Source organism: Canis lupus, chromosome 18, assembly GCF_048164855.1.
Source record: "Canis lupus baileyi chromosome 18, mCanLup2.hap1, whole genome shotgun sequence".
Classification (NCBI taxonomy): domain Eukaryota; kingdom Metazoa; phylum Chordata; class Mammalia; order Carnivora; family Canidae; genus Canis; species Canis lupus.
The window spans coordinates 13869340-14098861 of record NC_132855.1 but is presented as its reverse complement, the minus strand read 5'-3'; the positions used below and the strand labels follow the sequence as shown (position 1 = coordinate 14098861).

Below are 229522 nucleotides of genomic sequence, written 5' to 3'. Positions count from 1 at the left end.
GGACGGTGGGGCCTCCACCGAACGGAGCCCGGGGGGCGGGCGCGGAGCCCGGGGGGCGCGGCACCCTGCGGGGACCACGCGACACTCAGTGGGAGAGCGCGAGGTCTGCAGCGCCGCAGCTCCGGAGACTGGGATTCTCGTGCCTTCGCAAACTGAGCTGCCCCCAGGACTTCCCACGGCCTTAGGGGGGGTCGTCCTGTTGGCCTTGTTCTGCTTGAATAACTCAAATTCTCCGAATTCGCAGGGTAATCCGCTTCAGTCGGAGCCGTGTAAACTCAGGCTGACACACACACTCAAGCTATACATGTAAATATTTGCGCTCCTTTCCAGCCAGTCGTTCTGGCGATTAGGAGCCTCTTGGTGGGTCTGAGAACTTTAAAGAAAAAGAAAACTGCTTCCGTTTCCCACCAGCCCCTTTCTCCCTTCCCTGCACCCCCTGCCGCCCCAGCCTCCTGAAATAAATGTACGAGGGCAAAGCTAAAAGCCAAAAGTTGAGAACTTTTAGGAAAGTGGAATGGTGACGTCTGGGAGAGTCGCGATTTAAGCCACTCCTGCCAATCAATAGTTTCTAACAAGGTGCTGCATGCAGGTGACAAAAAAAAAAAAATGCATTCTGCTATCAGCCTCCAGGTACAAAGTGTGTATGTGCGAATATTTGGGGAAATTCGTAAAATCATAGGCTCTATTGCTGGAAGGGGTTTAACATTGTCCTTAGTCTATCTCCTTTTGCTTTTGAGAGGGAAACCCCAGGCACGGCTTGCAGGGGCACATCTTCTCTCCAGTCGGCTCAGGCAGCTAGAGGGAGACCCCAGCGTCAGAGCCGCACTCCAGGCCACCAGCTGGTCACACCTTGACCCTACCGCAGCTGCACCTGGGCTGTTCAGCCCCAGATGAGAGTAGAGCTACTCCCCACCCCCCCTCCCGCTGAAAGCAGAGGGCTCTCGGATTAAACCTCCATGTGAATACAGGCAAAACCACCGGATGTGCCTAAGGATCAGTTTCCATTCTTGAGCCTTTAGTCTTTTGCTGTTTGGGGACAACACAGACCCTACGTGTTTTGTTGAGACCACTTTGCCCCCCAGCACACACCTCATCCCCAACCCAGCACATACCCATCTCAATGCAGCAGTGACATTTCTCTCTTCAATGTAAGGCGCATGCTGGTTCCTCTCCTATCTCAGAAAGGAAGATTTCTGACAAGGGGCTTTTTTGTTTGCTTTTAACTTTTTATCGGAGACAGGGTGATGTCATGGTTAGTCTAGAGTTTAATACATGCTTCCAATGGGTGGTGAAGATCTTTTTTTACTGGTGTTAGTTTTCAACAGTTTATGGAATTATTCCTCAATTTGTAAAACTGGCCATTACATTTCTGCACAGAAGAAATATCGTTTCTTTTTGTAATTATCCTAATGGTTTAGAATGGAATTTGAATGATTTCATGACAGGGATATTTTTGGGTAAAAGGGCCCAGCGAGGGGAAAGCTGACTTGCCCCCAATCAGCTTCCACTTCCTTTTCCAATTGCCACGGTGGTAGCCCAGTTCTGGGTCTCTTGTGGGCAGGAACTCCGACTATTCATCCTCTTAAAGGTAAAACAGAAAGCACAGAAAGCTAAATGAGTGCGCCGAGGCAGGCGGCAAACCAGAAGAATTGAAAAAGCCACTTGAAACAAATTCGGGCGGGAGAGGTGAGCTCCCTAACAAGCTATGGGGCTCCCTAACAAGCTATGCATCTTGTGGGTGTTGAAACCGTGGCAGTAAAATGTATACTACAACATAATTATCGGGGGGCACCCCGTCCCTCCTCTTAGATTTATTGCCTTTGCAAATCAATACGGTGCTATAAAAACGGGGAACCGGTGCTTGGCAGAGAGGTGCTGTCAAAGGGTGATTCAAAGCCCTCCGGAAGCGGAGAGCGCTGAAGTTCTGAGGTCCCTTCAAACCTCAGGGTTAGCGCGGGTTAACAGGTAAAGCCACTGTCACAGAGGTTGGGACAAAGCAATCCCATTAACACTTCCCTCCAGGCCTTGCTGAGGCTGAGGACAGGCGGGCGGGGGGCTGCTTTGCGATGCGGGAACGTGCGACGGGATTTGGGGAAGGCTTCGAATCTGGACTTGAGACCGCTTTAGCCCTGAGACTGTGTGTAGGTTTTCTAAACCTCTCAAAGCCTCAGTTTCACCATCTCCATTAAAATGGGACCCACATGGGATCCCTGGGTGGCGCAGCGGTTTGGCGCCTGCCTTTGGCCCGGGGCGTGATCCTGGAGACCCAGAATCGAGTCCCACATCAGGCTCCCTGCATGGAGCCTGCTTCTCCCCCTGCCTCTCTCTCTCTCTCTCTATCATAAATAAATAAAATTTTTTTAAATAAAATGGGACCAATAATTTATTCCTACCTGGAAGATGGCTCTGTGGATTCATGGGGTGCCATGTGGAAAGCCCCTAAACCGTAACTAACACACACCAGTGTATGTCAAACATAAGTACAGAATTTTATTTAAATTTTGAACTGCAACTTCGCGGTGGTAGAGCTGCATCTATCTCTCGCCTACGCTTGTGGGGTTAGACAGTTCTGGAATGTGCGCAGAGGAGTGGAGTCACATGGTGATTATGAGCCATTCCTTACATCCCTTTAAACTTTGGAGCCTAAGAAGTCAATAGTTTGGTTATACGTCTGAGTTTGGTTGTACGGAGTTTGGAAGACAAGAAGAGGTCTCCCTATACAGTCCCCACTTTGAAATTCCCGTTTGTAGTCTCCAGACCTCAAAAGTCAGTGGTCTCACAGAAGAGCCCAGGAGTCATTGGTTTCCCGCTTTTGGCCCAAGCTCCCGGCGTAACGAATGCTAACGCAGAACCCTCCGCCGACAGCCGCTGCGTCCCGTCCCCCGCTGGTCTAGTCGCCCGCCGCCAACCCCGGGGGCGGGCGCTGCGCCAGGGCTTCGGGACCCAGTGCCAGACCCAGAGCGCCGCCGGGCACCCGAGGGTGACAGCAGGAGAGAAGGTGAGGAGAGAGACCTGTTTCTGGGCAAGCGGGCAGCGACTCGCCAGCTTGGCCCGAGATCGCGTGCCCATCCTCCTTTCCAATTTTTCTGGTAAATGCTTTAAAAGCGACAGTAACGGTGCCTTTGGATTTCTTTTTTCTTTCCTTTTTTTCTTTCTTTCTTTCTTTCTTTTTTTTTTTTTTTTTTTTTTTTTGCCTTTGGATTTCTAAAGTCGGTTTGCATAACAGCAAAGTCCAGAAGCAGGGCGGGGAGCGCAGCCTCTCGGGGGGGCCGCCGCCACGTCCCGGGAAGGGGGAGCAGCGCGCGTCCCCGCGCGGGTTAGGGAGCGCGCGGCGAGGCCTCGGACTTGGACCGCTGGGTTGCAGGGCTGCGAGCCCGAGCCTTTCCTGGGAGAAGCGCGGGCCTTGGCTCAGACGCGAGTCCCGGCGGGTTTACGTCTTCTGGAACCCAAAGGATCTCCTTGAAGCGCCCCCTCCGGCCCTGGCCCCAGGGATGGGCCTGGGGCGTCCAGGCCTTCGGGGGGGGCCCCCCCGGGAGGCCCCTGGGCCCCGCGCTCCAGGCGCCCTCACCCAGTTCTGGGCAGAGATCAGCTCCCCCAGGGGTGCGGCCCGAGGTCCCGGGTGCTGTGCGTGTGCGCGCTTTGGTTCGGGACTTCACACTTGCATCCGCGCGTGGGACCCAGAAAAGAGATGCCTCGTGGGCTACGGCCGGACGTGCCCATCGCGGGTGGCGTCCTAGGGTGGCGAAAGGAAAGGACCTTTGCGGCGGGGCCCGTGGTACTGGACGTCACCCGGCCGCACCCAGGCTAGCAGAGGCCTGCAGCTGTGGGTGCCCGCCGCTCTTGCCCACCCCGGGCCTCCCCCAACTTCGGTTTTCACCAAGCGGCTCCCCCTACCCCAGGCTCGGGCCAGAGGTCGGGCGTGGGGCCTCAAGGACTCCACACAGGGTGCTCCCTCAGGGCCTCGACCCTCCGGACCCTCCCAGGGACCGCTCGCTTCCCGGTGGTCCCCCATGAGCTCGCAGTTGCAGGGCCCGGGCCTCGGCACCCCCTCCCCCCCCAGGTCTCCCTCCGACCAGAGGAGAACCCGTGCACTAGAGCTGGGCGCAAAACTCGCAGCGTGATCCTAAGACCAACACAGATTTCTCCTGGCGGCGGGGGTGAGGAATCCAGACTCTCCCCCCACCACCACCTTCCTTTCTCCTCCTCCACGAGTGCTCGCGCCTTCCTGCGCGCCAATGCTCCTCCTGGGCAGGTCGCACCCAACCTGTCGTTATATAAAGCTAAGAAATTTTGTACATGAATTTGTGTGTGGATTCTGATGTCTTAAATTATTGCATTAAAATCATTTCTCGATTACTGAGGGGTTTTTTTTGGTCGACCCTTACATTTGGGGTTTTCACCCTACTCCCAGCCCTGTCAAGAAGGTTAAGAATTTGAGCCAAATTACACTGATTTCAGCGATAGACCGGGGATTCCAAGGCAAATCTCTAGCTTGGAAAGCATTGCTCCCGCCACTACCACTACGGTGCACTCAGGACTGATTAAGCGGGAACTCCTAGGAGGAGGAGGAAAGCGAACAGAGGACAGTCCCTCGCTTGGGGGTGAAGGTCCTGGTGACTGAGTGTCCTCGTCGGCCCGTGAAGACTCATGAACCCTGTGGGGACAGCCAGACAGGTGGCCCCAATGAGCTTCCTGGGCTTCCGTTTCTTAGGTGTTTGAAGACAAACTCAAAACTAAATGAGACAACTTCCGCAGAAGAGCAACCACAGCTTGCCAGAGCACTTCCTCTCACAAAGCAGCGTCAGTTTTGAAGATGTCACCTAATTACACTTAAAGCAATTGCCACATTTCAGATGATCCAACCTTCCAGCAACCAAGTGCTCCCAGACCCCTCTGGTGATTGCTAGAGCACGCCCTGTCTTCCCTCTTCAGGAACCAGAGCTGTCTGTTTGGTGACAATCTATCAGTGTCTTTGTCGGGAGGTTTGGGAGACCGAGGTGGGGGAAGACACAGGCAGGAAGTAGTCCTCCAAGGTCTCTGCCACCAGCTCCCACTGCAAGTCACCCCAAAAGCCATCCACGGTAACTCATCCTATTCTTTGTAAAGGGCAAAATATACCCAGTAGCATCTCGGTTCCTTTTCCATGCGAGCATGCCCCAGAAGCCTTGAAGTCTATGCTATGCCAGGGAGCAAAGATGTATGCATCTAACACAAGATAAGGAATGCAGAATATTTGTTCAGTCATCCAATATTGCCTAGTACTTACTCTGGGCTGGATAATGTGCTGGGTTCTAGGAAGTGACCAGTAATCAGAACCCTAATATTACTGCCTCATGCAACTCACAGTCTGGTGGGAGACATCAATAATAAACATATAAAAACCATAAGAAATAGAAATTGTGACAAAGACTTGAGGAAACAAGTCACTAATCCAATCTACTTGTGGGCATTCATTTATCCTGGACCAGACACTGGCTTGTTGGGGTGAGGTTAGCATTGGACAATTCGAATACCGTCCTCGTCCCTCCAGGTTTCAAAGCCCAGCTAGAGATGTATTTTTAAAAAGCACCAACATGAAGAATATATATTACATTCTCCTCAACCCTGAGCTCTTAGAATGAAGAGGCATAATGGCTTAATGTTAATAAAATAAAGCAGAATAAACAACTTTAATAAAAAATCCTGGCAGAAGAAAAGTGTTGAGGTCTGGCAACAGAAACGCTGGTTTGGAGCAAGCTGTGCTGACTCCTTTTCCACTCTTGTGAAACGTGGTTACTGATGGTAACATCTACATTGAGAGTTTGATGTAAAGATTAAATGGTGTAATATTGGTTTGGTGTGAGGACAAAGGACTTCATAGGCATTCCTACTGGTCAACTCTGGATCTTGGGAAAAACCTCCACGCCGATTTAGGGATGATACAGATTAAATGTGATCAAGAAATGTGTTCAAAAGCCCCAATTTCCACCCTCCACTCAAATAATGTAAGAAACAGCTTTGTCTCTGAGGTCTGTAGAGGCTCTGGGTCCCAGTTCCGTTGTGGGAGAAAAGCCCATGTGCCAACCAGGAGGAAAGCATCTTGGCAGATGCTCAGACACGCAGCCTCACTACTGTGAACGCCCTTTCTAGAAAGGCTGGAGGCCCACAGTCGGCCTCTCTGCTGCATTTTCTTCCATTAACTCACCTAGTTTTAAGGCGTTTTGCATACATTTCAAGTCCTGGAAGCCAGTTTTCCAATGCATTACAAAGAGCTTCTGTTGTGCGCTTAGTATGTGCCAGGAGTGGCACTAGGCTTCCCAAGAAACGTGGACTGTGGATACTATCAATCGGTAGCATTATCGTGTGCATTTTGAAGTTGCAGAAAATGAGTCTCGGAAGACTAGCTCACTTGTTCAAGGGCACACGGATAATTTCATGGTGGAGCAGGAGGCGACCCCGGGCTGTGTGACCCGATTTCTCCTCAATCTTCACCTTTACCCCGTATCGACTTCTACCACTAACTTGGTTGGTTTCCTGTTCTGGAGGCCGAGGCAGTTCGGAGGAAAGGGCTCAATTTTCTTGGGCTGTTTGTAAATAGCAGCCCCAGGGCCCGGAAACACGTGCATGTCTTTGTTCTCCGCCCGACGCGCCCGGGATCGTGGGTCTTGGTCCCCGATCCCCGTGGGGGTCCCCGCCCCCAAGGCGCGCAAAGCGGAAAGCGGGCCACATAAAAGGGCTTTCGGGGTCTCGCGTGGACCGCGGGACCAGGCGGCCTCGGTAATTTTCTTTTTCTGGGGGTAATTACCGAGTAATCTGTAGGTTGGGCGGCAGCGGTGGCGGTGGGCGGGGTCGCGGGGGTCGCGAGGGAGGCGGGGCGGGCGGGGAGGCCGCGCTCTGCTGGGCCCGAGCCTGAGCAGGCTCTGCTAACCCGCACCCCAACCCCAACCCCAACCCCCAGCTTTTGGAGGCAGACTGCCAAGGTTTGGAGGTTCGAGGCCGGGTTTGTCATTCGCCTGCGGTGCGTGGGCTCTGGGCTGCGTGGATTGCGCTGAGCCTCAGTGTCCGCCGCAGGGGAGGGAGGGGTTCGCACGTGCCGGGCGCTGGCCGAGCGCCCCGGGGGCCGCGCCCCGGGTTAGGGGGCGAGACGGGGGGAGCGGGGACTCTCCGCGCCCCAGCAGCGCCGACGCGCACCCAGCCAAGGGGCTTGCGGGGCGCACACCCGCTCCCCCGAGGCTGCGCTCTGCGGGTTTCTCCCTCCAGCCCAGCCCAGCCCCTCCCCTCCCCTCCCAGACCTCGGAGGGGCCAGGCCAGACCCGAGCGGAGGGGACGGCGGCGCTGCACGGCCGGGTCCCCTCGGCCCCACCACTTGGGGACCTAGCGGCGGATCCCAGCCCCTCCAGGCCCTTCCCCCCAGGGCCAGGCTGTGGGGTCCCTGCGAACAGCTGACCCGGACCCGCCGACCCGCTTCTCCGCCGGGGCCCTGCTCCCACGCACGCGGTTCCCAGCCCGGGCGCGAGGCCGCAGACGGCGCCCCGGGGCTCCGCCGCCGCCCGGGGCCGGGACCCAGACGTCCGAGTGAGAGCCCCGCCACCGCCGGTCCCGCTCGGTCGGCGCGGCGAGGGGCGCTGGCGGCGGCGGCGGGGGCTCCCCCTGTAATCAGGGTCATTATCAGACTCGGCTTGCAGGATGGCGCCGGCGGAGCTTTACCCCCATTAGCGCAGGGCGGGGTGGGGGCTGGGCCCCCAGATCGCAGCCTGTCGGGCCGCAGCTGCAGGGCATCTGGGGCGCTGGGAGTCAGGAGTCAGGCCGCGGCCGGGGTCTGGCTCAGGCCGTCTCAACCCAGCTCCCAGCTCCCAGCGCCCAACTTCACCCTTCCTGGCTCTGGGACGTGGGGGCAAAAGCACCGCACTTCCCCGAACCTCGGTCTCTCATCTGTAAAATGGGTCCGGAAAGATCCTTGTCTCCAGGTCGTGGTGAAGATTCACTGTGTCAAGAGTAACTAGGATGATACACCTCTTTAAGTGTTATGTGGACGACCTGGCCCGCGGGAACGGTGTGACTACTGTTGTTACACTAGATATGTGCCTGCCTTTCTTTCTTTCTTTTTTTTTTTTTTTAAGCCCCTTTTCTCTTTTTTCATTAAAAAGGAGGGGAAGAAAGAGACCAAGGTTGAATAAAGTGTCAAAGAAGTCCAAGATTGCTTACAGACTTGCTGGGTTTTTAAAAAAGATTTTATTTATTTATTCATGAGAGAGAGAGAGAGAGACAGGCAGAGGGAGAAGCAGGCTCCATGCAGGGAGCCCAATGTGGGACTCGATCCCAGGACCCTGGGATCACACCTGGGCAGAGGGCAGGCACCAAACCACTTAAGCCACCCAGGTGTCCCTGACTTGCTGGTTTTATTCACGACTGACCGGGTTCCAGCTTTCACCTGTATCACTGGATAACGGATATGACTTTGGGCATTCTATTTCATCTCTCTGTGCCTCGCTTGCCTTAGCTGTGAAATGGAAGAAGTACTAACACTTGCACTATTGCACTGTTGTGCACACAAATGAGTTCAGGCCTGTAGAATGCTGAGCGGGGAGTAGGCTCCTCCGGCACAGGTTGTTACTTGTCTTTTGTTTTGTTTTGGTTTTTGGTTTTTAAGATTTTATTTATTTATTCATGAGAGATGCAGAGACAGGGAGAGACATAGGCAGAGGGAGAGGCAGGCTCCACGCAGGGAGCTCTGTAGGGGACTGGGACTCTCCTTAGGATCAAGCCCTGAGCAGGAGGCAGAGACGCTCAAATGCTGAGCCACACAGGCATCCCAGGGTGTTACTTGTTATTAGCAAAATATTTTTATAAACCAGTTTTCCTTCCTTCCTTCCTTCCTTCCTTCCTTCCTTCCTTCCTTCCTTCCTTCCTTCCTTCCTTCCTTCCTTCCTTCTTCCCTCCCTCCCTCCCTCCCTCTCTCTCTCTCTCCCTATAACAGGTAAAACTGTCTTCTGATCCTAAGGGATATTTCTGGGGAGGGGAAGAGGTGGCAGGCTCAGGTTCAGAGCTGAATATCAGGCTGGAAATGCCAGGGAAAGGGACTGTGAATCACTGCACAGTGTCTTCTAGCCTCCAGAGTTTCCTCTTTGCAGTCCCATCACAATGCCCTATTGACACTGTCCATTTAAGATAAAAGGCAGACAGCAAAATCAGTCACTACTATTTTCAGATGGCTGCTAAAAAATTAGCACTTGCAGCAAACCCAGTGTCGTCAGGTCGTTTCTAATCAGTAAAGTGTAATTAGCAATGCAAGACTAATTATTAAAGTGACCAGCCAAGTAGTGAATGTTTGTAAATGGTTCTTAAGTGGGATGTGCTTGGGCACAGAGCCCAATGCTTAAGGACTTGTACTCAGCTTCAGCCAGTGCTGGCCCCAGCTCTCTTGCTTCCCCCAAAGCCTAGTCCTGCTTTTGGATTGACTTTCTTCCTCTGGTGTGTAAACAAATGACTCATAATATGATTAACTCATTTCAAGTGCTTGTATGTGCCTGGCAATGTCCTAGCTACCTTACCTGTACTATCTCATTTGATCTTCCCCATTTTGCAGATAAGGAAACTAAGGCAAAATGAGGTTCTGAAACTATATCAATCACACTGCTGAGAGGTGGTGATAAGTTGGAATTCTCGTCTAACTTTTCCTAAAGGTATGTCTCCATCTCCCAGCTCTTTTGGTCTCTACTCTTCTCCAGTTCCAAAAGCCCTTCAAAGAAGATGACAACTCAGTGAGTCTAGAGGAAAACGAACAAACCAACCAACCTCAGGATGTTCTCTGCTTCTAAGGAAGCACCCAGGAGTACAGGCCACAATATCTGATAGGGGGTTGAGAGCCTTTACTAGTCAGAATGACTTCTTATCAGTCTCTTATCCTTTGAGCCATGATTATTCTTTTATTAAATGATTGCATGCTTCTTACAGTGTGTATGACTGTAGTGAGACCTAGTGTACCAAAGCCTGTGGTAGATGCTTTTAGGTACATAGTTTTGTGGTAAAATAAATTTCATAAATTTTATTTTATAATAAATACTGCCTACTTCGCAGGGCTTTTGTGATGATCCAATGAGCCAAATCATTTGGAAATATTAAAAAATAAGAGCTTATTAGAACTATTATTTATTTTAAGCATTTTGAAAAAAATACATTTCTTTGGACAGTGATCTTCTTCAATCTGTGGTTCAAAGTCTACCTGAATCTGAAGCACTTAAGAATTTTGGGGACGCCTGGATGGCTCAGTGGTTGAGCGTCTGCCTTTGGCTCGGGTCCTGATCCTGGCTGGGGTCCTGGGATCAAGTCCTGCATGGGGCTCCCAGCAGGAAGCCTGCTTCTCTCTGCCTATGTCTCTACTTCTCTCTCTGTGCCTCTCATAAATAAATAAAATAAAATAAAAGAATTTTGTGTATTTCTTGGCTTCATCCAGAGTGACTAGACTCAGAACCCCTGGTGCCTATCAGCGTGAGGTGGGGTGAGGTAGAAGGGTGGAGTTGAATATGTTTCTAAATCAAGCACCCCAACAAGATTTTGAACAACTAGTGCTCTTTATGTCTTAATGGCATTCCAGTCTTCCTATTGGCCACATCTAGCTTTATTTAGATTTGACCAGAGTGAAAGAGAAACAAGGACTTCTCATCTCTTCTTAGAATAATCAAAAAGGCTTACATTGAAACCTATAGCTTTTATGATTTCCCACCACACTGTTAATCAGAAAGGGTGGCTTCTGGTTCTGATACGTCTGTTGTTTTTTTCAGAGGTGAACACTGGAAAAACATGACTGATTCTGTGCAACTTGGAAAAGGAAAAGTCATCAGCAAGTCCCATCCTTCCCACACACAAATACATTACAGAGAGGGCCAAGCTGGAGGTGAGGTCTTTAGTTTGGATTGCTGAATGACAGGGACCAGGTCATTTCAGAATGTTTGAAAAGACAAGCAGAGTCACTAAAATCCCCCTCTTTCCCTATTTGTGGATGAGGAAATTGAAAATTGAAACTTGAGTCATGGGGCAGCCCTGGTGGCTCAGCGGTTTAGTGCCCTCTTCAGCCTAGGGCGTGATCCTGGAGACCCAGGATCGAGTCCAGTGTCAGGCTCCCTGCATGTAGCCTGCTTCTCCCTCTGCCTCTCTCTCTGTGTGTCTCTCATGAATAAATAAATAAAATATTTAAAAAGAAAGAAAGAAACTTGAGTCACAAAGTGACATGCCCAAAATCACACTGCTGGCCATATATCTTTGAACCCAGGTTGGCTGACTTTGAATTAATGATGACCCCTTTGACAGGAGCTCTCTTTTGGAGAAGAAAGGCCTTCTCATTATCTATTATTGGTTTCCTGATTGATGTAACTACACTTTCTGAGTTGTGGCCCATGCATATCTGGCTTTTGGGGGATGATGGTGAAGACCACACAACTTCTCTAAGAATTGAAACTGAATTCTACAGCATGGCTTCATTTGGCCATGAGCAGGGAAGAGTTTTGCCCTTGGCACCAAGGATTTCACTTCAGAAGAGTTCTTTGTTATCTGGGTTACACAACAGTCATCTTTGGATTTTAAGGTTGACTGACCTGCAGGATCCATGTGCTCTTTTGATTTTTAGGGGGGCAGGGACAGATTTACATATGACCAGATAGAATAAAAGTATTTGAAACAAAATTTTAAGAAAAGGGGGTTGAAACAATGTGTGCATCAATTAAGATTTTATGTTTCAAACAGTGGGAAAACCTTATTCATCTAGTTTAAACAATAAAAGAAATTTGTTACCCCACCCATTTAAATAGCTTAGATATAGCTTCTGGTGAAGTGCCATCCAAGGCTCAAAGGAAGTCTCCATTTCTCATCTCTAGGCTTCATACTGTTAGTTCTATTTTCAGGCAGGCTTTCTTTCTCCTGGGGTCACAAGATGGCTATCATGGCTACATTCTGACTTGTTTGCACCCATTAGGGTCTCTCTCCTTCGGTAGCATCTATAGAGAAATGAGTCCAGGAAGTATCTTTACATTCATTGGAACTGGTTTAGGATCATGTGTCTTGACCATGATCAAAGGAATGGCTTAACCAAATCAGGGATCCATCCACCCATGGAGTTTGGGGATAGTAGAAAGAAGTCCTCTAGAAACATGGCTGCTCAAAGACCAGCAAAGGGGTGACTTCATTAAGGAGAAATGGGATTACCATTGGCATCCTGGAGCTTCAGAAACTTTGCTTGAGAAGATTTTTGTTCTTTTCAGGAAACCTGGCTTATGTTTCCCACATGAAGCTTTGTAGAATACAGGTGGCTTCAGATGTTGCCTGTTTTTGCACATCCCCAGAACTAAGAATGGCTTTCACATTTTCAAATGGTTAGGGAAAAAAATCAAAGGAAAAATAAGATTTTGTGACATGTGAAAATTTTATGAATTCAAATTTCAGTGTCCACAAATAAAGTTTTATTTCTGGCTTTGGCAAACTTTCTTCTGTAAAGGGCCTGATAGTAAACAGTTAGGCTTGCAGGCCATGTGGTCTCTGTCACAATTATTCAACTCTGTCATTGTAACATAATAGCAGCATAGGCAATATGTAAAAGTATGAATGTAGCTGTGTTCTGATTAAAATTTTATTTATAGACACTGAAATTTGAATTTCATATAATTTTTACATGTCAAAAAATATTACTCTTCCTTTGATTTTTTTTTCCCAACCACTTAAAATGTAAAGACTGTTCTTGGCTAGCAGGCTGTGTAAAAACAGGTAACTGGCTAGATTCCGCCCAATTTGCAGACCCCGTCTTTTATTGGCTGTTTTTGCAGTGCAGCAGCAGAGCTGAGTAGCTGTGACAGAGACCACATGGCCTACAAAGCCTAAAATATTTACTAGTTGGTCCTTCACAGAAAAAAATTTGCTTACCCTTACTCTGGAGTGGTACTTCTCAAGCTTTAATTTGCATGCAAAGCACCTGGGGATCTTAGGAAAATGCAAATTATGATTCTGTAAGTCTGGGTTAGTCCAGAGAGTCTGCATTTCAACAAGTTCAGGAGTGGACCACATTCAGAGGATTTTTCATTCATTATTCTACCAATACCCTGTATCAGAAACCTGAGAGGTTTCTGACCTCTCTCACCTACCCCTGCTTGTTGAATGAGAAGCTTCTTTGCAGGGGGTGGGAATCTGCATATTAGATAAACAGATACATAATCTGTGATTCTTTTTGAGAACCATTGATGTAGATGCTTTAAAGAGATTCAATAACAAATTCATTGAGGGCTGGGTATTAGTTGAATAATTGGCCTCAGAGCTCAGGTGGGATTTTGGTGGTTTTTTGTTCAACAAAGGATTAATATTATATTTTTTAAATGTCATTAATTATTTAGTTATTTTGGCATAAGGATTGTATCTTTGTTGGTTAATTTCCAGGGAGTGAACACTGCTTAGCACATCTTGATTTCACATGAAGGCAGTGATTTAGGCATATTGATCGTTGGCAAACCCCTTCCATTTTTCCCATTTCAGTTATGCATTTATGACCTGTCAGATCTATTAATGTTTAGACAGGTATAAAGAGCAAGGATTGGGTTTTTCTCTATTCTTCATGTAGTAGTAAGGCAAAATTTCTATAAAACCCCATTAAGTCCTTTCTTCATTGACCTCTTTAATCTTCCCCCTATTCTTTCCTTGCCTGGTTTCCATCCATCATGAATTTTTAGTTTTTTTTTTTTTTAGATTTTATTTATTTATTCATGAGAGACATACACAGAGAGAGAGGCAGAGACACAGGCAGAGGGCGAAGCAGGCTCCACACAGGGAGCCTGATGCAGGACTCAATCTCAGGTCCCCAGGATCACACCCTGGGCTGAAGGCGGACGTTTAACCGCTGAGCCACCCAGGCATCCTGAATTTTTAGTTTTATTTCCAACTTCACTAACTTCTGAAGAATTAAACTTCCCACACCATGCAGCTATTATATTAGAATGAAGAAAGAAAAGAGGAATGGAGGACTTTACTAGACGTGGGATTTGGGGTTTACAGAATGTGGATCAAACTCTGGTCCTAGACAGCTAAGAGCAGCCAGCCTGAGGACTCTGAGGGATGGAGATGGAGCAGCTGTGGAAATAGAACACTCTGGCCCCAAATTGAGTAGGGGATCTGCGTTGTGATATGTGATGTGTCAAATACACTGTTCAAACAGCGTTTATGACATTGTGGGTCACATGAATGGAAAAGCACTACTTGTTTTCTTCTGTTTTATACTTACTAATGATTCAAAGCCAGTTTTATAATTCAATCTGTGCATGTGGTCATACAAGCCAGGCCTGTCAGTACTGTCTGCTTCTTATGGGGAAAGGATAGGACAGTGGGAAAGGAGGAGATAGGTGAAAGTGAACATTGCATTTGGAGGCTTCAGAGAAGCCTAGGGCATCTTGAGGAACTACTAATCTATTACTGATTGAAGTTTTGGTTGCTTCACTTTGGATCCTGATGGGTGTTTTGATTTTTATTTAAATTAGGAGAATTTCTTAAGAGAAAATCAAGTAGATAAAAAAAGTTCATGATTTTTGAAAGGGCTATGTTGAATGTTCTTAAATAGTTAAACTCTTACTTAACTAAGCCATGATGATAGAGAAAGCAATATTTGCTTATCAGAAAATAATAATAATAACAATAACTTCGAATCCCATATAACTTGTCAGAGTTGCGGCCTGAGGGGACAGAGAGCCTTCCATTCTTGACCTGATGCTCACTGTAATGCAGGATGATTAGTCTTCTAGCTTAAAAGTCTACAGAGTAAAAGAAACCTGAAAATGAAAATCCCCTCAGACCTCTTAGAATAAATTATGTGGATTTGCTAAGTACACAGACTAGCTCTCTTAAAAGGGAGATAACCACTTTTAACTATTGCTTTGGAAAGAGAATCCATGAGGGCGATTAGGAGTCTTATTTTACATTAGTGATTTTACACCAGTAAAAACAACCACCTTGGGTCCTTCACAAGGTGTTGTTTTAAAACAAAACCCAAATGAATTTGGAATCTGTTTACATTTCAAAGATAAAGCAGCAATGTAGTAAAGAGCCTGCCAGACTAAAAGTCAGAAAACTGAATTTTCCTGACTCCTTCTGAGTAAACCTCAGCAAGCTCACGAGGCTCAGACTTTTTCATCTATGAAAGGTAGAGAAAAATGTCTACCCTACATTCCTCACAGTATGTTTCTTTCTTTTAGTTTCTTGTGGTAAAGTTCATGGCACTTTTGTGAGGCACAAATGAAATAAAGGATATAAAGTTCTCCTTTGAAAATTCTAAATCCTAACAAAAGATATTTCAGATGGTTGAGATAGGTGTAGTGACACTATAACAACATTGTCATGACCATTTTAACATTAAATCATGTTCCATGTTCCTCTTTTCCCCTGCTAGCCTCAGCTTTCTTGAAGTAAAAATTAAATATAAAATACCCAAAAGAGAAGGAAGCTGATCTTTCTTAATGACTGATCGTAGGTCCTGTGGTAGCCAACCTCCAAGTTGGCTCTCAATGAACCCATATCCTGGAATCACATCCTTGTATAGTTCCCTCCTATATTGTACTAGGGTTGGCCTGTGTGACCAACAGTATTTGTCACTTCTAAGATCAGGTAATAAGATAATGAAGCTTTCCCACAAATAACCAAAATTGGAAGCAGATTCTCCAATCCAAGCCAGACTTCTAGATGTTTTTATTTTTATTTTCCAAACAGTTTGATTGCAACTTGGTGAAAGATCCTGAGTTAGAACCATTCAGGCAAGCTGTTCTCAAATTCTCTTCCTATGGGCACAGTGTGAAATAATAAATGTTCATTATTTTAAGACGCTATGTTTTGGGGTAATTTGTTAGGCAGCGATAGATAACCTATACAAGATACAAGTTTTAATAGGGAGAGAAAGAGGCAGAGCTGCTGATGAGGAATTACTTAAATTCAGAGAACTTGACCAAGAAAGCCTATTGGACACACATTTCCTTACTTGTCACTTTAATAAGGATTTGAGAGGCAAAATGTCCATATACAGCAATTTAATCCAGTGATGAATGTTTTGGTCTTGATGTTGCCTTTGACAAATCGTAGCACACAGTTGAAGCAACTATGCGGCATGAGGAGAAAAGGAGCCTTTGAGAAGCAACATGGTTGAGTTGGGCTCTCCTCAGGACAACAGCCCCTGCTGGATAGCTCAGTAGAGAGAATTGAAGCTGGGGATCCAGTCACAGAGAGGGAGCTAAAAAGCCAAAGGAAATGGGGAGACAACTCAGACGAGCAATATTGAGAAGCTGCTATTGCCCCTATGACTGGAGAAACCAGGGTCCTGTACCAGGGACTAGAACAACAAGGAAAGCAACATGGCTGGAGAAGCAGCAGCTATTTCCAGAGTTGTTACCCTCAGTGGAGAGTAACTGGGAGGGATGCTGTGGTTCCGTCCCCTCCACTGGCCTTCATTGTCTGTTAGTCCCCCAAGGCTAACCTAACCAGAATCCATTTAGAAACAGAATCTTGGAAATATAGTTTGCTGGGGTCATCGCCTTGTGAATCACAGCAGGGGAAATGTGGGGAATGGACCTGAGAGCAAGTAAACAGCTGGCACAGTCTACCTTTTTGAGTACTCAATATCTGTTCTCACTTTCCTACTTATATTTATTTCCCATTTTATCTGGCCAGATACTTTTGAGTTCTGGCTATATTGTAAGATCAGTAAGTTCTATGAAAGTGATTCGATTACTGGATTTTTCTCACCATGAAATGAGTTCCTTGGTTAGACATGTAATGATGAATTAAGCATTTCATAATTCCACAGGTGGTGTTGTTGACAGAAACATTGTAAGCAGAGAAGGTGAATCAATCCATGGAGTATCCCTATCACACTGGATGAAGGTAAGTGCCATGAACCGCCTCTTCCTATACCACTGTGGCCATTCTGTACATGGGCCCATGGCAGTTTTGCATATAGGCCCACTGAACGAGCAAGCAAGCACCAGGGTAGCTATAGAAAGAGGTCAGTCACAGAACAGGCCACCTTGTCCACCTGAATATTCAGTCTTCTCTGTAGTGGAGACCCTTTACAGAGCATTCACATGGGACTCAAATATCTTCACTCTGGCCATTCTAGGTAATGCAGCCACCTATTCCCTGTACTTTCTTAGAGTCAGCTTCATTTTTTCCAAGCCTTTGATCACCTGGCAACCTTAAACACTGCCTATAAATAAGAGTAGATCCATATGTTAGGACTTCTCTCCTTTCAGGCAAAATGGACAACCAGATGTTGCACTTAAAGATTTTTTTCACTTTCTTTCTAAGGCCTTCCTTCTCCATTTTGTATAAGGCCTCCCCAGATTAGAATTTTATGAGCTAAAATTTCCAGTTGGAACCAACTTATCATGTAGATTTATATGTAAAATAAGCCCAAGTATTTCCTTCCTTCAAGAACAGGTCATAGGGAACGCCTCATATGACTGTAGGAATAGATTGAAGGAGAGGTGGTGATGCATGGAAGATAGTCCCGGATAGTCTAAATCAACTACATATTCAAGCATTTTCCTTGAGCTTTCAAGATCTGCACAGGTGCAAATTTATGTATGTAATTCCTACTTGATGATGGAGTATTTTTGTGAACACCCTAATTTATGGCTTCATGGCTCAAATAACACTCAAGTTTCATATGGGTGATTCTGTAGCATAGCCACTTGGTGAGTTTAGGGCCCAGTAGTAAGCCAGAGGCTGTTCTCAAAAGGGGAAAAAAAATTATCAGCAGAATAAGATATGGTATGTTCCAAAATTTAGGAGTCTGTGTAGAATCTTTCAATTGTGCCTTGCCATGGGGCCCATACAGCATCCCAATTTGCAATAGACACTTCAAACACTTTTATATCTGTAAGGTCAGAATATCTGAAAGTTGCAGAGTTGCTTGTATCACAGCCTGGAGAAATTAAAAGGTCTCTAAAAACTAGCAGTCTTCCAGGTAATTCCATAAAAGACTTGAAGTAGCAAATTCCAATGAGGAGCCTATTGCTTTCAAAATATAAAGAGGCCCACTAAGCATTCTATCACCAAGCAACATGAAACAACTTATATTTCATTTTCTTTTTTTTAATTTAAATTCTAGTTAGTTGACATACAGTGCAATATTGGTTTCAGGAGCAGGATTCAGTGATTTATCACTAACATACAACACCCAGTGCTCATCATAACAAATACTCTCCTTAATCCCCATCACCCATCTAGCCCATCCCCCACCCAGCACCCTCCATTAACCTTCAATTTGTTCTCTGTGAATAAGAGTCTCTTATGATTTGAGTCCCTCTCTTTTATTTTCCTCCTTCCCATATGTTCACCTGTTTTGTTTCCTAAATTCTACATATGAATGAAATCATATGGCATTTGTCTTTGACTGATTTATGTTGCTTAGCATAATACTCTCTAGCTCCATCCATGTTGTTGCAAATGTCAAGATTTCATTTTTTTGATGGCTGAGTAATATTCTGTTGTATATATATACTACATCTTCTTTATCTATTCATCAGTTGATAGACATTTGGGCTCTGTCTATAGTTTGGCTATTGTTGATAATGCTGCTATAAACATTGGGGTGCATGTACCCCCTTTGAATCTCTATTTTTGTATCTTCTGTGCAACTGCTGAATCATAGTGCAATTGCACTACTAGGTATTTACCCAAAGGATAAAAAAATTGAACACTTTGTCTTTCATTTTCACCAAACGTTTCTACTTGTCTTTCACCAAGCAGCAGGCTTATGAATTTTTGTGGGATTTACCTTCTACCTGCTAAAATACATGTGTCTTACCAAGACATCTAAGATACCTGCTCTTACCACTCACCAAGTTCAGTCAACATGATGCTATCAATGGGTGGGCCACCATGGAATGTTCTCTGGAATGTCCAAATGATCAGGAACATGGACAATACTTGGCAAAGAGCAAGAGAGGTACCATAACCCTGAGGCAAGACAGTGAAGGTATGCTGCTCTTCCTACCAGCTGCTGCTTCTGATTGCATTTGCTAATTGATAAAGAAGAAAAAGCATTTGTCAAATCATTAGTTGCATAATAAGTGCTAGGCACTCTGTTACATTTATATATATACACACATCTGAAGTATCAATTGCAATTAGTATCCACTTCATTAACTTAACAATAATTCCTATCATTCTGTAAATAGAATAATTCTCTATCTGGCCAAACAAAGGTAGGTTAAAATGGAGAAGGGTAGGAATCACCACCTCTGCATCTTTCAAGTTTTATATGCTAGCATTAACTTTTGCAATGCCTCCAGGTATGTGATATTATTTTTGGTTTACTATTTTGGTAAAACAGTAGTTTTACTATTGTAAATAGTAAATACTGATGTACTGTCACTTCATTAAGTGGTCATAGGTCCCTTTGGGGAAAGTGTAGAGAAAGGTTTACAGTACATGCTATGGCAATGGGACCTGTTTTTCTCTCAAAGCAAAGGCTCTGGGTCTGTCAAGTGGCTTAGGTTTATGAAGCGGGTGAATGGCCTTTCCTTATCTCTTGTTGTAGGAACACGAGTTAGGATTATGCTCCTAAAGCTACAATTTTTCTTATACGATAAATCAAGTAATATTTTGCTAGGCAGTCTATTTCATTTCTAGAAGCACCATGATCAGTTAATCACCATCATAGATCTTTATGTGCCTAAACACTCTGATTGCCACTCAACCAACCCTGCTACCCATTATGGCAGTTGCACCCCTCATGCTGCCATTTGACTACTCTTTCTTTTCCACTGAAACAGCACACCTTTTAGTTGCAGTATCTTCAGCTATCTATGGCTACCATAGAGCTTTTTAAGGATGCTCGTTTTTCCCTCCCCAGTGCATTTTAAATTCTATAATGGACTATGTCCTGACACTTCCCAGGATACACAGGAGTAATTGCCTACAATAAATTTACTGCAATATTTACATCTCCCTAAGCTTTTTGATTCCTTCTTCCATGTTGTACCAGAGAAGTTCTGGCATCATGATCTCATTAGATATAGATCATCAACCTATACGTTCATCGATCTAAACAATCAATATTAGACAATATTAGATCTATTTGCAGCCCAGTGGGCCAGCATATTAAATTCAGAAAGTTGGGTAAATATCCTTCTTGATAAATTAGCCTATATGAAATTGGTCTAATAATTATTCATTCCCCATATGCTCTCCAGGTTCTTACCAATATAAATTATCTATCAATAACTTAAAAATGTTTTGGTATATAAGCCATATCTTTCCAGAATAAACTTTACAATTCTCCTCCTTAGATATGCTGGGATCTGACTTTATCTCTAGATCTGGAGGCAATGAGGCAACTGGGGAGTGGTCTTGCAAGGAAAAGGTATCTCCTTGCAAAACAACCCCAAACAGAGAAATTATGATCTTAACCTTAATAGAAGAGATTTGCTGATGCTATATATTCATCTTTCAGTAACTTAGCACAGGTTCAAATCTGATAATTAACTATGTTTTCCCTGTGGCTATAAGAAATTTTATCTTTTAAGGCTGCTATCGAATCTCTCTGATTCTCTGAACATGCCTTGAGTTGAGAGTTAAATCACCGTGCTTATACTTTTGTTTCTGTTATTTCTCCAGGGCTATTAGAAATATATAGCCCATTTCACAGTCTTTGCTATACTTACTAATACCATAAAGGCTAGATGTAGTGGCCATTTGATCTCTTAAAGACTTGCCTTCAACCAGCAACCACATATAATAACTAAAGTAATCTGAATGTCACCACATGCCACATGTGATCAATACTCCATTTCCTAGTGGCTATGGTATCTTTCTGAACAATGCAAAAACTTCATAACTATCTCACTCCATTTATCCTTTCCCAACCTTTTATGCCATTGTTACCATATTTTACTTTACATATTTCATAGACTCCATAATACATAACTATTGTTATCATTTTAAACAACTAACCCACCCATTTGTATTTTTCAGTGCTTTTCATTCGTCCCTGAAGTTCTACACTTTCATCTGAGGTTACTTTCCTCTAGTTGAATAACTTGCTTTGGCATTTTTTGTAGCTCAGGTACGCTAACAATAAATTTTCCTCGCTTTTATTTGTGTCCAAAATGTCTTTACTTCATCTTTATTTAATTTTCTGAACTTTAGTTTTCAAACAGTTTTTACACTTACAGAAATATTGCATGGATAGTATGGAGTTTCCAAATACACCATAGTTTCCCATATCATTGACATCTTATGTTAGTACGGTACATTTGTTATAAATAATTAACGCACATTGATATATAACCACCATTATTATTAGTATGTTATTATAAACTGAAATTTTATCCAGATTCCTGTAGTTTTACCTCACACCCCTTTTCTTTTCAGGACCCCATCCAGAATCTTCCATTCCACATAGTCACAGTTAACCTCTCCCTGGCTCTGACAGTTTCATTGGTTTTTTTGAATGTGATTTTCACTAGTTTTTTCATTTATAACTTTCAAGATGTTATTTCCTTATCTTCTGGCATCTATAGTTTTTTTATGAAAAGTTAGGCAGAAGTCTCTTCTTGTGGTAATAAGTAGTCTATATAGCAGTTCCTTAGGTGGAAAAGGGGATGGCAGGGGAGGTATGTTGACTGGGAAAGGACATAAGAAATGCTTCTGAAGTACTAGAAATGTTCTGTGTGTTGACTTAGATAACAATTACATGGGAGTATAATCATGTAGAGTTAATGGAGCTATACATATATGATTTATGCACTCTATGTATATTTCCAAAAAAGAATTACAAATATCATTCAAAAACAAATCTTGCTAATATAATGAGTCTACTGACTTAGTTCCAGACCTCTCTCTATAACCAATAGTATGAATAAATTGAGAAAGATATCACTTAAAGGAATTATTGGGCAGCCCAGGTAGCTCAGAGGTTTAGCGCCGCCTTCAGCCCAGGATGTGATCCTGGTGACCCGGGATCAAGTCTCGCATCAGGCTCCCTGTATGGAGCCTGCTTCTCCCTCTGCCTGTGTCTCTGCCTCTCTCTGTCTCTCTCTCTCCCTCTCTCTCTCTCTCTGTGTGTGTCTGTAATGAATAAGCAAATAAAATCTTTAAAAATTTTTTAAAAATAAAGGAATTATTATTTTTATATGACCTAAGACAGACTCATATGTTTTGTTGAATATCATAGTCATGAAAAATAAATAATATACAGGGTCATGGTAAATAAGTACTTTAAATCAACTCTTGTGATCAAGAAAGGTATTTTGAGTTTTTTTGGGGGGAGGTTGTTTTGGTTTTTTGCTTTTTAAGAAGATTTTATTTACTCATGAGAGATACAGAGAGGCAGAGACACAGGCAGAGGGAGAAGCAGGCTCCCTGTGGGGATCCCAAAGCAGCACTCGATCTCAGGACCCTGGATCATGCCCTGAGCCAAAGGCAGACACTCAACTGCTGAGCCACCCAGGCATCCCAAGAAAGGTATTTTGTAAAACAAGCTTGTTTTATACGCCAACAGATCTTGAATGATAATGTAATTGGCTGTATGAAACAACCTTATCAATCAACAGGGCAAAAATTACTCCAGCCAGGCCATTCTCACATTCAATATGCCTTCACACTGTAATGAAAAAATACAATCATTAGCAATGATAAATAACACATTCAAAAGAATATGATGTCAGATACAATGGAGTTTGAACCTGGTTCCATTTCTTGCTAGTCAACTAAGTTACTTAACCTCTCTGAACTTCAATTATCTTATCTATACAAGGAGGATAATAAAACACATCTCATAGAGTTGTGGTGATGAGCAAAATTATATAAATACATAAAGTACTTGACACCCAATAGATGCTCAATATATGGTAACTATTAATGATGACAAGAATTACTATAATACCATTTATAAGATAATTTTGGATTATGCTATTTATTACATGTATAATATTTTTACATGTATAATATTTCCCACTATCTAAAGAGATAGGTTATTATCCATTTTGGTTTCATAGATACTACCAACAGTATCTAGACTGAAGCAGGCTAGCTGTGCAGAATGAATTTCTGACATTATGATTTTTCCTTTCCCTTTATTGAACATTCCCTAGGAAAATGCTCTCTTAGAACAGTCAGTGCAATACCACGAATGCTGCTAATTAGTGCTAAGAAAGTTCTCTTGCAAATGTTTGTCTCACAATGAGATGGATCCATCCCATCCCCTTCTGTCAAATGAATAGCAGTGACTTATTAATGAAAGGAAAATGATAGCAGCCTTAGTGTATGGAAATTGTTACTCTTTAAGACATGCCCGCCAGATAATTCAGAACTGGGCAGTGTCAATTTTTGAAGAATTATATGAATATGAATATGAATTATATGAATCTGGAATTATATGAATTATATAAAACCAAATCTCAAGTACCAGCATGTTTTCTGGGTAAATAATTGATAAATTGCAAATGTACTGGGCACCTGAGGTTGCAAAGAAGGGGTAGGACTTGGCTTCTGCCCTTGGGGGATGTATGATTGAACACCTAGCAGTATCCCATTAGAATGTGACCAAATTATAGGAGTTCAGAGGAGGAGGCTGAGAGGTCCTAAATGAGGATCCAGTTGGAAATGATGGATGAACAGGATTTATATGGGGGGAAAGGAAATTCCAGAGAAGAATCACAGAAGCACTACAAGGCTAAAGGACAAATTGTTGAGGACAAATTGAGGAGGGAGGGTCTTTCATATAGAGATTTATTCTGTAGGAAAGGATAGTTGGGAAGCTTGCAGGCTTTATGACAATCCAGTGGTGGTGAAAGGAGGGAGAGACAAAGGAGACATAGTGGATGGACACACAGTAGCCATTGATGGTCTAGACACAAGGCCCTGGAGCCACACAAGGGATAGATGAGAGGGAAGTTTCTAAAGAAGGGCCAACAGATCTTGATAACCATTGGCTACAAACATGTCTTTGTGGAGCGTGGGTGAAGTTTGAAGGAAGAGGGAGGGTGGAAAGATAGAAGTCCCAGAAAATTCTCAATGTTTATATTTCCTTAGATAGAAAAATGACTTTACTATGTATAGAGACATGAAAGTCAGGGAAGAGACGATGAGTTTGATTCCAGGGTTTGTGAGTTTGTGAATATCAGAATATCTGTGTGCAAATGACCCACAGCCAGAGCTGGAATAGAGCAAAGCCACATAAATAGGACTAGTGATAAGAGTTGTTAGTATTTTGGAGTAACTTCTAGGAATTAGTGGCAGGTAAAGGGCTCCCTTCTCCCCTTCCCACGGCTTTCTATACACAAGTGAAACTTGCGTTATGAACTTTTGACTTATGAACATTTATATTGAACAGATATGCAACCTGTTCCTGCAAGCTTGGAGAAGCCTGGCTCTGTCTGTCCTTAGGCCCTCCGACAAGCACCCTGCCTGATAGAGTCTCCATGTGATAGACGCAAGGATATTCTGGCTCCAGGAGCAAACAATCTTTTTGTCATTTCAGGCAACAGAGTCACCTGTTAAGTGCGTGTGGGGTGGAGGAATAGGCATAGGGTGAGCCCAATGGTAAACGGAGGGTCAGCCAGAGAGTTTACTGTACCTCTTTCTGTATGGGCAGAGTTCATAAAATCCCTCTAGCCAACTACATATCATATATGCCACCCTCTGCACTGATTTAAAATGATTTTTAACAGTCCTCATACAAAATAACACTCCTTCTAATGTAGGTTTAAATCATGTTAAAAGTGCTTGTCACACAGGCACACAGAGGGATGTGGATTCCCCATTGGGGCTCTTCACTTGCTAGCTAACCAGTGCCTAGGGTATAGACTAAGCTTAACTCACATGCACATCATACACAGAAGTATTTTAAAGAAAATGACTGCACAGGAGGCAGTCCCAAAGAAGTAAAAGCTGAAACCACAGAGCAGCGCCCTCTGAGGGAGGGGGCTATGAGAGGAAGGACACATTCACAAGACCAGAGCATTTCAAGAGAGTAAAGAGGGTCTGATAACAGCAAATGCATCAAAGAAAAGGGTCGTTGGATTTGGTGATGAGCTTGGTGATTGGTGACCTTTGGGAGAATTGTCTGTGCAAGTAGCTGGGGCTGAGGCCAGATCACAGGGGTGAGTGTGAGGCTGGGTGTCCAGCAAATGAGAGCAGCAGGTATGAACTGCCTCTTTAGAAGTTCCCTCCCTAAGGTGGATCATTCTTCTGGGACAGCTGAGGCATCATGCTTAGAATGTAGAAAGCCATGCTGATGCCCGAGAGCTCCATTTTATTATTATCCAAGGGGTCGCAGCACCAGGCTACTTTCTCATGAGATCCTTTCAGACAGAAGTAACTCACCTTCTTTGGGGAGGTCTATGCAGCTTACCTTTTACCAAATATTGGGCAGTGCTATGGAAAGGCTTCAGGCTAAATGATTTCTGTTCTGCAACGATAAAGTCTCATCTATGTGTAGTGGTTTCCCCTCTCTTCCTTCCTTGGGCAAAGGTACAGAGAGCTTCCAGGTGTCTGGGCTGAAGCGCTGGCTCAATAGAGGCTCTGTCTTCCAGGACACAGAGGTGAGTCAGGCATGAAAGGGAATAGTCACAGCAAGGTCATCAGCACCAGAAACATGGGGCAAGTGTTGGAATGTTGCCTAGGAAGGCTTCTTAAAGAAGATCTTGAAGGGCAGCTAGGAGTTTACGACCCAGCTAAATAACAGAGGCCACTAGAATTGATAAAACAAGAGGTTTTTGCTTTTGTTTTTTTTTCCCCAGATGGGAAAGAGCTGGGCACGTGAAGGGAGGCCAGAAGCAGCAGAGCTTATGTTCCACTTCTCATTCTCCACACTATTAGACATGCCATATGCATCTCTGTCCAATGGTTTAAAGAGAAAATAAAAGTGTGATTATATGCAAATGGCTACAGTAGAGAGAATAGTTTTATACATATGGGGACAAACTCCAAACGGAAAGTAGTGGACTCAAATCACATTAACAGTCATGTGGTCACAATGTGTTTGGGCCAGGAGCGGCATGCAGAGAAGAGATGTGACTTGCCCCAAAAGCTAACACTTGCATAAAATGCAGACACACGGCAGAAAGCCAGGCCAACCCACTGTGCGAATCCAGGCAGCAACAAGATATCACACCCTGGCAGGGCTCGTCTTCCTCGAGGTCTGGGTCTGGCCAGACTCTCAAAAGAGGAAAGTCATTTCTGCAATGCCTGGATCAAGGTGCAATGTGGATGTCTTCTCTAATCTTTTCTGATGACAGGCCTGGTGACCTTCAGCGGCACACAAACTTTTTAGGGGCAAAAGAAGTATAAAGTACAGAAGTCTAAACAATCCAGTTCCCAGGATTAGCAGACCATGTCCAGCCTTCACCTTGAATTCTTCATCTTGCTCAGTTTCCCATTAACACGAGACAAGGTATTAAAAAGGTCGGGGTTTTGAACCAGAGACTGTGGGCTTGGTTTTCTTTATAGGTCTATCTTCAAGACATAATTAAAAGCCTCACGTCACAAATTAATTTGCAGCTCACGAGGCCAAAAAGAAATGTAAAAGTAATTTTGAAAAGAACATTTTGTGGCCCGGAGAGGGGGGCACTCATGGTTTTCATGTGAAGCTACCTGTACCCAACCCGCTTTCAATAGCCTGTCAGGAAGCAAAGGCTCCCTTATAAGATCTGACAAGCGTATGTTCTAGAGGAAGCGGAGGGGAAGCTCTCCGTTCATATGACTAATTAGACGGACTTCATGCTGGGTTGCTCTTTTTTGATGCAGGTCCTGGTCCTAATTGTCAGTTTGCTCCTCAGGAAAGTAAGGTTGAGTTCAAATGCTTATGTGCCCTGTTTTCTTTTAGCATTCCTGACCTGAAACTGATGCGGGGTGACAGGGAACAGACGGGAAAGAGACTCCTTGTTGCACTCAGAGTAAACCTTTTCAAATTCCCCACTAGGAAGACTAGACCACTAGAAGCAGCTTCCAGAAGCTGCATTTATCAATTAACATGGCTCACTCCAGCGGGGAGTTCTTCCCAGGACAGTGCCAGCCTCTGTGATGGGCAGCCAAGCCCAAGTGAAGAGACCAGCGGTACTTATCCGCCAGGTTTGCTTGGATAGTTCTCCAAAGCCAAGGCAGTTATTGGCACAAACATGGCAATGTGTTTGGGGATAATGCTGGTAAATGGGGTGTGAGAGATTGAGTGCAAGAACGGCTGCAATTCTTTACCCCTCCGTATGGCCATGCCCTTTAGAAAGTTCCTTCTATCAAGAGGTGGGGTCTGCTGCTCCACCCTCCAATCTGGGCCAGCCTTTTGACTTGTGTTGACTGATTGAATGCAGTGGAAATAAGTTGATGTTAGTTCCAACCCCAGAACTTAAGAGACATGAGCACTTACACTCTTCTCTTGAGAGAATGCCATTTGCACAAGTGCAAGGATGGGAGCTCACGTGAAACAAGGCTAAAGCATCCCAGTGGAGGTGATCCTAGATCATTCCATGCCCAGCTGACTCACCGCCTGACTGTGATGCATGAGCAAGCCAAGCCGAGGTCGACCCAGCATGACTCGGTCCAGAAATACCACTCAACCAACCTGTGAACTTACGAGCAAATACAAATGCTTATTGTTTTAAGTGATTAAACTTTGGGGTGTGTGTTAGGCTGCATCCTCTGAGAAGCAGATGCCAAGATGCAAGTAGATGTACAGGAGATATATTGGAGGAAATGCTGTTGAAGGATAAAGAGGAGAGAGATGGAGAAGGTAGGGAGATCCTTCAGATTGAGACACGGGTCTGGCCTGTGTATAAGAAAGAGGGAAGGGGGGGCGTAAGTAGGTGGAGTCCCAGGCTACAGCACAGGGCTACGGAAGTTCTGACCAGCCTCATGGGGAGCCCTTGAGTCCACTATGAAAGGAGTGAGTCTGCATTAGTGCCACTACTGTGCTTGTCATCGGAAGTGTGGCCTCACTGACTTGGGGGTGGATCCAGAAGGGCAGCAGCTGGGGCTATTACTCAGTTATACTCCCTGAGTAGGAGGTCTGAGCAGCTTGGATCAGTTTGTTATGCAGTGTTACTGGGACAATAGCTTACTCATACAGGGGGCAAATAGGTTTCCATGCCTCTGGAGAATTGTGTTGTGGCCTGAGCTCTACCTATCTTTATCCTAAAAATGTCTCTGACTAAAACTAGAACAGAAACTTTTCCTTGAATAACATCAAAGTTTTAAAATGTTCTTGGCCAACTGTAGCACCTAGACCTAGAATGTTCTGACAAAAATGCAAGAGACCCAATATTCCACCCCCAGAGAGTATTTTTTTGTTCATTACTTTGCCCAAGAAGGTGTCACATGGTGTCTTCTGTACCATGCCAGGAGGAAACAGAGTCCTTGGCTAAAAGGTTTTAATTACCTAGATTTGAAATTGGCTTTAACCCTTGAGACAAAATTTATGGAATATTGTTGTCAATGGCACATTCTTTATGTGTCTATGTGGCCCAGATTGGCACACCTGATTATTATTGTTTTTACTGAGAAATTTAATTACTAAGCATTTGCAATCACTGTTATTAATTAGTTTTTTATAGAGATCTGGGAAGAAGATACAACCTCAGATTCAATTAACATTTATGGGGCTCCTTCCATATGCACTTTGCCAGGGACATACTTTATTGAATTCTCACCAAAACCATGGGAGGTGCTTATTATCACCATTTGTCTCAGCAGTTGTACTGCTGGTAAGTGGTAGAGCACAGGCTTGGAGTCAGGTCCTCTGACTCCATAATTCATGAACTCAACAACAAACATTCACCAAGCATCTAGAGTATTCTAGGAGCTGTAACATTTAACAATAATACAAACATACTTCCTGTCAAATTGTCCACAGATGAGTAGGGAAGACACATACCATATTTGTCTATACTCAGTGAGATGCAGCTGTGACTGGGAAGCACAGGGCACTACAGACATGAGAAATGGCACCTGTCATGGCTGAACTGTGTCCTCCCCAAGGTCATATGTTGAAGTCCTAACTCAGGACTCAGATGTGACTGCATTTGGAGATGGGGCCTTAAAGAGGTAACTAAGGTAAAATACGGTCATAGAATTGGGTCCTAATCCAATATGACTGGTGTCTTCTAAGAAGAGGAGATTGGCCATGGACATGTGCACACATGTCAAGTGGCTTAGGTTTTTGACCTGGATGAAACTAGAGAGAAGGGGAAAGGCCTCTGAAGAGACCAAACCTGCTGACGCCTTGATCTCACTTTCTAGCCTCAGAGTTGTGAGAAGACAAATCTCTGTTATTTAAGCCACTCAACCTGTGGTATTTTGTTATAGTAGCCCTAGAAAACTAATATAGCACCTAACTGTACTGGGCAGGGTGCGGAGAGAGAGTAGTTACAGGAGCATCTCAAACAGAGAGTAGGAGTTAGGAGAGTGAGAGTGAGGGGAGGAAACACGGCTGGTAGTCCCTGACTGGCTATGGAGTCCCTGAATAACCTTCCACAAGTCACTTCCTTTTCTGGACATCAGATTTCTTATCTGTGAAATGAGAGGATAAGCTTAGAAGACTGTTTCTCAAAATGTGTTTCATGGAATCCTGAACCCCTGAGACACTTCTCAGGAAAAGGGCAGGGAGAGTCTCCATGGCCAGGTACTTTGGGAACATTCTATGCTGTATGCTTTGCTGTATATTCATAACACAGAGCTGCACATGGCAGTTCTGAAGAGTCCTGCAGGGGAAAAAAATCCCATTTTATATAGAATTTGCTCACTTTATTTAGCCCAAACTCCATTTCCACATCACACTCATTAATGCCAGTACTCCAAAGGATCACCTTGGGTAACTCAGGCCCGTGGACTTCATCTCTTTATTTTCCAACTTCAATACTTAGTGACTTAAAAAAAAAGTTAAAATCCCAAGTATAAAATCTTCGGAGATGAGGGGTTAGACCTATGACTTAAATGAATCAGTGATCCAAAGAGGCAGTTCTAACACCGGGGATAAATGAAAAGGAGATGGCATTAACTGTGTTGATGTTCTCCTACTTGATATTTTTCTCTTCATTTCTAATATTTAAACTTAGTTCTTTTTTTTCTTGTCCTGTCTAGCAAAAAGTCACTGTACAATGTTGAATAATTGCAGTGATAGTAGGACTCCTTGGCTTGCTTTTGACTTTAATGCAAACACTGTAGTGTTTTACTATTAATTTGATGTTGGCTATTAATCTATGTAAGCTGTCCTTTACTCTGTTAAGAAAATGTCTTATTTTCACTTACAGTTTTTAAAGATTTTTTTTTTATAGATAGTGCTATTGACTCTGAAGATCCTTTTTGACTTCTATGAGGATAATCACATGATCTTTTCGTCTTTGAATTACTAATAAATGCTGTTCAATGATAATATTACCCTTACATTCTTAGGATAATGGTAACTTGGTCATGATATAATATGATGCTTTGATTGATTTGAGAATTTCAGCTGAATATAATTACTGACTTTCAGCTGACTAATTAGATGCATATATTAACAAAAACACTTAAAACAATATAGATTTGTACTATTGGAAATTTCACCAAATTATACCAGGGTGCTTTAGTTCCCTTACATAACTGAATTGCCCAACTCTGATTCAAGGTGATATCAGGCAACTGTTAATCTATTAGAATATTCAGCCATGCATGCATAGAATCTGATAAAACATAGGCGATCTGCATTGAGGATCTGATGAAGAAAATTCTGTCATGTAAATCTCACTTTATAAATATTAATTGTACAAAAAACAAAGATTATAGAAAAAGTTGTTTAAGGTCAAATTATAAAATAATAAAAATAGTATTTTTTAAAAACATAATTTTAGCAATTATTTTTGCAAATTCTCCTTAAATAAACCCACTTAATGAAATACTGATATATATTTTTTTTTTTCTGATACTCAGTTATAGTTCTAGCTGTGGAAACACCACATCTGATCTCTGTTAACAAATACACTTACCTGTTTTTGTCATAAGATCTGAGTTGAAAAATGTGGTATTTTATCTATACCTTTCTTCAAATTGAATATTTAAGAATATTAAAACAACAAAGAATATTAGAATATTTAGAATATTTAGAATTCTAAATATTTAGAATATTTAAACAACAAAGCTGGACTAATTGTCATGATAAAGTAGAAAACATCATCAGGACTAATATTCTCTATCTCATCTGGATAATGTAAAGCAAAACAAAGAATAAAAGACATCAAAGCAAATGACATCTGGCTGGTTTATTTGGTAGTTAACCAATTTGTTTCAAATTTTTAAAAAGATTTTTAATTTATTTATTCATGAGAGACACAGAGGGGGAGGCAGAGACATAGGCAGAGGGAGAAACACAGAGAGCCTGATGTGGGACTCAATCCCAGGACCCCAGGATCATGACCTAAGCCAAAGGCAGACGTTCAACCACTGACCCACCAGGTGCCCCAGTTTGTTTCAAATATATTATTGATTTAAATGCTTATTCAATTCTCGACAGCAATAATCAGATTCACGTCAATGACAGATTATTAATTTATGCTCATGTCAGCAATCTTTCCCAACCATGGAGATCTTCAGAAAAATACACACATATTAAATCCACTAACATCATTAACTTCTTAATCTCTCTTACAACCATAGCAATAACCATGGAGCTAGGCCTGTATAAAAGAACTGCTACTGAAGCCATATGGTTGTTCCAGTCCCAGGGATTCTTGGACAACTTTTTCCTAAATGAGGAGCACGACATAATGGATTATAGAATGTTAGGGCTAGAAGGCCTCCTAATTTGCTGTTGATAGCTTGGTCAGCTTTATCGCATGCATTCCCTTACTTTTTTGGACATTACTGAAAGTGCTAAAGACAAATGTCATATCAAGAAGTGGAAGGAAAGTCTCAGATAATAGCAGAGTGGTAAAACACCTTCTCTTATGTGTAGACCATGTCTGTGAACACAAGCTAGGGATATTCGCCTATTTGAGAATCACAGAATGCCAAAACTGGGGGTGAACTTAGAGATTCTATTGTTTTACTACCTCATTTTATGTATCATTATAAAGTGAGTACCAGAGTATTCGAATGATGTGACTCCTCATTAGGACAGACTGCTTAGATGCTCATCTGTCTCATTACTTCAACTGCATTTACTAAACTTGTGGTTAGATTAGAGTTATGTTAGTACCCTTGAGACGTGGGCCCAAGTGAGGTGTGCTATTTTGAGCCAGGTACAATCCTTTTCTCTCTTTCACTAGATGAAGGCAAAGGATCTCATGCGGGACTTAGGAAATCCTAGAAAATAGAAGCACAAGATGAAAAGAAGTGGCATCCCTAAAATACTACATTAAAGGCTGACACCTGAGTGGAGTATGACATGGGCTAAATTATAGCATTAGACTACTAATATCTTGTTGTTTGTTACAGAAGCTAATGAAATTATCCTGACTGATACATTTCTGGTATAATTTGGTGGTGACAAAGCTGAAAACAGGATTTCTAATACCCTGTCTGTGCTCTCAGTTACATATCCTCCTGTAGGCAGAAATTATCTCCAGGCTACAAGGAATGTTTTTCTTATTGAATAAGAGAAGAGAAGCTTAACTTTTGTAAAGCTGAGCTGACAGATGTGGATGTGATCACACTTAAGAGTTCTCAATTTGTCTCCCAGTAGAGTATATTTTTGTTCTTTTAGATGCAGCTGATGGATGGCTGAGCCATTGTCCAAAGTACAATGAGCTGTGTTTTTGATTGCTTAGAAGATATGGAAGAACTTAGCAACCTCTGGAAACTTCTCAGGAGTCAAGGGATATGACTCAATCTGTTTGGGGAAAATGGTCTCATCTGTTTTTAGGGATTCCTTTTATTCTTATCATTAGCTTAGAAAATGACTAAAAGGAGCATAGGTGGGGAATTTTCCACTTGATTCTCTGGTTTGTTGATTGAAAGTTGAAGTCGTAATAAGCTGTGGATGGCCTGTCTCCGTAAATTCACAAATGAGCCCCAGAATCATCTTACTTTCACATTTATTGGGAGGTGGGGAGAATGTGGTAGCTACTTCCAGCCACTGTAGTAGACTCATGGGTATACTCCACTGTGCCAGAAAGGGTGAATTCTGTTTCCTATTTCCTATTTGTGAATACTCAAAGTTTTTTCCTTTTTTTTTTTTTTTAAGATTTATTTATTTGCTTAGAGAGAGAGAGAGCATGAGCACAGGTAGGGGCAGAGGGGGAGGGAGAATCTGAAGCAGACTTCCTGTGGACCATGGAAACTGATGCTGGACTCCATCCCAGAACCCTGAGATCATGGCCTGAGCTGAAATCAAGAGTCACACGCTTAACCGATTGAACCACTTAGCCACCCCTGGGATATTCAACTTTTTAGTGATTTAGGGCTTTTTGGTCCCTGTTATTTTTCTGATGGACTTAAAATTTTTTCAGACTGATGAAGGTACTTTACTTTTAGTCTTTTCATATCACTTATTTTTAACTTAGAAAAATAGAAATTTTTGGAAAGAATAACATTCTTTATGAACACTTTTAATTTGACTTGGCCAGTTGACATGTTGTCTAGTTCTCAAATTGGCTTCCTTTGGAGACTACAGTTTAATTTTCAGGGGAGGATAAGGAACCAATTTGACCTAAACAAATATCTATTTGAAGAAGTTAGAAAAAGAAGAGCAAAATAAACTAAAAAAAAAAAAAAAGGTAGAAGAAATACAGTTGAGAACAGAAATTGATAAAATAGAAAACACAGATTCAATAGAGCGTATCAACAAAACCAAAAGTTTGGTTTTTTGGAAAAGACTATTAAAATTGATCAAGAAATCGGAGACTTCTGGCTGGCTTAGTTGGTAGAGATGTAACTCTTGATCTCGGGTTTGTGACTTCAAGCCCCGTGTTGGGTGTAGAGATTATTTAAATAAATAAACCTTTTTTTTTTTTTTTTAAGAAATCAATTAGCAGAACTGATCAAGAAAAACAAGAGCGGCCTCTCTTATTTTCCAATATAGGCATTTTAAGGCTATAATTTTCCTCCCTAAAAACATTTTTGGTTGCACCCTACAGCCTTTTTAAATGTAGATTTTTTTATCATTATATTCAAACTTGATGTCTCATTCCAGTACGATTTATTCTTTGACACACAGTTATTGAGGAGTGTATTTTCTAATTTCCAAAAATATGGCTATTTTCTCATTTTTAGGTTTATTTCATTGTCGTCAGAGATCATTCTCCACATTTCAATCACTTGAAATTTGATATGACTTTCTTTATGACTTAGAATCACAAACATGTTGCCTCCCCTTTTCTTTTTAGATTTCAAGTTGTGCATTTGGCCATGTTCTATATATATGTCAGTCAGTTAGATTACATAATCATGTTGTTACTGTCTTTTCTTCCAGGTTCCTGACCTTTGTCACTAAGGATACAGAAGAGTCTTGTAGATTTGTCTGTTTCTCCTTTTAGCTCTGTCAAAATTTCTCTTTAGATTTTTAGGTGTATATATATTGGTGAACCAAATCTTTATCATTATATAGCGTATTTTTAGTCTGTAATAACTTTTTTGACCTGAAGTGTACCTAGGTTAATATTAATATGGCCACCCCAGCTTTCATGTGGTTGTTGCTTTCATAGACTATATAAAAATATTACTTATGTTATACATGTAATTATTTTTTACTTTCTACCTTTTTTTGTTCCTTATATCTTAGGTGTTCATCTTACAAGCCATATATAGTTGTTTTTGTTGTTTTTTCTTAAACCCAGTCTGAGTTTTTTTTCTTCTTAAACCTATTTCATCCATTCATTATAATAAAATTAATAGGGCTAAATTTGTAAAAAAAAAAAAAAAAAAAAAAAAAATTAAGACCCAATTTAGCAGCTTGGCTTTGAGGTTGTAGACAGTACGACTTGTTTGTAACCACTGTATGAGAAACTCCTTTCTGTGTCTCTGGATAGTACCCAAACAAGCCATAAGAAACGGTCTTCTGAGGCATTCCTTTTTGTTTCTCAGAGTCCTGTTATCTGAGGGAGCACAAGGGGTGGGAGGCAGAGGCAACATGCCTGGCCAGCCAGCTCAGCGCCATCTACCCTGGCTCCTTACACACAACAAATGCCAGGGCTGATTGCCCTGACATCCAGGATGCCCTGAGGGGTGTTCCGTTCCTTCTCTGATCCCTGGTAACTGGGAGCAAAGTGGCCATGTGCAGATTCTCAACCTTCTGTGCAGAGGAGGAGCTGTGATGTGGGAGAGGGGTATTTCTACTTTTGGTATTTATCTAAGGAGATTTTCCTTCTGAAGGATGACAACATTTTCCCCTCCTCTATCCCAGATTGGAAAATCTGATGGCACGATTCCAGTGCTACCAAACTGTGAGTCTCTAGATAAGTTTTTACTGTATAGACCTTACTTTCCTCGTTTGAAAATTTAAAGGATTAGAAGTTCTGTAAGACCTCTCTCAGCTCTTACATCCACTGAATCTATAATTTCTAAGGAAAAAAAAATATGAATGGTTTCCCTGGATTCTAAAAAAGAGATGAAATGTACCCCCAAATCACAGGAGAAAGCTAAGTCTTGAATGATTTTCTCCAAAGAAACTAAACATAGGCATTTGGGAGGGGGGTGGGGAGACAGGGATGCGAAGGAGATTAAACAGAAAGAGAGTAAAAAGTTTCCTGATTTTAAGTGAATTTGCTGAGAAATAATTTATAATGTCATTTCTTGCCTGTTTGTTTCATTTTTAACTTCCCCTCCTCTCTCTCATCTTAGCTCTTCTCCAAGGGCCAGGCTTTTATCACTGGGATCATTTGATAAAAGTCCTACTTTGTTGTGTGACATTGCAAAAAGGATCTGTATACCCAGGAACATTCTCACCATTTCCAAAGTATCCAATTTTTGTCTCACTTGCTCTGTAAAAATGTTTCCCCCTGGGGTGTTCTTACTCACTTGAGTGCTTTAAGTCTACATTAATACACTTATTTCAACTAGACCTTTAATCAATATTTCATGGGTTGTATTGAGAAGACCCACTTAATCTCTTTAGTTTCTGCAGGTGTAGGAGTGAGAGAAAGCACTGGTCCAAGAAGACGGGTGTCATTTACACACAAATGAAGATGTTCCTATCGATCATAGGCATGTTGGGATAATACTTGTGATGAATAATTTATAGGAAGGGGACAAGGCATTTTATGTTTTACAAAATGGGACTTTGGGTCCTTAAATATCTATCAAAGTCCCATTCCTGAAGGAGTCAAGGATAAGCATGGGATTGACTTCCCCACAAGGAAGAAAACTAATATAAAAAAATGACTTGAATAGGCAGACCAGTTGGCACCACAAATGATTCTCATATTTGCAGATTGGGATAGTCTGAAGAGCTCTCAGAGTGTTATCCTCCATAGGCAAATAGGAATTGAGTAGGAAGTTTGGAGTGTCCTATAGCAAGGTAGTTTCTTTTTGGTGATGTTTATAGTTCAGTGGTAAGTCACCTGGGACTTGGAGTCAGTGGAACTTTGCTCAAATTCTTGTTCCAACACTTATTATCTGTATGAATGTGGGCACTTTATTTAATTTAAATGTCATTTCCTGAGATGTCAAATGTTTGAGTAATAGCTCACGTATGTTAAGTACTTACTCTGTGCAAGATACTTACCTAAATTCTTAACATATATTATCTTTTATAACCCTCAAAATATTCTTAATAGGGAGATACTATTGGTTACTGTAGCTACGTAGTAAATCTATAAAGTAGAATTTCTCCTACTTTATTTTTTCTTTTTCAAGATTGTTTTAGTTCCTTTGTATTTTCACATAAATTTTAGAATAAGCTTGTCTATACCTACAAAAATCTTGCTGGGATTTTTGGTAGAAATTGCATTAAATCTATGAATCAATCTGGGGAGAAATGACCTCTTTACTGTATTGTCTTCCAATCCATGAAAATGGTATATCTACTTATTTAGATCTTTGACTTCTTTCATCAACTTTTTGTAATTTTCAGCACACATTTTTAAAAAGATTTACGTGTAAGTATGTTATTTTTGGAGTGATTGTATATGGTATTGTGCTTTTAATTTCAGTTTTTATTCATTCACCTGCTATAGAAATATGATTGATTTTTGTTTTTTGATCTTGTATTCTCCAATTTTGCTAAATCAATTAGTTCTAGTGTTTTTTTGTTTTTGTTTTTTTTTTTTTTTAGAGAATCCTTGGGATTTTCTACATAAATAGTCATGTTATAAGGAGAGAAAATTTTATTTCTTCCTTTCCAAACTGTATGCCTTTGATTTACTTTTCTTGCCTTATGAAACTGGCTAAGCATTCCAGTATTATGTTGAAAAGGAATAATTAAAGCTGATATTCTGCTTTGTTTAATATATTTGTGAGAAAACACTCAAGTTTTCATCATTATACTGTTAGTTGTAAGATTTTTGTAGACTATCAAGTTGAGGAAATTCTCTTCTGTTTCTAGTTTGCTGAGAGACTTTTATAATAATGAATGCTGAATTTTGTCCAATGCCTTTTTTTGGCCTCTATCAATATAATTGTATGTTTTTTCTTATTTAATCTGTTAATGTAATGAATCACACTGAATAGTTTCCAAAGTTGATTTTTTCCCAGACTTGCTATTCCTGGGAAGAACCCCACTTGGTCATGGTGTATATCTTGTTTGTAGATTTGATTGTAGATTTGATTTGTTAATGTTTTCTTGAAAATTTTTGCATCATATTCAGGGGAGATATTGGTAATAATATCTTCGTGTGATTCTGGTATTGAAATAACATTTTTAAAATATTAAATTGTTAAGTATATTGAAAAGCTATTAACTTTTCCACTTTGTTCTTATATCCAGCCACCTACTTACATTTTTGTTTTAATTCTAATAACTTTTTTACTGATTTTTTTTTTTTTTTGTATATTATAGTTAGAGAATTGTAACGTCTGCTTAAAAAAACACTTTGGTCTCTCCCCTGTCTCAAATCAATACACTTTTTAATTGTTCTTATACCTGTGCATTATCTAGTTTCAAACCCTGCAACAATTTTAGTAATTTATATTTTTATAAATTCACATATGGTATTCACTAATAAATTTAACCACCTTCCTATTAATTTCTAAATTTTGCATATTTTCTCCTTGCTGATTAGATATATCAGAATTTTAACTTTTTAAAGTTAATTTTTTAAAAATCAGATATAATTGACATGTAACATTGTATTAGTTTTAGGTATATAATAATTTGATATGTGTATATATTGCAAAATGATTACCACAAGTTTAGTTGACATCCATCATCATACATAATCATAACTTTTTTCTTGTGACAAGAACTTTTAAAATTTACTCTCTTAACAACTTTGTAACATAGAATACTGTATTATTACTACAGTCACCATGCTGTACATTGGATCCCCAGGCCTTATTTATTTTATAACTGAAAATTCGTACTTTTTGATCACCTTTACTCATTTCATATATTCCTACACCCCATGCTTCTGGTAACACGAATTTGTTCTCAGTATCTTTAGTTTGGGGTTTTTTGTTTTTTTTTTTGGATTCCATATGTAAGTGAAATCAGTTTTTGTCTTTCTCTGAGAACTTTAACTTTCAAATTGACCTTTAAAAAAATAACAGCCTTTGATTTTATAATAAACTACTCATGGATAGTTTGTTTTATATTTTATTAATTTATGTTCTTATTTTTAATTGATCTCTTCCTTATTTAGTTTTTTTTAAGCTTCATTCATTGAATGCTTAGTTTATTTATTTTTCAGGCTGTTAATTTTTCTCTGAGTACTCTTGGTCACATTTTAAAGATATCAAACTGTAGTGTTTTCATTATCACTTATCGCTAGTTAATTTTTTTAATTTAAATTCAATTAACCAACATATAGTACCTCATTAGCACGTAGAGTTCAATAATTCGTCAGTTGTATATAACACCCAGTTCTCATCACATCACATGTCTTCCCTATGCCTATCACCCAGTTACCCCATCTCCCCACCCACCTCCACTCCATAACCCTCAATTTGTTTCCTATATTTAAGAGTCATGGTTTTTTTCTCTCTCTCTGACTCTCCATTCCCCTTTCCCTCCCCTATGATTGTTTCCCCTCTGCATTGTTTCATATGTTCCACATATAAATGAAACCATATGATAATTATCTTTCTCTAATTTATTTCACTCAGCATAATATCTTCCAATTCCATCCACTTTCACGTAAATGGCAAGCATTCATCCTTTCTGATGGTGGAGTAATATTCAATTATATATATGTGTGTGTGTATATATATATATATATATATACACACTACATCTTCTTTATCCATTCATCTGCTGATAGCATCTCAGCTCATTCCACATTTTGGCTATTGTGGACATTGCTGCTATAAACATTGGGGTGCAGTTGCCCCTTTGGGTCATTATATTTGTATCTTTGGGATAAATACCTAATGGCACAATTGCTGAGTTGTAGGATCTCTATTTTTAACTTCTTGAGGAACCTTCATACTGTTTTTCAGAGTGGCTGTATAAATTTGCACTCCCATCAACAGTGTAAGAGGGTGCCCTTTTCTCTGCATCCTCACCAATATTTACTGTTTGTTGACTTGTTAATTTTAGCCATTTGGACTGGTATGAGGTGGTATCTCATTGTGGTTTTGACTTGTATTTCCCTGATTCCAAATGATGTGAAGCATTTTTTCATGTGTCTGCTGGCCATTTATATGTCTTCTTTGGAGAAATGTCTGTTCCTGACTTCTGCCATTTCTTGACTGGATTATTTGTTCTTTGGGTGTTGAGTTTAGTAAGTTCTTTATAGATCTTGGATACTAACCCTTTATCTATATGTCATTTGCAAATATCTTCTCCCATTCTGTTGGTTGTCTTTTAGTTTTGTTGACTTTACCATCCAGGAGCTTTTTATCTTGAAGTCGCAACAGTTCATTTTTGCCTTTGTTTCCCTTGCCTTTGGAGATGTGTCAAGCAAGTTGCTGTGGCCAAAGTCAAAGAGGTTGCTGCCTGTGTTCCCCTCTAGGATTTTGATGGGTTCCTGTCTCATATTTAGGTCTTTCATCCATTTTGAGTTTATCTTTGTGTGTGGTGTAAGAAAATAATCCAGTTTCATTCTTCTACATGTGGCTGTCCAATTTTCACAAAACCATTTGTTGAAGAGACTGTCATTTTTCCATTGGATATTCTTTCCTGCTTTGTCAAAGACTAGTTGACCATAGAGTTGAGGGTCCATTTTTGTGTTCTCTATTCTGTTCCATTGACCTGTGTGTATGTTTTTGTGCCAATACAATACAGTCTTGATGATCACAGCTTTGTAGTCCAGCTTTGTGATGCTACCAACTTTTCAACATTGATTGATTGATTGATTTTCTTTTTCAACATTCCTCTGGCTATTTGGGGTTCTGATTCCATACAAATTTTAGAATTATTTGTTCCAGCTCTGTGAAGAATGTTGAGAAATTAAGGAATCAATCCCATTTACAAGTGTACCAAAACCACAAGATACATAGGAATAAACCTAACCAAAGAGGTAAAAGAACTATACTCTAAAAACTACAGAACACTTATGAAAGAAATTGAGGAAGACACAAAGAAATGGGAAAACATTCCATGCTCATGGTTTGGAAGAATAAATATTGTTAAAATGTCTATGCTACCCAGAGCAACCTATACATTCAACACAATCACTTATTGCTAGTTTATAATTTCAGTTTTGTTTTCTTCTTCCTTTTTCTTTCCTGGCAAACACCGATCTTTTTTTCTGTGTTCATGCTTTAACCTTTTCCAGAATGTTATGTAGTTGGAATCATACAGTATGTAGCCATTTCAGATTGACTTCTTTTACCTAGTAGTATACATTTAGGCTTCTTCAATGTCTGTTTATGATTTAGTAGCTCATTTCTTTTTAGCACTGAATAGTGTTCTATTGTCTGGATGTACCACAGCTTATTTACCCATTAACCTACTGAAAGACATATTGGTTGCTTCTGAGTTTTGGCAGTTATGAGTAAAGCTGCTATAAATATTCATATGTGGGTTTTTGTGTGAACACAGTCTTTATCTCATTTTGCTAAATGCCAGGGAGCATGACTGCCGCATCGTACAGTAGGAGTATATTTAGTTTTGTAAGACACTGCAGAACAGTTTTCCAAAGTGCCTGTACTATTTTGCATTCCCATCAGCAGTGAATGAGAGTTCCTGATGTTCAACATCCTTGTCAGCATTTGGTTATGTCAGTGTTTTGAATTTTGGCCATTAACATAGTTGTGTGGTGGTATCTTATTATTGTTTTAATATGCATTTCCCTAATGATATATGATATAGAATGTCTTTTCGAATGCTTGTTATCTATAGATCTTTTTTGGTGAGCATTATCTTATTATTCCAGTGACTGTTCCTAAATTTTTAATAAACATCTTTGGAAATGTATTTATTACTTTCTTAAATTATAAAAGCAACACAAAATTACTATAAAAATTCCATTAGCATGGAAGTGTAAACATTAAAAGTGAAAGTCCATTCATATCTCTGGAAAAGTTATTAATAAATATTACACTTTCAGATGTATTGATGAATAAATAAATACATGGTTTTCTACAAAAATATGATTATTTTACTTTCCCTGTAACCACAAATTTCTTTTAGTTGAAATTATATCTAATTGTAGTTCAAGATTGCTCAATTTTATTTCATATTTTGCCTCAGTATTACATAATAATTGCATCAAGATCATGACGATAGTAAAATCCTTTAGCCATGCACTTCATTATTTTTTAAAGATTTTACTTATTTATTTATAAGAGACACAAGAGGCAGAGACATAGGCCAGGGAGCAGAGGCCTCCTTGAAGGGAGCCTGATGCAGGACTCCATCCCAGGACCCCAGGATCACAACCTGAGCCAAATGCAGATGCTCAACCACTGAGCCACCCAGATACCCCTAGCCTTGTATTTTAAACTATTTTTACTTATCGCCAAGGTTTTATTTCAAGCCTTCCTCTTTATTCATTTTTCTTTAATCTTTATCAAGAATTTCCTTGCATAATTTTTTTGAAAATTGATGATACATTTGTTTTGTTTTACCTTACACATTAGTGATACTGTCATTGTCTTCTCACATTCTGTGTTGTAAAATAAAGTTGGAAATTGCTCAAATGCTAGTTTCTTTGTAAATAATTTCTTCCTTTCATTTTAGAATGAGTTAACAGATTTTCTGGGATTTCTAAATAAACATCTTTATTCATTATTTTTGGCCAGTGGTCTATCCCAAATCTTTGTTCATCTCAACAAAATTATCTTCTATTATTTCATTTATTGCTTCTCACTTCTCCAGTCTGTTTTTCTTTTTTTGTACTAAGTGGGTGTTGGATCTTCTAAATATATGCCCTAAGTCTTTTGTGTCATATTTTTCATTTCTTTGTTTATTGTTCTGTTATATGGGACATTTCTTTGCTTTATATTCCAGGTCTCTAATTTGGCTTTTAAAGGGGGCCAAATTTTAATTGCTTCCAATTTTAACATTTCTTTTGAGCAATTGCTCCTTATTTTTTTACTTCTACTTTGCAAATAACACCTAGTTCTAGTTCTTGTTTCATGAATCCTCTTAAAAGTTTTAGAGGATGCTAATTCATATTTTAAAACTTCTCTTCCGTTTTTCCTACCTTTTGTTTTCTTCAAAATTGATCATTCTGCCTCGTTATCTTTGCTCTTTGTCACTCTTGGTTTTCTCAAACGTTTGGTGATCTTTTAACACTTATTTGTTTTTATAAATGAAATACTGATGAGGAGTGTTTGAAGTTGGTATAGATTTCCTTTTTTATGTGTATCCATGTCCATAACAGGTTTCTCCCCAACTAGAAGGGCCTGCTGGCATGCATGTTTCTCTATAGAATGGAGGATGGAGGCAGTGTGGGGTCCTAAAACCTTGCCAAGGTGAGGAAGACTTTACCCTGCTACTAGAATACTTTAGTGTTTTCATTTCTGGAAGAGCTGCCTTTCTTCCCTACCCACTTTTTTCTGCATGGCCATTATGTAGGACTAGAATTTCTTTAAGTTCTGTTCAACTTTTCTCTATTTTCAGGTCAAAAATGTTAGGGCATCTTGTCCTCTCAGCCCCCAAAGGAAGATTTGCAACCAGGGTAAGTGTTCTCAAGGCTTTGTCCTGGAAGCAAACACTATGACCAGCCTCCCTGTTCATATGTAGGGGTGAATGGAGACTACAGACCCCGGGGCTCAGCAGGCAATCCCTTACTTAATTGTCCTGAGAACTGCCCCATGGCCAGGGTGTCCTGTAGTTTTGTATTTATAATCTTTCAGTTTGAAAATTGAAGAGCTATTTTGGGGGAAGAACAGCTCTGCAGCAGGCTTTTTCCTTCTGTTTTTGTTATAGTTTATTCTGGTTTCTCTATCACTCTGATCTTACTAGTTTTTAAACTTTTAGAAATCTTCCTAAACTATATGGTCTACTGGTGGTGTCCTTTCCTGTTTTCCACATTGTTATAAATTCATTTTCATATTATATACTTTTTGTCATCTAAAATAGATTTTGACAGAGAGTGGAGATAAACAGGTATGCTTAGCTTGCCATATTAAAATAAAAGTCTTCACCTATTTTTCATTCACAGTTAAGGTTTCTATAGGCTAATCAAATGGAAGCTGCCACCACTATGTAGATTCTAGTTTAAATTATCTTTTAGTTTCTAAATGAAATCTCTAATCCACTCTCTAGGGGATTTCAGGAGAAAGAACTAGAATAAAGCCCTTTTAAAAATATTTTCATTTGCTTCGACATGGATGGAACTGGAGGGTATTATGCTGAGTGAAATAAGTCAATCAGAGAAGGACAAACATTATATGGTCTCATTCATTTGGGGAATCTAAAAAATAGTGAAAGGGAATAAAGGGGAAAGGAGAAAAAATGAATGGGAAATATCAGAAAGGGAGACAGAACAGGAGAGACTCCTAACTCTGGGAAATGAACAAGGGATGGTAGAAAGGGAGGTGGGTGGGGGGTGAGGGTGAGTGGGTGACGGGCACTGAGGGGGACACTTGATGGGATGAGCACTGGGTGTTATTCTATATGTTAGCAAATTGAACACCAATAAAAAATAAAAAATAAAAAAATAAAAAAATATTTTCATGGACTAATTAAAATAGCAGTGGACAATAAAATCTAAAACTGCACAGATCATTCAGGAAAATTTTACACAATGTGACTTTTCCCTAGCATTAAAATATGACAAATCTTTTCAAACAATTTTATTTATTTATTTGACAGAGAGCGAGAGCACATGCAGGAGGGAGGGCAGAGGGAGAAGAAGAGCAGACTCTGGGTGAGCGGGGTGTCCCATGTGGGCTCGATCCCAGGAACGTGAGTTGAAAGCAGATGTTTAATGGACCGAGCCACCCAGGCACCCATGACAAATTTTAACACAGAGAGAAGTTGAAAGAATTGAATAGTGAACACCCATATACTCACTTAGTTTTGACAATTATATTTAACTCTGTTTGCTTTATTTTGTATCTATCCATTCCTTTATTCATCAATAAATTTTTCTTTTCTTCTTGATGTATCTCCAAAGAAGGTACAGTCAGCAGTGTACCTTAGAAGGTACTTTTAAAATGACAATACATTTTCTCTGACTTGCCTTCCTCTTCTTTTCTTTCTTTTTGTCACCATATTCACATGACACAAAGAAGTGAGCTCTCCCCCCCAAAAATAATTAAATTAAATTTTAAAAAAAGAAGTGAGCTTCCCTCTGGACATCAGGTGTTGGTCAGTTTTGTTGGGTAATTGAATAGGTGTTTAGACATGCAAACCAGACTGATTGCTTTAAGGACCATCAGGAAGCTCACTTCTTCAGTAAAGTTTTCTTGACTGGATGGGTTGACAATCCTTTCTCCTGTGATCTTAGAGTACTTTGGGCAGATAAATCTCTGCTAAGCTATTTAACAGATTGGTACTGTGATTCATTCTTTATAGGAATGTGTCCCCTTTTGACTGTAGTGTCCTCTAGATGTATGTGTCTGTGTTTGTGTGTCTGTGGGAGACAGTAGGTTAGAGACTGTGTCTTATTTATTTCTATGCCCAAAAGCTAAAATTGTTCCTAGAACATATTAAATCAATAAAGCAGTAGATGAACAAATGAATCAATGTTGCCTGCTTTGACTAAACAAATCAGTTCAAATTTTTTTTTATGATCATTGCTTTTTTATTATTTAGTAGGTTAAATTACAATGGTAGTTTGCTTAAGAGTGTTTGGTATGGCTTTGGTGTAGTTCTTAAAGAAGGTAAAGAAGATAAGAAGATGGTCCAAGTAAGGCTCCTTATACAATCCCAAATTTAATATCTCAAAGTCAAGGATGGGTGTCATAGAGCAAAAATAGAATCTGTCAAGTTGTCTCAGATTCATGGACAAATCTATGCCATCTATATTCTGCTTTGCTCGTGTCATCAGAAATTTTTCGCATTCTTTTATTAGGAATAACAGACACCATACCATTGTGAAGAAATTACTTCTGATTTTCACTTCTTTTCATTTTTTAGAAAATTTCCCAAGATTAATTTTAGTAACCGATCTAATAATACCAATCTTAACAGCTGGAGTAAAACTTCGCATCCTGGCACGGCTTTTCTGTATACCATATCTTCCTTTGAGCATAGATGATTCAGGAACCATCCACAGTGAAGAAATGCAGGGCAGGTGTTAAATGGAAACCAACATTTATTGATGGACCATGACATGCTTGGCACTATATAGGCAATTTATAATGGTTTTGTTTTTTTGAAACGGCCTTTAATTGAGGGAAAATTAGATTAGCTGGCTGAAATTACTCAGTTGAACTATCTACAGGGCTACTGGTTATTGGATCCTTGCTGATTTGAGGCTAAGAAACCTCTCCTCCCCTTTCATATTTATCTTCATGATTTAACGTCATACTCAAGAGCAGTGTCAGGGAGCTTAGCCACCAAACAAGGCCTACAGAGGGCCCTTGCATAAGGGACAGAGAGAATGCTGGGCTCACATCAATATTTATTGTTTAAAGATGAAAGGATTTCAGAGAACTCCCTGGTGGACAAGACCTGGAGAAGTCTCATGGGCCCAGTTTTTGCTTTTGTTCAAGTCACAGATTTCCTGATCTTTAAGACAAAGGACACAGACACATTCCTCCTCACTTTCCTCAAGTAGGATGTAGCCCTCTTGCTTCTTGTTGGTAGCCTAGGAATTCATTTGGTCAAATGTAATAAATGTGGCCTAGAAGGAGGTTGAAGCATGATTTACTGTGGGACAACTTCACAGTCTGGAAGCCTTCCCGAGCCCAGTACACCTACATGCTTCTGGAACTGCCCCAGTCTTGTAGCTTGAAGGCACTTCCCAGGCAACATTGGGTGGCTGGGTTCCCTAGGATGCTACTTTAGGGCAGTCTGTGCTTATGGGAGAAGATAAGAAGTGAGCTTAGAGGGGCCTTTTATCAGCTGCTATGTTCACAGAGGCCGAATGATCTTCAAGGAGTTGCTTAGAGATTTAAAGCACTGATGTGACAAGGATGCTTTGATTCCAATGTTCCAGCCATCTCCCTGCAGCCAGTGTTTATATAAACTTGAAAAAACCTGCCACTACTGTTCATCGCCCTCGTTTTTCAACTTTAATGATAATTACATTCCATGGACTAGAAGAGATTTAGCGTCCTTCAAGTCTGGGTTAGATTCTTCCTCACATGTGGCAGTGTAGTGTTGTAGTCCAGCTTCTGGGGCGCATGGGCAGAGCAGGCTACAGGAGACAAGGGAGGCTGCTCTCCAATAGAGTTTTGAAATCAGTCCCTGGAAAGCTTTGTTTATTGATTATTATGGTATGTGCAAAGTTCGGACTTAAAAGACTTGAAGTATCTCTTTGCTTCAATGTGTGAATCGAAATTCAAGAACCAGAAGGTTTGGCTTTGTCATTGCACTCTGTGAAGATTGTAATCTCTTTCTTAAGCCCTCAGCCCCCTTAGTTCTCTCACTACCTTTTCTGTTCAAACTCAGATCCTATCTTCTCTTCTTTATGACCCCCTTTATTTTTTGTAGCAAAGGTGGGGCTCTAAGAGGCAGAGAGACCTGTTCCATCAGTTCAGAACTCTAAATCAAGACAATAGTAGGAAATATTAAGAATTGAGAATGTTCACCCCAAATCAAGGGCATATGTTTGCCTTTTGGCTATCTTTAGATACCTCTTCCCTGTATTCCACTTCTAAGAGACCTCAGATATCCCTCCCATCATCATTTTTCTTCCTTAATCTATCTTTATCCCTATAACTACGATCCTGTAAAAGCAAAGGGAAAACAAATGACTTTGTATAAGGGATAGAGTTACATGTGCAGATACAAGTTTTCTTTACTCGCTTTCCCTAATCAAGGCCTAAAGGATGGAGTTGGTGGGTGGCAGTAGACCATTTCTTGGGTCTTAACCATCCCTGTCACTTCGAGGGTAGTTCCTGATCTCTGTTTGGCATTCTTGGTGCCACTGAGTTCTAGCCCCGGCATAGTGCCATAGTGAGCCATGCTTGCAGGCTGATAGTTGGAATGGTGCCGAGGACTATGAACACAACCACCCAGATGAAAGGAATTCAGATCCTGTTCCTGGAATCCAGAGCAAGGATCCTGATGGAGTCTTTTCTTCCTCTCAAAGGCCCAGCCACTGGCAGACTTCTTTTCCATCTGTCCAGGAAAGTCAGCTTTCAACAAATACAGCTTTCAGAGCTTTTATCCTGCTCTTGCATCCAAGAGTTGGCCCAGAGCACAGCTCTTGGCTTTTCTCAAAACCAACTCTGCTTGATATGAACTCCATAGGGGTTAGTATATGGATACTGGCATTTTTCAACTTGCCTATGTTAAGTAGAAATCCAGGGTCAGAAGCAGGTTTTTTGAGGCTTGAAATCTGGTACAATTTTTAAGGGCTCTCTTTAGGAAAAAAATTATATAATATAAAAATAAAATTAGGTATTCAACTTCCCCTTGGGCATATTCCCAAAATGACATTTCCAAACCACCAACCTGGTGGGAGGTGTAATAAAGTAGAAGATGGAGTGGAGAAAGACAACAATCTTGAAAATTGGGTTAAGATGTCTTACTTTAACAACTTAAAAACAATCAAGCAACATATGACCATATAAGCACATTACTGGTAATTGTCCAAGGCCTGGGAGGGAGCCTGTGTAAATGAGGAGCTCTGCAGGACATGCTTCATTAGTTTCACTGTAAATCTACCTCTGTAGGAATGTTTTCCTCTTAAAAACATGAAAACACAACTTTTCCATTCCAAATTATTTTGTTTCCAAGAATGTTTTTCAAATGATCTTTGTACAACTTGACAGTGAATCAAGAGCCCAAAAGCATTCATGTTTTATCCTACTAATTCTACTTTTGGCAATCTGGTCTAAGGAAAAGTACCTAGATTATGGAGGAGCTTTATGCACAAAGACATCTGCTGCAGCATTACTTATGACAGCAAAACATTGGACAAGCTTTAATAACTAGCAATATGGCAATGACTAAGGACTAAGGTAAGATATTATATCATTTATATCAATGAGTTTTTCCCCCAAATCCTTATATTAACCTGGGAAAATGCTAATCTACTGTTATTAGAAAATAGCAGGAACATGAAAGTTATATAAACTGTAACATAAATAGCAATTGATAACATCACCTTTGAGTTTCTAGCCCCTTGTAAGTGTTCTTGCATTATACATATCTTCTTTGGTGAGGGAAAAAAGTTCCAAATCCTTTGGACCTTGGAATTTCCAAAGTTGAGGACTAACACTGACCATACTAGAAGAAAATCTCATTTTAATATAGCTTCTGATCTTATATTATTTTTAAAGATAATTCTCAATATTGATGGGAATATGATGAAATCAGCACTTTTATTTGTTGTTGATAGAAGAAAAATAAATGATACAATTTTTTGGGGGGGGTCATTTTGGGAATACTAATCAAAGACCTTAAACGCATTCGTATGCTTTGACACAGTGATCTCAGTTCTGAGCGTTCTACTCCAAGGAAATTACCAGAAATACAAAAGTGTTATGTCCAAAGGTGCCACTTGCAATGAAATATAGAGAAGCATTATTAACAACTTAAAGATCCAATAATAGAGAAATTATTTTTATAAATCACTGTTTTCATAATGGCATATTGGGTATTGAAGTGGTGGAGTTAGGTGACAAAACAAAAGGGTAAAACAAAGATAAGGACAGGGGCACCTGGGTGGCTCAGTCGGTTAAGCATCTGCCTTTGACTCAAGTCATGATCTCAGGATCTTGGGCTCGAGCCCCACACTGGGCTCCCTGCTCAGTGGGAAGCCTGCTTCTCCCTCTGCCTCCACCCCCTCCGTGCTTGTGCTCTCTCCCATAAATAAATAAATAAATAAATAAATAAATAAATAAATAAATAAATAATCTGTTTAAAAAAAACAAAGATAAGGACATACAATGAAGCTATGAGTGAGGTTAATATAGAGGTGCATAGTGAAGAATTATTTTGTTAACAAACTATAGTATATACCAGTCACTGCTCTTTGTAATAACCCTCTAAGGTTTGATCTATAATCATTCCCATTTATTGTTGATGGAATAGCACAGAGAGGTTAGGTAGCTGACCCCAAATCACACAGCCAATAAGTGGTGGAGACTCACTTCTCATTTAGCAGCCCAATTCTAGAAGTCTCTGCTTTTATCCTCTGTGCCTTGGGACCTCCAATTTATACCTAAGCTTTCTGGTAACCAAAATGAAAACGGAAACCAGATTAGTTAATTCAATGTTAGTAACAGGACAATAAAACAATTTAGTATAAACTATTCCTGATACTAAAACCAGAAAAGAACTTCTTCTGAAATAGAATGCAGCGTTGCTTAATGAACATCATCCTTGAAGGAGAGACCACATTACTCTTGATGCCATTTTGGATACTCTTCCCTCATTATAGGCTAATCACATTGCACAACAAAGGGATCCTTCAGCAAGAGTGGTTCCATAAGGGTAGGTGGGGAAAAGGGAGCTATATAGTAATGCTCAAATGCTCTCTTTTGTGAGATAGCTTAATTCAAGGATAACTTAAAGAATATCCAGAAGAATAAATATAGAGCATATTCTTCATGCAGTAGTCACTAATACTGTTTCTCTCAGCCAGCTTTTTGATAGAGCTTAAGACATTGCTTTAGTATAGTAATCCTGTTTATTTCCACAATTCTCTGTAGGTATGCAAAATAAGTATGTTAGCTAACTAAAGAAGGGAAATAAAGGGACACAGCAGTTCAGATGTTCCCAGCCTTAGCCAAAATTTTGTACCCAAAAGTATTAGTGAAATCAGGTAGCATCTTGTGTCTATTACCTTCTATATCCCACGAGGGTTCTATAAGTCTGCAAGTAAGCTGCTAAAGCAGGCCAGTAGCTGTGTGGCACACAGAGCAATTTTCTTCTCTCTCAGTCTCTGGGCATGAGGATGTATTTGCTTATGAATGAAAGATACAGCTTAAAAAATTCAATAAGATTTTTATGATAGATATTTATTCTATCTCCATACCTCTTCCCTGTATGTAATCCTGGCAAGAAAAGGGAAAAAAACACCAAGTGTGATTACACCTAATTCCTGCTATATGTAACATCAAAACTGGTTCATCCCTCTTCTCCCCCATCCCAAGGAGAGGAATGAACCAAGTTAGAGCAATGGTGTGCTTCTAAGTGAGAGTACAAAATGCCAGTTTCCAAGAGAGTCATAGCAAAATCAAATATTCGGGAGAGAGCAGGACTCTTGAAGAAAAAAGCAGATCTAATGGGCTAGCTCCAAATATGGTACATGGCCCAGGGAGCAGTGAATAAGTAGTCATTTCTATCTCAGTAGCCCTGAGCTTTGTTCTGGGGGCTGTCAGCAAAAATGCCCTCTGTTCTGTTTATTAAGGTGTCCAATATTTATTTTGGGTGTAGGCTTATTTTTGTCTTGTTTTGGTGTGGTTCTCACTCCCTGCCAAACCTCATTATTGTAGTGTCCCATCTGTGAGGTATGAGTTACTGTCATTAACTGGGACCTAGTTTCTGTTAACTAGTCATGGACCTTTTATTGGAGCCACTGAATAAATATATACATAAGGAATCATGGTTAACTGGAGAGAACTAATCTGTCCTATCAGTGTAGAATGCTTTACCAACTACCACCGTACAGACTTTTGTATCAAGTGTAACAGGGAGCAGATTTCATTTCCCTAGGAACAGGACCTCATTCCATGACTTAGGTCTTTTGGGGCATTTTACCACAAGCACAGCCCTTTCTATCTCTCTACATACAAGTACACATCAATACACTTGCTGGACACTCAGGTCTTTCCTCCACTAGGGCCTTTCATCATGACCCTTCGGCCCCACCTCATCCCCATTTTTCCTGAAAAGAATCCTGACTACATTGCCAAGCTGTCTCTTGTGACCCAAACCACTTTTGGAGCTTTACTTCCAAATAATTTACCTGAGAAACAAACACAGTGTTTAGCTACCAGTGGATAATGATGGTTTAAAAACATGCTTCTCAAATTTTATTATATACAAAGATCAGTTAGGTTTTTTTTTAAAGGGTAAATTTCTAGGCTTTTGTCCACAGAGATTCTGATTCTGTAAATCAATTCCTCATTGTGTTCATTGCTGATTTAAATCAAAATAACACAGTTTAAAAATTGAATAATATGGAAGTGTTCTCACTGCAATAATACTAGTCTAGATTTAGAATGACCCTATCGCTGAGAATGACTTGAAAAAACTGGGCAAAATGTAAAAAAAAAAAAAAAAAAAAAAGTTTGAAGGCTTCAGTGGAGGATTACAGAGCTAGATACTGGAGGAAAGACACTCAGAGAGGTGACCAGTCCCTAGAAGTATTTTGGAAATTCAGAGGTAGCTAAAAGTTGTCAAACTTAGTAGAACTTTTGACAGAGTCATAGGGCTAGGAGGACAAAATTCGAGTTTAGCACCTACCAAAAAGCCTTTAACATGTGAGCTAAAAGGGGTATACATAGGAGCATAACATTCCTCTCCTTGGGATGGGTATACATAGGAGCATAACAGTTGTTTGAACAGAGTTCAAACAACTTCAATCCTTGCTTAGATGAAATGATTGCATTGGGGTGGGTGCTAGAAATGGATAGATTTCCCTAGCACAGCCAAGTACCAGAGGCAAACAAAACATCCTTTCTGGAGGAAAATAGGATCATTTTAGACTAAATTGCCTTTATGTTTTCATATACAATGTCCATTATGCAATAGAAAAAAAACAGACATATCTGAACAATACAAATAAAAACTAAGAGAAATTATAATAGAAATAAAGTCACATGATATCCAGATTAAATTATCAGATACAGAATTTATATGTAAGACTCATAAGCTAATATATTTAAGGAAGTAAAAGACAAGATTAAAAATTTTAAAGACAACCTAAATAGTCCTGAGGGGTCTGGTAACTATTAAAGAAATTGAATCCATGATTTAAAATATTCCAAAAATAAAATTGAAGAATTTTATGATACATTTAACATAAGAACAATCAACCCAGACATTTTCAGTGAAGAGAAAAAGAGTCAACACTTTCCAAGTTACTTTATGAGGCTAGCATTACCTCAATACCAAAATCAGACAAAACAGCACAAAAAGAAAAACTATAGATCAATCTCACTCTAGAAAATAGATGCAAAATTTAAAAATAGATGCTAACTAAGTATTAGCAAACTGAACCCAGCAATAAATAAAGGATAATACATTCCAGTAAAATTGGATTTGTTCCAGGAATGCCAAAATTAATTTTATCATTCCAAAATCAATTAATGGAATAAAAGAGAAAAGCCATATGATTATTTCAACAAGCATAGGGAAAAAAGTATTTTACAAGTTCACTATCATTTCATAATAAACAACAAAATACATGTAAATCCTCTTAGCAACCTAAGAATGGAGGGACTCTTCCTTAATGTGATAAATGATATCTAAACATTGCAGCAAAATCATACTTAATGGGAAGATGTTGAAATTTTCTCCTTTGAGACTGGAAAGGAGACCAAAATGCTACTATTCTCACCTCTATTCAACATTGGCCTAAAGGTTCAAGCCAGTGTAATAGCAAGAAAAGAAAATAAAAGGTAAAATTATTTAAAACTGCCATTACTGAGGAAGAGATAAGATGGTGGAGGAGTAGGGGGACCCTAAGCTTGCTTTGTTCTTCAAACACAGCTAGACAAATATCAAGTCATTTTAAACACCCAAGAAATTGATCTGAGGACTGAGATAACAAAACTGCATATTGACAGGTAGAAAAACGACCACCTTATGGGAAGTAGAAGCTGTGGAGAGTTGATCTGGGGAAAGGAAGAACTGCAGGTGCTAAGAAGGGGAGGGAGCCCTGATTATGGAAAGAGGAATGAGAAAGAGAAGAGAAAGAAAGAAAGAGAGAGAGCAAAAGCACTCACAGTGGATTGCTCAATAAAAACTCTCCCCTAAAACCATTGACTGGGAAAAAGGAGAAGGATTGACTACCACAAGTTTTTATAAGCACCAGAGCACAGTTTGCAGTTTTGGAGATCCAAGCCATTGCCAGTATCAACCGTGGCAGGCTTGGTGGTGCTCCAGTGGAGAAGAAGGGCAAAGACCTGGAAGTAGGCAGCAGTCTGAGAATCCTCTGGGTCTTACAGGTAGAAACAGTTGCCCTGGTTGGAGAGCATAAGGGAATGGCAGCATGACCTCTGTGGGGACAAAAGAACTGGTGGCACCAACGTGCTGCCCTATTCACTGGCATAGAAACAGAGACACTGGCTATGGGCAGCAAACCTCCATGTAGGCTTTCAGCTGCTGCACCTTACCATAAACTCTGAACCACTGCATGGTCATGCAACCAAATTCTAGGACAAATCAGCACTGCCCAGAGCACAGCAAGAAATTCTCCATGGGGACCAGTATAGGTGTCCACGCTGTGGGAATTTCTAAAATTTAGGGTTTGAAACCCAGCCCCATGCCTAAGATGATACACAGGAGTGCTGTGCCACCTAGCAGGTGGACAGCTCAGATGCAGGCAGAGTAAAAGCAGGGATTTGGCAGAGCTGAGGACACAAAACAGGTGATTGTTTGCTTTTCTGTGAGGGCTTCCTGAAGAGTGGCACCGCTATTTTCTCCCACGTCAGCACTGACTGCCTTCAGTGAGCAACACATCACCACCCAGTGGAGGCTGCTTACACCAAGTCTCACTCCCCTGCACCCTGCAGGGCAAGTCCTCCAAAGAAGCAGCACAACAGGTCTCACTCCCAGAAGACCAGCACAAACCCCTGGCCCACCAAGCCTACTGATTATAGAGTGCTATAAAGCTTTAGCTTTAGGGGAAATAGAATCTAGGGTTTTTGTGGGGTTTTTTGTTTTCATTTGTTTGTTTCTGGACCTAGCTTCTTTAAAAACGCAGACCAAAACACACACGTAGGACCTAGCTTCCTTTTTGGGGAGTGGGGAGAGGGAACTTATTAATGTAGTCATTACACTCAGGAACAGGAATACAACAGGTTTTCCTAACAATCACACACACACACACACACACACACACACACACACAAACAGTGGCCCAGGCAAAATAAAAAGATGGAGGAATTCACCCCAAAAGAAAGAATAGAGAATAGGAAGAAGTCATGGGCCAGGGATTTAATCAATCCAGATACAAGTAAGATATCTGAACCAGAATATAAAACAATAATTATAAGGATACTAACTGGGCTTGAGAATAGCATAGAAGGCACTAGAGAATCCCTTACTGTAGATATACTGCAGAGGATGGATGAAGCAGAGGAATGAATCAGTGATATAGAAGATAAAATTATGGAAAATAATGAAGCTGAAAAAATAGGGAAAGGCATTGGATCACAAATGTAGGCTTAGAGACCTCAGTGACTCCTTAAAGAATAATAACATTCATAACATAGGCATCCTGGAACAAGAAGCAGAAGAAAAAAGAAGCAGAAGGTTTAGTTAAGGAGATTACAGCTGAAAATTTCCCTAATCTGGGAAGTGAACAAACACCGAAATCCAAGAAACACAGAAAACTCCCATTAAGTTCAACAAAAGCTGGCCATCACCAAGACATATTATAGTTAAATTCACAAAACACACAGACAAGGAAAGAATCCTGAAAGCAGTAAAGGAAAAAACATCCTTAACTTACAGGGGAAGACAGATCAAGTTTGCAATAGAAGTATCCACAGAAATTTGGCAGGCAAGAAGAAAGTGGCATGATATAATCAACATGCTGAATGAGAAAAATATGCAGCCAAGAATACTTTATCCAGTAAAGCTGTCGTTCAGAATAGAAGGAGAGATAAAGAGTTTCCCAGACAAACAAAAAACTAAAGGAGTTCATGATCACTAAGCCTGTCCCGCAAGAAATATTAAAGGGGATATTTGAGTGGGAAAAAAAAAAAGACCAAAAGCAACCAAGAGTAGAAAGGAGGAGTGAACATCACCAGAAACACCAACTTCACAGGTAACACAATGGCATTAAATTCATATCTATCAATAATCATTCTGATTGTAAATGACTAAAATCTCCTATGGAAAGGCATGGGGTATCAGAATGGATGAAAAAACAAGACCCATTCAAATGCTAGTCACAAGAGACTCATTTTAGACCAAAAGACATCTGCAGATTGAAAGTGAGGGGATGGAGAACCATCTATTGTGCTAATGGACACCAAAAGAAAGCCAGAGTAGCCATACTTCTATCAGACAAACTATGTTTTAAACCAAAGACTGTGACAAGAGATGAAGAAGGGCAATATATCATAATTAAGGGATCTATCTTTCAAAAGGATCTAACATTGTAAATATTTATGTCCCCAACTTGGGAGCACCCAAATATACAAATCAGTTAATAATAAACATAAAGAAACTCATTGATAATAACACAATAATAGTAGAGGACTTCAACACCCCACTTACAGCAACAGACAGATAATCTAAGCAGAAAATCAACAAGGAAGCAGTGGCTTTGAATGACACACTGACCAGGTGCACTTAACACATATATTCAGAACATTTCATCATCCTAAAGCAGCAGAATACACATTCTTTTCAAGCGTACATGGAACATTCTCTGGAATAGATCACATACTGGGTCACAAATCAGCCCTCAATAAGTATAAAGACTGAGATCCAACCATGCATATTTTTAGACCACAATACTCTGAAACTTGAAGTCAACCACAAGAAAAAATTTGGAAAGACCACAAATACATGGAAGTTAAAAAACATCCTATTAAAGAATGAATGGGTTAATCAGGAAATTAAAGAAGAAATTAAAAAAAATACATGGAAGCAAATGAAAATGAAAAGACAACAGTCCAACACCCTTAGGATGCAGCAAAAATCAGTCTTAAGGGGGAAGTATATTGCATTACAGGCTTACCTCAAGAAGCAAGAAAAACCTCAATACACAACCTAACCTTATGCCTTAAGGACCTAGAAAAGGAACAAGTAAAGCCTAAAGCCAGTAGAAGAAAGGAAATAATGAAGATTAGAGGAGAAATAATATAGAAACAAACAAGCAAACAAAAACAGTAGATCAACAAAACTAAGTGCTGGTTCTGTGAAAAAATTAACAAAATTGATAAGCCCCTAGCTAGACTTACCACAAAGAAAAGAGAAAGTACCCAAATAAATAAAATCATGAATGAAAGAGGAGAGATCACAAACAATACCACAGAAATACAAACAATTGTAAGAGAATATTATGAAAAATTATATGCCAGTAAATTGGGCAATCTGGAAGAAATGGACAAATTCCTAGAAACATACGAACTACTACAACTGAAACAGGAAGAAATAGAAAATGTGAACAGACCCATAACCAGCAAAGAAATTGAATCAGTAATCAAAAATCTCCCAACAGGGATGCTTGGGTGGCTCAGCAGTTGGGTGACTGCCTTCAGCTTAAGTAGTGGTCCTGGGTTCCAGGATCGAGTCCCGCATTGGGTTCCTGCAAGGAGCCTGCTTCTCCCTCTGCCTATGTCTCTGCCTCTCTCTGTGTGTGTGTGTCTCTCATGAATAAATAAATAAATCTTTTTTAAAAAAAGATTTCCCAACAAAAGTCCAGGGCCCAATGGCTTCCCAGGGGAACTCTACCAAACATTTAAAGAAGAGTTAATAGCTATTCTTGTCAAACTTTTCTAAAAAATAAATGGAAGGAAAAACTTCCAAACTCATTCCATGAGGCCAGCATTGCCTTGATTCCAAAACCAGACAAATATCCTACTGAAAAGGAGGATTACAGAATATCTCTGAAGAACATAGATGTAAAAATTCTCAACCAGATACCTATCAAATTGATTCCAACAGTACATTAAAAGAATTTTTCCCCACAATCAAGTGAGATTTATTCCTGGGCTGCAGGGGTGGGTCAATGTTCACAAATCAATCAATGTGATATACCACATTAACATAAAAAAGGATAAGAGCCATATGATTCTCAATAGATGCAGAAAAAGCATTTGACAAAATATAGAATCCATTCCTCACAAAAAACCCTCAACAAAGTAGGGATAGAACATACCTCAACATCATAAAAGCCATATACCAAAGATCCACACCTTTTCCCCCTCAAAGTTCCTCTATGTTCAGGAACAAAACAGGGATGTCCACTCTCACCATTACTATTTAACATAGTCCTCGAAGTCTTAGCCTCAGCAATCAGACAACAAAAAGAAATAAAAGGCATCAAATCAGCAAGGAAGAAGTCAAACTTTCACTATTTGCAGATGACGTGATACTCTATGTAGGAAACCCAAAAGACTCTCCCAAAAATTTGCCAGAACTAATACATGGATTCAGCAAAGTCGCAAGATACAAATTCAACATACAGAAATCTGTTGCATTTCTATACACCAATAATGAAGCAGCAGAAAAAGAAGTCAAGGAATTGGGCCCATTTGCAATTGTACCAAAAACAACAAAATACCAAGGAATAAACCTAACCGAAGAAGTAAAAGATTTGTACTCTGAAAAAAAAAAAAAAGATTGTACTCTGAAAACTATAGGACACTTATGAAAGAAATTGAAGAGGAAACAAAGGAATGAGAGAAAATTCCATGCCATGGATTGGAAAAACAAATATTGTTAAAATGTCTATACTACCCAAAGCAATCTACACATATAATGCAATCCCTATTAAAATACCACCAGCATTTTTCACAGAGCTAGAACAAGCAATCCTAAAATATGTATGGAACCACAAAAGATCTTGAATAGTCAAAGCAATCCTGCTCATATTTTTCATCCCTTTTTATTCTCTGACAGGTTTTCTAGACTTCTGCCTCATTGATCCTATTGAATTTGTATTTCGCCAATCATATTCCCAATTTCCCAAACTACTTTCTAACATGGGGATTTAGTCTATCATCTTGAAGCCAAGTCCCTTAATGTTAGAAGAATCTCTTAAACTCCATGGAAGATATTTGATTTAAGGCCCGTTTTGAAAATTTGTATAAAGAATTATATAAAGTAGAATTTGTATAGACACAGAAGATTGTAGCAGACCATGTAGAGAACACATTTGAGTGGCAGAGTGGAGATGGGTATGACTATGTTAGGTTTAAGGAATAATGAGAAAAAAAAAAAAAGAATAATGAGTTACTCAGCCTAACAATCCCAGAGTTTTAGGGGGAGAGTCACAGAATATAAGATGTGAAGAACAATCTGGATTGAGAGCTTTCGGTTCTATATGGAAAAGTTTGGCTCTTTTGAAAGAGTAAAAAAAGCAATGAAATCAATATTTTAGAAAGATTCATTTGGCAGGACATGAAATATGCTCTGGAAGGGAGATATATGGAAGGCAAAGGGCCAGTTAAGAAATAGCAATATCACCCATTTTTGAAATGAAGGATGATGGCAGCAGGAATGTAAAAGTAGGAAGAGATGTAGGCGAATTAGGAATAAGAACTTATAATACTTAGTGACTGATTGAATATAGAGGATCAGATAAGTTTTGGATCATTTGATGTAGAAGATCAATAAGTTTTCAGGACTAGATAATTATAGAGAATTATTGGCATTGATATAATTGGAAAATTCATATGCACCCATCACGCTTCTACTTCTTCACTCTGCTGAGAGTATGTTACTCACAGTAGAATCCTTGTTTCCCAGCCTAGGTTTTTTACAGATATTGGTAGCAGTGGTGGTAGCATAGTGATAACGATAGAGATAGTGATGGTGGTGGTGGTAGTGGTGGAGGTAGTGGCAGGGATAATAATGATGGTGGTGGTAGTGATGGTGGTGATGGTAATATTGAAGGTGGTGGTAGTAGTGGTACTAATGGTGATAGTAATGATAATTGTGGTGGGGTTGGGGTAAAATAGTGGAGGTGCTTGTGGTGGTGGTAATACCGGTGGTAGTGACAGAGGTGGTGTTAGTGGCAGTTGTCATGGTGGTAATGGAATAGTGGTGGTAGTAATTATGGAGGGGGCTGGTGGTGGTGGTAGCAGTTGTGTGATGAGGGTGGTGAAGCTACAGATAGTTTTAGCTATGGAGGAAATAGTAGTGGGGGGTTGTAGTGGTGGTTCTGATGGTAACTGTGGCAAATGATTGTGGTGGGGACTATGGTGGCAAGGGTGGTACTGATAATGGTGAGGATGAGAATGGAGGTGTTGGTGATGGTAGCAGCGGCTATGGTGATGATCATGGTGGATGATTGTACTGTTGGAGGGAGTCATGGTGGTGAGATTAGCAGCAATGGTGTGATGGCAATACTGGGGGTTGTGGTAGGGTGTGCTAGTGGGAGGCACATCTTACCTATGCAACTACGACTTTAAGTCTTGAGCTTACTCTTCTTTACACATATCATGAATTTAGGAGAACAGAAGAAGGTTTGGCTGTCCACAGAGCTATGCAACCCTGCCCTACTCTGTGGCACAGTTGATTATGCTCAAAGTGGATGTCAGCCTTAGGAGCACAATCCTTGGGCTAAGAAGACCTGCAACCTCTAGAATTTAACAGACTTGGCAATTGTAGCTGTGAGATGTGGATACTTGAACTGAAAAGACTTGTGGAGCCAGAGCCTGAGGCATCACCATGGCGATGAAATGCTGCACACGGTTAGGGTTAAGAAAGAGTTCACAGGTTATGAATAAGCAGAAAAGAGCAATCTGCCGAGAAAGGCAGGAAATGAGAGACAGAGCAGCGGCCTCCTTCCTAGCTGATAAGGCCCAGGCCTCGGGGATTCCCAAAGAGACCATCCGAGTCCATCTTGATCTTAGGTGACCATGAAATTGCTGGTTCCACAAACTTTCCTTTCATTGGAATTACTTTGTGTGGGCTTCTGTTTCTTACAACCAAATAACAGAGACTAAGAGATTCATGAAGTGTATTGCTTATTTTCCGTGTTTACACAAGTTTACAGACTTCTTCAAGGTCACTGGGCGCTGGATGCCACTACCAGATGCTTTCGTGTTGGGGCCACTCAGCCCTCTCCCAGAAGCTTACCAGGGACAGATCGTGAACGTAAGAATTACATTTAATATCGGGTCCATTTCACAAGGGGTCCAGGCCTTAGTTAATATAACCTAGTCCTTAATAGTGCCCCTTAATCTTTTCAAATTAGAGTTTCTTCACCCTGTGGGATATCACATCCTGCTTCTCCATTGGCGGGAATGTCTCTAGAGTCTGTCTGCCACACTTTCTCACTATGCTCTTGTTTCTCTGGTTTGCATTCTCTTGCCTTTCACCTTGAGCCTCCTCCTCTGCCTTCCTTTTCAGACCCTGAATCTGGAGTCTGCAATTTGGCATTGGTTTTGGCTCACTCATAAGATCCTGGCTCCCGTGTGCCTCTCCCAAGGAGGAAAGCGCACAGCCGACTGACACGCTGTACTTAGGCCTGATGCCCCATGTTTCTGCTGGGGTTATAAGAGAGGAATGGAGGAAAAGAATCTTGATCTGCAGAGTGCCCTGCGTGTGTCCAGTATTCGACGACCTGGAAGGTCAGCATTACTGCCTTCATTCCGTAGGTGATAAACCTAAAGCCCAGAGTATCACTACCCAAGCCTATACAGTGAATGAGTGACAGATCTAGAGAATGAACCAAGTGTGTTTGACTTCAAAACTTACTTTTTCCTTTTAAATTGTGCTAATCTTTTGCTCAAATGAAGACGTGTTGCACATCATGGCAGTGAACTTTAGGGGCCACCCAACATCCATCCTCCCCTTCTAAATAGCAAGCCCTAGGTTTTTTTGGTATGAATATGTGTCCCCCTCCCCCTAAAGTCTCCATATTGCAAGCTTCCTGAAGCAAGGTATGGCCACGTGAAAGCTGTATGCTGAAGGTGGAAGGGTCATATGGGGCTTCTAGAAAGACTACTTAAAGTTGACCTCACTGGGAGGTTCTTCCTTTTGCTCTTCCTTCCACTTGCTGCTCAGACATGAATCGAGCTCTGATAGCGACCTTGGACATAAGGACGTCCTGAAGACAGAATCCATATCCTAGGGTAGTGGAGCCTGCATCCCCAAAATCTGCAGTATCAGTTCTCAGGTGCCTGCCTCTGGACTTTTATGTGGAAGCGCTATAAACATCTATTTTATTTGAGCTACTTCTATATGTAATAGGATTCAAGCACCTCCCATATGTGTGGAACTTGGATATTTGGAAGCCTTAAGTTTCAGAAAACTTAGGTAATTAAGATCACACAGCCCCTTAAGTAGCATGGCTTGACTTTAGAGCATATTGCCCTATCAGAATAAAAATCTAAATTCCTTAGTATGGCATACAAAACACCCATGATCTATCTATTGCTTATCTCTTGAGTCTTATATTTTGTTTTACACTTTTGAAACCATTTATTCCCTCTGCCTGAAATTCTCTGCCCCTACTTTTCCTCTGGAAAATTCCCACTTATCTTTTAAGACCCAGTGGAAGTATTTTCTTCTCTGAAGTTTTGCTAAACAGCTGTCTCATGAAATAGGTCTTCCAGGGCAATCCCGGTGGCTCAGCGGTTTAGAGCCTGCCTTCAGCCCAGGGTGGGATCCTGGAGACCTGGGATCAAGTCCCAAGTCGGGCTCCCTGCATGGAGCCTGCTTCTCCCTCTGCCTGGGTCTCTGCGCCCCCTCCCCTCTCTCTCTGTGTGTGTCTCTCATGAATAAATAAATAAAATCTTAAAAAAAAATAGGTCTTCCTTCCCTGCTCCTATTTCTCTAGGCTGTGTCTTATTAAGACATTGTGTCACATATAACATGGTAATTGGTTTAAAAAAACTTTTTTGAGTAAAGCTGACACACAATGTTACAATGTTACATTAGTTTCAGGTTAACAACACAGTGTTTTAACTTCTCTGTACTTAGGCTCTGCTCACCACAAGGGTAGCTATCATCTGTCACCATATGACACTACTCTACAATACTATTGACTATATTCCCTTTCCAGTGACTTTTATTGCCCAACCCCTACCCCCACTGCCCTCTGGCAACCATCAGTTTGTTCCTTGTATTTATAGGCTTCATTCTGCTTTTAGTGTGTTTGTTAATTTTTTTTTTTAGATTCCACATATGCTATTTGTGGATTATATGGTATTTGTCTTTCTCAGCCTTCGCTTAGCCTAATATACTCTAGATTTGTCCATGTGGTCACAAATGGCATTATGTCAACCTTTTTAATGACTTCATAATATTCCTGTGTGTGTGTGTGTATGTACACACGTGTATGTGTGCATGTGAGTGCATGTATCACATCTTTCCTTATTCATTCATCTATCAGTGGACTCTTAGGTTGCTTCCATATCTTGGCTATTATAAATAATGCTGCAGTATACGTAGGGGTGCGTATGTTTCTTTGAGTTAGTGTTTTTGTTTTCTTTGGATAGTCACTGGTGAAATCACTGGATCAGATGGTATTTCTATTTTTAATTTTTTGAGGACCCTCCACACTGTTTTCCAGAGTGGCTGTAGCATTTATGTTCCCACCAACATGCATGAGTGTCCTTTTTCTATACCTCACCAACACTTACTGTTTTTTGTCTTTTTGATTTTAGCCATTCTGACAAGTGTAAGGTGATATCTCATTGTGGTTTTGATTTGCATTTCCCTGAAGATCAGTGATGTTGAACATCTTTTCATGCATCTGTTGGCTGCTTGTATGTCTTCTGCGGAAAAATGTCTATTCAGATTCTCCACCCATTCTTTAATTGGATTTGTGTATGTGTGTGTTGAGTTCTATCTGTTCATTATCTATTTTAGATCTTAATCCCTTGTCAGATGTATCATTTGCATATATCTTCTCCTATTCAATAGGTTGCCTTTTTGTTTTGTTGATGATTTCCCTTGTTGTGCAAAAAAGCCTTCCGTTTTGATGTAGTCCTCATAGTTTATGTTTGCTTTGTTTCCCTTGCCTGAGGAGATAAATCTAGAAAAATGTTGCTATTGCTAAGGTCAGAGAAATTACCACCTATGTTCTCTTCTAGGATTTTTCTTGTTTCAGGTCTCACACTGAGGTCTTTAATCCATTTTGAGTTTATTTTTGTGTATGGTGCTTAGCATGGTAATTGTTTATGTGCCTGACTCCCTTCTAGAATGTCAGCTTCTTTAGGGGCCAAATCCTTCCATCTCCATTCTCAGCACCAGTTCACTGCCAGGCACAAGAAAAGGAAGTATTTATTGAATGACTAACTGCCTGAATGAATAAAAGGCAATCCAATTTAATGGTATCTCTTAGTGAACTTCAGGGGCTAAACATCACATAATGAGGCTTATCTGCTGGTGTGTCTCTGAAGCTACCTGGGAAGCCTAAGGGAGCACGTCACAGGAGCCTAACTATAAACAGAGACCCCTCAGAGGCATATCTCCATGAAGACCCTTCAAGTCATTCTTTATTCCCATTCCATAGCCCTGAATTTAAGGAGGACTGGGGCATATTTCCAACTCAAAATATCATTTTGTGCGGGAATGTGACTGAAAAGATGGTAAAGGTAGATCTGATTCTTGCTTTAATCCTTTAATCCTTAAATTGAATCAGTTCGGACACAGCATCCTTTCTCAAGATTTTGAAAACTTTGAATCCATTTTAAACTAGATTGTGATTGACAAACCCACTGGAACATTAGCGAACAGTTAAATACTAATTAGCCAAGTCCCTGCTAATCTCTCAACTGTCAAAGGCAGAGATAGAAACAAAAGCTTAAATTAAACCTGAGTTGGTCCCCAAGGAGGGAGAGGTCAGAGGGGAGTGTTCAGTCAACTGTGAGATTATGTGAAGGAAGTCCCAAGCAATAATCATAAAAACATGCAAATGTCCCTTCACTCATTTAAAAAAACATTATAGTGACATGAAAACTCCTTTTGTCATTTTACTCTCCCCAAACTCCCCCATCATTTACATGTGGCCCATTATTATTAGGATAAAGTTCTAAGTTTTCCCCCTGACTTTCTGTCCCCCAACTAAGATTTCCTTTGTATTTGTCACTTCCTCCTCCTCCTGGGCTTTCTGCTGACATGCTAAATGTACCTCTAGGAACATAAAGCTTGGGGAGATAATTGCAGCTCTGGGTTGTGATCCAAGAATCTGTGTCAAAAACAAGCCCCCTGTTGATCCAAACATAAGTGGTCTGCAGACCGTAATTTAAGAAATTCTGTTTTAATCTTTCATATTAATCTCTTCTAATGTAATGTTTCTTTATCTTTGGGGGTGTTTTAAATACCTGTGAGAATTACATGAAATTGTGGGCACTCCCTTACCCAATCCACATGCATACAAAGGGAGTGAAAAGCCTCTCACTGCAATGGAATCTTTAAAGAATGGGTTTAGTAGGGCTTCACTAGGAGACTTGAGCTAAAATACTGGGTTACATTTGTTTACAGCTGAAAGACAATTAGGAGAAATTTTGAAGATAATTAGGAGAAATTTTGTGGTAAAGTCTTTTGTGTAGACCCTTTTGGGTCCTCAGGAGGCAGCTTTTTCCACCTTTCTCCAAAAACCACCCCCCACCATTCACAATTGTAACCACAAATATTTACTATTTGGCCCTCTCCTGAAACAGTTTGATGACCCCTGCTGTAGACTCTGCAATGCACCTTTCAGACAGACCCCAGTGCAAGGAAGGAGAACCTGCCCAGCTACACAGGGTGGGCAGCAAACGGCCTCCGGCTGGCAGCTTCTTCCAAGGCCGGTCTCAGCTGCAGGGAACCAGCTTCCAAGGAGATAAACCCTTCTGGGATAGCTCACGATAGGTACCCAGGTGAGATGGGGTATAAGGGTCCATTTCAGCCCTCGAGGAACACTGTGGGCACTACTTGCTCGGGAGCTACCTCCAGGCCAGCCTGACTTTGTTGGACTGTGTGGCCTTATACTTCTTCCTCTGCACAATCCTGCTTCCTCCCCCTCCCTTCACAGGATTGATCCCTGTAAATACCTTGGACCTGTGCTCCTTGAGCATTTGCCTCCAGAGGACTCAACCTATGACGGACGATACTTTTTGCATACAACATTAGTGATGCTGGCAATAGTGAGCACTGCTGTCTGATGTCTAACTTTGAGAGACACGTCTCTTGTTTATTATATAAAATGGGTGGTATAGGTTTCAGCAATTATCGCTTTAAGGAAGTCTATTACTAGTTTTAAGAATTGTATCTATTGTGAATTTTATTAGGAATAAGTTTTCAATTTTATCATGTTTTGGGTATTTTCCACCCAGCTTTTCCTATTAATATAACGGACTACATTTAGAGATATTTTAACACTAAAACATTTTTGCATTCTAGACTAAACTTCGGTAATAATATGTAAATTTTATTTATTCGCATAATACTTGCTGGACTTTTAATTAACCTTTAAAAAACTTAATAATATTATAAAACTATTTTTTGGAGTACAGTGCTCTAGATTTTAATATACGTATAGATTTGTGTAACCATCATCACTATCAGGATACAAAATATTTATATCATCTAAATAAATGACTTCATGTTTTCCTTTGTAGTTCAACTCTATCCATATTCCTAATACCTTGGCAATCACTGACTTTTCTCCATTCCTATAACTTTGCCTTTTCCAGCTGTCATATAAATGGAATCATTCAGTATATAACCTCTAGAGACTGGTTTCTTTAACTTAGTGTTATTCCTTTGAGATTTTTCCAAGCTGTTGCATGCATCCATACCTCATTCCTTTCCATTGCTGAGTAGGGTTCAAATTTATGAGTATTCCAGCTTGTTTATTCATTTATTCTCTCAGGACATTTGGATTTTTTTTCCAGTTTTTATCTGTTATAAATAAAGCTGTTATCAATGTTTATAATTGGATTTTTGTGTGAGCAGAGTTTTCATTTCTCTTGGGTAAATAGTTAAGAATACAGTTGCTGACTCATATAGTTACTGTATGTTTAACTCTATTTAAAAAATGGCTAATCTGACTTCTAAAGAGGCTGTACCATTTTCATTCTCCCCAGCAATGAATGAGAGTTTCTGTTACTTTACATGCCTGTCAGCATTTGTTATTGTCTGATTTTTTTTTTAATTTAGCCATTCTGATAAGTGTGTATAAGTATCCCATTGTGGCTTTAATTTTCATTTTATTAATGGATAGTTATATTAATTAAGCATTTTAAAGTGTTTATTTGCCCTCGGTGTGACTTCTTCAAATCTTTGATCATCTTAAAAAAATGAATTGTTTTCTTATTGTGTAGTTTTGAGAGTTCTTTATATATTCTGGGTAATTGCCTTATCAGAAATATAATTTGGAAATATTTTAATACCACTAACGGTGTTTTATTCAGAGGAAAAGCTTTTAATTTTAATGAAGTTTATCATTTTAAAAAATGTCCATATTGGGCAGCCCTGGTGGCTCAGCAGTTTAGCGCCACCTTCAGCCCAGGGCGTGATCCTGGAGGCCCGGGATCTAGTCCCACATCAGGCTCCCTGCGTGGAGCCTGCTTCTCCCTCTGCCTGTGTCTCTGCCTCTCTTTCTCTCTTTCTCTCTGTGTCTCTCATGAATAAATAAATAAAATCTTAAAAAAAAGAAAAGTCCATATCATGTTGGCGTTATATCCAAGTACTCTTAGATTAATTCCAGGTCACAAAGACTTTTTTCCCGTGTTTTCTTCTAAAAGTTTTATGGTTTTGTATTTTGCAATTAGGTCTGTGATTGATTGCATTAGTGTTTGTGTAAGGTATGAGGTAAAATTTGAGGTTCATTTTTTGCATATAGATGTTCCATTGTTCCAACAACATTTGTTGGAAAGACATTAGTTATCAAAATTAGTTATCAAATTAGTTATGAAAAAATTGTTATCAAAAATTGACTACATTTATGTGGATCTACTTCTGTTTGAGTCCTTTAATTTTTTTTCTTTTAAAAATTGTTTTGGCTATTCTAGTTTATTTACCTTCCCGTGTAAATTTTAGAGTCAGCCTGAATCTCTAAATTTACAAAAATCCAGTGAAGATTTTGAATCCAGTTGAGTTAAACTTGCTGATCAATTTGGGGAGGACTTATACCTTAACTCTGTTGAGCATTCCAATTCATAAACACAATAAGTTTTTTCAATTATTTAGGTCTTCCTTGATATTTCATCAGGATTTTGTAGTTCTTTATGTGTGGATTGTATATATGTTTTGTTAGTTTTATATTTCTCTCTCTTTTTGAACTATTTAAATGGTATTTAAAACTTTTTTCATTTTCCAGTTGTTGATTGCTAATGTGTAGAAACACAATTGATTTTTGTATGTTGACCTTATATCCTGTGATCTTGATAAATCATGTATTAGTTCTAGGATCTTTGTTCTGGTTGAATTTTGTCAAATGTTTTTTCTGTAGCGGTTAATATATAGTCATGTAGTTTTTGTTCCTTAATCAGTTAATATGATAGATTTCATTGATTGACTTTTGAACATTGAACCAGCCTTGTGTTTCTTCAATAGAGCCCACTTCTTGTGATGTGTAAGTCCTTTTACAGATAGCTAGAATTGATTTGATAATGCCTTAAGAATTTTCATGTCTGTATTCACAAAGGATGTTCTTAGCGTTTTTTTTCCTTATACTATCTTTGTCTGGTTTGGTACCAGGTTAATGCTTGGGAAGAGACTTGGGAAGTGTTTTCTTCCTTTCTATCTTCTGGAAGACATGTTGTAAAGTTTCTGCTTTTGCTTCTTTAACTGTTGGTTAGAATTTAGCAATGAAATGATGTAGGTCTGGAGCTTTCTTCTTGAGGAGAGATTAAACTAAATTTTTAATTTCTTTAAGAGATATCAGACAAGTTAGATTATTTCCTGTGCGTGAGTCTTCATGGCTTTCAAGGAGTTGATCCATTTCATCTAAGTTGTTGAATTTTTATTAATAGGCTTGTTATAGTATTACCATATTGTCCTTTTAATGTCAATGGGTGTCTATATTGATATCCCCCTTTTTATTTCTAACATTGGTTATTAGTGACTTCTCTATTTTTTCCCCTTGTCCATCTGTGTGTAGGTTTGCCAATATAATGTTTCAGAGGATCAGCTTTTAGTTTTATTGATGTTCTCTTTTATTTTTCTCTTCTCAATTTCATTTATTTCTGCTCTTGTCTTTATTGTTTTCTCTACTTGGCATCTCTATTTTAATTGCTAACTATCACATCTCAAAACTTAATCACTTAATTTTTTTGCAATTCTTAAATGATGCAATAAGTCTTCAATCAGGGGATGCCCAGGTGGCTCAGCAGTTTGGAGTCTGCCTTCAGCCCAGGGTGTGATCCTGGAGTCCCGGGATCAAATCCCACATCAGGCTTTCTGCATGGAACCTACTTCTCCCTCTGCCTGTATCTCTGCCTCTCTGTGTGTGTGTCTCTCATGAATAAATAAAATCTTTTTAAAAATAAGTCTTCAATCAGTTATTTTCAAGAAAAATCATACATATGATATAGTTTTTGAGCTTTTGCTTCCCTGAAAACTTCTTTCTGTTGGTCATACATGAAAGCCAACTTAGCTAGGTATAAAATTCTTAGGTTATAACATATTTTCTTTCCTTCAAAAATCTATAGATGTGTCTTCATTATTATCTAGAATTTATATAAAGAGATATTTGAAGCTACCCTGGTTTGTGTTCTATCATAGGAAACTGATTTTTCCAATTGCTAATAGAAGTTTTGTAATTTATTTTTGTGATTCAAAGCTTTTGCCAAGAAGTATAGGCATATTTTCAATTATACTTCCCTGGAACTCAGCACGTACATTTAATCTTCAGGTCTTTCTTCAGCTCATAAAAGTTATAGTAGATAATGTATTAGATTATTGCTTTATGTAATATTTCTAGTTATCTAAGTGTTCTAGCATCTTTCTTATAAATACTATTATCCAAATGGTGATTTGCAATTACCTATTCTATATATCTACTGACTTTCAATGGTTTTCATCCTTTTTTTCCTTTTTCTCCTGCAGTCTATAATACCTTCTTATTTTGGTACTTTTTAATCTCATCTTATTCTCCTGATTCCAGGGTGTTTTTTTGCTCCTATTTATTGTGATTATTCCCCCTTGCACTCCTCTGAATTACTTTTCCAAAATTTTATTTTGAATCTTGTAGTAGATATTTCATAGGTTTATAAACTTTTCTTCTGAGTCTTCATTACATGGAAATACTTAAGTATTTAAAGTACTTCATTTGCATTGCAGTACTTTAAAAAAAAGTATTGTGTTTTTTGTTTTGTTTTGTTTTGTTTTTTCTCTTTACTCAGTCATTGCCTAGAACAGGGCCTGGCATATAATAGAGGTTCGATGGACATTTGTTTCATGAACAAAGTACAGTGAAATCCTTTTAGACACTGAGTGTGTGAATTCCCCTTGGCTCTGCTTTTACCCTGCTTATGAAATGGTCTAATTTCATATCTACAGCTTCAGGCTAATTGATGTACACAGCTTCCAGTCTAATTCCCAGGCTTTCAAATAATATTTCTCTCTTCAGTTAAGTTGATATCTCTGTGTCTGATGTCCACCTGTCGATGATGAAATGCATGAACCAGCATAATTCCCATGGCTATCAACTCTTTTCCTATGTCTGTCCATACCTATATTGATTTCTTGTGGTGGCTACCTATCTCATAGACAACAAAATGAAAGTTTCCTACCTATACTTTCTACCCAAATATCATCTGACATTTATTCTTTGATGTAGAAAGATGTCAGACAGAGCAGAGAGGTTTATAAGCAGATGGAAACAGTAGTCCAGCTGTGTTCAGTCATTGAAGGAAAGACTTATGCTTCATTCTCTGGGTGGTATAGGTAGAGTCTCTGAATCACTGGTGGTAGAAAATGCAGTCTCATTCTATAGTTCATATCTTTTTAAATTTAAATTAAAACTAAAATTTTAATTTTGACATAAATATTTTAAAGATTTTATTTATTTATTCACAAGAGACAGAGAGAGAGGCAGAGAGAGAGTCAATCTCCTCTTTGGGAGCCCGATGCGGGACTTGACCCTGGAACTCCAGGATCACAACCTGAGCCAAAAGCAGATGCTCAACCACTGAGCCACCCAGGTGCCCCTTGATATAAATTTTAATTTAAATGAAATTCCTGTTTAGTGTATTGAGAAGTTAGATGATATTATACACAGAGCTACTAGTTAATACCCTTTTAAGCTAGAACTCCATTTCCAGTATATTTTAAAGTATTAGAATTTACATTAAAACCCAGCCAAAATCTAGGGCATTTATTTTGAATGAAGACACATGGCTGGTTTTTCTTATCACATATATATACCTCCTCCTATGCATTCTTATACATAAATATGCCCAAACTAAATATCCACAGTGTATTCTCACCCCAGACAATTGACAAAGGATTTTTAAAACAATTTCTAAGTATTTATTAAAGTAAAATAATAGCTCTGTTGCCAAAAATAGCATCCTATCCAAGTATATTCACAACTAATGATTTCCAAAATCATTTTATGCTGACTCATATTTTCATTTTATTCTGATGCTGACATGTTCCTCTCTCCCAGATCACTTCAGAGTTATCAGCTCCTCTCCCTCATGAATTTCCAGTCCAATTAGCAAACCCTTATGTATCCTATTACACTATCTTTCGCAGTGCATTACTTAGTTCCAAGTCTAGCACAAGCTATTTCCAGCCTGTGGCTCTTCTCACAGGAATCTTTTGCAATTTTTTAATGTCAAAGAATTTATTTTCAAAATAAAAACTGATAAACAACTTGTAGGAAAATGTGTATTTTCCTCCCAAGAAAGATTACTGCAAAATGTTAGAAAAACTCATCGACTTCTGATTTACCATCTACAGTAATCCTGTTTTATACATTGACCTCCACCACTCCTGAACCTCTTCCCTTCAGAACAGAGAACACATAGTTGGGGAAACTCTATCAGCTACAGAACTAAAGGCAGGGAAATGCTGAATTAGACAAGTAGGAAGCCATAGGCTATATGTATTGATTCATTTTTTATTTAAAATATTTTAGCAGCCATCTTACTAATGAATTCTCTTCACCATCTTTTGAAAATTTTTAAAGCAGCTAACATGGTTTCAACCATTGCATCTACTGTTTTTAGATCTGATGTTTGTCTTTGTTTGAACAATGGCTGTAATCATGTTTTCTCAGGTCTTTCAGAAGTTACACTAATAAGAAGTAGCAGACAGGCCTCTCCATGCATTCTAAAAGCAGATTTCTCGTGTGGCAAGACAAAAAAAGGGGGAAAAATCATTTAACATTAAATGAGGCCCTGTATCTGAGACCGTGTGAGGTCATGTCTGTATAGCAGATTGGAGTCCTGCTTAAGTTTTTCTTATGGAGGCAGGAGTGATTTGGTGATGACATAAAGGGGCCCTAACAGGGGACTGTTAACTTTTTCTTAGGTGACAAGACTAGTTCAGAAAAACAAAAAAAGTATCCACGCAGCTCCTCCCCTGGCTTTCCCAGGGAAGAAGTGGAGTTGAGGCTTGTCTAAGTCACATCTGTCGGCCGCCTTTACGAATAGGTGTTGATGTGAAAATTAGAACTCTCTAGTCCTTACCGCCAGCACTGCCCTTACCCTGCTCACTGGCAAGAGTACAAAGTTGGCCAAATATGTTTCTTGAAAATTTATTTCCAGACTAAACCCAAGGTGCTATTGTGCTTACAACTGTCTCATCGAGTTAAGTATCAGGAAATGTACAGGCGCATGTATGTGATTGGAAAGAAAGGTTAAGTTCAGAATTGAAAGAAGAACTTGTCAGGGAAATCTGCCTTTGTTTTGTGAAATGCCTTGATGGGCCATTTTGTTGTAGGAAGAGCCCACAGAGCATGGCTCAAGCACCGAGTGAGGCACAGAGAAACAGGCTTCTCTCTGAAATTCACATGTAATTGGTTGTCCTGTAGTCTGGCCTATAGTTTGGCTATAAGATCCCCATTAGCACCAAAACTCCAAGATTATTTTGATGAATCAGTCAGGACCCAATTCGGGAAAGCAGATCCACTGAGTTATAGAAGAGATTTATTACAGTCATTAGGCCCTACACAATTGTGGAAAAGAAAATTCAAGAGGGAAGTTGAAGAATCCAAGAAAGAGCCACCAACTAGCCTGTCAGTCTTAGAGGCTGAGCACATCCAGGCACCAAAGCGAACACAGGGAAGTCTGTGGAAAGCTGGGTCTCCACATAGCTACCCCTTCTCAGCATCTCCTGCTGTGGGATTTGGGGGCTCATGGTGACCCTGCATCTGGAACCACACCTCACCATGAAAACCTTCAGAGAAGAACGGCTGCTGCTTCACTTCTAATTTCAAATATTGTGTCTATGCCCCTTTGGTTAACCCTAACTCAGAACAATACAGGGAAGAGAATTCTGGAAAACATAGTTCCCACTTCATCAACTTGACACAGTATAAACCACCACACTCAGAAAATCTGGAGGGATCTATTGAAAAGTTATTTGAATGAATAACAAAATTTAGTAGGTAACAGGGAAAGGAGATAATAACTGTCTGATATAGCAGTGATAATGAGTTAGAAAATACAGTAGGAAAAATCTCATTTGGCAACCCCCAAATTTAAAACACTCAGGAATAACAAGAATGAGAACTGAGTGGTACCTATGTGTAATAAACTTCATAACATTACTCAGGAACATAAAAGCAAATTTGTATAAATGGAAATATAAGCCATATTCTTGCATAGAAACTCAGTATTGGGGATCCCTGGGTGGCGCAGCAGTTTGGCGCCTGCCTTTGGCCCAGGGCGCGATCCTGAAGACCCAGGATCGAATCCCACGTCGGGCTCCCGGTGCATGGAGCCTGCTTCTCCCTCTGCCTCTCTCTCTCTCTCTCTCTCTCTCTGTGACTATCATAAATAAATAAAAATTTATTAAAAAAAAGAAACTCAGTATTGCAAACTATTGATTATTTAAAAATTACAAATGTGATATAATTCCAATAAAAATTCCAATAGCACTATGTTTGGAACATATAAAATTATATAAAATTTATTTGGAAGAATAGATATGGGGAGGATAACAAAGAACGTTTAGAAAAGGAAGAATAATGAAGGAGGACTTGCTTACCAGATGTTAAGACACGTTGTAAAGTTACAATAAGCACAGCAACATAACACTGGCACCTAAAGAGACAGACCTGCCAATCACCAGAATGAATTACTGAGATTTGATAAAGATGGCATTTCAAATCACTAGATAAAGAATATTCAGTAAGTGATGTTAGGGCAAATGGCTAGCTAGTTGGAAAAAAATTGAACCAAAACAATTTTCAGATAACTCTCAGATGTAAAACACCAGAAAAATATATATAGCTACCATGCATACAATTATGTTTAATCTTGGAGGTAGTAAAGGCCTTTTAAAGAGTGATGCCATAGGCAGAAATCATAAAGGAAAGAACACTGGATTCACCGTATAAAAATTCTAAACAGCATGAGCCCTCCTCCCAAAATAAAACCCACAAAGTGACAAACTACAAATTGCATTTATGATATTCTTGACAACTGGTTAATATTCCTAATGTATATCATTTTTTAACAAATAAGAATATAGAAAAACAATTAAAAGCTATGCCAAGAAATCCCCTCCCCACAAACTAAAAGCAAAAAAAAAAAAAAAAAGATAAATTCATAGTCATAAAGTAGTCAAGGAAATGAGAATTAAAATGGTATAATTTTTCCCCCATCAAATGAGCAAAGGGAAAGACAGCATCCAATGCCAGACTGTCCTATTGGGCAGATGAGTCCTTCATCTACTGCACACAGGAGGAGCGTGAGTTGTCAGGTGTTTGGAGGATGTGTCAGCAGGGGATATGAAAAGCCAGTGGTAGGTATCAAAAGTCTTAAAAATGAGCACACCCTCCTGACTCAGCACACCTCCTTCTGGTATTTTTTTTTTCCTAAGGACATTATCATGAATGTGCATCTTTAACTACAAGAATGTGCATCACAGCTTTGTTTAAAATAACGACCAATCACAGGAGGTTTGGTGACGCATGATACATATATTGATCATGCTATGTAATCATTAAAAGATTCCTTTAATACATGGGAAGTTGCCCACAATATACAGTGTAATTAATGGAAAATCAGTTTATGAAACAATGTCATCCGTCACATATGGTCATTTATTAGTTTAATAAATATTTATTAAGTCTCAGTATGTGCCATGCACTAGACAGTACAGTATAATCGTATTAGTATTAGTAATAGAACTAAATGGGACATAAGTAGTGCTTTAACCGTGCCTGTCCTACTTTAACATACACGTAGAAACATATTACATAACATGCACAGCCATATACACACATAGAAAATACCAGAAGGATATCCACTTTGGTAGATACCTGTGATTTTCATTTTTCTACTTGGCTGGGTTTTGTTTTCTAAATTTTGCACAGTGAGTAAATCGTTTCCTTTTGCTTGATAACAAGCTGTTGGTCATTCCCTCGTTTCATTCTTCCTTTCCTTTTATGGTCTTTGACCTGTTTCCCCGCTCTGTCCAGTGTGAAGCTCTGGCGAAGCATCAGAGGACAGGAAATCAGTTTCCCCTGGAATAGCTGAGGGACCATACCCTGTGGCTGAGGAAGTGCACAGGCAAAAAACGTCTACTGAGTAGAGTGACACCCCCCGCCTCAACCCACCACCCACCATTTATCCAGAAAGGAAGGAGAATGGAATGGTGCCTATCTGCATTCTCAGAGACTGGACACACAGACACACAGCGAACCCCTTTGAGCAGCCACTCCCTTTCCACCCGGAGGAACCCAGCTCCCTGTGGTTCTTCTGTGCCTTTTGCTACTGGGGGAGCTGCCTCAGCACAGCTCTCCCCCTCACACACCTTCAGCAGCTTTCGAAGCCTGCATGCTGCATGAGCATGCATGCATGAGCACCTCAGCCTGGCCTTCGAGGTCTCTTATCTGGTCCCCGTGCTCCTAATCACCTTCCTCACCCTTTGCTGCAGCCCCTGCAGACTGCTTCCTCCCTGGTCGGTCCTCCTGGGGTCTGGCTCCCACCGTTGCTTTCTCCCTCACCGTCTGCTGGGCCAAAGCCATTCCATCATCCAAACCTTAGGGCTCAGATGATACTTTCTCCATGAGACTTCATGATCTTTCTACCAGATTTCCCCATTGCAGAGGGTCTGTTTGCGTACCCCAGCCCGGGCCTGCCGTGACAGTTCTTTAAATGAGCTGCGTCTTCTCTTGGTGATCTCCCTCAGTGGTGGGAACTCTGTATGCATTTGCTCCACTGCATTCAGCAGGCTAGGTGCGAGTTAGCAACTTTCAAAGGATTAAGTGTGTCAGTACGCTCACCCCTGGAGGTAGTTTAAGAATTGCATCTTTGATTAATAATACTTTATTTATATAGCATCCTGTCATTTCTGTGTACATCTCTTTTCACACGATGGGAGCCGGTCTGAGCAAATACTTGCATCTTCCTGGGGAAAGTGATTTATCTAATGTCACCTGGATAGATGGCAGCGTTGGGACGTAAAATCTGATTTCTTCTTTCCTAATGCTGTGCCTTTTGTAGAACCAAATGGTTCAATCTGGAGGGAACCTCAAGATCTTACAATAAGAGAGGGCATCATTTTAAGGTCTGTTGCCTTGATAGGGGGTTACAGAATTGGGGATTACAGGAGCTTTTTGGTTGTTTAGAAGATGAAGAGGCTGGATGTATTTGGGATGAATGCATCCAGCATAGCAGCATTGCTGGGACGTGGATGTCCCAGCTGACCATCAGATACTTGTCCCTACACCTGTGAAGGGACCCCCAGGTTTCCTCCTTTCCCGGGCTGGGGGAGGGCCACCCTGCTTCATGGCTGACGCTGTGGGCTTGCCCAGCCTCCTTCACGGAGGTCATTGGACCCTGTGTATTTTGCTACAAATGTCTCTGGCATCTGAGAGGCGAGTAAGCCCCACAGCGCCTGCTTGTTCACAGAGGCCTTATCAGTTGTTGATGAGACCCTGTCTAGGCTCACAGACAGGCAGTTTCCTCCAGCCCCGGAGCCCGAGCCCGCTGTGGAGCCAGAAGAAGGTGATAAGCCTCCGAGAAGATTTTTTAGGAGCCTTGCCTATCTTTCACACCAAGTCGCCAGGGTACATTTTCCATGGTCGCCATCTACAGATAGGGTGACTGCTCCCGGATAAGGCTGGGGGCGGCCGCGGGTGGAGGGCCGTTAAAGGGGGCAAATGGTTTTTCCAATTAACTACCCTTGGGAATCCCCCAGGACTCTACAGGCTTCGTCTTTGACAACTTGAGTTTTTTTTTTTTTCTTCTCAATTGTAAAAATCCCTCGCCAGCCGGCCAAGCAAACCCTCTGTGGCTGGCTCCAAAGCAATCAAATGGGGTAGGCCCAGAGCCTCCTGGTGAAAGAGCGGAGTTTGACTGGGCCTTAACTATGGGGACTGTTCTGCCTGCAGCTGCCAGGCAGGAAGGCTGTGGTGATAGGGGCTGCGGGGCGGCCACAGAAAAGCCCAGGGTGAAGCCCGGTGTCTCAGACTAGTCAGGTTACAGGAAATATGTTTATAGAATCTCTCAGAGACCAACCCCTTGACAGAGTCTCCTTGCCAAGTGTTCAGACAAGGCCAGAGGGAAGCACAATGGGACTGGCCAATGCTTGACTGGAAAGCAAAAGGCAGGTCCATATTCCTGGGACCCAGAAAATCCACCTTCTCTTTGGACACTTTCTAAGAGCAGGGAAATGCATGATACAGAGAGCATACTAAGGATTTACGGCATTCATAAAAAGTTAAATGAGGGCTTCAAATGGTGCTTAGAAAACGCGTTACCTTGGTTTCTTGTTTGGGCAAGGAAATAACTGGTCCAGGCTTTACAGAAAGCCGAAGTACCATCCATTTTTCAAATGCAGTGTTTTATTTGTTAAGTGCCTATCCATTGCCTTGTCTGGTAGGATCGTTCTTATCATCCTTTTCCAAAGCAGAGCTGAGATGCAGGGAGGGAAGCCAATGCCCATGTCACTGGCTAGGAGGGACGGAGTGGAGTTGGAGCGAGTTATCTCTCCTGCATTTCATGCTGCTTTAGTTTTTTTAACTGTTAGTTTTGTTTGGGTTGTGCTCCCAAAGAGCAGACCCAGAGAGAAAGTAGGGTCAATTTAGGAGTAAAACGTGAGGTTTGGTAATAACATGACAGTGTGTGTGTTGGTGGGTGGGGGTGAGGGACAGTGGCAATAATGTAAGCTTGGGTGATGGGGAGGACGGCTCTTTTACGGTTTGCCATCAGAAAGATTCCTTCCTTCCTCAGTTCAGGTTTTCCTCGTGATAACACCCAGACTACTAGCAACACTTTTAAACACACTGTTTTACTCCCACCGTCAACTCACATCCTAATCTCACTATCGTGTCTCAGGTACCATGGTGCACAGCAGGCAGTTTGGGTCTAACCTCTGCTCTTGGGAGAGGTGATGCCTCTACTGTCCACAGAACAGTGATGGGCACGTAGGAGCGGCCAATAAGTGGTAGCCATAACTGCCACTGTTTCCGGGTCCAGCAGTGGTGTAAGAACGGACCGAGTCCTTTGCTACAAAGAGAAAAGTGTCAGCAAAGTACAAATGGAAAGTACAAGATGATGGGACTTCATTTCAGGTTCCCAACCAGTCACAGAGAGAAAGTGCTCATAGCCTGTGGGACCCCTTTGTAGTTATGGTGGCAGGGCAGCTGTCCCATTCCTCTCTGGCAAAAGCTTGGACACTCTTCTTTCTGGTTTCTGCATGTCCTAAGAAACTTGAGCCTTAGGGAGACAGACATAGATGGAAATGGCCTTTCTCGTCTCCCCTGGAAGAAGGATCTAAATAGTGATCTACAGAGGAGACCCCCAAACCTAACACTGACTTTCCTGCCCAGCTTCCTTTATTTTGGAACTTGATAACTCAAGGCAATGACCAGCAAAGACCACCAACTATTCACCCTCTAGATAGAATTCCACATGGGAACTCGGATTTGGGGGTTTACTTCAAGGAGCAAAAGGGGTAACAACAGCCATGGCTTATGGTCTTAGCGCTGTTGGCGACTGGATAGGGCAGCTGTCTTCTTTGGGGACAGTTTAGGCCCAACCCAAAGGGTTACAATGTTGCTTAGGGACCCCATGTGGCTCTCTACCCTTTGAACCCTGGGGAAACACTCTGCCTCTAAAGATGCCTAAAGAACCATTTCACAGCATAAATTATTTTTCTTTTCAATATAGTGCTGGGAGAATTATTATTAGGAACTTTGGTGCCAGGACCTTGGCAAGTCTGGATTTATTTAGAATGATAATAAGGCCAGGATAGGGTGGCAGATGTATGTTTTCTTTTTTTAGGTGAGGAAATAGAAGGAAGAAGCTTACACTGAGCTCTGGGAATCTAAATCTTGGAAAATGCTGCATCCTGGAGAGTCCACTGCCTGGGTTTGTCTGGTTGTGCATTTAACGCAGCATGATAGACTAGCAGGAGGGGCTGTATTTCCCAGCATTGTGCACTAGTCGGGGTAGTATGCCTCATGGGGACACTAAGGAGCTGTTTTAGCATTCCCAGGGCCCAGCAGTCTGTGACTCAATACCCTCTCTTGACCACTAACACTGGCCACGTGAATGTCACACCTCCCTTGCTTACAGTGCAACATTACCCCAGTGGTCTCTCTCTCACCAAGATGGAATGTAGCAAATTGCCCCCTGGGGAATCCTCATTACTTGAGTTATTACACGTCCCAGCATTTATGAGTCTTCCTTTTCACATATTTTTTACTGGTAAAATTGAAAAATAGAAAGTATCCATTGGAAAATGAAATACAACGTATAATTTTATTTTTGTGGAAATGAAAGACATCTCTTTTATCCTTCTATTTACCCATCTTCTACTCAACTAGAAATTCAGTAACCCAAGGTTTTCAAAGAATATTTGTTGTCTTAGTAAAAGTAAGACAAATAATAAAAGTGCCTCCATGAGGATATTTTTTAAAGCAATTTTCAGAGAATGCAATAGTAAGAAGGGTAAGCCTTCCACCCAATACCCAAATCAGTGTTAAAAGTATGTGCCCTGGGACAATCAGATATCGGAGGCCTCTGCAGAAAGGACTCTACTTCCCTGAAATCCCAGAAACTCTGAAATTCTGAAAAAAGCCTGCCCCTCTCATATCCACAGGCCTATACCATAACCTTGAGGCATAATTCTTAATTCTCAAAGTTCCTTCCAAATCCTTCACTCTCATTCAAATGGCAACTATAGTTTTATTGCCCTGCAGCTCTGAGAATTAATTAGCTCTTTGGTGCAAATGGTATAAGTCAGCCAACTGTTAGCATTACCAGTAAGTTCCCTGAACACTCCTACTTGCCCCATTCTGGAAAAGCTGGGGGCTTTTTGCATGTATCAAGAAAGGAAGGTGATTTCTTTCCTTTAGTAAATTTGCTGAGTGACTGTCAGTGGGTGTCAAAGATGGCCTTAATGTTGTTCACTACTCAGTTTTAGGCCATTCAGAATTTTCCTTCCTCTTGCTGACATTGTTTCAGAATTTAAAGTAAATATGTACTTAAAAAAAAAATCTGGGTCCTGAGCAACACGAACGTCCATCGATCGATGAATGGATAAGTAAAATATGGTGTTTACGCACAATGGAATAATCTTTGGCCTTTAAAAAAAAAGAGATTCCGATACATGCCACAACATGAATGAATCTTGAGAATATTATGCTCCGTGAAACATGCTGGATAGAAAAAGACAGGTACTGCATGATTCCATTTAGCCAAAGTCCCCAGGGTGGTCAGATCCATGGAGACAGGAAGTAGGTGGTGATCAGGCGTGGAAGGAAGGGGACAGGGAGTTGTTAGTGGACACAGAACTTGAGTTTCAGCAGAGGTGGATGTTGGTGACGACTGCACAGCGGTGTGCTCGTACTCATGCTGCAGAAACGGACTTTTCAGAAAATGGTTAAAAATGGTATATTTTACATTATGCATATGCTAAACATTTTTAATTTTTTAAAAAAAGTTTTAAAAATTAAAAACAATTTGGAAAAAAAAAAAAAAACTTTGTCCTATGGGTGTGTGCCATCCCTTGACCATGGTGTTGGGGGATTCTGAAGAGAGAACAGAGACAAGCTTTCTCTCCACAACACTGGGGGCAGCTCCTATAGCTATGAGTTCTGGTAAGCAGATGCCAGAGTTCAGCCGCCTACGGTCAGGATCCCAGATGTCCAGGACATTTAACTGAGGCTTTTTTTTCTTTCTTGGCAAAGTGATAATGCTCCTAATTAACACTGAGGCCCCACTCCTATAGCTCCAGAGGCTCAGATGGGGAGGGAGCCGGAGGAGGGCTGTCTGCAGGACCAGGAGAGTGGCTGGGCACCCCGCAGTTAGAGGCAGAGGCTGGAAGGGAGGCTCTAGATAGAAAGGGCAAGAGGGGAATGTTTTGCTGAGACAAAGGAGATATATTTTAGACCAACTTCTGATGCAAGTAATGTCTAAATCTCATTCCCAACCTACACTGCTCTCAGGATAACCTGAATTAATTTAGTGTCCTCGGTGTTCTTCTTCCAGTGAGGACCCAGGGGGCTACAAAAGAATGCCTTTCTCTCTCCTCTATTTCTGCTTCTCTCTCCTAATCAAAGCCTATGAGGACCCTTGCTGAATGATTTAACACAAATTGGGACCCCAGCAGCGGAAGGCCATCTCCAACAGTGTGGCACCCAGCCCTCCCTCTCACCCTGTAATAGGCTCTCAAGACCTGGGGATCATCCCCCTCATTGACTCCCCAAAATACAGTACTATGTTGAATGGTGGCCCTCCAAAATATTTGTCCACCCAGAACCTGTGAATGCCACTTTATTTGGAAAAAAGGTCTTTGCAGATGTAATTAAGGATCTTGAGATAAGGCCATCCTGTATTATACAAATGGGTCCCAAATCCAATGACAGTGTCCACATTAAAGAAAGGCAGAGGGAGGGGATCCCCGGGTGGCTCAGCAGTTTAGCACCTGCCTTTGGCCCAGGGCGCGATCCTGGAGTCCTGGGATCGAGTCCCACGTCGGGCTCCCAGCATGGAGCCTCCTTCTCCCTCCTCCTGTGTCTCTCTCTCTCTCTCTCTCTCTCTCTCTGTCTATCATAAATAAATAAATAAATCTTTTAAAAAAATAAAGAAAGGCAGAGGGAGATTTGGACACAGAGGAATAGGCTTTGTGAAGGCAGAGACAGAGATTGGAGGGATGCAGACACAAGGAACTCCTAAGCCACCAGGATCTGGAAGAGGCAAGGAAGGTCTCTCTCTCTCTCTCTCTCTCTCTCTCAGTCTTTAGAGGGAATGCAGGCCTCCTGGCTCCTTGGTTCCAAGCTTTTGGTCTCCAGGACCATGAGAGAATAAATTCCTGTTGGTTTAAGCCATTAAACTTATGGTAATTTGTTACAGCAGCCCTACAAATACATGCCAATACTTAAAACCAGCATGAGAGTCCCCTTTGCTGCTGAATTATAGCTGCTAGAACTCACACTTCTTTTTTTCTTGAAAATGAGCCATGCTGGTGGCATGTAGGAGCAGTGTTCTTGCACCGTCCTGTTCACAGGTGCCACCCAGGGACCCTGTTGCAGGTCAGTCTGTGAGAGGGCTGCCAGGCTGGGGTCCAAGACTGCTTTTTTTTGAGATGCTTCCTGTGATGCAGATGTTGCTGCCGGTGTATAACACTTTGAACCCACAAAAACTAGTTTGAGATACAGACTTCCAAACAGAAGCATAATAAATAGACATGTTAACTGTGTTCTGCTAGGGGGCCACTGGGCAGCACCCAGTCTTTATCTGGGTCTCTTCATGATTTTTACCCACATTTGTGATTTTCATCACAATATTTGACCTGATCTGTTTGATGCTGTAGATAGAATGCCATTATCCATGATCTCTGCCCCATAAACTTAGAACCAATAATCTGTTTTGCATAAAGATCTCTGTGCTATATCTTTCTCACCTGTTAAACCAGGGACTTAGGCTAGGGTTGCTCAAATTTCCTCCAGCTTGAACTTTCTTGGAGAATGGGATGCTTTCCCCAGACACAGACATAAGACTATGGAGTCTTAGTATCCACTTTTGCCCTCAGCTTGAGGCCTTTCTCCTCATTTTGCCCTAAACCAAGGGCAGAAAAATGGTCTGACTCCGTGCAACATAAAGGAAAGTGATAAAATACTCCTCTGCTTATTGCTGTTGTAGGTTTTCCACTGATCACCTGAGATACCCGCCCTCTTCCCTGTAAATTGTGAGCTTTCTTCCGAAGATCTAATTCCCATGAACCAATTTTTAGTGAGCCTCTCTGATGTCCTCCACTTTCAGGTGTGTGTGTATCTATGTGTGTGTAAACCCTACCGACCTATCTTATATACAAAACTGAGTGTGAAGTCTGACTATCCAGAGCATGCATGTGTTCCCTTAATACCCATCCTCTGCAGTTGTTGCTCTGAGGGCAAAAATAACCACTACCTTTATCAGAATGTTACTCCCTTAATAAGTAGGTATTTACAAAAAGCACTTTACTGCCAGGATTGACCCTGTAGAATTTTGCAAAGATGCTATAGGACGGTCCATAATCCCAGCAGGACAGCCATTTTCTAGACTCACGTTTCAATTCCTCTGAGTTCCCATTGCCCAACCATACTTCTACAAATAAGCACTTTAAAGATTAGGCTTAAAACACACACACACACACACACACACACACACACACACACAATTGATAATGTGGAAGTTGCTGTTCAATGGCACAGATTCTCCAGCTCATCAAAAATGCATTTATCTTCCTCACAGATCTACTTTATATCCCCTCACTGAATTTTACAGGCAAATGGGATGAGAAAGTGTCACAGGAAATGGAGTGAGGGAACGTTAACATGTCCTTAAACAACAAATGTAGGAAATATTTATACTGGAGAGTGAAATGTGACCAGATTCCTTACTTGGATTCATTTTCTTAACTCACTCACTCAGCTTTCCCCCCTTCCTCTCACTTGTTTAGAGATGAGAATAGAGACTCTCACAAGATCCCTCATAGCTATGGGGGATGATAGTAGGCTGATAGATTCCTGAGCAGGCATCTGTTTGTGGAATCCGGAACAGAGACACATCTAGGGCTGGCGTTCCCTCCTGGTGTTTCTGGTTCTGTCTGAACAACTGCTGTGTGCTCAGTTCTCTCCCAGCAGCTTCCTTGACTCAAGGTTTTGGCTTCTCCGTCATTTAGGCTTGTACATGGCTCTTTTCAAACCCCCTGATCTTTTTCTTGCTATATGGTGCTTTACTCTCTGACTGCACATTTGCAAATTCTTGCATGTGTTTCAGTTCAAAGTCTCAAGAGAAAGAATCAGATCACGGGAGGATCTTATCTTTTCAGAGGATCACTCACTAGAAGATTCCTGGCCAGCCCTGGTGCTCCTGGATCATGTGACCCTGGGTCATAGGACTTGCCTTGATCCAATCAGCTGTGGTTTAGTTATCACAGGACACAAACCATGGCCCAGGCAGCAAAGGGCTAGGGGTTGGGCAGGTTCACTGTGAGGAGGGTTTGGACAGGGCTTTCCAAAACACATACTTCCCTCATCTTATTTTGAAAGGGTTTTTTTTTTTTAATTTTTTTTTTTAATTTTTATTTATTTATGATAGTCACAGAGAGAGAGAGAGAGGCAGAGACACAGGCAGAGGGAGAAGCAGACTCCATGCACCGGGAGCCTGACGTGGGATTCGATCCCGGGTCTCCAGGATCGCGCCCTGGGCCAAAGGCAGGCGCTAAACCACTGCGCCACCCAGGGATCCCTTGAAAGGGTTTTAGATAAAAGGCCAGGGTGAAGATTTGAGGGGCTGGGGGGTCAGAGGAACTGTACAATAGGTACCAACCCCCTCCTGTCTTCAGTTCTCAAAGGTGAGAAGGGGTGAAGCCAAAGTCAGAGAGAACTGAAACCGATCTCCTTGAAAACACCAAATAAGTATGGGCAGGAACCAAAAGTTAGCTAGTGCCCTCATAGAGGCAGCCCAATGTAGCAAAACATTGTTGGGGGGAGCCAGCTGCAAACTGTGGGGAAGTGGTAGGTGTGACAGGGCAGGAGAAGCAAGCTCTCAGCTGTGAATGTGTCGTGTGCACTTGGATGTGAATCAGGTTGCAGCCCACCACACTGCACATCAAGGGTCATGGCACTGTGTGAATTCCATTTGCAGGTCCCCTTTTTAAAAGGCAGAGCTGGCCTCCCTGGCTCTAATGGAGGGGAACAGCTCCAAGATTACAGCTAGAGAGGAGGAGGTGCCCCCAGCACTCTGGAGACTTTGTCTGGGTTGGGCATCCACTTTGCTTCTGCTGGCCTCAGCTCCCACTCCATTGCCACCTCCTTCCCATTTTCTGTACTATTCACGTTCACTAATGATTTCTTATGTCTTAATGGCACAAGATGGCATCAAAAGTGACCTTACTTTTAAAATAATGCAATAAAGTTCCTGGAAGAGAATAAAGACTATCTTCATACCTTCATACCTGGGGATAGGTAAAAGATTTCTTAGACAAGATACAAAAAGCACTAACCATAAAAAAAGTTAAAAAGCAAACTGGACTTCATCAAAATTAAAAATGTCTGCTCATCAAAAGATACCACCAAGAAAATAAAAAGCCAAGGACCGAGAGAAATATTCACAATGTGTATATCTAACTTGCATCTAGAATATATAAATCCCACTTCCAAATCAGTAATGAAAAGATAACCCAATCAGAAATAAAGACTTGAACAGACACTTTACAAATATAAAAAAATGGTCTATAAACATATGCAGTGTGCTTAGTATCACTATTTATTAGGAAAATGCAAATTAGAAACTAAAAGGTACTTACCACTTCGCAGCCACTTGAATGGCTATAATTTTAAAAAACTGACGATACCAAAAGAATATCAAGTGGAGATGGAACAATGGAATCCTCATATATTGTTGGTAGAAGATCAAAATCTTACAGCACTTTGGGCAACTGTTTAGCACTTATTCTTTAATTGTTAATATATCTACCCCGTGATCCGTCATTTCATCTCTAAGTATTTATCTGGAAAACGAAAGCCTATGTCCACACAGACTTGTTCAAGAATGTTCATAACAGTTTTATTCTTAGTAGCAAGAAACTGAAAAAAAAATGTCTATCAGTTGGTTAATGTATCAATATTAGTTACAGCAACCTCCTGCAAGGGAGATAACTGGGCAAGGCAGCTCCCTGAGGGCAGCGCCCAGTAAGAAATGCAAATGCAGGTTATTCTGGCTGATGTTCCCAGCAGTTGGGACATGCCTGTTCCAAACAGGGCATCTGGGCAGAAGCACCGTAGTCTTTACTACATCAGGCAACTAACATCCCACTTAAGATATAAAACATTTCCGTCACCCTAGAAAGTTCCCAGTGCCCTTTGCAGTCATACGATGGAATACTACTAACAATCACTAAAATTCTGATGTATACAAAATTGTGATTTTTGTATCCAAAAACCATTATGGATGCCAGACACTGCAGACTATCTTCTTCGTGATTCCGTTTATGTGAACTGGTAAAACTCGTCAGATTGCTGAAAGTAATCTGTGGTGAGAGAAACAGAACAATGTTTTTCTCTTGGTGGAGGTAGGAGCAAGGCGGAGGGGTGGAGCTTGACTGCAATGACAACCTACTAGTGGTAGGTGGAGTGTAAAGAGCACGCTGCGTGGTGGGATTGTTAAAACTGTCCTGGTGGTGGGCATGGTTGGGATCAATGGAAGAGGATGTGTTAGGTGGGAAGCTTGAGTGGAATGCAGGAAGCAGTAACCACAAAGATTGTGTCATTGAGTGGCTGTTGCCATACACATGAATTCATTAGAGAAAGGTAATGATTGGCTTATGGTGATTAACCACTAATTCAAGGCAAAATATGAAGGTCCAAGGACCTCCTAGGCAGCACTGAAGGAAACTCTAACCTGTAGCCAAAGGAAAGAGAGCAATGTGAAACAGAGTTTAATTGTAAGAGTAGTGGAGATTCAACAAGGGCTGACTTCACAGAGTCCAGAAATCTAGTTTAGAAGGAAGGGAACTCTGAGAATAGACACTACTGAGAATTTAACTCCTAAATAACCCTCAACCTAATGGGCTGTAAGGGGCCCACTCCTGTTTATTAAATAATAGCACTCTCCCAACTTGCTTGAAACTTATACAGAAATAATAAGTGAAATAAATATCTTACAAGACAATGTTTGTCCGCACCCAAGTCTCCCTTATCATCCCCCTTACTGTCAACAAGACCAATAACAAGGGTCAAAGCCCATAGCAGGCTGATCACAGAGATGCTAGGCCCACTAATGTCTGAGAGGGGCTATTTGCCAATTATCTACTACATCAAGGAGCTGCAGGATCTAGGTAATAAGCACTAGAAGATCTTGAAACATCTGCCTGGGTCTGGGCCCTGAGCATGCAGAATCAAGAGAGAGGAACAAAAAGTTGGATAAAGTAGAGTCTATTAATATGAGCAACTCTCCAGTGATTGGGAATTAACCTCATGGCAAGAATCTTGGGGATGAGGCTAATACGCTCCTGGCATAGCTATTGGATGCTTGAGAAAAATTATGGCCACAACTAAATGAAATAGAAATGGTGGAACCACCATAACAGACAGTGAGAAAAGCATCCAAAGACTGAGAAATGGGCATGCTAGAGTGGATATTTCATAAGGCCAGAAAATCCATCAACTGACAAGTTTTGCAGGAGGGCCTGGAGAATGCACTGGTTGATGAGGGTGCACTAGAGTTGTTAATTGGCTCGGTGGTGGCTGTCTTCATAGACCAGGGCTTCGAGCAACAGAATTGGGCTTCTGAGAGCAATGGGGATAATAGGATCCCAAATAATAGAAGCCTGGTGGCACAATTATTGCAGTAAGCAGCAAGGTCAGAGCAGAGACTTGATCAAGCAGATGGGCCAACAGAGAGATGGAGATGGTTGATAGAACACATTGTTCCTCAGGCAGAGATAGCTGGGGCAACCAACAAAAGCACTGTTAATACGTACATCGAAAGAAATCCAGGGTGAATGATCAGAGCCTGTGGACAGGAGCTCCAGAAAAATTCAAGATTCCTGCTGTTCTCAGACCTGGAACCCATTCACTCAAGTATGGGTCAAGTCCCCAGGAGGAATAATTTTGCAAGTCTACAGCATGCATACTTAGTAGTTATTTTCCCAGTCCTTCCCTATGGCTGTTTATTCAGACATTGAGGAAAGGGGAATATATGTAAATTTTTCAGAAATTGTTGAACTTTCTAGGGTCTCGGCCTAGGGAGTTGACACTGATGCCCAAGAACCCAAATGTATAGTTGGAACTATCATTCTTGGTAGTTGACATAACCCCTGTTCCTGGGTGTTACCATGCAAACTTCAACTTCTGAGCCTGGATCTTTGCTGTTCCATGAAGACCAGCTTGGACTCAAGCCCATAGCGTCTTCCCAGTCTTAGCTGTTTTAAGTAATGCTCAATCTATCTGGCTGTGGAGCTGAGACCCTACCCTGACTCTGGCCCACCCAACTGGCCTCACTTGCTCCAGGAGAGACTCCACGCCTTTCAGTCAAGAGTCCAACATTCCTATGCAAAGACAACCCAGACCTGGCATGGACATCTTCTAGCTTTGCTTAAAGAGATCTTGGAATGTAAGAGATGATATGGCACCCTGAGATCAAGGCTGACAATATAGAGGAAACAGTTTCTGGGCCCCACCAATGCAAGTGAAAACCAAATAAACACATTCTAGATAATACCAATAAAAAGCACAGATACACAGTAATTTGGAGAAGAGATGGAAAGCATATTCACTCATTATTACAAACAGCAATAAGTAATACTAGCTACAATTCATTTAGCGACTACCACGTACCAAGAATGTTCACATTTGCTCTTTTATTTGACCCTAATGACAACCCTGTGAGGGGAATAGCATGCCCATTTTATAAAGAAGGAAACTGAGGCTCAGAGAATGGAGATAAATGGCCCAAAGTCATAAATCTCCGAGGCAGTGGAGTGAGAATCCCAGTCCGGGCAGCTGATGGTGACTCCAGTCTGGTTCCTGTCACACCAAATTGCATCCCGGTTGCAGAGGTTTGTGTTTCAAGCACCCTGGATAAATCGCTTGGCTTCCAGCAAGTGGGCTTAAGAAAATATGCTGCTTCTTTCATGCTTTTGAAGACAGAATCAGTCATAAAGGGCATTCCTTGAAGACCTTCTGCTTTGAAGTGATAAAAGCTAGATTGAGGGAAGGCGCACAGGCCCCTGATCTGGGCTCACCCCTGCCCCTGGAGCCAGGAAATGTGATTTCTCCTGCCATCCCTTTCACTCACTGCATTTGCTCTGCTTCTTGGGTCTCCAGTGATTTTTTTTTTTCCTCAAGAAAAGAAGATAGCTTGGGTTAATTTCAAGTTCTCCACAATTTATCTGTGCTGAGCTGGAAGAGTGTTGAGTGGGAAAGGGTTTCATTGTCCACGAGGGCCTCACGGCTCTTCAACACCCACCACTTCTGCCTCATGTCAAAGGAAAGCAAATAGGTTTATTAAATAGCTGTCAAGCCGAATGAGCAAGCGCCGAGAACACACGGAAGGGAGATTGGATTAGAGGGAGAGGACATGCCACGCGAAACAAGGGCACAGATTTATGGCTTTGGCCATGCGGCCTTAGCAATGATGCCCAAGGTGGAGTTGTGCGAGGGGGGAGGCCGGGCCGAGGATGGGAGTCTCGAGGTAGGAAGGACTGAGGCCTGAGGTGCTTTCAGAAAGGCCAGGCATTTCCTTCCTTGGAAGGACTGGAAAGTGTGGTCTTTGACTTTCCAGCCTCTTCGATATTGGAAGACCCAAGAAGAGGATTAGAAGGATGGAGTGAGCCAGTTTGCAACCTCTGCTATATCATTTAAGCCAGTTTGTATTGGGTTTCCTGTTACTTGAAACTTAGGCATCGAGTAGGGAATGTTGATCATTTTTTTGGGAAACCTTAGCCTTCAATATTGGACAAAGGAGCTCAGACCTTAACTATGAGGAATTAGGACTCTCTTTAAGTAGGAGAATAGTAATGTCTTATGTTGTTGCCTTTATATTTATTTTGCAAAAACAATAATCTTATAAAAGTGATGATCTAGACGAAGCCCAGTTCATCGATTATTGCAAACACCTGTGTGGAGAGGCGCTCACCCGAATGGGTAGCTAATTAAGGTGGAAATAAACCCTCAGATTCGAGACATGTTACTTGATTGGGATTGGTAGGACCCTGTGGTTAGAATGTGTTTAATTCTTAGGATTCTTATAATTATATTAGAAATACTGAGGTATTGATTTAAGCAAAATGAGGGCTTTATTATCAGGGTACGGTGGTGTCTGACAGGATCCAGGGCAGGGGAGCTAGGACTCCAAAGAGATTAGAGCCAGTCCTCTTTGTCCCTCCTCTTCTCGTCTTCCCCTCATCTTCTTCATCCTCCTTTCGTATCTACAGACTGGCTTCCTCTGCATTCTCATGTGCCAGGGAGGAAAACAAGACCGTTGAAGCCTTCTGTGTTTACCTGGCCCTCTCTTTTCCTTCTTCTAAATCCCCATGGAAGGGACTCTGGCCTGGCTGAGCCAGTCAATTATGGAGGGAAGTGTTGGAGGTCCGTGTACCCCGGGTCCCCTTCTGTGGTTCCGGGACAGGGGACTGTGAGGAACGTTAGCCTAGTGGACATCCATCCTCTCAAAACTTGGTGCCACTTAACGTGGCCTGGCCAGGGGTGAGTTAGCAAGGGAGAAGGTCGGTCAGTGATGACAACGAGGCTCCTGATCTGGAGATTGAGGGCAGGTTAGCACCAGTTCCTTAGATGGGAGGTTAGGGCTCCCACACCTACTGAAACAGGAACATTCTTAATATAGAGTGACATGGGCTGGAGGAGTAACCGCTGGGGATTTATAGCGTCAAGCACGGCATTTATGGCTTTACCCATGTTTGAAGTGGACTGACGAGAGACAAGGCCAGTTTGGGGGCAATCAGGCACCAGTGAGATTAAGAAAAACCTGAGGCTTAGGTGAACCTGCTGGGGCACCCCTAGAATAAAGTGACCCTTTGGTCCCAGAACATAGACCTGAGCCCCCGGACCAGAATATTTTGAGACATGCACCACAGAATATGGCTAGATAAAGCCAGAAGTGCTTGTGCGTACTTAGAATAGCTTGAAGAGACGCAGCACAGATTGATCTGGTAAATAATCATTCATCAATCTGCTCAGGTGACAGAGAGCACTGCCATTGTCAGGGCACTAATATTGGGAAACAGAAAAAAGAAAAGGCTCAGCTAAAAGAAACCAAGCGACCGGTGAGAAAATGGGTGGCAGTTTGAGGGGGGCAGGTATGCTTGACCAAGAGGAACATGGGTGGGAGCATAGACATCTGTCTCATTAGATGACTGCTGTTCTCCACCTCGTAGCCTTCCATACAATGTGAAGCACCATGCAATGGGACCAAGGCCTAGCCTGTATGTGATCTCACTGAATTTCTACAACACACCTAGGAGACAGGCATCAGTATTCCCATTTTACAGATGGAGAAACTGAGGCCCGGGTCATTTGTTAAGGGTCACAGAGCAAATAAGCAGGAATACAAAACCACAGCTGATGACTCAAGCCAGGCTCTTTAACTTGTACATGGCTTTGCACGGAAAACACAGTGGGAGGCCTGGTCCCCCGAGAGACTGATCTCAGCCTGCAGTCCTAAGGGAAGGGTACGGGGGGCTGGAGCATCTGGGACCTGTTGCTCCAGATTCTCAGTCCCCTGGTGATTGACAGGCTCAGCACCAGCTTCCTGTGTTGCCTCTGCTCCCACGGGGACTGCTCTGGGGCCTGGGACCTCACACGTCTGACGGGACAATTTATATCCTGTGCCTCACCATCCCCAACCCCCAGGTTAACAGAGACGAGCTGTGGCAGCCAGCCACTCCCACCTGAACCAAGTAAAGTAGATTATTGATCCAAGAAACGAATAGAGAGAGATGGGGGGCAGGGAAGGGGATCCCACCAGCCAAGTTGCCTATTTATAAGCAGTAAGTGCTATTGGAATAATTGACTGCAGGGAAGTCCAGACCCAGTTTGGCCTAGGTTGGTGATCATTAATTCAATTAGTTAATTTTCAGGGAAAACATTTGTCTCTGATGAGTACAAAAACTGGAATAAACCACGAGACTTAAATGCCTCCTTTCAGTGAACTCGGGTAGCAGGCCTGGTCTGCAAAAGGAAGGCAGCTGGGCAAAACCAGACCAGGTGCCCCTTGGGGGGGCTGGGGGGGCAGCAAGGGTGGTAACAGTCATAACCAGTTGCCAGCAACTGGAGCTACGTTACTGGTCAAGCTACGTGTATGTTTTAACTCATTTATCTTCACATAAACCGATGGAGGCCAGCACCATATCATCCCCATTTTATAGATGATAAAGCCAAGGTCCAGAAACTTCACATGATTTGGGCTTAAGGTTGCACAGCTAGCAAGTGTTAAACACCTATCAGACAAATTCTGGACCCAGACTGCCTGAATTCAAGTCCTGCCCTGCCATGATTTTCTTCCTGGAAAATTGAGGAGGTGTTTTTAGATCTCTTTTTGCCAAATCTCAGTCATTTTTCTTAATACTTGTGAAATTTTGAGCCAATTCTCAATAATGCATTCAGCACTATTATTTTCTTAGAACTTTCTGTGAGCCGCCTCTCTTTTTGAAAATTTAAATAAGCATATCTAAAAAGGAAACATGTCAAAAGGTGAGCTGAAAATCATTGTTATCCTAAATGCAAGGTAGCAATAAAAATAAATATCGTGAGAAAAAAAATACTATTTCGTGAGTCTGAGGCTCAGATCTGTTTCCTCCTTGTTAAAAAGAGAGGTTAACAAATGTCACAGAGATGTTAGAGACCCATTAGCCTCTGTCCATAACTTTCCTCCTGCTTAAAATCAGAAGTATCGAAAGAGAACAGAACAGGAAATGCCTTACTCACAATTGCGCTTCAGGAAACTCTGTGTTGCCTACTTCTCAGCTCTCTCTCCTACACCACGAAACTGAAATGAAACAGGATGATGGAATGCTGGACCTCAGAAACTTCAAGAATCCTAGAGCAGAGGGGCGGACCGCTGCTCAGGTGATCTATATGCTGATCTCGTAAAGGGAGATGCTGAGTGCACCGTCTTTATCCACTCAAACCGGATTCCCCCAGCAAAGTGGCACAAGCCCCCAAACATCCAAGTAACAGTGGGTAGCAGTTTATCCAGCCCACCTCTCCTTTCAGATCCGTGGGGTGATTATACTCCACCCCTCACACTTTGACATAAACCATGGCTGTTAGACTTGCTTTGGCCAATGATACCTGAGAGGAAGTGCTGTGTGACACCTCCTGGTGGAAGCATTTAAGATCCGGTGCAGGTGCTGTCTTCTCCTGCTACAGTGAATCCGGGGACCTGTGTGGAGACAGTGCAAGATAGGATGATAAAGCCTCCATCAGCCTGGGTCCCTGAGTGACCACTATATACAGCAAAGCCTACCCCAACATCCCAGCTCTCTACTGGCCCACAAGAGCATTCGTGTTGTTTCAAGCCTCTATGACTTTGCAGTCTCTTGAGGTCAACATAGACCAGCCTATTCCTACTGATCAAGAGACAAAGCTCGTACACCGGCCACCAAGGCTAACATTCCAGGGACTGGTTGTCTGGTGAGCTGCTTCTCTGTGCTGAAAGACCCCTGTGTTGGCCATCATCACTGCCTCTTCATCACCAGTGGGGCTGGAAATCCATGAAGGCCTCTGGTATCATTTATAGCCATAGTCCTGGCAGTTGTGCAGTTCATGCTCTTACTGAGCCCTGGGATCCTGAGCCCCCAGGGCCACTGTCTCTTGGTACTGATTCCTGACCTTTCACTTTAATCAATGAGACCAATGCTAACTATCTGTGTTACCTTCTGTTAAGAGGGGCCCGTCAGCAAACGTTCCTGGGCACCAAAAGATCCCAGCATTTAGAGATGAACCCCTTTGGATACATACATGCAGTTCCTTCCACCAGATGTAAATACACCACCAGATGTGGCTGGGTCACATCTTCCATGCCATGTTCCAAATCCTCATGTCTTCAGCTTCCACTGGGGCCATTCCCACTCATCAGACATGTTTATACATGTTGAACCACAATCATCTTTTCCTCTCAAGTCTCTTCAGCTGCTTTGAGGAACTAGTGAACACAAATGGATACTTGGAGGGAATGTCTGAGTGCCTGTCCTGGCCCAGCCAGCACACTTTGTGTGTGGTGCCCCTGTGTATAGTTTCTATGTATAACATGTCTACTTCTTCCTTGTAGACTATAGCCTCCACCTAAAAAAGACATAAGTCTTTATTACATTTGCACCTGTCTGCCTACTGGTGTGTGACAAGCCATCTCAAGCTTAGCGGTGTAAACTAAAAATCATTTTATTATGCTCATGGATTCTGGAGATCATGAGTTCATATACGGCACAGTAGGGCATCAAGAACTCTGAAGGCTCTGAGAGTTTTTGCCCTCCTTACAAGTTAACAAGCCAGCTTGGCACAATTTTATTCATGCAGGTAGAAAATAGGAGACTTCTGGGTCAGAGATGAAGACCTTTATTATTCACAGCCATAGCGGTAGTGACTATCATTATTTTTTTGTGTCAGTTCCCTGAGACCCAATTCCCACAGGGTGATAGGATGAGGCAGGTGACACCAACACACACAATAGGTTGCATTATAGGAGAGAAACCCCAAGTGTAGGGAACCTGAATCTCTTATAATGGGAAGTAAGTATGCCTGCCATAAGATATTATCTTTATTATATGGGACACTTTGTTTTTTAGGGCTTTAAGCACACCTGCCCTTTGCATCAGAGGGTGGTACAATCTCATTTTTCTGTTTGTTTGTTTGTTTGTTTGTTTTGCTATATAACCTTCTTATAAAAGACAGTCTGGACCAAAGACAGTGTGTGCTTCTGCTTTCAAGACATGCAGAAATGCAGGAGACCCATATCTCCCAATATGGCAGTGGCTTTTTTCTGTTCCAAAATGTATTGAGCCAAGAAGACTCACATGGCTGGGGGCTGGAATTATCTGGAGGCTTCTTCATTCACCTGTCTAGTGGCTAGGCAGACTTGAAAGCTGTGCTCACATGGGACTAGTACCACACTCCCTGTGGGCTGGGATTCTCACATTATGGCAGCTGGATAGGGAGAGAAACAATCCAAGAGGGAGCATGTGGGGAACAACTGAATGAAGAGAACCTAAAGGAGTCACATGGCCCTTTCTGACTAGCCTCAAGGGTCATGCAGCATTACTCTGCCACCTTCTATTGACTATAAGCAAGCCACCAAGGTCAGCCCAGACTCAAAGGGAGGGTGGTCAACCACTTGATGTGGGCGAGTAGCAAGGTCACAATAGAGAAGAGCATATGGGATGGAATATTATTACAGCCATCTTTGGTAAGCATGCTCATGAAGCATAGTGCCAACCTGTCTATGCTCATTAAGTGATAAAAACACTCTGATGTTTACAGAGAATCACCTTACATCGGCTGCTACTCACGCTGAATAGCGTAGTAAGAAGAACCCAGCCTAATGTGTGCAGGGCTGTGTTCTATTTTTTCTGCTGTAACCACTGAACTACCTGGCCATGGCCTCAGGCAAGTCACTTATGTAACTGAGCCCCTGAGACCCCAGTGCCCCGAGAAAGCACCTAAAACATAAAAAGAACCTGCCCCTCTCGTGTCACAGGATTGTTGCAAAAGTCATATGAGAGTCCTATGAGGGTCCTGCACTGTGCCAGGCAAATAGGCGAGGAGTTCTGAGGATTATCTGATGTGTGACTGTGCAGGAGGTAGAGTGTCTGCAGACCATCTGCATCTGGGGCTCTCCTGGATCCTTACTGGGTGAGAGGCATACAGCTTCAAAATTAATAATGTAATCAAAGCCTTTTAATTCTTATAATCAAGTTACCCATGAAGAGCAAGGGGAGCACCTGGCTTTCTGCCCTTTAAGGCCTAGGAAACAACGAAAGGATTAAGTGTACCATGAAATTGCTGTGGGACATTCCTAACCAAGGACCTTCTCCACCCAGCAAAAAGAAAAGAGACAGGGAGAAAGGGAGAGAGCGAATGAAAGAGACACACACACACACACAGAGGGAGAGAAACAGCAGATAAGATTGTGGAGGGAGGCTCAAAGAACAGAATGAATAAGTGGCCCCGAATGACAGAGACCAGTATTCTACTGCCGAATACAGTTGTCAGCTGTAGGGGACTCAGGAGCCGGTGCATGTAGCTTCCTGAACACTTAAATTCCAAATCTTGGGACTGGAGATGGGGAACAGAGAGGGAAACACTTTTAGTTTAGGACATCAGGTCTTGAAATGTTTCATAGTAAAGTTGTGGAGATTTACTGTGAGGTAGGAGTTTCACAAATCTGGGAGCTGACTATTGTTATTACAAAGGAAGAAACCAAAGTGCAGAGAGGAGAAACAAATTGCCCCAGATTGCATGGCCTAGGAGGGATAAAAGAGATTTAAACTGAAGGCTATTTGGCTCTAAGGCCCAGCCTTTTCCACCGTTTCCCTTATTTTTCTGCTTCTTGGCAGAGATGAGAGCAGGAGAGAGAAAGGGGGAGGGGGGTGTGTTCAGGTAGAAATTGGCATAGTAAGAGGCCATCCCAGCGGTGCCAGCCAAGGATTTGTTGCCATGAGGCAGCCTGCCACTTCCCAGCATCAACCAGAGAGTCACAGAGGAGGAGGCCAGAGACTGGCAAAGGGAAAGCTGCCTAGCCAAGTGGGGGAGGGGTTGCTGTGTTTTATAGCTTGAGAATGATGCATTCTGGGCAAAGCGCTCTCTCGGGAGCACCTCTAGTCTCAGTTTACTCTTCCTGACGTATGTTACACTGCTTTGTTTACAACTTTGATCACGAAGTATTTGCTGAGTGCTTATTATGTGCCACACTGGCCTTCCTCTGAGGATATAGTGATAAATATGATTTCCTTGTCCTGGACGAATATTCAATTTAATAGAAGTGATTGTTTCTATTCAGACTGGTTAATTCTCTTATAGAGGAAAGCATAAGAAAAACATCCAGCCTCACCAAGGGTGGCAGTAGTCAAGGAAGGCTTCCTGAAGGATTTAACTGCTTAGTCAAGTCTTGAAGAACAAAAGATAAAGAGCAAAGCCAGGCATGAAAGAAGTCATGGTGGCATGGGAAAAAAGTTCTGAGTCAAGTGCTGCAGTACCAATCAATGTATATTTTCCTATGTCTTTCCTTCTGTCAGTTAGATACCTTTAGTTTCAAGTTGTATAAAACTCAACTCAAACAGGCTTAAATAATAAATGGACAATTAAACAGATATAGGAAAGAAAAGGCAGGGTGGAAAGGGGACCATAACTACAGAATGAGTAGAGACTTTCAAAATCTTTAAAAACCTTAAGTGGACATCAAAGTCCCCAACTTTCTAGAAAGTATAAATTAAGAAAATGGGCAAATAATAATTAGCAAATCTGAAATATACCTTGAACTCTTAAAGAAACGAAATTAATAGACAAAAATGTCCTTGGCCAAAAGGTCATCAGATGGTGTTACTAGGAAGTTTTACAAAGCTTACAAGGAACAAATAACTCTTATTTTATACAAACTGATAATCTTCTGATCAATGGGGGCAAACCATATAATTTCTTCCGTTAAAACAGGAAAAACACCTGATAAAATCCAACAGCCATAGTGTGAAACACTTAACAAACCATGAATTAAAGAAAACTTCCTTAACCTGTCAAAAGTCAAGGGCAAATGTTATACTCTATGGTGAAACATTTGACATAGTCATTGTAAGGTTGGGCACAAGCAAGGAGGCCTGTTGTTGTTGTTGTTGTTTTAAGATTTTATTTATTTATGAGAGACACAGAGAGAGAGAAAAACAGTCAGAGAGACAGGCAGAGGGAGAAGCAGGCTCCATGCAGGGAGCCTGATGTGGGACTCCATCCTGGGTCTCCAGGATCACACCCTGGGCTGAAAGCAGGAGCTAAACTCCTGAGCCACCCAGGCTGCCCCTAGGAAGCCTGTTATTATCTTTCCTAGTCCCTATGGTACTGAATGTTCCAGCCAATGCAATAGGACAAGGAAAAATTAAAGATCTAGAAAATGAAAGACAAATTACCATTATTTGTAGATTAAATAGAAAACAGAAGAGGATTACAAATAAACTATTAGAACTAAGCTTTTTTTTTTTAATTTTTATTTATTTATGATAGTCACAGAGAGAGAGAGAGAGGCAGAGACATAGGCAGAGGGAGAAGCAGGCTCCATGCACCGGGAGCCTGATGTGGGATTCGATCCTGGGTCTCCAGGATCGCGCCCTGGGCCAAAGGCAGGCGCCAAACCGCTGCGCCACCCAGGGATCCCTAGAACTAAGCTTTTAACAAAAGTACTTGATGCAAGATCAACATACAATAATCAAGAATATCCCTGTACCTGAAACAAATTAGAAAATATACTAGAAAAATGTACCAAAAAACTCCCTATAATTTTGCTAGAATTAAATGTAGTAAAAGTTACCAAAATCTTCTATAAAGAAATATAAAACATTATTGGATGGCATGAAAGATAACTCCAATAAATGGAGAGGTATGTCATTTTTATGGACAAGAAGCATCAATATCATAGAAATGTAAATTCTCCCTCAGTTTAACATATGAATGCAAGGAAATTCCAAGTAAAACACCAGTGTACACACACACATATATACATATACATCCATTTTTCCCCCATAACATGCCAGTTGAGCCTAAAAGTGATAAAAACACAAGCCTAGAATATCCAGGCATTTTTAAAATACAAGAAAGTGTGGGAATTTTCCTTAAAAAGATATCAAGATTTGTTATAAAGCTATCACAATTAAGACAATGTGGAATTTGTATGGATTATACTAGAAAGCCATAAACAGACCACCACAAATTCCTGGAAACATTGTCTATTAAAAATGTAGTGTTTGTAAATCACTGGAGTAAAGATATTCTATTCAATGAATATTGTTGGGTCAGTTGGTTATTCACACAAAAAGAAATTGGTTCCTTACCTTAAATAATATACAAAAATAAAAGAACGAAATGCAAAAAAGTAAGCCATTTAAAGACTTATTTATTTATATATTTATTTTTTAAAAATGAGAGAATGCAGAAACAGGAGAAGGGGCAGAGAGAGAGAGAGAGAGAGAGAGAGGAAAAACAAATTGGGGAGCGGGGAGCCCAACACAGGGCTTCATCTCAGAATCCTGAGATCATGACCTGAGCTGAAATCAAGAGTTGGACACTTAACCATCTGAGCCACCCAGGTGCCCCAAAAGTAAACCATTTAGAAAAAAACAAAGAAAAAATTTTGAAATGGTTACAGAAAAGAATTTCTTAAATACAAATACAGCAGAATCTCTTTTTTAAAGTTTGATAAATTTCACTGCATTAAATTCAAATATTTCTGTATGGAGAAATACACCATAAACATAATAAAAAGATATTGTATTTATAGGGCAGCCCAGGTGGCTCAGCAGTTTAGCACCGCCTTCAGCCCAGGGCGTGATCCTGGAGACCCGGGATGAAGTCCCACGTCGGGCTCCCTGCATGGAGCCTGCTTCTCCCTCTGCCTGTGTCTCTCTGTCTGTCTGTCTGTCTCTCTCTGTCTCTCATGAATAAATAAATAAAACATTTTTTAAAAAGATATTGTAGGGATCCCTGGGTGGCACAGCGGTTTAGCGCCTGCCTTTGGCCCAGGGCACGATCCTGGAGACCCTGGATCGAGTCCCACGTAGGGCTCCCGGTGCATGGAGCCTGCTTCTCCCTCTGCCTGTGTCTCTGCCTCTCTCTCTCTCACTGTGTGCCTATCATAAATAAATAAAAATTTTTTAAAAAAGATATTGTATTTATATAAGGGAGTGAGGAAGAGAAATGTTATTTGTATATATATAATATTCAAAGGTTCATTTTTAATGCAAACAGATCAGAAACAATTTAAAAGTGTTAGTATATTTTTATCTAAAAAAATATTGGTGCATCCTAGAATGGAAAACTATTTTGCATTGATGTTTAAGGCTACCAATTCATTCCTTCCTTCCTTTCTTTCTTTCTTTCTTTCTTTCTTTCTTTCTTTCTTTCTTTCTTTCTTTCTTTCTTCTTTCTTTCTTTCTTTCTTTCTTTCTTTCTTTCTTTCTTTCTTTCTTCTTTTTTCTTTCTTTCTTTCTTTCTTTCTTTCTTTCTTTCTTTCTTTCTTTCTTTCTTTCTTTCTTTCTTTCTTTCTTTCTTTCTTTCTTCTTTTTTCTTTCTTTCTTTCTTTCTTTCTTTCTTTCTTTCTTTCTTTCTTTCTTCTTTCTTTCTTTCTTCTTTTCCTTCTTTCTTTCTTTCTTTCTTTCTTTCTTTCTTTCTTTCTTTCTTTCTTTCTTTCCTTCCTTCTTTCTTTCTTTCTTTCTTTTTCTTTCTTTTAAAGAAGCATATAAGGCAGAAATCAGTACGTTACCAGCTTGTATGCTTAAGGTAGGCGCCCGTGTTTTTGTGTGTAGGATCAGGTCTTCCTTGAGGATGAGGAACTTCAGGGTGGCAAACAACTTTGCTCAGCACTGTGCAGACAGTAGCCTTGTCTCCCAGACAAGGAAGGGGATGTGCTGTCCCTCAATCAATTGCAGAGGGAGAATGACTTCCTTGGTGTGTGATAGAGGAGTCCTTTTGCCTAGCAGATGTGTCTGTGTGGAGATAGGGCTGGAGTTAGCCAATTTAGTTTGAGCTAAGATGCTTATTTTTAAAAGTTTTTGAGTAGATCTGAAATATTTCATGATTAAAAAAGCTTTAAAAGGGTTATGATAGAAAAGATCCAATTTAAAATAACTCAAAATTTTAGAAGCTAGCAATAAACTTTCCAAGAAATGTGTAAGATCTCTAAGAAGGAACCAGAACACCTCTTCAGGAGCTTCATTGAAGATGGTTAAAGGGTGGCTGGTGGCATAGTCGAGCCTTGGTTTTGGCTCAGGTTGTGGTCTCAGGGTCATGAGTTCAAGCCCCTGTCAAACTCCATGCTCAGCATGGAGTTTCCTTGGGATTCTCTCTCCCTCTCCCTCTGCTTAACCCCCCTTCCCACCTTCTCTCTGTCTCTCTCTCACTCTCTCTCAAATAAATAAGTAAATCTTTTCAAAAGAAAATATGGTTAAAATGAAATCTCAGGCTCAGGCTCAACATGTAAAATAGATGCTAATATGTGTCGCACAAACAGATAACAGAATCCATTTATCAGGCACAGATTTATGCCAGACACCCCACAAAGCATTTCATGTACATTGTTTCATTTAATCCTCCAAGAACTTGCAGAGCAAGGACTACCCCAATTCCTGCTTTACATATTCTCATCTGCAAAACACCATGGAAGATTGAGGTTCTTTGTGATCTGAGAGCCAGAAAGTGGTGGAGTCAGGTTTGTAGCCCCGGAATGCCTGGCCCCAGAACCTAGGCTCTTTGCTGCACTGTAAAACCTGTCTCATTTAAGTGGAGTAGGGTTCTGGAGCCCTGTGTCTTAACACCCCTTGTTCCCTAGGAGGAACTGGTTCCTCTAGGATGGAAAAACTGTACGGTTCTATACAAACTAGGATGATTCACCGCTTCTGATATCCTGTTCTGCTATCGTCTATTTGTTTTAATTGAGCCAGTGTCTCTGTTGCTAAGCAGCATGGGGGTGGCAGGAAGAAACAGGTGAGAGGATCTCAAGGGGATGATGAGACAGAGGCAAAGGGTGGGTCCAGGTCCCACCCCCACCTTCTCTACCACCCATGCAAGGAATGCTTCTGGAGTTAATCCTTGAAGCCTTTGTGATTTGGTTTTGTAAGAAAGGTGATTTCCCGTCTCCGTCTCTGCTAGCTAAGAGGGTAAGAAACTCTAGAATCCAACACACTGAGGTTCAAGTCTCATCTTTTCCACAGTAATGAATGAACTCAGGAAAGTTACTCAGCCTCTTTGGACCTCAGTTTCTTATGCCCCCCAAAAGCTGTCAAGGTTAAATGACATAAGGCAGAAGTAGTGCATGACACAGAATTTAGCATATGGTAAGCCCAGATTATGCCTCACCTGTCATTATGTCACCACCATTGTCATTGTTGCCATGTCACCATCATTTCTCAGAACCAGGAAGCCACCCCCAGAATCTTAACCCTTGAGCCTTCTTGTCACTTTGGCCACACAGTCTCAGCTTGGCCAAGTTCCCCTCAGCAGTGTCTCACGATAGACCAGGGCCCCGGGGAAATGCCCACCCCATCAGCTCCTTGCTCCCAAAGTGCAGGACAGAGTTGTTTGTGGAAGCCTGAATGAGAGACTGATGACTCGAGATAAGATAGGCAATCAGCTTGGGCTCGCCACTGCAGACTTCTGGTCTACTTGTAAAATGAGTCTTGTCATTTATTTGACAGTCCCCAGGATTGCACAGAGGGGGAGGAACCAATAAAGCCGAGCCCCCAGCAGAGTGTTCCCGATAGCCTCAAGTGTGGACTTTGCTGTTCCCGGCCCCCCAGGCCTAGACAAGCCCTTTACCATCCTGGCTGTCTCCAGGCTTGCCATTCATTTCAGCCAATGTTCGTTGAGTGACTACTAAGAAGGAAGGGGTCCAAGTGATTTTCCTCTTTAGAAGGCAGCAAAATATTTTCACTTCAAATGAATTCAATACAGTTCTAAAATTTTAACTCAAAGCAGAAGTGTCCAAATGCTGTGCCTCTAGCTGCCCGCTGCCCCTTGATCTTCTGTTCACTAAGTGGTCAGGAATGCAACTTTGGCCAGCAAAGATCTGGGTTCAGAGGCTGACTCAGCAGTTTGCATGCTGTGTCAGCTCTCCAGGCCCCAGTTTTCTTCTTATTCTGCTAATTTCACAGGACTGTGATGGTTAAATGAGATGCTGCACAGAGCATCTAGGAATGCATGCGCCTCATTAAACTAATCCTAAGGAAAACGTCTGGTAAAGCAGAAGACCCTTCAGTGACTTTATCTACTTTCTATAGAGTGTTTTCATACATCAGGTCGCCTTAGAATTCAGATATCACAGCAACGAGGGGAGGGAAGCCCAGTCCAGTCATGGCATCTGGTAAGCCTGCCACGCTAGTGGGTGGCTCAGGCCTCTCAGCCTGCTTATCAGTGAAGGTCTTCTCCACTCACCTATGCCTTAGTTGTGGCTCACCTACTTCCGTATCCCACTGGGAACAGAACCTGTCACAAAGCTGGCTCCTCAGTGAATATCTGCTAAATGAATGATTCAAAGAATGAGTGACTAAAAAAAAAAGGAAAAACAATGGGAGGGAAAATCCCATTGTTTGTTTGTTTTTTAAGATTTTATTTTTAAGTAATCTCTGTACCCAATGTGGGGCTCAAATTCACAACCCAGAGATCAGGAATCACATACTCTACCACTGGAGCCAGCCAGGAGACCCAAGAATCCCATTGGTTGACTATGACTTATTCTATGAGACCCAACCAACAACATCTCCTCCTGTAGCTTTCCTGGCTTCCTCACCTTGACCCACCCCTTCCTGGCCCTTTCCTGTCTCTCTCTCTCCTATCTCTCACTCTCCTGTGATAGAATGCATTTGTCTCTTTTCTCTTAGAAAACTTACAGAGAGAATTGAAGGAGATGACATCCACTAGGTGTGGATAACACAGCCAGATAAATGCAGTGTCCTCCTATTGCTGAGCCATTGCAAACTTGATTGTGGTAACGGAGGGCTCTCTCTCTGATGCCAAAGAAACAATAGCGGGAAGAGGGATAGCATACATAGGGATGCCAGCCTAGAAACAAAGGGTAGAGCCTAATTACAGAGAATCCTGAAGAATGTTTAAAGAGAAAGAGAGAAGAGGTGTCACTGTGGAGAGCATCCTCTGACCAGCCAGAAAGCAGAGGCCATGAGCAGTATTCCTGTTGTATAGGGCTTCTATAACAGTGCTTCTCAAACTGCAGTGTGCATGCGAGTTATCCAGGGATCTTGTCAAAAGTCTGATTCTGCTTTGGTAGGTCTGGAGCTGGACCTGAGATGCTGTACTTCCAACAAGTTCCTAGGGGATGCTGCTGCTGCTGGTCCCGGAACCACACTTTGGGTGGTGTGCCCAACAGGACACTCTGATCACTCCTCCTTCCCTCTCATCTTATAGCCTCTGCCTCGACACTCCCAAGCAGTCTCCTCCAGACAGTAGGGGCTGAAGGGGTATCAGAAATACCCGGAGCTCAATTTCCAACCTCTAGCATGATTCCAGAAACATGTCAAACAAGGGCGGCCATAAAAACACTTTTTGGGCTCCCCTCAAAGAATGTCGAGTCTTGTGGAATTTAACTTCACTGACCACTGTCCCTTCTAAATCAGTGACTTAAGAGTGTGTCTGTAGGTATTCCTGCCTCTTTCCACCCTCTGGCACCCCAACATACTCAAACTCTAGACACTCACCACCTGAGGAACCTGGCTTCTTTATTCCCAAGGCTTTTAACTTAGTAGGTGCTTGGTAAATGCTTGTTGAATTAATTAACGAAGTCTGACTTTTTTTTTTAACTACTTGGACTAATCAAATTAGATTTTCTTAAGGCAGTCACATTTCTCTTGCATGACGGCTCAGGTTTTGTGAGCTTGAGTGGTTTTAAGGTAACTGGCAGGGAAAAGAATGGAAGGGAAACCATGGGACACTGTAACACTAGCTGCTCACAGTATGCAGTGAATGGGATTGGATTGTCCTATTGGAAAAAAATCACAAAATTCTATTACTAGAAGACATCTTAGACCTTGCCTATACCTGAGATGATAAATAGCTAGCATGACAGTGAGTTATCACTTTCCATTCCTGTCCCTAGAGCAGACATTACTAATCAATCGTGGCACTTGCCCTGCTAAATTTAGATGTGACTTCAGAATCCTAAGGTTTGAATCCAACATTGATCACCTGCCCACTGGTGAACTCTTATACTTCGGAATATGTCCACCTGAGCACACACCTACCAGGTTACACTTGCTTTGTAGTTCGCTTGTAAAACTGCACACCTGATGTCCCTTTGTCTCCTATAAATCACTGCTGCCTGAACTGACTTAGGTGTAAGGTAAGAGGGTACACTCCACCAGAGTATCATGAGGACAGGGATTGCATCTTGTTCATTCATTCATTTATTGACAAGACCAGACACCGGTTTGGCCTGCGTTCACATCTCTATCATAACCCCCTAACATATGCATTTTCTTTGTATGAAGGATGGATGGATGAATGGATGAATGGATGGATGGATGGATGGATGAAGGTTTTTATTAGTTACCTCTCATCCTGACCCAGAATACTCCTATTCTACCTCAAATAGGTCATTTTTCTGTTCTTTCTTCCTTTGTTTATACTGAGCACACTCTACACACAGTCTCACTTGCAAGAGGTCCCCAAGAGTAGCACTCCATTCATCTCCAGGCACTTTGAAGTGTGTCTTAATCTGGGCCTTCTAGACTCCATTCAATCAACTTGATCATTTCTGTGGATGACACAGAATCTTCTGAGATGACCCCATCATCTTTATGGGGAATCTTATTATCTTAGGTTCTCTCACTTATTATTTATGTGAGATGCTCTTAGTCCTTTGACATAAACCATCTTGTTTAATCTCAAGGATAGTTGGGCAAGCCAGTGATTATGAGCCCATTTTATAGTGGAGGAAATGAAGACTCAGAAAGGCCTTTTGACTTGCCCAGGCCTACAAAGATTACACAGTTAAGTTGCAGAGTAGAGCACGAGCCCAGCCCACATGACCCACAAGTCTATACTCTTGCAAATGGGGCTGTGGCCAGTTAGGGTCTGTCTACTCAAGTCTTGGTAAACTGTGCAGTTGCACCAAGAGGCCAGGACTTTCTGCATTTGTGATGATCTGCTCACAGAAAGAGTAATTTTCCCCAGGGCTGGTGAGGAGGGTGGGCTCTCTGCTCTTCCCTCTGATGCCAGGAAGGCATGGCTCCCTGGCCTTTGCCATCCCCATTTGCCCAACACTGCCTTGGCTGTCTCTAAGCCTTCCAGAGAGGAAGGGCTAAGCCGGTCTGCAGTTGACAAAGTACCCATCCCCTCCATACAGAGATAGAGGGTTCCTTTCACACTTCACCCAATTGAGGATTTCTGGAGGAGAGAGGGAGAGCGAGTGAGCATGTATGAGCACACTTGACAGCATCCTTCCCGTGGCCCCTCCTGCCCCAGCCCTGCCACCAGCACCAGAGGCAACAGCTGCAGTGCCCCAGCCGGCTGCCCCTGGGGGCAAGTCTGGGAATGACCCAGGCACTGCGTGTCACATCATGGCCCTGGAACAACCCCCAAGCCTTATCCAGTCCATGGCCACCCTGGCTCCCCCACTAAAGCTGCTGCTCTAGGAAAGCCCCACTTTGTGTAATTGTTTAATTATCATGTCAATGTGGATTCATTAGCATGGCAGCTGTCATTGCAAATGGGGGAAGAGGGGGCTCCCAGAGCCCCTAGGGTCAGCCTAATTGATGTAGTGAACAGAATACTATATTTACTCAACAATGGTTTGGGTTTCTCTTCTGACCTGGGAAGGGCATCAGTGCTTACCAGGAATCAATAGCAGCTGGATTTTCATCCACAGTGACCGAGACAACCTCAACGGGCTTAACCCCTCCGGGCCCGCCCAGGGGCTAGGCAGGCATCCCACTGCAGTGAGAGGCTAGAGATTTGTACTTTTCCCAGGGACAGAAATGACATGTGGGACCAGAGTGGAGGGAAATATACTCTTCATATATTCCACAAGTATGTGACCAAGTTCTAGTTGATCCTAATTTCCATCAGGCCCTGAATGCTTGGGTCACATCCACTCCGTGTCCCTCCCAGCTAGTACAGAGTGCAAAACTACTTGGTGTCTAATAAATGTTTGCACAACGAGTAATAACTCACTTTTGTTGAATGTCGACTGTGCCAGGCACCGTCCTGAGCATTTTACAAGTGTATCAAGTCATACAAGAATCCTCTGAGAGGCACTATTCTGGTGATCTCTCCCCGTGTAACTACCCTGAGTGGTTGAGAACGGCACTTTATTGATACTATAGCTCGTGATTCCCTGGGTCGGGAATTTGTGCAAGGTGCAGGGGTGATGGCTTCTCTCTGCTCCATCATGCCCAGGCCCCAGTTGGGATGACTCAAAGGGCTGGAGGCGGTACAGCTAGAGGCTGCCCGGCCTCCTTTTCTGATACTCCACTTAGTAATTGTGTGATCCTTGAAAACCCTCCTGAGTTTTTTGAAACCACCTTTCTATCTGCTAAATAGGAGTCATAAGGCCTTTCTTCATTGAATCAATGGTGACTTAAATGAGACAATATGGAAAAGCCTGTCAACCCAGAGCCAGGCACACTGTAAGTGTTCAATAAAGGTTCATTGAATCGGAAGCCTGAGTGCCATCGGGATATACAATGACAGACAGGGGGAGCCTTTAGTTACCGAAATAAGTCTTGTCAGATGTAGTAAAACACATAGTTTAGTAGTCTGTGCCAGTTTAGATCAACCGTGAGGCTGTAGTTAATGCCCTAGTCATGATGGAATATGGAAAACATAAAGTAAATGCACTTTTCTTATCTGAAAGATGGAAATGAAACCTACCATAAGATGAGTAAAAGTGGGCATTAAATGAGGTAAAAATGTATAAAATGCCTAATGGGGAGCGAGGACTTGATAATAACAGGTATGAGAGAGCCTTCAGCTACAAGTCTTAGCTCACTCAACATTAAAGAGAGTAGGCTGGAGAAAAAACCCATGGATATAATCAACTTAGGAAAAGCTTTGGGTTCATCCTTTACTTATCACAAGTAAGTTCCATGAATGCAAATGTGAGATGTCCTGACTCTACATCAAGGAATGCTGGGCAGGGAAAACAGGGGTCTGAGGATGTTGTGGCCTAATATTCGAGTGATGATCCATAGATATGCAAGTGAGCAGATATTCTTCATGGGCCAACCACTGGACAGCTCATTTAATCCTCATAGGAAGCCAAGGGAGCAAGTCCTATTACCGTCCCCATTTTCCAGGAGGGCACAGAGATTTGGAAATGCCCAAGTTCACATGGCTAGTACATGGTGGAATGAGCCTGTCTGCCCCCTAACCTGTGCTCCCAACCTCACTGCCTCTGAGTAACAGAGCTTACCACTGTGGCTTCTTTTAGGAAAGTGACACAGGGTGAGAAAATTAGCACTCTGCTAGGGCAGGACGGCCTCCAGAGTGGCAGAGCCAGGCAGTCCTGGGTTTAAATCTCGGTCCCAGCACTTATCATCTCCCTGACCTGGGCAAGAGACTGACTAATCTTTGCAAGACTCCGTCTCTTCATCAGTAAAGTGTGGATACGAATCATAGTAATGCTCATCCTGCTCTGTTGCTGTGAAGACCATGCCTGGCACATAGTAGCTGGTTAATTATTGTCAGTCTCCTTTTCTTTAAAACAGGATTCCAGCGAACTTTCAACTACATTGAAATCATTGCAATAGATCTGGGAACTAAGGAGGCCCTAGGAGTCTGAGATAGTGTCTGTTGTCCACCTGAATCTCCATTAGATGCTTAATTGCATGGATGCAGGGGTTTTGTACATTTCCTTTTTTAAAAAAAAATATATGATTTTTCAACTATAGAAGAGTCCCCCTATACTTTTGACTTACTGTTGAGATTTAAAAAAAAATAAGGCTAAAATGATTCAGGAAGAGAAAATGCTAAGATTCAGACAAACACATAAATAATGCCCACAGTTCAAAACTCAGTATTTCTTTTCCTCATATTCTCTAGGTTTATCTGTTAGTTTCTCCAAACTGCCTTTTTTTTTCACTAGACAACACTCTGCAAATTTTGTCTAACTTGGGTGATTTGCTGACCCTCACTGACTAGGGTGTCCCTTCCCCCCCCCACCTATAACACCCACTTTGCATCATAACCAAATGCAGCCTCCCAATTGTCCCCCCACCTTCCACTGGGAATGATCTCTTTATCAATAATTCGACCCCTGGAAGCCCAGCGGGTGACTCTTTAGTGCCCCCAACACCAGTGCAGATGGGGGCTGCGGATCCCCAGTGTAATCCCAGCCTGAAATGTTACCAGGAGCCCCACGGCTCTTCAATTACCTCCCTTGGCCTGTCAAGACCACAGCATCTCAAATTCAGTTAGCTGGTCTTTGGGTCTCAGCCAAGGCCCAGCCTCTGCTCCTAATGACAGCCAGCTGAGGGGACACTGAGAGGGGCTAAATTCAATTTGCAGCCCTTCTAATGAGATTAGGGGAGCAGGGTTTTTTATTTTCTCCAAAGTTTGCCATGGGCAGGATGAATGATGGCCCAGGGATGAGCTGTCAACGTCAACAAAGGCTCCGAGCGGGGAGAAGGGGGTTGGGAGACAAGGATGGGAGAGAGAGAGAGGGAGAGATTTTCCAGACAGAGCCAAGGAGCCCTGAGTGAGTCGCCCAGCAGGTGACAATGTCTGGTTGGCAGAGTGTCACTCTGCAGACAGGATGCAAAGTCAAGAATCAATCTGGAGGAAAGGCAAATGTCAACTGTAAACAATATTCCCAAGTAGAATCCTTTTTTTTTTCTTGCTTCTGTATTCTTTCCTACCTTTTTTGACTTTCTAAAATCATTAAGCAAATGGTATTTTTTAAAAAAATTAGTCAATTAAGAGGTATCATCTCAGATAAAGAAGCAAGGGCCCACTGGTCTTACTGTGTGGAAAAGCTCAGCCCAGCACTGCTCTTGGACTGAAAGGACCTGTGAGCCTTCTGGCCACAGAGTAACTACTGAGCAAGTATCAGGAGCCAGCTAGGATCTTGGATGCCCACAAATCAGGCAGGACATTCTTCTGGGTCAAAGAGAGAAAGATAGAGGGAATGCTCTTGAGGGAGTCTGAAGAGGAAGAGATCCCTGTGGTTGGAAGAGACCAAGGAAGCTTGGTTTTGAGGAGACAGACTTGAGCTGTAGCATGAAGGAAGAGACGAACTAACAAGGCTGAGAGCAGAGACTAAGTTGACCCTTGTAGCTAAAGGTCCCCATGCTTCTACTTGCAGACCTAGCTATGCCCTGTTCCCAGCTCACTCCTGGTGGGAACTGTAGTAGTCCTGCCATGTCAGGCCGGATTTCACTAGAGAGTGAACACTGATTTGTTTGCACCTTCTTAGAGTTTTCCAGAGATGCTCCATACATGTGGCAGAGCTCCTGCCCAGCTTCCTGTCCCGCACTGGAACCCTCCATTGATGCCGCAATTCTGCACTAGACCCTGGCCGTGGCCCTGAAACATTGAGTTGCTTGGCTTTGCCAGTTCTTCTCCAGGTGGCGGGAGTTGGGCATCACATACCTGTCTCTTGTCCCCTAGCCACTGCCTGAAGTCCTGTTCCTAGTAGGCCAATCACCAAGGACCATAATGGCCCTTTCTGTACTCCTCTTGAATATGGAAACCCATCCAGACTCAGACCTTTCCTCAGCTTCAAAACAGGTCAACGTGAGTTAAAATGCCTTATGGGCACTCATTATATATTCATTAGCTGAACTGGAATCATGGGGAAGGTGAAAGTTGATTGGGCCTGAGTGTGGAAGCGTCAGACAAGTGGCTGCAAACAGGAAGGCATTCTCCATAACCAGGAAAGCTCAGAGCCAGAATCATGTTGTTTGTGTTCAGAGAATGACAGTTTTTCTCCCATGATGCACTCCTCGTGGCCACGTATTGACCCCTATTACCCACCAGGCCCACAGCCAGCTCTTTAGGGGCTCTCACCACTGGGGAGCCCCAGGGATGGGCTCCTCAGTTGTCCCACTCACAGGAAGGTGCTGATATTGTCCACAGAGCAGGATGGCTATCCCACTGGTGCACAGTCTGACCCTGGCCATCAGCCAGATGAACCCAAGGAATCCTACAAATTCCAGAACCCAGGGGTGTGTTGTAGCCAGAACCTCTGAGAATATCTTCCATACAAAACAAAACACAAACCCTTCAGGGCCTGTGAAGGATTATATTGGATTGTTGGGCCTGGCTAATCCGGGTGATTAATCCAACCCACCACCTCATAAACCCAATGCTGGTAAGAAAGACAACTTTAGATGCTGGGGTCATGAGCCCGGAAGAGCTCAGTTCTACAGTTGGATACTTTGTTAATGTGGTTCCTTTTATGCTGCGACTCATTTCTATACTGTTTTTCCTTTTTCACTTTTTTTTTTAAATTAAAATTCCTTGTGAAAAGACCATTCTGTCCTAGAGGGGTTTTGTGCCATGAAGTGGTACAGGCATCAGAAATTTAAGGCAAAGGGCTCTCGAGCTCTTCTCCACTCTACCTTGGAGTACAGCCTGCTCGGGTCTTAATAAAGGAGGTTTGTTCTAGAAGATGCTGTCTGGGAGCACTGCATGGGTTCATGAGGCAGCACCTGTGACATTTTGATAAACCTCTAGCCTATGCCCTTTTCCCCAGCTCAGGCTATGATCCAGATGGAGAAATCATCTGGAGGAAGGAAAAGACAAGGATGGCAAGGATAAACAATGGCCAGCTCTCCAGACATGATGCTTATTAATGAAAAAGAGTTCCCAAAGGCCAAGGCTCCCTTGGGAGCCCAAACTCTCTGTTGTAAAGTACATTTTTCTTTTAATCACAAAAGGTCTCCATGCCTGTTCCTTATGTGAGCCTTACAAGTCTGTGAAGAAGCTGTGCTGATCCCCATTTTAGAGATAAGGAAATGGAGGCACCATGAACTTCAGTGAGTCACCCGGGCTCATGCAAGGGGAGCCAAGGATGCATGAGAGGCTGCCTGTTGCCAGCTACGTTGTCGGGCCCACCCTGCCACACTTCATCTTAATATACAACCTATGTTGTTGTACAATGGACTGTCCCCGTCCACATCTCCATTGATTTTATTCCTGTGGAGAGCTCCAGACTCTTCTACCCATATTCTGATGGTAGAACTGATGCCTCATCAGGAGAGAAGCCTCAGGGGACAGCTCCCTTGTGCCAACTTTGTGTTGACAGGGAAAGCACCTCATTGTGATCTCGGAGCCACTGAGGACGTGGGCTGCGGGGCCCAGAGCCCTGAGCTGGGCCCCATAGCCCTGCTGTCGCCAGCTCCCCTGGTGATCTCCGGCAAGGAACTTCCTCTCCCTACTCTCCGTGCCCTCTGGGCTCCTCGCCAGGTCTAACGTTCCCAGATTCGAATTCTCTAGCTGTCCAAATCTCTGAAATGGTCACTCCAATCCATTTCTTACTGCCTACAAATTAAATTTTGCTTCCTTCTTCTCTTCCTTCCTAGTCCCTTCTATTTGCTGCACAGAGTCCAGTTACCTCTGGTGTGACCACGAGCATTTCCAATGCAAAAACTCACCCCAGTGTCTGCTGGGCTTGCTAAAAACTCCCCTCAGGCCTGCCCCTCCCAGGGCAATGCCAGACCAGGGGGATGGAGCCCTGGGTCTCTTCACTTTGCGCCACATTATCACAGAAAGGTGGATTAGAAGTTATCTCCGCTCTGCTTTCTCTCAGAGCTCCTTGGCAACACAGCCACCTCGATATAAATACACACCAGAAACGTGCGCAGGCTCATACTCGGAGTCAAGGCCTTGGGAGCCCGGGGCAGATAGCGCCAGGGCGCAAGGACGTCAGGAGATCCCCAGGACACGATGGAGTGCCAGCCTCACCACTTCAAGGTCAAATATGGCACCCATCAAACAGAACGCCTGTGATCCCTGATAATTCTCTGGCACCCCATCCGAAATGCTGGAGATCTTTCTTCTCTCTGGATAGCCAGATATTTCACAGTTGAAGCTTCTTTCACATTCTTTGCAACTACACTAAGGCCTGAATTATATTTCCCATCTTTGTTTTTCCAACACCTTTTTTCTCCCTGGGGTTGCTAATAGAGCCCTTCCAGGCCAAAGTTCCATTATTTCTGATGATGGGTTGTATCCAATTCCATTGTTTCTGATCATTGGTTGTATGAAGATTCTAAAAGGAAACAGTGAACTCTTTCAAAGAGTCAAGATTTATTTTTTTTTAATTTTTATTTATTTATGATAGTCACAGAGAGAGAGAGAGAGAGGCAGAGACACAGGCAGAGGGAGAAGCAGGCTCCATGCACCGGGAGCCTGACGTGGGATTCGATCCTGGGTCTCCAGGATCGTGCCCTAGGCCAAAGGCAGGCGTTAAACCGCTGTGCCACCCAGGGATCCCAAAGAGTCAAGATTTAAATCAAACACGACGGCGTCATGATCCTGAGTGTAAGAATGTGTAATATTTTAGGATTGAACTCAGGAAAGGAATATTAAGCCAGTCCATTCCCAGTATACTGTTAAAGTAACTAAATCTTCAGGCAACCAGTGCACACAGGTTCTCAGGGATAGCACAGGCTCAGGAGCGTGCCATGCCGGCTGCACCGGCTCTGTTCCAGGTAGGACCATACAAACTTGACTAAACTACCAGAAACCTGACTCAGTCATATGTAGCATACGCAGGAGACACACGAATCAGCCAAAAAGATGGTGAGAAAGGCCCCTTTGCTTGGAGGCACATGAATAAAATCCCCCAATATCTCTCAAATATATGATAGTCCTCTTAAGATTTAGTTATGAGGCTCTGTCAGACATTTCAAACTACAGATGGCCTGGAAAGAAAAGACAATAAAGAGATCAGAGACCTAAAATGCCAGGCCAGAGAAAAGAACCAGAAGGAGCAAGATGTGTTCATTGTAAATATTTTAAAACTGCATTCTTATCTTGGTCCAGTGCTGTGCGCTGTCTTGTCTCTGATAATTGTAAATATTTAATGCGCTATAGCTCCATCTCCTTACTGATACAGGGAAGATGAATAAATCCACACGCGCAGGCCATGTGCTTTCCTTGCTGTGTAGTGTGCTGGGGAGCCAGTGCCCCGTGAGGGGCCACGGGCCGCTGTGGATGGTTGCACAGGCTGTGCTTTGTACAAGGGCACTTGGTGGGGGGGGGGGGGTGGAAGATGAGCCCCATCCACTGTGTCTGGAGTCCTTGGGTCTGATCAGGTCTGATCAAAGGGCCCTCTTGTGCAATGCTGGGGGTGCTTTCTCTGCAGTCCACAGTTTACTAGTGTGAGGGGGATAAAGCAGAGCTGCTGGGAAAAGTGCTCATGTTTATTTTAAAAAAAATCAAGAAAGCATTTAAGTCTCAGTATGATTTTCTCTAAAATGAAAGTATAGTTATTTTCATTCTGTTTTCCTTTTTTTAATTCCCTTAACATCCTAAGTCCTGTCTTGATTCTTGATTTTCCTTACAAACTGACAAAAAGAAGATTCGAGAAGCAACTATCTACTACAAGGGGAAAGAAGGTGGGGCCATGAGGAAAGGGCCTGAGAAGAGCTCTGAGAAGGGCCTTCAGAAGCCCTGGTTCTGTGGAAACCTGTCCTGCCTGCCATCCTGTGCCTGACACCTGACTTGGGTTTGCCCCAGTAGATGATGAGGTCTCCCTTAGCCTTCTTTAGATTCCCCGGCCTTCCCATTATTCCATTCTTGTCCAGTTCTGACCTCACCTCTTGGTTTCCTCACTCCAGGGCCTATGGATAGTTCAGCTCCACCACCAGGGCTGGCATCACCTGCCTTCCCAGGTGAGGACAGAAGAGCAGGTAGGGAAAGTCCTAGAAATTCAAATTGGACTTCTTATCTGGAATAACCTTCCACAGTTACTCTGACCCCCTTGACCTTGTGAAAATGAAACCTGAGAAACATCTCTAGAGCTCTTACAGTCAGCTTGCCTCTTGGAGTTGTAACATGAAGGAGGACATCTTTAGTACCTCTGTGAAGCACACAGCCTGGGGAGGGCAGGCTGCCACCACACGTAGGAAAAGCAACCTCTGAGGCTGGAAGGTCTGAATTCCATCCCAGCTTCACAGCTTCCACATACGGGGACCCTGAGCATGGGCTCTGGAAGCCTCCCTGCCCTCAGCTCCAACGAGGGAGCAGTGGGAGTGCAAGCCTCATTGTGTTGACCTATGAATTAGGGGTTAAGCTCTCAACCCATAAAGTTGCCTAAAGCAGCCCTTGGAAGACTAAGTGGTCAGTGTGTGTTGGCTATTATTATGATTCTTATTTCTCAAGGCTTAGAGTCAGGGTGTGGGAGAGCCCTGAGAAGCTTTTATTGCTCAGAAATATTTTTTAAGATTTATTTATTTATTAGAGAGAGAGAGGAAGAGAGAGCGAGCATGTGGGTGCACATGGAGGTGAGGAGAGGAGGGCAGAGGCAGAGAGAGAGAGAGAGAGAGACTCTCAAGCAGACTCCCTGCTGAGCATGGAGCCCAACACAGGGCTCGATCTCACAACCCTGAGATCATGACCTGAGCCAAAATCAAGAGTCAGGCGCATAACCAACTGAGCCACCCAAGTGCCCCAAAAAGGCTTTTTAAATTTGAGCATTAGGATTCTCAGTTTCCCTGTTAGGGAGACCCTATGGCATCGTAGGCAAAGACACAGCACACACACACGCACACACACGAGCACCAAGCACACACAGGCATATGCACATGTGCACACACAGATTCATCCATGCTCACACACACACACACACACACACACACACACACACTTACACAACTCCAGGAACAACCTGGAGCAGAAGCTCCAAGTTTGCATGGATGGTGGCAGAGGTTACTTGGCTTAACTACCATCCACCTGATGTCTGGCCTGGCCTAGAATGCCATCTGCACCTTGTGCCATGGTACAAATTGTGGGATGTGCCAGTGTCGGGTCTTCGTGAGGCCTGCAGGACAGCCCACAGTCAGTTGCAATGCTGCAGAGACTTCTGAGAGCTCCGACCTTTCTCATCCTTTGACACCTCCCCTTCCCCCTGGAAGTTCCAGGGGATTCTCTGGGTCACTGCTAAAGGTTTCAGGCTGGAGGGTACTGGCTGCCAATGCCTACAGATGGAGGCAAGTACGGATGTCATTGCTGATGCCACGTTCTCCAGAAGGATCAGAGGAATTTAGAGTACCTTGTCTGGGTACAAGTGGGTGCCTGAAAATGAGATGCTGAATAAATGACCAAATAACAATAATAATAAATCCCAGCTCAACCACTTATTGGCTGATAGCCTTGGATAAATTGTGTACCCTTTCTTTATTTCAGCCTCCTCGTGTGTACAATGGAGGTAAACATACCTACCCAGAGGACCCTGTGAAGATGAAATATGAAACCAAACCAGAGACTCAGTATACAATGGTGTCTTTCCAGTAGTGGACAATGGGCCCAGGGCAGTGCAAGCAAGGGTGCTGTCTTCAGGATGGACACCTGGGGACTCTGCACTTTAACGGGGGGCCAGGAAGACTGGTACCTGAGAAAGAATCTTGTGATGAGGATGTTTTTGGTTAAGAAAAGCCATTTTATCCATTTCCTTCTGTGGGGAGGACGCGGTGCCATTCCCCCACCTCAGAAGGCTCAGACTGAAGGGAGGCTGCATTTCACAGCTCAGGCCTCCCAGCTGGCGAGGCATGTGTAATCTGCCCAGGGCGCCCTCTGCGAGCTGGGAATCTCCCTGAACTTTTGCTGTCTTTATCAGTTTTATGGCCTCTTTCTGCTTTGCTCATTGAGTTGGTCTTCAGGGAGAAGGGTCTAGGCCAGAGAGCAAAGAAAGCAAGAAGTAAATGTGTCTGGAGCCAGGTTCCAACACTAACTGAACATACCAGAGACAGGGAATAAAAGACAGTGAAGCCAAACAGGGTCCCTTCATGGGCTTGTCTGGTTAAAATTTCTAGGACAGTCTCTCACAGTCTGATTTTGTAGATACTCCAAGGCATTTTGAAATATTTCAATAGCAGAAAATATTGGGATATACTGGGATCTATCTATTTATCATCTATCGAATGTACCCACCTATCTATCTACCACAAATTCACTTGAATTTACTATAACAAACACCCATGCACACAATGTGAATAGGGCATATTTGGATGCAGGCTATGTCAGGAAATCATGGTAGTGAGCTGCAGGTCCCAGGAGGGTGGAAATCATTACACCAGACAATTATTTAACATCCCTCTTGGATTTGAAGGTCATAAATATTCTTCCCACAATTTCCAGCTGTGTTTCTCAAGTGGATGTGGGGAATTACTGTATAGTCACTAGTTTTTGTTTTGTTTTGTTTTTTGTTTTTTATGGATTTGAAGGTTACTAAATAGTTTTCCTACATGTCACAACACCTTTCTTCTATGAGGTAGGGCCTTCCTCTCCTCTCTACAGTTCTTTCTTTCATCTCATCCTCGGCCCTATCCACCTACCTAAAGCCCTTTCCCCATACCTAAAGATGTGTCATTCATTTATTTACCACCCATCCATCTAATATATACGTCAAGCCTTTTAGAAATTGTGTTGGGAATTAAGGGTGTACACTGAACAAGACAGACACAGTTTCTGCTTTCATGAAGCTCACAGTCCAGTGGAGAGACAGAAAATGTGCAAAACTTACATGAATCAGGATATGGTCATGAAATGGATGTTGTGACGTGTTGTCCAGATCCTCCTTCAGGACAGGAGAAATCATTCTCCAACCAGTGAGAGCTCTGCCAAAACATAGTCCTCGGCTAAACCCTTCTATGGATTTCCTTAACTAAAGAGAGCTGCCTCACCCAGGATCCTGCCCCCTTCCCAGGGCAGCCCCACATCCAATGCCATTTGACCCATTGCCTCCTCTGGACAACTCTGAAGGGCCATCCAGCTTCTGAATTCCCCAGATGTGCAAACTCACCTCAACTGCCCCTCCTCTTCCCATAGGGTAGTTGACCTATGAAGCAGCAGAAGTTGTGTTAGCAACCAAGTTTTCTTCCTCCACCAATTGTTAGAAAATAGGACACCGGAAAGCAAAATAGTTAAGAGGACTGGCAATGGCCTATCGTATTCTGGGGATGGCAGTCTCCAGAAAGAGGGATATGGTGATGATGGCAAGAACCTTGGAAGCATTCTTGGAGTTGTGACTTTTTCATGCTCTAGTGCTTCAGAGTATTATAGAACTAGATAAAAAGAATGCCTTCTCAGTAGGGCAATGATACATTGGTAAAGCCTGAGAAATACTGGAAGCTCGATTGAAAGCTGTGAACATCAATTCACCTTTCAACCAAAGAATGAAGAACAGGAACCACCCATCCCTGGTGGATAAAGCACAGAACCAAGGGCAACCCACACAGGTTATCTGTTGACAACACTCAGCTTAAACTGCCGTCGCCTTTCTGAAAATGATTAATGCTTTTGGAAAGTTTAATGGTGGCAGCTATTGGGATTTAAAATGAAATATTTAAATATTTAAAATATTTAAACATACTAGGGATGATAAAAAAATATATTCATTAAAAAAATTGAAAATGAAGGAAAAATCAAGGATGTATAAGACCAAAACTCAGAAAAGAATAAGGCAGACTTAAGATGAATCAATAAATTATGACAATAAATGGACGTAGGTCCAGTTTGTCTAATAGTTTCATTCAGAGTGGAAAAATCCATTTAGAAACAAACACAAATACATCAAGAGAAACTTCCATCAGAAGTATAGCTTATGATTATCAACGAACAGGAAGTAGTCATAATTTTATTTGTGGGCAGTCAAAATGACCAGGGGAGAAGTTCACTGAGTCTTTTCCCTCCTCTTTGGTCCACTTATTAGCTTTTTGTCCCCTCCACCACTTTCTGAAGACAGGTTTGAGGGAGAAGATCAAAGTTAAGGAACTACATTTCACATAGGACAGGATATTGTAAAAACTCAATATGTGCAGAACATATCAGGGCACATCATGTGAGGCAAGGAGGAAAAAGCCTCCAGGACAAAGGGAATAGGATAGTGTGGCCAAGAGTGTTCCATCAGGATGGAAGAAATAGTGATCAGGGGCTCTCTAGAACAGATCACAATAACTCACCTTTAAATATTTGAAAGAGACACAAGTAAAATGAATTCCAAACTTAACCTTTTTTTCCCTTTTTTTAAAAAAATAAAATACAGAGTTAGGGACCTGACTTTTCCAAATAATCTCAAAATTTTCCAAAGTTAAAAAAAAAAAAAAAACGAAACAAAACAATGGGTCATACTCTTGGACACAATGTAGTAACCTGGAAATTAAAGGCAATTATTTAAATCAAGTCTTTGACTGCTTACAAGCTCTAAACACTTCTTTTTCCTAAAATTCTTTTGTCCAAGAGCAAATAAAATAGCAACATAAATTATTTAGAATATGTCACACAGAATGTATGGAATTTGGCCCAAACTGTAATGAGAATATTCATAGTCCCAATGTCTTTTTGTTTGTCAGCAGAAAGAATGAAAATAAAATAATAATGAATTTGAATCGTAAGACTTCAAAGAAAACATTTAAAAATGAGAAAAAGGGAAAAATATTTTACAAAGAGCACATTAATTTCATTAATTTTGAAATTAATGGTTTCAAAATAATACAATTAAGAAATGAGCTCATTCTTTGAAAAGACCAACAAGCCTAGACAGATATCTAATAATGATAATTTTTTAAAAGTGACAGATACACAATATTAGATATAGGAAACATAGATTTTCTAATTTTAAGCATAGACTTCATCATAATACTATACAACTGATTAACCATTTGGAGAGCACAAAGTTACATTCTTAGCATACCAAACCCCAAATTAATTCCAGATGGTCAAAGTGCAAAAATAAAGTATATGTAAATATCTATACTTATTTACACTAGAGAGGGACTTTAATTTTTTATTTTTAAATTTATTTTATTTTATTTTGTAACATATGTTCATTTAAAAATGAGATATATTTTACAACTATTGAATTGGAAAAATTGTAATAATAATATCACCTTTTGATATAAACTTTTTGGGGTGCAGGTGGGTTCTGTATCAAAAAGTCTCAAAAATGTACACATACTTCCACTGGAATTCCACTTCTAGGAAACTATTCATTTTTTTCTTTTAGTTAGGATATTTTTTTTTTTAAATGAAAAATACGTGCTGATGCCCTCGCTTAACTTTGGTCCTGGAGTTCTTTGGTATTCACTGCTCTGAGTTGGCTATGGCATAGGCTGCTTTGTCCACATCCATTCCTTCCCTGTTCCTTGTTTGTTTGTTTGTTTGTTTGTTTTTGTATTTTGTTTTGTTTTATTGGAGTTCGATTTGCCAACAGATAGTATAACACCCAGTGCTCATCCCATCAAGTGCCCTCCTCAGTGCTTGTCACCCAGTCACCCCATCCCTCTGCCCATCTCCCCTTCCACTACCCCTTGTTCGTCTCCCAAAGTATTTTCTCATGTGCATGTTGGCCATGTCTATGTCTTCCTTTGTGAAATTTCTGTTCATGTCTTTTGCCCATTTCATGATTGGATTGTTTGTTTCTTTGCTGTTGAGTTCAATAAGTTCTTTATACCTCTTGGATACTAGCCCTTTATCTGATATGTCATTTGCAAATATCTTCTCCCATTCTGTAGGTTGTCTTTTAGTTTTGTTGACTGTTTCTTTTGCTGTGCAGATTTTTATCCTGATTAAGTCCCAAAAAATCATTTTTGCTTTGGTTTCCCTTGCCTTCATAGATGTATCCTGCAAGAAGTTGCTGTGGCCAAGTTCAAAAAGGGTGTTGCCTGTGTTCTCCTCTAGGATTTTGATGTATTCTTGTCTCACATTTAGATCTTTCATCCATTTTGAGTTTATCTTTGTGTATGGTGTAAGAGAATGGTCTAGTTCCATTCTTTTGCATGTGGATGTCCAATTCTCCCAGCACCATTTATTGAAGAGACTGTCCTTTTTCCAGTGGATAGTCTTTCCTGCTTTGTCGAATAATAGTTGACCATAGGGTTGAGGGCCCATTTCTGGGTTCTCTATTCTAGGAAACTATCCTAAGGAAATAATCTAACCAAGGTGTAACTATTTAGTTATAACAATTTTTGCTCTGTTGTTTGAAAGTCATATTCTGAATTTGGGAGCAACATTAATTCTTAGTAACAGTGGATGGTAGTTAATTACGGACCCTCTATTGATGGACTGCTATGTAACCAAGGCAAAATAATGGGGTACATTTATATTTATTAATCCTGAATGATGCCATTAATATGTTCAGCAAAAGAGCACATTGCAGCACAAAGAGTAATGTCCAATAGTGTTTTAAAATATGTATGTGCATATACATGGACATATAACACATGTATATTCTTCAGACATTTCTATTACTGGTTGGTGAGCCTGGAGATTACTTTGTTGGTTTTTAAAATTTTACACCTTATGATATGTTTTGTTGTTTTCAAAAAGAGTGAGAAAAAGAGAAAAAACTTTGGATAAAATCAATGACGTGGTTTTTAAAATTTTTTTAAAGATTGCATTTATTTATTCATGAGAGACACAGCGAGAGAGAGGCAGAGACACAGGCAGAGGGAGAAGCAGGCTCCATGCAGGGATCCCGATGTAGGACTCGATCCCGGGTCTCCAGGATCACATCCTGGGCGGAAGGTGGCGCTAAACCGCTGAGCCACCCAGGCGGCCCCAATGCCATGTTTCAAAGCACAAGCATTAGGTATGGTAGAGCTTAAATACTTCTTCTACCGGAGTCCTTTACACATTTTTTTACATCTGTCAGTTTTCTTGTTGATTTTATATCTCTAGCTCTTAGTCCCTTGGGGGCAAGGTACTTACTACCTTTGCATGCCCGGCACTTGGTCCAGTGTCTTCTACACCATGGAAGTCATTAAATGTTAGTATTTTGAGGAAGGAAGAAAGGAGAGCAGGGAGGGAGCAAAGAGGGAAGGAAAAGGGTAAGGAGGGGGGCGGGAAGTTGGGAGGGAAGAAGGAAGGCTGGGGAAGAGGGAAAGAAAAGTTGGCTGTAGGTGTCATTTCTGCACAGATGTACTTCTGAGCTCCCGTGGAGGGAACCAAGACCCCAACCAGAGCCGCCTCCTCTGCACAGTCCACACGTCTGCAGGTTGCTCTGTGTCAGGGCCCGTGGTGCTGTTGGCTCTGCGAGTCTTTCAGAGCTCAAACCAGTGGGAGCCGGTCTAGCAAAACCTTTTCCCACAGGTATGGGTGCCCCTGGCAGATGTGTGCTACCATCCCAACAGCTGGAGCACTGCAGAACCCAGTTCCTCAATCATTAGCAGACATTACCTAATTGATAAGGGTGTCCCTCTCGGCACAGCAGCCTGTTTGCAGTTCTATGCGACACACAATCAAACTCTGTTCCCTTTCCCTGTGACATCAACATTCTTGGCCGGGCCGTTGGAGGAGAACTCCTTTCCACCCAAGATAAACTGAAATCTTGGGACAGAATCATTTCCCCGAGGATCCCCATAGCCACATTCTCCCACCCACTCCCATCTTCCCGTCCCACACGGGGCTCCAATCCTAGCCGTGGCTCAGCTCTTCAGGCCTCGCTGACATTGACCTCAGTGCAGCTGTAACCCTTCAGCAGCTCCCTGTGACAGCGGGAAACAGACTGGAGGCACCAGGCTTTTGGTGTCAGTGGACGGACACACAGGGACCCCTGAGGCTGGGACCCGCCCTCCCCCTCCCTTCCTCTGTGGTGCCCCCACACAATTGTGCATCAATGTTGAAAATGTCCATCTGGTCTTTCCTGGCAGTAGGTGCTGGTGAGAGTGTATTTCCCTAAGAGCGGTTGGGGATGGCCTGTGAACCCAAGAAGCAGTGGGTCCTGGCCACCTGTGGCCAGTTCAGGCCAAAGCACGGAGAGAAGCACAAAGCAGAGCCCAAATTAGAGGAACAGCCTCTGCAATGTGGCCCCAGACAAGCCCACCTTCTGCTGCTTCTAATGCCTATTGAACGACCCTGGAGGTGCAGGGATTCCTTGGCCAGCATAGCACATCTCCTAAGTACTATGATCCCTATCTGGGTTGCAAAAACAAAACAAAAACATCTTTGCTACTAAGTTGGTCCCTGGCCCCTGAGACTAAAAGAAAGGCATAGGGTGCCTGGGTGGCTCAGTCGATTAAACGTCTACCTTTGGTTCAGGTCATAACCTCAAGGTCCTGGGCCCAAGCCTGGTTCCTTGCTTTTCCCTCTCCCCCTGCCCTTCCTCCTCTGCTCATGCTCTGTCTCTTGCTTTCTCTCTCTATCTCTCAAATAAATGAATAAAATCTTTTTTTTTTTTTTAAGCATAAAATCAGCAGGAGAGAGAAAAATAGAAGTTTAGTTTTAGGTTTTTTTTTTTTTTTTTTTTTTTTTTTTTTTTTGGTGGGATAGTAAGAGGAAGTTTAAATAAAATGAAAGGCTGATTTATCTTATCTTTGTCTTATAGCATAACGGGGAATTTGGAGCCAAATAGACCCAAAGTCAAACATTGGCTCTGCCACTTACTGGCGTCTAACTTTGGGCAAATTTATCTCTCACAGCTTTAATTTTCTCCAGTAGTTCTTATAAGGAGTCAGTAAGAAAACTTTATAAATCCCTGGAATAAGTGCAATTTTTTTTTTCACTCAGTGCATATGAAGAGGTTTTTTTGGGGTCTTTTTGGTTGTTGTTTTTTGTCTTTGTTTTTATATGAAGAGTTTTGAAGTCCAAGCCTTGGATATATGTGTCTGGATTGCCAATTTCTCCTTTTGTCAGATTGGCAATATTTTCATCCCGTAGTAAATTATGAGGTTATCAGCAGAGTTGTCCTATAATCAAAAGAGAATGCTAGTGGACCTGAAAGTCACCTCACCCAGCACAGGACCTTTTACAGATGAGACGCCTGAGGCCTAAGGAGAGAAAGTGAGGACGAAATTGATGCTAGGGCTCCTGACCCCAGGCCCAGTCCTGTGTCATCCATCCCTGGCACACCCTGCGGGTAACTCTTGGGATCAGGCTTTCACCCCAACTTCTAGAGCAGTGATACATGCTTCCTGAGGCTTCAGACAAAATGTCTTCATCTTTCCCTAGTTTCCTGTTCTCATCAAGATTGGGTCTCCACTGAGTGTTCAGCCTAAGATTTTTGCTAAAATATCATTCTGTGGAAAGTTGTGCGGGTACAAAATAAACTCCCATGCCCTTTGACTTGTCGTGGTACTACACCCTAGTGTGAAACATAAGCCCCAGCTGGCAAACGGGCTCAACAGTCATGGCACTGTGCTTGCCCAAGGAGGGCACCTGGGGAGAGCCTAGTGGAACCTGAGCACGGGTGGGAAATAGAAGTGTTGGGAGTCGCCTCCATCAGTGGCCCACAGAGGCCGAGCCAAGCTCTGATTCCACAAGTGCAGAGTGCTGGCAGGACCCTGGGCTTATCCACCTCCTTTTGGCCTTTGGTCTGCCTTGGGCCTCTATGCCTGGGAAGCTTTGGGCAATCATGCCCCTCCCTCTGGTCTCTGTCTCCCCTTCTAGGTGAAAAGGAAGGTTGCAAGGGCCTCTTCCAGCTAGAATGTCACGGGATGCCATCTATCCACACTGGCCTTCCCCACCCTCCCAGCTTTGCAGGCCTCTGCCCCCCACCACCCCAAACTATAATTGAAACAGACAGCACAGGACCCCCCCCTCCCTTGCCCATACCCTTCTAAGAAGTTGCATCTCCAGGGGGAAGGACATGGTGCAGGATTTCACTTTCATTCACCTGAGCACAGATGCCAACTTTTCCTGTCACCGGAACCCATCAGAGACCAGACTAAGTAAACTGCTATTTCCATATCTCCTTCTCTTGAAGAGAACACAGCCATAGCTCTGCAGAGAGTAAACATACACAGTCTAATCTTTCTCCTCGCCGGGACAGTTTGTTGAAATTGGTGAAATGATGCAGACCCCACCGAAATGGTTTGATAAGAGCTGTACGTCTGGCTTTGTGATTATTAAACAGAGGGAGCATAACTCAGCTGCTTCTGATAATTTTCAAAAGAGCTCTCCCTCTTACCCGAATCCTCCTTCCTACCATGGACACACATGGTTTCTACACATAGAGAGCTCCGACGTCTACCAAGGCATGCACATACATACACATTGAACTTTTCCATTCCTTGAAGAGAATGCCTGTGCCTCTAGAGAGAGAAAATCCTACCCCAATTTTATGACTGATCATTGGGTTATTGGCGACATTATGAAAGAGGAACCACAGTCTGGGTGATTCATACTGCACAAGAATTATGCTGAAAAAAGTGGCTAATGCAGTTTTGGATATGCAGAGAGTTCATTTCTTAGAGCAAGGGTCAGCAAACTACAGACCACAAGCCAAATCTGGCTCATGGCCTATTTTTGTACAGCTAAGAAATCACATTTACATTTCAAATGGTTGGAAAAGATAAGAAAGAATAATATTTTATGACACATGAAATTCAAATGTCAATGTCTATAAATAAAGTTTTATTGGCACACCTCATCCATTCATTTACATAGGGGCTATGGCTGCTTTGGGGCAGACTCGAGCCAGAAAACTGAAAAGATTCACTATCTGGACCTTTACAGAAAACGTTTGCTGATCCCCGAGCTAGAGAATTTTTAGAAATCTTTTTTTTTTTTTCAAAAAAAATTTTTATACCATTTCACAGATGGATGAGCTGGGAATCTGAGCGAGAATAAGACTTTAAAGAATGTTCTCAATGTGATTGAGGCCGAAGAGAAGCAGATTTCTCACCCCCATGAGGTAGGGTTCCTTTCTAATCCCTCTACCACGCACTGTTCTTCAGACCCTATCCCCCCACGGAAGGGCTGTTGAAATGCCCATTAAGAAAAATTGATTCTGAAGTGTGACATCATGTCCTTGAAGATACACGATATCATGACAGGGCAGGGTATAATGTCCTGTGCAAAAATAAATTGCATTGTCAAAACCCTAGTTGTTTCAGGAGGAAAATAAAATAAAATCATAATTTATGAAACTTTGTTGTTTGTGGAAGGAATGTTTAGTGTTGAGAATTCCTCTCTTTACAGGGAACTTCAAATTCTGTGTTAGATTCTCCGTGACCACTTACTTGCCTCCTTTGTTCTTTTACTGGCAACACCTCACGGGCACTGAGTTTCCCATGGCTATTTTATTTTCAGGGGGTTTTTTTTTGCCTTCACTCAGTGAAAGTTTATGGGCGGTCACTTTCAAATTCAACGTCTTATATACCAGTAAAGCAACACCAGGTTGAGAATTCCCAGAACTTCTTTTTTTTTTTTTTTTAAGTCCCTTTTTAATGAAAACACTGTAGGATTATGCAATCATCTAATTCATTTAAGTGCTTTAGGAAGTTTCAGAGAAAATAATGTGCAGCCACATCCTACATGCCGGAATATAGGTGGCCTAAAAATAGGCAGGGGGAGAAATCATTTGTCCCTTCCTGGGATGATATGTATAAATTCTATTATGGTTCATAAAATGATGCTCATTCTAGACCCAAATTATGTACGCTATTTTCATAGACAGTACCCTAATATTGACCCCAAATGTCTTTTTCCAGCTCAGAATTGGCCTAAAGAAAGTGGAAGTGAGAAACACACAGGCCGGTCAGAGGCACACAGCTGCCTTCTCTCCCAGCTGACTTTGGGCAACCACACAAGGCAAAGCCAGAGGAACCAAGAAAGGTAGGGACGCAGGGCCCCAGCAGTTGTGGGTCTCTGCGAGCTGTAGGGGATGTGCAAACAGATGGAGGTCAGTCTATCAGGCACTGAGAACAACGTCCCCAAGTGTCCCTTTCCTTGTCTCTGTCTCCTGTCCCGAGAAAATCACCTCCAGCCCCTGCCATGCAGGGCACCTCATATCTCATTTAATATACATTTCCTGTCAAACACTCACAAAGAGATTCCAAGTTAACTGCTCCTTACTGAGTGGCTAGTCCGTGCCAGGCATTGCACTAGCAACTCCCCTGGACTTTATCTTCCATAACTCTGACAACAGATCCTCAGTGGTGGTCATTGGCATAACCACAGTGTAAAGATGAGGAAACCAAGGCCCACAAAGGTTAATTACTCTGTCCCAAACTGCACAGCTATAAATTCAAGACTATCCCCGTCTGCCAACCACTCCTCCTCTTCTCTAATAAAATGAATGAGACGGAAACAGCCACTGGAATAATTTGGGGTTCACATAAGCAGAATTTCCCAAGAGCCAATGATGTTAAGCCTTAGAACATAAGGAAGGGCCTTGTGGAATCTCACCAGGCAGATTCTGAAATGGTCTATCCTGCTTTTCCATGGTGGACACCAACTTTTGAGTTGAACAACTCAGTTAGTTGTTTGAACTAACTCCAAGTTAGTATTTGAAAATTCTAAACATCCCGAGCCCATTTGACAGGTTATAGCCAGGATAAGAATTTGGGAGCTTCTTTGTCTCATTGGCCATTGTAGCCAAGCAAAAATGCCCCCCAAATATTCAGTGGACAGTTGCACTGCATCCGACTACTCTGGACCTGAAGGCCATGCAAGAGAAGTTTAAAAGAAGGCTGAATCGCGGAGTCCTGCCCAGTTCTTCCACTTCACGCTTGCTTTCTCTCCCTCTCTCTGATGTTAAGGGCTGATTTCCCTAAGGTTCTCTTTTCACCTTTTAACCATGTGTCTGTCACCTTGGCTTGTTAATGGCTTTGGGGCATTCTGTGGCGCAGTATATCACTACGCAGTTCCACAGAGACTCCTGCCATCCTTTCTCCTTGGTAAGGGGTTGCTTACAACTTGTAAATTAGCACAGTAGCCACAGTTAAGTGTCTACTGAAGAACTTTCCAAACAGTCTGGAAGCATGGGTTCCAATGAGGGATAGCAGTAGGATGCTTCCAGGGCAGGAACAGAATCAGCTCGCAGCCCAGAGTTGAGCCCAATCCCAAGAGCACCATTTGAAGAGATCATCCTTCCAGGTGAGGTCACTCAGCACATGGAACACTGGGAGAGGACACATCCACCCGGAAGAAAACAGAAGGAAAATAAATGCTAGGCATTTTTCCTCAGGAGTCCTGGCTGGATACTTCTTCTTTTATGCTGAAGTCTCAAGTATCAGTTTGTTCAGAAACCTTTCTGCTCCACTTTTGGATTTATGCTCAGAGCATTTTTTTTTTCTCAGAGAATATGGATTGCTGAATTTTCACAGAACCCAAAGCCCCCACACCTCCTTGCCCTGTGGGTACAGGAAGGACCTAATGGAGTCCTGAACTCCTCACGCCATCCTGGAAAATACAGGCTGGTTTTGCACAGGCTTCAATGATTACAAGGTGATTTCCCAGGCTTTGGGGCCCAGGCCCTAACATTAACTGGCCCAACAACAAGAGACATTCAAAGTTGGACTGGGCTGCCTTGTGAGGGGTGAGCTTCTCACCACTGGGAAGGTGTTGTGGAGAGAGACAGTGGACGTCCTGTTTTGAAAGGGTTTTGAAAGAGGGAATTTCTGGATTGGGTGAGCAGCCCAATTCTACAAATATTTCCTAAGGTTGCCATTCCTGTAGAGAATAGGACGGCGGCATGGTTGCCACAGGCCACTTGCTCGAAGTCATTTGATTGGTTTGTATTAATGTTTCCTGGTCAAAAGAAAGATTTAAACACCACTGGCCTAAGGCTGGAGTGGAAGAAATTTCTCCATGTTGCAGTCCTCAGTTAACACTCTGAAATTACTGCCTCATCCATGCACCACCATGGGGTCATTTGGGGAAAATCAAACCAACGTGGCCCTGCAAAGGAGAGAGCCTGTCCAAAGATGGACAGAAATAGACAAAAACCTCCTCTCCTTGAAGACTAAAGAAAACTCCTGCAAATTTTTTCAACAAAGCAAATTGCTTGCTTCATAGCACTGACTTCCATTTATAAAGAGATCAAGTCATACTCACTCTGAGTATGACTCAGGGCCTCGATCTCATGACCTATAAGATCATGACCTGAGCAAAAATCAAGTCAACCCAGGAAGCCCCTGCTTACCAGAAGCAGGTAGTGCAAAACATGCATTTCTGTCAATGTATATCTTCATATACCTAAGAATTTAATAGATACTCAATAAACACTGTTGAGTAAATGACATAAATTTCTCTTTCAATTATAGATTTGACCTATTGGATTCCTTTTTTTTTTTTTTTTTTTAAGTAGGCTCTACACCCAGCACAGAGCCAAGCATAGGCCTGAACTCTTGACCCTGAGATCATGACCAGACTCAAAATCAAGAGTCGGACACTTACTAGACTGAGGCCCCCAGGTGCCCCCCACCACATTCCTTTCTAACCGTTCAGAAGGGTGGGCCATAAAACATGCTGCTGTGGAAAGGCCACCAGCTCAAATGACAGCTTTGACAGTTCTGCTGATACTACACTAAAAGTTCAGGTCCATCTACTGTATTTTATTTGAATTATTGTACAAACTGGGACATTTTTGAGAATGAAAGAAAAAACTATTAATAATGGCCGTGGGATGTCACATGTAAACAGACATTGTCCCCAGCAAAGTGGATATTCAGTCATCTTTCTCAGAACCCACTTAACCTCTGACTGTCACGTACCAATCATAAAGAAGTAAATGGTGCAGGCTGAAAACAACGTTGGAGGCCATTTGTCTTCAATCTCTTACTTCATAGAAGAGTGCGCTTGAGGGGCACCTGGGTGGCTCAGTCGGTTAAGCATCTGACTCTTGATTTTGGCTTAGGTCATGATCTTATGGGTCATGAGATCGAGGCCCTGAGTTGCACTTAAGATTCTCTCTCCCTCTTCCTCTGTCCCTCCCTGCCCCCCACACTCATGTTCTCTCATTCTCTCTCTCTCTCTCTCTCTCTCTCTAATAAATACATAAATCTTTAAAAAGAAGAGGAAGAAGAGGGTACTTGGCCAGAGAGCTTAAAAGACTTTGCCCAGGGATGCCTGGGTGGCTCAGATAGTTAAGCATCTGCCTTCAGCTCAGGTCATGATCCCAGCGTCCGGGGATCGAGTCCCACATCGGGCTCCCTTGAGTCCCACATCAGACTCCCTGCTCAGCGGGGAGCCTGCTTCTCCCTCTCTCTGCTGCTCATGCTCGCTCTTGCTCTCTCTCTCCAATCAATCAATCAATCTTGAAAAACAAGACTTTGCCCAAAGCCATATAGTTTGGTGGTGGCACACTCAGGCTAAAAGTCCATCTGCCCCCCATTTAGAGCACATGTGCTGCTTATTGTGTGCTCCTTTATGTACAATGCAGCACACTCACTTACGGCGCGCCCAACAAAGGAAAGAGCACAGTCACCAAAGTGCTTACTTGTGTCACACCAAACAGAACATGAGCACTCATAAGAGTGTGTGCCATCAACTTCCTGGATGATCTTAGATAAAATACCAAATCTTTCTGCATCCTGTTTCCTGACTTGGAAAAATCAGGAGAAATAACTGGCCACTATCCATCACCTCCATGTAGTTAGAAGGAATGATATGTAAGTATAAATAAAGAAGCACATGGAATCCTTGAGGGCAAGGTGTGTTATACACATCCACATAGAGCAAGAGGTATTCTCATACTGTAAAATTATACCCGATATCCTGATAGACAAGCTACTTAATAGTACTCTTGTGTCTGGAATGTGCTAAAGTGATCTCAAATACCTAACTTGTGAAGCAAGAGCAGTTTATTGAAGGGAAGGTTGTGAGGGGAGCTGGGGAGAGGGGAGCAAACATGAAATAGTGAAAAGACTTATTCAATGCAATCTTGATTTTCCTAAATGAACAGCAGAAAATTGCAGAAGAAATAGACAACATAGTTCATTTGAAAAATTTGCAGAAAAATTTAACATAGACTTACTATCCCCTCAAATTCCACGGTGACAATTTTACCCAAATGGGAAAAAGTCAATGAACTAAAATCCCTGAGATGGTCCTGGTATTGATGAAAAATACTGGGCAATGGGCTCAGCTTAACTCACTTGTCTTCCATGTGCTAACCTTGGCAACCAGCCGCCATGGTTCCGGAGTGATAGAGCATTATGAAAATGCAGGTAGGATTTGCCTCTTAAAGTATAGATTGCTCTGTGCTTTCCAAATTGATTTCTTCCAGTGAGGACAAGTCCTCTGTAAACTTTCCAGGTATTGCTCCACTTGAAATGTGCACAGCTTTCAGAATAAGACTTCCATCTGGAGAGCCTCCTGGTTCCCGGCATCCCAGAGATGGGGGGTTAAGCAAAGTGACGCATCCCAAGAAAGCCAAGTGTTGGATGCATAAAGAGCAGATTGGTGTATGAGCTTTAGCTGCCCAGTGTCAGCACCATTTTATGGGCATCTCCTGTGAACATATGGTATTGGGTGTGTGTGAGAAGGTGACAGGGAGGATGGGGGGGGGGCGGTCACAGGCAGGCAGCTCACTCTGTTGTCAAGGATAGAAACTAATGATGAATTGTGAAATTGCAATTTTGCACCAAAATGGAGCTGCATGGGTTGCTGCTCATGTTTGCTTTTCTTTAAGGGAGACAGAAATCTGTTTAAAGCATGCCCTCCTTATTGAAACCCAAAAATCTAAAATGCAGGGGCATCATCTCTTGGGCTATTGTGACTTTTAGGAATAAAATTAAATCGTTTGGCAAATGATGCTGTGGATCTCCTTAAACCTTTAAGTCTGACCCCACACGTGAAAGGTTTAAGGCAACCAAAAACAAGTGAACTTTCCATTTTTACTTCCTTACAAAGTAGCAAGAGTTAAGCCATTCTCAAGTTTGTGGAAAGGAAAGTTTGTGTTTCTTCTTATTTGAGGCTTTTCATGCAGGAGATAGGGGTTTGGACAACAAGAATATAAAAACAAAAGTGTGCTTTGGGACCAGCATGCTCAGCTGATCAGAGTTAGGCTATCAGTGAAGAAGGAAAAGTAGTCAAATTAAGAAAATGGGTCTTAAGAAAGGAGATTTCAACAGGCTTAAGGGATTCACCAAAAAGCCTGCACAGAAAGATCAAGGGTCAAATAGGGGCCCAGAGACAGCCAGGTGTTCCTGTAGGAAAAAAACTCCCCAAAGCTCTTGCATTGTTATCATTCACAAAAAAAAAAAAAAAAAAAAAAAAAAAAAGATGTGGAGGGTGGAAGGCAGTCAGTGAAGGAAACCCGGGGCTTTACAGGAAGGAGACACACAGTGAAGCAGCTGAGAAATTGTAAAATGGACCCGTTCCCAGGGAGGTCGACAAAGAGATCAGAAAAACGTGTTTGAGGAAGTCAGGAAATCTGAAGCAGGAGATGAGATATAACTTTTCAGGGGGCACAAGAGGAGAGTAAAGGGAAACGCCGTCCCTTTATTAGCTGGAAGAGAAAAGGAAGAGGTGACCATTGGCTCTCTCCAACATGCTGGATCTGGAAGGCTCATTTAGCCTGTGAGGCAACCTGAAAATGAGAACTAAGAATGGGCTTTCCTTAACAGGTTTACCCCTTTCCAAGTGCTCTTGTGTCATCTTACTAGAGCCACCTCACAAGCCGAGGGGAGAGATATGGAAGGAGGGTAACCAGAGGGAGAAAAGGTGTGGGCAGGTGGGATGCCAACGCTGGCTTCAGTTCATCAGTGCAGTTTGACTTGCATGGTCTGAGGACCTGTGACCCAGGCCACCAAGAGAACTCCCTGGGGACCTACCAGGTGGGAAGCATGACAAACCAGAGTCAGCTGGTGGAGTAAACCATCTTTAAGCTCACTTCCTATGCCAGAAAACTCCTGGCAAGATAAAAATAATGCTAGGTGACTTTGCAAGCACTGAGAAGTAAGCGGAATGGAGTAACACTCCTTACTCATGTATTCATTCATCCATCCAACAATTACCATCCATCCAACAAATACCTTATCCTACCGTGTACCAGACACTGTCCAAAACGCGATGACAACCAACATAGTGTCATAGAAGTAAGCTTTCTCTCCGACCAATCTAATTAAACTTCATATGACAGCTTTGATACTTGGATTAGAATTCATCCTTGTGTCCTGTCTTGACTTTGCAAATTTTCCACTTGGGCCTCCCAGGTCACGGTGCTTAACAAATGGAGGAAGACTGCGTGTGTGCTCGTGTCCAGAGAATGTCTGTGCATCATGAATACCTCAACCCACGTGATGGAAAGGACCAGGTCTTATATCTCATTGGCCGCTCTACCAACTTTGTTCAGCAGGCAGGCCAGGAGTTTAAGGAGCCTGGGATTCGGAGAGGTTAGGTAGTGTGCCCGTGAGCCCGCAGCGGGAGGTGGTGAAGCTGGACTTGGCATCAAGACTCGCCGGGTTATGAAATTCTTCCAGAATGGATTTTTATTGCTGTTGCATGGAATGAAGACGAGGACAAGCACTAATGTACAGACCACAGAAAGCCAAATGTGAGGCTATCAGAGCCTCTGGGATTAGAGCCACTAAATTAAACAGGATGCCCAGTTAAATTTGAATTTCAAATATGTCCCAAATATTGTCCTTTTTGTTTTGTTTTGTGTTTTGTGGCTCAATTTGGCAACCCTTTCTCGGATCCACTGGGAAGCCACAAACTGTGTTCCTGGGGCCCTTACCACATATACCTTTGAAGCAAGGATCAGTGTCTCCCAAGAGAGAAGGGGCTGTTCCCCTGCATAGCACCTTGGGCTTGCTGCCTTCTTTCAAGGAGGGTTTTCATCTGCTGAAACAGACAAGCAGACAAACTGGACAAGAAGAGAAACTGGAATCTCAAGAAGTTCCACAGCTACCATGTGTGGAACTCCGATTTGTGGTTCGATCCTCAGGACAACGCTGAGGGTTAGTTATGATGTTCTCCACTTTACACTCCAGTTTGGAATTGGTAAACTGAGGCCCAAATAGATGAAGAGTGGGAAGCTGAGATTTAAACTCATACAGATAATACTATGTTCTTCTCATTATGCCCCCTAATGAAATAACCTGCATTTTCCAGAAACTGGACCTGGGCTGCTTGTACAATACTTCCTAACAACTTCCAGGCATGATGCTCCCACCAGAGGCAAGGCTACCTTGAAGTACAAGGACATGTGAAGGGGCCCAGGAGGGCTTTTAAGATTTGACAAGCAATGGAAAGGTGTCAAAATGACAAATGTGGTCTTGCCCCAGGCAAGAATTTCCCTTTGGGGAGCTATCTAATGAAACAAAACTTCCACCTTGCTGGGCTGGGTCATGGCTGTTAACATCTCTCAAGGGAGATCAGCTCTTCCGTATTCGTGGGCGGGGGTGGGGCGGGAGGGTGGAGAGGAAGGTACTGTCATCCCCGGGGAGGGGCCAGAGTCTCAGGGCATCACTCTCCAGCCCAGCTGCCTTTCCATGGTTCTCATCAGAGTCCCCAGCGTTACAATGAATGAAACACTTGGTCTGAGCCACAGACGTTTGGTGAGGGAGCAAACCAACATGATTTTCTCCCACACAAGTGTTGGTGGGGAGAAAAGAGAGAGGTGTAGATGTTTCTGGTCCTTTTTCATTAACTGTTGCCCGTGATAACCCAAGGCAAAAGGCCATGTCCTCTGATTCTCTGACTTGACGTCCTTGGCTATTCATCCTGCTTCTTGAATTACCCACTACAGAGAGAATCCACTTGAATTTCACCTCTAGCACTCATGGAATGGGGGTGAAAAGGAGGGAGAGAGTGAGTGAAGAAGAGGGTATATTCAAAGTCAGACTCATCACAGGCCAAGCCTCCCTTCCCTGCCCACAAGTCTGCCCAACACTCTCTCTAAAAGGCTCTCTGCGATCCATACAAATTCAATTTATGACTCGCAATAGAATGACCGCATAGAACCAATGGATAGGCTGAGGGAAAAAAATTAAATATATGTATCGTCTTCAAGTGGGGAACTTTGGTTGACAACATTACTCTCTTAGGCAATGGTTGAAGGCCAAGACTAAAGGTGGCCCCAAATGTTTCAAAGTTGTTCTGATCGTACCTGAAAACAGTAGGTATGCTCTGGAAGCACTAGGTAAACTCATCAGCAGCCCAGAGACAAGAATGAAATCATGACACTCAGCCAACTATATAGATACATAGACGTGCCATCTGAAGAGGAAGTAATGAGGAAAATGCATCTGTGTGCTCTGCCGCCATAATGGACCCCACACATAAATTTTTATTCAAAAATATATCACCGTTCTGGGTGATATCTTGGGCTAGATTTCTAGTTTAGCAAATCTCCTGTTCTCAAGAGCATGCTATGTGTTGAGTTTTGTATGCACAAGCCTGTGTAATCCTCACAGCACCCAGAACTTGCTCTTCCCTCTGCGTGACACTTTCCCCCGGCAAGCAACCTGGCATATGGCTGATTCCTTCACTTCGTGCATGTCTCAGCCCAGGCAGCACTTCTTCAGAAAGCTCTTCCTTCCTGGGCCACCCTGCATGAACCAGCACCTCCTTTACCCTCTGCCTCCTTACCCTGCTTTATTACTTTTCATAGCACTGATTTTATATATGTCTTCATCTCCCCAACATTCATGTGGGCAAGATCAAACTTAAATAAGCATCAAGGATGACTCTGAGAGGACAAAAGTTCAACTCAGAAGGGAAGTATTTAGCTTGGTGTGCATGTGCACTTGTAAGGAGAAAGTCGGGCCCTTCCCCCATCTAGTGGTTTATGGAGCAATACTCAAAAAGTTGTTTTGTTTGTTTTCTTTAACACACCTAGAATAGTTCACAATGTACAAGCAGTATGATGTTCTCATTTGAGCTTTATGACACTTTCCTATTGTAGGTAGGCCAGCGTTGTCTGTTTTAAAAATGAGGAAGCTGAATTTGGGTAGACAGGAGGAAATGTTCTGAGGTTGAAGAGTGGAGAAAAGAGCCCCAGGGGAACCAGCCTCGTGCATCAGATGCTGGGAGCAGCTCAATGGTAAGGAAGGTGTATCCATAAGCTGGTAGCAAACCAGTGAAGACAGAAGGTAGCTGGCCCAAACCATGTCTTCTCAGTGTACCCCAAGGGAGAGACATGTGAGCATTGGTGGTGGGGGGGAGTCTGACTCCCAGCTCCACAGCTTAGTCACCACGGGGCCCTGGGTTGTTTTGTCACTTTGTCCCTGTGAACCCCAGTCTACTGACCTATAAATGTCTGTCTTGCAAGGGTGGTTGTGAAGATCAGGAATAATGTGTGTGAAGTGCCTCACACGATGCCTGGTCTGGTGCTCAATAAAAAGTCACAACCATCTTACCTAAGGCAAGGTAAAATCTTGCTGGGTGAATTCTAGGATAAGAGGTATTTTAAATATGCAGTTACAGTGTTCTTTGATTCTTAAACTTGGAGCTCCATCCATGGCTTTGTGAGCTTCCCCCGCATGGTCCTGCCTTATCTGTCATCAGAGCTCAGTGTTGAGCATGGCTGCACCCGTCACAGGGGCTGAGATACAGAAATACCATAATAAATATTATGCTTTTCTTTGAAGGGAACTTGCCATCTGCTCTCAGAAGGGTTGCAGCTTGTGGAGTTAGTGGGAAGTGGTGGAAGGATTATCTGAAAGTGGGCAGAAAGTTGTATTATGGGACGTGGGTGTGTGTTTCATAATACACATAGTGCACCCGGGTCTGAGGTGTGTGCGTGTGTGTAACTGTGTATTCCTACAAGGCACATCTCAGGTGGGGGCAGTTTTTTGCTTTGCCTAGTGTTTCTCGTGGACAAAACGCTATGCTCAAATTATCCCCCTGGTATGTCAGTCACATTGGAACAGATCTGTGCTTTCAAACACAAGTGCCACAGCAGAACTGACTACAGTGTTCAAACAGGCTGTGACCCAGGTGCTTGCCCAGATCTTTTTATACAAAGACATTTCCCCCATTTCATTTGTGCTGTCATGGGAGGGACGTTCTTCTTATTTCACCAGGACTTTGACAGTACCTTCCAAGCCCTTCCAAAAGATACAAGAAAGGGCAGTTTGCTCATAGTCTACCTCTTTGAGAACCACTACCCTGAGTGTCCCCATTATACTCTCTGCTTGATTTTCTCTAGACCAACCCAGCTTTCCTTAAAGTCCATGATCTGGTTTTTGCCTTCTGGCCTGACCTTTTTGCCAAAAAGAATCAGCCATGGACTTGAGAAATAAAAGCCTTCCATAAAATCTGGAAGTTGGCAGTTTCTCTTCCATAGCTATCTTCTGCACCTTTCATGGAGAAAGGCCCCCTCTAGGTGGCTCCGTGGATGCATCTCAGCCTCCCTCCAGGTGCCTCTGGCGAGGCGCCCTTGTGCAGAGGATGTGGCTCAGCTAGGTTTCCTGGCCACCCTGCCTCTCCCTTGGACTGAGCTGGTCACCTGTTCTCTGATTCTACAGTATCAGATGCTGGATCTGGAGATGCCAACTGGGACCTAGTACCTTGCCAGTGTTCATATGGTAGAAAGTGACAGGGCTACTTCTACAAATTAGAGAACCAGGCAGGAAAGAGGGGATGGCTGGCCCTGAGCTGAGTCCCAGGAAGTGAGCTCACAGGGTTAATAGCATTATTTACCCACCCAAACCCCATTTTGTAGCAGAGTCTGTGTCAGAACAATACCTACACAAGGCTTAAAACACCAGGGCCTTTCCCTGAGTGAGAAAAGCATCGATTTTGTGTGAGTGCAACAAGTGAATGTGCAGGGGCCGTTGCCAAAGATGGATAGCATGGAACTGAAACTACCCGGTTTCACTTGCCTGTTGAGATTTGGACTGTTTTCCAAAGGAGGCAGAAGATGATGGGGATTTGCTTCCACTCCCCAGCCCTCTTCACTCCCAGGGAGAAGTCACTCGGAGCTCCGAGCTCGGTGTGCTTGTACAGACCTGAAGCCCAGTGGGGCCCTATCTGCTTGCCAGATCTCTTCAGGCCTCTTCACAAGTGGGGCCGTTGATACAGGTGGATCAAGGTTAAGTGCCTGAGGATTACTCTACATTTTCTCTCAGCTGCAAAGGGTGCCCAAATGAATGAAGTCCAGGTCAAGGAGCCAGGAGTGTGAGGTGGGAAACGGTGGGGCGGGGTGGGGGGTATTCTTTAGCCCTCCACCAAAGTTATCTTTTTTCTTTAAGAGGAGAGACATCAGATAACAAAAAGGGAGAGAATGAGAGAAGGAGAAGGGGGGGGACAATGAATGTGAGGGGAGTGGGGGAAGAAGCAAGAAAGAGAGAAAGAAAAGAAGAAATACCTTTTCCGATGCGTGAAAGAAGTCAAAAGCACATGAATTGGGTAGTAAATATCTTAGTGTTTACCTGAAGGGCAATTATCCTTCACGTCCCAGGGAAAACAAAGATACATCTGGAATGGAAAGCCCCACTCACCCTTAGCCACCAATCCTGTCCATGACTAGTCCTCACCGGAGCAGACCAAAAGCATGTGGAGGTATCACAGGCCATGGACAAGAAGGGAATGGCTGCAGTCCACGGTGGTTTTTCACTCCTCGGGTCAAAGCTTTGGGCTTCCTGAGGGAAAAGTGGATGGGGTTTCAATCAGGAGCCAAAACTTTGCCAGCTCTGCCTTGAGCTCTGAGCTGTGTGGTCATCCTCCAGGGTTGATTCCATGGCACCTGTACCTTGGAAATCACTCAGCGAAGGGACTCAAGAGGAATGAAGAGGGCTAGGAAGAGTCTGGGGGGTGAAATGGCAGCTGGTTAGCACAGTCGGACAGTCTCTCCCAGCATTCCCAGGAAACCCACCACCACCCCACCACCCCCGCCCCCAGACACCAGAGAGGCTAGAAAATGCTCTCCAACACCAACAAGCAAGAGAGACAGATGGGATTCATTTCAGGATGTTTCTATGGAATCAGGAAATCAGGAAAAGCTCATATAGATTTAACCTAATGAAACAGACTTAAAAAAAAAAAAAGATACATTATGTCTTTTCCTAGTGTCTATTCCTAACTCTAAAACAACCCCAAAATGCTACCACCATTCCTTCATGTGAGGATGTGCTACCACCATTTCCTTCATGTGAGGATGTGCCAGCCACCGGAGTCCCATTTCCCTCATGACCCTGCCTTCCCCTCCGCATCACAGTTCTACAGATACAGCAGCCCTGCTGTCCAATGAAGGAGCAAAGAAGCAACAGTGATCTTCCCATCATGCAAATCGTGCATGATACCTCTCAAGTTGTCTGTCCTCGGTGGTGTTTCCTAAACTGTCCCTTTTTAAGGACGGGAAACTTCCCATTTGAAATGACTGAGTGAGCCTGCGTGAATATTATGAGCAAATGCATGATTTCCACTTGGACTCCCATGGTGGGCTTCCATCATGAATTCCCAATATTATGTTCAGGAATTGTTAGCCAAACAGGGCCTGCAAATATGGGATCCAGACTTAGAGGAGTAAGTCCAGAGAGAGGGCTTCCTCAAATTGACCCCATAATTCTTGCAGTATTCTTTTTCTGCCCCTGTTACAGGCTAATAAACTGGCATTCTTTTCTGTATTTTTTTAGATGCCAGGAGCTTTGAAGACCTCTTATCCTCATTTTAAAACAAAAGAAAAAAGCAAGCATTATCAACACTTTACAGACACCGACACTGAGGCCAGTGGTGCCCCCAGTCCTCAGTGCCCAACATTTCTGAAAACCTGCTCTGCCTTCACCACCCCTCAGAGGGGCGTCCCAAATCTCTGTTCCTGATTTCCTTGTCCCTTTGCACGTTCTCTTTCTCTATCTGGTGCCCCATTCCCCTTTGACAGTCAAACATTGCTCTTTCTTCAACACTTGATTTTGCATTTGCACGGGAGCCTTCCCGGACCCCTTCCCCCTGACCCCTTCCCTAGTCCTCCCAGCATTCATTTCTCCACAAGCTTTCAACACCATGACTAATGGTCTGTATGTTTTAGCTCCCTCCCCTCCACAGCGCATTCATATCCACACTCAAGATTTTTGCAGTTGTGGGTCAATGAAAATTCATCTGAAGTGGGCTTAAACAAAATGACAAAAAGTGAGGGACAGGAGGATGGGTCTTTTAAGGCACCAAACTTGGGGTAACTTGTCATACAGCAATAGATAACCAGAACAATGCCTGCCTCAGAAGGTGGTTGTGAGGATCTAATGTATAAAATGCTCAGTGATGGGCTGAACACAGTAACAACCCAATTAATATGGTTAATTAATTTATAACTATTCATATCTTTCTAACATAGCAGTTTTCTTGGTAGTATATCACCCGAGAAGGCATAATTTCCTACGTTTTTAGAGGTATGCCATTTAGAATGTAGGTCACTAATCAATCAAATTAAAACAGACGAGCTTCCTGCCATCTCCAACCTCCCTCTGGAAACTTGACAACAAACCTCTTAATGTATGTTACTTGGAATCAGATGGAAGTGCTCACAATGCAATCTATGCGTGTAATGCCAGCAAAATCTGAGTTTTTGATGAAGAGTCATCATCACTTGGCCATTTCTGTCCTCAAAACATAAAAAAGTATAAAGAGTAGATACAGGGCCAAAACTTAACAAAAAGGACTATCAACACCATCATATTTTAAAAATGTGTTTGAGGTCAGATATTTTATGTTCTCCCTATTAATTCTTTCCACACCAGCCGGTCCTCCAGGACAGTAAAACTCTGGTCTGTGTAGGTCACAGACTAATTCAGCAGAGACAATTCAATCAAAGTCACAATCCATTGGTCAACCAAAGAAAAGCTGTGATTCCCTGTCTCATTAGTCAAATTGCTCCCCCTTTCTCATACACTTAATTGGAAATTAAATGCAGCTTTTTAAGGCATTGACACAAAGTTTAGAAGTGATTAATTCCTGGCTGTATTTACAGGCCTGTGCACATAAATTTAAGCACACAATGAATACTGCCTAAATTGAAAAAGACTCAATTTAATTTAACACATTTATTGAATACCCAATATGTGTTAGGTGCTGGTAATACGGTGACAAAACATTGGCCACAAAGTTATCCCAGTTTTCCAATACATTACATTGAAAATCTACTTAAAATTCAATGCAACAATTTATGCCAGGTCCCAGTGCTTACGTAATTTGAGAGAAAGTATAATGAAGATATTTAAATTTTTAAATATTTTTAAATATTGCAACAGATACATGTTAAATGGAGGAATGAAGGTTGTAGTTCACATTGAATAGTTGACTAAAGTTGGTTATAGCATAGCTTGTGTCTCTGTTGACACATCCTGTAACAATCCCACCGAAGTTTAACTTATGATTGTCATCTTATTTGTGGACAGTTAGTACTTCAAAATTGTGTTTGCTGATAAAACTTTGTCCTGGGACTCATTGATGGGTTCTTTTTTAACAACCTTTCATTTTGCTAACAGCTCTGAATAAAGCAGCTAAGTAACTCAGTCGTGAGTTTGAGAACAGAAATATCAACACTCTATAAGCTTTTAAGCTTCTTGGTCATGATGGACACACAGTGTCTTTTGGTCATTTTGGTCATTCTATAAATAGACTTTATTATAAATAGAAATATATGTGTGATTCAGAGCTGCCACATAAAATGGAGATCATCTAAACTTAGCTAGTTGCTAAAACCAATGTAATAGGCGTTTTAAAATATAAGAGTGAGAGACTTGCTGGGAAATTCAGGGCTTCAAGGCTTTCTGTTCTCTGCTGACAACTGAGGGGCTCTTGATGCTCCTTTCACCCCAGAAACCACGGTGTGATCCATGCAGGCGGATGTTTCCACACACCCTCTTCCACGTCATCAGCTAGGCCCATGCTTGTAGATCAAGCAGCACACACCACAGAGGTGAAGTTAGCCCGTCCCCCATTTCTTCCTTTCATTATCTGAAAGTGAAGAATAAAGAAAACCAACCGAAGAAGAATATTCTCTCTCCCTTTTTTCAGAGCAGTTGTTTTCCATACAATGAGAATCTCTGACTTTAAAGCATAAACAATGACACCTCCAGTGACAGGTGCTGGTACTGCCTGTGGCCTCCTAAATCTGAATCTGTCCCCTTCCCTCTTCCCATACCTGTCAGAGTCCTTCCAGACTGCCTCAGGCTTCTCAGCTCTTTGGTGGCCTATTTTGACATCTGCTTACCCTTATCTCAAATCGTTTCAGTTGATCGGCATTTCCTTGGAAAAGTTGTCTAACAGATCTTTTTTAAACCCCTGTAACAACTACTAAGTACTTAGGAAATTATCTTGGTGGGCTGTGAGAGTGACAGTCCCAAGACTTCCAGAAAGAGGATCATCATGTATACATATTCCCATGCTTGAGTGTCTCCTGCATCAAATAGTTCATAATCTTTAAACCTTTTATGTCGGCTACAAGGAGTCCCTCGTACAGGATTAGACTCTGCTGCCCAACCTGGGTTTGAACCCATTTCTGGCCCTTAGTAGTAGTGCAATTTTTGAAAAGTCACAACTTGCTCATCCGTGAAGTAGGGATAATACCATCAACATCCCAGGGTTGAGGAGGGAGATGAAGTTGACACATGTACCCTGTCCTACACTGGACTCGAGGTTGGTGGATCAGATCCTCCATGAGGATTAAGCCCCTTCCCCCACCTGTATCCTCCTGGGAACAGGAGGTGAGTTGAGAGTGTCTGAAATGGCCCCATGCACTCAATCATGCACCTATCAGTGCCTGCTCCATGACTCTATCTCTAAGGGACTCTTTCCTGATGTTTCCTTTCATCTTCCTCCATGCCTCCTCCTGCCACACAGCACACTGTCAGGGTGTCCTCATCCCCACACCTCAGCTCAAATGCAAACACATGTCCACAACCCTGACCTCTTCCCACAGCTATCCCTAAAGGGGACTTTATGGAAGGAGAAACCCAAATCAACCAATCGAGACCTCACTAACACTGTCCAGGGGAGAACAAGGGAAAAACAAACATCACACCTCTAGAGCAGATGGAAGTATTTAGTCTAGGCTTGAAGATGCTAATCTAAATCAAGAAATAATCCAGGGTAAGAGGGCAGAAAGGATCTTTTAATTCAGAAAAGCATTTAGAATTCTGAGAGAGTGGGTTTTTAAAAAAAGAAATAGCAGAAGCAGGAGATACTGCTCATTCTGTTAGACAAGAAAAATGATGCACATGAAAGACACAGAAAAATAAAGCAGAATTGGCAGATTTTTTCTCTAGAAAAAGTCGTATTAAACCAGCTAATTCTTTTTCTCATCTTGATACCCTTTCTAAAAATTCACATCTTAAAAATAAATAAATAAATAAATAAATAAATAAATATTCACATCTTGAAACTGAGGAGAGCCAATTCCAAAAAATATAAAAACCTCATTTGATGTCCTTTCAAAAAAGTGGAATTAAGTTCTGGGGTAATGATAGTAACAAATGTTTGTTGACTGCTTACAATGTTGGGATGTGAACAACTCCATTCTAAGTGGTTTTATGAGCATTGTACGTCATCTTATTACATTTCCACAATGATCATATGAAGATGGTTAGTAGGAACTCCATCTTACAGACCATAAGACGGAGGCATGAGGGACTCAATACCTTGCTCACGGTCATGTGAGCATAAATAATAGAGCTAGGATACGAAGTGAGGAGTCAGGCTCCAGAACCCACGCTGAGCAAGGCTGCCACGCACAGCCAGAGACTGGACTTGAGGTGTGCCCACCCACCCTCCGGGGTGCTGGTCCTTACCGAGGAGCCAGGCAGTTCCCCCAGAGACCATGCTTCTGGGCTGCCCTGCCAGCCGCTGCAAGGAGGCAAGAGTTGATGGCATCATAGGAGAGCCAATGGGGTGAAGACACTCTCTCTTCCTTCTACAGGGACCCGCATGTTTGAAGAAAGGAGGAAGAATGTCAGGACTTGGAGATCTCTGAATGCTTGCTTTTTGAGCTGAATGGCTTGTTTGAAAAGTGCGTTCTTTATGGTGGAATGCTTTCTGTGGTCACATGACGGAGATAGCGCTTGGAAAGAAAAACAATAAAAGCTCCTGATTGAAAAACATGTAGCTGGTTTCGTATTGCTGTTGAGCTCTACTGAGGAGAACGAATAATAATTGAAAATAATAACTAATAATATATAATATAATAATTATGTAACATATTGAATGGATAATATAGCATAATAATAATTAAAAATAATACTTCATCACTGAAAACTAGCTGAGGAAAGATGAGGAGACAAGAGGTAGAAATAAACACTGCATCAAATAGATAACTGAATTCTAAAATGCTGAAAGTTTAAAAGTCTAAAACCAAATTTAAAAGTCACTATATTGGGATCCCTGGGTGGTGCAGCGATTTGGCGCCTGCCTTTGGCCCAGGGTGGGATCCTGGAGACCCGGGATCGAATCCCACGTCGGGCTCCCGGTGCATGGAGCCTGCTTCTGTGTCTCTGCCCCCCCCCCCTCTCTCTCTCTCTCTCTCTCTGTGACTATCATAAATAAATAAAAAATTAAAAAAAAATAAAAGTCACTATATTATGTGGGATTTGACAAACTTCCCAAGCTGGTCAAATAATTTTGAAAGTACTACTTCCACTCAACAACACTTATCGATTACTCTGCATCAGATTCTTGTGCTTGATGCTGTGAAGATGGGGACAAATAAATGATACTTTCTTTCCTCAAGCATCGTAGCAGTGAGCAGTCAACACACCAGAAACGCAAGGCACAGTGCAGTTAGGTATGTGAATATAAAACAAAAGCAAAATAAAAGCACAAACAAAAAAAAATAAACAGAATTAAATCAAAAGACGGAGTTAGAGGAGTAAATTATTCTGTCTGTGGTCAGTAAAGCTTGCTGGATCCTGGCTAGATTTTGAAGGCTGAGCAGTTTTCCACACAGGTATAATGGCAGCGATTGGGTGGGAGAAGAGCATTATGGAGAAACAGAGCAGGGTGAGCAAAGCCTGGTGCAGAAGGAAGACAATGTTTTAGATTTGCTAGAATGAAGACTGTGGGAGGGACATGGTGGGGGAGGGACATGAGAATGCATTTGAGGGGATGACAGTGAGGTGGAGAAATTGGCTGGAGGTTATTATACTGGTTCTAACAAAAGATAAAAACTGTTCGACTCAGCTGGTCTCAGTGATTAGAAAAAGAAAGGAAAGCAGATTTATTGGAGAGACAATTAGGAACTAAGAGTGACAGGGCTTGGAGGTAACTGTAGAACTGAGGGAGATAGGGAGGCTTGACGGTTATGGCAGAGGTCTTCTGTGCAGGTGACCAGAAAGAAGATGGTGCTGGAAGCGCGTCTATGGAGGACAAGGTATGAGAAGGGAGACTGAGGACCAAGACCCGCAGAAGGGAAGCCAGGAATAGGTGAGGAGTCCATCTAGAAGGGGCTGGGTTGGAGGCAGCAGCTGAGAGCTTACAACTGTTCTTTGCCATTAAACACCTACTGAAAAATGAAAAAATATGGAGTCCACAGCGGTGGACAGACTTTAAGGTGGCTTCCATGACCTTCAACCCCTAGTCTTCATATCTATGTAATCCCTTCCCTTTGAACGTGGGAAGGACATGTGACTTGCTTCTAACCAACAGAATATGGCAGAGGTGATGGCTGTCACTCCCAAGACTATTTTATATTATAAGATTGTCTTACTAATGGAGTCTACTGGCTGGAGAGTCTCCTTGCTGGCTTGATGAAGTAAGTGGCCATGTGGAGGGATTGCAGGCAGTCCCAGGAGGTTGAGAATGTCCTCCCTCTTCAGACAGCAAGAAGCCAGATCCCTCAGTCCTACAGTTATAAGGAAATGGATTCTGTCCAACAAACTGAATGAGCCTGGAAGTGGATTCTTTCCTAGTCAACTTTCAGATAAGAATAGAGCTAAGTTGACACTTTGATTGCAGGGTTGTGAGACCCCAAGCAGAAGGCCTAACTAAGCCATGCCCAGATTCCTGGCCCATGGAAACTATATGTGCATGTTGTTTTAATCCACAAACTTTGTACTAGTTTGTTAGAGTAGCAATGGGAAACTAATACAGTCCCACTGTGGGGGAGCACCAAGAGTAAAACCATAACTACTCTCAGGGGTTTTGAGGACTAGGAGGAAAGCAAGGGAAAAAGGAAAAAGATGCAGGTCAAATAGGCTACAGCTGGGGTGATAGGAGAAGGCTGGCTCAGAGCACTGCCCAGTTTAGGGCCCCCAGGGAGCCACACACACAGGCTCCCTTTCCAGCCACTCTACCTCTAAGAGACCTTGAGGCTTCTCATAAAAATGAAAACCATTTCATATTGTCCCTAATATTCATGCAGGTGGGGAAAGGGTTCCACATGCTGACATCTGGCCTATAGAATGGAGTGCCTGCCTCTCAGGAGAAACGCTACCCCACTACAGGGATAAAAATTAGGCACTAGAGCAGCATAAAGCACTCTGCCTGAAGCAGGCTACACCTACATCTTTTCTGCATGGCAGACACAGGCCACTGGATCTCCTCTTCCAGGAGGTGGATCTCTACCTTCCAGGTACCCCTCCCTGTTCTCTTCCTGAGCTGTGTAGCTCGTGGGTCTATAAGGAAAGAAAACTCTTCTATTCCTTCCTTAACCTTTCCTCTCTTTGTACTCAGAACCACTACTACTTTTGATACTCAGATATAATTCAGTGATATTTTAGGTAAAATTTTACAGGGAACTGAGCCATATTTATACCCAGAAACACACACACGCACACACACACACATACACATTGCTAATGTCCATTACAGAATAATTGGGTCCTGTCTGTAAGTTATTATGAGAAAGATAATCATTATGTTGCTTAAAATCCTGCCTTGATTGCTTGTTATTATGTGAAAGCACAGTAGAGAAACCCATTTTTGCTAAGAAATGTAAAACAGATAAAGTCCAAATCTTAGTTACTGACTGACACTAGCAACCCTCATAGAAGCAAAAGAGCTCTGTCCCAACTCACTGTAGGTTAAATAAGAATAAAAGCTCCCATTCATTGGGGCCTTATCATATGGCAGGCCTTGTGCTAAGCACTTGGTGCACTTTATCTCATGCAGTCCTCACAATAATGACACAGAAGAGTAAATATTATCATCTGCAATTGAGGGAAAGAAGGAGAAGCTTGGGCTTGGGCAGGTCAGCATGAGTGCCCAGCTGGACAGCTCCCAACCAGTGCCTCTCTCCACCACCCTGGAAGACAGCAGGATCAACAAGACCCCAAATGTGTTCACTCTTCTTTGCAATAATCCTGAAGATAGAGTCAAAAGCTCAATGGCCACAAGAAAATTTCCCTTGGTTTTTAAAAGATCAGAGACTCTGCAGCAAGCAGTATGCATGCAGGCAGAGTCCATCCTGCCTATAGAGAACCAGCTGTGCTTGCAACCCAGCACCTTCAAGAGCGTCCACCAACACAGCTCCCCCTGGACATGGGCCCCCACCAGCCCTGGGCATGTGGAGGTGGAGGCAGAGGTTGGGCCTGTTGTGGTCACCATGGTAAACTCTGTTCTGAGCACAGAGGAGGCCCTCAGGCAAAGTTTGTTAAACAAGTGAATGAGTAAGTGGTGGGATAGATACATGATCGGATGGATGGAGAGACAGACAGGTGGACAGAAGGAAAGACAAATCAATTAATGGATGAATGAATGGATGCAACAAAGCCCAGCCTAAGAGAGGGAGAGAAACAAGGTCAGCTCTTTTTAAAACCATACTCCTCATTTCTGGCCAGGAGCCCCTGGGCATCCCAGACCTAAAATGCAAAATGTCAGTAAGGAATACATGGTTTTCCCTGTTATTGTCTCTAGCCATGTGCTTCCATGATGAATTTTAAAAGCAAAAGTAGACAGGGGCGCTTGGGAGGCTCAGTGGGTTAAGCATCTGCCTTAGTCTCAGGTCATGGTCTGAGTCCTGGGATTGAGCCCCACATCAGGCTCCCTGCTCAGTGGAGGTCTGCTTCTCTCTCTCTCTCTCTCTCTGTCTCTGTCTCTCAAGTAAATAATAAAATCTTGAAAAAAATAAATAAGTGGGCCAAGGATGTTTATTTTATCAAGAATCAATTTAAGGAGTCTTTTTACAAACCAGTCAATTGAAAGACGCACATCATTCCTGCCATGTTGAGTTCTTCAGATGAGGTCTTGCATGCTTAGCCCCTGAATGGCACGTAGGGAGCTTGCTAGAAGACACATTTCAAGAGGTAAGCACAGAATCTTGCCATGGTCCTGCCTGAATCCTAACAAATTAATAAATTAAGCCAATCCAGGCCTGCAAAATGCCTAACTAGACATTCAAATACCATGGCTCCAAGCCTCTCAGCCTTATCTGCATTCTGGAAGTGTAACCCGAGCCACTGGCAAGCTGGCTCCCAAGAACTGATCTCTTGATAGTGAGATGGCAAATGGGGTAATAATCTCAAACCTACTGCATGGCTACAGGGGATGCTGTTCTGTGCATGAAGAAGGGCACATTTTCCTGCCCTCTTGCATGGAGCTGTGATGGTGTCCCGCCATGTCTCCTGCCTACCAAATGCATCCCTCAGAGGCCAAAGGAGCTGGCAATCAGAAAAGCAGAGGACATGGTGAGCAAGAAAGGCTTCTTTGTTGTGAAGTCCCTTTGGATAGGGACATCTGCCAAACTGGTCACATGAAGCTGAGGATCAGCTACAGTGCTCCAGAGGGAAGCAAAGAAATGATACACAAACTTTTTCCACCAGCCTTGATCCTTAGAGAAATCTGTTTCCAGATGTGGCCTTTCATCGGCTTCCTACTGAGAGACCTTAAGGCGCCTACACCATGTTCTATACCATATGGATCATCTAATACAAACAGTATCTAATGACACTGACTCTCAGTTATCCAAAAACTATTCATTTAGTGTGTGAGTTAGCCTGAACCTCAGCTCCCTCTTCCCCTCCATGGCTGGCCTGATTTGTACTGCCATCCAGCTCCTACCTGGAGGAGGCCCAAGCAAGGCTCAGTGGGCTGCCTTCCTATTGGCATTTGTAGGATTCTAAAAATTCAGTATCAGGACAGACCTTATGCTATCACCCATTCCGATCCTTTCATTTTACCAATGAGGAAAATGAAGCACAGATTGGGCAAGTGAGCAGCTGAACTGGATTTCTAGCCCAATGTCCTCCCCATCATGCCTACCTCCAGCTGAAAACATAATTGGCTAAAGGCTAAAACCAGTGGTTACCAGGTTTAGGGGACTCATGTCTTCTTCCTTCATCTATTCTTCACTCAGTAACTCCCCATTTCCAATATCAAGTCTAAAAATATAGACCTAGGAGGGGAACAGAAAATAGATTTTATCTTGAAGACCAAAGCTGATCAATTGTCAGTGGCTGCCTGAAAAGCTGTAAAGAAGAGGATGTGGAGCGCCATGAGTGATTAGTAATGTCTCTCTTGGACAAAGGAGTGCAGAATATCAATAGGTACTGACTTGGACGTGAAGATCCACCATAAGCTGGCCTCATTGTACTCATTTAACCTCATTTTTCCTATCTCCCAAACAAGGTCCTCTGCTGGGATTAGAATCTGCCTCAACCTTCCCACTGAACCACATCTGTCTTTCTTATTTCTTCTTTCTTCTTTTGTGTTTTCCTGTGCATGGTTCTCTCCATTCATCAAATCAAATCACATTTCTCTGCAGAGCCTTCCTGACTACCACAGCCCACGCAGGTATCAACTGTGCTGCGATAGACCACCCAACTCAACAATTAATTACAGTCTTACTCTGGGTTAGTTCCTTTGTGCTAGTCTTTTCTCCCCAACTAGGTACCCCCAAGAATAGTGGAGATAGAATAAATTTTCAATAATTGACATTAGAGTCAACATGAATAGTAAATATAGCTTTAATTTTTAAATGTACATGCATATTTTATTACAGTTAGACAAAAAGTGGGGCTTGAAGACCCCCTCTCCTTTGTTTCTTCTCTTCTCATTCCTTCAGTCACAATCTCCTTCAAAACTCAATCATAGGCAGCCCCGGTGGTGCAGCGGTTTAGTGCCTCCTGCAGCCTGGGGTGTGATCCTGGAGACCCTGGATCGAGTCCCACGTCGGGCTTCCTGTATGGAGCCTGCTTCTCCCTCTGCCTGTGTCTCTGCCTCTCTCTCACTCTCTCTGAATAAATAAATAAATTTGAAAAACAAAACAAACAAACAAAAAAACTCAATCATAGTGATGTTCAGACAAAAGTAGCATTTTCTAAAAACCAGACCCAAGTGCATGCCTAAGCAAATCAGTTTGATATAAATTCTTGGCATTTCAATAAATCAAGGAAAGAGAGTGTTAAGCCTTCCAAGTATAGTCTTTACTCAAGCTAAGCAGATGTTAACTGTCATCTCTTCTAGGATTTAGTCCTCGGAACTCAGCAAGGAAGTCCGATATAGATAATATTTAAAAATGTTTTGCTTTAGGTTTTTATCCAAAAAATGTTCACAATTTCTTCCCTTTAACAAAAATCCACAGTTGTTCTTGTCAAAAAAGAAAACACAACAATTACCACCATATTACTTTGAATAAAAATAATACTAAATTTTTAAAAAGATTTTATTCATGAGAGACAGAGAGAGAGGCAGAAGCATAGAGAGGGAGTCACAGAAGGAGAAGCAGGCTCCCTGAGGTGAGGCCCATGCAGGACTGGATCCCAGGACCCCAGGATCACGACCTGAGCCAAAGGCAGACACTCAACCACTAAGTCACCCAGGTGCCCCTAAAAATAATACTAAATTGATATATTATTTATACAGTGGCCATCTCTAAGAAACTCAGGAATTTGTGTGAGAGGTTGGGGGCAAGAAGAATACAAAGTCAGGATCTTCTAGCACTATTAAGACTTCCTCACAAAAAAAAAAAAAAAAAAAAAAAAAAAAAAGACTTCCTCACCTATTTTTCTACTTCCTTTTCAAGTTAGACCATTAGTGCTTCCCAATAGAACTGTCAGATAGATAATAAAAGCCCCTTTGTCTCCATCACCCACCGCCTGCCCCAGCAACATTACTTCATTTCCCACTTTGAGGGCCCATATGGACAGAACCTTCAAGCTGTTTTCCTGGACACAACCTGATAGCTCCCCTAGATACGTAGGAGTGTCCCCTCAAACAAATCATACTAAATCATCACCCAGTATCTCCACTGCCATGGGCCTGGGAAGGTTTGCCTCACATACACTTAGCTTTTTAGGGTTTGAAATCTTATTTTTCAGTGATGGGTCAGTTTGGCCTCTCCATATCGTGAAATGCCAGGGAGAGAAAAGGAGGACCTCACACTGGCCCAGAAATGGGCAGCCTGACAGAGGACTTGTCTGTACCCATTCCTGCTCACAGCCCAAGGACACATGAAGGACTCAGGCTCCCCAGAGGTGGTGGGGGCACTTGAGGAAAAGGCCTAGAAGGTAGGCCTCTGGGCCCGCATTGCCCCAAGGTCAGAGCCCCTATGCTTTAGTCTACACTGGTGGTACACATTGAAGTTCTAAAGGACCTGATCTCATAGAAAGGCCCTTCTGCCTTTCATAATGAGAAAACTCCTGACCTAATGAATGCCTCAGTGCTTTAGAATTCCAGGATACTGGAAGCACCTTTCACCTTGGGAGTGATAAGATGTGAAGGATACAGAAACTAGCAACAAAGATTGATTTGAGTCCATTTTTCTCCATAAAATAAAAGAAACCGTGAAGGTAAAATTTCAACAAACATTTGCTAAGAAGTCTGTTTGACAAGACTACAGTCTCATAGATTTTTGGTTTGACCAAATTTCAGAGACAAACATTTTTGGAATCCATGGAAACTTTTTTTTTAACAATTTTTTGGGGGGTAAGATTTTATTTATTTATTCATGAGAGACACACAGAAAGGCAGAGACACAGGCAGAGGAAGAAGCAGGCTCCCTGTGGGGAGCCCACTGGGGGTCTCCATACCAGGGCCCTGGGATCACGACCTGAGCCAAAAGCAGACGCTCAACCACTGAGCCACACAGGCCCTCTGCAATCCATGGAAATTTCTTATCATACCAGGTAAGCGCACTGAAAACAAACAAAAGCCAAAGCAAAAAACCCTCCTAGCCACTATCCCCATCATCTCAAAAAGTCAAAACTTTTTAAAAGGGGTATCTACCACCAAAGACATGAGAAGGACATGAGATCAGAAAACAGCACAGTCCTTTAAATGAGAGAGGTTCATTTCCCTGTAAAGTGTAGCACCGGGCCTTATTTCTCTCTTGCCATGGTCAGGTGGCAGTGCCATCGGGGCCCAGTTCTTGGAGCCTCTCATCCCACGGCCGGTGGGCGATTGACAGAGGAAGAAAAGGACTTGGGTCACAGAGACCCACGTGTGTTTCCCAGACCCCTCTCTCTCTCCTGTGACTGGCCGGAGGGCCTCCGAGTGTCTGAACGTCTGGAGCCTTGCTCACTTGCTCCGTCAAGTCTGGCCGGAGTCTGGGAGCCAGCGTGGCAGTGTTTGTGGAGCCAAAGTGGAGATTAAGTCATGTTTTAGAGGTGACCTCTGTCCACCCTTTCTGCACTCCCTCCCTCCCCTCTGGGCCTCACTCCCCAGCAATTCCCCACCTACATGCTTTTGTTCTGCGTGAGCCCCTCCCTGCTAACACAAGACCCAACAGGGTCCTGCACGCCCACCATCACCTTCCGACCCCCCAGTCCCACCCCCACAGTTGCCTTCTCTTCAAATGGACCTGGTCTTTGTTGTTGTAATTAGATTATCTCTGCCTTAGGGACCTAAGGGACAGTCCCCAGCAGCCCTGGCTGGAAAGGCAGGTCGCATAATCCCTGTTATCAAGAGGCTTGTCATTTAGCATGTAGATCAACTAATTCTTTCGATACCAGGGGAGCAATTGTGCATCTTAATATTGATTTTTTTTGAGATACAATCGCCTACATTCCTGAGTCAGACTCACTTACTGAAGCTAAAAGGTTCCACTTACTATATTATGAAACTACCCCCACCCCCATCACATGCTTCATCCCAATTTAATGTTACAAAATTGGACAAATCTGAAGGGCTTTGTGTTTTTCCACTTGGTCCAATTTCAGAATGAGCATCTAGTAGAGAAGAAACAGGAAAAATAATTCTGGCTGTTTTAAGACAGCATGTGTGTTTGTGTTTGGTGTAGAAGTGGGGGCATCTTCTGCGGTTCCTCACCACCCACCTAACCAGCACATGCTTCCTCTACTCCTCAAACTTTGTGGTGGAGTGATATGGGGTTCTTAATTTAATGAAGTCAGCTTATCAGATTTCTGTGTTTCAGGATGAATTAGGAGGCTGGGCTTTCAAAATAAGCTGGGGACATTTTTTTATTACATACCCCTCTAGGGGAGTGAGAGGCAGAGAAAGAAGAATTTGAACTATAGCAGTAAGAAAAAGTGCTACTTCCTCGAAGGTCAAAGATACACTCAGATTTGGGACAGGCAGAGGTGTGGATTCTATATTATGAAGGAATATGTGGCAAAGGAAGCAGCAGACAAGAGCCAAATATAAATTTTTTTCCACCCAGAAAGTTCAGTGTCCCTAAAAGCAAGAGTGCCTGCTGCAGGAAAGCACTTCATTATCCACTGGAATACCAATCTCGAGGACTCTTTCCACCACTTCCTGAGGATCGGCCATGAGTTTGGCGGTGTTGCAGAGTATGTGCTGTATCTTTTACACATATTGTCCCACTTCATTCTCACAGCAAGTTCGTGAGATGTGTTCTATTAATTACTCCCATCTCACAGATGAAACTACTGAGGCCTAGAACAATGATATGAGTTGCTCAAATTCCAGAAACCAACAGGTAGCAGAGGCAGATTCCAACCAACACTGTCCAATTTCTAAACTTGTTAGGCCTACTAGAAAACTGCCCATGGGATGCCTGGGTGGCTCAGCAGTTAAGCATCTGCCTTCAACTCAGGGCATGATCCTGAGATCCGGGATCGAGTCCCACATCAGGCTCCCTGCCAGGGGCCTGCTTCTCCCTCTGCCTCTGTCTCTGCCTCTCTCTCTCTCTCTCTCTCTCTCTCTGTGTGTGTGTGTGTGTGTGTCTCATGAATAAATAAATAAATCCTTAAAAAAACATAAAATCTTTAACAAAGAAAACTGTTCTTCATGCTTTGCTGGTTGATAAGGAGTCCATTCATTTATTCCATTATGTGTGCATTCACTCTGAGATGATTGCCCATCTTCTGGGGCCTAGGTGCCAGGGAAAGAAAAGAAGACACAGTGCAGGGCAGGAGACGGACAAAAATAAATAAATAATGTACCATCAAATAAAGTGATGCCTTCCTCCCTTGGGAGAGGAATGAAATTCAGGAGGAATTCTGAAGAGGGGTCTTAAAGATTTCTCAGAAGATTTTAGAGTATACGTGGCTTTGTTTTGAAATTCCTTGTAAATGATTAGAAGCTTAGGAGAGAATGGGAAAAGAAATGAGCTGAGATATTCTCATTATAAGGCCGTTCTGTACACAAGCTAATGTAGTTGTGTTACTTCCCTTTGTATTTATACGAAATTTTCTATCTCGTGGGCTTTATGTGCATATTGACATTTTACTGCTTGCAAAGTGAAGTTAAACCCTTAAACAGGAAAGCAGATGTAGCAGATTTCAAAGCACTATCAGCAGAGATCTGCACTGGGGACAAGATACTTATATATGACTTCTTCGTCACTACTCTGTACTTCAGAAAGGAAGAGTTATATTTACTTCTTGTTGTGTAATCATAATGTAGTGTGTGGCTAAGAACATTCCTAGATTTCTGTCCTAAGATTTCTAACTTTTATTGAATTGTTTTGCTTACCTATATCTCGTGCTATTGAACTGCAAAGTCTTTGTGGAACTTAATGTAAGGGCCTGGTTCAGTGTCTGGCCTATGGTAGGGGCTCAAGAAATGTTTGTTAAGATAGAACATTGAAAAAAAAAAAGATAGAACATTGAATAAATACATGAATTAACTAGTGCTTGTACAACTTCTCCTTAAAGTAAATACTATACCCATTGTGCCATGGGTACATACCATGGCCATATCATGCTTTTCTTGAAGAGTCTTGACTTGAAATATTCTCTTATCCTCACCAACCACCAAAATGGCTATTTTAATATTTGAACATCATCTATCAGCTGGCTCCTCATGCCCAAAAACAATTACCAAGATCCTTTGTTGGGATCTTTGTCCCATTGTTTCTGTTGGGAAGCAAAGTTGCCATAGTAATAGATAAACTATGTTCTTGAGTAAGAAGAACACCCATTAGGGGGTGTGAAAATGAGCTAGAAACACAATCCAACAATTTGGGTTCAATAGTTCTTGTTCTCATTGAGAAAAAAGAGTACTTTACATGATCACATTTATTCATTTATTAGCAAACATTATTAAATGTTCTGAGAATATTAAACATGTGTTGATTGTAGGAAATCTTATATAAAGCTTTGGTGCGAATCTGATTGAAAATACTTGACTTGTTGGCCTTGTTCATCATCACTTGTATTTGTCAAACATTAATTCTGTCGTTTTAGAGACTTAGACATTAAAGACAGCATAGTGTGGTAGTAGGAAAGGAGAACTCCAGGCTTGCAGTGGACATTTGTCATATTCTTGGCACCCCATCAACTTTTAAATGATGTTGACATATCTGAGCCTCCCAATGTAGAAGTTAGAACTGAAGTTACTTGCCTCCCTTGCAGCTAGAACACAGCATGTTACTCAAACATCCGCCAATCAGGGACACTTGGGAAAGACTTTCCAGAAGATCTTATTGCAGAAAAGGCTTCAAAACAGGTGGAAGAAGCTGGTGCAGTAAAAGTGAATCTCAGGTGCTTTGTGCTTGGCAGCAGCAGAGTTAGTAGTCTCCTGGTCAGACAGGTGATTCCGCCTGCAGGGTTTGGGTATGGCTTCTGGACGCTGAGCTTCCCTCCCCTTCCTGTCACCTTCCCCCTAATTCTGTGAGTTTCCTCATATCCCTCAGTAAATCCTTCTCCTGCTTAAACATGTATAATGAATTCTGGTTGCTTTGCAGCTTGGAACATGGTCTGTTACAAAAGATAACATCTAATTATAAAAACAATCTTGACACTCACAGAGAATACATTATCTGGGAAGTCCAGGGTGATCTCTGAGTATGTCTGCAGCCCAAACCATGGGATAGAAACTCAAACTAGTTCAATCAGATCACAATCCTAGCAATTGTTTGTCAGAATATGATTAGTGTTCTTTGGTTGAACATATTACTACTGTATTTACTCAAACTGATAGGAAGATAATCCTAAACTTCCCACTATTTAAAAAAAACCATTGATTTGGAATAAGTAAACGGTTGTTTCCCAACCTGACTGAATGTATTTCCCAGCTTTAACATCAGGTTAAGTTCTAGTGTTTTATGCATCTGTAATACCTTTGAATTAGTTTGCTCAGGCTGCTGTTAACAAAATACCCCAGTCTGGGTGACTCAGACAAGAGAAATTCATTTTCTCACAGTTTGGGAGGCCAGAAGTCCAAGATTGAGCCCAAGATTAGAAGTCAGCAAATTTGGTTTCTTCTGAGGCCTCTCTTCTTAGTCTTCAGATGGCCTCCATCTCTCTGGGTCTTTGCATGGTTTTCCCTGTGCAGGTGCACGTCTGTGCATTGATCTTTTCTTAGAATGGCAGCAGCCATATTGGATCAGCACCCACCCATATGAACTCATTTTACCTTAATTACTTCTTTAACAGCCCTGGCCCCAAATACAGTCATATTGTGAAGCCCCGATTGTTAGGATTTCAGCATATGAACTTAAAGGGGAAGAGGACACAATTTAGCCCATAACACTTGTGTTCATCTAAATTGTTTAATTCTAAGGCTGATCTGGAGAAGCTATTTCCAAAAGGTACCACTACTTCTGTTTAGTTTAACATAAATCTTTATAGTTAAATAATCCATGGTTATTACATAAAAACTCTATTTTAGAAAGCAAGGTTAGAACTTCCACTTCCCCACACCCTTCTTCCTCCATCCTTCAAAGTTTACTTTTTAAGTAATTACAGTAAAAATGTCTAAACAGTTTTAAAGTCTGATCTTTTCCACAGAGTTGTCCTCATTCTTCAATCCCCCACTAAAACCCTACTTTTACACCTTATCTTCCCCAGCTGGAGTACCAATTAAAAGGCAGAGATTGGCAGAATGAGCAAAAAATATGATGTAACTATATGCTTTCTACAAGAGAAACACTGTATTTTTTTTAATTGGAGTTCAATTTGCCAACATATAGCATAACACCCAGTGCTCATCCCGCCAAGTGCCCCCCTCAGTGCCCATCACCCAGTCACCCCAACCCCCCACTTACCTCCCCTTCTACTATGCCTTGCTCATTTCCCAGAGTTAGGTGTCTCTCATGTTGTCACCCTCACTGATATTTTCACTCATTTAAGAGAAACACTCTAGATTCAAAGACACAAATTGTTTGAGCATAGAAGGATGGGAAAAATTATACCACACAAACACTAAACAAAAGATTTCTGGAGTCACTATCCTAATAGCAGACAAAGTGGAGTTTAATACAAAATTATTACCAGAGACAAAGAAGGACATTTCACGATGATAAAAGGATAAATCCATCAAGAGGATATGACAGTTACAAATATCTATATGTTCTAACAATAAACCACAAAATATAGGAGTAAAAACTGTCAAAATTGAAGGAGAAATAGACAATCCAACAGTAATAGTTGGAGACTTCACCACCCTACTTTCAATTAAGAATAGAACAACTACACAGAACATCAATAAGCAAACAGAAGACTTGAACCAAATAGGCTTAACAGACATTTATGAACACTTTAACCATTAACAATAGACTATACATTCTTCTCAATATAAATAGAAAATTCCCCATGATACACCATATGTTAGGCCATAAGTCTCAATAGGGATCCCTGGGTGGCTCAGCTGTTGGGTGTCTGCCTTTGGCTCAGGGCATGATCCCAGGATCTGGGATCGAGTCCCACATCGGGCTCCCTGCATGGAGCCTGCATCTCCCTCTGCCTGCATCTCTGCCTCTCTCTCTCTCTCTCTCTCTCTCTTTCTCTCTATCTCTCATGAATAAATAAAATCTTAAAAAAATAAGTCTCAACAAATTTTAAATGACTGAACCACACAAAGTATGTTTTCTGATCTAATGGAATGAAAATATAAAGGAATAACTGGAGGACTTCAGGGAATTCAAAAGTTGTGGAAATTAATACACTCCTAAATAACCAATGAATCAAATAAGAAAGGACAAAGGAAATTAGAAAATATTTCAATTAGTAGTACATTTAGGGCTGCTCTTCCTAGACTAAGATATTGTGCTAGAAAATTTCCCATCTTATACATCAAAAGAAAGATCCAGTGGATCATTACTTCCTGGTCATCTGAGAATCATAATGAACAAATCAGAATTTCTGTCCTAACAAATCCCTCCAGCTCTGCTTTGATTCCTCTTGTCTCCATTTGTTTTATCAACGTGTGAAGGAGAAATGCCATGAACCAGAAGTGGCAGCTTGCACTTTGAAAATGATTATAACATACTTAAAATTTACCTCTTAGAACCTGTCAAAAAAAAAAAAAAAAAGAACCTGTCAAAAAAGTTTGGCAGTAAATACAACCTAATATTTGCAATAATGAAGAGTAATAATCCTATTTTCATATCTCTTATAAAGACTAAATATGTGTTTTATCCAAGACAATCTGCAATTATTAATGCCATAACTGGACATGTCTAAAGGACAATATGAGTTTACCTTACAAGAAGGTTTGGGTTTCACACTAGTATTCTATGGTAGAAATACAAACTCGTTCAGCTCTAATAAGAGTTAGATAAACTCAGGGCCTTTCCTAAAATAACAATGATTACTCTTCACAAAAGAATCACCAACAAAGTCTACACTTGAGAAAGTATGAATTGTCTTCTACACTGAGCACTGAGCATTTCTACACTGAGGCAGTGCTTCACTATTAGACCTGATAAATCGACACCATAGATGAATATTTTGATTAATTATACAGGTTTATCAAGGTCTTTGATGATTTTATTTTTTTTTTTATTTTTTTTATTTTTTTATTTTTTTTAGGTCTTTGATGATTTTAGATGAAAAAGTAAAGCAATTCAAAGATTCAGTCTGGACTAAATAGTATAGCCTAATAGATCAAAAGCCTGCAAAAAACCAAGCTGTGGAAAAGTAATAATGTAAATAAAAAAGTGATTTCAATCCCTGCTTGGCGACTGTCCTCGCTCTGGCCACCACGGCTCGGTGCCATCAGATGCATTAATGCTGAGACACTGGTCACTCATGGGGGAAGGGGAGATGGTGGAAGCTTTTTTGACTGTAGATTGGGGGGAAATGCTTATAAGCCTGAAATGCATTCGGCTGATGCATCAGACATCAGTTACTGAAGAAGCAGAGGCGATGAACTTCCTTTAGCAATGCCCTGACCTGGGGGGATAAACGCATGCCAACGTGCTGAGTTACTTCAACAATGCAGAGACAACCAATGTCAAAATACCACAGGGCTGCACGGTGTTCATGAGACTGTCTTAAGATGATGGGATTTCTGAAGCATTTGCAGGGATGCAGCCCTCCCTCCGCCCCACCCCCACCACTCACACTGATGCAAGAGCAGAGTAACTTTGTCCTAGGAAATGATGATGGATGATCCCTAAAACTCAATGCACATAAACAGTGCCTGTGTCACATGGTGGTCTGGTGACAGAGCAAGGTATGGGAGGTAACCCAGAAGACATTGGCAAGGAAGTTCTGTTGTCCTGTTCTCTCTTCCTGTTCTCCTGCTAAGCCATTTTCAACCACTGAAGCCCCAGAAGGGTTTAGGACTTTGGCTGGAGGAAAGCATAGGAATGAGCACCTGAAATCTAGGATTCCAAGCCCTTTGTTCAGGGCTGGAAATCTTCCTGGAGCAGGGAACTTTAATCACATAGGATTAAGAGCTAGGGCATTGGAGTCAGATCCTCGTTTCAGATTCTGATCTGTCACTTAATGACTGTGCAAACTTGTAAAAGGTGCTTAACTTCTCTGAGTCTAGCCCCCTCATCTACAAAGGGGACTTAATAATAGTATCTATCAGAATAAATTAGGACTAGGTTGATCTGTGAGTCCCAGGAAACCTAAGATAACAGTGGCTTTAACGAGATAGAAGCCTATATCTCTCTCATAGAACACAGCAATCGCGGCCTGCTATGGAGATTCCACACGATGAAGCAGTCAGTCTTCCCACCTGGTTGTTCCACAGTCTTCAATGGTGGCTTCCATTCTAGCCCAGGATGGATGCTGCAGCCCCAGTCCTCACACTCGTATTCCACACAGAAGAAGTAGGCAAGGAGAGATGAAGGGAGTAGCCTTCCCCTATAGACATGGCCCCTAACTTTCTTTTGTCCTGAACTTAATCCCATGGCCACACCTGGCTGCAAGAGAGCCTGGGCAATGCGGCCTTTACCGTGGATGTTCATGTACCCCTCTGCAATTAGGGAAGTCTGTTATTGAGGGGGCAGAATGATAGTGAGGGACACATAGGATCTCTGCTCCCCAACCTATCAGGCTATTGGGAGGACTCAGATAATGCTGGGAAAGTGCTCTGCACAAAGGCCAGGCCAAAGGAAGTGCTCACCGAGTGCCTGGGCCTGCTGGCCTCCCTCACTCCATTCAGAGCACCAGTGTTTGGTCCCAGGTTGCCAGGATGGAGCAGCAGCGGCCGGATGGCAGGCAGAAGCAGGATGTGTGGGGCTGCTGTTCGTGGAGTGTGTAGGGTACAGAGGGCTCTCAGGGAGCAAGGCCTCACTCACCTTGGGGCACAGTTTGGAGGGGGTGCCAAAGAATCAGCAGTCAAGAAAAGTGATGCTTTGGGGCACCTGGGTGGCTTAGTCAATTAAGCATCTGTCTTCGGCTCAGGTCTTGGGTTCAAGCCCCACCATCAGGCTCCCTGCTCAGGAGGGAACCTACTTCTCTTCTCCCTCTCCCTCTGCCTCTGCTTGCGCTCTCTCTCTCACTTTCTCAAATAAATAAAATCTTTTTTAAAAAAGGAAATGTTTTAATGTAAATGCAATATTTTAAAAGCCAAACAAATTCAAAAAATATCTACAATAAACAATATCAAAAATTTAAGTAAATATGGGTTCCAACACCACACTTGTACGACTCATCTCACCTGTTTTACCCTGATCCCTGATCAGAGCCTGTCTCTCCTGGCAGCCTTTTGTCAGGCCTGAGAGGATTTAAGGGTTTAAGGGAGATCACTATGAAACCCGGGAACTGTATCTGCAAAAAGAGGATCCCACAGAATATATGACCTCTAAGGCATATGGATATCTTTATACATTAGCTTTGAAGAAAATGATAGTTTTTTAAATTGAAAAACTCCAGGGACACCGGGGTGGCTCAGTGGTTGAGCATCAGCCTTTGGCTCAGGGTGTGACCCCAGGGTCCTGGGATGGAATCCCACATCGGGCTCCCTGCGGGGGGCCTGCTTCTCCCTCTGCCTATGTCTCTGCCTCTCTCATGAATAAAAAAAAATCTTTAAAAATAAATAAACTGAAAAAAATCCATACCACCTAAATCACAAGAAAATTAAAGACACTTCAAATTGTACTAAGACAGAACCTTAATATTTTAATGTCTATCTTTCAAACTTTCTAAATATATATATACGTTTTATTTAAAATTGAACAATTCAGTATATACTATTTTAACTTAAAAATATTTCTGTATTGCTGCATATTTTTCTACAATACAATACAAATTCTATAGGTCAGCCCATCTTGTGTGTGTACACCAAATTAGATTATTTCCAACTTTTCTGTTCTTATAAATAGCTCTGCAATAAAATCCTTGTAGATAATTTGGTTTTGCAATTATTTATTTGTTTGGTATAAATTTCTAAAGGGGAATTGCTAATCATCCTTCTTAAGATTATCAAATAGCCTTTCAGAAAGTTTCTACCAATTTATACTCCTCCCAGAAGCATATATGAGTATGTGTTTCCCATACTCTTGACAACATTGAATATAACCAATTTTTTAACATCTCTACTGATTTAAAAAGTGAAAAATTAAAACACTTAATTCACATTTCTATAATTGCTAGTGGAAGTCAATATTTTTTTTCATTTTTTATTAGTATTTGCATTTTTAAAAATAAATTACCCGAGGAAGTAAGCTCTATCATAGCAGGGAATTGTGTTTGCTTGTTCATTTATGTTCCCAAGCAACTACAACACTGCCTGGCAAAGAATAAGTGCTCAGTCAATATTTATTGATTGAAGGAAAGTGTCTAACAATTTTCAAGAGTTCTTTATCAAAGAAATTAATATTTAGGATGGGTTTCAAATATTTTTCTCAGCTTATCATGTGCCTGTCAGTTTTATTTACTGTGTTCTCTGCTATGTAGAAGTTTTATTAAAATCAATTAGAATTAATCAATGTTTTCTCTCTTTGTGTCAGGATATTACATACACCAAGACTGTGTGCACGTGTATATACACTTTTTCATGACTCTTTTATTTTTTTCTGTTTTTTTTTTAAGGATTTTATTTACCTTTTTGAGAGAGAGACCAAGCATGAGCAGAAGAGGGGCAGAGGGAGAGGGAGAAGCAGGATCCCCACCGAGGAGGAAGCCTGACACTCCTGGGATCATGACCTAGGCCAAAAGCAGACACAACCTACTGAGCCACCCAGAAGCTCCATATTTTTGTTTTTAAATCCTGTCGACCTTATTTTACTCTATAGCATATTTTATTTTTCTTAATTTTTCCAGGTAGGCAATTAACTTCTGCAAAAAATATCTTTTCCTTTTTATCAGTGTTTATTCCTCTCATTCAATTTTCTTATTGCCTTTCTTTAAGTTCCAGAAAAATGCTTAATAATAATGGTTACAGTAGCTATCTTTGTCTTATTTTCTGACTTGATGGAAAATATTTCTTATTTTTATGCTATTATTTTCAAGATACTAATTTCAGGATGCTTACTTAAATTTAAAAAATTTTTATTACCTTTTAAGAGGATTTTGGGGCAGAGGGGCACCTGAGTGCCTCAGTCAGATAAGCATCTGCCTTTGGCTGATGATCCCAAGGTCCTAGGATTGAGCCTCGAGTCGGGCTCCCTGCTCAGCAGTCTGCTTCTCCTTTTACCCTTGCCCCTCCCCACCACTTGTGCTCTCTCTCTTTCTCTCTCTCTCTCTTAAATAAATAAATAAATAAATAAATAAATAAATAAATAAATTCCTTTAAAAGAAAGAAAATATTAAAGCACTTACAGATAAATTCTCTCAGATCCAGTACTTTAACAGTAGGTCTTCAACAATATTTTCTATCTTTTCCATGCTTTTTGTTCTATGTAGACTTTCAATATCTTTTACACAAACTTGACCATTTGTGTTTTCATTTTTAAAAATTAATTTAGTCAGGACTTTGAAACTTATCAACATAGAGATATACATTGTATTTTCTTAAAAGTTTTCATAATCTCTTTTGTATCTTTGCCCAAATCCACTTCCTGCTATTAATATTTTTTATATGGGATTTTTTATTTTAGAGGTTCTCTTTTTTTCTCCTTTTATTTTGATTATACTTGAAGGAATTTGCCAGCATAACTGGCCCTATTGAAAGAATGGATTTTGAGTTTATTATCATTTCTCTACTTTTCTAATTAGTTAATTTTGCTTTAAATTTTATGCTACCTCCCTCCTGCTTCCCTTATATTTCTCTCTCTTTCTGGATTGAGCTAAATGCTTAGATTATTTTTTGTTATTGTTTTTAATAACAAGCACACTTGAGATGAGTGTTGCTATATTAGTCAGTTTTTGCTAGGTTATGCTGCAGAAACAAATAATCCCCAAATCTCATTGGTTTAAACATCTTAGGGTTTATTCTCTCTCATATTACATGTCCTTTGCATGATGGCTACAGATCTAGTCAATACCTTCTTCACTCTGAGATGCAAGTTAAAGAAACCACCTTCTATCTGGGACATGCTCTTCTCATGGCAGAAGGAAAAGAACAGTGGCTGAGGCACTATATGGGCTTTTAAAGCTTCTGCTTGGACAGGACATAGATTACTCCCATTCATATTCTAAGGGCCTAGCAAATTCAAGTGGTGGAGGTGGGGGCATGGGTAAGGTATCAAATCCCTATCACAAGAGAGATAGCAAATAAATGTCCTAGACTTTGAGAGATAGTACTCCTTTTTAGTGAGAGAAAATGCATGCATGTGAGAAGTGCAGGGTTGTGGGGAGAAGCATCTCAAGCAGGCTCTGTGCTCAGTGTGGAGCCCAATGTGAGGTTCAATCTCACAACCCTGAGATCATGACCTGAACCAAAATCAAGGGCCACTCAACCAACTGAGCCACTCAAGCACCCTGAGAGCTAATATTCTTACTGTTTTTTTTTTTTCATTTTTCTAAGCAGTATGAAACTATGGTTTTTATTTCTTTTTAGAGTATCTCATTATGGTTTCATGAGAAAACAAGTCTAGAGAGTCTTGTGACCACACAGAACAAAGATATCTGGCCTAGTCTAAAGGTTAGAGACAGTTTTCTGGTGGAGCAAATGGTGGCTGCTGGCTGGAAATAGAAGAATCGGGAGTTTTGAGATTAAAGGCAGGTAGGGAGTGGGAGGGGGAGGGGAAACTCCTTGAATGGTCTGATCAGATGGCAGTCTACACAGTTAGCCTGAACTATGGCTATGCACACTGCTAAAGTATAATCTTCAAAAAGTCAAAAACATAACCTCTGTGCAAATACAAAAGAAGTATGTGTCAAAGATTTCTTTGGCTCATCAATGGGAGAATCTATAAAATGTTAAGACTATTCCAGTGGAGAATTTGAAGAACAGAGATATCTATAAACAGTCAAGAATGTCACATAAATTTGCTAATAGATGCAAAACTAGTTAATATCTGAAAGAGCAATAAAATGTAATGTTTGGGGTTATCTTTTCTATATCTACTGGAAGAAATTCATTTGCTTTGCTATGAACAAGAGTCATTTGCATTATTATCAAGTTTTCCACATGTTAACTGCTACCCCTGTGGTTAGAAAGTAACCTAATCAATAGAAAGCCAGTGAAAAGTGCACACCTTATAGGGTACATTAGATAATGCCCAGCAAGCCACGGAAAGGACACACAGTAGTCTTTTTTTCCCATTTTCAAGTCTAAATAATTTTCCCAATAATACCTTTTTAAATTGTGAAAAAAAAATAATATTGATTTCCAACAAAGTCATTAACTCTACTGAGGGGGTCAAATACATGTGAGTCCACTGGACAGTCTTCAAACATGTATCTCCACCTTCCTGCCTAGATTCAGGTCTGTCCTATATGCTAATAATCTCTACTGTGTGTCCCGGGAAGGTCATTCGGGTTTACTCTTACTATCAAGGGTAACACATTCAGCAAATTCTTAAGCTCTTGTCATCTCCCCAGCAGCCTTTTGTGGTCCTTTTAACAGTCTGCTGGGCTGAGCAGGAAGAGACAGGTTGCTCTGGGCAGTGTTCAACAGCACAGCTCTTTGTCTCTCGTTGTCAGCCAGCCCTGTCACTACATTGTTCTCCAGGCGGCATGCCTTTGATGGACTATCTACCCCTCATGTCTCAACACTCTGAGCAGCATTTGGAGAAATAGCAGCTCTACGTTGTTACTTCTGGTACAGAATAATCCCATTATAATATGATGTGCTATCAACTCAGTTCCACATATTTGTTGAGAACATGGTGAGGGAGTCCCAAAGATGTAAAGGCATGCTCCCATTCTTAAAGAGTTGTCTATCTCCCAAGGAGACAAACCACATGCAGGAACAAATGCAAAAGACAGCTAGAAGAGCCCTGTAGGAAAGTCACAACCAAATCCCAATGATGCTACTTGTGCAATCTTGGACAAGGATTCTTTGTTTAACATCATTACTGAGGTATAATTTGTATACCATTATCCATTGTAAGTAAAGGATTCAATAAAATTATTTTAGTGAATTTATAGAGCTAGACACACATCACTTCAGTCCAACCTTAGAACGTTTCCATCAGCCCCAAAAGCTCCCTTATGATCACTTTCACTCAATTCTCATTCTCACTCCAGCCCCAGACAACCACTGACCTGTTTTCTGTAGAAACAGAAATAAATTTGCCTTTTCTAGAAATTGCATATAAATGGAATCATACAATATTTGCTCATTTGAACATGACTTCTTTTGCTTGGCATAATATTTTTGAGCTCCATCCATTCATAGAATGTATTAGCATGTGTTCATTCCTTTTGATTGCTGAATTGTATTCTATTTTATGGATTTCCATGTTTTGTTTATCCATTCACCTGCTGTGGATATTTGGATTGGGACTATTATGAATAATGCTTCCATGAACATTCACATATATAAATCTTTGTGTAGATGTAGGTTTTCATTTCTCTTAGGGAGACACCTGGGAGTAGATTTTTGTGATTTAAGTATCTGTCTAACTTCTTAAGAAACTGCCAAACTCATCAAATTGGTTGTACCACTTTACAGTCCCACCAGCAATGCATGAGAGTTCTAGTTTCTTCACAACCCCATCAATACTTGTTATTATCCATCTTTTCAATTATAGCCATCCCAGTGTGGGGGGATGGCATCTCACTGTGGTTTTGATTTGCATTTTCCTAATGGTTAATGATGTTAAGCATATTTTTATGTGCTGAACAGCCATTCACATATCTTCTTGGGCAAAATGTCTATTGAAATGTGGCCTATTTTTAATTGGGCTATTCATCTCCTTACTGTTGAGTTGTAAGAGTTGTTTACATATTCTAGATACAAATTCCATGTCAGATATATGATGTGCAAATATTTTCTCCCAGTCTGTGGCTTGTCTTCTCATTTTCTTAATGGACAAATTATTTAAGCTACTGGAATCTAACTTCAATTTTTGCATGTATTTGTGGGGATATTAACAATACCTATTCTCAGGATTGTTGAAAGGATTAAAAGAGGTAAAATATGTGAAAAACACTTAGCATAGACTTTGGAAAACATTAGGAGGCTTGCTGAATGTTTATTGAATAATCTGAATGTAAGAAAGTGTGCGGAAAGTGCCAAATTGCAGGTAAACAATGAATGCTTCTCTTGTTTGGGGAGGAAAGAAATCAAGCTAGAGCTGAAGGCTCTACAGCTTCACAGTGGGAATAAAACCTTGAGACATGTATTGCACGATGAAAAACTCTGGACACAGGAAAGTAGTGCAAGACAGAGAAATAGCCAACAGACGCACAGAGGCATGAATAAGCAAAGCTTGTGAGGATGGCAGAAGGGAAACCAGTTTACTACAGATACAGGTTCTTCATACAGAGCCAAGTATCATTAAAGCCTAGTGTTATCAAGTTAGTATGTAAAGTAGGCATTTTTTCCAGTTCTCTAACACTCAAGTTAAAAGAAAAAAGTGATTGTTCTGTCTGGAAAGGGGGAATCAAAGAGCAAAAATATTTTAGCTGATAGAAAAATATGTCATCAACCCTGAAACCAAACCTCAAATACATTACTTGAGGTGGGGCACTGTGGTGCCTGACAAGGATGGGCAGGGTACAGAGCCCAAGAGAGATCACCCAGGCTGGCTGCCTCAGTTGTGAACTCCTGGAGACATGAGCCATTGCACCGTCTTGAAACTTGGGGCCAGTTTAAAACTGAGATCATGTTGCTGTGGGGTCAGCAACCAAACACAGATTCGAGAGGCCAGGTGGCTCAGCCCAGGAAACCCCAGCTGTCATGAAAAGAAGGTAAACCCAAGATGTCAGGAAATAACAGATGATATCTGTTTGAGCTCACTACACACTGGGGTCTTGGTCAAGTTTTACAGAAATTATCTCATTTAAAGTCCCATTGCTGTCCCTATTTTATAGACAAAGAAACCAAAGCTCAATGAGGAGCTGGGGGCCAAACTTAGTCAATTAGACCCAGGCTCTCACTCCTAAGCACAGTCTATGCTGACTCCTGTCAGGAGCCCTCAGTAGGGCTCACGTCAAGGACAGGAGCTGCCACCTATTTCTCTTAGTATTGTAAGCCAGCACAGGGCCTGGTATATATGCAAGTACCCAAGAGGTGTGTATGGCAGGGATCAAAGCTGAAGCAACCCCTCACATCACAGAACAAAGCTGACCACCGTACACTTGAGGCACGATGAAGAGACCCACAGGAGTCAAGGATCAGCCATGACATGGAATGTGGGGACTATCTGGCTAATAGGAGTTAAGAGTTCTAAAATTTGCAAGTCATCTACCTTTAAACATCAATTAGAGCAGTTCCAGGCTTTTCCTCTGTAATCATAACTTCATTCCATCTCACTTTATTTCACTGGACTTTGTAAAGCCAGTCCCATAACTGGCCCTGTGAGGTTAGTGCATGATCCAGTATCCACTACAGCAGCAAGTTCAATGAGAAAACTATCACACCTGCAGCTGCCCAGGACAGGTGGGGAACTGCACCCCCCCCATCCTGCATCACCCCACGCAGCGTGCTGGTTCAGGGTCAGACTATGTGAGCATCTTGCTGGCCACATCACGGGCAAGAGGCTTACCCTTTCTGGTTTCAATTTCATCCTCTTTAAAATCTAAATAATCATAGTTTCTACTCAAAGAGAGCCATAGGGCTGCAGGGACATTTAAATAAAATATGGCCTTTAAAGTCATAAGCAGAGGAGTTGGCATTTAGAAAAGGCTCCAAAAAAATGTTGGTCTTATCATTTGGCTTTCCCAGGTGCTAGTTCCAAAGCCCGTATCAGGTGGGAGTGTCTCTTCCCCAAATGTGTCACATCCTTCCTGTGCAATCCCAGGCTGGATACATAGGACGCCAACAGGGTCGACTTGCCATTCTTATCCTATGCCGAGAAAGAATGGATGAACTCTCTGAAGATAAGGCATCCCTAATTCCCTTCCTTCCTCTGTAATTTGCCACCCCCTCTTTTTACCCCCCCTTTCAACCTAGTAGACAAAGAATGAGTGTCTTGGCGTCTTGCCCAATGTAGCAGGAAGTTATGAATGAGGATTGCACAGGACAGTTGACTCTCTACAGAGATAGGCTTCAAATTAATCCTGAAGGCTGGGCAGTAACCACAGGAAACTTGGAGCCATGAGGCCACCACTTAACACTTGCATATCTCTGTCCATCCTGGAGCCTTAGGCAAACAATAGCTTAATCCACTGAAGGACTGGGGGATGTATTATTAGTCATGGACTATCTGAGATCAACCTTTTGAAGCAGAATCTGGACTCAAGACCACTGATGGGATAGGATCCCTATGTGAATCTTTGAGGAATGTCACAGCAAATTTCCAACAACTGGTTAATGTCTACCAGTGCTTAGCAAATTAGGCCTGTGTTGAAGTGTCAATGCCCAAGGGACTGATTTATTGAACTACCCTAATTAGGATAGTGTAACACATCAAAGGAGCATCAAAGAAAAAAGTGCTGGCTTCTGAGACTAAGGAGTACACATAGGCATGGTTTGTCTCTTTGCCAGGCTCAACAAATGCCATTCTGACACTGCAGTGGGCCCTGGTGGAACAGCAGCCATCAATTAAATTAAAACATTGACCCAACAGCTGGAGCAACCATGTTGTAATCTCTTTCTTGTGCCCATTTTCTCCTTTGCTAGACTTTCACCTCTTTTAGGACCTTATTTGGATTCTGATATGAGCAAACTATATATGGTGGGGTATGCGGTTGGAGAGAAGGAGAGGAGACATAACTAAACATTGAATAATATTGAAGAATTATTGTAATAATTTTTAGAGGTGATAATGCATTGTGATTGTGTTTGAAAAATAGTTCTTCTCTGTATAACTAAATACTGAAATGTGTATATAATACCTTGAAATCTGAGATTTGCTTTAAAATATTCTGGTAGGATAGCAAGTTAGTAAGAATATGCATAAAACAACATTGGCTAGGTGATGGATAAATATGGTTTGTTATACTATTCTTTTGACTACTGTTTAGGCTTAAAATTTTCCATAATAAAAAGAGAAAAGGCAGTACCAATTGAGGTACCAGGCACAGCCCCATGACAGCACATTTGCTGTGATATTACTTGGTCCCGTGGACAAAGCTCTGGAACTTTTACTCCCAATGAGGAGGTCCATCATTAACACATTAAGCCAGTTAAGTCATTGCCATCTGGGAACTTTTATTTTTTTTATTGGTGTTCAATTTGCCAACATATAGCATAACACCCAGAGCTCATCCCATCAAGTGCCCCCCTCAGTGCCCGTCACCCAGTCACCCCCACCCCCTGCCCACCTCCCTTTCCAACACTCCTCGTTCATTTCCCAGAGTTAAGAGTCTCTCATGTTCTGTCTCCCTTTCTGATATTCATCTGGGAACTTTTAAAAAATTAGCGTAGACCTAATTAATTATTCTAAACCCCTGGCTCTAAACCCCTGGCGACCATTAGGTCGTGGTTGGCACACTTAAAGGGAATTTTAAAAGTTGATACTGCTTTTTCTCTCTGCAATGCTGTTCAAAAATCGAGTATCATGGAGACCATCTCTTGATACTGGTTTACCAAAGGGAAAGAAAAATGAACTCATACTTAGTCTCTTCTGTGTGCCAGAAACTAAGTTTGCTCCATCTTATTTATTACACAGAAGAACCTGGTAAGGTAGGTGTTAACATTTCCCATTTTGAGATGCTCAGAGAAGGGGCGTTAAGTAGCTGGGCCAGGATTTGAACCTTGGTCATCTGAGTCATACTGGCTTTTTCCTTAATTTTTATTTAAATTCAATTAGCCAACATATAATACATCATTAGTTTCAGATGTAGAGTTCAGCAATTCATCAGTTGCATAGAACATTCAGTGCCTATCCCATCACGTATTGTTAATCTCCGTGATATATTTTCTTAGGGGATTCAACCCAGATTGATTTTTCGCCTTCATTTAGGAATATGACAAACCTTCATGATTTTAGGTTTCGAACACAACCGTTCTTTTCTCTCTCTCTCTTTCTCTCTCTCTTTCTCTCTTTCCTTCCTTCCTTCCTTCCTTCCTTCCTTCCTTCCTTCCTTCCTTCCTTCCTTCCTTCCTTCCTTCCTCTCATTTCTCAAACTCTGTCCATAGTCATATGGCAGTCTGGGTTGTTGAGTAGAGGGCTAGGGATGTATGGGGTGGAGAGTAGGATGCTGACATTGGCCTGAGAAGCAAATTCAGGAGTACACAGAGAGCTGAGTCAATGACCAGGGATCAAAGGAAAGCCTCACACCAGACATCCATTCAAACAAGAGGCCTCTCTGAAGAGCTGGGCAGGACCAGGTGCAGGGCTGTAAGATAGAGTTGTGGCCATCATCCAGAAGAGAACCACAAGAAGGAGAGTTGAGGAGGATTCTGAGCTGATATCCTGAACCAATCTGCACAGAATCACAGGTGCCTCTTGGATAGTGACCTGGGGCTTTGAAGGCCTGCTCAGATAAACCTTGTTGTTCATGGCATTCCCCATTCACCTTCTCCTTTTATATGATGCCCACTGCGTCACAATTTTTCTGAAATACACACCTCTCTCTAGATCATTTGGTGTTTCATTCCCATAGAACTAGACAGATTTAAGTGTTGGGAGAAGCCTCAGACAGTGTGTAGTTCAGAGGTTCTGAAGTGTTCTGAGGCATCTAGGCAGCCACCTCAACTCATCCTACAGATCACGAGCCTAAAAGGTGGTCTTCTCTTTTTTTGCCCCATTATTGTAAGCATTACTAGAAGGCCTTTGTCCCTGCATGTGGCAGTATGTTTCAGATTGCACCAAATCAACAGCTATTAAATGTCTACCTATGTTTTAAGCCTCTGAGCCCAGCATGATTAGAATTTCAGACTGAGCCAGAGGATATAGCTAGAGATGTGTTTTCCTTCTCTCCTAAAGCATAGACTTCTCAAAATTTGAATAGAGGATGTCTCTACAAGAATGCCGTATGCATCCTGTCCCAAAAGTTCTAAGAGAGGCAATGTTACACTCAACGACTTATACAGCATATCATTTTCTAGGTCGGATGTACCAGACCTTCTGATTCTACTAGAGCAGATTTGGGTAAAATTGTAAAACTTCAGAGTTGCTATAGGATAAATATTGTTTGTGATTCATTGCATCATTTTGCTACTTCAGAGGACTTGGTACTTAGTAGGTACACAATTAAAGTGAATCCCTCAGGTTGTACTGTTTTGTAAAGGATGAAACTAGCACACAGATTTGGGTGTTTCTTTTGAAAGTTGTATAGGTAGTAAAGCATCTTCCAGGGCTATGACTGTGGTCTGAGATTAGGGAATCTGCGCTAGGAGCCCCATCTAAACCAGTCACCAAGGAGGAAATAGTTTGATATCCACCCTCTAGTAACTTGAATCTATGCCTGCAGGTAGCAGGAGCGGCAGGGAAGATTGGGGGACCTCAGTGCAGAATGCAAGCTCTTAACAAGTAAGACTAAGAAGGTCCCAAACCCACCATGCCTTTCCCATTGTTTTCTGCCTTCCCACCTGCACTCCATGTAGACAAAATCTACATGAGGAACTTACCTTCAGGAGTTGATCTCTTGCAAGAAGAACATCCAGAACATTTGTAAGATTTAGCAGAACAGTCACTGGTGACCAATGCTTTACCCTAGGGATTTCCACAGCCACCTTAAGTCACTTTGTGAATCAGCCCTTCTAAGGCCAGCAGGATCTTTGTGAAGGAGAGAGTGCTCTTCTCAGCACTTGACCCTACACAACTCAACTCAGGACTTGCTTAGGCAATAGGAGCAAACAAAGTCAGAGCAGATTTTAGCCACAATGCTGAAATCCTATAATTCTACTCCATAGCTTCAAAATGTCACCATCAGGGGTGTGGAGCAAGTGATCAATATGTTAACGTTCATGACCCTGATCTTTGGACTTCCTACCAGCACTCAGACCTCCCAGAATCACCTTCTCCTTGCCCTCAGAGGCTAGAGCGGGGCCACATGGCAGCAGAAACCTAGAGGACCAGAAGATGCAGCATGCCCCACTACTGTAGGCAGGACCTCCGCCCAAATAGCATGTAATCTCCTCTGCCCCCCATCACTCTCTGGGAAGCAAGCAGAAAGACACTGTTCTTCCCCATCTTACAGACAAGGAAATTGAGGCACAGAGAGGTAATATTATATGTCCAGGTTCCTAAAGCTAGTAGTGAATAGAGCTGAGGCCACCTCCTTGGTCTTCTGACACTTAGACCTTCATTCTTTCCATTATCCATTAAAGCAACATAGAAACAAGTTCTCATGGTTGCATGTTGTTATTATGCTTTAGTCTTCTGAAAGGAACGCCTACCAAAACATTGCCGATAGTGGCCATACAAGGTTGTCCTCCCTTTGGAAGGTCATCTACTAATAACTTCCCTTTTTTCCCCAAGTTCCTCTTAACTCTGGCCCCTGTCCTTCCTCCACTGCCCATCTGTCACCACTACCTGCCTTGGGCTACCTTTCCCTGGCAGATGTGCTGTGCCCGCCACTTGCCAGGGTCCTCAGGAGGGAGGCATCCTTGGGGTTTCCCACCTCTCTCACCTCTGCTACATCTGCCTAAGTAGGAGAAATTGGGAAATCACGAGAAAAGGGAACATGTGGGAAGAGCAGCTATCATATCTCTCCAATCCCTGGAGGAGAGAGAGCGAGATTTCCGGCTTCTACAAACAACCAAGCTCTGCAAGGAGGCTTCTTTTACATACACTTTGCAGGGATGACTTAAGTAAGTCTTGACGACTCTCTTTCCCTGGAGACTAGACTAAAAGTATTGTTTAGAAATCTAATATATGGTTTATTTACTCAATTTGTGCTGAGCTCCACAGTTCCTTCAGGCCAGCCTCACTAGCCCATTACTCTATTAATGCTCCATTACTGAAATTAGTGCTGTAATTGGAGGGGGAAGGGCCGCGGAAGGGGGCACGCCTTAAAGGCACAGGTCTTATTTAATCACATCACGGGCAGAGGCACAGAACTGGGGTGGGGGCCCCAGGAATGCCTGGGCCACAGCAATGCAGCAGCAGCAGCAGCAGGGAGGCGGCAGGAAATGGACAGCAGGCACCCTGCACCTGCTGGTCCACGCAGCACCTGTGCCGGGCCTGGTGGCGGCAGAAGGGGCTAAGGCCGTGACCCCTGCAGCAGTTCCATGGCCGGGATGTTTTAGGCCTCGTTTCATCCTCACATCACCAAGTCCCAAACACACTGGCTCAGCCCCCTGATCCCAGTCCTGACTCCCCACTCTTAGCAGGTGTTGTGAAGGCCATTTTTATTCAACTTCCTTTGCTTCCCACCTCTCTACTTTTCTTTGCCCAAACTGAGCCCCCTTCCGACCACCTCCCACTCACCACCCGCTGGACCTTCAGTCTGGGCCATGGTCCTTTCTCAAAGAACCATTCCTGAAGCCCTTCACTCTACCTCTCCTTTGCCATGCCTTTTCCCCCTCCATCGCTGACTTACCTGTCTTCCACGAAGTAAAAACCCAGTCACTCCTCAAACGTCAGGCCATTGCTTCCTCTCATAAATACATTTCTTGTGAGGGGTCCTGTGCTCCTTGTCTCTCGGTCCTCACCTCCTACTCAACATCTCCACACTCTGAGATCTGAATTGCACCCTCTCCACCTACTAAGATGACTTTCTTTAAAGGTCACCAGTTGTCCAATCCAAAAGCCATTCCTCAATTCTCATCCTCTATGGGACATCGCTGTAGCATGTGAAATGGCCAAACATCCACTTTCTGGAATGAATTTTCCCTCTGGCACCTGTGAATAATGTTTTCTCCAAATTCTTCTGTTCTTTCTGACAGAACATTCTCTTTCTACAGCTGTAATTCTTGACATTTTTTAGAGTCATAGATCATTTTGAGAATCTAATAAACATACACACACCCATTCGTGGGTTCTCTAAAAGTCTGGAGATGCCAGGCTAAGTACCTCTGCTCCTTTCTTTCTTGGTGATCTTGACAATTCCTATTTTTAAAATTATGTATTTGGACAATTCCCAAATCTAAGCCTCCAACCTTGATCTCTTGGCCAATTCCACACCTGCATTTTCAGCTGCCTGATAGACACTGCACAGGGACCTCAAACACTTCTTCACTTCCTATCCTGCTTTACTCTTGCCCATCTCTGTTAGTGGCTGGGTGACATCTTTGTGGTTATGCAGACTGGAAAACTTGGAGTCATCACTAAGCCTTCTGGTTTTCCTACACTCATCCCCAAACCCAGTAGACACTAAGTTCTGGTAATTCTTCCCCAACCTCACAACCATTGCTCTCTCTTTGTCCCCACTGGCCCCACATCATTTTGGCGCATCCTTACAACTGGTCTCCATGCCTCTAGGTGCAGGCTGCCCAATCTACCCATATCACACCAGTGCTGTGAGACTGAGATTTAGTGTGAGCAGAGTCTAAGACATGGCAGGGGTCCTCTAGGGAAGGTCCAATCCAGCCCACTCTCTCCTCATCAGTCTCTGTGACATCTGGATAGTGGCACCTGCAGCATCTGCTCAAATATCTCTAATGAAGAGAAACTGACTTCATCATTAAATCGATCATTTAACTTTTGGTCAGTTCCACTTATGGAAGTCTTCATCCTACATCAAGCTAAAATCTGCCTCCCACGTGTCACTCCTCAGCTCTTCAGTGATTCTCTTTGCCTACAGAAGTTCCTATCTCTTCATTTAAGCCCTTCATAATTAGGCCCAAATCTCCAGCAACAAGGATTAGCTGCAGAGTGGCCTGCACAGCTAGTGACTACATTTCCCTGCCTCTCCTATAGCTAGCTGTTGCATGTGACTCAGTTCTTGTTAATTGACAGCAAAAATGAAGTGTGTTGGGGCTGCTTCCAGGTGTGGGCCTCATTTCTCTAGTCTTCCATCCTCTTCCTTGAAGTTTTCTGTGCCCAGGTCACACAGATAAGGACAACACCCTAGGGGATGATGGAGCAGTCAAGCAAGGAACCTGAGTCCCCAAACAACCCCCCAGAGCACTAATCCCCGGACTACTTCGACCACTCCCCTCACAACCCTTACATGAAAGAGCAACAAGATTTTACAACCTTTAAGCCTCTGCATTTTGTTAAGAAAACTTAACCTAGGGACACCTGGGTAGCTCAGTGGTTGAGTGTCTGCCTTTGGCCCAGGGCATGATCCTGGGAGTCCCGGGATCGAGTCCCACATCGGGCTCCCTGCGAGGAGCTTGCTTCTCCAGCTCTGCCTATGTCTCTGCCTCTATGTGTCTCTCATGAATAAATAAATAAAATCTTAAAAAAAAAAAGAAAAGAAAACTTAACCTAGACGCTGAATAAATTCATCACTTCCCCCTCAAAACCTAAATCCCAACCACACTGAACTTCTCACCATGTCCAAATATAGTATGCCCTTCTGCATCTGTGTTCCATCGTTCAAGCTGATGCCTCTGCCTGCAATGCTCTTTCTCACTTTCTCCACCAGGTAAGCCCCACTCATCCTTTGAGACCCAGTTCAAATGTCATCTCCCCTGTGCAGCCTTCAATGTGTAGCCTCCCTTACTCCAAGAATTTAGTAGCATATATCTTGTTAAAGCCCTTCCCTCATTTTTAACATGTAGGAATGCTTTTGACTATTAGCAACAAAGAACTTCGCTCACTGTGGCTCAAACTGAAGGATGTTTATTTCCTTAATAGGAAGTCAGGTGACAGATGGTCTCAGGTTTGCCTTAGTGGTTCAATGATGCCATCAAAGACTCAAGTACCAGTATCTCTACATTGTCATCCACCGTTGTCTTGAGCTCTACTCCCAGTTATGACATGGCTTCTCCAATTTTAAGCATCACATAATTATACAACAGCATTCCAAGAAAAAAGAATGAATGGGGAAACAAAAGATTTTAACCTTGAAATAAATTTTATCAGGGATAAATATGCTTTTCATACGTCCAGAAGACTTCCCCTGAAGTCTTACTGGCCACAACAGAATCATATATCCACCCCTAGGGCTGATCACTCGAAAAAGGCATTAGACCTGCAATGATTGATTCAGATTCATCCTAACTGATCCACCATGGCAGAGTAGGTTAAATGGTAATACAATTGGAGTTCCCTTAGCAAGAGAAAAGGGTTAATGGCTGTTCATTAAGCATGCAAGCAACTAATTATGGCTGCCATGATACAGTATTATAATTTACCAGCTTGTGTGTTTGACTGGAAGGAAGTTCCTTAAAGGAAGAGACACTATATCTGTTTCACCTTGGAGCATCTGTGTCTCTCACTTTAATAAAGGTGTTTAAAGATGGCTTCAAAAAAATACATGAAGCAGTCCAAATCTTCTGATTCTTGTCCTGATTTCCCAGGTGCTTAGCATTCTTGTCAGAGCAAAAAGTTGACTTGATGGCCTCTGTCAGAGAAGAAGAAAGCTGAGGAGACTCATCGTCACAGAGACTCATCATCACTTTAAACTTCATGTGAAACTTAAACAACTAACTAACACTCACCATTCCCAAGAAGCCTAGATTATTTTAAGGGTGTGTGGGTGAAATACTATTAGTGTCTCACGTTCCTCTACCCTTATTTGCTGCTGCTGAAGCCAGAGACAAAAGTGCTAAAATATAGCTGAAAGGGCTGGTCTCAGGGCATTTCTGGCCAAGTCAAAGTTGGAAGGATAAGAAATCCCACAAGATTGTTCTTGCAAAGCTTGAGGCTATGTCTTGGACAGACTCAAGGTTTATGGAGAAGTGGCTGCCCTTCAGAGTACTCTCTGGGTCAGGCAAGAGCTCTGAGTCACACCTTCTCTGGGCAGAGTGACATCTTCCACTGCCAGGGAGAAGCTCCTGTTAATGATTTTGCAAGCACAGCACTTCTAAGTGCTCTGTGCTGTTCTCTGGTGGGAGCATAGCTGTAGGAAGGTGGAGGATCATCATGAGGACTGAATGGGATTGAGTGTGTTGAAAATGTCACCTAAGGTGAGATTTGCAAAACGAGCCCCTAGAACAGTGTTGGCCCTGCAGATGTTAATAAGTGTTAAGGACTGACTGCTATAGGATCAAGTGGTCCTATATATAATATAATAGAATTCAAATCTTTGTTCTTAATTTATATATTCACCAAGTTGTAAGATACAAGTTTTAGAGTTTTCTTATATCCTTCTGAAGGGAGTTAACTGTCCAACTGCTAGAACTGTGTGAGAAGAGCTTGAATTCTGTGATTTTTCTCTATAATCAACAGGTCAGCTAACCAAAGAAGTATTAAAATAGAAAGTAAGAGAATTCTATTCTATCCCTTGATCAGTGGTTGGCTTAAACCAATTGAATAGCATCTACCTGATTAAAATAACGCAGACTTTTAGATCAAAGAGGTTATTTAATCCAATGCTTTTGTTGAACACATGAAGAAACTGAGATCCTCCAAAGAATTAAAAGACTGATCCAAAGACAGCAGTCTTTCAAAGTGAGGGATTAGATTTCCTGACTCCCAGATCTGTGATCTTTCCTGTGACCAGGTTGTCCCACTATTATCTATGTTTTGTATCCAAGGACGTTCAGCTGTGCAGGTACAGCTGGCTATTAATTAGACCAGAAGCTTTGACCATTCTAATAGGAGCCATTGGTGGTCAGCAATCAGATGGAGGTGGCTTCTAAAGTGGTTTCTTGCACCAAGATCTTCCCATGGGTTCCAATGAAAGCAACAAATTCATGTAAATCTGATGGCATGTGATGCAGCCAAATCTGAAGTTGTTAGGATGCAGATTGTCCTAGGTTTCCGCAAGCTCATGATATTCGTGATTCTAGAGGCTCATACGTGTTCACCAGAGTTCCACCCTTGACTTACCCTATTTAGAGAGAAACCAAACCTGATCAGCCACTAAGGGCCAAGAACGCCCAAAATAGAGTTCCTGGTGAGTGTGAACACCTATCTTCTCCTCAAGGTGGGTCTCTCCAACTTGGAGTTTTAGACTCTCTCCTTGTATATTTCCTTCTTCATTCATCGAACTGATATTCACTGAGATCTAATATGTAGCAAGTATAGGGATCCCTGGGTGGCACAGCGGTTTAGCGCCTGCCTTTGGCCCAGGGCGCGATCCTGGAGACCCGGGATCGAATCCCACATCGGACTCCTGGTGCATGAGCCTGCTTCTCCCTCTGCCTGTGTCTCTGCCTCTCTCTCTCTCTCTGTGTGACTGTCATAAATAAATTAATTAATTAATTAAAAAAAAAATAATATGTAGCAAGTACAGTGTAAGGCTAGGGATACAGAAATGGTTAAGCCAGGGCCTCTTCCCTGGAAAAACACACTGTATTGTGGAGATCGGCCTAGGAACAGCTCATTCTGATTCCAAGGTGTAAGTGCTATGGTGGTCATGTGTGCACAGGGAAAGGTGCCACTCCATCTGCCTGAGAAATCGTTGCGCCAGTGTTTATCTGGTGGACCAGAGCAGGGCAAGCATTCCAGGCAGCATTTCAGGCAGCGGGAACAGCATATGCAAAGGCACAGAAGCATGTAAAAGTGATGACTATCCAGCAGCTCCTCAGCTATTCAATCCACATCTCATAAATCTAGAGATTCTCTGGAAGATGGGAGTGCTGACATCAGGTTCCACAGTGAGCTTCAGAAGTCCCCTGTTTGTTAATTCTACTACGACTATGATCAAGATGTTAGAATTTTTCTATGCCCATCCCTACTACCCATTCCATCACCATCAACCATGAGGACAGAAAATAGTGACCATCAACCCTGATCAGATTTTGAAATGAGTGATGCTTATCTCTTTGTTCTGTCTCTTCTACTGCTTTCCCCAATCCCCAGGTGACCTAGAACCCCTTTTTCTCTCCTATCTCTCCCTCCTCTGATAGCTGATGTCAGCAATTCAGTTTGATTTGAGCCTTTATGTTCTGCCACTCAGGGGGGAATGGAATCCCTGACTTCCACTAGAATGAATGTCTGCATCTCCTTCTATAAGAGTTCCAAAACTAAATGCCATCAACGGAACTAGGGTAAAAAAATATGGTAGGAGAGAAAATATGTGCGTATGTAACCACAAAATCCGACTGGATTTGGAACCTAAGAATCTTGATTTAATCATTAAATCTTGATTTAAACATTTTTAAGTATATTTATATGTAGTATAAAGTGTATATATATATAAATGATCATACTGTTTTTACTTTTGATCCACTGATTATTACTCTATTGATTATGAAATGTGTAATAATATGAAACCATTTTTACATGTCTGAAATTAGATCCATGTTGGTTACCATAGCACAGTCTTTTAATAATTTGCCAAATCCAGTTTGTTAGTATTTAATTTGGGATCTTTATACCTCTTGTCTTAGAATAGGAGCCCCAATGTGAAGGCAAGCTCTATTGAATATATGGCTTTGGTTTCTTCTCCGGGGTATGTATAATTCTCAGTTTGCTGTACACTCTTAAGTCTCGAGATCTGCTACCCACAAGCATTTTCATCTTTTCATCATTTTCCTCCATGTTAAGGAAGTTTCTCAAGTTGCTCTTCCACATGGCTAGTATCATTTTCTGCAAGAACTTCTCTTTTACTTACCATCTTCGACTGGGTTTTAATTCTACTACTACTTTTGAAATTTCCCTGCATCCTTATTTCAGCCAACTACTTATGGCTGATCTGTTTCATAGCAAGAAGGCTTGCTCCATGATTCTCTCCTTCTTCTAATACAATAGTGCTTTAGAACCATTAATCATCAGGTAAAGCCTCCCATACTTTGCAAAACCTTTCCATAGACCCCTTAGTGATCTTTACTATTAATTCATCCATGAGAGGAGAGACTGCTGTTCAAGCCTGGAGTGTCCAGCAGCCCCCATCACTGCACATTCTGGTGCTGCAGCTGCCCTTCTAAAGCATAGGAACTAAGAACCAGCTACCAGGTCAACACACCAGTGGGCCTTTGTCTTAGGTAATGTCGCTAGGCTGAAGTTAAATCTTCCTCGTGCAGCTAGCAGGTTCTCTACATAAGATATAGGTTGAATTTCTGGTGTGTACAGTTTAGAATATGAAAGATGACACCCCTTCCTTATCCAGAACTGTGTCCAGGGCTCTTCCTGACTCTACCCTGTTTCTGGTGCTTCTCTTCAGGCATCTAACTGAGCCACGATGCAGTGTGCTTCCTCCAGCCCCTCTGTGCTCTGTGGCAAGTGTGTCTTTTGAATGGAAACAGATAAAGACAATCTGCAGGTAGTGGCATGAGAGGTCAGGGTGGGGGGTGGGGGCATTGCATCCTGGGGAGAGATAGGTGCTCTGAACATAGTAAAGGAGAGCCAGCCTGTTTCTCTAATCCTTGTCTCTGTGACTTGATAATTTAGGCATCAGTAGGAAGTTCCTTAGGTTTTCTCCATCTTCTATCTTTGGGTTTGGGCTATCTTAATGAGAAAGTGTGTGCTCCAAAATTATTTCTCAATTCTTTCCTATTGGCAAAGTCATCAATTACAATTAGCCCTAGAATTTAACATAGTTATATGTTACTTCTCTTACATTTTGTTAAAGAATTTTATTTGCTTGTTTGTTTATTTGCATTTTTGAGAGTTTGATGCAGCCATTTTGGGAGAAGGGGAGATATACCAGGCAACATGCACCTCATTAAATCAGAAATCTTTACTTCTGAAATCTAAATTTTACTAAATTTTATCTTCTTCCTTAACCATGTAGCCATTATAAATATTCAAAATTGTACAGAACTTTAACATAGTGATCATTTTCGGGCTATAAAGTATATAAGCTAGTTCCCCTACACTAAATGGCCCCAATCTGTTGAATCTTTTAAAAGCTTTTGTTTTCAGTGAGGTCAAAAGACAGTGAGGCTGTCTTTTCTTCTGGGCTCCCTCTAGGACCACCCTGTCCTTCTCAAAGTGAAGCCTCTAAGGTACTGTGGCTGGAAAGGACTATATTCATTTCTGAAGAGTCATGAACTCTCAAATTGGAAGACCAATTTCAAAAAGTCTACACCGGCCCCTGATGCTAATCTGGAGGCCCCTCCAACCCTCTTCCCACCCACCCTCCCTCCCCCTGCCCACCCTCACATACTCACCAACAGGTCATTTGTTCCCCACTTGAACACCACCAGCGGTCAGGAACTCACCATGTCTTGGTGCAGTCAGTTCCCTCTCTGGGCACCTCAGATTGCTCTAATAAAGTCATTTCTGACATTGAACTGAAACATATTTATCCTTTGCTCCCCTGCTATTGATACTGGTTCTCCCAGTATGGACTCAGAGCACAGAGTTTGTCATCTTTCCCACATGAGTGCCTGTTGGGTCGCTGAACACAGATTCCTCCCTGTTTCCCCATCTGAGGTCTCCCTTCTCTAAGATAAACATGCTCAGTTCTTCAATCCCACCTGCAATTCCTTGGAACTACTTAGTTGTGTCCATGGACCCAAGGTGGTGGGGGTGCATGGGGGGAGGTTCTCCTTTCCTTCAATGGGAAGCAGGAGAACCAAGTTCTCAGAAGCACCAAAGGTGAAGGTGCCAGGGAGAGAATACCCATTGACTGATTTGGGGGTACCATCAGAGGGCGAGACAGGACTCCCCACAGAAGATGGGCCAGAAGTGTTTAGAGCTGGAGCTGCTCTTGGCAGTAAGATGAGATGGCCACTCACATCGGAAAACTAGAGGAGAGGCTAATAAGAAGGTGAGTCCCAAAGGTGTAGACTGGGTAAAGGGAGACCACTGGGAAGGTGCCATCCCAGGAGCTCATAGCAGTGGGACAGGTCACCATCCCCAGGGCTGAAGGGGTAAGGAAAGGGATGGTGACTGTAGAACACAGTGCATGAACTCCAATTAAAAAAAAAAAAAAGAACACAGTGCAGGATCTGTTAGTGGTAAACCTTTCCTATTACTTTGGTTAAAAGACATGAACGTTGAAAAAAATTCTATAGCTTCTATTTTTAACCCCCCCCCCCACTTTTAGGTATTAATTGGCATCTACTGAACCCCGAAGACCTTCACTAGCATTAGTGGAGCGTCAAACAAGGAATGAACTCACTAACCAGGATGGCCAAAGTGGGAAGCATGAAGAGAAGTGCATTCTGAGACTTATTTTAAAGGAGCCGGGGAGCAAGTGCCAAACCCTTCCGCACACGGGCTCTCACTGTCCCCCTCCCTGCTCCCGGAGGTGGCGATTATGTGTCCCTGCTTGGCTCAGGCCTGAAGCACACCCTGGCCGGGAGGCAGCTGGCACTGGCCCAGGCATGAATCCGTGCCTACCCCTCCGGGCCCCACTTCCAGCAGGTCACCCGGGTCTGTGTTGTCACCTTGAAACATTCGAGAGAGTTGTGAGCTTCAGAAGGTGAGACGTGTGGGGCTGGGGGCAGGGCAGGCCAGCCCGGGAGGGTGGCTGGAGAGCTTTTGACAGCCCAGAGCAGAGCCCAGGGTCCTATTCCTGACAACGTGAGCCCCCAGGCAGGCGCCGAGTGGATAAGAGTGTAGACAGTGAGGCCGGCCGTGATGCTTGCCAGCACCTGCAGATAGCAGGCAAATAATTGGCACATGTTTAAAAAAAAATTAAAAAGCTATTGGATGTGAGTATTTTCTAACAGCGTCTGGCGGGAGTGCCCGGGAGGAATTTAATCAGCAAGAGTTGTTTAAACGGGGCTTTGCACACAGGCCCTGGCGAGGCTCGTAATGAACTCCGTATCATGTGCCACCCCTGTCTGCTGGGGACATTCAATTTGTTAATTCTGCAGCTGGTGAGAGAGGTCAGATAGGAAAGTGACGATTGTTTTCTGACGTTCCAGCCCCTGCTCACATCTTTCTAATTAATCCTTTTAGGAGCCACGGGTAGATTAAGAAGGAGAAAAGGTGCAGGCAGCAAGCGTGAGAGAAATTGATGGGAAGACAGCGCTGCCCCCTCTCTTCCCAAATGGGATGGGGTGCTGGGGGCGGGGGCTGGGGAGAGAGAGGCTCCGCTCAGCCTGCCGCCCGCTGCTCTTCTCACTCGAAGGGAAACCAGATGCTGCGAAGAGATGGAACCTACGGGGCCATCAGATAGTCCCCTGGGGTGGGGGGGACTGTCTGTTTGCAACGAGGGTCACAGAAGGAAGGGCCCTTGGTCTCCATCACTGGGTCTCGGAGGGACCACAGCCATCAGGGGCCGAGGAGGCATGAGGCTTCCTAAGCAGAGGGGACAGCCATGCAGGGTGCGAGTTAAAGGCCCATGGTCATTGGGATTTTGTAAGAATGTCCCCCGGGTGCCAGGGGGCCAGGTTAGGTGTCTCCACGGCCACGGCCAGGCTGGGCTTGCCTGCCTGTGTTGAGACGCTGCTGATGTGCACTTGACTTCTGTTCGTCTTTCCAGATCCATTTTCCCTCCTCCCTGCCCTGCTTTCTGCCTTGGAAGCAGAGCCCCTTGGACCCACCCCTGGGTGCCTTGGTCCCTGGGAGGAGGGGCACAGGCAGTTGCGTCTGCAGCTCACCACTGCTCCTTGCAGGCTTCTGCACCCTCTCTCCCGCTGCTCCCAGCCCAGGATTCTGGGGTTCCCCACTTCCCCTTCCCTTCAACTTACCCCTAGCTTTGTCATCCGTGTCTCTGTAAACACACACCCCTCCAGTTATCCTAACAAGATCCTTTTTTCCCACCGGGACACAGACACTAGTGCCCGATGAGTAAGTCAAACCTGAGCTTGCATCTGCCCTCTTTTCTCAGGCAAAAGACATGAGAAAGTTACTTGCCCCCTCTAAGCCTGGTTAACATCTGTAAAATGGGAACAGTGATGCCCACCCACTGCATTGTGAAATAACCTGCATCGAACACCTAGTAGTTGCTTTGTCAGTGCCTATTTCTTTGCTTATAAAAATCGTAAGTTTAGGAGAACCACAAACAGCAAAGGATATGAAATAAAAGAATACAAGGTAGACCTGAGTCGTTGTCAAACCCAAGATTTACATACTTCTGCCAGTGTGACTCCAGCCAGGTGGTGCTATTTGACATAGGACTCCTCTGTCCTGGGTGAAGGAAAGCCCTGCTCAGAAGTCCGTTCACAGCGGGCTTCAGGCATGGGGCACGGATGGCCCCTCTACATCCTGCAGGCTCCCCGGGTCCTCAGTGCTTCTGCTCATGCTGACACGTGCATTCTGCAGACATTTGCTGGATCACCTCCTGGGTGCCAGGCTCTGTGCTAGGTCCTGGGAATGAGAGGTGAGTCAGACACAGCATGCACCTTAAGATGCTTACGACTAACTGGTAAACAGGTCCTAAATCATTAACTTTGATCAAATGCCATCAAGCACAAAAGCAAAAATGATTAATTCTGCTGTATGTATGTGTGTATGTTTTAAGAGAGAAGGGTCTAGGACACTCTAGACCTCCTCCAGGGTCTTGAAAGATGAGCTTCCCAAAGAATAGAGAAGAGCTCTGCAGCATGTACGGAGGCTTGGAGGCAGGAGAGTATAGGGGACACATGTTCCACAGTGGCTGGAGTGTCCTCCAAGTCCCGAGAGCAGAAGGATTTTCTGTTGGGCAGCAAGCACCTGAAAACCACTCTGAGAGATCTGGCTTTGATTTAGGAGACAAAGGAGAAGTAGCAAAAATTCTTCAACCTAAGCATTTTGGAAAGAAAACTCTGGCAAGAACTCTATGCATTTTTTTGTAATCAACTGCACTCCGACAGTCAGGCCCTACCCCACTGGTTAGACGGAAGACGGACTCACAGCCATCACGGAGACTTCCCCTTTCGTGGCCCCCAGGATGATGGGCTGTCCCCAGAGTCTTGCACTAAGACAAATCTCTAGGGGACCCCACATAGCCATCCCCTTGAAGGCTGTCCCCCTCCCCTCGGACTGCCACGGAGTGGAGTGGGGCCCACGTCACTGGCTCAACTCACTGGCCAGAGACCACATCCCAGACCGGAAGGTCAACTCTCTCTTGTCCCTCTTTGGCCCTTAGAGCATTTTTCCTCTTTCCCATCACCCTCTTCCCGGATCCACAAACTAATCTGCCATAAGCACTTGCAAAATACAGGAGGAACCATAGACTTTGAGCAGTTTTTGTTTATACTGTCCTGCAAAACCTCCTAAGGCATGGAAATAAGGGCCTGACAACTTGCTTGAAAAGTGGGAGAAGAAAAATCCAGAGAGGACAAACACAGACGGGTACATCCACGAAGTGGGCATTTTGAAAGGCCTTCGATACTCATTATTAAGTAGAACACTCCACATTCTGAGGCTGCGTATACTGTAGTAATTGTCCAAATAATTTGGTCCCCCAAGCACTTTTGGCAAAAATCATCCAGATAACTGAGACAATGTCAGGAACATTTAGCTCGAAATTTATTTATTTATTTATTTTAGCTCAAAATTTAGAACAAATTCCTAATAGTCACACCCCACATAGTCGCTACTAGACAGTGAACTTCTTCAGGGCAGAACTGCCAACTGTAACAGTCTTGAATTTCAGAGTCTGATTTTCATCTCTGAGTTACAGAACTGAGAGCAAATTATTTTAATCCCTTGAGCCCTTTCTCTCATCAGGAAAATAGGCTCACCTTTCGGCATTGTGAGGCCACAGTCTGTAACAGGACTTGGCAGGGAGTAGGCACTAACTAAGTGCTGACTGAAGGAGTGGATTGATGGAAGGACGTATGGACAGACAGACAGATGGACATCTAAGCCCTTTGATGTACTTTTTCAATCATGACACCGCTGGCTCTGCATCTTGGAATAACATCTAAGCATTTTGTGAGCTCTTAGTTAGGTGTAACTTCTAAACTAGGATCTAAACTGGGGTCTCTGTCTTGCCTATGCAGATTATTGCACATAAAAAGAAATACTGAGGGTGGAGCGAAAGGAGGTGGGGGTCAATTACCTCTTTATCAGGTGTAAGGACAGCACATTCTTCCATTCATTAGCACCCACTTGTGCCTGCCAAGAGAAAGCCAATCAGCTGCCATTGGCCTGGGGCACAAATAGAAGAGGTGACCCAGAGACAGAAGACCGGGTGCAGCAATGGAGAGAGCCAAGGAAGAAAGTTGAGACCTCCTGACCTCCAGGAAGGGACTTGCTCTCCTGGCCTCAGAGATATAGAGACGTGACCCCCACTGGCCCTTTTAGGGTACTCTGAAGAAGCTGGCAAATCACAAGGTAGCTTTTGAAGGCAATGAAGTACTTCTCCGAAGTGGCAGAGAAGCAAACCTACCCAACGTACTGGTCGGGCAGGCAGTGTGATTGCTCTAAGCAAGGAGTGGTCACCTCCAGGGCCCACAGGTGGGTGAGTGTAACAAGAGAGGTACACAGTGAGGGAACCGCTGTGATAAACAGCATAGCCTAAACACAGCAGCTCCCAGGTTATCGGGTTTTCCATTTTTTCAAATAAGCCTAAAATTTGGGTAGATATGTGAAATCTCCCAATTTTATTTTTTATTTTTTAAAGATTTTATTTATTTATTCATGAAAGACAGAGAGATATATATATAGAGAGAGAGAGGCAGAGACACAGGCAGAGGAGAAGCAGGCTCCATGCAAAGAGCCCGATGTAGGCCTCGATCCTGGGACCCTAGGATCATGCCCTGGGCTGAAGGCAGGCGCTAAACCACTGGGCCACCAAGGGATTCAAAATCTCCCAATTTTAAATGTGGACTATGAATTCAGAATTTATCAAGACACTATGTAGATCAAATAAAACATGTCTGAAGGCCATAAGGGGCCCTCAGACTGCCAGTGTCTCAATGGAATCCTAAATCCAGGCATGAGGCAAGAGTGGCACATGAAGGGTCAAAGCCAGAATCATTATCAGGAATCATAGGGGAAGATGGCAGACACCTGGTAAAGAGAGCACCACAATCCGGAGCCAAGTTTGAAATTAGCAATGTACACGAGAGAGTAGGTGATGAGGCGTTGGGGGGAGCTTTTGTGGGGATGACTTAATTCTGGCAAACCCTGCCTGGTTGGCGAGAAGCTGTGCCCACACTGCACGTTTCCATTTCCAGTTGCCCTGCAGGGTAGTCACATCCACGGCCCTGTGTGGGGAGCAATGGCAGTAATCACGTTGCTGTTAACATCATTATACACAATGTAATGATGATCATCTTTATGTATTTACATTTTATCATTTTTCTATTTTCTGAGAATCCATATTCAGGAGTGAAATTATTGTTGCATCTGACTTCTACTCTAAATTGATTTCCAAAAGGAAATGCTTAATCATTTCATGTTTATTCACTTGTTACGCTTCCTTACATTTTCCAGCTCTCTTGTAATTCGTTTGGAGGTCACATGACTAATTCTGGCCAGTGGGCTTTGCGCGGAAATGATACTTAAGAGAAGCTGTGTTAAAAAAAAGAGAGAGAGACTGTGTTAAAAAAAAAAAAAAGAGAGAGAGAGCGAGAGAGGCCGTGTTTTCCACACCGCCTTTCTATCTGTCAAGTGATGCTAAAACCCATACATTGAGACAATACCATAGACCCCTGAGTCACCAGATGGAGAGGACCCACAACAGCCACCGGGCTTTGCATAAGTGAGGAATAAGCTTTTGTGTTAAGCCAGTGAGATTTTCTTTTTTTTTAATATTTAATTTATTCACGAGAGACACAAAGAGAGAGAGAAGCAGAGACAGGCAGAAGGAGAAGCAGGCTCCATGCAGGGAGCCCGAAGCAGGACTCGATCCCCGGGCCTCCAGGATCACGCCCTGGACAGAAGGCGGTGCTAAGCTGCTGAGCCACCCAGGCTGCCCAAGCCAGTGAGATGTTCATGTTACTCGTTAGAGCAGCATGGAGTAATCCTAATTAATATATATACCACTTTATAATGGCATCAGTAACAAGTGTAAACATCATTTCTACTGTATCTCTAATATTTAGCATTACCAGTGAAAACATTTATTTTAGCTTATTTAAGAGATGAAGAATTATTTCTTTTGTTTAATTTTGCATCTCTGAGCTCATTTGTAAGGTCGAATATGATTCATGTGTATTCACTTGTTATAATTCCTATGCTATGAATTATCAATTACTATTTGATATCACCTGATTCTGTTGATTTAAATGCTTTTATTATTTTTTAAAGTCTAGATGAGGCTTTTGTATGATAAACTGCCTTTGTCAATAAAATTAATTGAACATATTTTCCAGTGCATTTTTTGTCTTTTTATTTTGTTTTTCATTTTAATGACAGTTAAAATTGTTTGAGTTAAATCAGTTGTACTTTTACCTGTGAACTTTTTCTATTACTTTTAAATTTAAAAACTCTCCACAGTCTAATAAATGCTTAACTCAATTTTTTATAATTATTTTTTTAAGATTTATTTGTTTGTTTATGAAAGACAGAGAGAGAGAGAGGCAGAGACACAGGCAGAGGGAGAAGCAGGCTCCATGTTTTGGAGTCTGATGTGGGACTCGATCCCGCGACCCCACCATCACGCCCTGGGCCGAAGGCAGGCACTAAACCGCTGAGCCACCCAGGAATCCCCCTTAACTCAAATTTTTAACTCTTTATAATATTTGAAAATAAATCCATCTTGAATTTATTTTGGTTCAATAAAAAAATGATGACCTAAATAGTACTCCAGTACAAAATGTCAATCAGTTATCCCACACTTGTAATATAGGTCCTTTTTCCAAATTAACTTATAATGCCCATTTTATCAAATATTTAATGTAAATGTAAAAGACTATTTCTCTGTTATCCTATTCCATTGATGTATTTACTGCTGAATCAATACCACAAAGTTTAAATTGTTGTAACTTCACAGTGTGATTTAATGCCAGGAAGAGCTAACCAGCATCACTCTCTGCTCTCATGCTACCTTTTTCAGAATCATCTTTCATATTCCTGTTTTAGCTCTTTCGTCATGTGAGATTTTGAATTCTTTTTTGTCATATTCCCTGAAAAACATCCTGTATATATACTTCATTGGAATTTTATAGCAACAGTCTATTAATGGGAAAAGATGAAATATTCATGATACTTGATCTCTTGTTTAAGAATATAGTACATCTTGGGCAGCCCGGGTGGCTCAGCAGTTTAGCGCTGCTTTCAGCCCAGGGTGTGATCCTGGAGACCCGAGATCGAGTCCCGCATGGGGCTCGAGTCCTGCGTTGGGCTCTTTGCATGGAGCCTGCTTCTCCCTCTGCCTGTGAATCTGCCTCTTTCTCTCTCCATGTCTGTCATGAATGAATATATAAAATTTTTTTTAAAAAAAGAATATAGTACATCTTGCCATTTGCTTAAGTCATCTTTTGTACTTCTTTATATCATTTTGTAATTCTATTTATATAGACTGAAGTCTAAACAAATATACGTTTAAATTATGATATAAATAGGGACCCCTGGGTGGCTCAGCAGTTGAGCATCTACCTTCACTCAGGGCATGATCCTGGGGTCCTGGGATCAAATCCTGGATCAGGCTCCCCTCTGCTTGTGTCTCTGCCTCTCTGTGTGTCTCTCATAAATAAATAAATAAAATCTATAAAAAAATAATAAATAACATAAATAAAACTTTATGCATTTGAAGGAGAGAGAAATTAATCAGTGTGGGTGACCCTGCCCGTCATCTGCTCACTGAGCACATTGCCCAGAGAAATGGGGGATCAGCCTCAGATTCTGGTACTTTCCCTAATGCCATCCCCTCGAGGTTCTGGGTATTATGCTAGGCTTATGTCAACTATACAAGATTTTAGCTAAGAGCTCAATTTGTGGTCTCACTCCTATGTAAAAGGTGCTTCCACCTGAGTTCCCAAGCACCTGTGATTGAGTTTATTACGTAGTTTGTATTTTTTGTTCTCAGGAGATCTTTAATAATAAGATCCTGTCTCTTTCTTAATAATCTTTACCTTTTTTATTATAAAAGAAACAGTTGTTCTTTATATAAAACTTGTAAATATAGGTTATCAACAAAGAAATTAAATATTAGTAGAAAAATGGCATACTAGGAAGCTTCAGGCTCTCATTCCCCCATAGAAACATTTTTTTTTTTTTTTTTAACAACCAGTGAGCAGCCAAAGTGACTTTATAGGGGCTCTGGAAAACAGTCAAAGGTTAACAGCATTCAAACCAATTTCCAATCAAGAAAATCCATGTTCAAAATGGTAGGAAATGTTGTGACATGTTTACTGATCCTTGTCCCATTTCATCCCCAGTGTGGAGAAGTCTTGGACTGAAGGAGGTAGCAGCCCAGCTCCCAGTGCCCTCCCTTGAACCAGAGGGAGCAAAGCAAACTTTATTTGCCATGTTATAACCTGTCCGGGAGCTGCCTGAAGGACTGGTCTCTGTTCTGCCTAACTTGTAGCTTCATGGGAAAAAGTGGCATAGCTTGCATCTCAAGCTGGGAAATATGGCAAAAAGCAGTGGCCATAGTTATAAAAACTGCAGGTGCCTGAGCACCAGAGGCATCAGCAAAACATTTAAGGTCCTGAGGAGAAGCTGAAGTGAAGCTCTTTTGGAAACTAAGACATTCAAAAACAATCAATTCCCTGTGTATTCATGGGAGTTCGAAAAGCCACATACAGGTCCAGATAAGACCGTATTCAAAAAAGATTTGTAAAGATCTTAACCCTTTACCTTGGGTTGATTCTAAGATTCAAAGTATATCCTGCTAACAAGCAGAGGAATTCTCCAGCACATAGCCAATCTGCAAAGACTTACTTTTTAAGTAAGTGACTATTTTATTTTTATTTTTTTAAGATTTTATTTTTAAATAATCTCTACATCCAATGTGAGGTTTGAACTCACAACCCCAAAATCAAGAGTCTCATGCTTTACCAATTGAGCCAGCCAGGCACCCCAGTGACTATTTTTCAAATACCCAATTCCCCCCCCCAAAAAAATAAACTAAATAAAAATGAAATAAGGTATACAAAGAAATAGAAAAACATGTCTCATTCAAAGGAACAAAATATATCTCCAGAAACCATCCCGGAGGAAACACAGACATCAGACTTCTACACAAAGACTTTTTTAAAAAAATTGTCTTCAAATATCCTCAAAGAGCTAAATCACAAAGCAGCAAAAACCAAAGAATATTTTTAAAATGATACCTGAATAAAATGAGAATTTCCTTTTTTTTTAAAATGAGAATTTCCACAAAAACATCAACAGCAGAAGGAAAGCTGGAAAATTCACAAATGTATGGAAATTAAAAATACATTCCTAAACAACAAGTGAGCTTTGCGCAGTGGCAGTATCGTAGCCAATGAGGTTTATCCGAGGCGCGATTATTGCTAATTGAAAACTAAACAACAAGTGAGTCAAAGAAGAAATCATAAGGGAAATTAGAGTTAAACAAAATTAAAAATCCAGTTTGTCAGTATATTAACTTCCTATTGCTCTAACAAATCACCACAAATTTAGTAGCTTAAAACTATCCAAGTTTATTATCTCACAGTTCTGAGACAGAAGCTCAAAAATGAGTCACACTGGACTAGGCTCAAGGTATTAGCAGGGCTGCCTTCCTTCTGGAGGCTCTAAGGGACAATCTGTTTGCTTTCCTTTTCCAGCTCATATAGGGGGACTTATTCTCTTGACTCATGGTCCCTTCCTCCATCCTCAGAGGTAGCAGTGTAACACCTCCAGATCTCTCTCTCTCTCTCTCTGACTCCTCTGCCTTCTTCTTATAAAGACTCTTGGGACTACTTTGGGCCTGCCCAGATAATTCAGGATAATCTCCCCATCTCAAGATCCCTAACTTAATCAGGTCTACAAATCCCTTTTGTCGTGCAATGAAACACAGTCATAGTCACAGGGTTTGGGGATTAGGATGTGGACATCTTTGGTGGGACCATCCTGGGGGCAGACTCTAGAACATCTCTATCACCCCAGAAAGTTCTACTGGACAACACTGATGGAGAGTTCAGAATCTTTTTTTTTTTCTTTTTTTTTTTTAGTTCAGAATCTTTAACTAGTGACTTAACTTCTTTGTGTCTTATTTCCTCCTCTGCAGAATAACAGGACTCAGCGTAGGGCTGTTATAACAGCAGAGGAATTAATTGTGCTAAGCCGCGTGCAGGACTCACAATGTGCCAGGCACTGATCCAACCACTTTACATATTTTACTTTATGTAATCTTCGCAACAACCCTATGAAGCAGATGAATGATTATCATTTCCATGTTATAGATAAGGAAACTGAGACACAAGCGGTCAAGTACCTTGCACAAGACCACGCAGCCAGCGGGAAGCAGTGCATTGCAATGTATCATATGCTTCCCACTACCTAGAGTCCTACGTCTAATCCGCCCAATGACCCTGCAAGGTCAGTCCCATTACCCACAGGAACACTGAGACTAGGCTGGATACCTGAATAGGCTACATAACTTGCTGAAGGTCACACACACGGTGTGATTTGTGGTAAGATGCAAACTCATTGCTCCACCCACCTCGCCTCTGGACAGACAGAGATCCTGGGGACTAAGGGCAATGGAGGATCAGGGCCAGGGGGCCCTCCCACCCACCCAAGGGCTCATGTTTCTGAGCCTGGAGTGGGGAGCACAGCGTAGCTTCCTCACCAGGATGATAAAGGACAATGGGAAGAGACCAAAGTTGGAAGGTGCAAATGATTTTCAGAGGCTTTAATAAAAACATGGGCTTTGAAGTTAGGAAAGAAAACAGCTCCATAACAGCCAAATTAAGACCCACAGGTTGCATATAAGGCAGGAGTGATCTGAGGAGCCCTAATTTAAAGAGCAGCTTGGCTGTCTGCTGGAAGCTTCGAGCGAGGCCAGCCCTCTCTCTGGCTCTCCCCCGTGACGCCCTCCCCCAGCATTCAGGGACATGCTCTCACCATGATGGATGGTTCAAGTAGGCCTGGAAAGAGAGCTCGGCCTGAAAGGAGAGCTCAGATAGTCCACAGGACAAAACTTCCATTTGCCTTGTGAAACAATAGCAATAACGTATTTTCTCGTGCAGAAATCATTTATGTAGCACCCACTGTCCTGAGCCCTTCTTGGACTATTCCTCCCTGACTTACCCCCCACCTCCTCTCTGCACACTTCTCCTACGCACCCTGAGCTCTGGCTAGCCTAACTTCCATCACGCCCATGCTTTCCCTTCTACCTGAAACACCCTCCCCTACCTTATCCGGGAAACTCCTACCCAGACTTTAAAACCTCAGCTCCAAATGACCTCCTGAGTCACGAGCCTTCCTCTGTGCCTCACCCCGGCCTCGGCCCCTTCTGCATCTTTCTATCTTTATACTTAGGTTGTATCATACAGTGTCTTCTCTGCCCCACCAGACCTGCAGCTCCTTGACTCTGGAGGCTGTATTCTATTGATCTTTGGATTGCACGACCGAACACAGGGGAATCTCTGCACATTGGTAAGTGAACGGGGAATACAACGATAAGGGGCAGGTTTAGTCTGGTAGAGGAGGTATGAGATGCATACAAGTAACCATACCACAGGGCAAAGTTCCCTGGAAATATGAATGAGCTACCTAGAGAACTGTGGGATTCCGGGGCATGAGCCAGTTATCTGAGCCTCGAGAATAAGCAAAGGATACTCGTGAATGAAGCCACAGAGGTGAAGCAGAATTTCCCCAAATATTTCAGCTTTCTAGCAGTTGGTGGGATGTTAGGATCTCCATTCTTATAGTACCAGGGCGGGCACAGCTTTGACAGCCGGGATGTACACATCCTTTCAGGAAGTGTGGTCATGTTGGAGTCTAGAGACGAAGGCATCCTGGTGCTGGGAGAGAGGGGAGGATGACATTTAAGGGCTTCTTTCTCTTTCTGCCCTGTCGTTGCCCCCTCCCCCCCATCCTCTCTGTTCAGGTGAGGCAAAGCAATGCAGTGTTAAAATCAAAGCCTCTAGCAACAGAGTTCAAAGCCAGCTTCTGTCACATATGGTCCATGTCTGTATCCTCTCTGGGACTCCTCTGGAAGCAAGATATAAATGGTTACCTCAAAGATACTGGAGGAATGAAATGGAGCAGACATGCCGTATCAGTCAGGGCTCCAAGCAGGAAGCGGAAGCCACTCCAGCCAGAAAGCAAAACAGGGAATTATGTGAGGACAAAAGCATCAGGAGGTCTGGAGGAGTCGTCTGGAGGCCAGGCCTTGAGGAGTTCCTCCCAGAACACACAAAACAGGCCCATCAATGATGCAATCAAGAATGTGAGGAATCAGGAGTCCCACCACCAGAACGACCAAGTTCAAACACCCTAGCAGCTTCGAGGCTGTGGGCCAACCCACGGCCTCTCTTGATGTGAATTCATCTACACAAGTGCCCCAACTTCAAACTGGGGCACTCCATGATGACAGGGCATGGGGCAGGTGACAGCAAGGACCCACAGAACCGTGTGTGAGCCCTGTGCATACAGGCCCTTTAGGTAGGGGTCGAGTGAGATAAGGGGCCACAAGCAGCCTTGGTCAGTGACAAAGTGTGGCTCCAAGTAGGGGAGCCGGGTGAGTCTCTCACACCAGCGCAGAACCCAGGGAGGACCCCAAGGCACACGGCTCAAATATGACACCCTGAGGGGAGCAGCTTTTGGAGCCCAAGGAAAGAGGGTTTGTGCACAGGCAGCAGTGTCCTTACAGGAGCTCCTGCAGCAGCGGCAGAGACATGGCCCCACTCTCTGTGGCTTTGTGGGCCGCAGGCGTCATGAGGGCACATGAAACAGAACAGGAGAGAAGATGAACTCTCCTCAGGCATTCCTGAGGTCAAAACCTGTTTAAAATCTCTGGAGGCCCCTGCTCTGACGTGGTCATGGCATTCTCACCTGTGTAAATGAAGCTAAAGACATTATGAAACAATACGGATCCACATGACCCACCAGCGATGCTCTTTTTTCCATTGATGACCCATTGGAGGCTTTTACTACCACATTAAAATCTCTCCCTACCTTCCCATCCCTGCCCCCTAAAAATGAAAGAGCAGCAGCAGTTGGTCACTCCAAGAACAGGCTTAATTGTCCAGTTGGACACTGCCCTGCAATTCAGAGCATAAACTGGACAAGACTTTGAACAGGTGTGGAGGACCCACGTACAGCAAGAGTGAAGGGCCAAGGAGACTTGGGCTTATTGAAATTGTAGAAAATCTATAAAAACCCTCAGAGGAGAAGGGCCTGGGGAATCCCTGAACTAAACAGTATTGAAATATTATCTGTGACAGTCCAGAGTTTTTCAGAGGTACAGTGTTTTCCCACCTCGTGAATCAGAGGAGGAGAAATTCAAGACTCTGAACTGGAATTATCTCCTCTCCTGTGAACCTCCCCAGATGCCCTCACAAATCCCTCAAAAGTAAAATCAAAAGATGGGGCTTTGCTGTAACAGGTGCAGGAAATGGGCCCCAGGGGCAGCAGGAAATGGGCCCCTGGGGCGATGCCAACCTGCCTTCCGCCCAACACCCCCAACATTGCTGTGTATATTCTATTAGGGTCTGGATTCTGGGGATAGATCTCCTTCAGCAAGGAGCCACATGGATGAAGACCCTGTTCCTTCAGTGATGTGATGCCAGGCAATACCTGAAAAGACACACAGTCTCCAGCAGGAAACTAGCCCTTCCTTCCATTCTCCCACCTTCTTTCCCTCCTCCCTTTTTCCTTTTCCCTTCCTTTCCTTCCTCCCATCCCTCTCTGCGTCTTCTTGCTTTCCTTTTCCTCCTCTTCTATTCTTCCTTCCATCATCCATCCATTTATTGAACAAACATTCATTATGCCCCTTCAATCACCCCAGAACTGTTGTAGGCCCTGTTGTAGGCCCTACGTCTTTACCAAGCTCGCATTCTAGTCAGGAAAACATCACAAAAGTAAATAAGTGTGTGAAATCATGTTGGGTAGGGCTGAATGATGTAAAAAGGGGTTCTTGCCATGACTGAGGAACAGAGAAGTGCTCACTATTGCTGGGGCCAAATGACCCAGAAGGAAGGCGGAATTGGAGCCTGGGGGACCTTATACTACTATGGCAAGGGCTGGGCTTTTATTCCAAGGGCTATGAAAACCCTGGGGATTGAGCAGGAGAATGAGATGACCTGCCTCTTGTTTAAAAAAATCTATTCTGGGCACCTGGGTGGCTCAGTTGGTTAAGCGTCTGCCTTTAGCTCAGATCACGATCCTGGGGTCCTGGGATGGAGCCCCACATCAGGCTCCCTACTCAGTGGAGAGCCTGCTTCTCCCTCTCCCTCCACTGCTCCTCCTACTTATGCTCTCTCTCTCTCTCTCTCTATCAAATGAATAAAATCTTTTTAAAAAATCTATTCTGTATACATGCAACATATTTAGAGGGAAGAGTACTGATGCTACTACTTACTCAACTTCCTGTGAAACACATCACAAGATAAGATGGACAGAGGGATGCATAGAGGGACAGGCAGAGGGATAGATCTGTGATCAAGTAAGTGTAGTAACATGTTCAAGGCTGAGTCTAGGAATGGGCACACAGATGTTCACTGGAAAACTCATTCTTTGTACATGAGATATTTTTCATAATAAAATGTTTAAAAGAGCTCACTCTGGCTGTTCAGTGGGGAATACATTGGAAGGAAGGCAAAGGAAGAAGCTAGGAGATGAGGAAGGGGCTTACTGCCAGACCCTGGCTCTAGGTGGTAAAGCCCTGGACCAGGGTGGAGGCAGGAAAGGAGGGAGAGCACTCAAAATTAATCAGTGGCAGGGATTTTGTTGGAAAGGGCAGTTAGAGGACAGCTGGGCATCAGGAATGAACAGAATGAGTTGTGAGCAAGGATGCGGCTAGTCTACATTGAGACCCTGCCTCTTCCACTTGCTGTTGGCCTTGAACAAGTTATCTGATCTCTCTGAGCCTCTGTTTCCTTGAGAGGAAAACAAAGGGGACAGAATTTGCCATACAGTGTCCTTTGCAATAACACGAATCACATAAATTGCCAAAATGCAGGTTAGAAACATAGTAGATGCTTAATAAATATCAGTTCTCCTGAAAAGGGGACATAAAGAGTGCTTGAACATAATCGCTGAGGTAAATAACCACTTGAAACACAAGCTCTGCTACTTTAAAATAGTAGATGAGAAATGTCCACTAATATCGTATTAAAACATGGAATGAGATCTGAAACTGCCACACAAAGTGTTTTTATAATTAAAAAAAAAAATCCTCAGAGCCATAGCACAGGAGACCTTAGGAAGAAGTAAAGAAAGTGAGAGAAGTTCCTTTTAATATAAGGAGGGCTGCAGCACATTTTCAAACAGAAAGGGCCAGGATGCAACCTCTAAGCCCGACTCTCAGTCCATACGAACAAACTTTGTCTCCACTAGTGTATCTGACTATCTGGCAATGACACAAATAAAAAGTAGGAGCAGATTTAAATCCAGAGCTTGCCATCATAGACTCAACCTTTTGTGATCTTCCTACTTTCCTATATCTTTAAACTTTTAAATTTTGGCTAAACCCCGGAATAAAAAGTGCCAAAATGCTACGGACAAGACATTCTTTTATAAAGGTACTGGAAAGTCCATACAAGATGTCCAGTAAATTGACATTTCTGTGCCAAAATTGCTGAATCTATTGATTACTCCCAGCGAAAACATTCTGTCCGATGCTTTCTCTCCTCCTCTCACTCCCTAACTCTTCCCCTTCCCCCCAGGTCTCCCTGGAATTGCCTCACTCTCCTGGAACCTCTGACTCAGCTGTATAAATAACAGGAAAAAAAATTAGAAGTCAGAAGGTCAAATGCTCCAAATGCCCATTGGACAATTTGCTCTTTTCCCACCAGGACTTGGCGTCTTGGTTTCCTTCTGGGAGCAGTTTCTGTGAGTCCAAGTTATTCAGGTGGTGAAAAAATGGTCCAAGAGTAGGGTTTCAGGTCTGGTAGGAATCCTGGCCCTAATTCACACCAGAAGGATGCTGTGGGTCAGTGCGGCTCGTCTGCTATGTCATCGAATAGCCAGAAAATCTGGAGTCTTCTGTGGAATACTAATTGAGATGCTTGCTCTACCTGGCCAGGGCAACTTCATATTTAGTGAGTTAGGATGTGTTTGACAACGTCAAAACTCAGTAATCAGAGCAAGAATGTGTACAATAGGCTTTACATATATTAATTCATTTATTCATCACAATAATCCCATATAGTAGATACCACTGTCATCCTTCTTTTGTAGATGAGGAAATTGAGACACATAAAGGGTAAGAGATAGCCCAAGGTCACAGAGCTGGTAAGTGAGAGGTCCAGGATTTGCACATAGGGAGTGCAGACTCCTCACCACTACTTTATGATTTTCCTCAAACTCAATCCGATCTCCTCCTTCAGTGCTGGTGACCCCATGTTACTTCCAAAAATGCCCATGGTCCGACCTTATGGGACTATGATGCTCCCACTGATGTGTCAGGGGAGGTAACTGCTTATCCTGTTCCTGTAGGTTACTTACATCTCTGACTTACACAAGTGCTGAACGCCGCCTGGTAAAATATAAAAATAAAATAATAAATTTGAATCCTGCCAGAATTACGGAATAAATGCTTATGGACACGTCTGACAGACTGGTTGCCCCATGGAAGGCAGACCGTGGCAGGGACAATAAGATCCCTGGAGCAGAAATTCCCCGCAAGGGACAGAGGAATCAGACCCTATGACCCAGCCCAAGCTCTGAAGCCCCCACATGAGGAGTAAATGGTATTCTCAGTACAGATACTGCCCAGGTCACTTATTGGCAGACGTGCATCCTAGGAACAAAAAGCTGTGTGTGGGGATTCAAAGAATAGTCTCAACAATGTGGATGGACCTAGATGGTATTAGGGTAAGTGAAATAAGTCAAACTAATAAAGACAAATACTGCATGATTTTACTTATAAGTAGAATCTAAAACAAGAACACAACACAATACAACAACAACAACAACAAATGAATAAACAAACCAAAAGCAGAATCAGATCTATAAAAACAGAGAATAAACTAATGGTTGCCAGAGGTGGGGAGGGGGGGTTGTAGGGGATGAGCAAAATAGGTGAAGTGGCAGGAGATCCAGGCTCCCACCTTGGAATGAGTAAGTCACAGGGATAAAAGGTGGAGCGTAGGGAGTACAGTCAATGATGTCAAAACAGTGATGTACTGGGACAGAGAGATGGTTCTACATTTGTGGTGAACATAGCATAACGTATAAACTTGTTGAATCACTGTTGTACCCCTGAAACTAATACAATATTTTGTGTCAACTATACTCAAATTTAAAAAAATAATAATAAAAGAGAAGTCTCACTTAGGGCTCAAGCTGACTTGTTCTGACCCTAGCTGATTTTAACAGCAAGGGAAGGGGGAGAACAGGTGCTATTCTTACTTTCAGGAGAGCAACCTGAAGTCCAAGTGCATCAGCCCAAGGCAGAGTGGAGTATGGTGGGTCTCTTGGCTGCAGCAGCCCCAAGAATGGTCAGGTTCCTTTGGCAATGAGATTCAGAGCGGCCCAGCTCCCCAGCACTGGAGTACAGAGGGACTCCAGCATCCTGTCCTTGGGCAGCAGCTTGGACAAATGGCTGAAGTCCATCTCAGAGGGGCCACGGCAGCAGGCAATGACCAGAACTGAGTTTCAGAACATGTGCAGCACCCCTTGAGGTTTCCAAGAAATAATAGGGGTCAGGGAGGAAAAGTCTTCCAAGGATTGCAACACTTGCGGATAAGTTGGTGGAGCTAGTAGCCTTCAAAGGGCCAGCTTAATGCAAGTACCTCTGGACTCATTGGCTTGTGAAGCCTGACTAGTCAGGAAGTGCACATTTTAAAACTGGAGAATTCTGACTCTGATATTAAATACGTGCTGAAAACATATATGGCAAAAGCATCCATGTCTCTGGATTATATCACTGGATAGTTTCAACCCCCATAATTGCCCACATGATACAACAGAAGAATGACATTAAAAAGCACTATGGAAAAAAAGTATCATAAACACCTTTTTCTAGGGATCCCTCCAGGCATCCTTCCACAATAGTGCTCTGAAGCTACAGCATTCTTGGTCCCACTTAATTCTGCCTTTGGCTCTTGCTCCTCAATTTTCCTCCCTTGATGAATGATCCAGTTTGGGGCTGGCCATGTCCCTCAGCTCTTTGCTCTGCCCCCAGTGTGTTCACCACAACTGTAGACAAGACCCTCCTGGCCCTCACTGCAGCCCAGTGTGCCCTCCACATGCCTAGGTCCCCATCCTGCAGGAAAGGAGAATGGGATACAAAGACCTAGGTCTTCATTCAACAGTTTAGAATTAACCTTGTGCACTGACCTTGCAAATGCCAGAGTCTGCCCACTCTACCCCTATCTTATCCCCTGCAACTGACTGGTGCAGCTGCCTGAAGACTCTGGAAGAAGTCTGTGTTGGTTCTAGATAAATAACAGAGACTGAAATAAGGGAGTGGACTTGTCTTCCCGTGCTGCCTTCCCCTTGCCCAAACACTAGCTCACACAAGGCTCCTTCAAGGGTTTGATTCAATGCCTCTGCTTTACAACAGAGAAAAATGGAGATTCACAAAGTCCACCTAGCAAGTCAGAGACAGAGCCACAAGAATTAGAATTCGAGTCTCTTCACCACGCTTAACAGCCACGTTTCTTTCTCATTCTCTTCACCTAGGATTTGGCTAATGGGCTTGAGCCAGGCCTATGCAGATAACCAGCTGGAAGGGTGTTTGCTACAACAAAGCTCTCTTGGAGAGGCAGATCCCATAGGTCAGCGTGGAATCTGCAGATCTTATCTCATGTAGGAACCCCTGGACAGGGAAAGACCACTTTATTCTGGTCCCCTGATGCCTCAGTTTAGCTTTGGCATCAACCATCATCCTGTTTTCTTAAGTATTTGTATCTCATATTTAATGGACTCCCCTTCAGTAACAGAATATCCTAGAATATAATATCTCGTGATGAGTTTCAAACAAGACATTGTTTTTTAGATCTTTATAAACAGCATCACAAATTATTAATGCTTTTACCAGATGAAGTAAATTAAAATCAGCTTCTATCATAGTATGATGCTGAATAACCTAGAGTCAAATAGTCCATTACTTCCTAAGCTCCAACAACTATATAGCAAAATTGACCATCAGACCCCAATATCCACAGTGAACAACCCAGTGCTGCCAACACTCTTCTGAGGGGAAACCATCCTTCCAGGAAACCCAGAGCTATCCATGCTTTGAGGAGGGTTTTTTTTTCCATTAAGCGGCAAGATGGCAAGGTGAGATGGTGGCCCTAACAGATGATTTTCTTTGCTGTGCAGACTGAGCTGTGCAGTTTTCTTGCCCCTGAAGATCAGAAAAACATCCACAAAGTCAACACAAAGCCTTGACATTTTTAATAAATAGTTGCTTTGCCTGTCTAAATCTAATTTTCTGCCTACCTCCTGAAGTCTGAATAAGTATCTTCTTACCTTGACCTCATACCTCCTCCCCAGGGCGGCCAGCAGCTTTCAGGGTGCAACTCCCCGGTGAAAGGATGTTTCAGCTCCCTTCCCTGCCACGCTGCATTAGCACTTCGAGTTAGGGAGTTCAGGCAGCCAGCACCCGCGGGGGTGCGTGCAAACCCTGCGCCCACAACCCCTCGGCATCTGGGCACGGATGCCAGACAGCTTGCACAGCAGGCCTTCGGGGATAAGTGTGGTACTGCTAGTGACTTTGAGAGAGCCAGGCCTTCAGCCTACACCCTGGGAGGAGAGGCCCCAGTGTGCATTAGCTCACATTAGCGGGGTCTTCCTGCTGGCTCAGCTATCCTAGACTTTCCCTCGCAGGCCAGGTTATAGGCCCTGATGCAGAATCTTCCAACATTTGAATCACGGCCCAGCCACAGTGCTCAACAATGTGGCTAAGAGAAAACATCCCGAAAATTTCTGCTATAAATTGCATACATATCTCTTAAGTCTCTGGCTCTAAACTCTGATCATCATCATCATCATCATCCTTAAAAAGTTCGTCATGTGACTGTGCATTAGAAAGGCCAGGCATCTGCACAATAGATCTGACTTTGAACTCTAATTTTTTTTTCCATTACACTAATTTAATTTTCCTTAAAGGACTAAAGGGCTCTGTTAAATCTAGATTAAAAGGAATTCCTATCTCACCATCTCTAATAGCTGTGTTACTTAGCCCACGGTTCATTTTGTACTTTTTCCTGTGTTTCTAGACACTTAATGGGTGAAAACATCTTATTTTCCTACCAAACTGCCTAATAATGAAAGATCAGTTTATATTTTTATTTCTGGCAAATATCTTTTTGGGTTGTGAGACATTTCATTTGCAATTTTGCCACGGGTCAAAAAGCAGGATATTCCCTCCTGACACCTCATTTCAAGACAAAATATATTTCTTTATCTGTAAAAGAGGGATAATCATACTGACCTCAGATGGAACTTGGAAGAATTCAATGAGCTCATATATTACCTTCCAAAGACTTGGGCATATAATAGGTTCTTCTGTCTTGATGACTTTCCATAATAAGGGCATATCACATAGCCTCCCTTAATTTCTCCTGAGTCATGTGGGGATACATGAGAAGGTGGAAACTCACACCAAAAACTAAGGCAGACAGTGGCCGAGCCCTCCAGAATCAAGATACTGATTTGGACTGCTAAGTGTGTACATCAACTGCCCACTGGCTGTAGAAGAAGTAAAAAGAGGCCACCGTCACCCAAAGGAACAGAAATCTACCCCAAGGCAAATGCATGCCACGTGTTTGATATGAAACACTGAGGCTGGCTAGATTTTCCTATGATTAAGGGTGAAGACATTTGAAAATAGATTATGGGGAACAATAAAAAAAAATTGAGACCAAGGAAAAGGAAAGGTCATAGAGAACACGAAGAGGGAGAGCATACCTCTAAAAAGAATCCACAAATAAAATAAAATAAAATAAAATAAAATAAAATAAAATAAAATAAAATAAAATAAAAAGAATCCACTACCTGAACAAGAGGAAATTTTTTGGTGAGTGATCTCCTCGAGTGGATTTAATGGTATCTGTCCTTAAGAAACAGAAAACTAAATTAGGAAGACATAGGCTAAGATAAAAAGACAACAAGATGAGAACTAAACAGAAAGATAATAGAGAAAAGAAGAGAAAGCCAGAATGAGATGCAGAATTGAAATCCTCCTTGCAGGTGGCAGAGAGCAAAATTGGCACTGGGGACAACAGGACCACTATGGGAAGAGCGGACCTGAGGAACTCCCCCGGAGGCGAGGACCAGGGCAAAGAGGTGAAAAGGGAAAAAAAGATGAGAAATACAGAGGACAGAGAATGGATAATCAACACCACAGATGTCTAAGGTAGAAGAAGATTACGACGACATTTTCATCAAGACACAGTTTTTAAAGCCTCCCCAGGAGAAATAAGAAGCGTGGTTGTACAGAATGAAAGGGTCACCACATTTGAGTCTAACATCAATGAAAATTGTACTGCACCTGTAAGTTTTGGGGAAAATTTTTAAATTTCAACAACAGAGAAAAAAGTCTAATTAACACACTCAAAGGAATGAAGACCAGGCTGGCCTCCGGCACCTGTGCAGAACTGATGGTCAGAATGTAGCACCTCCCTACAAAGTTCTGGGGAGGGAAGGGCACCCACGCAGAAACCTAACACCCAAACCCCCACCTTCCGTGTGAGAGAGCAGTCCAAGGCATTCCAGTTTTCCAACATCCACGTATCCTTACTGATCACAATGCTTGAAGACATACACTGACAAAGAGATTGACTGAATTAGCTTCATTTTCCTCTACGCACTTTGGGTACCAAACTCAGGCACCCATTTGGATGATGGGTCGTAGGTTGATTCCGAACACGAGCATGAACCTGGCCATGCTAAGGTCTCTCTTCTTTTCATTAACAGGAATTGTGTTTCTGACACCACGATCCTTCACTTTGTTCAGAATGTTTATTGCATTTGATGACCGTGGGTGCCATTCCATTCTGTCACTTGCTAAAACATTTTACACACTTGGAACACTTTGTCAGGAGGACTGTTCAAATAAACGCAGCGTTGTGCAGCACGACAGATGACCCAAGGCTGATTGCCTAAGAACTAAAGTCATTTTGCATCTTTAAAAGTTGGTTGGTTGATTAACTGAATCACGGGTCTAATAGATAAAGATCAAACACAGATTATCTATCAAGCCCCTCTTCATATCATCTTCCTTCTAGAACCAGTGAATTTCCTGTACTGAGCATGCTTAAAAATCAAATAGGCAAAGTGATCTTGATTATATTTTAAAATGCATGGGGAAAAGGCTGCCGGGACATATGCTAATAAATTAAGTGATTATCCATGGGTGGTAAGATGTTGGAAATCTTTCTTTTTATTTTTTATACATTTTCTAAACTGTATATGCAACATGCCATCACCTTTATAACTAGGGGGGGAAACAGTCTCTTAACAACTACTAGGTGCAGTTTTGTACTTACCATTTGGTTACAACTATGTAAAAATATTATGTAATTCAAAAGGATTAGAAGTAAGTATACTAATGCGTTAACAGTGATTGTTTCTAGATGATAGCAAATGGGTTATTTTCTAATAACCCATTTTTTTAACTCTTTTTTTTAAAGATTTTATTTATTTACTCATGAGAGACACAGAGAGAGAGAGAGAGAGAGAGACAGGCAGAGGGAGAAGCAGGCTCCATGCAGGGAGCCCGACGTGGGACTCGATCCCGGGTCCCCAGGATCACACCCTGGGCTGAAAGCAGACACATAACCGCTGAGCCACCCAGGTGTCCCACAAATGGGTACTTCTTTTTCTTCCTTCTATATTTCTGTATTTTCAAAACTTCTAATTAGCATATAAACATTGTCACTAATAATAACAATTAGTCATGGAAACCTAATGCATGTGTTTCCCTCCCCTCTCCTGGTTGAGAACATCAAGAATGAAAAAGATGTGAGGGAGCTGCACTTTTCAGGGTGCCGTACAGACCGTGCACAAGGGGCCAGAAAACCTCATGTTGCCTCCCTCCACCAAGTCGGACCTGTCACTTATCCAATCCAGGGGCCCCTCACCCGGAGTTCTCCTTTGAGGTCAGCATAGAGTCCTGGGATCTCTTGACGACCAATCTCACTAAGCAACCTTGAAGAATTCACACACCATGCCAAGCCTTCCTCTGAGACCCCCAGAAGGAGCCCCGCTTAGCTCCAAGTGGGAGCCTCTCCCCTCCACCAAGGTCACAGGGGCCTGTGCTAGTGGCTGCAGTGTGTTTTCATAAGCTGGGAAAAGCACCTCACAGACAGAAAGGTGAAATGTGAGCTAAAAATAGAGTGGTGCTAGCCCAGGCCACAGGGGCTGAGGCAGCAAACAGAGGCAGACACAACAGAAAGGCTGAATGAGCTGAGGACAGACGGCCCCTGGTAGCCTCTCACATCTGCTCTAAATCAGACCCTGTTTTCTGCAGCTCCCACTGCCGCTTGGGTCTGAGCTCCCCAACACTGGCATCTTTTGCCCTGCATTTTGGAATGCTGCTGGCATCCCAAGACAGTTCCAATGGGTTCGTGCAGAAAAGAGAGGCCATCCACTTCCATGCCTCTTGGTGGCCTCAGGGAAAATTCATTCTTACCTGATGAATTTAAGAAGCCCTTGCCAGAGCAGAATGTTACCATGGCCAGAAATGTCCAGTGGAGTTGAAGAAAAATATGCTCCACCACTGAAACGCCAAATTGCCAAATCTGCTCTTCTGGCCCAACTGGCTTTTCCACAAAAACGTCCTATTGGGCTTTCTTTTTCTTTTTCTTTTTCTTTTTTTTAAGGTAGGCTCCACGCCCAGCATGAAACTGAACATGGGTCCTGAACTCATAGCCCTGAGATGAAGACCTGAGTTAAAATTAAGAGTCAGACATCTGACCTACTACAAAGCCACCCATGTACCCTGGGTTTTCTTTCTACTTACAAACTATAAGCAGCAGATGGATTCCCACCTTAATCTCTCTCTGCCAGAGGCTAACAGCCAACCTGGTACAGGACAGGTGACTTTCTAAAGCTTCATTGTTCTCATCTGTAAAATGGGCATTTGCTGCCTCTTCTTATGCTGCGTACACCGCAAACACCCTCTTCCTTCTTCCTCTAAACAGCAAAATGCAATTACTAAAATTTCAAGTTAATTCAGAAGGACCCAATTTATCCCTCCAGTGATTGCTTTCTCTCTTTCTCTTCTTAAAAGCCTGCTACGAACTGATAAAGATAAGCTATGGATGTATGTTGACGCTCTTAAAAGAACTGCTTTTAGGAATGTCAGTCAGGGCCCTGGCTGCAAAGACAATTCCACTCAGGGGGTGTCCATTGAAGAATGTGGGTAGGACAAAGGGACTCCAGGTGGATTGTGAGGCAGCCAGGGAGGACAATGGCAGGACCCCATAATTAGCCCAGGTCTAGAGGGAGGAAGAAGGAAATGTTACTGATAGCTGGTGAGAAGGGGCTTCTGGGACAGGAGTTGAGGTCCATAGCCATAGAACTGTGACAATGAAGGCAGGAGGGTACAGAAAGAAACACCCCAACCTCATTCTTCTCCACTTTCCTATGTCCCATTGGCCAAACCCAACCAGAAGCCAGAGGGTGAGGGGAGCCCAAGAGATGAAGGTGCTGAGCAAACCAGAGGAGAATGAGGGGAGGCCTGAGGGTAAATAGAGACCAATCCACCCCATACACCTTCCAAGGATATGTTATGAACAATTGCTTCGAGATTACCAGCCCTCTTTATCCATCTATTCCCACCTTCAGAAAGCATTTACTGAGCATATTTTATGTGATAGGCTCAAAATAGGAACCTGGGGTGCAAAGATAAATGGAATACCACCCATTGCCCATGAGGATCTCATACTCTAGTGGGGTGACAAAACAGGTACAATGGCCAGGCTCATTCAGCATCCATACTGTGTGTGATTAGATAACTTAATCTCTAAAGTGGGTACCAAGCATTAGACTATTAGATGTACCTCCTAAACCCTCAACTTCAACAAACAGTGTTTGTTGATTCAAACTATTTGAACGTCTCCCAAGCTCATGGTTGTAACCATCACTCTGTCACATGGGAAAGGCAATGTTGGCAGGTGGTGTAGGCTGCCCTGGGAGCCTGCCCGACCCAAATCCCATCAGCCTAATAGTGACCATGGCTTCAACTGTTTGGTTCTGGATTGAAATATTTAAAAGGAGCAAGTCTACATGCCTCATTAAATTCTACATCATCCCAATATAAATTAAACATTCCCTACTTCCGGCCATACTGATTTTTAACCCTGACCAGATGTTAGGACCAACTTGCTAGCCTCACGACCACAGAATACTTCTGAATTCTCTAACACTTCTGGGCCCCTTTGACAAGGGCCTGTGGCCTTACGTTAAGATCAGACAACCTAGAAACAGTCCATCCCTGCCCGCTTCTCACTCCTCATCTTTGCATTTTGCAGAGCAAAAGAATGCTTTTTGAGTAGCGAGGCAACATCTTGATATTCCCTAATGTAGGCTCTTTAGAGGGAGCTAAATTAGAGCTTCGTGCTCAGGCTCAAGTCCCTTCCTTGGATTTCTATTCTCAGTCCTCTGACTCGAAGCCGAACGGGCTGCAGAGCAGACCCAGGCTGCTCTCCCCACCAGGTTATGTGGTGAGCAGAGGACAAAGAATAGAAGCATAAGTAGCCGGACTTGCCCCAGAGAGTGCAGGTGGGCTTGCTGCAAACGGCAGCAAGACCTAGGACATGGGGGAGCATGATGGAGACACACTAACCCCACCCAATAGTCAAGAGAGGCTCAGAAGGAAGTCAGGTCTCCGACAAATCAGATTAACTCTCCTCCAGGAGAGGACAGGTGTTAGGATGAGGGGTAGAGCACAGGGGCGAAATCTTGGTGAGGTGAACTAACACTTCCCTCCAGGGACACCTTGCTTTGGGAATTGTGCTGTTTAAGGGACACATTCAATTCCTTTGGCAGAAATCAATTAATTAGGAGAAAAGAGAATTCACGATGAGTGCTGGACTAAACATTTTTCCAAGCCACCAAAGGTGATGCCATCTTCTCCACCTAAAAATATAAATGCCTTACCTCCAAATGGATCTTTATAATTTATTTTTAATGTTATTTTATTGTGGTAAGAACACCTTACTGTGAGATCTCCTCTCTTTCATGCTTAAGGGCACAATGTGGTACTGTCATCTACAGGTACAATGTTGTAAGCAGAACTCCAGAGCTTATTATTCTTGCTTCACTGAAACTTTATGCCCTCCATCTACCTCCACGAGAGTGGATTGCGCAGGATTTGTCCTTCTGTGTTGGCTGACTTCATTTAACATGACGTCCTCAAGGCTCATCCATGTTCTTGAAAATTACAGGATTCCTTTTCTTTTATGAAAAGCACTTCCAGGGAGGTGATGTCCCACTGCGCCTCTCATCACCTGCTGTGAGTCAGGCGAGGGCTTCCAAGTTTTGCCACTAGTGGGGAGTTAACAGAGAGGGGCGCAAAGACCTGATTTCCAGGCCCTCATCTCTGCTAACCAGATGGTTGACCTCTGATCACCATTTACAGTCTCTGGGCGTCAGTTTCTTCAGTAAAATTAAGTGATTGTATTAAATGCCACTAAGGTTCTTCCGCCTTGGAGTGGTTACAGTTCTGTGTGGATTAGATAATGCAATGAACATGTGTCTAAGGGTGTGTGTCTATAGACATCCACGCACAAATGTTTAAATAAACATGTTTCCTCCCTGAGGTGCTTGCCATTTGGGAAAAGAAATTTGTTTAATGGTGGTTCCAATCCTGAATTCCATAGGAAAAAAAGCTTTATTTTCAGTGTCTTCTGCTAGTATGCTTTTTTATTTCCCGTTTTTTATTTTCTTGGAAAATGCCATAATATAAATGTTAAGATCATTATAGAAAAGGAATCCTTCCTGATGAGCTTGGGATCCTATAGTAATCATATTAAACCAGGCCTTTTATTGCTGGTTAATGAAATTCTTTTAAAATTGAACCAGCTTCAAGTAAACTGATTTGCATTGATTTGGTGATGTATAGAGCTCAAGCCACTCTATGTATAAGCAAATTAAAAGCCTTAAGCCTGTATAGCCAAGCTGCATAGTCCCTGGCTGAAAAATTGATCCCATGGTTCCCTCCAGGGGCACCTTGCTCTGGGATTGGTGCTGCTTAAAGGGACATGGTCAATTTCTTTGGCAGAAAATAAATTAATTAGGAGAAAAGAAAAATCATGTTCGGTGCTAGACTAAACCTTTCCCACGTCACCAAAGACAATCTCTGTAATGAAAAACTCATCTTGGATGCCTTCTAAGTCCATTTCATGCACTCTTAAATGACACAACAGGGGTGAAGTCGCACATCCCTACCAAGCTATTCTTGGGTCCTGGGTACTCTGGGGCCTCAAGAAGGCTGGACCTCCCGTCCATCCTCCTGTCACACCACAGCCTGGTACTCCTCCACTCCCAAGGGGTATCTCCTCCTGCCAAAGAGAATAGAGAGGGGACCATGCAGGGGCTCCGGTCAAAGGAAGAGCAATTTTAGGAGTGTTAGTGTCACTCCACCACTTATTAGCCATGTGAACCCCAATGATTTCATCTGTAAAATGGAGATAGTGACAGTACCTACCTGATAGAGTTATGGAGAGGATAAGAGCTCTGAGCATTGAAGCAAGTGTCCAAAAACTTATCAACTTCTATTATCATTGTTGTTGGTAATGCCGTTATTATGTAGCACAAAGAGGTTTGCCTTTGGCCTGCTATCTCAGAACTGCCTCTCACAGGAGAGAGGTGGTCCCTCAGACTTGTGCAGAAAAGCTTTTCACAGTTCTTGACTCTGCAACTACTTGCTCAAATGTTGGCATGTGTCAAGCCTTGGGCCTGCCTCTGAGGATATAGCAGTGAGCAAGGCAGCTTTAGCTTCTGTCCTCCACAGTAAGAGACGGGTATCAAGCAAATATTTGCACAGGTAATCACTCAACTCTCAATGGGAATAAGCCTCTGAGTGACAAGTAGAGATTACATATCGAGCAGGTCAGAGGAACCCAGGGAAGATGGGGATGAGGGAGGCCTCCCCCAGGCTTCCCGTGGGGAATGGCATGAAGTAGAGCTGGCCAGGTGAAGAGATCACCAAGAGGAGTGTGCAAGAGAAGGCCTGGAGGTGGGCAACTTCATGCAAAGTGTTGTGATACTGTCCTAGGAACTCAGGCAGCCATCAGTGGCTTTCACGCAAGAGATGGCGTCATCAAGTTTGCATTTTAAGATCTATAGAACTATAAACATCAGTCCATGAATAAGACAGGATAGACTAAGCTATACTTTAGTAATGACCAACCCCAAATCAACATGAGAGCTTATTTCAAGGTCGGCCGGGCCCACGGCTCTGTCAGCATCCTTTAAGCACTATCTCAAAGATCCTGGTGGTTCCCATCTTACAGCTCCACCATCTCGAAACATAATGTCCACAATCTCAGTGGCAGCAGAGACAAGAGAGCTACAGGGTCTCTCTAGAGCTTCTTTTCTACCTTTGCTTGGAAGTGACACACATCACTTCCTCTCACAGTCAATTGGTTAGAACTTGCCTACTCTCAAGGGAGGCTGGGAAGCATGGAGAATTCACGCTATTTAGCAAGCATTAAATGTCTCTGTCATAGCCCTCTTCCAGGTCTGCCAGGCAAAGGTTTATATTAACTCTGCATGTTTAAGATAACCCTCAGACACCTAGGTGGCTCAATGGTTGGGTGTCTGCCGTTGGCTCAGAGTGTTATCCTAGGGTCCTGGAATCAAGTCCCGCATCGGACTCCCCACAGGAAGCCTGCTCCTCCCTCTGTTTATGTCTCTATCTCTTTCTGAGTCTTTCATGAATAAATAAATAAAATCTTTAAAAAAAAAAAAAGGAAAAAGAAAAAGAGAACCCTCACCTTCTCCCTACAAATGCCCAGAGGGCTTCCCTGCTTGGGCTTTTGCCCAGCCAACTTTCTTCACTTTAAGCACATTGGCATACATACCCATATGATTAAATATTAAAATATTAAAATCATCATTTGATGATTGACTTTATGACACAGGATTAATGCTACAGTATTATGATACATATACATGATGATAGTATTATGATGGATATGATTTGTATTAACATCAACACCAAATGAGTACTATTTAAATACAACTATAAAAATCTAGGTAGTGCCAAACTTCTGGAAAATGTCCCTCTCAATTATAAATTATTGCACTAGACATGGCTAAGATTCAGAGCAGAATCACAGAATTGGACCTAAAGTTAAAGTACTTAAACCCTGTAATTATCCATTCAATCCCCCTTTTTAACACTTCTACTAACAAGCACTTCACTAATTCACACAGAGAAGATGGGATATTAGACTCTTAGAGAAACTTTTGGAGACAAACCCACAGTTTGGATGAGAAAAAAGAATAGGAGAGGCTAAACGGCTTCCATGGACTCCACAGAGGCAGGTTGGGCAGCCACCTCCTGAGCCTGGGGCCCGCGCTGTTCCTCCTCAGTGTTCACCAGCCCTGTCATTAGGACACACCCAGTGGAAAAGGACAGCATCCATTCTACATGCAGCCAGTTCCTTTGAATTCCTGTCTTCTATCTTAACAAGTCATTTGATTTTTATATTCTTCTACTCCATAATACAGCCATTTTCTTTTAATATAAAAATATACTGAATTAATTTAATTGACGAGCTAAGAAGAGTTGCATGTTTATTTATTCTGCGGCTGCTGGTACCCTTAGCTTACCACTATGCGCTTCCAATAGTACCCATGACCTACTTTGGGAAAGTAAATGTTAACATGAAAACATTTCCTTAGATTAACTCAACAACTAGTACCTGAGATACTCAATAAATACTACAAGTGACCTGCCTGGGTCATGTGCCCACTCTCATGGCTAGAATAAGGGTGAGCTGGGGGTAGCCACAGTAATCAGTCACCTCATGCGCATTGCAGGACCATGCCACCAGTCCAAATGAAAGGATTCTTGGCAGACAAAATACAAGAATGTCCTTTCCAACAACCCTGAGACATGAAGTGGTCTAAAAAGTAACACTCATAATCAAAATCAATCTATTGGTCTTCAAAGCTCTTTCACTGCCCTGTGACAGAAACAGGACAGGTTATGTAGCATACAGCCATGCCCCCAGTTTTACAATCAGAGTTTTGAAGGTTTCCCCACTTCGTCCAAGGGAAAGGGCAGGGAGGAAGGTGGTATGTCATGGTCAGTTAGCACAATCAGCTGAGACCAGTGACTTATTTAAGGGAGCTAATTGCCGAAGCTCCTAAGCCAATGCTCTTTGCAGGAAAATGGAAAGGAAGATTGCTTGAGCTCCATGATCTCACCCAAAAAAGTGCTATTGCTCGGCTGCCTGCACCTCCCCTGGCTCCCCCACTATCTAGCTGTCCCTCTGTAGGGTGCTCTCGACCCAACTCCAGAACGGAAGGTGCAGACTAAAGGCAGGTAGCAGCCTGGCACCACCGGAGTCCGGGTTTCCAGGCCAGCTCCACACTTGCCAATAACTATTTGCATTACAGAAGCAAAGCACAAAGCCCTGAGCCTCCCTGGAGCTGAAGAGCCCAGGACGGGCCTTAATGAGCCCTGAGAATCCTGCGGCCCAGCTGAACCAGTGGCTCAAGGTTAATGTCGTCAGAATTCAGGGAGAATACCTTGTTTTGACTGAAAGATCAAAGGAAGGGGTGTTTTTGATCAGAATTGTCCAGACAAATATTTTAGCCTCCAATTTATTCTGATTATGCCGAGCCAGCCTGAGAGGGTCACAGCCAGTTAGAGAGGCGGTCACTCAGCCCAGCCAGGCTGCAGGGCCCACAACGCTTGTTTAGGAGTCCTGAGATCGTGGAACATTCTCTCAGTCCTGGCTCTGGGAAGTTAGAGAGACAGGCCAATGCCCCCTGCCCCGCTCGCTGAGCTCGCTGAGTCTCAGCCCTGGGACGAGAAGGGAGGTGAGGTCTGGAAGGGACCCCAGGTGCTTCCTGCAGGTCACGGAGGCCACGCTGGTTTGCCACACAGCCAGCTGATGCCCAAGGCAGGAAGACCCTGCCCCCTGTACTGCTGCCCCCTGCTCCCTGCTGGAAATACTCGCGGTGAAACACAGACCCAAGCACAGACCATGGGCCCCGGAGAGACATGCACCAGAAGCCTTGGGGCTGAGCCTGCCCAGGTCACAGCTGCAGCTCCCAGGGACCTGAGAGGGCCGTGAGCAGCCCGGGGACGAAGCACAGCCCTCCTAGTAGCTAAGACTTCGGGAGCAAGGCCCCCCACAAGAGGCAGGTGTGGTATTCTAGAGGCAGCCCCTGCCAGCAAGCTGTGCTCCTCTAAGATCCCCTTGGGCGCCCAGCCCTGGGATTTTATTCTCCTAGACATTTGATGAGCGCTTGATCCGTAGCAGGCACCAAACTTTTACACAATTCATTCATTGAGTTCTCTGAACAACCCTACAGGGCTGCCTCCGTTGTAAAATAAGGAGCCTGGGACGCCTGGGTGGCTCAGTGCTTGAGCGTCTGCCTTTGACTCAGGTCATGACCCCAGGGTCCTGGGATCAAGTCCTGCATCGGGCTCCCCTCGAGGAGCCTGCTTCTCCCTCTGCCTGTGTCTCTGCCTCTCTCTGTGTGTCTCTCATGAATGAATGAATGAATGAATGAATAATTAATTAATTAATTAATTCAAAAAAATAAAATAAGGAACCTGAGGTTCAAAAAGGTATGATAATTTGCTCAAGGCAAAGTAGCCACCACACAGTGGATGCAGGATTAGAGCCCAGATTGGTCTGTCTTCAAACTCTTTCCAGAATCAAGCAGCTACTCGGCCTTTCCTCTAAGAACCATGCCTTTGGGGGATCCCTGGGTGGCTCAGGGGTTTAGCACCTGCCTTCAGCCCAGGGGATGATCCTGGAGTCCTGGGATTGAGTCCGGCATCAGGCTCCCTGCATGGAGCCTGCTTCTCCCTCTGCCTGTGTCTCTGCCTCTCTGTGTGTGTGTGTGTCTCTCATGAATAAATAAATAAAAATCTTTAAAAAAAAAAAAAAAGAACCATGCCTTGGATTAACAAAATAGTGGTGTGTTCTAGAAGAGTCTGGCTAATCAAGGAATAACAGAATTAGAATATCACCACTCTGTAACCACTAATGAAGAAATAGTGCTTTGTGATAATCACCAATGACTGAGAAAATCACCAGGTAAAACATCTGAGGGGGGAATTATCCATTGGGTGGATCAACCTTAATGCTGGAGACAACCACGCATAAGGTGCCTCCCAAATTACTACAAATTTAGCAGCGCCCTTTTGTTACCTCATAACTCTGTAGGTCCGGAGTCAGGGTACAGCCTGGATCAGCCAGAGAGCCTCACAAGGCAAAAAGCAATGCGTAACCAGGGTTGTGTTCCTTTCTGGAGGCTCAGAGGAAGAAGCGAGTTACAAGCTATTCAAGTTGTTGGCTGAATCCAGTTTTCAGTGTCTGGAGGATTGACATCCCCGTTTCCTGGCTGGCTGTCAGCCAGAGGCCATCTTCAGCTCTTCCAGGCCCTTCTCCCATCCTGGCTCATGACCTCTCCATCTCAGAGCCAGCAGCAACTCACCGGGCTCTCCTACACATGGAGCCCCTTGAATCTCCCTTTCCTCTGCATCTTTCTTCTGCTGTCTTCCTCTTCTTCCTGCCAGACACTCGTCTGCTTTTAAAGGCTAGTGTGACCAACTGGGGCCACCCCAATAATCCAGAATCGTCTCCCTATCTTTAGGTCCCTACGCTTAATTACATCTGTAAAGTCCTTTATGCCACATATTCACAGTTTCTGGGGATTAGGCTGTAGACACCCTGAGGGTTGTGGGGGCGGATTATTCTGACTACCACAACAGGGAATTAGGGATTTTACAGGAGTGGCAATGCTGTTGTGATTACGGTTTAAAATAAAATAGGCCTTATCTTTTAGATTTCATTAAGAAACATTTATAGATGAAATGTTATAACAGATTTTCTTAAAACAATCCAAGAGGTGGGGGGGGGGAGTGGGAGAAGGTGTAGATGAAGCATAATTAGCCCCGTTTTGATCACTGTTAAACCAGAGTGGCAGGTTCATGAATACATTATTTTATCCACTCTGCTTTCAAATATGTATTAAAATTTCCCTAACACAAAAGGCAGGGGATCCCTTGCCACCACACAGTGATCCTCAAAGCTGGGCAGTGGCATGGAACACGAGAAAGCTTATTAAACATAAGTATTCCTGAGTCCCTACAGATCCTGAACCAACAGGTTTCGGGTGGGATCCTGCAGATTCTAATATGAGTGGCACTGACTACAGTTTAAGAAGCACTACACTATTATGGGAAGTTTAATAAGAAACTTTAATAAGAAAGTGATCAAATATAATTATTGGGCCAACCAATGTTAGAGAGAATCAAAAAGGATTGACAGATTGGATCCACTGGAGAAAACCTGGAAGGCTTCCTGAGAGAGGCGATACCTAAGATAAGGACACGGAAAGAGAGAGAGAGTTTTAATAGCGGGAGACCTAAAATCCTCTTCCAAACAGCAGAGGCAGGAAGGGATAAGGCATAGCTGGGAGAACCCAATTTGTCCAGCTTGGTTGAAAAACATCAGTGAAGGGGAGGCATAATAAATGAAAAGGGGGGGCGGTGGGCAGGGGCGCCTGTACAGATCAGTCAGTTAAGCGGCTGCCTTCTGCTCAGGTCATGATCCCAGGGTCCTGGGACCGAGTACCCCCCACCCTTTGGGCTCCGTGCTCGGTGGGGAGTCTGCTTCTCCCTCTCTCTTTGCCCTTTCCCCCATTTGTGTTCAATAAATAAATAAATAAATAAATAAATAAATAAATAAATAAAATCTTTTTTTAAAAAATCAAAAAAAAATGAAATATGCTATGCACTTGCTGTGCATAGTCCTGAATGGTAGTGTTCGTACGCACATCAGCAGGCAAGGGGATTACTGATGGTCTTTGCAAAGAAGAATGATGGGTTCGGACTCAGGCATTCCAACCTAAATCCCCATTTCAGAATAAACCCCACTTACCATCTTTTTTAACCCCCGCTCAGAAAATACTAGATTTGGACATGCTGTGGCCAACACCATGTTTGCCAAAACCAAGACTGCCACTCAAAAAACCGTTCCCCTCTTTCCCGGTGGCGGCCTATTGTGAGGGTGGCCAAGCTTCCAATGGGCCCCTTCTCCTTTCTGCTTCTACAAACACACTGTGCAGAATTATACGCTTGCCTCTAAAGAGAAATAAGCAAAGTGGCAAATGTATAATGGAGCATCAGAGCTGCTATTTTAAATCCTAGCTGAATAAACTTGTTATTTTTCTTAAGTATTGACTAAGCACGGTGAGATTCAGGCCACTGTTTGGAAAGGTGAAACGGGCTTCACATTTTTCCTTGTATATTTTGAAATTCCCAAGGCGTACACAATGGAGTTGAGAAGGTTGGTTCTGTGTTATCCCTTTGGGAAATGGAGAATGTCAATTATTACCCTTTCTCTGCTTCTAAAAGTTCCTTTTCCATGTCCGAGGAGAATCTTAAAGGCACAGAATATTTTGCAGGTTTTCTTGACCCCGTGAACCCAGAGTTTAGGGTTAAACTGTTATGTTTGTTATAAATAAATATAAGATGGTAGTGGACACACACACACACACACTCACCCACTCACACACTCACCCACTCAATTTTATCCAAATGGAAAGGACCACACATTTTCTACTGAATTTCATTGCATCTAAGACACTATTGATTATAAGACACATCATTAAACTGTGACATGCTATTGATTATAAAATGCATCTTAATTTCAGGAATATTAAAATGTCAATCGATGAAATAAAGTATTTTGTTTCATTTTTCCTCTAGAACAGAGCTCAAATTCCACCTTCCATGAATACTGTGATTAGTCATCAGCAGCATTCATTGGAATATGGAAGTCATCACCGGGGGCCACAGCAAGGCCCATCTCCAAATAACCCAGAAAGAATGCATGACGTAAAGAGCGCAGAACTGGGGTTTAGGAAACCTTGCCTCAGATACCAGCCCTGCCTTTTAGTACCCGTACCAAGCTCAAGCCAGGCATGAACTTCCTGGGTTTCAGCTTCCTCATCTGTGAAACGGGAGTAATGAGGTCTACTGTCTTAATTCAGGCTGCTAAAACAGAATACTGTGCACTGGCTGGCTTATTCACAACAGAAATTTGTTTCTCACAGTTCTGGAGGCTGTAAGTCTGAGATCAGGTCAGGTTCTGGGGAGACCCTCTTCCTGGTCACAGACTGTCAACTTCTTGTAGTATCTTCCTTCATATGGCAGAAAGCAGGCAAGAGAGTTCTCCGGGCCTCTTTTTGTAAGATCACTAATCCCATTCATAAGGGCTCCATTCTCATGGCCTAATGACCTCCCAAAGGTCCTACCTCCTAAATACCATTCTCTTGGGGCTAGGATTTCAATACACATCTGGGGGGAGGCCTGAGAATTTGAATTTCTAATTTCCCAGGTGATTCTGATCCTGCTGTTGCAGGTACCACACTCTGAGATGCACCAACACCCCCGAGGAGTTCTTAGTCTAGTTGAGGAAATACAGAAAAGCTCACATGACATTCTAGTGATCTGCAAAGGCCTCGGAGTAATCCTAAATTGGCAGGTGTGACTCAGACAATGGCTGCAGGTGGAGTCCAGAGGAGAAAGAGAACAACGAGGGCTGGAGCTGCCCAGATGGATCCATGCCACTGATAAGAGTGGAGCAGACCTTGAAGGCCGAGTAGATTCTGTCCAGGAAGCCGCAGAGCTGATACTAGGCAGCACCCATCATTTATGGCTGACGTCTATTCTGACTGGTCTATGCGCCTCTTGATTGGTCAGTGCCTACACTCCTCAAATAGCTGAATTTGCCAGGATGGAGGGCTGTGAAGAGGGAGGAGGGAATGAAGGTTCTGGATGGCAGGAAAACCCAGTCTGACTGGGTGGAAGGCAGCACCAGGGAGAAGCGAAAAAGAAGATGAGATGGGGGTGAGGAGAGGATGCATCTGGGAAGGGGCCCCTGAAAGCAACCTGGAGACAGGAGTTCAGATCAGAGTGGTGCATTTTCTGGGCACAAGGGATGAACTCCTGGAGTAGGGTCAGGACAGTAAGACCTGAGAAGTAGGGAAGAAAAGGTGAGATTTAAAAGGCAAAATCAACAAGCTTAGTGCATGGCTGGGTCCAGGTTTAACTAAGGGAGCTGCTAAAGATGGGAATAAATGATTCCAGAAAGGGTAGGGGCCTTGGGAACAAAAAGGTTTGTGCAGGATGGGGGTGTGCAGACTGAGACAGTGGGGGTGGGGAGAAGGTGCTGACTAGCAAGTGGGATTGGCTGTCCAAGCTCCTAAGCTGGGCTACCCGGCTCAGAGGACAGGATTCAAAGTGCTGACATGGAAAGTCATCAGTCTGCAGGCATGAGCTGAAGCCAAGGGGGTGTGAGGGCTTTGGGGGAGGGGCGCTCAGAAAGCTAGACTGAACTTTGACAAACACCCAAAGTAAGGTAACGGAATTGCTCTGTCTGTTGACTTCGACCACATTCACAGAGCGTCAGCTGCATGCCAGTCCGGGAGTGTGATGGAACGGAGAAGTTGACTTGGTTCCTGGCCTGCAGGTAGGTCCACAAGACAGGCGACTAGGCGGCATGCAGAATGTGAGGGAACTGAGACACTGAAATGCACGTGAAGCCAGAAAGGACACAGGAAAGCCTCCGAACCAGCGGGTGCACTGTGACGGAGGGGAGGTATTCATGGATGGCCTCCTGGAGGAGGCGATGCCTATATACTAAGAAGTGAAAGATGAGCAGGTGAAGGAGTTAGCAGATGAAGAACAGTGAACAGGATGGTATTTTATTCAGAGGGAGCTGATTTTCAAAGGAAATAGAAACAATGTGGTCTGCTTTTAAATGATAGGGTTGTTTTGTTTTGTTTTTTTATCACCTTCCATATCTTTTTTCTTAAGATAGAAAAGCCAAAAAAAGAAAACCAGAAGAAAGCAATAACAGTGGTCAAGGGAGATTGGCATTTCGTAAAGCACAGACCAGTAGGCCCAGATGCTGTCAACCCCAAAGGAGAAGATGCATCTGGGAAAGTGGGTGTGTCATGCAATGAAGAAGTCAATGGCATCTTAAGGCAAAAAGTATCACCAGAGATAAAAGAGGCCACTACATAATGATAAAAGGAACAATTCTATCAGGAAGATGTGACAATGCTGAACTGTATGATTGTAATCACATAGCCTCCGATCATACGAAGGAAAAATTTGCGATTACAGAAAGCAAGGGTTAAGTCCACTACGATAGTAAAAGATTTTAAGACAGTTGTCTCAGAAACAAATGGAACAAGCAGACAAAAAAAAAAATCCTAGTGAACAAACTGGATGTATATTAACTATGCTCAACAATTAGAGGATATCCGTTGCCTTCAAGTACCCATAAAACATACATAGTACGTACCAGGTGCAAGGCAAGTCTCAAGAAATGTACAGCCTAGTAGAGAGACAAGCGACCGATGGTCACCAGGCTTTGTGGCCTGTTTTCCTGATGAAATTTCAGGAACAAGAAACTGAACTAAATGAGATTGATTCCCTTGCTGTGTCCTTTGTCCTCGAAAGGACTTCCTGGCCTCCTCTGGGTCACCTGGAGCCAAGGCTGAGTAGCTGTCCCAGGGTGGAGTCCTGAACAGAGGTTGTCTCTGGGGAGGGTCCCGCGGGACCACAGATGTTGGGCATATGGAACAAATAAACTAGAGGAGCAAGAAAGTCACTGGCCCAATAAAGAAGAGTGAAATGCTCCTCTCTCCCCTCCGGGAGTGGGGGACAACGAGAGAAGCCCAACTGCCAATTTTTCGCTCCCTGACTTAAAACATCTTTTTCATTCTCTTAGATAGAGCCTGGAAATTTTCCCCTTTCCTGTCTTGACCTTGTGCAACAAGGTTGCTGACCGCAGGTGGGGCAGGTACGACATGAAATGTTCCAGAAATTTTCAAATCACCTTTGTGCAGCGCTTCTAGTAACATCTCGCAGAGGTGCTTTCCAGCAAAACAGTTTATGAAGTGGCAGGCGGGAGAAAAGTGTTTCCCGGACTGCTTGCTTTCTGCTTTCTGCTTTCTGCAAGCATGCATCGCCACAAAAGCCCCACCACAAATCATGAAACCAGAGGGTCCCCCAGCAGACGCCTGTGTGAGCCCCGCGCCGCCTCCTCCAGGGCCGGTTTCTGTGCACATGGGCAGGTTCAACACACAGGATGGAGGCCTCCGGGGCTGATGGTGCCCCCAGCAGCAGAGTGTTTATTTTCCTTTCCCCAGGAAAGTTGACCTTGGCTCCATCACTTCACACTCTAAATCCTGGATACTGTTGTATTATTGTTGTTGTTGCCATCCACATTTTCTTTCCTTAGAGAAAATGCTAACAATAAGGGAGTCTTAATACAACGACAGGGATCGCAGGGATACCTGTGAGCATTTCTTCTCTTTGGGAACTTGCTGGCCATGTGTGTACTCCCAGGTCACTCACCAGCATTGATTTGACAGCAATGGAGCAGAATAAGGCCCTGTCCGCCAAGTGGCTCCCACATCTCACTCAGAAGCCTGTTGCGTCGCCCTAATGAAAATGCATCTCACCGGATTCTGTATCAACACAGGCCTGAGGTTGGCGATTGGCTTTCCTTTGGAAACCAAACCAGGGAAGGGACCTTGGACTAGCCCCTTGATGTGTCCCATACCAGCCAAGGAGACGTGCTAATTCTTCATGACAGTGACACTGACCAGTGGTGATTGAGGAGATGGTGGCTGGGTGAATGATAGGGGACCTGGTGACATACTGTAACAGAGCTCCCATCATGTTCAATCAGCTGAGAGTGCCTTGGGTCTGAGAGGCTATACCTCCGGGGCCTTTAGGGAAGTCTCCGGATTTCAGCACCCTTGTGAATGACTCATGGTACGCCCGAGCCAGCTGAAGTGTTAAAGATGATTTAGAGCAAGTGGGATCCGTTTGTGGTTAGATGAACCTCCTTACGAGTCTAATTGGCAGCTTTTCTAGGGCCTCAAAACCTATTGAGTTTGGAACAAAGCCAGGCCCAGGCAAAACCATGGCCCCTTCTGATGCCTCTTTTCTCCTTCTGGGTACCCCTGCCCAAAGGCCCTCAGTATGCTCATGAGGGAGCCCCAAAACTCCCCATCAGGATAACAAAACAAAATGATAGCCACCTTAAAGTGAGCATGGTGCCAGGAGTTACACAGTTTCAAATCTTCACCAAAATTATGCATTTTAAAGGTAAGGAAATTAAGTTCCTTGCTCCCAAACCCCACCAAAGGTAAGTGAAATGATGTTGGAATCCAGACTGAGAAGATTCCATCCTTACTCCCACCCTTTCCCCCATTGCACTGGGCATATCCAGCACCCTCCCTATCTATCCACTTTTCATTTGCAAATATGTTTCATTCCTTCTCAGCTACAAACTAAACTGCCAAAATCAGTCATTCTTAAAGTGTGGTCCCAAACTGACATCAGCATCACCTGGAACTACAACTTTTTGGATGCCAACTTAGAGAATCAGAATCAGAAACTCTGGGGCTCCTGGGCGGCTCAGTGGGTTAAGTGTCTGCTTTCCACTCAGGTCATAATGCCAGGGTGCTGGGATAGAGCCCTGCGTTGGGGGGGGGGGGTCCCAGCTCAGCGGGGAGTCTGCTTCTCCCTCTCCCTCTGCCCCTCCCCTCATTTGTGCTTGTTATCTCTCTTTCTCTTTCATTCACTCTCAAATAAAATCTAAAAAAAAAAAAAAAATAGAAACTCTGGAGTATAACCCAGCAATCTGTGTTTTAACAAGTCTTCAGATAAGCCTAATGCACCTCACATCCAAGTGTGAGGCTAAAGAGTTCAAAGCACCATGTGGCCCAGATTACCAAGCCGTGAAGCAGGTCTCTCTGCTTCCTATGGGAAAATACCTGAGGCCCCAGAAGATGACAATCGTCTGGACCTTCTGGGAGTGCTTACAGTTACGTTCCTCAGTACGTTGTCTTCCAGATTATGCGTATCCTCTCCTCAAGCTCAGCACACTAGCTTGGGCAGTGACACAGGCCTGTCCACCAGCTGCCATTTTCAGCCACTGCTCAGAGTATCTTGTCGTGTCCGCCCCGTGAGTGAGATGATTTCATTTGCACTAACTTTCCCAGGGGTGAATTATTCAAAAACAGTAACAACAGCAGCAACAACAACAACAAAAATCTTGAATGTAGACAAAGTGAAAGGGGAGAAAGTGAAGAGAGCTGGCAAGGCCAGCTTTTGTAGGCAAATCGCAGGATGGGCTTCCTTTTATTGTGGAAAAATATATACATAAATTTTACCAAAGTAACCATTTTTAAGCGTACAGCTCAGTGGCATTGAGTACATTCTCACGATGGTGCAACTATCACCACCACCTATCTCTAGAGCTTTCTCCTCATCTCCAACTAAAATTCTGTGCCCATTCAACACTAACTCCTCATTCCTCCCTCCCCAGCTCTGCTGACCTCTACTCTACTCTCAGTCCCATGAATCTGACTACTCTGTTTACCTTATGTAAGCAGAATCATACAATATTTTTCCTTCCGTGGCTGGCTTATTTCATATACATGTCACACATCACATATTTCCTAATGTCTTCAAGGTGCATCCATGTTGTAGCATCTGTCAGAAAGTTATACCTTTTTAAGGCAAGGTAATAAATATTTCATTGTGTGTATATGCCATATTTGTCTATCCATTCATCCATCAATGGTCATTTGGGTTGCTTCCACCTTTTGTTTGTTGTGACTAATGCTGCTGTGAACATTGGTCTACAAATGCCTATTTGAGTCCCTGCTTCTAATTCTTTTGAGCATATACCCAGAATTGGAATTGCTGGCTCATATGGTCATCCTATGCCTAATTTCTTGAGGAGCCATCACACTGTTTTCCACAGCAGCTATACCATTTTACATTCCCAGCAGCAATGTACAAGAGTTCCACTTTCTGCACATCCTCACCAACACTTACAGTTTTTGTTGCTTTTTAAATATAAGCCATCCTAATGTGTGTGATGTAGGATGGGTTTTTTAGGATGTTTCTCATCACCGTTCATCACCTAAAAGAAAAAAATGGTTGATAATGCCCCATTGTGTTTCTTAGCTATGTAGCCCTGAAGGTACATGAAAGATTGCCTCACCTAGTAGCATTCAAAATAGTTTAACAGCAGACCCTTTCTTGCCCCTCCCATTCAGTCTTATTTGGAACCCTAAAATAAAAAAGAGATAAAAATAGAGATGCTCTGGTTAATTCAAAGACGGAGACAGAGCCCCATCCCTTAACCTCCTTTTGTATCCCCCACCCCTGTGGAGCTCCACACCCTTCGTCAGAGCCCTGGGATTCTGCAAAACTCAGCTTGAAAACCAGCTCTGGTAATAGGAGCAGGTGCTAAAACTGAGGTCTCCGTCTCTGTCCCTCACTGGATCATGTGCTCTGTAAGAGCAAGACTCTGTTTGCCTGGGTCAGCTCTGCATCATTATCCGCTAGCCAAGTGCTTGCTACATGTAAATGCTCTGTAAATCTGTGCATTAAATGTCTGGCTGAATGAATGAATGAATGAATGAACGGGACCAGGTTTCAACTAAGGACTAATGCCAAAGCTGAAGCAAAGACCCAGGAATGTTGAGTCCCATTCAGAGATCTCTCTCTGCAAGTGGTTCTCAAACTTGGGCCTGGATCAGAACCAGTTGGAGGATTCGTGGAAACACATATTTCTAAACACCCCCTCCACCCTGCACCGAGATTCTATATTAGTAGGTCTGGGGTAGGGCCTGAGAATTTGCATGTCTAACCAGTTCCAGCTGATGCCAGGACTTTGGGTAGCCATAGTGGGACAGGAGGAAACTGGGGACACTGAGAAGAGACAGGAGCTACCTGTGTGGCTCTGGGAGAACCCGACACTGTGTGGCTCTATCTTCCTATTTTTTTAAGATACAAATTTTTGCATGAAATCTCCACATCTTCCAATGAAAGGTCAATTTACTTTTAAATTGTGCAAGCCAAATGGAACATTCTGAGAGCTGAATGGCATTCCAAAGTCACCAGTTTGCCATCTTTAGTCTAAGAGAAGAGCTCAGTCAAAGCAAACATTTAATAATTCCCATGGAAGAAAACCGCATGCAACTGAAAGCAAAGCACACAGAAAAGATCCTAGGGGTGAGGACGGACCAAGATGGTTTCAGGAAGAAAAATACCGGAGAGGGGCTATTTGGTTGAGAGCTGGGCAAATTATCAGCACGGCCTGTCTACATTAATCAAGTTTGCCAGATAATTCCTCACCTCCCTACTTCACGGAGCCTGCTGAGTACTCGTTTTCACAGTTGCATCCTAAATTTAGCCCTGACTCCTGATAACCGGGACCGTGCTTCGGGTCTATTCTCTGACCTGGTCCTGGCTAACATCCAAGGCTCCAACACTCCAGGGAAGTTCAGAAGAGACGACCTGAGTTGTGTTGCCCCAAGACTGGGCTTTCAGGCCAAATGCTCCAGAGCCCCAGGCAGAATGGGAGCAGCCACTTCTTGCTTATGGCTGGTGGGGATGGTAAGAGCTGGTTCAAGGGACTACGCAGACATCCTGGAGCATCTGTTAGGTACTTGGTCCATACCTTTACTCCTAATTTACTTCTCCATAAGTTATTCTTATATTAGGGGAGAGGTAAGTGGAGCTCCAAGAGATTAAATAACTTGCCAAAGGCCACACAGCCAGGAAGTGGTAATGCTGAAGTTTTCCCCGGGTCTCCTGATTTACATTCACTTTTCTTTCCTCTGCATCTTAACGGATTATTGAAGGTAGACAAATCCAAATGACCTCCTTACGAAAATGCTCTCAATAGTACTCTCGTATCATGTACTGAAAACAAAACAAAATACATAGTAAAGACATTCAAGGTCAATGGGTTTAAATCTCAACTCTGCCACTTGCAACCATGCAAACTCAAGTAAGTGACCTCATCCCTCTGCTCATCCGTCTTCTCACCTGTGACATGGAGGTTATTCCCCTTACTCAGGAAATGCCATGAAGAAAACATTAGTTATGCATAAAAGGAATCTAGAGAAAGCACCCATAAATGGGATTTTCCCTTTCCTGATTCCTGGGAGGACTGGGCAGCTTCCACAATATGCATTGGGCAATCGGCACACACACACACACACACACACAATTTCCATGGTACCTGGCTGGTTGGCAGAGTTGCCAAAGATGAGAGCACCCTCCTCCCACCCCAGGAAAGTACAGAGGCCCGGGCTTCTTGCCCCCACCCTTTGAAACATTGTGGATGCCACTTCCAAAAGTACATTCCAACAGAACACGGCTCTGCTTGATAGTAGTAGGTCTCGAGTCCATAAAATCTCGAGTTAAGCAAAGTTAAATGGATTTTTTTTCCCTGCAGGACATTTCAGAGCTTTTAAAATACAAAGATGCTTTATGAGACTCCAAAGAGAACAGTATACAGCCTTACCCAAATTTAACTACATTGCCTTGTTTTCTCCCTGAGACTCTTGCTAAATTGATGTCTTGAAAGATACATGTTGGGAAATACTGGTCTGACACTCAGGACCTGGGTCTGGTCCACTGCCAGTACCAGCCTGAAGTGATGGCTCCAGCTCTGGCTGAAACCAGACGTGCCTGTCCACCAGAGGACTGTTTCAATGGCCTCTCATTTAAATGACTAATGGCTTTATTTTCTGTACAAGCAGCATCCACTAATAATAAGGCCCATGTGGTCTGGATTTACCTTTCAGAGCACCTTCCTTGCTCAAGCTCCAATAGCATTCTCTCTGGAGCTTAGAGAATTGTGGCCACTTCGGGGGAGGAGGAGACAATAGGAAGGTAGAGCCACCTACAGGAGACTTGTGTTACTGCACAACGAGCTTGCAGAGCTGAGGACTGGAGGATGCAGCACGGGCCCTACTAGGAATTGCACTACCCTCTCTTTACTTAAAATGGAGATTTAACAATGAGAGTAGAGTTTTCACAGGTGGACTTTTTATCTTTTTTTGATGAGGATGTATGGAGAGACGTGATATTGACCACGATATATGTTATGACCAAATATGTGTGTTGGAGAGGCAGGGATTTGAAGTAAATGTTTCCTCTGCAGGGTTGAATATTTACAAAAGTGAACTTATGCTCAACGTCTCCATATCAACCACAATTTGATTTAACCGTAAGATTGTTTTTACCCTGATGACAGGACATTCACACAAAAAGTTTGAGGGCTCTTCATTATAGCTACTAACTCTCACCGTGGTTTCCTGGATGTGTCTTTAGTATTTTGAAAAATAGACTTTCTTCCCCCAAATTAAGGCAACAGCATTTATGTCATAAGTATATCTATCTGATATACTACATTTTGTAATAAAAACAAAATGGGAAGCATGTTAATGGACTTAGTAACAGATGTGGACAGATGTGTTGAGGCTGATGGGAAAGCTCTTATCAGAATTCTCAGGGCAGGCAAGGGAGGAGAGCCATGTGCTGGGACAGATCATTCCCAGATCCTCTTATGTGCAAGGAATGAGGATCATTCCTTCATCCAACACCCAACTGTGTTTCCTGAGGCCTGTTACAAACCCTATTGTAGATGGGGTGGATAGCCTGGTGAGGATGACATAGTCTTCTGTGATACTTGTTCCCACCAACCAACAGGATTGAAAGCAACATTTCCAAGTAGGAAGAATCTCAAAAATCATCCTATGAGACATTCTACTTAAGATATATTTCCAGATTTAAAGTAGATTTTATCAACAAAGAATGAAAAGGAGCCTAGTGGCATTTTGTTAGGCAGGATAATTGTGCCCAAAATAGTTATCAATTTGTCTTTTCCAACAATTCATTGGAAGGTGGGATCAATACCCTTATAAATACTTTTCATCTCAGAATCTTTATGGAGAAACATGGCCTACTTCTATAAGAACATTTTATCTAAGGAATCTGTCCATTTAAGACAAGTTTCAATTATCTAGATGATTGATAATTTATGATTAAATAAGCTAATGAAAATCCAAATATTAAGAACCCCAAAGTGATGCTTATCACTTTGAATGCACTTGGTCCACTCTCCACCCTGCTTTTCTTTTTTCTTCTTTCACATGTATTTTTTTTGTTTCCACATCATACATTTTTCCTTATAATTTATCTTGAATCTTTTAAGGAATAAAGTAAATAAGCTATAATATTAAAAGCTAATATGGAAAAGAGGGACTTATGTAATTTTTAACTAGGATTATCTAGCTGAATAATCTACATAAAAACCTTGAATGCCAGCATTCCCAGGAGAGCAGATAAACAGTAACTTAGATATAATCAAACAAAATCTGGAAAGAACACTCAAATCCCAAAGCTTCAAAACACCATTTATTCCTACAGTTGTGAAAAGGCAACATGGTTCTTAATAAAACAAAAGCCATAAAACCCCCAAGATGTGTTCCTGGCTATAAAACAAGACAATTGCAGAAGGAAAGAGACTTTCTGGATAAAAATATGTTCAAGTCTAAGTATTTCATACCATCATCCATAAATGGAAATCAGACTTGTAGTTACCTTGGGGCTGAGATTGGGAAGACACATAAGGAAAAGTTCTGGAGTTCCAGGTTATCTCCCTCTGGGTAAAAGTTACACAAACGATGACTTACACTAAAATCATCAATCTTTACACTTAACATTGGTTTACCTGACATTACTATGTTATACTTTAATTAAATTTATAGTAATTAAATTTATTACACCTTGAGTTAAACATGCTTTACCATGTTATACCTTCATGTGTATTCAATTAATGCATGTGTGGGTAGGATTTTTATCTCAGATATCTTGTTGACTCTTAACCCAAAGTGAAATTTTAAAGGGGTCCAATTCTATTCACTATCCTCTACCTATGGCTCTTTTGTCAAAGTAAGGAAATGGATTTTTTTTTTCGAAATGTCCACCTAGAATAAGGATTAAAACCAAAATGTGTCCTGCTTAGAAAGAATCAGCACGTCTTGCCCCAAAATGAGAGGCTCTGACTCTCCCTGGCTTCCTCAAACACAGACAAGGACTCTGCTCTTAGATGAGCTCATAAAACTGGACACTAAATCCTCAGGGCTTTGAGGACTCTCCACCAGAAGCAGGTGTTCTGAAGGGCCTAGGTCCAAGCAATGTGCGGAGGAACACAGTCCTTATTCAGTGGTTTGGCCACGGGAGGCCCCCAGAGGGCCAGTGAGCTGAGAGGTAGAGGAAAGCCACTTCCCCAGGCTCACCAAGAGTTGCTGTCCTGCCCTCCCTATCTCATCACAACAATGAACAGTCTGACTTGCTGTGGATTTATGGAAGAAAATATGTATTTCCTAAAATGTTATAAACATTAAATAGAAGAATACCATAGCCCAGGGATGCAGTGTTCCAGTGATTCTCATCAAGACAGGCTTCCACTAAGCCAAACAAAGCAGCATTGGCAGAGCACATACTCTATGCCAATGCTGGGCAGAGTCCTGGGCGAATAGAGACCCACAGGAACACGAATTCTGGGTACTGTCCGTGTGGAGGGCAAGCAGGCAAATGAATCATCACCTGCCATGCTGGCTACGTCACAAGCAGGACAGAGGGAGAGAGAGAGAGAGAGAGAGAGAGAATCTCCAACAGACTCTCCACTGACCAGGGAGCCCCATGCGGGGCTCCATCCCTGGATCCTGAGATGATGACCTGAGTGGAAATCAAGAGTAGGATGCTTAACTGACTGAGCCCCCCAGAAGCCCCCCAACTGTTTCTTGATAAGACCTGCAGGTTGTAGGAAATCCTGACATATTCTAACATAAGATATGATGAAGGAAGTAAAAAAAGCCCCCTGGGAGTCCCACCATCCAGAACAGTCACTGTTAGCGTCTTGCTTACCTGTTTCCAGATGTCTCTGCCCAGCCAATTTTAATACATTATTGACCCTTTGCTTGGCACCTTGCTCATTTTATCTTCTGTACAGCAAGTAGAATTAGAAAGAGAGGCGGTAATACGGAGATTGGCATGAATGTCAACCTCATTTTACAGGTAAGGAGACAGGGAGGTTTACAGGAAGTAATGACTTGCCCAGGCTGCCCAAGTTGCTGTGTCAAGAGTTACCTACCCCCTGGCCTGCCTGACTGTGGAGCCTGGGGTCCTAACCTCCAGCCTGGAGTCCAGGGTGATCTGGAGGGTGAGGGTGGAGAGAAGCAGGGTTATGACTGATAGAAGTGAAACTGGGTGGGGAAAACAGAGTACTCTGCTGAAAAGTTTGGACTTCAGCCTGAATGTAATGAGTGTCTTCCAGGATTCCTAAGCATAAAAATGATGATATCCATTTCATGTTTTAGAAAGATTCTGTTGGTAGCTGTGGCATGAGGGCATAACCGATAGCAGGGCGAGTGGTTACAAGGAGACCCTCAAGCAGAACAGCAGGCTTGAGGAAGAAGAGACAAGAAATCTGTCTAGGTGGAATCACTCAAGGCTAAGGGAAAAGATGTGAGGGACAAAGGAGAAAGAAGAAATCAGGAGGACTCTAAGCCAGGGTCCTGGTGTTTCAGTGACTGAAGGGACACTGCTCATGATGACCCCTTCCTGTGCTGAGCGCTGAGCTAGATACTAAGGCACAGAGCTGAAGTAAAACTAACTGTGACTTTGGGACGACAGTAATTAGCACTCTTGAGTGGATCCGTGGCGGGACCACCTTCTGCTAGATTC

The 229522-nt window shown here is 42.7% G+C and overlaps 2 long non-coding RNA genes and 1 pseudogene across 2 annotated transcripts; 2 read left to right on the top strand and 1 right to left on the bottom strand.

The window, feature by feature from the left end:
• Positions 1 to 2657: 2657 nt before the first annotated feature.
• Positions 2658 to 125918, top strand: LOC140608690 (uncharacterized). The gene is made up of 3 exons (XR_012010663.1): positions 2658 to 2998; positions 16796 to 16872; positions 125792 to 125918. It is a non-coding gene; the product is annotated as an uncharacterized lncRNA (long non-coding RNA).
• Positions 125919 to 148846: 22928 nt separating this feature from the next.
• LOC140608689 (uncharacterized) lies at positions 148847 to 173757 on the bottom strand. Its single transcript, XR_012010662.1, has 2 exons — positions 173429 to 173757; positions 148847 to 149133 (listed from the first exon to the last, which is right to left on the bottom strand). It is a non-coding gene; the product is annotated as an uncharacterized lncRNA (long non-coding RNA).
• Positions 173758 to 191060: 17303 nt separating this feature from the next.
• On the top strand, positions 191061 to 191141 carry LOC140609624 (U4 spliceosomal RNA; annotated as a pseudogene).
• The last annotated feature ends 38381 nt before the right edge of the window (positions 191142 to 229522 follow it).